Consider the following 288358-nt stretch of genomic DNA (forward strand, 5'->3'; position numbering starts at 1 on the left):
CGTGTGTTTTATTTCAATGTTATTTTGCAAAATTTACATGCAAGGGCATTTTAGTCATTTCCTATGTCAAAATTTCTTTCAAATTTTTTAAAAATTCGTTTGAGTCCTTTCATTTGGTTAGAATAAGTCTCTCGTTTCATTCTATGTCAAAATCCATTTCAAAAATTGCATTTGAAGTCATTTTAAGATTAGTGTTGCCCCCTGGGCATTTTGGTCTTTTCACATGTTAAAACCCTGTTTAAATCTTAAAAATTGTCTCTGAGTCTGTTAACTTTGTTTGTATAAGGTCTTGCTCTAATTCCTTGTTGAAAATCCATTTAAAGTTTGCATCCGAGTCATTTTTAGTCGTTTCAGCCCTGTGGGCATTTTGGTCATTTCACACGAAATTTCGGCAGAGAGGTTACTTTAAAGTACCTCATTTAGGCCATTGGTTCGTTTTAGTCCGTTTTGTCAAATTTTAGTCGTTTCGCTTTACGTTTATTTCAAATTACGTTTTTTAAGTCAATTTTATTATTTTTCCATTTTTTAAGTCCAAAATTTCCAAAATTTGCATTCAAGTCCTCCAAGTTTTTTTTTTAAGTCTTTTTTTCTTTATTATTTTCGAAACTTTAAGTTTTTTAGTCCTCTTAAGTTTTTTTTAAGGTCCTTTTGTCCAAAGTATTGCAGATTAGTCCTTCTTTAAATTTACAGATCAATCCTCCAAAGTTTCAAAATTGCAAAAGAGCCCAAAGTCCAAAATAAGCCAAGGCCGAGCCATTTCAAGGCCAAAATCCGTATGTCCAGCTTCCAATTGGTCCAAGAATACACTTGGCAGCCTATAAAAGGCCCCCAATCATTGCCACACCACAGAATCATCGCCAACTCATCAAAAACGAATCACCAACTCATTTTCACGCGCGCTACGCGCCACCATAACAACCCTAACAAACTCTTTCAGCCATTGAAACCACCGTAACAAACACAATTCAACACCAATTTCGTTCCAAATTCACCAAGTAAACACAATTCAACACCAATTCAAGCAAAGAAATTTATCATCCAAAGACGTAGATTCCACAAAAAAGCAACAAAACAAGCTTTCAATTTTCCAACGAATTGTGGCCTATTTCGATTCTCGCAGTATCTTCGACGAAGATTTTCATCATTGAATCGTCGTCTTCTCCCCGCAATTCAAACCCTAGGGTGATCACAGTAAAGAAGACCGAAGAAGAGTAGAAGAGGGATCGAATTCGAAGTGAATCGAAGAGGAAGAAGATAAACAACGTCGAAGCACTTACCGTAAATCTCAGTGGAGAATTCGAAGAAGGTTTCATCATCTTCTTGCTCAGATCTTCGTTCGAAACCGTGTAAACACACAGATCCTACTCATTTTTGCATCATCGAAGAATCCATGGTTAAAACGAACGGTGAAACGAGTTAGATCGAAGAGTTTCGAACTCTGTTCTTTCAAAAAAACTTAAAAAAAACTTCGAAACCGAAAACAATCGTGCATAGATCCATCACGTTTCACCGTTTGTTTCGAATTTAGTGGTTCATATTCATGGATTATGTGAGGATTTAGTGGTTAACTTAGAGTATCATGTTGCTCGAACCATCGAAGAAGATGAACGGCGCCGTTAGGGTTAGGATGAGAGGAAGAGAGAACGAGAAGAAAATGAGGAGAAGAAAGAGAAAGAACTCGGTGAAATGAAGAGAAAACCGGCCTATTGTTTTTTATAAGGGAGCGAACCGGACCCGCTCACCCGAACTACCTGGTTCACTCCCCGAACCATCTCTTCTTTCATCCTCACCGTTCGATCCGCTTCATGATGACGTGTACGGTCTAGATTGAGTGTTATGGTGTGCCCGCTTTGCCTTATCATGCGCTCGCTTGTCCCGGACCCTCGTATCTAGGGTTTTGATGGATCTGGATCAATCCAACGCTCCCGATGCGTTCGGATAGTCCATATCCATCAAGACTTTGGGCTCCGGGCTTCGTGTTTCGCAGATTTCGTTTTTTCTCATGCATCTTTGCTATTTCCTAACACTCGTTTTGCTTTTTACACCTCTCGTTTATGATCAAAATTACTTGAAAAATTCTATAAATTTTTGTACATGTTCTTGTTAATTTTTGTGATGTTTTTATGCATTTTGTTTACCGAAAATCTTGATGAAAAATATTATTGCATTTTCTTGCTTTATTTCCTTGATTTTTTTTGTGGAAATTCATGAAAATTTTGTCTAATTCTATTTCAAATTCTTGATAATTGCTTGTGATACATGTTATATGATTTTGTGGGTTTATTGCTACTGTTTGTGTTTCGATATTAACACATGAGAATGAATCTTGATAGGTTACTTAGTTTACAAGTTACTTGCGTAGATAAATAATGCAAATATGCTTCGAAGTTTATTTTAAAATGCCAAGTAGATCATGTTGCCTTAATTCCCATTCCAAGACTTGATTCTAAACTTTTAAAAATGTATTGGAATGTGAGAATTATAGGTCATATGGTTCTTGCATTCTATGAACAAATTTTAGCCATGTTTGCACTCATTTTCTATCCTTTATGTTCTAGTGTTTCTCTTGCTTTATTTCCTTTGACATTGTCATGTGCCACTAACTCCTTCCATTTCATGTTTCATCATTTCATAAGCATCTCCACTTCATCCCATATTCATCTCTATTTCTTTCTTGCAATTTAGTTTGTACCAAAGTTAGAATGTAAACATTTAGGAGTTTTTTGTAATATCTTCCTTTATGCACTTTTAATTTCTTGGCAAAGAGGCCATAGAATGTATCTAGGGTGTGATGTAAAGGACAATGGACTCTAATGATGTACACCGACACAAGCACCGACACATGCACACACATCACTATATAGTTAGAATATGCATGTTTAGATGTATGTTTAGATGTATGTTTAGGCTTTAGACTTAGAAAAAACCAATTTTCCAAAAATATGAACAAACTTCACTCAAATCTTTTTCACAATAAACTTTGGGGTCAAAACCCCATTGATTTTCCTTTTATTTTCTTAATCAAACTTCAATGAAAAATAATCAAACTTTGACTTCTTTTACAAAGTGACTAATCAAACCTCACTCTTTTCATAAATTCTCATGCCTTTAAGGCCTCTCTCTTATTCTTCAAATTCCATTTTCAAACTTAAAATCAACTAACAAAAACAAAAACATTTTTGGGAGAGAACTACGGTGGATTTGATCCCTTAAACGGTACGTAGGCAAGGAACAAAATTCCTTCAATTCAACTAAAATAAAAATTGAAACACATTCTTCTCCCTCCAATTCTTCACTTAGAAACTCTTAGGTTTAATAAATACTTTTCAAAATAGCATTTAAAAATAAAGCGCGCGCGTAGAAATTAAAGACGGTTCCTATAGGATACTATAGTCGGTATGGGTGCCTAACACCTTCCCGTAGCGAAAACAACTCCGGACCTCGATTCTCAAGGGTTTTGCTTACTTTTTTTCCCTTCCCAAGAAAAAATAAGATATCACCGGTTTAAAAGGTTCAAACGTAATCAATGTTTGACACCCAAAAACCAAGATAAAATAGCCGGCGACTTCACCGGGGAGATTCGAGAGTTACGCCTAGTCTTTATTTCCACGCTTACGCGCTTCGTTTTTACTTGTTTCTTTTACTTGCTTTCCTATGTGAATAAATGTTTAAATTCTTGCAAACGTGTGGGGTGAGAATATCAAAAGTCCCGCACCCGGCCGAGTGAACTTAGGATTTAGGAGGGATATAATCGACAATTCATTCCGGGGTTGCCTCGTGTTTTGGATTATGCGATCAATCCCACATAGCCGAGGCATTTTGGGGGTGATGTTGTCGGCGCGTGTTGTCGCGTTTAGGCACTTTACTTCTAATTGTTCTATGACGCTATGAACCGTAGATAACCAAACCCATCCATGGCCATTTTCTAGGACGTAGTGCGGAGGCTAAACCGAGTGTTGTCTCGAGTTTTAGTCGTCACGCGATGCTACACTCAAGTTAGACCTTCCACGGATAATCATGGAGCGAGTGTTGTCTCGTGACACCATGAGATACGTCTGGAGAGGTTGCAACTTGGAAACCTTCTTAGAACCCGGTTACTATTATCCTAAAGCCCTAGCTTCACCGGACACCGTGTCCACCCGTGACTCCTCGACTTTGAACTTCAACCCACCATGTTTTCTCCGAACTTGAACATAATCATGCATTCATGCATACATGCATACATGCATAAACTTTTTCCATGCATTGTTATCGAAGGAGCTTTAGACAAGTTGAATTTGTAAACATTGTAGGAATGAAGAGGACTAATTCCTCCAAGTTCAAGGAAGTGGATTTGGCTAGTTTGAGAGATTTGGCACTCAAGATTGAGGATCCGACCGGTTTCCAACATCGTTACGGGGCTTTACTTCCTATTCTTCATACTAATGTGGATGAGAAGCTTGTGCACACTCTAGTGCAATTCTATGATCGGGACTACCTGCTTCACCTTTCCGACTTTCACCTGGTGCCTACTCTAGAGGCTTATTCTTCCTTGATGGATCCGTCTATTGCTAAGGGGATACCTTTCTCAGACTTGAGCCTCCTCTTACTCCATTGGTTATTGCTAAGGATCTCTATCTCAGACCACCGATGTCTCCAAGAATCTTGTCACTAAAGCACGCATCCGAGGGTTCACTTCAGTAGTATCTTCTTGGGAAAGCCAACCTCAATACCACTTGTCGCAGACACTCTCGAGGCTATTCTTGCACTTCTTATCTATGGGCTTATTCTCTTTCCGAATCTTGATGGCTTCGTGGACATGAATGCTATTATGATCTTCCACTCCAAGAATCCGGTTCCTACTTTGCTAGCCGACACTTACCATGCTATTCATGATCGTTCGGCAAGGGTCGTGGATACATTCTTTGTTGTGTGCCTCTCCTCTATAGGTGGTTTATTTCGCACCTTCCGAAGTCTTTCCACGACAATCCGAGAATTGGTCTATTTCACAGAGGATTATGGCTCTCACTCCTAATGAAGTGGTTTGGCTCACTCCCGCTTCTAGGGTTAAGGAAATTATCTTTGGTGGTGGAAAGTTTCTTAATGTACCTCTTCTTGGTACCCGAGGTGGAATCAACTATAACCCGAGCTTGCTTTGCGACAATTTGGTTTTCCGATGAAAGATAAGCCCATCAACCTTGCTACAGCCCCTTACTTCTTTCACTACTCCAATGCTCCTACAGCATAAGAGAGGATTTCATGGAAGCTTGGTCCAAGCTTCGGAAGAAAGAGGTGAAGCATATGGGTGTAAGGTCCTAGATTGCTCATGAGGCCTATACACAGTGGGTGATAAACCAAGCCGAGGAGATTGGTATGCCTTACCCCTCTATGAGATATGTGTCCGCATCCTGTTCCTTACCATGCCCTTGCCTCTACTCCCACCTACCTGTGAGATGTATCAGAGCATCTAGCTATGGAGAGTCCTGGAGAAGCATCAAGTGGAGGGCTAGATACTATGAGGCCGAGAATTTGATCATGACTTTGGATGGAAAGGATGAGCGAGAAGACTCATGAGGTCTTGACACCGAAGAAAGAGTTAGCTAAGGCTAAGAGAGAGATTGAAGAGAAAGATAGGTTGCTTATGAGAGACTCTAAGAGGGCTAGGGGTGCCCGTGACTTCTATGCACGATACCGCAGCCTATGAGTCCGAGTCCGAGGATGATGCTTCCACTTCCTATGCTTCGAGGATTTCCATTTCCGTTGTTATTTCCATTTGTTCATGTTGGATTTGTCTTGTAAAACTATATGTTAGTTGTTTGATTCCCGTTTATGTTAATTGTTGTTTAGTAATGTTTACAAGTTTATAATTTGTCTAAAACCCTTCTAACACAAAAAGAGTCTTTTTGCATATACATTAACACATTTCATGCATCATATGCATTCATTGGTCACAAAAGCTTCTCTCGTGCTCATTGCCTCCTCGGTTTTGTCCGCCGCAAATCCGAAAAGTGGCTCGTGTTCGCAAAGTCTACCAACCAGACAGAGTTCATCGTACAAGATTGTACAAGAGAAGAAACATGGCTAACCTTGAGGAAGAGAATGCCAGCCTCGGGCCAGCCCATCGAAGAGTCTAATCTGGACGAGATTTTGAGGCTCATCAAGAAGAGCGATTATAAAATTGTTGACCAACTGCTGTAGACTCCATCAAAGATATCCATCTTGTCTCGCTCTTGAGCTCGAAACTCACAGAAAGTGCCGATGAAAGTACCGGAACAGCCTATGTTGATCATGAAGTCTCGTGGATCATTGATGGAATAGTGGGTAACATTACCGCTTGCAACAACTTGGGGTTTGGTGACGATGAACTCCCCGAAGCAGTGGAAACATCACAACTTGGCTCGCATATCTCAAAGGCACCGCAAGTCCGACATGATATCCAATGTGTTGGTGGACACCGGATTATCCTTGAATGTAATGCCCGAGTCTACACTAAGACAAGCCGAGTCATCATGGGATTTCTCCGAGGGGAAGTAGCTATCCGGTTAAGGCTTTCGACGGATCTCGCAAGGATGTTCTTGGGGAAGTAGACTTGCCAATTACCATTGGTCCCGAGACATTTCAGGTTACCTTCCAAGTCATGGACATCAATGCTTCCTACAAAATGTCTTCTCAAGACCGTGGATTCATGACGCCGGAGCAGTCACTTCTACTTTGCATCGAAGCTCAAGTTCATGAGGAATGGGTCCGCCGAAGGGACGTCATTTCAAGGCTTGACCGTTGAAGGTGCAGAACCCCGAAGAGCTAGTACCGCTATGGCTTCATTGAAAGACGCCCGTAAAGCCGTTCAAGAAGTGGCAAGCCGGCCGGGGCAAAGTGATTCAGCATCTTGGAAAACAAGCGCAAAGAGGGCCTTGGATTCTCCTCAACCTCTCGGTGTTTCAAAAGGAACTTTCTACAAGGCCGGGTTCATCAATGCTATTACCGAAGATACCGAAGGTGGTTACGTGCTCGCATTTGTTATACTGTGAGGCGCTCGTGAGAAATCGGGAAGCCATTGATGTTCCTTTAGTCATGCATGCTTCCATGTAATGTGTCTTGTTGCTCATGTTTTCTTCGTTTTCAAAATAACAATCCTTTCGCTCGCCCAAGGCGAAAGTGATATCATTGTAAGGGCATGTTTGTTTCGGCATTGCCGTTATCAATAAAAGTCGTCGTCTTTCTCACGACTCTTTGTTTTTTACTTTTTTAGTGCCTTTTTCTTGGAAATAATGGTAATGCGTAAAAAACCAAAACATCCGTATTTTCTTATTAATTTTAAAAATCCGCATGAAAAAAAAAACATTTTTCTAAAATCATCCCAATCATATTATGCGATTGAACCATAATAAACCCGTTGAACACGTTGACCCTATGGTTCCTCCAAATTTTGAATTCCCCGTATATGAAGCCGAAGATGAGGATGATGATGAAGAGATACCGTATGAGATCACTCGACTTCTTGAGCAGGAAAGAAGAGCCATTCAGCCTCACCAGAAGAGATTGAACTCATCAACTCCGGGTACCGAAGAAAACAAGCGAGAGATCAAGATTGGTGCCGCACTTGGGCCGAAGTGAAAAGGAAGATCACTCGCCTTCTCCATGATTACCCGTGATGTCTTTGCATGGTCCTATGAAGATATGCCGGTCTAGATCCCAAGATTGTGGAACACCGAATACCGACAAAACCTGAATGTCCTCCCGTCAAATGTAATTGAGAAGGTCTCGTCCGTACATGGCTCTTAAAATCAAGGTCAAGTACGAAGCTAAATTGATGCGGGTTTCCTCATGACAATTAATATCCAGAGTGGATTGCCAACATTGTACCAAGCACTAAAGAAAGATGGGAAAGTTCGAATGTGTGTTGATTACAGAGATTTGAACAAAGCCAAGTCCAAAAGATAACTTCCCATTGCCTCATATTGATGTGCTTGTTGACGCATCGCTCAATCCAAAGTGTTCTCTTTCATGGATGGTTTCTTCCGGTTATAATCAGATACGAATGTCTCCCGAAGATAGAGAAAAGACGTCCTTCATCACTCCGCGGGGAACGTTCGTTACAAAGTGATGCCGTTCGGCTTCGATAAACGCCGGTGCTACCTATCAAAGGGGTATGACCACTGCTTCATGATATGATTCACAAAGAGATTGAAGTATACGTTGATGATATGATTGTGAAGTCAAGTGATGAGGAGCAAGATGTTGTGTATTTGAAAAAGATGTTTGAATGACCGAGAAAGTACAAGCCGCGGTTGAATCCTAACAAGTGTACATTTGGTGTAAGATCCGGAAAGTTGCTAGGCTTCATTGTCACCAAAGAGGCATTGAAGTTGATCCCGACAAAGTCCGAGCCATTAGAGAGATGCCGGCCCCTCAAACCGAAAAACAAGTCGAGGTTTCCTCGGACGTCGAATTATATTTCAAGATTCATATCTCACATGACTACTACTTGTGGCCCAATTTTCAAATTGCTCGTAAAGAATCACTGTCGTGTGGAATGATGAATGTCGGAAAGCTTTTGATAGCATTAAAGAATACCCGTCGGAGCCACCTATCCTTGTCCCGCCAAAGGGAAGGAAGGCCTTTGATTATGTATCCGTCGGTTGTTAGATGATTCGGTGGGTTGTGTTCTCGGTCGCAAGATGAGACCGGTAAGAAAGAGCATGCTATCTACTATCCGAGCAAGAAGTTCACCGACCGTGAGACTCGGTATACAATGCTTGAAAAGACTTGTTGTGCTTTAGCTTGGCCGCCAAACGCCCGCGTCATTATACGGTGAATCATACAACTTGGTTAATATCCCGAATGGATCCAATCAAGTACATCTTTGAAAAGCCCGTCGTTATCGGAAAGATTGCACGTTGGCAAATGTTATTGTCTCGAATATGATATTGTGTACAAAGCTCGAAAGCAATCAAAGGAAGTGTCCTTGCCGAGCATCTTGCTTGTCACCTCTTGATGATTACCAACCGATTAAGTTTGATTTCCCCGATGAAGAGATTATGTATCCGAAAGCCAAAGACCGTGAAGAACCACCGATCAATGAAGGGCCGGATCCCAACAAAGAAATGGGGATTGGTGTTTGATGGTGCCGTTAATGCTTACGGTAAAGGAATTGGAGCCATCATTGTAACTCCGCTAGGGCACCACATTCCTTTCACCGCTCGAATAACCTTTGAATGCACGAACAACATAGCCGAATATGAAGCATGCATCTTGGGCATTGAAGAAGCCCTTGATCCGAGAATTAAGCACCTTGACATCTATGGAGATTCCGCACTTGTTATTAATCGTATAAAAGGTGAATGGGAGACTCATCATGAGAAGCCGATCCCATACCGTGACTATGCAAGACGTCCGTTGACATACTTTACCAAGGTTGAGCTGCACCATATCCCTCGGGATGAAAATCAAATGGCCGACGCTCTTGCTACCTTGTCTTCCATGTTTCGTGTCAATCACCGGAATGATGTGCCCGTAATCAAAGTACAACGTCTTGATAGACCCGCTCATGTGTTTACCATTGAGAATATGCCGATCAAGCTAATGAAGATGTGAATGATAAAAAGCCCCGGTATTACAACATCAAACAATTCTTGCAAAATCATGAATATCCACTCGGTGCTTCCAACGGGGATAAAAAGACCTTGAGACGATGAGCTAGCAGATTCCTTCGGACGGAGAAATCCTATACAAGAGGAACTATGATATGGTCTTGTTGAGATGTGTTGATAAGCAAGAAGCCGAGAAATTGATGCATGATGTACATGACGGTACCTTTGGGACCCATGCTTCGGGCCACGCCATGTCAAGGAAATTGTTAAGAGCCGGCTATTACCGGATCACCATGGAGCGTGACTGCCACAAACATGCTAAGAGATGCCACAAATGTCAAATTTATGCCGACAAGATCCATGTGCCTCCGCATGCTCTCAATGTTATCTCTTCCCCGTGGCCTTTCTCTATGTGGGGCATTGACATGATCGGAAGAATTGAACCGAAGGCTTCCAATGGACATCGTTTCATTCTAGTGGCAATTGACTACTTTACCAAGTGGGTTGAAGCTGCCTCCTATGCCAATGTGACCAAGCAAGTGGTTGTCAAGTTTATCAAGAATAACATCATCCGTCGATATGGTGTTCCCAACAAAATCATCACCGACAATGGTTCCAATCCGAACAATAGTATGATGCAAGCTTTATGTGAAGAATTCAAAATTGAACATCACAACTCTTCTCCTTATAGACCTCGATGAATGGTGCAGTTGAGGCCGCTAACAAGAACATCAAGAAGATTGTTCGAAGATGGTCACTACTTACAAAGACCGGCATGAAATGCCGCCTTTGCCTTGCATGGTTATCGTACTACAAAGGCGTAGTTCAACCGGGCAACTCCTTTCTCTTTGGTATATGGCATGGAAGCAATTCTCCCTTCGGAAGTGGAGATTCCATCTCTTCGAGTGATCATGGAAGCAAAATTAACCGAGGCCGAATGGTGTCAAGGCTCGTATGACCAATTGAATTTGATTGAAGAGAAACGTATGGATGCCATGACTCATGGACAGTTGTATCAAGTGCGAATGAAGAATGCCTTTGACAAGAAAGTCCGACCTCGAGAATTCAAGGAAGGCAAACTTGTATTGAAAAGAAGAATAAACCAAGAACCCGACCCAAAGTGGCAAGTGGACACCTAACTATGAAGGTCCTTATGTTGTCAAGAAGGCTTTCTCTCGGTGGTGCTTTGATTCTTACACACATGGATGGTGTTGAACTACCAAATCCCGTTAATGCCGATATAGTCAAGAAATACTTTGTCTAAAAAGAAAAGAACAGCGTGGTAGGTCGAAAACCCGAAAGGGCGGCCTAGGCAAAAATGCGCTTCCGGTGGATCGAAAACCCGAAAGGGCGATCCGTGCAAAAGTTAGGGACAAAAAATGAATATGAAAAAGCTCGCCGAGATTGTACGCAACTCGTGCAAGAATGAGCGCCTCGATGAGCCGAAAACCCGAAAGGGCGGTTCATGCAAAAATGAGGTTGATAAAAGACAAGTAACTATATCTCGGAAAATCACCATCACCCCGGGGGCATCTACAACTCGTCAATGGTCTTCTTCATCGAAGCTTCGTACTTCGTGAATTCAAAATTTCTATGAAATGTAGCGGTCATCGTGTTCAATGTATCACCAACCAATAAAATTACCATTTTCCAAGCTTTGTAAATCCGTGAAGTCATGCCTTTGGGCCGACTTTCACTCTTCTACATCAATTTGAGCCTCGTGCTATTGTTTGAAACTCTATTCTTCTTTCTACTTTCAATGCTATATACAAAACATTTTCTTTCTATTTTGATATTGTCAATATCCGAAACAAACATCTTTGAAAATTGAAAAATCTTTTCTCGTCTATTTTGAAAGCAAACCCGAGCAACAAATGTGGTACATTTCAATGAAACATGCATGAATGAATGAGTGTCAATGTCCCTTTCAATACATGTTACAAGGTGTTACTCCCCAGATGATCCGTGGTCAATGGCAAGAATGAAAAAACAGGATGGAAATGAAAAAATGAAAATGAAAATAAAAAGCTCGCTAAGTTGAAAACCCGAAAGGGCGCTTAGGAAAAATGAGCACCCCGCCGATTGACAACCTATGAAGGCAATTCGGCAAAAATGGGGCAATGAAAAGAATCTTATTCCCGGTGAATCGAAAACCCGAAAGGGCGGTTCAGCAAGAATGGGGTTTGAAAATGAAAAATGAAAAATAAAAAAATTGAAAAGCATTGACCACGTATGCGAACATCCAATGTTTACCCAAAGATCGACACGCCTAGCAACGGCGACTCCGTATCCAAGAACCTTCCAAGGGTCCTCCTTTACAAGTTTTATTGCCCTCACCATGGTTTTGATACGTCTCTCAAACGACGGTCTCTCCAAAGAGGTTTTCCCCGTGAACATGTTGCGGCACGAGCCACTACGTGCCCAATCTTCCAATGTTTTGTCTATCTCTCGTGAAACTTTCTCTCGCCAAATTACAAAGCCAATCATGCATTTCGAGCATTCATACATGCATAATCATGCATTTTATGTGTTCATACATCCAATAATCTTGCTATACCATACGTACATGTTGCATATCCAACTCGTCAACTCGTCAAATTCAATGCCAATTTCAATTTCAATTCCAAATGTCAAACTCAATTTCAATTTCAACTGCAACTAGCAATCTCAATTTCAATTTCAATACAATGTCAATTCGAAGCAATTTCCAATCTCCAATTTCAATTCCAATGTCAATTCCAATATCCAATGTCAATGTCAATTTCAACTTTCAATTCAATTCCAATCCAATCTCAATGTCAATTGCAACTCTCCAATCCAATGTCTATGCCTATGTCTCCGTTCAATCTCAACTTTCAACCTCTCTTTCAATGTCAATCCAATTCAAATCAATGTCAATTCATTCTCAATTTACTCTTGGGCCAACAAAAATGGCCATGTCTACCCTCAAATCAAGTCAATGACAATTTACCCTCAATCGGTATTTTGTTAAACCGTACTTTTAATTTGTATCCGTTACCGGTCAAGTGCCAGGTTCGATCCAAAAAGAACCACTTGTACCTCGCTTATATACCTATGCTTCCGGACAAACGACAAGTTCGATCTAAAAAGAACAGCTTGTACCCACCATGCTTTGTTACCACGTACGGCAAGTTCAATCAAGAACAGCTTTGTACCCAAACTTATGCTTTGTTATCGTCAAACGACAGTTCGATCTAAGAGAACAGCTCGCACCCTCCCACATGACGTGGTGATAATCCAACAAGCAAGTTCGATCTAAAAAGAACAGCTTGTATCAACCATTTTGTCTATGCCTCCAGCCAAACGGCCAGCTCAATCCAAAGAACAGCTTTTGTGTCCGCCTATCCGTTCGTATCTTCAACCAAGTGTCAAGTTCGATCCAAAGAACAACTTGTATCTCGCCTATATGTCTATGTTTCCGTCAAGTGCCAAGTTCAATCCCAAGAACAGCTTGCACCTATCTCTTGTTTTGTATTCCTCGGTCAAGTGGCTAGTTCGACCCAAAGAACAACTTGTACCCTATTTTCTCGCTCCCCGGCTTGTCTACCCCGTCAATGTCCACCCGAATCCCCGTGACCCGACATGTTCCATAGACTCCGCTTGTTTGTCTCGCATTCATAATCAAAATGTTGCATGGCATTCATGTTTTTGAAAATTCGAAAACGTATTTTTATGTCCAAAAGCAAGCAATGTTAATATTTAAGTATCTTCGTCCCGTCAACTCTAAGGCTTCGTCTCGACTCTCCGACAAAGAAACTTAAATAGGGCAGCCGTTATACCCTAATTTTGGACCTAAAAATACTTGTTCAATTCTACTTTTCTTGTATTTCAAGCCATTTGATATATCTCTCGATCAATTGCATCTTTCTCGTGTGTTTTATTTCAATGTTATTTGCAAAATTTACATGCAAGGGCATTTTAGTCATTTCCTATGTCAAAATTTCTTTCAGTCTTTTAAAAATTCGTTTGAGTCCTTTCATTTGGTTAGAATAAGTCTCTCGTTTCATTCTATGTCAAAATCCATTTCAAAAATTGCATTTGAAGTCATTTTAAGATTAGTGTTGCCCCTGTGGGCATTTTGGTCTTTTCACATGTTAAAACCCTGTTTAAATCTTAAAAATTGTCTCTGAGTCTGTTAACTTTGTTTGTATAAGGTCTTGCTCTAATTCCTTGTTGAAAATCCATTTAAAGTTTGCATATCCGAGTCATTTTTAGTCGTTTCACCTCAGGGGCATTTTGGTCATTTCACACGAAATTTCGGCAGAGAGGTTACTTTAAAGTACCTCATTTAGGCCATTGGTTCGTTTTAGTCCGTTTTGTCAAATTTTAGTCGTTTCGCTTTACGTTTATTTCAAATTACGTTTTTTAAGTCAATTTTATTATTTTTCCATTTTTTAAGTCCAAAATTTCCAAAATTTGCATTCAAGTCCTCCAAGTTTTTTTTTAAGTCTTTTTTTCTTTATTATTTTCGAAACTTTAAGTTTTTTAGTCCTCTTAAGTTTTTTTAAGGTCCTTTTGTCCAAAGTATTGCAGATTAGTCCTTCTTTAAATTTACAGATCAATCCTCCAAAGTTTCAAAATTGCAAAAGAGCCCAAAGTCCAAAATAAGCCAAGGCCGAGCCATTTCAAGGCCAAAATCCAGATGTCCAGCCTAATTGGTCCAAGAATACACTTGGCAGCCTATAAAAGGCCCCCAATCATTGCCACACCACGTAATCATCGCCAACTCATCAAAAACAATCACCAACTCATTTTCACGCGCGCTACGCGCCACCATAACCGTAACCCTAACAAACTCTTTCAGCCATTGAAACCACCGTAACAAACACAATTCAACACCAATTTCGTTCCAAATTCACCAGCGAAACACAATTCAACACCAATTCAAGCAAAGAAATTTATCATCCAAAGACGTAGATTCCACAAAAAAGCAACAAAACAAGCTTCAATTTTCCAACGACCGTGGCCTATTTCGATTCTCGCAGTATCTTCGACGAAGATTTTCATCATTGAATCGTCGTCTTCTCCCCGCAATTCAAACCCTAGGGTGATCACAAAAGAAGACCGAAGAAGAGTAGAAGAGGGATCGAATTCGAAGTGAATCGAAGAGGAAGAAGATAAACAACGTTGAAGCACTTACCGTAAATCTCAGGGGAGAATTCGAAGAAGGTTTCATCATCTTCTTGCTCGCATCTTCGTTCGAAACCAGTAAACACACAGTATCCTACTCATTTTTGCATCATCGAAGAATCCATGGTTAAAAACGAACGGTGAAACGAGTTAGATCGAAGAGTTTCGAACTCGTTCTTTCAAAAAACTTAAAAAAAACTTCGAAACCGAAAACAATCGCGCATGATCCATCACGTTTCACCGTTTGTTTCGAATTTAGGGTTCATATTCATGGATTATGTGAGGATTTAGGGTTAACTTAGAGTATCATGTTGCCCGAACCATCGAAGAAGATGAACGGCGCCGTTAGGGTTAGGATGGAGAGGAAGAGAGAACGAGAAGAAAATGAGGAGAAGAAAGAGAAAGAACTCGGTGAAATGAAGAGAAAACCGGCCTATTGTTTTTTATAAGGGAGCGAACCGGACCGGTTCACTCGAATCCAATCTGGTTCACTCCCCGAACCATCTCTTCTTTCATCCTCACCGTTCGATCTCGCTTCATGATGACGTGTACGGTCTAGATTGAGTGTTATGGTGTGCCTCGCTTTGCCTTATCATGCGCCGCTTGTCCCGGACCCTCGTATCTAGGGTTTTGATGGATCCGGATCAATCCAACGCTCCCGATGCGTTCGGATAGTCCATATCCATCAAGACTTTGGGCCTCGGGCTTCGTGTTTCTGCAGATTTCGTTTTTTCTCATGCATCTTTGCTATTTCCTAACACTCGTTTTGCTTTTTACACCTCGTTTATGATCAAAATTACTTGAAAAATTCTATAAATTTTTGTACATGTTCTTGTTAATTTTTGTGATGTTTTTATGCATTTTGTTTACTGAAAATCTTGATGAAAAATATTATTGCATTTTCTTGCTTTATTTCCTTGATTTTTTTTTGTGGAAATTCATGAAAATTTTGTCTAATTCTATTTCAAATTCTTGATAATTGCTTGTGATACATGTTATATGATTTTGTGGGTTTATTGCTACTGTTTGTGTTTGATATTAACACATGAGAATGAATCTTGATAGGTTACTTAGTTTACAAGTTACTTGCGTAGATAAATAATGCAAATATGCTTGAAGTTTATTTTAAAATGCCAAGTAGATCATGTTGCCTTAATTCCCATTCCAAGACTTGATTCTAAACTTTTAAAAATGTATTGTAATGTGAGAATTATAGGTCATATGGTTCTTGCATTCTATGAACAAATTTTAGCCATGTTTGCACTCATTTTCTATCCTTTATGTTCTAGTGTTTCTCTTGCTTTATTTCCTTTGACATTGTCATGTGCCACTAACTCCTTCCATTTCATGTTTCATCATTTCATAAGCATCTCCACTTCATCCCATATTCATCTCTATTTCTTTCTTGCAATTTAGTTTGTACCAAAGTTAGAATGTAAACATTTAGGAGTTTTTTGTAATATCTTCCTTTATGCACTTTTAATTTCTTGGCAAAGAGGCCATAGAATGTATCTAGTGGTGTGATGTAAAGGACAATGGACTCTAATGATGTACACCGACACAAGCACCGACACATGCACACACATCACTATATAGTTAGAATATGCATGTTTAGATGTATGTTTAGGATTGTATGTTTAGATGTATGTTTAGGCTTTAGACTTAGAAAAAAACCAATTTTCCAAAAAAATATGAACAAACTTCACTCAAATCTTTTTCACAATAAACTTTGGGGTCAAAACCCCATTGATTTTCCTTTTATTTTCTTAATCAAACTTCAATGAAAAATAATCAAACTTTGACTTCTTTTACAAAGTGACTAATCAAACCTCACTCTTTTCATAAATTCTCATGCCTTTAAGGCCTCTCTCTTATTCTTCAAATTCCATTTTCAAACTTAAAATCAACTAACAAAAACAAAAACATTTTTGGGAGAGAACTACGGTGGATTTGATCCCTTAAACGGGTACGTAGGCAAGGAACAAAATTCCTTCAATTCAACTAAAATAAAAATTGAAACACATTCTTCTCCCTCCAATTCTTCACTTAGAAACTCTTAGGTTTAATAAATACTTTTCAAAATAGCATTTAAAAATAAAGCGCGCGCGTAGAAATTAAAGACGGTTCCTATAGGATACTATAGTCGTTATGGGTGCCTAACACCTTCCCGTAGCGAAAACAACTCCCGACCTCGATTCTCAAGGGTTTTGCTTACTTTTTCCCTTCCCAAGAAAAATAAGATATCACCGGTTTAAAAGGTTCAAACGTAATCAATATTTGACACCCAAAAACCAAGATAAAACACCGGCTTAGAAAATGTTACACTCTTGGTCAACCAATTAATGTTAACACCAAAAGTCAACATCCAATCCATACCAAAAATAACGTCCATATGCTTCAACGGAAGACACACAAGATCCAACTCAAAATCAACATTGCCAAAACTAACAGACACTTAGCACACACTAAAGAAGTAGTCACCGAACCACTAGCCGGGGTATCGATAACCATCCCACGAGACAACGGAGTCACAACCAAACCCAAACGCTCAACACAACTAACCGCGATAAAAGAACGAGTAGCACCATCAATAATTGCAATCAAAGGAGTACTATTGATAAAACACATACCTAGAATGAGATTATCCGGATGCTCCACCTCTTCCGCATTCAATGCAAACACCTTGCCCACAACCTTCTTCGGTTTGGTACACCTAGTACCGATATGCCCCTTCTCACCACAATTGTAGCAAGTGATCTCCTTCTTGCACTCAACAAATTTCGTGACTCGCTTCTCCACACTTGTAGCATTTCTCACTACCCTTGCAATCATTAGCAAAATGACCCAATGTGCCACACTTGTAGCACCTCACCTCAGCAACATTCACCTTAGAGCCTCCACCGCATTCCTTCTTCTTGCCTTTGTCTTTGTTGTACGGCTTCCCGAATCCATGACTCTTTCCTTTCTTCTCATTCCGAGCCTTGTAGTGATTAACCTTAGCTCTTCCAAAGATCATCAAACATGCGACACTTATGCACCAAAGTATCAAAGTCTCGGATCTCCCGAACACACATATACCGGTAGATGTCGGGCCTCAAACCGCTCTCGAACTTCACACACTTGGAAACCATAGCATCCTCCGCATTGATGTACGGACAAAACCTCGAAAGCTCCTCAAACTTCGCCGCATATTCAGCTACCGAACGGTTCTCTTACTTCAAGTTCAAGAATTCCACTTCCTTCTTGGTCCTCAAATCCTCGGAAAGTACTTCCTCAAAAACTCGCCTTGAACCTAGCCCAAGTCACAGCTCCACCAGCCTCAAGTCTTCCCTTAGCATTGGTCCACCAATACTCACCTCCTCAAGAAGCATGTGAGTAGCCAACCCGACCTTCCGGTCCTCACTAGTCACCATAGCACGAAAGATCCTCTCCATGTCTTGCACCCACTTCGAGCTCCATCCGGTCATACCTACCCTTGAACGTCGGCGGACCGTTTCGCAAGAAACGATCCAACCTCCGCTCCTCCGCCTCACCAGATCACGATGACCACCGCCGCCCGCTCACAACCGTAGCCAACACCCGAGCCACCGAAGTCAAAGCCCGAGCAATCGCTCCATCATCTCTACCACCGGCCATCTCACTTCTACACAAAACCAACCAACAGATAAGAACAACAAGACAACAACACAAGATCGAGTACCGAAGGTAACTTATTACCATTCTCATACTAACAGGTAAATCAACAAACACTAATCTACTAGTCTAGAAAAGACCGACCACGGCTCGATACCAACTTGTAACACCCTATTTCTATTAAGCGGTAAAACGCGCGAATATATCGAAATATTCTAGAAATAGATGTTACGTCTCCGAATAAACCACAAATCATACATGCATAAAGATCATGTTACACAACATAGCAAAGTGGAACAAACAAATAAATTCATAAAAATCTCTCGGATCTCCAAACATAATACAAATGTATTCTCCAAATCTCAAATAACGAATATCTCCACAACTCCAAAATACAAAGTCAAATAAACAACATGCAGAGACTATCCTAGATCAGTAGCCCTAATCTAGACACTTGCATGAAAAAGAGGAACTCCACTCCTCGGCATCAACAAGCAACAACTAAGCATCCCGCACTCCATCTACCCGTCCATACGTAAAGGTAGGTGGTAAACCACTAAGGGTTAGCATTACATCATCATAATCCACGAAAAACATTTATTATGAACATTGGAAATGAAAGGATATATTCAAGAATAGCAATTCATACATATTATTCACAAGTAATCTCAACTCATGCATATTATCATTCTAAGTTCATCTCCACAAGTGTATCATACACATATACCATTTCACCTTGTCAATCAACAATTAACAATCAATAATCCAATTCACAAGTACAGCTTATCAAAACTATCATCAAACACCTTGCAAATGCAATTCAATCCACCAACAGTTGATGCAATGATTCTAGACTCATCTAGATGCATGTGGTACCAAATCACCTCAAGGTCGTCACCTTCGATGCAACAAAAACATCGTACTCACCTCAATTGGATATAAAATCCGCCACCATCAGCCTTGGATATAAAATCCACCACCATCAGTCATGAATGCATGAACATATGACTCAACTACAAATGCATATGTTCAAACAAACAATAATCACCTCACCATCACCAATACATGTATATATGCAATCATCAATAATTCACCACCAATATATCATATATACAATCACCAACAACATTCAAAAATCACACAACATAAAGTTGTCACATAATTACACCACCAATCATCTTCACATACCATATAACAATTCTCCATAAAGGATTCACAATCAATTGGTTCTTAAAAGTCATCTTTAGTCAAGTTCGTCTCTCCAAGTCATAACTTAAAATTAATTGAACAATTAATTCAAAACCAAGTAAACAAGCTCAATAGCCTATGCCTTGTATGCTCACAGTCGACATGTGTGTGCAGTAGAGGATACGTAAGCATTTCATCGGCCAAATCCGATGAATTCATAAAAATCACAAAGTTCGTCTCACTTTTTCACTTTTCACAAAATTTTCCATTTTCAAAGCAAAACAAGTTCAAACTTGATAGAACCAATCACATCCATTTTTAAAAATCATATAAACAGTATACAACTCTAATCCCACTTCAATTTCCAAGAGAAAACGAGTTTTTGGAAAAATTGACGTTTGGACCGTTTTTACAAAAGTTAGACGATTTTCACAAATTCAAGTCCAAACCAACTCAAATCATGTTCCAAGAGGATTAAAGGTGTAAACAGATGTTAATTATGTCCTAAGAAACATTTTAGAAGTATTGGATTGGTCCCCCAAAGCTCAAAACAATCAAAACAGAAAAAGCGTTTCGGGCAATTTCGCTATTAGCGAAACCTCGCGCTATTAGCGAAATTGCCGTACAATTTCGCTCTTAGCGAAATTTTCGCTATTAGCGAAACTTGTCCAGACAGTTTCGCTATTAGCGCCGTTCTTGCGAAATTCTCGCAAGTTTCGGGTTTTCACACCATTTTTGCCCAAAATCCCAATTTTCAAACCCCCAACTCCCAAATCAACTTCCGTAAAGTGTTTATGGGTCAAAATAGGTCCAATACACTTAAATAAACATGAATCATGCATTAGAAACAACAATTGGGCTTATTTGATCAAAATCATGAATTTTCTCAAAAACACCAACATAACCACAAATCTCCTCATGAATCCATAAATAACGATTCCAAATACACCAATTTGATTCTAACAGCTCAACAACCATCAACCACAACTAATGAACACTAATTCATGCACAATTCAACATCACAACTTCATTTTTCATCAATTTTGCTCAAGAACACAAAGCACCAACAACTATGCATTTAAACATGTTAATTCACATACTAACATGCAATTATCATATAAAACATGCTCTTAAACATAACAAACAACAAGTATGCACGAATTTAACAACAATTAGGTTCAATTCATCAATTTCACAAAAATGGGTAAAGAGAAAAAGATGTGAATTATGGTTGAAATCTAACCCTCTTACCTCTAACACCAAGATTCTCTAACTCAAGCCTCAATTTTGCTCCTAGATATTGAATCCCCTCTTTGCCTTCTAACCCTTGTTGTTGTTGTTGCCTCTAGTCTCTATCTCTTCTCTTCCCAAATGAAATGAAATGAATAATGTTTGTAAAACCTAGTGTTACCAACAACTAGAGTTTATATACTAGCTCTACTCAATTGGGTTTATCTCTTAAACCTTAATGGGCCTAACCCATTTCTATTCTAACACCCAAAATGTCACTACTCACTTAATGGTAAATTATAACACTAACGGTCACTTAATGGTAATTAAAATAATTACTACACCCTCTCTAGTAACTTGGTAAAATAATACTCCTACTAAACATTAAAAATAATCCTCATCCAAAATTACAAAATTACCCCTACTCTCAAAATGACCAAAATGCCCCTAAGTCCAAAATGACTAAAATACCCTTCTACACCGAATTTTACAATTCCCAACCAAAAATACACACAGAGGCAAACAATCACATAAGAGCACATATATCACACATAAATAAATAATAAAATAAAAACTAGCGAAAATCGGTCGTTACAATTACGAGTTTGATTCATCACACTTGTGTATGAAGAAAATTTAATTAAAATAAGAAAACCACTTTGTGTGTCAAATAAGTTTTTGATGGATATTAGTCATTGTTAAAAGACAATGACCATTTCGTACCTATAACATGATTATAAAAAATAGGTAAAATGTCGAGAAAAACCTTCACAATTATAAATATACATGTCAACATAAAATAAAAGTCCGGCCGGATCATGTATTGGTCTCTCAACTCAAGTATAAGTTTATTTGACTGAAGTTGAATCATTTGTACGGAATCGATTAACAGATGAGACAACTAACAAGAACTATCAAGTATAGATAGATGAGCTTGAATAGATAGATGAGCTTGAAGATTCATCTAAGCCTTATTTGACTTGTGGTAATGTTGGATGAGAGCTTAAAAAACTATAACATCCAGCTCACTAAATGAAAATATTATAAAACCACTTTCTAAATTTCTAAATATTGTTTTCATGTTTTGGATGAAATTGAACTTGGTTGTGGAGACCGGAGAGAATATTAAGATAGAAACTGAGAAAGTAAAAAACATAGATGAATGTCACTCATCACATCACTCACTCTCTTACAAATGGGAATATGGAGATCATGATTAGTCGATAAAAGGTTAACAACTCAACCGTTTGGACAATATATGAGCCGGTAGAGTTGAGAACTTGCACAAAGACCAATTTTCTACAAAATAATGTTACATGATATGAGGATTTAAAACAAGTTTTGGGCGATAACTCATCGAATCGGGTAGTATCCTATATTGGTAAAGTCTAGTTTGGACCACCAAATACATTGCTCCAACTTACACCACTTCAATATAAGTAATTGATATATTTTAAATTTATTCTAACGGACCTGATCTCATGATGACTACCTTTGATATAAGCTTACAAAGGGTTATCTTAGTGTTGTAAGTTGGGGCAATCTATTTAGTGGTGCAAACTAAATGCACCCTCCTATATTTACGTTCTTAGTTATTATATATGATGATAGATATAAGGTTGCCTAGATGGCTGAGGTATAGGGAGTTAAATAGTAAAATGATAAGAGGCCGCGAGTCCAATTTTAATAAAAAGTCAAGAGGTTGATAGTTTGATCTCCACTCGAAACATAAAACTAAATTATTAACAATACTAACATCGTTAGTTTCAAAGAAAAATCATTACATATGATGTAATATACGTGTTAGTGTGTCAACAACGTGACAAACAAGATTAGTGTAGGTTATTAGTTAGTTTAAATATTTTTTTGGGTAAATGTAATATCAACTGTGTCCAACTACGGAGACTAACCTCTCAAACCTTGTGAGATCCAATGTATAAGTACAATAAACTCTCTTTAAAAGTTATAACATTGCCGCATGTTCAAATTCAAGATCGTACTCGAGACTTTGGTTAAGCGTATAAATACTTGTAAAGATTATTGTCAACAAGCCCAAACAAACAAGTCTTTAGCTATTTTGATTGATTTCCATTATCTTTTTATTTGGGAAATGCTAACCGGTGCCCCGGGCACCGGTTAAGGATATGAAAAAGGAAATTATATAGTAGTTAATGCATTGAAATTGTGTAATTAATTTATAATAAATTCAAAAACAATTTTCTTTTATGGTAATAATTCTCTTTTATGGTATGCTTAATCGCGTTGCCCCGAGGCACCGGTTAGCGTGACCCTTTTTATTTTTCATGCAATCATAGACGGTAATTCAATCTCATACACTAGCTACTCTTCATACTAGTCTATGAATCCACAAATGAGAAACTTAATTTCTTTCTCAATACAACCATCTGATAAAAATAAAATCATTATTAGAAATGCAAATTAGCCAACATATAATCTTATGAGCTAAGCTTCGATTAATAAAAAAAGTTCGAGTTTAGGAAATGACAAACAAACAGCTAATCACATAAAGGAGTACTAATTATTTGTGGTAAGTAAGTTGCAAATAAATGGTTTTGGCCTTGGCCAAAAGAGTTGGAGTATAGTTTTTTTTTTTAAAACGGCAAATATTATTGATACGAAACTCTCGAAGGGCGCAAAGAGGCGGAGAAAAATACAAAATACCGCATATAGACGTAACATCACAAAAACTCCACGAAAACCACCTTAGCCAAGACGCAAGCAAACAAATGTACCGTACCTAACATAGCCGAGATAAACTCGCAAACAATTAGTCTTGAAGGGAGCATGTATAAACAATTAAACATAATCTAGTACAAACAACACAGTCAAGAAGGTAGATTAAAAAACAACAAATATTGAATAATAATGATCTAATTATTTTTAAAAAGTTATATTACATGTAATGAAATGGTTAATTACAGCTAAAACTTAAGAGAAAAGTCAATTAAAGTAAATAGGAAGGCTATGCTTGGGAGTTCAAAGGGTAAAGAAGAATAGGGGTTTGAAGGTTGAGACATGAGAATAGTGAAAAAATTAGAGAAATGTTTTTAAAAATTTGAGAGTGTTTTTGTGGGTAATGATAAATAAATATTTATGATTAATATACTTTTTATATTAAAAGTCTTAAACAACATAGATTTGATTTAAAGGCACACATAAAAAAACTCGTTTTTTTTTTCTAGTGAGAGAAACTCCAACTTCTCTCTAAACTTTTATTTCTCCTTCGTTCATCGAGGAGGTGGTTTTAGGTCATATTTTGACCTAGAATCACCCCTCTACTTCTTTTTTCCCTTTTCTTTCAATCTAAATAAGTGGTTTTCACATATATAAAGTTTTTTCTTGTGTTTTTTTTTTTTGTGATTTCGTCGTCTAAGTGCGGCGTTGTGTTGTTCGTCGTCTTGTGCGGCGTTTGGTTTTGCGTCTTGTCGCGTTGTTCTTTTAGTTCCTATTGAAAGATCGGCATCGTCAATTACAAATTCAACCAATGATTTGGGCGTCAACATTGCGGATCCGAAAACATGTGAATTTCGGTGATTTATGTTTTATCATATTATTTGTAGGCATTTTGCCGTTTTATGCTATTAACTTGGGTGTTGTGAGTTTGTTTCGCATTCACCCTTTACATTTTTAGCAATGTTTGTATCCGATGTACTCTATCGATTTGAATGAATGAATATTGTTTTATTTTTGTCAAAAAAAAACATAGATTTGATTTGGAAATTTTATTCAAACTCCCAAAACTCTCTAAAATTCTCCTTCAATCAATTTTGAGTTTTCCCAAGTTAAGAGGATTTGTATCATGAGAAAAAAACTTTCTATTTCATTCTTCATTTTCTTCAAAACTTTCACCTCCCCTCCTAATCTCCCAAACATACCATAAATGATACCAAGTAGAGTTTTGTGTCCTACAATATAGGGAATTAATATTCAGATTGGTGTTGAAAGATATAGTTATATTTAGTGTTTGAAAGTGATACTAACAAGATTAATTCTTGTGGAGAACATGTACAAAGAAAGTAAATAGTACAATGACAGTTATTAGTTAAGCATTTTTTTTTTTACAATAATCATAATTTTTTTCTTATATAATTATAACTTGTGCAACATCTCCTCAACCTTTTGAGTTTGATAGCTTCACTCACCTATATTCTTTGTCTCACTCACCTATTAATAAATGTATAGTGAACACAATAGTACCATTGAAGTTTTGTTCAATATATAATTATCATTCAATTATTTAATAACATATCATATTTTTATATTACTATTAATTTATTTAAAAATCAAATCAAATTTTGAATAAATCTATCCACAAAATATTGGTATAAAAAGAAATTGCCAAATTTAAAAGTATATAAGAATTTATCTAAAAGTATCACCATATTTTTTTTAGATCTATAAAACAAATAAAACAAAGATATCTTTATAATAGTTGAAAAACAATACATATATTCAAGGAGCAAATTTAACTAGATCTGCTTCAGATGTGTAAGTAGATAGTAGATAGCAATTTCGTCTTATTAGATCTAACTAGTCATTTCTTCAAAAAAAATAAAAAATACCCTTCGTCGTGAAAGTGGAGGAAATAAAAATCAACAGCTTTTTCAAATGGATAATTTGAATATCTTATTTGTCCAAAAAGACGACAAAAAAAGCTCCAATTTCAAATTTTTTCAATTTCAAATTCTTTGTTTCTTCACCTTTATAAAACGTGTAAGAAAAAAAGATAACAAAAAAAGAGACACGTGGCAGTAGCAGAGCATGACTGCGACCTTACACAAATCAAGTTTAGATTTTATAACGGGGAAATATGCAATTGCCCCCCGAAATTATAAGTTTCGTTAATTACCTCTCGAAATTAACAAAACTTCAATTACCCTTTGAAATTGTACAACGTTAATCAATTTACTCATTCCGTTACATTTTTCTCGTTAGTCAACATGATGTTTTGCAAATACTCCTTCCGAAGTTTTGCACTTATGTGCAAAATGCCCCATGAACTTGAAAATTTATATATTTTTTTCTTATCCGTAAAAGTGACCGCATTGTCACTTAATTGTGGAGCATATTGGCTAAATTTTGACGGTATACAACCATATATGTTCCCCGAAATGATCAAACATTAACCATGTATTAGAGTCTAATGATATGAAAGTCAAGATAGCAAAGTACCCACACACTCGTCGTATGGAAAACTAATGCATGACATACATAATGAAGCATATAAATGACATATGATTGGCATAACCAAGATGTCGAAACATATAGCTTTGTTAACCACACCAAAAATTTCCACTTCCTTTATATTGCGAGCACCGCACACTCTACACCAACACACTTCTCTCACTTTCAAGAAAAAATATATAAACTTGTTACTTCTCTCACTTTATAAAAGATCTTGAAGGAATCATGGTCTTTTCCCCCGTTAGGATTCAAAGGAATGATAATAATATTATATTATGTATATTTCATTATGTTTTTTTAAGAGAATAAAAACATGATAGCCACCATCCTTTTGATCTCTAATGGGGTGAAGGACAACCTGAATAAGAAAGAACAACATCTCGATGTTGGAACAAAGAAATGCTTTTATGTTTGTTTTGTAAATATTCTTGAGTTTTGAACATTATTGTAGGGTTTACCAAAAACCGGCAATTTGTTCTACCATACCGCCAATATATGGTTGTATACCGTCAAAATTTAGATAACATACTCCACAATTAAGTGATAATGCAATCACTTTTAAGGATAAAGAAAAATAAATATAAATTTTCAAGTTCGGTGACATTTTGCACACAAGTGCAAAATCGTATTTCGCAAAACGTCATGTCGACTAACATAAGAATTTGACGGAGGGGTAAGATTAATGTTGTGCAATTTCAAAGCGTTAATCGAAGTTTTGTCTATTTCCTCGTTTTAAAACCTTTCATTTTGTGAGAAAGAAGAAAGAAACATATTTTTGTGAGATTCCACACTCGTTTTAAAACCTTTCATTTTGTGAGAAAGAAGAAAGAAACATATTTTTGTGAGATTCCACACGTGTCGCTTCAATTTCAATTTCAAAATAAAAAAAAAACATTAATTAAATTAATAAAGCATTAAATATTTTTCTTCTCTATTCTTCTTTCTCCACCTTACACTTAAAAACACACACAATAACAGTTTCACTTTCACTTCAACAAACGCAAAAATCAAAAACCAAACAAACAACAAAAAAAACCTAAGTATTTTCTCTCTTTATCCTTTTTCTTTAATTATTTATCAATTTTTGTTCAATTATACAAAATTCTAAAGTTTATTATTATTAATTACTTTTTCATTTTCTTTCTTCAACAGTATTGTGATATTTTTTTTGGGAATTTTTTTGCAGGTGAAAATGGCGAGTTCAGTTGAGAAGGAAGGTTCTGGTGCTGTCGGTGCAGCTGCAGGTGCACCAGAAGAGCCTGTTTCGTTGGAGCTACCTGCTCCATCTGGTTGGACCAAAAAGGTTGTTCTAATTTTTGTTTGAATTTTCAATTTTAGGTCAATTTGAATTTCGTGTTGTTGTAATTTCTTGTTAATTCTTTGATTTTCGTGTTGGTTTTGTTTAATTTTGTGATTTGTGTTTATAACATGCTTTGATTTTGGTTTTCATAATTAGGGATTTGGTTTTGAATTTTCAAGCATTTTGTTGTTTTCTTGAATTTTGAACTGTTGAATGTGTGTGTTTCAAGATTCATGTCTAAGATTTAGGTATTTTGTTCTCTGAATTTGAGGAATTGTATAGTTTCTGGGTTTTGAGTTACCTGCTAGGGTTTTCAAGATTCTTACTGTGTCCCTATTTTCGTGACGGTATTTCTTAAATTGTGAGGTTTATGCTTGCAATACTAGCACTGTGTAGAAGATTTTGCATAATTCAAATTGTTGTATAAAATTGTGTATGAAATTTTTGCTTAAAGTGTACATTGTGGCTTACTCTTTGGGAATTTCCTACTTTGGTTTTGTAATTTTAAATATTTGGTGAAATGGGTACATTGCAATTGAGCTTGTTTGTTCCTGAGCTAGTTGTTTGTATCATTGATCTTCTTTTCACTTGGACTGTTAAACATGGAAACTTGTTTTAAGTACGACTTTTGTGCATTTTATAGGTCTGGGATTTACTATGGGATGGTAATGATTTCTTAGTGTTGTTGTTTTGTTGTGTTTATTTGTTTGTTCTAGGGATAATTTTAATTCTAATATGCGAAGAAATTGTCAAATAACCTTTTTTTTACAATGATAGATGGGCCTCATGGGGTATAGTGTTTGTTTTCTAAACGATAGGAAAACATGAATAACAAAGACCTGTTATCCAAGTCTAACTATTACATTTTTGTTTAGCACAAGATATTAGATTGTGAAATCATTCGACAGACCATCCCTACTGGCTCAAGTATATTTTCTTTCAAACACCAGGCTTAGTGTTGGTTAGCAAATCCAATGCTGACTAGAGCATGAGCCACATGGTATGTTGAACACAGTCAATCAGTCGTGTAATTTATACCCACATATAAGTCAGTAGGGAGGAAATATACCACGTTTCTTACCATGTAAATGTGTAATAACTATCATAAGATTTTCTGTCATATTTGTAACCATTATTATAATATTTTCTGACATTGTGCACTGGATAAACCCACTATGTAACAGCCTTTTTTAATACTTGAAGTAAATTGCATTGATTTGCCCTGAGTTTTACAAACCCATGCAATCGCAATGATTTTTTTTTTCTTTTTTCATTTTCCATGAAAAACATAACCCCTAACTAACCTGATGTGATCTTCAGTTCCCAATTTCCATACAAACTCACTATTTTTTCTAGGTACATACGCCCTCTGGGTTATTGTATAATACATAACTAGAGGGGCATCTATATTGGCTTTGCATGAGAAGTATTGTTTACTTATTTTCTTGAGACAAACAGTTGGTTGTCATGCTGAATGATGTTGTCTATGTATTCTCTATTACTGCAGTTTTAGATTGGAAATGGTTTTCTATACAGTTCATATGTGTCCATTTTTGTGTTTCTTGGTCATTATGAGCCATGGATACTTGTCTTCAGTGCTCACACCTCTCCCAGGTATAGCCTGAATGGAAGGATTAAAGAGGGATAGAAAAGCCTTCAGACTGAACAAGGTTAATTTGGTGCCCTGCTAGTACTCTCTTACTGAAGTTTAACAGTAAAAGTGCTAGCTCATAACTGCCTATGGTGTTTTTTGTTTTTGGTACATAGAAGAAATGGCAAAGTGGAGGTGCTGGGGTTCGGACCCCGGTCAAGACGTCCGGCCTAACAATTTCGGCATTTTTGCCCGTTGAGCTAGGACTTATTGGACGCCTATGGTGTTTAACTAGGCACTAAAATGCTTAAAAATGTAACAACAAAATAATTTTTTGATTAAGAGAAGAGGAAGAAACATTTTTAATTGAGTATTCTCAAGGGTTTAATACACTGTTCTAATCATAAGACATAATTCTTATTTTATCTTTTAACATCATGAGCACCAAAGTCTTGTAAAAGTTAATAACTTGGAACAAGATCTTGTATGTGTAACAGTTGTTGATTTGTTGCATGCTATTGCGTGAGTATTAATAAATTATATTTCCTTTGCAGTTCTTTCCAAAAAAGTCAGGAACACCCAAGAAAAATGAGATTGTGTTCACTTCACCAACAGGAGAGGAGATCCGTACCAAAAGGCATTTGGAAAAGTATTTGAAAACTAACGGTGGCCCAAACATATCGGAATTTGATTGGGGCACTGGGGAGACTCCAAGAAGATCATCGAGAATTGTTGAGAAGGTCAAGGCAGCTCCTCCAGCAGAGCCAAAAAGTGAGCCTCCTAAGAAACGTAGCAGAAAGTCATCAGCTTCAAAGAAAGAAGCTTCTGAGGACGAAGCAGAGGAGACAAAAGACGTGGAAATGCAAGAAGCTGGCGAAACTAAGGATGATAAGGATGTAGAGCCGGAAAAGGAAGTTGTTAACAAAAATGAAGATAAGAAGGGAGCAGAAGATGCTGATGTTAAAGAGTCCATTCAACCTGGAGAAACTACTTATATTGCAAAGGATGAGGGGAAATCCAACACTGCTGATGGAGATTTGCAAGCATCAAAAGAGAATATCGACGACAAAGGAGCTGAGGGGTCTGGAGTTGTTCAGAATAAGGATGAAGAAAAGATTGGACTGCCAGCAGAGGAGACAAAGCAAGAAGAAAAGATTGGACAGCCAGCAGAGGAGACTAAGCAAAACGAAAAGATTGGACAGCCAGCGGAGGAGACAAAGCAGGAGGAAAAGATTGAACAGCCAGTGGAGGAGACGAAACAAGTAGAAAAGATCGGACAGCCAGTGGAAGAGACGAAACAAGATGGTGGATCTGGGGAAGCAGAGAAATCTGAAGCTGCCCCTACTGCTGAGAAAACGGCTGAAGTGGAAGGCGAAAATAAAGAGGAAGATAACAGGATCACCCGTGAGGCTGGAGGAGAAACCAAGGAGAAAGACGCGACAAGAGTGCACGATGAAGCAAACTACAAGGTTCATGATATGAACAAGGCTGAATCAGAGGTGACTGTGAATGGAAGCTGAATTGTTGAGGTCAAAGCTCCTGAATGAATACAATTAACTCTTGGCTTCTGTCACTCTGACGCCTGTAGATCTATCTGAGGATAACTGTAGTTTTTGTTGTTAATGTCATTTATCTGATTGTTCATTGAATGACTATATACAATCATAGAGTAGCTGTAAAATGTACCATCCATCTATGTTGTGAAGAGACATATAGCTTCTAGTTCCCATGTAACATTGTGTTGTAAGATCCCTGTAATGTGATGTCCTTTGCAGCGTTTTTTTTTCTCTTTTTCTTTCTGAAGCCATGTCCTTTGCAGTGTTATCCAACTTCATGCCCCATGTCTCATTTATTTGGAACCTATTTGCATATGTTTTATTTCATTTCATATTTAATTAACCAATGATAATAATAATTCTAACCATTAGCCATGATCTTGAATATGGCTATGGCCTCTGCCGTGACACCTTTTAATGGCTAAAGTTTGGGTGGTGACATGTTTGCAGTTAATAATCCTTCAGTAGCTTGAGTGAACAACAATATTGCATGTAGTCAAATTTTCAATGGCATTACAATTAAAATTACAATTTACATCCAAGCTCAAACTTCATGATCCGTGAAAAATGAGCTTGTTGGTCTTTCCTAGATAAAGCTCTGCTGGGACTGCCCCATGACACCAAAATTTGGTGAGCCAGAAAAGAAAATTAATGGAATTCTGTATATCTAAGATGAAATAAAATTTCTTGTAGCTTTTTCACTCTGTTCAAATCCCTTTAAGTTTACCAACCAGCCCTGTCAAGGAGGTCCACTTCTCAATTGCAGAGGCTGAAGACACAAAGGCAATTTTGGACGACTCCACATCATTCTGAGCAACTGCCAAAAGCATCAATATTAAGAGTTAGTGTGCGTGCTTGAAGAAATCTCAGAGCTATATTTTGAGGAAGACATTACATATCGATATCCCTAGCCTATAATTTTGTTGGCAAATGCTACTATGCACAAATGTGCGCTTAAGAAAGTTTCTGAGGATAATCTATTAGCAAGGTTACATATAGACTATTTTTTAGTGTGTTTGGCTTTTATTTTAAAATGGTTTAAAAATACATTTGAGTCAATTCAACATCTTCTGTTGAGCATTTTGACAAATGTGATTTTAAATACACTTGGTAGTTGATATGTATAATTGATTTGGTTGAAATTGTGTTTCAAATGAAGTTATTATTTTTGCATATTTTCTATAAATAAACAAGAGAAGGCCTAAAATTGAAATCCAAACACCCTTAATTTTCCAGGTCATAACCATCTAAATCAAGAGAAGGCCTAACATCGAATAAGATGTCTGAAGATGAGCATATTTTCTGCGTTGTATAAAGTTTAAATCCTAATTGAATGAAACACACCTGATGAAACCAATGAAGCAAGTGAAGAATTGAATGTGTCCACCTCAGACTTCTCTTCAGGACTGGAGCTCAGCTGTTAAGAAGCAGACCAAATAGAGATTAAAGAGTGTGTTTCAAGTTTCAACGACGATAGTATCTCGGGCATGAGTTTTGGATTTGAATTTTCCACTTGAAAATGATACTAAAGGCACCAGTTTCCTCAATTTTGAAATTCAGACTCTAATGCTATAAGAGAATTTATGTATCAAGGTCAAAATTTAGTGCCAATTATTGCTATTGACTAAGATATGACATACTGATGTTATTATCCATATTACTGCAAAGAAATTAATAACAGGCAACTTTCTTGTTTGTCTAATTTTTGATATGAAATTGTTATTGAAGATTTCCTAACAAAGGGGTTCACAGTGAATGCATTTAAGGGCATGTTTGAATCGACATGAGTTTCATAGAACCACAGTGTCACCGTGATTTCTTCAAACTCACTGTGATTCCAAACATACACAATGAAACGGGATATACCTTATTCAAAGCTATATTAGCTTTTTGCACCCAATCAGCATCCTTGCCTTTCCCTAATACAGAACCAGCTGAAGTTAGATCATTTTTTTCAATTGCTTGACCAACTTCACTCAATTTGTACACCAAGTCTTGAAGATACCCTGCAATTATTTTTCATTCGTTAGTACAAAAAAGGGAAAGAAAAAAAACTGTCCCTGCTGAACTTGAAAACTCAGCAAACAAACTGGTGTTTTGAGTTTTTTCATGAAAGGAGCTTGATCAAACAATAACATGAACTAGGAAATAGAACTTCATCAAATGATACTAAAATTTATTGCAGTAATAGTATTGCATTAAAATTAAACTTATACAATATCTAGGAAAAATTCAATAGAACAAACCAATATTTGCACTTTATGAGAGCTTTTTATTTTCATTAGAAACCCTCATGAATTGTGCTAAATTAGATCCTCAAATTTATATGTATTATTATGGTGAACAAAATCATTCAATTTAAGGAATTACCATGAAAAATAAATTTCATATCAAATAATGCACATTACCTGTTTCTTTGGTGGAGGAACTAATGACACCTTGTTTCTCAAGTCTCTTCTTTCTATCTTTCTTTACTTTTTCCAAAAGCTCAACATCATCATCAGCTTCAAGTATTGCAGCATTAGCATCAAACAAACCCTTACCACTCAATGAAAGGACCAAACTGGTAATAAAACCTATAGATATGTCTCTTTTGGTCACACTTAGTGATGGTTGATTAACTACTTTGCAAGGAGTTAATTGTCTTTTCACATTGCATTTGACAGGGTTGTAAGCATATGTTGGTGTTACTAATGAAGATTGTGATGAAGATGCTAGATGAAAAGGGTTTGCTGTTGAGAGAAAATTTGATGCCATGTTTTTTTTTTTCTTTCTTTTGTTTTGTTTATTTTTTGGCGCATGAAAATTTAGAAGACATGGCAATGGCAATTTGGAACATTTGGAGGATAAGGTTGTTGTTGGATTCGGTTATCTCATCCAGTCAATTTTTAGATCCGAAAGGGTATTATAGTCATTGAAAATTGACCAATATGGTGGGACAGTTTCTTCCAGATTCCAATTGAGTTAAAGGTTGCAAATTGGCCAATGTTGCACCTTTTTTATGGTAGAAGGCATGTTGCATTTTTATCCCTGGGACATCTAGTAAAGACTTTTGTTCATTAGTATTAACTATTAATCTAATATTCACTCACTCCCTTCAAAAAAATGAATAATTTAGTTGATAGTTTCACATATGCATTGGCACAACTTTAATCTTTAATATTTTTAATTTTGGGAGCACTCTTTAAAGATTTTAAATTAAAAAATTAGTCATTAAAAAAGTCAAATACTTTAATTTTTAATACATTAAAAACATAATTTTTCATAAAAACTTATCATTTAAGGGGTGCGGATCCTTAAAGAGTGTCTTGAGAACACTCGTTAGCATTATCTATTTCAAAAAAAATTATAAAAGTTAATATTTTAAAAATACTCACTAAGACAAAAATATTCCTTCAAAAATATTGAGACAAAAATCTAACTCGAAGAAATTATAAAAAAATTAATATTTTGATTATGATGATTTCCTTTGGAATGTAGAGACATAGTCAAATGTGACCATTATATTCATTTGTTGATAATTTAAATTGAGATTTTTTACAAAAAAATAAAAAAAATAAATATAGTACAACCAAATAATTGCAAAATAACTTATATATATATATATATATATATATATATATATATATATATATATATATATATATATAGACACACACCCCTTCCGGTCACTATTATAAGTAAGAGCAATGTTATATCTCTAAAAAATAACATCAAGAATTCTTCAAGAATAAAGAGCATCCAATCACAATGTACTATTTGCCACAATTCAAGGAGGTGTGGTTGAAAAATAGGAAGTGAACAAATCAATCATGCAACTAAAACTTGCCAACCGTGTCTTGAAAAATTCTTGATGCTATTTTTCTAGAGAAATAACATTTTCCTATAAGAGCCGTAAAAATCATTTTTTAGGTTTATTCAATAAATGATGTATATGATCTATATAATAGATCATATACATCATTTATTGAATGAATTTAAAATGTGGATTTTTGTTTATAAACTAGATTTGATTTAATTTCTTGAAAAACACTCAATTTCTCAAAATCTCTCGGCCTTAAAAAAGCTCCAATTAAATGCCTTGATCTACTAGTCAATTTCTCGAAAGGGTCTTGTTAATCTTGGGGCACTTTGGTTAAGAAACTAAAAGTAGAAAGAAAAGACAAGATTTGCATTGAAAAAAGTACCTTTTCAATTTTTAAAAAGTATAATACACAATTTTCAATGTAATATTTCCTCTTATAATTTCTTAACAAGTGTCCCGGGCACTTGTTAACATTAAATTATAAACTAGATTTGAAAAAAAGATTGAAAATAAATAAATATAATAGCTTAATGGGTTGGTTGGTTACCCGGCCCAATTTCAGTTTAGAATTGGAATTCAAGAAAACAAGCTCAATAATAACACTGATCAAGTAAGCAATAAGCTTATTGCGTGGAAAGTTAATCAACTTTCCTTTGCAGGGAGAGTTGGTAATGGAGGCAATACCTATTTATCATATGATGACAAACAAAATTCCAAAGGCATGTTCAGATGATATTCAAAGATTGCAGAGGAATTTTATTTGGGAGGAGACTGATAATGAGCGAAAGTACAGAGAAAATGCACGAGGTTTGTGGGAAGACATTAAGGAAAGGTTCTCAGTTGCGAATGGCCTCAGAATACACCAACTGAAAGCAAATCTTTATTTGTGCAAACAAGCAGGAATGGCTATAGCAACATATTATGGGAAACATATCTTGTTCAAGTATGTTATGATATCACATACAATATGTTGCGCGGTATTCTTTTGATGAGACATTCATTCACATATACATTTCCCCTTGTAATTTCCCCACATATACCCATTGATTTCTCACAATATAACACTGTTAGAACATGTGTCGAAATTGAGTTAAAAAGACTAAACACAAATTCTCATGTTGGGTAGAACTAATGTTGTGTGAATTGAAAAAAGTGGAAGTCCCACATCGGATAGAACACACACATTAGTAGTGTTTATATAGTGGGGGTGTACCTCTAATTTATGGGTAACATAAGCACTAGAGAAAAATATATATTGATATATATTTTATTATTTTGGAAATGATAAATTAAATAATTAATTTAATCATTATTAGAAAGTGCTTTCTTAGTCCCCAAGTTTTGCTAAAATATTTTGGAACGCAATCTAGAATATTTTGGAACACAATCCGAAATATTTGGGTACGCAATCTAATATATTTTAGTGCTTGATCTGAATATATTTTGGTACATAATATAATATATTTTTTTACTAAATATAATATATTTTGGTACTCAATTAAGATATTTTTGTACTAGATCTAATATGTGAATTACTTAATGACAAAGTAATGTATTACTTGTTCCCAAAGTTTCTCACTTATTAGTTGTGAATTTTTTCTATAAATAGAGAGCTCACACAAGGCATTCCACACACCAAAGAGTTTCATTGAGTTGTCGGGAACTCTTTCTCTCTTCTCCCTTTCTTGACTTGTGTTGACGAGTCTTTCTTCTCTTCTCCTCCTTCGACTTGTTTAACAAGTCCTTCTCCTTTTTCTACTCCTTTCGTCCCTTCGGAATTAAGAGTGTTATTAAGACCAAAGTCCCTTTTTCGGTTTAATGTCCCTTCGGAATTAAGAATGGTCTTAAAAACATAGTCCCTTCGGTAATATACGTCCTTTCGGAATAAAGAGTACTTTTAAGATCATAGTCCCTATTTGGAATAATAATGTCCCCTCGGAATCAAGAATGATCTTAACCGTATATAAATATTATAACAATATTTTTCTATTTGAGGAGAAATGGTGGTAACACCATATTTGAGTGGTCATAGTACCATATTGATAGTTTGGAGAACTTAAAGGTTAGAATGGTGGAAACACCATATTTGAGTGGTCTTAGCACCATAATAGAATGGTAATAATACCATATTAAAGTGGTTTCGGTATTAAAGGGTGGTCTTAGTACCATATTTGAAGGTGTAATTTTCGAACGATTAACTACAAGGTGCGTAGTTAATCGAACAATTGTAGCCGGACTTGTTTTATCCTGGAGGCGGCGTGGTTGATAGTCTACCTTGCACAATTTTGGGTAGTGCCACGAAACATCTTAAAGAGAACGACTCGGTCGTGACTCAACCTAGTAACAACTTCGGTAGATAATAAAATTTGGAAATTCAAATACAACAGTTTGAAAATCCAAAAACAACAAACACTTAATGTAATCAACATATGAAACAACTCCGACTCATTGGTAGCTCTACGCCTAACACTATGTAAGGAACATGATTTATGCTCTTGTGAAGACGGGTAATCTCATACCCGCATAGATTGAATCGACTTACACTAATGTCCATTTAGGTGACATGAAAAAATACAAAAGACTTGCATTGGTAGCTCCTGACGGTCAAGCTGCACCCTCGACGTCGCTTAGAAATTTCCCCTTTGACATGCTCCCGTAATCTTGCATATACCGTAGAAACTCTTTGAATCAATACTCGGTAAATTAATAAACTCTCTAAAATAATAAATTTGTCCGGTCCCGACTTGGGTCAATGTAAAAATTTGAAAAGCTCGGTAAAATAATAAGATAATAATTTCTCAGAGATCCCTTTATAATTTTCGGTCCCAAAAAAATCATAAATTAATAATTCATAGAGACCGAAAAAAATATATTTAGAATACATTGAACACATTTGTTCCTATTGTTTACATTTACCGTACTTCAAAAGTCATTATTGATTTCCAATGCATATGAACATAATAGTTACCGATTTACGTTGAGTCCCAAGGTTCGCCGCAACGTAATTCTAAGAGGCATAGACTAATTTGCCTTTTTGTTTGGTATGTATAGTATAATTACTTAAAAACTCTTTAAATTAATAATTATTAATTTATCGATAAATCAATAACTCTTTAAATTAATAAATTTCTTCGGTCCCGACATTATTAATTTATAGAGTTTTAACTGTAGATTTCTAACCGATCAACCTCTTTGTTTCGCATTTATGTTTAGGCTCTTCACACGCTACCTATATTAATGACCACGCATATGATGGAAACTTCCCTCCAAATTAACTTGTGTCACTCTTTTATGCACACCCGAGTATTAATGGAAGTTCAGTTCTAAGAAATATTACTGATCCTGAAACCACCTTCCTCCACCCACTTCTCGGTTAGAGGGATCTTGCCAATAGGGAATCGATGACTTAGTAACACAATCTTTCAAGGAGTTGGTAGAATGTCATTAACATACACAAAATCAGAAACACATGACTCAATGATGCATAACTACAAGATACAACTATAACCAATGGGTGCAGATAATATAATATATGTGCCCACCTTGTTGGATAAATATGATATATGTGTCCTCTCCATATTCGTACGGATATCATTTCAGAGGATAATACACATATTTTGAAGTATCCACGAGTACATTCAGTATATTCATCGATAACATTTTAAGAAAGTGTTTTTTCTTAAAAAAAATAAGAAATGCCTAAAATTTTACAACAAAAGTTCAACATATTCATTTTCTTCATTTTACCAAAATATAATAAAATACAGACATTACAATAACAATATTCATACATAATAATCATACATTTCACTTCTAACAAAAAATTGAAAGGTAATCATATTTAACAAAAATAAAGTTCGTTGATTAAAAAACATATATAAAAGGTTTATTCTCAATTGGGTTCCTAAAACTCAATTGTTGATTCTAAAATAAAAAAAGTATGGTTTCACTCATCTACTCGAATATTTTGTAGAGACGTCTTTTAACTTCATTCAAAATTGAAATTATGTTCATTTCGAAACAATTTTTCTTTTATAAAGTGATACTTGTTTTGAAATGGAGAAAATGTTATTTTCTTCTCCATCTCCTTGTATCTATAAGGATGGATTATTTTAATTTCAATCTTCATTACCAATAAACCGTTTAAGTTCCTAAAACTATATTGTTTGGATATATTCTCGAGAAGAATATGCCCTTTTCTTTTCTAGAACTCAGTTGTTTGGATATATTCAAAAGAAAAATATGGTTTCACTAGTCCACTCAAATATGTTGTAGAGACATCTTTTAATTGCATTGGAAATTGAAAATCACGTTCATTTTAAACCAATTTTTTTTGTTAAAGTCCACTTATTTGAAACAGAGAGAATATTATTTTCTTCTCTATCTCTCGTATTTATATAAGGATGAGTTATTTTAATTTCAATCTTCATTTTCAATACAATTTTTGGGTTCCTATAACTCAATTTCTTGAGTATATTATCAAGAATATGTTTTCACTAATCTACTCAAATGTGTTGTGGAGACGTATTTTAAGTGCATTGAAAATCAAAAATGACATTCATCTTAGAATATTTTTTTTTAAAGTGACACTTATTTTAAAACGGAAGAAACGTTATTTTCTTCTCTCGTCACTTTATATTTATAAGGATGAGTTATTGTAATTTCAATACTCTTTTTCTATATGTTGCGAATTCGATGAAAAACTCACACCAATAACAACTTGATGTGTGGAGCAAGGGATAATAAAGCAACCAATAATCAAAGTGAATAGAACAGTTTATAATCACAAGCCAAAAGTAGAAAACAACACGGCAAGAGAAAAGAAGAAGAGAGAACACAAAGAATCCGTTTACCCAGCTTCGGTCCAAATTGACCTAGTCCGGGGGAGAGAGCAGCCCTCCGTTCCACTATATGATGAGTAACGTTACAAAAGAGATGGATTACAAGAATAAGTCTCCCGCCTAATTCTACCCAAATCCCAGCCTCTTCCCGTAACCAAGAGACTCAATCCTAATAGTGTTTCCCAAGGTGAATCAACCCTCAAAACCTAGTGTTTGTTCCAAAGAGACAAACTCTATACAAACCCTAGTTTTGTTGTTGCCTTTCTAAACCCTTGTTTCAGCCCCCTCTATCTCCAGGTTTACACCGATACAATGCCTATATTTATAGTAAAAGAAACTCCCATAAAATTGTACCAAATCCGGCCCAAAAAATACGTTTCGAAAAATAACAAGACGCAAAATCGGGCCCCGATTTTTACCATTCGGGCGCCGATTTTTCCAGTACCAAATCGCTCCCAAAGACAGCCAAAATCGGGCCCCGGTTTTTGCCATTCGGGCCCCGATTTGTACTTTCAAGAAACATCAATTTTTGGCCTCCAAACTCCAATTTTGAGTCACTTTCACAACACTATACATATTTAGGGTTCCTAAAACTTAATCGTTTGGATATATTCCCAATAAAAATATGGTTTCACCCATCCACTTAAATATTTTGTAGGCATGTCTTTTAATTTCATTGATAATTGAAATGACGTTCATCTCAAAATAGTGTTATGTTAAAGTGACACTCATTTTAAAATAGAGAAATTATTATTTTATCATCTACCTCTATATTTTTAAGGATGGATTATTTCAATTTCAATCTTCGTTCCTAATACACATTTTGGGTTCATAAAACTCAATTGTTTGGATATATTCTCAAAAAGAATATGTCTTTTGTGTTCGTGAAACTCGGCTGTTTGGATATATTCCCAAGAAAAATATGGTTTCACTAATCAACTTAAATATGTTGTAGGGAGTGTTTTAATTGCATTGTAAATTACATATGATGTTATGTTTAAACCTTTTTCCCTGTTAAAGCGACACATATTTTACAATGGAGAGAATGTTATTATCTTTTCTACCTCTCTATATTTATTTATAAGGATGAGTTGTTTTAATTTCAATCTTCATTCCCAATATACCTTTTTGGTTCCTAAAACTTAATTGTTTGGATATATTCTCGAAAAAGAATGTGCCTTTTTTGTGTTCCTAAAACTTGATTGTGTAGATATATTCTCAAGCAAAATATGGTTTCATTGATCAACTTAAATGTATTGTAGAAAGTCTTTTAAGTGCATTGTAAATTAAAAATTATGCGTATTTTGAAACATTTTTTGGTTAAAGTGAAACTTATTTTAAAACGGTTAGAATATTATTATCTTCTATCCCTCTATATATTTATAAGGATGAGATCTCTTAATTTCAATCTTCATTCCAATACAGATTTTGAAAATTGAAAATGACATTCATTTTAAAATAATTTTTTTGTTAGTGACATTCATTTTAAAAAGAAAGAAGTATCATTTTCTTCTCTCGTCACTTTATATTAATAAAGATGGGTTATTTTAAATTCAATTTTTTTACAATATTTTTTTTGGGTTCTTGAAACTCAATTGTTTGATTATATTCACAAGAATATGGTTTCACTCGTCCACTCAAATGTTTTATAGAGACGTCATTTAATTTCATTGAAAATTGAAATGGTGTTCATTTTGATTTTTTTTTTTTGCAACACCATAAACCCCAATGAAAATATAATATAAAATTCATTAATTTGTAAAGAGATTCACGATGATTTCAAAATAAAGTGTACAAATTTCTTTTCAAAAATAGGCTTAGTACTTGACATCCGCACTTACACAAAATAGTTACCAGACTATTTAAATATAAAATTAAAAACCAAATTAAAAGACATGATTATAATTGGTCTAAAGACCGAGTACCGGAAAAAAACATAGTAATTACCTAGATAATGAAATAAATAAACATTACAATTTTTTTTTTGTTACAAAGGCTAACAAAAACAAGAAAACAACAAGAAAAAGGGAAGCAAACACGGGGAGCTAAGATCTCAAATAAACATTACAAATTGAGCATGCATAATATATATTAATTATCAGCAGGCTCATGTTTAACTTTTACCCCACTTAGAGGAGGAGCAGTGGACACTCATATTTTGAGTATCATAACTCGACGAAGGAGCATGTGACTGATCAAGAGAAGCAATGACAGAACAAGAGTAGTTGTTCCATCATTGAGCTTTAGAATCCGGAGATCCGGTCTCTTTCGGATCCTAGACATGTATCTCTTTTTTCTTTCTTCTTCACTTTCCGACTTGTAGTGACTTGATACATGAGCAGCGAATTTTTGTGATGTTGCTATTACCTTGTTGCACTTTGGACATATGTATGGTCCATGTTTATTGTGGGGTAGACTATGGATTCTACCATCATCAACAATTTCTTCTTTTTTCCTCTTCATGTTGGTACTATTTGAAGCTCCGAACTTCATCACCATTAGTCGCAACAATATTGTTTGCCTCGTATGGCGGGTGTGATGACGAGCCTCCAAGGAGATCGGGATGAGCGTAAGCGAAGAAGTGTTCAACACCATCTTGTTGTTGTTGATAACATCATTCCTATTATTATTATTATCGTATGATGGTGATGATGCTTGTAGATTTCCAAACCGTGTTTTAAGCATTTGTATTGATTTGATGATGCCTGGAGCATGACTACCGAAATTGTTACTATCGGCTGATGATGTGGTTGTGTTGTAGCCACACAACCATTTCATCAACCTATCGTAACTCATGGTGGTTGATTCAGGGGGAGGAGGAGGAGGAGGAGGAGGTAGAGGGAGGAGGATGAAGTGTTTTTGGGGGAGTTAGAGGTAGAGGAGACAAAGGAGCCGAGGGGTCTCGAGTTGTTCGAATAAGGGTGAAGAAAAGATTGGACTTCCAAAGAGGAGACAAAGCAAGAAGAAAAGATTGGAGGACGAGGAGGAAGAGGTAGAGGTAGAGGTAGTGGCATCAAAAACAAATATTCAAAGATATGGTCTAACTTTACATTAAGGAAGGGTTCCAAAAAAAAATCAAGTCAAACGTTTTTGCTCCCGTATTTGGACCAAATACATTGGATGATGCGTTTGTTTTAGCAAGATTAAAAACAAATATTCAAAGATGTAGTCTAACTTTACATTAAGGAAGGGTTCTCAAAAAAAGTCAAGTCAAATCAAAATATATTCAAAAAATATAAGCAATATTTATATCAATAAAGTCAAGTCAAATGTTTTTGGTCCCGTATTTGAACCAAATACATTTGACTTCATGAATGTATTTTTCTTTAAGACCCCGTTTGGCAAGACACCTCTATTAGCTTATAGCTTATAGCTTATAAGCTCGTTTGACAAAAAGCTCGTTTGGTAACACTTTTTCACCATGTGCTAATAACTTATTTCACGAGCTTATAAGCTATTTTTCGAAGCTATTCCAAGTAGCGTTTGAGCTTATAGCTTATAGCTTCTCACTTTTAATTCCAGCTTTTACCCTTATTATTCTAACTAAATTCCATTTTTTACCCTTAATCATTTATTATATTATAAAGTAAAATACATATGTTTTAAATATGAATGCTATTTTTTTTATGAATGAAAGATCCTTTTTTCTCAGTAGAAAAAGATATTTTTTATACCGTTAGGTTTAAGTTTTTTTTCGTTACAATTGTTACGTTTTTTTGTGTGACTATTTCAATATTTAATGTCACCTTTTTTTTCTTCGAAATGACACGTTATTTTTGTGTGATATATGAGAGTTGTAGAGAATAAGAATAAGGACAATGATTTTCTCCAACAAAAAAAATGAGAACGTCACGTTTACCTTCACTATATATATATTTTTGTACAAACTATATTTTATTTATTGTTACGTTTAAACTTTTTTACACTTTATATCTAATTTTTTTAGGCAAATGAAAATAAATATAAATTAACATTTAGGAATTAAATTAACAATGTTTAATTTTTAATTTTTAAATACTTTAAACATTAATTGATATAAACTTTATTATGAATTAAAAATGTCCTTATATGTAATTTTACATCTACCGGCTAATTGAACCGCTAATTTTACCAAACACTTTAAGTAGTTTATCGCCCATCATATCACTATAAGTTATCACTATCACCATCATATAAGCTATCACCAACTTATCGACTCATCTGCTATTTTTACCAAACAGAGCCTAAATTTTGTTACTAAAGGAGTAATAGTTGAATTTGTATAATAACTCGGTTGGGTTGATCTGATGGTATTGGATAGGTACCTTGGAGTATGTTTGTTCTTAAAGTCTAAGGTTCGATATTTTCGATTCTTCCCGATGTCTTTTTGGATGGAATAGTTTAGTTTCTTCAAAAAAAATGTTTAATTTATATAAAAGATTTTAATTTGTATAAAATATCACTAAAATATTATCATTTATTTTGTTTAACAAGTATTAAAACAAATATTCAAAGATATGATCTAACTTTACATTAAAAGGGTTCTCAATTGTGAATGGATACAAAATACACCAACTGAAAGCAAATCCTGCTTTCTGCAAACAAGCAGGAATGACTATAGCAACCTATTATGGGAAGCAGATCTTGTTGTGCCATTTTTGTGTCTATAGAAATCATATTCATAGTCATGCCATGTGCTCCCTTTGATTGATGGCTATGTTTTTTTTTAGTTTGATTTTGTTTAAAGGGAATTAAAGTAAAGTGTTTGTCTGACCTTGCATAGAGGTATGATTGTTAATCATTGGTTTTTAGTATGGCAGGAGTTGGCTACAACAGTTGCAACATCATATATTTTTTTAATCTAAGGCAACTAAGAAAGGGGAGGATGGAAAAAAAATAGAGGAAATCAAGATTTATGTAACAAGTACCTCTATCCAATGTCATGAGATCCAATGTCATGAGGCAAAAGGTTTTCAAAGTTGCCTTTTATTTTATTTTTATTTTATTTTATTTGTTACCTCTTCAATTAATTAATTATTTGCATGAAGAGGAAAGAACATCAATTAATTAACATCTCTCTTTCCTCTTCATGTGAATAATTATAATTATGTTCTTTGTTTGGTTCTATTCATTGATGTTAATTTATAGCTTAATATAAAATGTTAGCTTTATATAAAATGTTCATGAAGCATAGTACAAACAAAGAAATATAGAAAAATATATGCTCACGTTATCGTGGAAGAAAAATATACTAGCTTTTTCTATTGGATCAAAAATTTCGAATCATACATACCTTAATATTCTATATTCATTCAAGATCTCATTTTCTTTCTATTTATTTTTCTCTCATGGTGTATACACAACATTTCCCTAGTGGAAAATACGATGGAAAAAACATAAAAATAGTAATGGTGTTGTTTACAAAGGAGGGACAGAACTTGAAGTCACAGTGACAGCGGATCTAGACAATAGATATTGGTGTGGCAAAATTTGCAAAGAAACTATATATATTAACAGAGAAAAGCTTTGACAACTTAAAAACTACAGCAAAGTGGTTTGGGTGAGAGCATTATACCATGGAGTTACAGTTCGATTCCCTCGCAACACCATTTTTAATTTTTAATATTAATAATTTATTTATATTAATAATTTAAAAAAAAATCAAAACTGGAACTCGTTATATTAATAATTTAAAAAAAAAATCAAAACCGGAACTCGTTATATTAATAATTTAAAAAAAATCAAAACCGGAACTCGCCGAGAGTTGAAAAATCAAACCGGAACTCGTTATATTAATAATTTAAAAAAAATCAAAACCGGAACTCGCAAATCAAAACCGGAACTCGCCGAGAGTTGAACAGAGGACCCGCAAGCAACCACCACCAAACGTAATCGCTAGGCTAACGAAGAAACTTTGATACATTGATGACTTATACTATATATATACTTAAATGGGAAATAATCTGGTATGGCATCTCGCCACACCATGTTTCACACCGTATCCGCCCCCGAGTGACACTATTTCATCCGGTAAATACTCTATCATTTCATTTTATTCCGACTTCTATTTCATCCACGACTGACTTCCAAAAATACACCTCCTTATCCCCCTCATAAAACCACATGAGTATACATCTCCTTATCATACTCTATTTCATCCACGACTGACTTCCAAAAATACACCTCCTTATCCCCCTCATAAAACCACATGAGTATACATCTCCTTATCATACAATTAATAACAATATTTGACGATGTCACGTCCAAAACCAACAAAAACAATATAAGGTTAGAAGCCCTAAGCGCACGTTCATGCACTATTCTTTTCCTTTCCAAAGCCCTAATCGACTGACACTGCACCGCTAGAATGTCAATCATCAACATCACTGCCGCAATTCACTACCGTTACATTGCCCGCGCAGTATCACAGCCACTATCATCTCATATTACAGATCGTTTTCTCATCGTTCCGTTCCCAAACCCTTATCACCATCATCTCATAATCCCATCTACCAACCCTTTTCCTCCTCCAGTACTGATAATCCCACGGGTGACGTCTAATTAGTCCCCACACGGCCACACAGGTCTCAATAAATTACTTGTCAAGCTCAAGATGCTAATAGTGCTCCCCTATAAGCGTATTCCACCCGGTAGAATCTTGCTAATGGATTTGTTTGACCACATATCGTAGGAGCATGGATTATTTATGATATTGCTTTGACACTCTCCATACTGATTAAGGGTTAAGGGTTTAGGAATGGTAGAAAAAATGAGGGCATATAACCTGTATCATAATGTTAAAGCTCTTTCTTTTTTAGAGCTTAGCTTTTAGATTGAACTATTATTGGGTGCATTATTTTAGATTTTTAAAGTGCTTCCAACTTCTTAAAGAGTCTCGAATTTTTGTCTTAATATGTTATGTTGGTTGTTTGTTAATCTTATTTATAAAAGGTCTTAAGTCTCTTAGACAACTTTTTGTAGCCAAAAAAGTTGTTGCACATTTCCTTCCTAACTTTTTGTTGTTTCTTTATATTTTTAGAAAATGATCGAGTATCTTATCTTATTTATAAAAAGGTCTTAAGTCTCTTAGACAACTTTTTGGAGCCGAAAAATTTGATCCGCATTTCTTTTCTAATTTTTTGCCGTTTCTTTATAATTCACATATCTTATCTTATCTTATTTATAAAAGTTCTCAAGTCTTTTAGACATCTTTTTGGACCCAAAAATATTCTTGAAGTCTAAATTACTTCGGGGGTTTTAGGATTTGTCTATTGAAACTATTATCTATGATTTTTTATTTATAAAAATGTCTTAAGTCTCTTAGACAACTTTTTGGAGCCGAAAAAGTTGATCCGCATTTCTTTTCTAATTTTTTGCCGTTTCTTTATAATTTACATATCTTATCTTATTTATAAAAGTTCTAAAGTCTTTTAGACATCTTTTTGGAACCAAAAATATTCTTGAAGTCTAAATTACTTCGGGGGTTTTAGGATTTGTCTATTGAAACTATTATCTATGATTTTTTTTTTCATAACAAGGATTGGACCAAGTGGTCGACCCTAATCCCTATCAATGTATTTATCATTACAAGGATTGGACCAAGGGTTAACCTTAATCCCTTATCTTTTTACATTAGTTTTGGATGTACATATAAAACACATCCAATAGCTAGCACTAAGATGTATGGGTTTTGTAGATGATGTAGTCTTAATTGGAGAGTCGAGGCAGGAATTCAATGGGATGTAGGAGACCCGGAGTCAAGTCTTAGAAGCGTAAGACTTTTGTTTGAGTAGAAGCAAGACATGGTATATGTAATGTAACTTCAACAAAAGACGAAGTAGTTCAAACTTAGAGGTGAAAGTTGGAGATCATATCATAGAAGTTACACAGCTTTAGATATCTTGGGTTCATTCTTTCAACAAAAAAAATCTTGGGTTCATAGTACAAAATAATGGAGAAATAAAATCATATGTAATTCATTGTATTCAAGTTGGATGGTTGAAATGTAGAAGAGCCTCATGTGTTTTTTGTTATACAAACGTGCCGTTTAAGTTGAAATGAAAAAAATACCGAGCATTGTCGAACAAAGATGTTTTATGGAACAAAATATTGGCGGTTAAGAACCAACACGAGAATAAAGTAAGTGTGTGGAGATGAGGATGTTGCGTTGGATATGTGTGGTGATATTAGATGGGATAAGATTAGAAATGGCAACATTGTAGGGATAGTTGGGGTAGCACCTATAGTATAAATATTGTGGAAAATAGGTTTAGGTGGTTTGGACATGTATAGAGAAAACTCCGTAGATTCTATAGTAGGAAGAGTATATCAAATAGAGGATAGTCATATTACAAGAGGTATAGGAAGACCTAGAAGAACTATAAGAGAAACTATCGTGAAAGGTTTATAGATTAAGGAGTTGAATTTAAATATGGTTTATGATAGAACAATATGACTTACTTCAATCCGTGTAGTCAAGCCCACTTAATGGGATAATGTTTGCTTGTTGTTGTTGTCATCATCTTTTCGAAGCATTAACTCATGCTCAACAACAACTATTATACATTTCATGATCAACTCCCACATTTATTTGTCAATGAGATAATCAACTTCCTCGTGCATCGCACGGGTCCAAAATCTAGTATAGTATAAATCGCTTTAGCTCTATGGTCTCGATTGATCGTTGTAGCCTACATTGATATAATCAAATTGAGCACTCTAAGGCTTTAGAGTTTCATTGTGTGTGTATCAACTTTCAATATGTTGATTTTTAAATATAATTATTTTGAAGTGAATTTAAATTTTAAATTAATTTGTCTATGCGATATTGTATTGGATTGAGATTTTAAAAGACTATTTTGGCAAAAAAGTCTTGAAGATTTTAAAAGATTGTAACGGAATGTATTAACTTTCATGATTTTGAGGGATTTTAACTCGTAGACTTTTAAGATTTGAAAGTAATTTATGAGAATTCCTAAGATTTTATGAGATTGACTATAATAATAATAATAATAATAATAATAATAATAATAATAATAATAATAATAATAATAATAATAATAATAATAATAATAATAATAATAATAATAATAATTACTTAATTAAATCAAACTTATTCCTTACATAAAAAAAACTTATTGATGAAAAAAGAATAAACATGAAGTAACATGATCTAAGTACAAATAAAAAAAAGAATGTGATCAACGACAACAACCAAAAAACGACGAGAATAAAAAAAATAAATTAAAATCTGGAATAGGTAAAAGAAAACAAACATAAACAATGATGCTCAAAGAGAAACAAAAACGTGAAAGGAGGGGAGGTATCAACGGTAACACACGTTGATGAGTGAAGTGGAAGAAACGACGAAAGAACATATATCGGGAGCAAAAACAATCTCACGAAATCTCGGGTCTTTGTATGAGATTGTTAGTTTTTAAATTTTCAACTAAAATGTCTCACAAAATCCATTAAACCAAGTAATTCATTGAAATCTATAGACTTTTGAATACTAAGAGACAATTTTTAAGTTGTGAAAAATCTTGATTGAATACCACCGGATTTTGTTAGACTCTTTAAAAAATCCTAAAAATTTTAATTGAATACCACCAATTATTTCTAATCTTTTAAAATCTTGATTGAATACTTCAAGATTTTTCTATAACTAAAAAGTCTTTTAAAATCCTTCCAAATCTCAATTCAATACACCCCCTAATATTCAACAAAACTTTAGAGTACTAAAGAATTCTCAATGTTGTAATTATATAGTTTTAGTGAATTGAATAAAGAGAAGGAAGATGATTTATAGACGCTCAAACATAAATCCTACACCTTTGAGAGATAAAGAGAGTGATCGATAGAAAGTTAGACTTTTTGACATTGTGCTTAATAGTTATCACATTGATTATATACAAAATGTGATAATTATTAAGCACATTGGGTCACATATCTTTCGAGTTATTCACTCTTGATTAACAATGATTATGTGAGACATGTAAATATGCATTTGAATCTAAAATAAATGAAGTTAAATAAACTTTATTTTCAAATGTGAAACTGAGACATGCCACATTTTAAACTTGGGTGTTGCTAACCGGTGCCCCCGGGGCACCGGTTAAGGAGCAATAACCGAACATATCTTACTTGTGTTACTTCAATTAAAGTGATAAATAATTCAGCTAATTAAAATAAAATAAAAGTTGTATTTAATACTCCGTCAAATTTCCTTTTCCATTACATATTTACATTATCCTTTTCATTTCTTAACAATTTTTTTTCTTCGTGTGGATTTTACACAAATCAATTTTTCTTTCTGTAAATTTTTTGTGAATTGTTTTTTTCTTTCAAACCAATTCACGGAAAACCTATGCATAATTAGCAACATATTCAATTAAAATAAAATCTGAAATAAATTAACAATTCCAAAGATAAAACATAACTAATTAAAATATCAAATGCAACCTCTCAAAAAAATATCAAATACAAAAAAATCAAATGTGTAAAAATTACAAAATCTTCTTCAAAACAAAATAGGATTCCAAGCTTGTATCACAAAATAGGAAACTTGATAGACTATTGAATGCACATTTTTCTTATTTTAATTAGTTGACTTATTTATCACTTTAATTAAGATAAAACATGGGGGATCTCGTTCATTTATTGTTTCCTTAACCAAAGGCCCTGAGGCACCGGATAACATTACCCTTTAAACTTTTACACCGACTTTGAAAATAGGTTTACATTACAATACAATGCCTAAGAGACTATTAAATTAGTGGTGTTACCAAAGGACTTGCGGTCCTCGACAATTTAAGATAGTAAGATTCTCAGTACGTATTGGATGTACCATCGAATTCCTAATTAAATTATAAGGAATCCCGGCTCTAAAGTCTCGCAAGATAGTATAGAGATTCTCACTCAACCAACCCAAATCAAAGATGGATGTACCACCAACAATTTTTTTTTTTTTATGTTAACATGTATATTTAAAATTGAAACAATTTTTCACAGAAAGAACTCTAACAATTTTTCACAGAATGAATCACATAATTGAATACAGCAAAGAATATACTTTTAATGCAGTGATAGTATAATAAAAAAGTTTTAAACTTAGGATCCAGAGTTGTTGTCATGCAAGTGTAGTAATGAGACACCAATACAAAATGAGATGATACTAAAATTTATTGCAGTAATAGATAGTATTGCATTAAAAAACTAAACAAATATACAATATCTAGAATGTTGGTTTTTAAAATAGCAGGGGATCAAAACTTCATTTTTTTCAAAACTAGGGGGACTAAAAGTGCATTTAAGTCTATAAAATATATATGTGGTTCGCTTGATCGCTTCATACTGAGGAAACATTTCTTTTACAACTTAAGTTTACCTTGAACCAACCAAGCACTGGACAATTGCAGGGAAAATCCTGATTGTGGATAGTCTTACTCCTTTAAGTCACACCCTCTTGTTTTTTTAGAACCCAAACCAATGCTTGACGTGGTCATCCTCTAGCCTAGTTATCATGGTCAGGTATATAGTTCCCTAGCGAGCATCAAGCCGAAAAGGTTAAGATACTCTATTTGGCAATGTAAATTGATATTAGGTATTGAACACAACACCGAGCATCAAGTCTAAAGGTGAAGGTTTGCTAACAGGTCGAGTAAATTGACATGATGTACCAAACATAAGTTTGGGTGGCCACCAAGATTCTAGTCTAAACACCATTATAAGTCATTGTTGCCATCAAAGGTCAATGGTTGCCCTAATTTGAGGGATAGCCTAATACTTTGGGAATTGTCTAAAGTTTACTGTCTCTTTCTATCCAATATCCTTTTATAGTGTCCCATTTCTAGGACTTTTGCAATATCCATTTTGTTAAACCTCATGCCTATAATTTGGGCGTATGATCCTCATGGATTATTCTCTCATGATGGGAAATGATTAGGTGAGTTACAGAAGATAGAATTGTGGCTTGCTTTGGAGATTCTGCAAGTCAACCGAGCATTGGACAATTGTTGTGACAACCTAAATTTCATTTTGAAATACCACAGTTTTAGAGTTTAATAAATACGCAACGGAAACACGTAAACTTTATTTTCAAAAGTGAAGCTCAGACATGTCACATTTTACATTTTTACGCAAACTTTGAAAATGAATTTACATTACAATACAATGCTCAGCTCTAGTGAATGAGAGATGTTACCAAAGGACCTACAGTCCTAAGCAATTTAAGATTGTAAGGTTCTCCCTACAGTCCTAAGCAATTTAAGATTGTAAGGTTCTCGGATGTACAAGATGCACCGTCGGATTAGAATTAAATTCACAAGAAACAATTTTGAAATGATCATCAGTGTCACTGTTAATAATTTTTTGGAACCTTATGGGACAAAGTTCGAATCCCTTCAAAGACAAGCTTTAAAATGATCAACAAATATCCTCCTCGAAAACATATTTAATATATTGTTCATGTATTCATTCTTTCTTTCTTTTTGTCAAATAGTCTAATGGTTAGAAATTCACCTCTGAAGTGAGTAAGTTTCAAATCTGGAATTTGAACTATGACCCTTACATATAGCAATTTGCATATTGCAATGCTTTATCGACCGAGTTATACTCATGATACATATATTCTCTCGTTAAGTATGATATTAAATCACAAAAATTAAGGGAGGGACAGAACTTGAAGTCCCAATCAACAGGAAACACTCCCCATAGTCAATAATCAATACTCTATCCTTTCATTTTAATTTGACTTATATTCCATCCATGACTTCCAAAAATACATCTCTTTATCCTCACGAAACCAACATGAATATTGACATGATATACTTTAATGTATGACCTCAACATACATTCTACCAATAACTACAATAGTCATGTTGTCAGAATCAAGAGAGCAATGCAGATTCTCATATCTCAGTTTGGCAATTCACATACTAAAAATACCAATATTTGATGATGTCACCTTCACAACCAACAAAAACAATATAAGGTGAGAAACCCTAAGCTAACGCTCATACACAATATTCTTTTCCTTTCCAAGCCCTAATCGACTGATACTGCACGCTAGAATGTCCATCATCAACCGCACCGCCGCAATTCACTGCAGTTACATTTCCCGCATAGTATCACTGCCACTATCATCTCCTATTACCGATTGCTTTCTCTCTCTCGCCGTCTCATTCCCAAACCCTTATCACCACCACCATCATCATCTCATCATCCCATCCACAAAGCCTTCCAGTTCCACCGTTCTTCTTCCTACTCCTCGAGTCCTGATTATCCAACGGGTGACTTCGATTTTGTCCCTCATACCGGTTTCAAAAAATTTCTTGTCAAGCTAAAGACGCTAACAGCACTCCCCTTTGAGCGTATTGTAAACAATTTATTCATTAAGATCGAGATATTATACGAAGTTAGAACACACTTACTTGGAAAGTATAATTACCGGACTCGCCGAGATTTGAGACAAGAGTCTTCCTTTCCTTTCACATGCTCCAAACTTGGGGTTTTCAATGGGGCAAACCGCTAATGAGCAGAATTGTCGAGTGATGGCAAAGGGACCTAGCCTCTCTATTTATAACCGTGCAACCCTAGGCACCACCCATCATGGGCCTAGTGTTTGGGCCTACACTATGTTTCTACACAAACCAGATTAAGTGACCAAAAGCCCATTATTTATTGATCACTTTTATTAGGGCCTAAGCATCATCAAATGGATCACAACATCACGATCCGTTTTTATTAAAACCAAAACCAACAATTGATTGTAGCCCACAAAATATTAGAAGAAATTCTAACATTCTCCCACTTGGGCAAAATCAATTGTGTATTTTAAAAATAAAATAAAAATGAAAATTTAAAAATAATTTTTGAAAACGACTCTCGACCGATAACAAACTTCCTAACGTGGCCACTACATGATCCCATGATGCAACACTTAATAAAGACTCCGTCCAACTAAGAACCGAATGATATCGAATCATGGCAGTAGTTATATCCTTAATTGATACAACACCTTCCATGGTTACAAATATCACCAATTCCGTTGACTAGTCATCCGTGTAGAGTGTAGCAAGAAATGATATGTCATCGTGATCATCGATCATACTATCATTTTCATTGTCGGTCCTCAATTTCTCTCAATGCCTTAATCTCAAATGCTTAAAGCCAAATAAATTATGTGATTTCTCTCAAATGCCTTAAAGCCGGAGAAATTATGTGGTCCACGGAAAACCACATTGCCTCGGCTCCAAAATAGTGTCAATCACCGGCACAAAGGATCCCAACGACACCGAGCTCTAATTTTCACACATAATACATCAGCTCTAAAATAATGTTAACAGCAGTGCATAAAGATCCCGTCAACATTGAGCTCAAATTTTTTTACATGAAATGCCTCAGCTCCAAAATAGTGTCGATCACCGGCATAGTGATCCCTTCAACACCGAGCTAATTTTTTTTTACATTTGATATTTGATATATACAAGAATTCATCTCATCATCAATAATTAAATTGAATGGAAATTCACATCAATATATCAAAGAAAATAAGTGAAAGAAAAATTCATCATAAAAAAAAATTAAATTAATAATATAAAATTCAAACTTCCACTAACCAAATGCATCAAAAGAATTCACAGAATTCATGTTATTCAAAATGATTCTTGAAAACAATGAACCTAAGTCATTTGGTTAAAAGAACAATTAATGTCAAGGTTAGGAAGCCAATGAATGTAATAAATAATTCATTACCATAAATTATAGGACATAAATTATAGGAGTTGGGAGCTACTAATGTCAATGCCGACAATGTCTAAGGGTTCGGAACTACTAGTTGTACCCATTATATCGATTTTAATAAAATTTGCTTCTAATGCAATCGACAAAATACCCGGATCATCAAACTTTAAGAAAGGTAGGATATTTATTTTGATAACTAATTTCTCTTCCTTTTCCCAATAAATATGATCCAAGTGCTTATGCCATAAAGTAAAGGATATCTTCATCAACATTAGATCTTATAGCAACAAAAATTTGACAACGAAAGATGAGTCAAGGTTATGCAAAGTCAAAGACAACTTATACAAATCATCAACAAAAGATCCAGGGAGTCATGAAGCATCTACTAGAGACAATTTATATAGATGAATAAAGGATGAAGCAAGGTTATGTGAGTTTAATCTCAAACTTAGTTTTCTTCCTCCAAGAGTAAAACTAAAACAAAGTTGCTTCAAAAGGTAATGCAAACAAGATTCATCGTAAATGAAGGTTACGTGAAAGATATTTTTCTCAAAACAAGTTCAAAACTAGAATGTTAAATTATGGTGACATCTCCCACTGACTTCACAATTACTCCTAGATCATATTAATATGAAATTAAGTTGACATCTCCCACCGACTTCACGCTACTCTTATATTACAACATTGACATATTTTCATGTACAATAACTTTTTCATTAGACACATGGAGACCATTATGGTCAGATACTTTAACTTTTGAGCTATCTCCCACTCACTAAAAGGTTATTACAAGTTCATGCATGTTCTCCTAGAGACAACTCCAAACCTTACTTCCATTTGTTAAAATTTGACTTGTTTAACATCTCGATGGAAGCAAGTAACAATTATTTACAGAGAAACGCATTGTTTATACAAAACATGAATTCATTAATATATGTCATAAGACAAGATTCAGCTCAAAATAAATAAGCTATCATAACGAGGCCAATATAATTGTACAATCGGCTTTGGGCGTAATGCACAAACTAAGGTCGAAACCCAAGCCAAAACCTCAAATGAGTTAATCAATGAGGATACATTGAACTTGGGAAATTGTCACCTTTGGGCGTACAAATTCTTTGGTTCAACATATACTCCAATAACTCCATCTTATATAAGTTAATCAATGAACATGCATAATAAAAGCATAACAATTATCCATTGAGGAAATATACGAGACAACACATGAATGCATCAAAATATATCAATTGACAAGATATAGCTCAAAATAAACAAGCTATCACAATGAGGCTAATATAATTGTACAATCACCTTTGGGCAGAATGCACAAACTAAGGTTAAAACCCTAGTCAAAACCTCGGAGTAAGTTAATCAATGAGCATGTATTGAATTCGTAAATTTGTCACCTTTGGGCGTGCAAATTCCTTAGTTCAAAACATTCTCAAATATCCCAAATAAATTTTTAATTGTAAAATGCAATAACCACCTTTGGGCAGGAAACTACATGTTACAATTAAAAACATTCCTCAAACTACAAAAGGAAGTTTCATCAATCAATCAATAGAGGTCGTCCCACTTTGGTGGTAACGACCTATATCAACGCAAGAAATTCTTTTTGCATAGGAATCAACAACTCTTGTCAAAATACGACACGTAAAAATATGCATTATTTAAATGCATCTAAACCGGTCAATATCGTTTCAATTTGCATTCATCATAATTTTGTTTGATACAATGCCGTAGAATAGTACATTAAAAGCACATAAAAGAAAATCAACATATAATTATGTGCTATCTCTTAGAAGAGTATTGTTACCGCTAAACTCAAAATCTCATTAACAAGTAATGATGCAAATCAATTACCTACGCAAAGAAATATATGAGATTTGAATTTCAATACCATTGAGGATAAAAGACAAAATAGTCATAAAAATATTTAAGAAAAGATTATAATATCCACAATGTAAGTCTCTATGATAAACAAAAGAGAATGATAGTTGGATTATCAATCCAAGACTTTAAAAAAAAATATTTAAACAAATATTTAATTAATATTCTCTATCACACAATGGTCATGTCAATTAATATTACACCAATAGGATATGTCAATCTCTTATATAATAAGAGAACAACTGTAATCAAATTCAGTAAAAAGAATTTAAATTAAATAAAACATGGCTAACCTCAAAAGGTGTAATCAATTTTCCTTGTACGTAGAGTCATTAAGCTTCGATGACTTAGAGAAAATTCCGTACAATTTGGCATATTGTCATCTCAATTGGGTCACAATTCAACAACAACCAATAAAGCAAAAGATAGTTCTTGATAATAGATCAATACAATACAAGGATAATAGTTTTTCAATTGCCTTCGTAATTGCTCAAAATTATCTTTTATGATATTCCACAAGTGAGCATACAAATAAGAACAAGACAATATAGAATTTATACAATAACTATAAATTCATATACAAAAATATTTGGTGCTATGATTGACAAAATTGAGTCTAAAGTAATTTCACAATTGCAACACTTTAATAGAATAATTCACTTCTATAAAAGAGAATTTCACAAATAATATTTTAGACTCGTCCTTGGGAATATATATCTCACATATATATAAAAAAAAATATTTCACAAAATAAAATTTATTCCCATAAACAAAAATGTGAAAACAATGTTTGAAAATTATTTCCATGAATTACTTAATTTTCAAAACAAATCAATCCACCAAGATCAAATCAAATCCTTTTGAATATGCAAAATTTGATCCATAAAATATTAATCATGGATTTGAGATAAAATAAAATTATGCTTGAAGGAATATTCATATATGAATCATGCCAATGTTTATATACATTAGATGCACATACACAAAGAATCACAACATGTGAAATCTGTTTCAAGAACGGAAAATCTTTTGGCAACAGTAAACAAATGTAAAAATCAATTTGCAAAGTGACAAACACAATATCAAAAGGAGTAGCACAAAAATACATGATTTTAATTTGTACATGACTACTCAAAATTGTCTCTCAATCCACACATGCAATTGTAATTCAATCATGATAAACATATTCTTAAAGCAAATTTAATATATGAATAAACCAAATCTCAAATCCACTCAAATAATAGAGTAGAAACGATGGTCATATAGAAAAGAAATTGTCCATAAATTTAACAAAAAAATTAGCCACATAAAAAATTGGATCAATAGACCAATTTCTTACATATTAATAATACATGTATGATACACATAAAAATAAGATTTGATTAAGCTCAGACCATGCTTCATATAGATTAAGGAAATTTACCAAAAATTTCGCAAAGAAAACAATCAAAAATCGTGTTCAAGTAACTTTATTTTGATTGAAAATTGATTGTCGTATATGCAAAGATCAAACACATGCAACAATAGAAAATATTTAATTTCTCTATCAACCATGTGATTTTGAAAATTGAAACAATTTCAATAATTCAAATTGAATATTAACAAACAAATCTTATAACTCAAAACAACAAATTGTATGCTCAAAATAAGAACACTTCTTTGAATCAAAATTGAAACTTTTAAACAAATATGCAAATTCACCATGAAGTACGGACTATATATTTAAATATATCAGCCCAAAAAATACCAAGGTGAAAAGAGTATCAAATTTCAAGATATGACAACGATGTTAAAAGAAATATGAGTCAAAACGAAAAGGTTTAAATTCTAAATCTTTCAACCCAAGAAACAAATGACTCATAATCAATCGATATCCATATATCCATTTCAATCAACTCATGCTAAAAATAAACATAAAATCTCTCCAAATTATAACAGAAAAATATCAAAGCATGAAAATGCCTAAAATTTAAATAAAATAAATAAGCCATGATTTGCTTAATTCTAGTAACCATATAAGGATGCCGAAAAGCAATAGATGGAAAACAAAATCATACCACTTTAAATTATGCATAATCTTTATTTTAATAGAATCGAAAAAGCCAAAGGCATAACAGATGCTAAATTTTGGCACCCAACACTAGTAATTTTCTCAAAATAAATTAAATTAAATTGAGCCTTAAATAATTCTTAATTTAAACAACTATACAATTCAACACCAAGGAAGAACAAAACACGGAAACAAAGTTTCGCAGTCTGCTGCACAGTCAAATAGCAAACCAAAATCAAATATGAAACTTACGTTTGGATTTCCAAACTATTCCGATGTCGAATTTCGTAAAGTGATAAATTATATTTATTTATTAATTTAAGTGAAAAATTGTTGGCTGAAATTCCCAAACATTAGTTTGGCATGACACCGATAAAGTGAATTTAAAATTAAAAAAAAAAACTCATCCAACAACCGTGTAAATATACACGGTTAAAGATAATTGCCAAAACCTAATCGGTTTTATTAGACACATCCTTTCTTAATTTTGTTTCCAAAAATTGATAACCACAAAATCCTACTAAACGGCCATACAGAGAAACATAATAACCATGCCGATAAAGAAAACAAAATACGGCACAAATAGATTTTCTCAATGATCAAATAAGATTGGCTTTGTGGATTCACTACTGAAATAGGATTCTAAATCATATAATAGTAGGCTCGATACCACATGTAAACAATTTATTCATTAAGATCGAGATATTATTATATGAAGTTAGAACACACTTACATGGAAAGTATAATTACCGGACTCGCCGAGATTTGAGACAAGAGTCTTCCTTTGCTTTCACATGCTCCAAACTTGGGATTTTCAATGGGGCAAACCGCTAATGAGCGAATTTTCGTAGTGATGGCAAAGGGACCTAGCCTCTCTATTTATAACCGTGCAACCCTAGGCACCACCCATCATGGGCCTAGTGTTTGGGCCTACACTATGTTTCTACACAAACCGGTATTAAGTGCTCAAAAGCCCATTATTTATTGATCACTTTTATTAGGGTCTAAGCATCATCAAATGGATCACAACATCGGATCCGTTTTTATTAAAACCAAAACCAACAATTGATTGTAGCGCACAAAATATTAGAAGAAATTCTAACACGTATTCCATCCCAAGGCGTCTTGCAAATTGATTTGAGCGGCCGGATATCCGAGCAAAGATGATGAGGTATTATCTCTCGCCTCGATTTTGCGATAATTTGTTGAAAGCCGCATATGATCCTCGTATTTCGCCGTGTATCTTCATATTTATCGTTTAAATTGCGGTTTTGGGCTAAACTCGATGAAATTCGAAGGGAAATCATGAATTTCGTAAAAATCAGAAAACTTATTGTTGCTTATGTCCCCGAAATAGGAGGAAAACAATATTACATTGCTTGTGCATGTGACGAAGTTTATACGTCTCCTAAAGCTGATCCTGTTTCCTTGTTTAAAGGTGGTCTCAATCATAGTCACATAATTCGCCGGATTGACGGCGAACCGCGAATTGGTTCGCGCGAACCGATTCGCGGTACTTTCGCGTACCGGTTCGCGAAAATTCGTGAACAAATTCGCCAAAACCGGCGAACCATGGGTACCGGAAAAAACGAGCGTTGTGAGAGTGAGAAGGAAGAACGTCGTATTACCGGAAAAAAACAGTCCGGTAGGCGGCGGCCGTGGTCGTTTCACGTGGATGAAGAAGAAGATGAAATTAGGGTAATTAGTTATGAAGTTGGGCTTCTCTCTTGCCGGATCTTCTCGTTTTTTCTAATGGGCTTTTCGGTTTGACCCAATGAAATGGGAAAGAGCAATGATATTCTAACAACCAAAAATCAACAACTTTTGTGACAACCATCAATTTTCAAAGGAAAAGTAGATAGTGACACGGAAACCAAAGCAATAGAGAGAGAAAGTAAAAAGATAATGTGAGTATGAGAGATAAAGTTGTCACATAGGTTGTCACAAAATGGTTGTTAGAATATCATTTCTCAATGGGAAAACATAATATTTAATAAGTATGGCTTTGTCTTTGTGGATTTTTATAATTTTTTTTAAAACGTAAACTCTATTTTTTAACTAAGATAGTTTTTTTTTGTATCAAAACATTAAATACTTCCAAAATAGTTTTAACTACAAATGCTAGCATGGGTTCACTGTTTTTGTTTTTTTGAATATTTTTTAACTACAAATACTTCTAAAGTTATTTGAGAATTTAATTATTACTCACTTTATGTTATAGTGACTATATAATAATAAGATAGTCTTATTACTCACTATAAAATTAATTAATTTAATTTATTAAATATTAAAATGTTTTAAGTACTAGAACTCAAATTGAGATGATAAACTTCTAGAAATAGTTAGTGATTACTAATAAATTTTAAGTTTGGTTAAATAATTAAGTAAGAAAAATATTTTTCTTAAAAATTTATTGATGACTTGCTATATTTAATTAGGTAATACTAGTACTACGAACCGGAACGTACCAAAGCTCTATACCCTATACGTACCGAATTCTTCTCATGTGGCGTACCGCAAACCCGAACCCGAACCCGTACCGCGTACCACACGAATTGCGAATTATGTGACTATGGTCTCAATTCTGTAATTCCAGAAGTTGTAGCACTTGGTGAATATAAAAGGGTAGTAGGAGGTGAACAAATCAAAGATCATAGTGAGATGATGACTGCTTTGCAGGACAATATTTATTCAAATTGGCTGGATAATGTATCTTCTTCTACAGGAAAGAAAAGAGAAGATATTGAAAATTTCATAAATGGAGATGATGCCCATCAAGTACACAAACTGAAAGAAGAGGGTTTCATATCAAATTTACTTAACGATGACAGGGTTATTACTAGTTTGATTGAGAGACTTGAGGTGAAACCATTGTGTATGGTTGATTTCAGAAAATACTCTCGAGTTAGAAAATGGACTGTTGGAATATCAAGAGGTAAAGAACAAGAAGTAATTGCCATCATCCGAGTCTCAGGGACCATCGATAGGAAAATCATTGCACAAGAGTTCATTAACAAAATCCGTGAAGCCAGTGAGTCAAAAAAATTAAAGGCTGTTATTATCCGAATTGACAGTTCGGGGGGCAATATTGAGTATTCTCATTCAATGTGGACAGAAATCAGGTCTCTTGCTGACAAAATACCAATTATTGCTTCGATGTCTGATCGAGCAATGGGCGCAGGATACTACGTGGCAATGGGTGCAGGAGTTATTGTTGCAGAAAATCTTACCTTAACTGGTTCAATTGGAGTGGACTTGGGAATCTTTAGCCTTGAGAATATGTATAAATTGATTGAGTGGGAAGAATTTACAAGTACCACACCGCTGATACAGAGGCATTTGCCGAGAAAGCACGTCATATGTATATACGATTTCGAGATAATGCGTCTCTTTCCAGATCAATGACCATAGACAAGATGGAAGAGGTTGCACAGGGAAGGATTTGGACCGGTAAGGATGCAGTATCTCATGGTTTGGTTGATGCTATTGGTGGACTATCGCGCGCTATTGCTATAGCAAAATTGAAGGCCAATATACCTCAAAACAGACAGGTCACTCTTGTGCAGCACTCAATCCCTAGTCCTACTCTTCCTGAGGTTTCAAGGGGTATTGACCATCCTCTCTATGATAGGGTCTTGGCAGTTGGCCCAATATTCTAATGGAGTTCCAATGCTGATGGATGGAACCATGTGAGATATTTTCTCTGTTTTTATTTTTTGTCAAGTAGCTTAGTAGGTAGAAATTCACCTTTGAACAATTTTTTTATTTGTTTTATTTTTTTGCTATTATGATAGCTCATTATAAACAATTTTCCTTAGTTTTCTCCCTGAACTATTCATTGTCTTAAGCACACAGGTTATTACTTTTGCTTCTGTTTTCTCCCTTTTCTGAATTTTATAAAATTTTTATATTTATGGAGTTATGCTGCAGATATTTCTTTGTTTTATTATTTTTAATTTCAAGAAAAATAAATTAATAGAAGCTTTTTTTGGTTGGTTTTTTATTTGTATTTAGACAAAGATTTTGATGCATCTGTCATTTGGGGTTTGATTGGACTGAGGCGGCTATTTAGACCCGGTGGATTGTATTGAAACCTTGTATAGCTGGAGCTGTGTTACCGGTTCCTGTTTAGGTGTTCAACAAAATTTATTTTGACAAGAAATGGATTCCTCAGGTAAACATACCAGTTATATCTTACGGTTTTGCTGGAATGCCACATGCAACTCCTACGTACTAACATTGCAAGGTGTCTATTGATCGGAATGATCTTCAACTACTTTGTGTTCCGCTTCCACAAACGTTGGTGGCAGAAATATAACTATGTTCAATATGTGGCGCTTGATGCAGGCCCCGCTTTTATGGGTGTTTTCATTTTCTTTCCTCTGCAAAATGCAGGCCATACATTTTAGGAATTAGGACTTGAAAATGGATGTTGAAAGTGCGTGATATTTATAAACTAAAGTGACAATGTAATTGCATATTCATAGTTTTTGGTTGAACACGCTCATGCTTTGTAGTGACACAAAATCTAATCACAAACAAATAAAGGATGTTCAAGGTAGCAGAGCAATAATCGGTTCAATCATATAGGAATCGGATGAACGTGTTGAGGTCCTACTGATGCATTAATCGGTTGTCTTTGATTAACAACTGCCTGATATTGGCTTTCTTGCACACCTTGTGGAATATTGGTCACAGAATTGTCATCAAAATTGGTTTGCACAGCCTTCAAATCCTTGGCATGCTTGACTTGCTGAAACTCATTTCAGACCATGTGTTTCACATGATATCATACATCTCATGTCAAACTGCTGTCTAATGAAAGATGTTCTTCATTTGAAATTGATAATAAAGGCACCCGGTTCTTCCAATTGTGAAACTCAGAATATAATGCTGCTATATGAGCATTTACACATCAAGGTAAAAATTTAGTGCAAATTATTGCTATTGATTAAGAGATTGCGCGACTGATGTTATTATCAATATTATTAATATTGCAAATAAATTAGTAAAAGATTTCATAACAAAAGGGTTTATAATGTATGCATTTAAGTGCATGTTTGAATTTACAGTGAGTTTCATAGCATCACAGTGTCCCTATGATTCCGTCAAACTCGCTCAAATTTTGAACATACACAATGAAACAAGATATACCTTATTCAAAGCTAATGATAATGCATCAGTTAGCATCATGATTGGAATTATTGTTCATTTGAATTATCATTCAACAGATACCTCTATATATGCTTAAGATATGATCTAACTGAAACATGCAGTTCAATTAATATATGTAAACGAATCACATAATTGAATGCAGCAAAGAATATACTTTTAATGGAGTGGTAGTATGATAAAAAAGTTTTAAACTTAGGATCCAGAGTTGTTGTCATGCAAGTGTGGTAATGAGACACCAATTCAAAATGAGATGATACTAAAATTTATTGCAGTAATAGTATTGCACTAAAACTAAACTTATACAATATCTAGGAAAAATTCAATTGAACAAAAAACCAATATTTGCACTTTGAGACCTTTTTTTCTTCATTAGAATAGAAACCCTCAAGAGTTGTGCTAAATTAGACCCTCCACCTCAGATTTATTTGTATTGAAGGTGAACAAAGTCATTGGATTTATGGAATTAATGAATATGAAAATTTGATGTCATGATTTTTTTCTCTCTCTTGATTTTCTTTATTTTTTTTGGCGCATGAAAATTCATAAGACATGGCAGTTTGGAATATTTGGAGGACGAGGTTGTTGTTGGATTCTGGAATTGATCCAGTCATTTTTTAGATCCTCAAGGGTATTCTAATCATAAAAAATTTACCATAATGGTGGCAAAGTGTCTTCTAAATTACAATTGAGAAAAAGGATGCAAATTCTATGGCATTTAAATTTTTATTCCTAGCCCAATCCGGTAAAGGGGAATATATTTTCTCAATTGGAATCCTCTTAATTTTTCTCAATCGTGCGATCTTAACCATCAAACATGAGAAAGAAAATGAGAAATAAAATTATGAAAAAATGTGATATTAGATTCAATTAAGAGAGGCTTCCAATTAAGAGAATTCATCCCCGTGTGGTAAATACTTTTGTCCATCAATTATTAATTTAATATTTTCATAGTCAAATGTGACCATTATATTTGTTTTGGACGGCTCAAAAGCCTATGCTCACGGTCCAAGGTCCAACGAACTCCACAACGATTCAAACCAACGAATCATAACTACCTCCATCATTGACAAACCGTAACACTCGACGGTTATGGATTCCGCCATCCGTAGCTATCGACCAACGGCTGCGAATGACGAAAACAACGACAACCTGCACCTCTCTGTAAAAGGGGATTTTACAGAGTCCCTAAGGTACGATTTATTCTTACCCTTGACCCTGTATTATGCTCAAAGACTAACTTGAACGTCAGCTACAAGTATCAACCCCCCGCAATTCCAAGCTTACGAGAACAACTAACTCACTGCACCATACACCGTTCTACTAATTAGGTCAAATCAATAATCATTTGTACCATTTAACTTGATTTTTTTTACTAAAATCTAGTATAACCAAAATTATTTATCTCAAAAAAGTATAACGAATTAACCGTAAAAGTACCTTGACCGACCTCTAAAAAAAGTGCTTGGACCGAGACTTCTCTAAGTTGAATACTGACGTGGTTGCCACAATCAAGCAATTTAAACTGTTAGATCAAAATAGAATGACTCCTCTAAGTTGATTCTTACACATTAATAAAAAGATAAAGTCTGATTTTCTTTTTTAAGGAAGATAAAAGGTGACACTAATCATCTTATAAGCCAATTGTTGCAAAACTAGACCACACCCTATTAAGAATAGATGTTTGTTTGGTTCTCTGGTGGTAACAATTGACTTTGAGTAGGCTGATTATATAAAATTTATTATAACTAAAAATGAATTTAATGTAAAATAATTTATGTTTGGATACATTCATATATAAATGAGTTGAACTATACATTTATGTGTAAGAATCAATTCTAGAATAAAAGCTAAAAATCCTAACTTCATGTAGAATTAAGCCTGGAGTGATGGTTCGAACATGAGTTCCACTTTTACTCGCTTTGAAAAGATGAAATTTTTTTTTTGAGAGATGAAAAGATGAAATTTTGGTCACCACAAAAAAATATAATCAAAAAGAGTAGTGACGCGTGTGAATGCAAGATTATTCTTTCTATTTTTTATTTTATTTTTGCAATTTCTTAATTCCCTTTAACTTCTATGGAATCATGCTTGTAGTTCCTGTGTGAATGCGAGATTATTTGTCATAGTTCCTTTGTTTTTCTTGTACAATTTCCTTATTCCCTTTATCTTCTACTATGTTTAGAGCATCTCCAATGCTAGAACCAAAATTTTGTTCTTCAATCACTTTTTGTGGGTCCATAGATGACACATAGGATTTAAGAATTATCACTCATTTTTACTCCAATGCAAGAACCATATTTATGCTTCCTTATATTACTTTTTAGGGTCCCACAATAGACCCCACATATTTCTATTTATTTTCTTATATCACACATTTTTTCTTTTATTTTCTCTCTCCCTCTACTTTTCCTGACGCAAACCTGCTAGAACATGTTCTTCCCATGGAACTGTTCTCCAACTTGGCTTGTCATGTCACTCTCCTCCAATGGAGTAAAAACTAAGAACATATTTTTGCACTCTAAGAACATTGTAGAACATAGCACTAAAGTTGCTCTAAGAGCAAACTTTAGTGCTATGTTTAGAGCTCTATCTTCTATATTTGTCCTACTCAGCACCTTTTAGGCTATAGTTATAAGTAACTTCTGGGTGTTATATGATGATTCATGATCATAGGGTTTTAATTATTTTTATCTACACACGGACATTGAAGCCCTTTATCGTAAACATTGGTCCATATATATATAGTTATATGGGTCATGTTAACTTGTGCCCTTAGGGCACATGTTAAGCAACCTAAATAGAGCAATTTTGTATTAGAAAACACAATATAACAACTTTTAAAAAGTTGAATGCACGCCTTTTGATATGTGTATTTCTATAATGAGTATCTTAACATGTGCCTTGAGGGCACAAGTTAACATTAGCCTAGTTATATACACATAAAAAGTAAGCTTGGCTGATTTTAATTTGTACCACTTTTTGAAATCAATACGTAAAAAGCAGATTCCCTTACGTGGGAAGTTAACAGTGGTTGAATCTAAAGCTACTTTCTTTACAAGTTTGTGTTATTAAATCAAAACACTAGCCAGATCTAAAGGAACTCATAATTTCTTGATGAGATTATTTTATGATCACACTGCTTTGGCACTCTCCTTACTGATTAAGGGTTTAGGAATCAAAGAAAAGATGAGGGCATATAACCGTGTATCATCATAATGGTAAAGCTCTTTCATTATATATTTCTTTTAGAACTTAGCTTTTAGATTGAACTATTATTGGGTGCATTATTTTAGACTTTTAAAGTGCTTCCACCTTCTTAAATAGTCTCAAATTTTTGTCTCAATATGTTATGTTGATTGTTTGTTAATATAGTATACATTGGCTTTAGCTTTGTGGTCCGGATTGATCTTTGTAGCTTACATTGATATTAGAGTAGTGATATTTTGACATCCATTTGATGACAACTTTGTTGACAACCTTGTTTTTCTCACTTCTTATTGGTCAAAAACAATAGAGAGAAAAAGGAAGAGAGAGGATAACAATATCATGTGAGTATGAGAGAGAAAGTTGTCCAAAAGTTGTCAAAAAGTGGTTGTCAAAATATCATTTCTCTTGATATTATTAAAGTGAACACTCTAAAGCTCTAGAATTTTATTGAATATGTATCAACTTTCAATATGTTGATTTTAAAATTTAATTATTTTGAAGTGAATTTGAATTTTAAATTAATTTTTTCATGTGATATTAATATTCAACAAAACTTTAGATATTCCTTTAATTATTTTGAAGTGATTTTAAAATTTAATTATTTTGAAGTGAATTTGAATTTTAAATTAATTTTTTCATGTGATATCACAGTCTATTTTTTTAGACTGTGATATTTCCTTTAATTGTAAGATATTCCTATCCTATTTTCTATTATTCCAATCAAAAAGAGGGAAAGATTCTAATAAAAAGTAAGTGGACCTAACCTATTGAATCATAACTATATCCACTATTCTGATATTCAAATTGGATAGAAATGAAATTCGAACAATGGATCTTTTTGTTTTTAATATCTCTTTAGTTCGGACTCCGCAAGAATCTGTCAATATTTCGGATTAAATCTTATTGTTCCTAGGAATAAATTGATACTCCTCTTCTCCACACGAAGGGTTTATTCTATTCTAAGTTCCAACATATAAGTCATTTTACTTTAAAAATATCTTTTTTCCGAATACAAGAAAAGATCAAATTACATTTCTATTATTTCTTTAAGATATGAGATATCTATAAAAAAAAAATAGAAAAATCCATCAAATCATGACTTCGAGTATCAAATATTTAATTTTCATATCTATGCATACTAGATTTTTAAAGCAATTAATGGACGAAACTTTCACTTAGAATCTATTATTTTTAATAAAACTCCATACAATATTAAAAAATCGATAGATAGAAAAAATAGATAAAAAATATTCGAATTTCTTACCTCGATCTCAAAAAAGGTATACTTTGTAATTTTTTTAATCTGAACGAAAGAAAAATACAACTAAAGAGGACAATAAAAGAAATTAAAGTAAAATAGAAAGTAAAAATAGGATTCTATAGTAGTTTCCTAGACATACAAATTAGAAGAATATATGAAACTTTTTTTTTTATTTCACGAACAAGATTCAAGAATAATATTATTTAATATTATTTGATAAAAGGAGAGTAGTATGTCCGGGGATCTGCCGGTAACAAAAGTGATAAAAGCGATCATTTCATTTGTTTCTGGAATAGTTCTTTAAAAAATTTATTTATCGGATTTACGAGTCATAAGACAATTCCCGCGTCATGACTTCATGACTTAGGGAATTTTTTAGAATAGAAAGGAATAACCCAATTAAGTTAATGGATTTTACCTAGATTAAATATCAATCGACAAAAAAGTATTTTTCTATTCGAAACCCAAGAAAAGAAGGGAGAGTCTTCGAGAAATCATATCATATATAAAATGAAAAAAATCCTCGAAGGTTCCATCCCCGAAAATGCTAGGGGGTGTTCGGAAATGGTTGAAGTAGTTGAATAGGAGGATCGCTATGACTATAGCTCTTGGTAAATTTACCAAAGATGAAAATGATTTATTTGATATTATGGATGACCGGTTACGGAGGGACCGTTTTGTTTTTGTAGGTTGGTCCAAGATATTGCTCTTTCCTTGCGCCTATTTTGCCGTGGGGGTTGGTTCACAGTACCACCTTTATAACTTCATGGTATACTCATGGATTGGCAAGTTCCTATTTGGAAGGTTGTAACTTCTTAATCTGCGGCAGTCTCTACTCCTGCTAATAATTTAGCACACTCTTTGTTGTTACTATGGGGTCCCGAAGCACAGGAGATTTTACCCGTTGGTGTTAATTGGGTGGTCTGTGGACTTTTGTTGCTCTCCACGGTGCTTTCGGATTAATAGGTTTTATGTTACGTCAATTTGAACTTGCTCGATCCGTTCAATTGCGCCCTTATAATGCAATCGCATTCTCCGGTCCAATTGCCGTTTTTGTTTCGTATTCCCGATTTATCCACTAGGTCGGTCTGGTTGGTTCTTTGCGCCTAGTTTTGGTGTAGCATATATTTCGATTCATTCTATTTTACCAAGGGTTTCATAATTGGACATTAAACCCATTTCATATGATGGGAGTTGCTGGTGTATTGGGCGCTGCCCTACTATGCGCTATTCATGGTGCTACCGTAGAAAATACGTTATTTGAAGATGGTGATGGCGCAAATACATTCCGTGTTTTTAACCCAACTCAAGTGGAAGAAACTTATTCAATGGTCACCGCTAACCGCTTTTGGTCCCAAATCTTTGGGGTTGCTTTTTCCAATAAACGTTGGGGTTCCTTCAAAAAAAACTTTAGAGTACTAAAGAATTCACAATGTTGTGATCGTATAGTTTCAGTGAATTGAATAAAGAAAAGGAAAATGATCCATAGACACTCAAACATAAATCCTACATTTTAAGAGATAAAGAGAGTGATCGATATAAGTTGAGTTTTTTTAACATTGTGCTTAATAATTATCACATTGAATGTATAAAAAAATGTGATAATTATTAGAGCAATGCTATTTATCAAGAAAGATTTTATCAAGAAATTGTCCCGAAATTAATGTTAGCCAATAAAATCTCGGCTGGCCGGAAATCATGGGGTGGTGGGTGTTATGTATTTTTTTTTTTTTTTGAAACTTTAATAAATAAGATTAAAATCTAAGAGCATCCACAATGGTAGTTCCCTAACAAGGACTCCTTAAATGGACCCCACGTGACACATCACTTATTTATAATTTTTTAATAAAAGTACCTATTAAGGACTCAATGACTCCAATAGCAATACACTAATAAGGACTCAAATGAAAAGTACTTAAATATGTCCCACTATTTTTACATATTAAACAAAAATAATTTATCTATTACTCATTTTTACAAGTGGGACCAAGTAGTACACATTTTATTACTTCTTTATGCAAGTGGGACCAAGTAGTACATATTTTATTACTTCTTTATGCAAGTGGGACCAAGTAGTACACATTTTATTACTTTTTTAAACGTGGAACCCGTTAGTTACCCAGAGAGAGAGGGTCCTTATATAGTTGCTCGTTCCTTAACGGGGACTCAATTTTTCTTCCTCCAATGGAGGGTCCTTAACGGGGAATGGTCCTTGTTAAGTAAGGACCCCCCATTGGAGATGCTCTAAGGGTGATTATTTTGCCATATCATTCTTGAATTCATCAAGAAAATCCATTCTTAATATCTAGCATTTTCTTAATTATTAAGCACATTGGGCCGCATATCTTTCGAGATATTCTTTCTTGATTAGCAATGATTATGCGAGGCATATAAATACGCAACTCAATCTAAAATAAATGAAGATAAATAAACTTTATTTTCAAATGTGAAGCATAGACACGCCACATTTTAAACTTTTACACGGACTTTGAAAATAGATTTACATTTTCATGTTGATAAAAAAAAACATTATCATACAATGTTTAGCTCTTGTAAAACAAATTTCTAGGAGACTATTAAATTAGTAATGTTACGAAAGGACCTACGATCTCGACAATTTAAGATAGTAAGATTAACAGACGCATTAGATGCAACATCAAATTTCTAATCGAATTATAAGGAAGCCCGACTCTAACGCATCTCGCAAGATAATATAGAGATTCTCACTCAACCAACCCTAATCAGAAATGGGATCACCCAGCAACAATATGCAAGATTGCATTTTCTGCAAATGCGCGCACACAAACAATGAAAAAGTGTGTCGTAACTCACGGAAAATATAACATATACGTAAGAAGAAGAACTACTATGTGCATTTATCATACAATCATGAATGAACATATTAGAATGAATTGACATGTGGAATTTTGGGCATGACATCGTTTAGAGTACGATGATGCACAATGTCATATTCGCACTAACATATAATTGACAATTGTACGGTTAGCATGGTAAGCAAGTAGAAGCATAATAAACATTTATGAAGTATGTTATGAGATCTAGAAAGCATGTAATGACATCTATAAAATGGTTATTCTTCTAGAGTGAACAAAAGCATATATGGCATAACATTTATAGTACAAATACAATTATAACCAACCAACGACACAAAATCTTACTATCATTTATAATCTTCTTCATAAAGCTCACTTAGTTGTATATTGCACATTAGGGTAACATAAAGCGCACAAAATCTTACTATCATTTATAATCTTCATTTTAACCTCACTTAGTTGCATAATTAAGTAACTACATTTAGTAAGAAAGTCGAATCCTTATTTAAGGTAAGAGTGAATATAGAGAAATAGGTTATTGGTGAAAGGATAAGATCCTTCGAATTCACACTTGTTTTTTTTCCTAATCTTAAACTTTTTTGTCTCTCTTAGTGCATCTGTAATACCAACTTCATCACTATATATTTTAAGGATGGGTTATTTTAATTTCAATGTTAATTCCAAATACATCTTTTGGGTTTCTAAAACTCAGTTGTTTGAGTATGTTCTCAATAATACTTTTGTAAAGACGTCTTTTAGTGACATCGGAAATTGAAAATGACATTCATGTTATAAAAAAAAAAAATTGTTAAAGTGACACTCATTGTAAAATGCATGGAATGAGTATTATTTTCTTCTCTGTTATTACTAGTTTATTAGACATTTTTCATGTAATTTTGAGGATATTCATTGTGATTCATGGAGCTGCAAGCTACAAAAGAACAAGAAATTGAAGTTTGGAAGATTTGGAAATTGGCCACCGAATGCTTGAATTCGGCCACCGATTTTGCTGCCGGTTTAAGCCTTGTAGTTACTTGGAAATATCGGCCACCGAGTGAAGAAAATCGGCCACCGATTTTGGCATCTTGGGCAACACGTTTTTTTGAGTTCGACCATCGATTTTGGAGCACGGTGGCCGATTTTTATCGGCTTATAAATATAAAGGTGCTTTTTCGCATTAACGGTTCACGATTTTTAGAGAGAAAAGGCATATTTGGAGCGAAGGCTTTGCGGATCTAGTGGGAGACCATCAAAACTCATAGTCTGTCATCCAATACTCGTATGAATCCTTGTTTCTATGGTAGTTATCTTGTACTTTAGCTATGAGTAACTAATCTCTTTGTGGTTGAGACTTAGATGAATCCGATGTAATCTTATGGGAACCCTAATTTGTTGAACTCCTTTGAATATCAATGAAAGTCTAGTTTTAATTCATATTACTTTATGTTTAATGCTTTTTGTATGTTTATCATCGACTACTAACCCTAGCTTTATGAATATGCAAATTGATCTTAGAGATTAAATGACCACTAACCCCGGCTTTTGACTCGACCTAGGTAATAGGTTTAACCTAAGTAATCAAGCTAGAGATAGATCATTATTAGGTTATGACATAGGGATTAACGTTCTTTTAATACCTCCAACGGTTTCGAATTCACTTAAGAGATTAAGGGGTTATCACTTGCGGGGAGAATTCTAGGTCAAGAGATTGGGTAGAATTACTTTGTTAATCTGTCGTTGAACTAGATAATCATTGCTTGAATTAAGAGTGCAAATTACCAAGAGAACTTCGGAGGATTCGAAAATCTTGACCATATTTCTCTTTAATTTCCGTAACCAAGCTTTTATTTGGTTTTAATCGGTTTATGTTACAAAAACTCAACTGCCTAGGGCAACCTTTGAATTTAATACATCCTTTCGATAATGAAATTGCCGAGTAAAAATTAACAACGGTCCTCGTGGATTCGATCTTATTTATTACTTCGATAGTTTTGGTTCACTTGTCAAATCTCTATCACACTATAATTATAAGGATAAATTATTTTAATTTCAATTTTCATTTCCAATTACGGATGTAAATGCATATCTATGGATGCATATAGTATGATATATGTGACCGCCTTGTTGGATAAATATGATATACGTGCCGTCTCCATATTCGTGTGAATATCCGTTAAGCGAGGTAATACACGTATCTTGAAGTATCCACAAGTATATCCAAATATCCATCGATAACATTTTAAAAAAATTATTTTTCTTAAAAAAAATATATAATCACCAAAAAGTTTACAACAAAAGCTCAACATATTCATTTTCTTCATACCAAAATATAATAAGATTCATACATTACAATAAAAATATTCAAACCCAATAAAACTCATACATTTCATTACTAACAAAAAAATAAAAGGTAATCACATTTAACAAAAACAAAGTTTGTTGATTAAAAAAACAACATAAATAAAGGGTAATATTAGTTTGTTGATTAAAAAAACAACATAAACAAAGTTTGTTTTATAGGAGAATTGAAGTATCACCTAATAGTAGTGTATAGTATTAGTTTTTTTTTTTATTGAAGTTGAAAGGATGGTAAAGTTACTTATGTAATTTACTTAGTTTAATAGCAGATACAAATATATGTGGGTGTGGATACCATCAAATCTGCATCCGCATCTATTAAATAACGGATAGTAAAAATATCCATTTATTTTATTCATGGATAATCGTTAAGGTATCCATCCCATGTCAGCGGTGGATTTTATTCACGGGTGCAGATTTTTTTGTCATCGACATTTCCAATACATTATTTGGGTTCCTAAAACTCAATTGTTTGAATAAATTCCTAAAAAGAATATGGTTTCACTCATCTACTCAAATATTAAGTAGAGACGTCTTTTAACTTCATTGAAAATTGAAATGACCGTTCATTTTAAAACTTTTTTTTAAAGCGACATTCGTTTCAAAATGGAGAAAGTATTAGTTTCTTCTCCATCTTCCTATATCTATAAGGATGGATTATTTTAATTTCAATCTTCATTACCAATAAACCTTTTGAGTTCCTAAAACTCAATTGTTTAGATATATTCTCAAGAAGAATATGCCTAAACTCGGTTAATGTCCGGATATATTCGAAGAAAAATATGTTGTAAAGATGTCTTTTTATTGCATTTGAAATTGAAAATCGCATTCATTTTGAAACAATTTTTATGTTAAAGTGACACTTATTTTAAACATATAGAATATTATTTTCTTCTCTATCTCTCTATATTTATATAAAGATGAGTTGTTTTAATTTCAATCTTCATTCCCGATACAACTTTTTGGTTGCTATAACTCACTTTCTTGAGTATACTCCCAAGAATATGTTTTCACCTGATTCGCTCAAATGTGTTTTAGAGTCGTGTTTTAATTGCATTGAAAATTTAAAAATGACATTCATTTTAAAAATAACTTTTTGTTAAAGTAACACTTATTTTGAAACGGAATAAGTTTTATTTTCTTCTCGGTAACTTTATACTTATAAGGATGAGTTTTTTTTTTTTTTTTGAAGAACCTAAAATGGAATATATTACGAAATCAATGAGTCTTTCCTAGCACAAGGTGTACCGAGAAAGAAACAGCCAGGTCCCAACAATATTTACAACCAATTTGTACAAAAAAGCAAGAGTAAAACAGAAATAACAATTAGCCTATGCCCAACATTGTGAACGGACTAAGCAGATGAGTTATTTTAATATCAATATTTTTTTCAATACATGTTTTGGGTTCCTAAAACTCAATTGTTTGAATATATTCCCAATAAGAGTATGGTTTCACACATCCACTTAAATATTTTGTAGACAAGTCTTTTAATTTCATTGAAAATTGAAATGGCGTTCATTTCAAATAGTTTTTTTGTTAAAGTGAAACTCATTTTAAAATAGATAATTATTATTTTATCATCCACCTTTATATTTTTAAGGATGTATTATTTTAATTTCAATCTTCATTCCCAATACACCTTCTGGGTTTTTTTTTATATAAGGCAAGAGCAAAATGACATCAAAAAGAGAGGTTCGCAACTAAATTGGTACCCTACTCTAATATTTTTTTCACCTTTTGGGTTCATAAAACTCAATTGTTTGGATATATTCTCAAGAAGAATATGCTTTTTGTGATCATGAAACTCGGTTGTTTGGATATATTTCCAAGAAAAATATGGTTTCACTAATCAACTTAAATGTGTTGTAGGGAGTCTTTTAATTGCATTGTAAATTGAAAATGATGTTAAGTTTGAAACAATTTTTTTGTTAAATCGACACATATTTTACAACGAAGAGTATATTACTATCTTTTCTATCTCTCTATATTTATAAGGATGAGTTGTTTTAATTTCAATCTTCATTCCCAATACACCTTTTTGGTTCCTAAAACTCAATAATTTAGATATATTCTCGAAAAAGATATGCCTTTTGTGTTCCTGAAACTCGATTGTTTGGATATATTCCCAAGAAAAATATGGTTTCATTGATCAACTTAAATGTGTTGCATTGAGTCTTTTAAGTGCATTGTAAATTAAAAATGATGTTTGTTTTGAAACATTTGTTTGTTAATGTGAAACTTATTTTAAAATGGATAGAATATAATTATCTTCGGTCTCTCTATATTTATTAGAATGAGTTCTCTTAATTTCAATCTTCATTTATTTCCAATATACATTTTGGGTTCTTAAAACTCAATTGTAGAGACGTCTTTTAATTGCATTGAAAATTGAAAATTGCATTCATTTTAAAATAATTTTTTTTGTTAAAGTGACATTCATTTTAAAAATAAAAAAGTATTATTTTCTTCACCGTAACTTTATATTTATAAAGATGAGTTATTTTAAATTCAATTTTCTTTTCCACTACATTTTTGGGTTCCTGAAACTCAATTGTTTGGTTATATTCCCAAGAAAAAAATGGTTTCACTCGTCCACTCAAATGTTTTATAGAAACATCATTTAATTTCATTGAAAATTGAAATGGTGGTCATTTTGAAATATATGTTTTTCGCAACACCTTAAACCCCAATGAAAATATAATATAAAATTTATTAATTTTCAAAGAGATTCATGGTGATTTCAAAATAGAGTGTACAAATTTCTTTTCAAAAATTGGCTTAGTACTTGACATTCGCACTTACATAAAATAGTTACTAAACAACACTATTTAAATATAAAATTAAACACCAAATTAAAGGACATAATTATAATGGTCTAAAGACTGGGTACCGAAAAAAAAATACAAAGTAATAACCTAGATAATGAAAGAAATAAACTACAATATTTTTTTGCTTACAAAGGCTAACAATAACAAGAAAACATCAAGAAAAAATGGAAGCAAACAGGAGCTAAGCTCTCAAATAAACATTACTAATTGAGCATACATAATATAAATTAATTATCGGCGGGGTCCGGTTTAACTTTTACCCCACTTAGAGGAGGAGTAGGGGCACTCATATTATGATTATTATAACTTACGTAAACAGCATGTGACTGATCAACGAAGCAATAGGACCAAAAGTAGTTGTTCCATCATTGAGCTTTTGAAATCGAAGATCCGGTCTCTTTCGAATCCTAGACTTGTATCTCTTTTTCTCTCTTCTTCACTTTCGGACTTGTAGTGTTTTGATGCATGACTAGCAAATTTTTGTGATGTTGCTAGTACTTTGTTACACTTTGGACACGTATACGGTCCATTTTTATTGTGTGGTAGATTGTGGATTCTACCATCATCAACAATTTCTTCTTTTTTCCGCTTCATGTTGGTATTATTAGAAGCCCGGATTTCATCACCATTAGTAGCAACGGTATTGTTTACCTCGGATGGCGGTTGTTGTGAAAGTGAAGACGAGCCTCCAAGGAGATCGGGATGAGCATAAGCGGAAGAAGTATTCAACACCATCTTGTTGTTGATGATGACATCATTCCTATTATTATTATCGGATGATGGTGATGATGCATGTAGATTCCCAAACCGAGCTTCAAGCATTTGCATCGCTTTTATGATGCCTGGAGCATGACTACCGAAAATCATTTGTATCGAGTGATGATGTGGTTATGTTGTAGCCATACATCCATTTCATCAACCTATCGGAATTCATGGTGGTTGATTTAGTATGAGGAGGAGGAGGAGGAGGAGGATGAGGAGGAGGAGGAGGATGATGATGATGATGATGATGATGATGAGAGGACAAAGTGTTTTTGGGGGAAGAATTTCCTATAGATTGGTGGCTTTGTGTACGTCATTCCCTAATTTATAGAATTTAATTATTCATTTTCATGTTTTTTCCATAGTGTGTGCTATTACTTAATTATAAAAATATACGAATATATTTAATAAAATAATTAATATAAATGATTTACTTTGAATTTCAAAATTTAATACTATATTTAAAAAAAAGTCAAGTCAATACTATATTTAATTTAATACTATATTTAAAAAAATTCAAGTCAATACAATATTTAATTTAATACTATATTTAAAAAAAGTCAAGTTAAAAAAAAAAGTTTAAGCAAATATTATATCAATGAAATCAAGGCAAATATTTTTGGTCTTGTATTTGAACCAAATACATATGTTTTTGGTCTTGTTATTAAAGGAGTAATAGTTTAATTTGTATAAAATATCACCGAGAATATTATTATATTATTTAAAAAGTATCTATATGGATGATGTGTTGGTTTTTGCGGCATCAAAAACAAGTATTCAAAGTATCGTATTCATGGGGACTTGTGCAATAACAGAGTTGTTCAACAATTAAAACAAGAGAAACACTTGCATAGGCACAAGCCTAACACTGTCTTTGGGCACAGCCAACGAAATTTTGACAACTCATGTTTGCGAGTTTTTAAAGTCGGTTAAAAAGTCAACTGATGTTGCTTGTATGGCCTAATAGTAGGGTGACACGTAGCTGTCTTTTTAAATCGGTTAGTTGGAAAAGCGATTTTAAAAAGCTTTTGTTTTTGGAAAAAAGATATTTTTATTTTCTTTTTTATTTTTATTTTCACCATTTATCCCTTAGGATTGTATTACCGGCTCGATACCGGGTTTGTGGCGTAATCGCCGGCGGAATTTTCTCGAACTTGATTTAACATTTGTTCGATTTTGATTAACCACTTGAAATGGTTTTAAGAGTGTTTTAGCTCTTTCTTTTTGTATATTTGTAAGATTTTCTAAATCTTCTATTTCTCTTAGAAAGTCTTCAATATATTCTATATGATATTGTACGAATTCTTTAGAATGAAAAAGAATTTGTCTTAGAACAATTCTTTGATTGTAATATTCTATATCACATACTATATTTTCTAGCCTTTCTTTAAAAAGTTTTAATTACGTTATAAGTCCCAATCCAGACATTATTGGTTCGGTACAGAATTACTAGTGAAATTTTCTTCAGCCTTTTTCAAAAGGTTTTCTAAATAACTTAATTTTTCAGCAGGCCATAATAAGATCTCGGCCTTTTCTTTTTGTTGGGTAGAAATATTTTCTATTTCTTCCAATTCTTCTAATATTTCTTCTATACATGAAATATGTTGAATTATTAAGTCACGGATTCCCCAAAGGGTATTTTTCATTTCTATTCTTAGAAAATTTCCTTCTATTTTATCAACTAAAGTTTTTAATCTTATTTTGAATAAACTTAGTTCGTTTTTTATTGTTATTCCAGGCATTATAGCTTTTTATTAATGCTTGAAACCTACGATTTTAATTATGAAATAACTTTTTTAAGCTCTTCTTTTTCTTCATTTCCAAACGAAGATCTAGGGGCTAAAAATTTTGTCAAAGAATTTTGTCTTGGCCTTAGACTATTATTCCGTAATAAAGGAGTTCTATCAATAGTCATAATTGACTTTGATTTTTCTAATGATTTTTGAATTGGTGATTCCAATTTTAAAAATGATGCAAATAGTTCGTCTATCTGTATCTTTTCCTTTCCACTAAACTCTATGCTATGATGAGAGTTGTTTAGTGCATAATTCATCTTATAACATACGGTAAAAGGATGATTTCTGATCTCATAAGATCTTGATCTTTAAGTCTATAATGGATTACTATGGATCTATTCGGATCTATATCTTTTAGACTTAAACCTATTCGTAGATTTATGTCAAATTTTAATTTTCCATATTTTAAATTTCCTTCACCTTTTGTTATTAGTGATTTATTCTTATTCATTCTAGCATCTTCTATTAGAAGTTCTAGTTACGAATCTATTCCCGTCATAAAAGTACTTTTTATGATTATTTGGATAGTTGATATATGAATATATCCTATCTTTTTCCTTTTTTCCATTGATAGATGTTTTAGTCTTTCATCTATTTGTTCCTTATCTATCATGGTTATAACGATGCATCCATCCGTTGATTCCATCAAGATATAGGTATTTCTCCTACCATCATTCCATATTTTAGAATGTTTTCTCTGGATATTTTTTTCTTTTATTAAAGAAATAATATTCTTTTGTTTTTCTCTGAAATTTTCTTCAGGTTTTAAGGTAAAATCTACCTTTTCTATATGATCTATTAATACATCGGCTCTAAAACTCGATGCATCTTCTTTAATTACACTAAATTCCATTTTAGTTTGATAATTTTATGGTAAAATTATTTGTGTTAACAATAATATGATACTGAATAGTATTTTTATAAGAAATCGTTATTAAATTCATACCTGATTGTTTTGCTTGAACTTGTAAGTTGTTGGTCTTCTTTGAAAACGGTTGATTCTACTTGATTAACCGGAAGGTTTGTTGTTTTTGGTTTTAGCTCAAAGCTTCGATGTATTTGATCTTTTGATTTGTTTTGGATATAACCTAAGGTTATATTTTTGAATAATTTGGGGTGTATTTCTAAGAAATACGTGATTCCTCCGTGAGCAAGCGGTAGCTCAAGAATCAACTAGTTAGAAACTAGGAAGAGTTTAAGAGAACAATTTCATACAAGAAAACTTAGTTCATTTACTCTTCGTTACAATGAGCCGAAAGCTCTTATTTATAGGCGGAAAGGACTCACAAGTGGTTCACATGTCCTTTTCCAAGCCGCCTAAAAAAAGAAAGACAATCAAAACACGCAAAGAAAAAGCAAACGCATTATCACATAAGGTGATATGATTCTTATCTCTAAGTGGTCCCCATCTGACTCAGATGATAAGGTACCACCGTACACTTTTATCATTTACATGACACGTTTCAAGCTTTTTCCTTAGCTTTGTCTTCAAGTGCCGACACTTTTTGATGAGGCACACCATTTACACATATGCCCTTTGTATTTTTGGAAATACAAACGGCATTCTTTCGTACTTCTTCAGAATTCTCGTATAAGCCTTGGTCAAATCCCGAGAAGAGATCTTCAAAGTGCGAGAACTTGCTTCAAGTGTTCATTTGTCACTTTTTTCTTGGAGTCACAAAACCATAAGACATAAGTCCTGATGAATATAAGACTTTGAAATTGATAATGGACGAACCATACCTAATAAGATTATCATAAAAGCGTTTCATTTGATAAATGAATGAATGGGCAGACCATCCAATGCTTTCTAGATTTGCCGGTAAATAGGTCTTGTTTGAAATTCCTATTTTATAACTGTTCTTGGTCCAGTTGCCATGATATTATTTGCTGGATCATACCATGGGTATGTTTGTTCAAATTGGAGGAATATTTCTTTCCCTTTTGCAAAGAGATCATTGAATCTTTTAGCTATATCTCCAATTTCTTTTGGAAGGAGACTAAGTTCTTGGAACCTTCGTCCTACTTCTTCTTCTAGGTAAACTGTTTTTAGTAAACCCATATCATAGAAATATTTTAAGAGTTCTTTTGAAATACCTGGTACGGTATTTGCTTTTGCACTTAACTTGATGTTTATTGGATAGAAGCACTTTCTAGAGCGAGTTCTTCTTTGTAACTAGTTAACCATCTCCATTTTCCGATGAAATCGTCAAATGTTTTTTCTTTGTTTTTTAACCTTTCAAGGTTGAGAATTGTGTCTACAAAGACTTTGTTTTTGACCTCCATTGTTGATGGTTGAACCATGTCAATTGAATCTGTAATCTCCTTGTATGCCGAGTTGTAAGCGGCTTTTTGCCTTTTCCATAGTTGGATATGCCTTATGACGGATATTTTTTCCATCAATGTGGAGTTTTGCAATTGCCCGGATTACTATAGATCCCTTTCATAGGGCCATCAAAAATAACATAGACATTTTTTCCTAGTTGCTCATCAATAGGATCGACGACAACGTTTGATTCTGCAAAGTCGTTTTTTGACTCTTCTGCTTCTTCGGCTATATCACCCCAAGATTTTTTGCTATTCGAGGTTGTTAATTCCGGTTTAGTTGTTGAATTCCAACCACCGGGTGTTTTATCTTGGTTTTCGGGTGTCAAACATTGATTACGTTTGAACCTTTTTAACCGTTGATATCTCATTTTTCCTTGGGAAGGGAAAAATAAGAAAAACCCTTGAGAATCGAGGTCCGGGAGTTGTTTTCGCTACGGGAAGGTGTTAGGCACCCATAACGACTATAGTATCCTATAGGAACCGTCTTTAATTTCTACGCGCGCGCTTTATTTTTAAATGCTATTTTGAAAGTGTTTATTTAAACCTAAGAGTATTCTAAGTGAAGAATTGGAGGGAGAAGAAAGTGTTTGAATTTTTATTTTAGTTGAATTGAAGGAATTTTGATTCCTTGCCTACGTACCCGATTAAGGGATCAAATCCACCGTAGTTCTCTTCCAAAAATGTTTTTGTTTTTGTTGGTTGATTTTAAGTTTAAAAATTGGAATTTGAAGAATGGAGATTGAGAGGCCTTAAAGGCATGGGATTATGAAAAGAGTGAGGTGGAATTAGTCAATTGCAAAAAGGTCTAAGTATGATTAAAATTCTTTAAGATTTTGATTAAGAAAATGAAAAGGAAAATTACAATGGGATTTTGATCCCAAGGTTTATTAGAAAATGGTTTGAGTGATATTGTTCATATTTTTTGGAAAATGATTTTTCTAAGTGTAAATCCTAGTCATTCATCTAAACATACAATCCTAAACATACATCTAAACATGCATATTCTAGCTATATATCTAAAGTGAGGTGTGTGCATGTGTCGGTGTTTGTGTCGGTGTACATTATTAGAGTCCATTGTCCTTATTACATCATTGGCCTAGATACATTCTATGGTCTTGCAAGAAATTTAAATTGTATGAAAGTAAAGTATTACAAAATTCCTAAGTATTACATTCTAATTTTTGCATGAATCTTAAAGTGCAAGAAATAAGATGAATATGGGATGAAATGGGAATGCTTATGAAATGTATGAGACATGAAATGAAATGGTTAGTAACACATGGTAATATCAAAAGAAATAAAGCAAGAAAAATACTATAACACAAAGCATAGAAAACAACCCAAAATAAAGGCAAAATGAGTGCAAAACATGACTAAAACTTGCTCATAAAATGCAAGAGTCATGTGACCTATAATTCTCACATTCCAACACACTTTTAAAGGTTTAGAATCAGATTTTGGAATGGGAATTAAGGCAACATGGTTAACTTGACATTTTTGGAAGCAAACTTAGGCCTATTTGCATCATTTATTTACACAAGTAACTTGTAAACTAAGTAACTAATCAAGATTCACACTCATGCAGCAATATCAAACACAAACAGTGGCTAAAACTCTATAAAATCAAGTGGTATAGGTCACAAGTATTCATCAAGAAATTGGAATTGGAATCAAGCAAATTTTCATCAATTTTTAACACAAAAACATCACAATATAGGAAGAAAATTATCCACATTATTTTTTACCAATTTTTAATATGTAAAAGTTATCACAAAACAACACAAAATTATCAAGAAATGTGTATGAAAATTTTTAGAACTTTTTTAAAGAATTTTTTAGACACAAGAACATATAAAACTTCACAATTTTTTAACAAAAATAGTAAACAATTGACAAGAAAATACCACACATTTTTAATCAAGATTTAACACATGACAACATTACAAAAATATCAAGAAAATGATCAAGAACACATAGGAACTTTTTTTTTTTGGAATTTTTAAAGGATTTTTTGGACATACGGGGGTGCAATTAGCAAGAAACCAGTAGAACATGCAAGGAACAGGGGTGTGCATACGGCAAGATTCATGCAGGTAGTTAATTGGGCCTAAGAATGCGGGGAATGGGTCGGTTTGGGGCATGGAGCGGGTTGAACCGGTTTGTTAACGGTATATAAGGGTTTGAACCGGTCCAACCCTCACTTCCTCCCAATCTTTCTCTCTCTAACATGTGAAAGGAAGAGAGAGAAGCTCGCAAGCGGCTTCATCTTCTCCGACGAGGTGGCTTACTCCGGCGTGGTTGCCGGTGGTGGCGCCACCGCGTCGGAGTTCCAAACTCCTCCGTTTCGAAAAAATCCTACGTTTTCTAACATCCTTCTCCTTCCTCGTCTCAAATCCAAAGCTATTTTTCACAAAAAAGTTACGGAAAAGTCTAGATCTAACTTTGAATTTCGAAAATATTTTTTTGAAAGGAACAAAGACCGGTTCGGATTTGAGACCAATAGGAAGGATTTCATTGCATTCTTTACACATATTTTCAAAAACGATCATTCATGAGGAAAGGAGAGGAACACGGCAGAGGCAAATTTTGAGAAGTGAAATTCGTACCTTCTCCGGATCAATTACGATGCGGAGATGCTACGAACGGTTGTTGTTGTTGTTCGTCCCTTTCCGTTCTTGGTTCCCGCCGCGATTTTGAGGTATTACGCGCGCGTAGATTCACTCTCCTTCTTCTCTGGTTCAATCCGGTCTTCGATTCCTCTTCTTCTCTCGACTCACACACGCGCCTCGGTGATCAACGCTTGAGCTTGTTACTCCTTGTAACGAGTTCGCGTTCGAATTGCGAGAGATTGCGTGATTTTGCTCGATGATGATAAATCTCTCGAGAGCTTCTGTAAATTCTTGGAACCTTTTGGAGTTTGTTATGATCTATGAATGATTCGAATTTGTGTTTATTGTTTCGGAATTGGTAATGGATTTGCGGTGGATTTGTGTTGAATTTGAATGAATTCGACTAGTTGTTGAGGAATCGGTGATCGATTCGTACAAATTTGGCTTTGATTGTGGTTATTCGAGAAGTTTTGGTGGATTAGGGTTCAAGGTTGAAGATGAATCTTCAACTTTGTTCTTGAGGATTTACGGTTTTGATTTGTTTTTGGGTGGAGAGAGAAAGGAAATTCGTTTTGTGGTGAGTTGGCATGAAATGGATGGATCCGTTGACCCTTTGGTGATGACCGGTCGGCTTTATAGGGCCGATGCAAAGGACCGCCGGACTCCGTAAGATAGTGACATGTGGCACCGGACCTTAACTAACTTCGGACTAAACTGCAAATGACTAAAAATAAAGGACTGAAATGCAAAAATGACAAAAAAGGACTTAAAAGTAATTAATAATAAAATTGGTAAAAAACGTAATTTGGAAATAACGTAAAGTGAAACGATTAAAATTGACAAGGCGGACTAAAACGAACTAATGGCTTAAATGAGGTACTTTAAAGTAACCTCTCTCGCCGAAATTTCGTGTGAAATGACCAAAATGCCCCGGGGCTAAAACGACTAAAAATGACTCGGATGCAAATTTTAAAATGGATTTTTAACGGGGAATTGCAGCAAGAACTTATACAAGCAAAATTAAAGACTCAGAGACACTTTTACGAGTTTAAACAGAGTTTTGACACATGAAAAGACTAAAATGCCCCCGAGGCAAAAGCGACTCAAAATGACTTAAAATGCAATTTTTGAAATGGATTTTGACATAGAATGAAACAGAGACTTATTCAAACCAAATGAAAAGACTCAAACAAAATTTTAAAAGACTGAAAGAAATTTTGACATGGGAAATGACTAAAATGCCCTTCTATGTGAATTTTGCAAATAACATTGAAATAAAATGCAAAGAAAGATGCGGTTGATCGAGACAGTTCAAATGACTTGAAATGCAAGAAAAGAAGAATGGAGCCAGTATTTTTAGGTCCAAAATTAGGGTATAACACTGGGTTCTATCGACTCAATGGGAATCTTTGATTCTTCTCGAGCCGTGTATTTTACATAGTAGTTGTATTTTCCGAGAATCTTGGCCTAACAAGTCCCAATTTTCATTGTTTTTAGGAACTTCATTAGGTTGATCTTCAGCAGGTTCAACTTGTTGTTGCTTTCATGATTTTCAAAAATTCGTCAATCATTTTTATCATCTCCCCTCTCGGAAGAAAGAGTTTGAAGCTTCGACGATAGATTTCTATCTCGTTCATCTTTTTGCTTTAAATTGTTTTGAAGCACCTTCAAAGCTTGCTCCATTCTCTTGTGAGTGTATACGCAAAACAATTATTTTCTGATTTTATTAGTTGAATATAAGGATAGAATTGTTGGATGCGCATTTGCCATCGAACAAGTCTCCCTTGTTTATGATCAACTTTTAAATTGTAGCGTCAAAATCCGCTAACATAAGTTGAATCGTTTTTAATAAAAACCTTGATGGAATTAAATCCATTCTCCATTTTTCTAAAACTTTTAAACAAGAAATGGTTTCTTTCTCATTGATATGATATCTTGTTTCGGCATCTTTAAAAGATCCCGAAATATATTTACACAAGACAAGTTCATTATCCTTAATTCGGATGTTATTGCTTGAATAATCAAGTCTTGTATCGGTCGAGGATCGATTTTATATCTGATCTCCCAATAGGGATATCTCGATTTTAACCGTGGGGTTGCGCCCACAATGGTATAGGATTGTTGTGGGGTTTCATCCTCAACATATCCACCGAGATTTAATCCCGCTTTTGTTTACCGTTAGGTAGAGCTCTCATAACTCCAGCCCAAGTAAACTGATGCATCAACATTTACAACCAAAAATCATTTTCTGTTGGGTTGTATAATTGTGGTAAAACTTTTAGTTTTTCTTTGATTGATTTTACAGCCTCGGTATCTTCTTGTGTCCATTTCCATGGCACTTTCTCGATATTTTCTTCTCGTAAAATTCTTCTCGTCATTTGCTAAATCTTTGAAAAATCCTTCATTAGCAATATAATTTAAACATCCCAAAAATCTTTGGATTTGTTTTCTATCCACTAATTGATCAGAAAAAGTTGAATTTTTTCTTGAACATGTGGTGATAAATCGAGTTTTCCTCCTTCTCTTAAAATAAGACCTAGGAATTCAATTTCTTGTTTTAAAAGTGTTGACTTTTTTCTTGATAAAACAATACCTCTATTTTTTATCCTGTTTAAAACAGTTATAACATCTTTGACATGTTGTTCTTTACTTCCTTTAGTAAAAATTAAAATGTCATCGATATATACAAAATGAGATATGGTCAAGACCTTTAAGAGTATTGTCCATAAATCTTTGATATATTGATGGTGCTTGTTTTAAACCAAATGGTAAAACATTCCATTCAAAATGTCCTTCTCAAGGCGGCTAAAAGCCGTTAAAGGTTTTGTTTCCTCCGATAACCTTAATCGCCAATATCCAGACTTTGCATCTAAAGATGAAAACCAATTACATCCTTTTATTTTTTCAAAAATGTAATCTTTTCTTGGTAACTTATAAGAATCACTTATGGTTGAATCATTAAGTTTCTTATAGTTAGTTACCATTTGATGAGTCATAGATAGTCTATTTTATTGCTTTATTTAGTTTAGTTTTATTTAAGATTTGATTTGATTTTATTGCATTTTATTTCCTTTTAGAATATTTTACTTTAAATTGTCTTTTATTATATTTTAGGAACGAATATATGGTGGAAGGTGTCTTGGAGCAAAAGAAAGAGGACCGGAGCAAATACAAGACAAGAATACGAAGATACGAGACAAAAATATGTCTCTACCAAGTCGAAGCTTGGCACGGCCCGTGCCAACATGTGGCACGGCCGTGCCACCCTCCAGGACCACTTTTGCTGCTTTTCTTCAAGCCCAAGTTACTCCGTTGCAGCTTTTACCGTTTTGCCCTTATAGTAGCTTAGTTTCTAAGTCAATTGTAAAGCTATAAATAGAGTAGCACTCCATCATAAACATTCATCTTTTGTTCTTGGAATAAAAGTTCACTTTTATATTATTGTTCTTTTACTTTATTGCTTTCTCTCTTCTTCCCCCATGTCTACAATGAACGTTAGTGAGTAGACTTCTTTGTCTTGGGATTGTTGGTAAGTCTAATGACATAATCCTAAACAAACCAAGCTTAAACCCTAATTTCTATGTAACCCTAATTTCTAATCTAGATTCACCGTCTTAACGTGGATTAACAATTATCAAACTGTGGAAGCGAAAGCGGAGGGTTTGATAATCGTTAATCCATCATCCCAAACATCAATTCATAAAGCGAGAGCGGAGCTTTGATGTTGGAACAAGTGAATCTAGACAATAATTGCAAAACAGTGAAATAGTCTTTGCAATTATTGAGACAAAGAGTAGTTTCAATCCTCTATGCATCTTCTAGTAACCAAGTCGGCGAAATAGGCTTGGTTACTAGAAGTAAACTCTCACCGGACTTTCATCGGAAAGGTGAGGGGCTAAGGGAAACCGGTCTTTAGAAATTAAGGTGTAAACCATGAAATTAGATGTTTAAGTCTTGTCTAGTGAAGGGTTTGTTATTATGATGAACCAATAATCCCAAGGCTCTTTTATTATTATTGTTATTTATCTTCAGCAATTAAACCCCTTTTTATAAGCTTTCTTCTCTTCTAATCATTATCTAAAAGTTAATTGAATTCACAACTCCCTAGCGGAACGATACTCTACTTACTACTATTACTTCAATAGGCCGTGCGCTTGCGGTTTGGCTCTATCACCATTCGAGCCTTACCTCTTTTTATCTCATTGTGTTTCCTGACATAAAAGTCTGGCGCCGAATGTGGATCGATAGAAGCTCTTATTAGACCTTTTTCTAATAATTCGCTATCTCTTGTTTGAATTCTTCCTTATCTTCAGGGGAATAAGGAATTTTATATAAAACTTTAACTTCCTTTTTAGGGTCTTTAAGTTTTATAGTGATTAAATCCTGTATCTTGTTGACCACAGAATCTAATGGATTTTCAGTAACAAACTTGATCTAAGTGGTGTTCTAAATTTTGTTCGACCGTTAGGTAAAACTTTCTCTTATCCCACATACATCTAAGTATATTAAGATTTTCTGAAATTGCCTTCAAAATTTCATTTTTCGTTATAATATTTGTTGTAACAAATTCACTTTCTTCTGGATTATTGACATCAAACCAATTTAATGTTATAGTGTCAAGTTTTTGAATAAAAGGATTATATAACTTTAAAAAGTTATTTCCTATTATTACATCTATTCCAGAGTCATGTTCATAAATTGATCTTACATAAAAATATTTATGTTCAATTTTTATAAAAACATGTTTTAGAACAAACCAAATTTGATGTTTTACCTTATCGCAAAGATAATTTCTTTTGGCTTTTGTAATCTAATCCATCCTTCTTTTGAATCTTCGCCAAAACATAAAGTTGCACCAGTATCGATGTAACCCATAATTTTCTTTTATTCGGTGTTATCTGAATAAATGTTGCATTAGGATTTCCATTTTTTAAATTTTTCTACTCATTCTTCAATTTCTTCTTCGGTAGTATATTCAAAAATACTACTTTCGTCGTAATCTATATCTGATTCTATTGGTTCGAAACCTACTTCCGCATTAGTTTCAAGGTTTCTTTTTTAGAATCTTTCTTTTTAGGACATTCATTTGCATAATGTCCTTCTTCATTACACAACCAACATGTGCATGTTTTCTTTCCTTTAGGACATGAATTCTTTTTAGGATATTTTTTATTTCTCCTAAAATATTTTTGTTTATTGAATTTTTAGGAAATTTCTTTTTTCTTTTATATTCAGAACGATCTATTTTCCTAAAAACTTTTTTCTTTTTCTTTCTTCTAAGTTTATTACAACCGTAGTTTCCTACTTTGTTTTGAATTCTATCACAAAAACGTTTATTTTTGCTTCTCTTTTAGCAGTTTTTTCCATGCATTTTTCGGATATCCATTTCCTTAATGCGGTTATCCTTGTTCCTAGAGTATCGTCTAATCCTACGATTACTTCTAGGTGTTCTTGGATTACTTTTTCCATTATTGTTCCTACGGATGATGGAAGTTTATTGTAGAATAATCCTAAAAGATTATATTGTAATCTCTTTTGTGGAGATATTGCATAATAATATTTGCTAAACTCACATATAAATGGTTCAACATAACACATATCACAGATTCTTAGATTAAAGATTCTATGAATGTTTGTATTTTCTAGGTCCGATTCGCTTTCCGGCGCATCAAAACCTACAAATTCTTTTTTCAAGATTGAATAAACATGATTTATAACTTCTTCGGTTGTTGATGGAAATTCGAGTCCGATTTTTCGGACATGAAACTCCAAGCATTTCCTATGGTTTTTGTTTTTAAATAGTTGAAAATACTTTTTGGACTTAGTTTCCCAAGTGTAGGGTCTAATTGGATTGTTACCATGTGATCATGATACCAACTTCTTAGTTCTTTTAGTATCCTCACTGCAGTCAATGTTTAAAACATTATCTTCTTTGTGACGATTTATAGTATGTATATATTTAGATGGTATTTGTTTAAATTTTCTATCATCCATTTTGTTTTGAATGATTTGTTGATCGATAAATTCTTCTTCACCTTCTCGACGTCCTCTTTTGCGTCCTTGTTCGATGATTACGGTTGTTCATTAGTTTTTACAAGTCCTACTTGTGGTTCTTCTTCCATATTGAAAGAACTTTCGATCCAAAGTCGTAGACGAATTTGTTTTCGTCATCGATTCTTCATTATTTGATTTTTTCTAGTAATGTCTAAAGAAGCCATTAATGTTTGTAATTCATTTAGCCGGTTTGCTATTTCTTCTTCTGTTTCGTCCATTTTTAGGGCAATGGCGCGAAAAAGTTAATTTCTTTTTCTCGATTTTTCAATTTTTTCGAAATTTCTACCATATCTCCCCCTTCTTTTTTGACAAAAGTTTGCAATTCTTCTAGGGTTAGACATTTATCTCTTATAGGTAAGAGTTTTAATAGATCGATCAAATCATCTATTTTTACACAAAGTTTTTCATCTAACAATTTTTGGTTTTCTTCTAAGTTAGATAATTTTCCATTGAGTTTTTCTTCAAACTCTTTTAGTAGAAATTCTACTATTTTATCTAACTGTTCCTGAAGTATCGTTAGGTTTTCAAAAATATCTTGTATTTTTTCACTTACACCTTTACTAGCCATGTATAAACCTTTGTATTCTAAGGCTTAAAAGATTTGCAAAGTTTTCATACTCCCGGTATGTAGAATAATCGTTTTCAATTATTAGAAACCAATATGTTGTTTCTTTTAACCAATTAATTTGGTTTCTCATTCTAATTATATTATTATAATTAGGTTCTAATATGAATGGTTGAGGTATTATTTTTCCAAATGGATTTATAAGACCTTCCATTATCTTGCTAATTTTTTAAATTTTTCTCTTAAAGAATCGGCTAATTCTATATTTTGTTTAAAAAGAAAATAATCAAAATTTTCTTTTAGATAGTATCTTGCTGTTTTTTCATGCCATTTAATTTGTGCTTTTACCGGTGCGATATCCTGATAATTTGGACATAAAACAAATGGTGGTAAAACCAATTTTCCTTTTGGACTTATATTCCAATATTTTATTTTAGACTTTTTAAGCCGGTTTTTGTAAAAACTGGTTTTAAAGGTTTTTGACATTTGTCAAATTTTTACTTGTTGTGTCCAAGAATGACGTTTTGTGTTTGTGTGCAAGGAAGATTTTTCCATAAACCTAACTAAACTAATCTAAATTAAGGAGAATATGGCATTGCATCTAATCAAGGATCACATAAAATGAGATATTATTAGAGGTAATAACCAATAATTCTACAAGTTACCACACCACATCGATGTGAGGTGACATCTCAAGAAATTTCACATCATTTTTTTTTGCAAAATCTTTTCCACATTAGAATATTTTTAAAACTTTCTACTTTGATACTTTAAACCCATCACTAAACATGGCAACGAGGCTGGTCCGGGCGGGTTTGAGCATCCCCGTCCCCGCCCCGCTTCCATGCACCCACCCCCACCCCCTTCCCCAAACCATATCGGGGTAAAAATTGAATACCCAACCCCACCCCGAATGGGACGGGTCTCCCGGCCCCGCACCCACCCCCACCCGTAAAAACTCTATTTTTTATAAAATATATACAAAATGCATATTTTTTCATTTTTTATAGCAATAAAAAACAATAATTATATTAATAATTAAAGATCTAATAAAAAAATTTCAAAAGAGCAAAATAATTATAATATTTATGTTTTTTTTTTATCAATTTATAATATTTATTTTTTTGACACAATTTATAATATTTATGTTTCTAAAGAGTAATAATATATTAAAATAGGTTGGTGCTTATGGAAATAAGATTATAAAATTTAATAAAGTAAATTTCAAAAAGCGGGTGCGGGGCAGGTGTAAGCATCCCCGCCTCCGGCCCCACTCCGTACTAAAAACTCAAATTTCCCCCACACCCGCCCGCACCCAAGTTAAATCGGCTTTTCCCGTTAAATTCGGGGCGGGGACGGCCAGACTCTGACGGGGGTGGGTTTTGTTGTCATGTCTATCACCTAGGTTAAAATAGTTGAGGGTCTAGAGGGCTTTTGTAAAATTTGTTTGGCTTAATAGCAGTTTTAACTCCCTAACTTTTTCAAAGTTGCGATTTTGGCCCCCTAAGAAAAAAAAACTACAAAGCTGCCCCCTAAGTTTTGTACCTGTGGCGATTTTGGCCCCCAAGGCCAATTTTGACTCGCTACGTTGACGTGACACCCTAAGTGAGGTGCCACATGTTATTTTTTTTATTTTAAATTGGCCTTGGGGGGCCAAAACTGCTAAAGTTGCAAAACTTATAGGACAAGTTTTGTAGTTTTTTCCTTAGAGGGCCAAAATGGCAACTTCATGAAAATTAGGGGGCGAAAACTGCTATTAAACCAATTTGTTTTTGACTTAATAAGTAAAAAAAAAAAAAAAAAAAAAACAGAAACGCACGAAGTGGAAGGTAGTATTGAATGAATTGACCAATAGAGAAAAAGCTACTACTCCTAGTTGAGTTGAAGCCCTGTCACTGTTCTTTCTTCCGCGTTGTTTTGTCTGTCAATAAAAACCCCTCAAATCTCATTCTTAATTCCTCTTTTTCTTCTCTTTTTCACACTCCACTTTACTTTTGCATCATCAAAACAAAACGCAGAAACATAGAGTGAGAGTGATAGTGTCTGTGAGAAAATAATTGAATTTGAAACGCTTAATCAGTGTTGAATTCAACGCGCTACAGAACAAAAATCTTCATCTTATGGCATGTTCATGTTCGAGTAAGAACAATTTCCCATTTTCATACCCTTTTTCCTTTGGACCACACAAACCCACTTCAACACTTTCACGATCATCATGATTCTCCGTTTCTTTCTTCTCTTCTTCTTGCTTTTCTTCACTCAATTTGGTTAGTACTACTTTCTTTGTATATATTCCTATCTATCTATTTCACTTTATTCATTTATTTATAATTATTTGTTTACTTGATCATGAATCTGTGTTTAATTGAGTTTAGAGTAAGTTCTTGCTGATTGATATTATTTATTTCATAGTTTGACTCCTGTTCTGTAGACTTGATTTTCTTGCTTACTTAGCTTTTAAGTTGAGATTTTTATTTTTATTATTTTATTTTTAAATATATATTGCGTTCCTTTTATGCTATCATTATGATAACATTGAAATTCAGGAGTGTTCTCTCTTGGTACCTGTACCTGATTTCACCTGGGACTAGGAGGATGGGATGGGACCACTGTTTCATGAATACATGTATTGATTATTATTTATTATTATTTGGTTCTGTAGTGACAAAATTTGATTTTGAATGAATTGATTCTATGAAATTGATCTGGCTAAAATTGAGTTGCAAGTAAATTGATTATGCATACATGTGAAAGTAAGTTGGAAAATAAATTTGACTGTAAAAATCGATTCTAAAATCAGAAGCTATAATTTCTAGTTTCAAGTAGAATCAATTATGGAGGTAAAATCAATTCAACTCTAGTGGAACCAAACATGTCAATATGGATTCTGCAACTCAAGAATCAATTTTGGCTCTGCTAAAAGTGGAATCAAACATACACTTAAATGGTGTTTCCGATTGCGGATGGATTCATTGTTGTCAAATAGCGGCTATAGTGCCTTGGTGTAGTAGAATTTGAACAAACTTTTATTGTTATGTGATATGCAATTTAATGCAAATTGTTGTTAATTAAATTTGAACAAACCGCTATTTTTTGAGATCCACGATTGACAACAGTTGATGAATTTTCCATTTGAGGTTTGTATAGGTTATCTTTTGTCCTTGTACTTTCCATGTACATCTAAGTACCAATTTTTGTTCATCTCACTGTGATTGTGATGGCCAAATACAATGTTTTGCTTTAGAGTTGAGAAGTTGCTAGCATGTATCTTATTGCATCAACTAAGTGATGTTATTTGAGCTCTAATGTTCCTTGTTTGGCCATATATAATGTTAAGCTTGAAAGTTGAGAACTTGCTAGCATGTATTTTCTTTAATGTCAGATAAGTACTGTTAATTGAGCTCTACTGTTCCTTGTTTGGCTTTCAGCATCGCTGCAAGCATTCACCGGAACCTATGGAATAAATTATGGGAGAATTGCGGATAACATCCCATCACTCTGACGAAGTTGTTACTCTTCTCAGAGCTGCAAAAATAAGGAACATTAGAATATATGATGCTGATCACAGTGTTCTCAAAGCTTTTAGTGGGACTGGTCTTGATATTGTGATTGGAGTTACCAATGGACAACTGCAAGACATGAGTTCGAGTGCGGATCATGCTTTGAATTGGGTGAAACAAAATGTGCAGGCATTTCTTCCCGAGACACGCATTCGTGGAATTGCTGTGGGAAACGAAGTTTTGGGTGGGAGTAACAATGCTTTGTGGGGAGTTCTTTTGGATGCTGCGAAAAATATTTATAATGCTACCAAGAAACTTCATTTGGATAAGTTAATTCAGATTTCTACCGCACACTCGTTTGCCGTTTTTCAAGATTCCTACCCTCCCTCCTCTTGTAAATTTAACGATAATATTAAACAGTACATGAAGCCGCTATTAGAGTTCTTCCAACAAATCGGATCTCCTTTCTGTGTGAATGCTTACCCTTTCCTAGTCTATATCAGTGATCCGGAGAATATTGATATAAATTATGCTCTTTTTCAACCAACAAAGGGAATTGATGATCCGGTATATAAACTGCATTACGATAACATGCTCGATGCTCAGATTGATGCAGCTTATACTGCTTTGGAGGATGCTGGATTTCACAAAATGGAAGTCATAGTTACTGAGACAGGGTGGGCCTCTGCAGGAGATCAAAATGAAGTTGGAGCAAATGTAACTAATGCAAGGACGTATAATTATAACTTGCGTAAGAGGCTTGCAAAGAAGAAAGGAACCCCGCATAGGCCTAAAGATGTTTTAAAGGCATATATTTTTGCAATTTTCAATGAGGACTCAAAGCCTGGTCCTACCTCTGAGAGGAATTATGGATTGTTCAAGGCTGATGGGAGCATATCATACAATGTTGGGTTTCATGGACTTAATGCTGGATATTCATCTCATTTGTCTCTCAAGGTATAATATATTTCATTTGATGCTATGTTGTTTAACTTTAAGCTCATATACAGGTTTTCTAGCATACGAAGTTGTATCAAAGTTTACTGTACTTATAAATAAGAGACTACCTTATTGGAAACTATGTATCCTAGTTCCTAAGTAATAGGACCATATGGTTTAAGGGAATTCAATCAAAGTTTGTGTTTCTCAAAACTGCATTTAAAGAAGGCTAAAATGAAAGTTAATGGTAGCAAAAGAAACAACTAAAACATTAAGAAATTTGACACACAAGTTGGCCTTAACAAAAGATAACTTACCTATAATTTTTTTTGAAAAGTAGTAATTATCATATGTTTGTTTTGCTGTATTCTTTCATATCAGGATATTGAGTGTAAACACCTACTTTATGCTATGTTTTACTGTCATGACTTTGTAGCTTGCACTGAACGTATCTAATTGCTATGATAATGTCCTGATCATGCATCACCCCGATTATAAAACCATGTAAGGTTTCCACCCAATATGAATATTACTCTTTGCATAAACCTATGGGGAACTCAGTAGATCTTTTTCTTTGTAAATTCAATTTGGTCCAATGCATGGATAAGTTATTTGCCGACGTTCTAGATTTATTCATTTTTTTCCATTACTCATAAGAAGAAAGGGAAATTGGTAAACTTCTTGCTACAACTTTTCCACCTTTCTAGTTATAGACCATCTGCAGAACCAAAGCCTGTGTATCCATGGTTGTGAGAGTTATGAATGTACAAGCTTTTTTCCCGTGTTCTTCACCTTCAGGAAATTCGTGTTATCTTGTGAAAAGATCATTCTAGAGATATCAAGTTTAGACCTTAAAAAATTATGGATATCATAAATAAGACATGCAGATACCTTTCTAGATTATCTTGGTAGTTTGTGAAGATATTTATTAATTGGTGTATATTGCTTCTAAAGGAAAATGTTTGATTGTTGCTGTTTATATTATGGATGAACCCTTTATCTCATATCTAATTCAACTCAAATTGCTAGGTTGCCACTTGCACTAATACTTGTCAATTTAATTGCTAAAATAAGAATTTGAAACCATGTTATGTATTCCTATCTGTTGTTTACTGGTTACTATTTGATTTCACTTGGCAGGATATCAATACTCAAGGTCTGTCGCGGTCCTACGCCGTCACCATCATACTGTGTCTATCAACTCTGATACTGATGATTTTCTAGAGTTAGTTTCCTTGGCAATGAATTGGTTTTTCCCTTGGTTTTACTTGCTCTCAGTCTAGATCAAAATTATGCCATTGATTGCCATATTTCATAAAGCAAAATCTGGAAATTTTGATGTATTTTTCCCATATTTAGAAAATGCGTAATTATAATTATTTCTTCCCATAAAGCATTTCCCCTTCTTTACTTCGATGAGATATATAAAACTTTTTAGTTTTAAATACATTCTAAATTTTCAACTCTTAACATTTAAGTTCATCAATTATACTCTATCATTTAGTTTATGTTGATCAAAGCACTTACAAATAGAAGCACAAAATTAACCCGGAAAAATGTCAGATTGGACATGGCTTCCTTTTTGAAACTGAGTTTTGTTTTTTTTTAAAATAAAAAAAAAACTGGGAGATAAAATTCGTCATAGGGACTTAAAACGTCCAAATAAGCAAAGATTACAAATTTTCTTGACTTAAATCTGTACATAGATCTAAATTATGAGAGTCAGCATAGCTATTTCTTGAGCTAACCTTTTCTTCCCTAAACAAAAGGAAGGTTGCTCTTTAGGCCTCCCGGTTGCTCAACCCTGAAAAAATGCTGATCGGAAAATAGCTTATGATTAATTTTGAGTAAAAAAAAGTCGATTGGAAGATATGTTCCAATAGGTTTATGCTATCAGAATATATGTTTTGATATATGTAATTTTGGAGTGAGTTAACAATGGGCGTTCACAGGGGAAACTTAAGGCATTTAAGGTTTCTTGGACTTAAAAAAAAATTCACTCAATAGAAGACCTAAGTCAAAGATTGCATTAAACTGGTCTAAACTGATCTCTGGTTTTACTCCCCACTGCTTCCTTTGCCCTTGTATGAGAATTGGCTTATTATTAGAAACAGGAGAAGTATGGTTCTTATTGGCACACTTTTCTTCATTTTTGCTTTAATAGTAGTACTTGAAGATTATAATTACAGCAAAAAAAAAAATTAAAAAGGGTAATCTACGTACTATTACTTTTGGTTTTTTTGTTCAACCAATTTTGTGATAGATTTCCATAATAATTGAATTAAAGAAAGCACTTTATAAAAAGTGTCTATTCTAAAGTGTTTCTCTTCAAAGATAGCACTTTAAAATAATTGAATCAAATTAATAGTGTGTTCTTTCATGATTGAACTCGAGAGTTAACTCTCATTATCCTTTCTAATACCATGTGGTGACATAATTAAATTGATGCAACTATAATCTATGGATAAATATTTTTTCTACGCTTGTAGAAATACATAGAAATTATTCATTAAAGAGGTTCTCCTGCCAACAGCTAGAGTTTAACTCCCATCTTTATGGAGTATGATCTTTACCAACCGAACCAAAGCTACAAATAAATATTCATCACAAGAGTGTATTATTCATGTTATTGTCGTGATGTGAAATATAATCCTAACATGTTTTTTTCACACAATAATCCTAACATTTTGAACAATACTATTTAAGCTATTTTGAGTTTGAGCTTGTTATAACTTACAAACAGAAAATTAGGGGATAGAAAGAAAAAAATGCACAAAAATACTGAAATGTATTAGTATAGCACTTAAATTTTACAAGTATCATCTTCATTTAAAAGAACTTGACATATCTATTGCTATATAATTTTAGTGTATAAATATCTCATTCATGTCATAAATTTTGAAAAATGTTTTTCTGAGAAATGGAGAATGTCTTTCCTCAAATTTTAAGCTACAAATTATTTGCTATAGTATAAGATGTAAGAGGCAATATTAATTAAGTTTGTATAGTAGCTTAAAAAATTAATTTGACAGGTAAAGCGAGCTGTCTTACAAATCACATTTTATATAGTATATAAGAATTATCGAAAAACAATCTTCTAATCCAAGTACATACTACTATAATGTACAAGCAGAGCAGTTAAGGGAATGATAAAAAAAAAAAAAATGTGATGTATATATAGAGAATAGACACAAGGGTATTTTATTTTAGAGACATGTTACTATGTTATTGGGACCATTTCCATACGTTGACATTCTCTGCAGGCAGGAATGAATGGAACAACTTTTTTTAGTATCGGTCAACCATCACCAAGTGATGAGATTAGAACTGTCAAAGGTTGCTTGCTTGCCTTAACAACCTTTTATATATGCAACAATCAACACAAAAGGTAAATGCACTTCCAAATAACCTTTCTCTTCTAATACACATAGGGGCATTTGATACACAAAGACCGATAAAAACATGCCTCAAACAACAAACGTAACAATTATCATTGTAATCATTGTGGTTGCAATGTCACTACAAACCATAGAAGCTGAAGATTACACAGTAGGAGGAGATGTCATAGGTTGGACTAGTTTTCCTCCTGGTGGTGCTTCTTTCTATTCCAAATGGGCAGCAAATTTTACATTCAAATTAAATGACAATTTAGGTAACTAATCACACATTTACATTTCAATAATGTTAGAATTATTTATTTATTTGTATTGAAGTTAATTTTATTTGTGATATTGGTACCATGTTTTTGCAGTATTCAACTATGAATCTGGAAGCCACAGTGTGGTTATACTTAACAAAGCTAACTATGAAGAGTGTAATGTCAATGACAAAAATATCCAAACCTTTAATCAAGGACCAACCAAAATAACATTGGATAGCATTGGGGATTTTTTCTTTAGTTGCACCTTTTCAGGTCATTGCACTAGTGGCCAAAAACTAAGTGTTAAAGTCACTGCCTCTGAAGTTCCAGCTGAGGCTCCTTCTTCCACTGTACCACAGAGCTCAGCCACACCTATGGCTGCTACCTTCGCTCTTGTCTTCATTACTATTGTCTTCAGTTTTTTATCTCAATTTTAAGTCACTTACTAGTAAATGTACTACCTCTATGACTATCCTTTTATTAGAAGCTGCTTTTGCAATTTTCATGTATATTAATAAATAATGTATTGTATTTTGAGTCCAAAAAGATAGTATTTGATGTGTGTATTTTGTGTATGAATTTACTTAAAACATCCTTTTGTATATGAATGTATTCAAAATTCTCATTTCTCAAGACATTTGGTAGAACTAATTAGACTTAATTGTATTTTGCTCTGTCAAGTATGACAATTGTGGGATTTTGCTTCCCACTTTATTTTTTGAGCAATTTTGATCATATATAAGTGAGATGTGCAGGCCACCTTCTCTTAAGGACCAAAATAATAATAAATATATCCAACCAATTGGAGGTTGAGTCCAGTGGAAGGGTTAGACTCTCACAACATGGCGAACCAAGCGTTCAAATCCAGTGTGAGAGAAATGCTCACATTTAGTTTCTCCGAAATGCATTGAATATAATTATCTTTAGTTGAGAAAACCTATGAAAAACCAATAATGATAAATATATTTGAGAATTTGAAATTAAACTTATATTTGTGAGATTTTTTTATAAATTTTTTTTTATATTTTTGGGACGGCAGTATATAGTGTAAGATTGCACATAGTAGGTGTAGAAAAAAAAAAAGGAAATAGAGATGAAATTTTTTGCTATAACAATAGAAAATTGGTTTTTTTAATGACAAATGTTAAATTATTATGTTAGTTTTTTCATTTTGTCATAAATTAAACCATGACTTCCAACTTTTTAACTCGTGGCTGAATACCCAACCCCAATTTTGAAATTTTTGATTTAATATAATTATATATGTCTAGTGAGGGGCTTCGTAGATGGTATTTTAGTATTTTTGTTTGGATTTTGCTTTGTTTGGTATGAGTATGATATGAATAAACAATTATCCTATCGTGGCCTAATTCTAATTCTGTTTTTCAATATACAAATTATCTTTCCTCCAAAGTCTTACCTTTCTCTAGTAATGAAAATTTAAAACGAAGTTGCATTTGATTTGACAATTAATGGGTTTTAGGCGTAAAATGGAACATCTGAACATGCCATGTTCACGTGTTATTTTGACTTTGAGCTGGTTATAATAACTTCCAAACAGCTAATTATTTTATAACAATGCACAAAAATATGGATATGATTTTGTCTATGTATCACTAGAAATAAATATATTGCTATAGTTTTTAGGATGTAAGTGGCAATAATTAATTATATTCGTATCGGCTGGTTAAAAAGGAAGTCAACAACTTGCTGCTTCAAAACTTAATTTGGCACAAGCAAACCTCACTCTCCTACAAATTGGACTTCATCAAGACATGCTGAATGTGAAACACAGCACATCATGATTATAACTTATATATAAGTCATCTTTAAATAATACTACAACTATGTTTTTTTAACACAAAATTGTGTTAGACTTGGAGAAAAATAACACTATGAATTAAAACAGGTTCCGACGTGCTCTGCTCTCCTTAATTTGTAATAATATCAATCATGAAAAATTCTAACGATTTAGATAGGAATTCAACACTACTATTTAAATAGAGAAATATTTCTAGCGATGGTTCATTTAATCAATGGAATTGGAATAAACAAAAAAGACAGATAATTTTTAAAAAATGTGAAAAGTTCATTATCATTCAATAAAATATTACATGCTACGAATCTGTACGATTAAAGAGATTGTTAGGACCAACAACTCATTTTTGAGTTATCTTCTCTTTAAAATGATAAATAGGGTCAAACACTTTTTTCTGAAAGAAAAAAAAAAGCTCTTATGAATAAAGGAGTTCATTTTTAAATAATATGTCCCTAGATATTACCTCTTGTGGTGTAAATTTTGTGCACCTATTTTATATAACGACATAGAAACATCAATGAGTAAATTACTAGATTGAGAAGGTTGAGTAATTTGGGTCTCTAACTTTACAAAATTCGCATTCTATCACGCCACCAAAATGGGATAGCACTTGGGTGACATAGAGTTGGGTGACATTGGTGATATTGGTCAATCACAATGTCACAATGTTTGTGAAAGAGAGAGAAACATAAGCATCGTGACATTGTGATTGGCCAATGTCACCCAACTCTATGTCACCTGGAAAGTCGCTACCCGCCAAAATGCTCCACTCCTCATATGGTTTTGTTAGGGGTGTCAATGTGTAACACATTAAACGATATTGTGGTTTTTTAACGTCGATGACATGTCATATGAAGTATTTTGACAATTTTTGCATCACATCTTTGTAAAATTTAGGGAGCATATTTTTATTAAGTGTGAAACTTTAGGAGCATTTTGCCTATGAGTTTGTTCATTGTAGAGAGCAAATTTTCTCTACGTAATTTATACCATGGAACATTTTGTCTAAATTTATTAAAGTTTTACTGGAAATGAGGTAAGAATTTGGAATAAGGCCACCATTTATTAGAGGAAACATAATAATGTTGACCATTATTATGATTGTCATCAAAATCAACTAGTGTACATCATCATAATACAAGTCATTTGATCATAGCTAAATACATCATCACAAAATAAAATTCCATCGAATGTTTGGATCTCTAAGTATCAATTAGGAGTTGAAATGAAACCCATGAACTCTAGTTGACGTGACACTTATCCCTCTGATTCATGATATTGAAATAATACTCTTATTAGTTTGTGTTTGGTTTCACGTTGGCACATCGATACATTTTTGCTGTGATTTTTGAAGGCTCTAAATAATAGGTTCTACACTAATGTGGTTTATTGCCGTGATTTCCATCAAACTCCGTTTTACAAACGCAACACTAAACAGACACTTAAAGATGGTGTTGGTTAGGTTATGCAAATGAAACTCTTAATAAAGGCGAATGTTGGTCCATGGCAGCTTGTGGAGAGGTGTTTGTCCTCTGATAGGTGGTGGATTAATTTTAAATTCATATTTGATCCCTAAAAAAAATTTAGACAAAACGCTCTATACAATGTGTCATTGACCTGTCGTATTATCATTTAACATGACACATCTACCCTTCTAACAAAGTTATTTGATGGATGAAGTATAATTCAATTTGAGAGAGAAAGTTTTTATTTCGTAAATTCTTGATCCCGAATTGTCACAATTTCGGAACTTCTACATCAATTGTTGAGTCAATTAAAATAAATTAATAGTTCTTGACAACAAAAAAAATAATAGTTTGTTTTTTTTTGTCCTAAAGAGCAAATGTCTTTACATCTTTTTTCGCATAGTTTTTTTTTTGAAAGAATCTTTTTTCACATAGTTATACATACAGGACAACAATAAGATATTTTAAATAAGCCTATATATAGCAAATTAATTGACATAAAGTTTTGCGTGTAAGAATCGAACAATTGTTCTAAAAGTTATAATTCAACAATTCTAGAAAAGAAAATTACGAAAGAACTTCATCATTTTGAGGCAATAATACTACTAATAAAGAAAAACAAATGGTAAAGTATTATAAAGAACGTGTAGAAAGATTCAATAATTGACTCCTTATGTCCATATGGCTCTCGTGTAAAAACAAAGGAGTTGGAGGAACCTAGCAAACGCTACAAGTCAAATTGATTTGGTGAACTTAGCTTACCTCTTTCTGTCTCACGCGGCTTTATTTTTCTATTTTCTTCAAAGTCTCAAATCTCCGCAAGTCTAAACACACTAATTTCGTTGACCTAACTTATTTAGTGAAATTACACACATATCCACCGCCCTAATATATCACACGACACGACATGGTTTCACCGTTCAAAGGTTAATTTAGTCTATCTACCCAAAAAAGATTGGTTCTCCGTGAAGGATTGGAACATTATAATTTACTTCTTTAGGTCTTAGATTCGACTCTTTTGTATGTCAATAACAGATATTAACGTGATTTTTTGCTTTGTTTTCAATTAAACTTACTTAGGATGGTGAAAATGATATCGAGTTATCCTTAGACCGAGTACCGATTTAAATAAATAAAATTTAAGTCTCTCTACTTTTTTTGAAAGGGCAAAGAAAATTTCAGTCTCTCTATGAGCGTGTCTTAGTTCTTGTAACTTTTTTGTCCATAATGTTGGAACGTATCAAATTGAAGGCTCCGTGTAAACGCCAACGACTCTCAAGTCTTGCACCTTTTTCCCTATAAATACCAACGAAACATATTGTCCTTACAAATTAAGTTCTTTCATTTTATTAGAACAAAGAACAATAAACCAAACAAACGCAAAGCATATTCCTATAAAAACAGGGGCGACCCGAGACCACTAAGAACACTACACTACACTACACTACACAAACAACCATGGCAAAGAACCTTAATGTTCTTGTTTTTGTTCTACTTGCAGTTGCTGCAAACCTGTTCCATGGATCATTTGCACAAACAAGACATGTGGTTGGTGATACCACAGGTTGGACTATCCCAACCAACGGTGCTTCATTCTATACCAACTGGGCTTCCAACAAAACCTTCACTGTAGGCGACACTCTCGGTACGAAACAATATATTTCAGCCCTTGTCATTTTGATTCGTTTATATGAGAATTGTTTTAACGTAAACATGATTTTGCAGTGTTCAATTATGCAAGTGGACAACATGATGTTGCTAAGGTAACAAAAACAGCTTACGATAGTTGCAATGGAGCAAACACACTTTTCACCTTAACAAACAGTCCAGCTACCGTGACATTGAACGAAACAGGACAACAAAACTTCATTTGTGCCGTTCCAGGACATTGTTCAGCTGGACAAAAACTTTCAATTAACGTTGTTAAAGCTTCTACTTCACCTGTTTCTGCTCCAACTCCAAGTGCTTCTCCACCTAAGGCTACTCCAGCTCCTACCCCTGTTCCAGCAAAAGCACCGGCACCAACCAAGGCCGCTACACCTGCCCCAGCACCATCTACTACTGCTTCACCAACACCTGCTCCAGCTCCTGCTACTGGACCTGTTACTTACACCGTCGGTGACACCATTGGCTGGACCATTCCATCTAACGGTGCTGCTGCTTATACAACCTGGGCTTCTCGCAAGTCTTTCAAAGTTGGAGACATCCTTGGTAAGTCATGGTTATTGAGAAATTTATTTTATGATTAAATACTAGTATTTAATTTTAAGATGAAAAAAATTAGAGATCTTGTACATGTGATCAATGCAGTGTTAGATTTGATTAACCGGGAAATGGATCATCTCATACGGTGATTTTCACACAAGAGGCTAATGTGCTATAGATTACACATTACCCTCTGGTGTGAAAGTCACAACACATGAGAGGACCCCATTCTTGATTAATAGGTATATCAATTGTCACATCTTATTAATTTATAATTTTACTAACCACTAATTTGAATATGATTAATTATAATTTTAAGTGTTCAACTTCAAATTTACATTATGATTAACAAAATTCAATACATGGTTAATGAGATATCCGATCTCTTGATTAATATATACTCATCAACTATTTGCTTTACAAGTGTGTGTGAAATGCATTAACCAGGTTGTTGAATTTAGGTATCTAAAATTGTTGTGGAAATATAGTCACTTTTTTTAAATAACTTGTTTAAAAAAATATGATTTAGATGTATAATTTTGTGAGGCAAATTATTGATCAACTTGTACTATGATGCAGTTTTCAATTTCCAATTGAATGCACACAACGTGGAAGAAGTGACAAAGGAAAAGTATGATTCATGCAACTCAGCTTCTCCAATTGCAACTTTCAGCAACCCACCAGTGAGAGTAACACTTAACAAAACTGGTACTCATTACTATATCTGTGGTGTTACTGGACACTGCTCTGCAGGCCAAAAGCTTTCCATCAATGTTGGTAGTGGTAGCAGCAGCCCTGCCACATCACCTTCTCCTTCCGCCTCATCGCCTTCTCCTTCCACAGGTGCCACTCCACCTTCCGCCTCCGGTTCTCCCTCACCGGGGTCTCCTGTCACCCCTTCTTCCCAGTCTCCAGGTGGTTCTGTCAGCCCCCTCCTGAGAACTCCGGTGCCGCGTCTCTTGGAGTTGCCGGGTTATTTGTCACCGTCCTCTCAATTGCAGCTGCATTTTTCTGTTAGAGAAGTGAGATGAGATGAGATGAGATGAGATGAGATGCTAATTAGGAGGATTATTTGTTCTTGATTTATTTGTGTGATTCTTGGTTTTTATTTTGTTATTGTGTTTTTTTGAGGACATTTTACAATAATGTTAGATTTCTGTTCATCTACTACAGTTTTGGTATCATATGCTAATAAATAAATAAACACTTTTGTTGGGAAATAAACATACTATTTCTTGATTGTTATTTGGGATAGTTGTAATTGGTAATGCATATTGGTGTATGATTGATATCACAGCGGACTATCAGTAATCACGGCAAACTGTTATATTTTTGCAAAGGTTATAAAAGCGTTGGTCTTATATTTGGTTAGATGCAACTCAAATTTTAAGATGGTATAATAGTATGGTTAAGATTTGTTTGGATCACCTGCTATCAACTTTGTAATGTCATTATAAGATCATCTGAATCGTGTCGCCTTTAAATGTCTAGTTTTAGTGTAAAGAAGTGTGTTGATAGTGTTATATCGGATGACATATGGTACAGACAAATGTTTGCAAGTGGGGTAATCTTTACTTTACAATTGTTAAAGTACCTACCTTGATACAAAAGAAGGACGTAGTGGGTTGAATGAATTTTTAATACACCAAGGTGACAATCACGTTGTGTGTGTGGGTGGTAGTGGAGAAAATTGTGACATATTTTTATTTGAAATTTGAATTAGGAATTTAGGATGAGGGTTGATAACTTAACCACTTTGAATTTTCAAAAGGTTAGTAATTTGATTGGAGAAAGGTCATGTGATAAAGGAAATGATGACATTTGGAAGTCCCTTTAGTCTTTACCTTCCTTTTCATTCAACAGAAAAGTCCATGCCGTTGTGGTCACGGGATTCAACATTTAGCTAAACTAATACTGCTAGTCTTTTGATTGTGGTCCCTAATTGAAACGACTAGAATATATGTCATTGTGCATTAAGGATCTGGAAAGATCATTAGTGTTCCCTTATAGAAAAGTACACTTCATTAAATTATTAAAATTTAAAATTCTCCTATAAGGGAAATGACAAAAGAATAACTTAACATCTAATTAACAGTTCTATTTATCCTTTATCATCATTTAAAATTTTGGGTAAAAAAATCATCGTCTAAAATACAAGTCCTCTCGGAGTCAAATTGTTAACAGCCCTATGATTACTTTATATTTTGTTGTTATTGGCTATCGTTTTTCGATTCAGAAGACAAAAACTTTTAACTTTCAAGCCTCCGCATTTTTATTAGAGCATATTGCTAAATAGTATGAAGGAAATGACACAAGAATTGCAAGAACGTGATGTGTGTTATTTTTAAAAAAGAAGATAAATAATAATAATATTTCTTTTGTATTTACGGAACTCAGAAGATGACATGTAGCATTGGAAAGTAAGAAATTTTCCACAACGAGAAAATTGATTATTGCTTGTTAGATCAAATAAAGAATTTAAGTCTTATTATAAACACTAGATTTTCTTCCCACAACATGTTCCACCACCATTTTCTTTTCCACTCACCGTTCAAACTGTCGTCCAATTTCTTTAGTTTATATGGTTTGGTTTACGCGTTTGGGTTACAAAGTTCTTGTCCTTTGGATTTGGTTTTGGAGGGAGGGGAGAGAGAGATGGTGTAGAAAAAAATTTAATGATGAGAAGTCATGAACCCACTTGGGTTAGTGCGGTGGTATTGGGCTTGGAAGCTTGGGAGTGTCTTTCCTCCTCAGCCTCATGTTCGATTCTCACTTGCGCTAATTTGGGTGAGCTAATTTAGCTTCCTTAAAAAAAAGATAATGAGAAGTCATGGCCGAGTGGTGGTTAAAATCAATGGATCACATAATATGTGTTGTTCGTTCTTTGTGTGTTTCTAATATTCGGCATTATCCTTCTTTCAAAAAAAAAATCGGCATTATCACCCTATGCATATTATCTCTTTTCATCATCACTCTCACATTTTATCACAATTTTTCCCGCAATTACCATATCTTTTGAAATCAAAAATAGAGAATCCAGATCTCTTGGTATGCATGTTGGGTTTATTGTTGAAATAGCTCATATAAAATACGCGAAAATAATCGTTGTGAAAAAATAGATCCTACATTGTAATTTAAAATTCTTTTTATTTTGCTCCTCCAACTACTCGGTCATACAAGAAGAGCCGATGTGTCGGAAATCTTGTCATGTGGCATTATGGTTGTTGCATGTGGATTTTTTTTATGACCTCGCATGATTGTCTTGATATTTTTTATTGACACAAATCATAGATCGGTACGAGATCTTCAATATTAAACCTAAATGATTGTCTTGATATCTTCATGTGTCAATCATACAAAGGATTGCTTGGTCGAATCGATGAACTTAGACTTTCTAGACATTGATCGGTAGAGGATCATCATGTTCGTACAATGGCTCGGTACTTCAACGCAAATGGTGTTATAGTTGACAATGTGTTCACCGTAGGATTTGTCGCTTGCTTTGAACTTGATAACAATGTAGCCATGATCGAGTGTTGGCTCGTAGGATCGTATGATTCTACGTCCCACAAAGACCTCGAACATGCTTCGACTTTACGCTAGTTCGTTTTTGCTTTGTTTCCTCGCATTTTTTGCCCTTTTTCCCCGTTTCCTCTGTTTTTGTCGTTTTTCCTCGCTTTTCTCTATTTTGTTGTTTGGTTCCTCTCGTTTTTCGTCTATTATCTCTCGCTTTGATGCTTTGTTCCTCTGTTTTTCCTCTATTTTCTCTAACTATTTCTCTCAACTCTATCAACAATCTAGTGATCCTACTTATAAAATGTGTTACGTTCCTTGTGTTTATGTTCTTTCGCCGGCCGACCGATCCTACATAGGATCTCGGTCCCGACTACATTGCTTGATAAATTTGTCTTTGTGTTTGAAGACCACTTGTCATTTCCTCAAAGTTGTTGTTCCTCTTCTAGATTACCAACTTTTATATTGAGACTAGAGGACCGACCTTATTATACTTTTTATATATTTTCTTTTTATTAACCTACACACTTGAGCAACACAGTTAGTAGACAAATTCTTCCTTATTATTAATCATGTTATCATCAAAACATAATTTAGAAATATTTTTCTTTGAACCTACATGTAGTTCTAACTGTGTTTGTTGTAAATTTGGCTTGGAAACAAGAATTATGATTTTGATGATATTGTTAAAAGTCAACTTTCGTCTGGTAAGTGTTACGGATTTAATGATGTCCCTCCTAATCATACAACAAGAATCGGATAAGTAAAAAAATTAACACTTAAAAACAAAACATACAAAAGAATTCCACCTGGGTGTAAGTGTAACTAAAAAATTGTCAGACGATCAGAAAAAAATATTCTAAAATCATCATGTGAATTGTTAATACATGGTGAGTTGTGTGAATGAGAGTCCCTAAGTTTTTTTTTTTTTTTTGGTACAAATGAGAGTCCCTAAGTTAATAGGAGTAATTATAAAATTGCAATGAGATAATTGGACATCAAAATTTGTGTTCAAGCAAAACCAACATTAAGCCAAGTAAAAACAACTGTTTTTTCTTTTTGGTAGATAGAAAGGGCCAAAACCCTAAAAACAACTAATTATTTAGTCGCATAGCAGTAAAAAAACAATCTAACCAAATTCAAACATGATATATTGTTTATTTGTACTATCAAAATAGGTCTAGTGTGTTATTTTAAATAAACATAACAAATTACCAAGAACAATCTAATTTTTATTCAAAGATCCAATTACATTTATCAATAATAACATTTTCAATTCAAAGTCAACACATATAAAGAATCATGCAATAATAATAAATTGAAAAACTAAATTATAATTTAAATCAACTGATACAAGCAGAAGAGTGCTACCCAGTAAATCTGAGGTCTGACTTTTGACATTTATTTACCCCTTAATAAAAGTTATAGTATTTTTCAAAACTCTACATGCATTATTTTTTTTCAAAGATCCCCTAGGATTATTTCTATTGGAAAATGTAAATTGTTTTCTTCTCTTCAAATCAATAACTGTAAAGATAATTACCAAATGCCCATATTTGATTTCTATTGTAAAACCTAACATTATTTTTGACAAATTGAATGTTATAGTTGCTTAAATTTTGCAAATGTGTCTAATAAGTGTTAATCTTACTTATCCCAAAACTAAATGTTTAGTGTTTAGGTATGCATTCATAGAAAAAAACACTTTTTTTAATAATAAAAAGTTGTTTCTACTTTTTATTAATGTTTGTTATATTGTATGTGTCTACGCACTATGCATTTAGTCTTGTGACCCCGTGCAATATCAGGTCATCTTTATAATAAAGATCAAAAGAATACATATTATTTGTTGCCACATCGCATTATATAATTTGAACGAGGTAAAAATGAAAATTTAAAGGACGTGGGAGAAGTGTTGTGTCTATAGTAAAATACGATGAATTTGCGTGGTGTAATGATCTAAAACAGAATGTTTTCTACAATATTTGATGTCCTTTATTACTTTACTTTAAAAAAAAGATAAAAATTATCCCTTGTTATAATTTATAAGTCTCAAGATTGACTTTTTGACATTTAACTGCCCCTTATAGTATTTTTCAAAACTCTGCCTGCATTAATTTTTTTCTTTCAAAGATTCCCTTAGATTATTTCTATGAGAAATGCTAACACACATTTTAAATTTTTTTTTTTTTGGTACAAAGAGGGCCAAAGCCCAAAGAGAAAGAAGACTTAAGAAATTAAACGAACGTTCCTAGGCATGCAAGCCCCGGAAATATCATCAAACAAAAGACTCGAAGCTCACTAGGTGGATTTTCCAGACATGAAAGTCTAGAGAATCCATCGAAATGCCGAAATTAGCAAGCCAATCCGCACTTCGTTGCCTTCACGCCAAGTATGGGTAATTTTGACATTCCAACTCAAACTCAAAAGTTGTCGAATACGCTTGACCAAGGTAGGAGTTGTTCCACCAAAATTGCAATTTTCGGTAATCATATCGACCAAAATCTTTGAGTCACTCTCCACTATAAGATGAGTGGTATTCTCCCTCCACGCCAAGTCCAAACCTAGGTACATGCCCCACATTTCAAAGCATGAAAAGCATCACACATTCCAATCTTCTTGAAGTAGCCTTTGATCCATCTCGCCATCGTAGTCTCGAAGAAGCCCTCCACACCCCGCAAGAGTACCAGATCCCTTCCAAGCACCATCACAATTAAGCTTAACCCAACCAATCCGAGGTCGCACCCAACCGATATATATAGTTTCCTTTTGATGCGGACTTTTTTGCACCAAATGCCTTCGTATCGTCGTCTATTTCTCTAGTAAACTTTTGAATTACCGGTGTAGGATTGCTTGGTCTTTGAAATCCTATTTCAAAAATAGATTTGTTTCGCCAATTCCATAAATACCAACATGTTGTCATGAAAGTAGTACGCCAAGTAGTAGGATTATCTCCAATCCCTTTTTTATTAAGGTTGTTAAAGATCCACTCCCCGCAATCAACGAGAGAAGAAATTAGTTATGTAATTAGACGGAATAAGTCCGAGCCATACCCGAGTGGCGTGCACACAATCACGAAGGACATGAATGACTGTTTCATCCTCTCTCGCACGGAAGGACAAGTAGGGGATACCAACCCCCACTTGCTACGACGATAATTTGTAAGGATTCTTCCATGAGCGGCCAACCAAATAAAAGTTTGGATACGATGGGGACCCTTCCGGTTCCATAAGGTCTTCCAATCACCTCTCACGGCCAAATAGGTCTCTTGCCGCAAATTGTAAGCACTTTGAACAAGTAAACGTAAATTATTTCTCACACATTTTAAATTATTTCTATTGAAAAACGTAAATTATTTTTCTTCTCGTCAAATAATAATTGTAAATGCAATTACAGAAATGCTCCTGTTTGATTTCTATTGTGAAACCTAACATAATTTTTGAAAATTGAATTTTACAGCTGCTTAAATTTTGCAAGTGTGAGGCTTTTTCTTGTCGTTTTTTGGATACATTCAAAATTCATCTGATATCTTGTATGCCGAGCTCTATGCCATCTATAAGGGTCTCTTGTTGGCCAAAGAAATGGGTATTACCGATTTTGTTTGCTATTCGATTCTTTACATTGTATCAACATCCTCAAGGGTCCCCCAATGAGGTTTCATGCTTATGTTGTTTTAGTCCAAGACATAAAAGAGTTATTGGAACAGGGAAATGTTGTGGTTAATCACACCCTTAGGGAAGGAAATCAATGTGCGGATTTTTTTGCCAAGCTTGGTGCCTCTTCGATGTTGAGTTTCTTCGGCATGAGTCTCCTCCGTGAACCTTAAGAATCTCCTCCAAAGTGATGGAATTTTCTTTGAGAGAGTAGCTCTCTTTTGTTCTTTTTCTTGTTTTAGCCTTGTACACCAAAAAAATTGCAAGTGTGTCTAATAAGAGTTAATCTTACTCGGTTATAAGGTCAAATATATAGTACTTAGACACGCATATATAAAAAACAGTTTTTCTAGTAATAATAAAAAATTGTTTTTACTTTTTATTAATGTTTGTTATATTATGTGTGTCTAAACACTATACATTTAATCTTGTGATCTCGTGTAATACCAGATCGTCTTTATGATAAAGAAAGATCAAAAGAATACATATTAGCAGTTGCCACAATTCATTATCAAAACAACTCACCTTGACCGGCCTTAAGCCTTACCCCCACCACCCGTTACCCGATGGGATGGGACCTATGATTTGATAAATGCTCTTCTGGCTTTTGAGAGTGACTAATAATGACACCCTCGTTTACCAGCATACTATAGCATATCAATAATGGCCCTGCGTAAGAATTGGAACGCTCTTAAGTCTTAATGCATGACGTTGACAAAAGTAGTATTGGTTAAACTCACGACTATGGCTTCTATCAAGGAAAAAACGTGTGTCTAAAATGTGGCATAGAATCAAATGATATTTATGAAGTTGTTTTGTTTTTGTAGGAGTTATAGCAGTAACATTTTTCCAGCAAGGAAGATATTTTAGTTTTCTTTGTCATAATTGGTTCACGCTATCATAACTTTAATATTACTCCTTCCTTCCATTTCAAAAGTTTGGTGATTTAATTTGTTTTGTACACAAATTAAAAATCAAAATTGTACAAAAAAAGTGTTTAATTTATGTATATTTATATTAAAATAGTATAATTAAGGTTCACTTTTACAACTTAATGCAAAGAGTATAGATCCTACTTTGCAATAAACAATCTCGTAAATACAATCTGGTTTCACTTTTAAGTATAATTTAGAGGTTCTTTTGTCCCTTTAATATACAAAGATGTTCTAACTTCTAAGGCCTCATTAGTAACGGTTTTCATCTTCATTTCGTCCTGATAGTAATTTAGCAGTCATCTTCATTCTTAATTTAATACACCTTATTTTCATAAAAAAAAAAAAAAAAAACTTACCTTTTAAGGTCCTTAAAGAGTGCCACAAGGCACTCGTTAGCATTTTTCTTTTATAAATGATACTAGTTTAATTTTATGTGTGTGTAAGCAGTGTAGAAATGTGTGTATCCTTGTATTGTGTGATGTTCATGTGCGTGTACATACTTCAAAATATAAGCCAAGTTTCTATTTCTACTAAATAAATAAACAGAACAAAAAAAGACATAGTCAAAAGTTTTTGAAAATTCTAAAAATTGTCAAAATATTGGTTTAGCGTTTGTTGAAATGCATTTTGATCTAGCTACCTTTCATCTTCTCACCATCACAATCAAAAAGGAAATTCATAATCGAATGTAATTCCATCCACCCATGTATAATTTGAAAATGAAAAATAGTGAACGTTATTGAAAAGTAAGCTTGCACTAAGCATTCACAATTAGAATAATCATGTTTTATTTTGAAGTGTATACCATACAAGACTGCTACTGACTTAGATGTCTATTCCCCATCTGTTAGGACCAAAAACCCAACCAATCGTAAATCAAAATCTTGCAATTCATGCCTTAGAATAACTCTCAGTTTGGTATCCTTTGAACCAAATCTTGAAACTAACATCTAATGAACTTTGGTCAGACAGTTGAAACTGATTATCTGTCCACATCAAAGTATATCAGTATAAAGATCTAGAAAATTTCTATAGTTAGGCAGCAGTTCAATTATCAGACATGTGTAAAGCATTACATTTCTCACATGCATTGTATGTTTTTTATGTTTGGTGAATGGGTTGTATATGGTAGGCAGCAATGCCAGTATGGCACCTAGGAATTTCTCATTTCATCTCTATGAAAAGTTGGAGAAGCTTATTTGAGATTGATTAGGCCCCAAGAACTTCATTTCCAGTAATATCCCAGCAAACAATCAGAGCAACTACCCTCTACCATTTTGAGGTGACCTTGGATATCATTAAATGACACCATTTCACAATATTCTCATGTCTTCTAACTTGACTTACTTCCTAGGTTCCTAATACTGATTTTAAAATTATGCTTCAGATTTAGTTACACGCAGTTATGGTTTATTATGTTTAGTAATATTAATGTCACTAGCCTGTTTTGTCACAATCACTTGCTAATGAAAAACAAACCTTTCCCAAGCACATATACTTGAGTCAAGAAGCTAATCTTGACTGAGAAATAGATATTTCAGCTTGCAGATTAAAGTCTCTACCACAAAGAATCAGGTTTGGTGCAGATAGCCCGGATAACAATATACACATTGGTCATGTCTTTGCCATGCATCAAATTTAAACTGGACTGCTTTAATCTTCAGCAGGGGGATATGGTTGCTTATAGACACTCCATTTCAAAAGTTCAAATTTCACACTTTTCTCTTTTAATCTAATAAGAGCCAAAGCAAAATGAAAGAAAGCAAGCTAAGATTTTTATATACAGTTCACATTTGCAGCAATGCAACTAGTAACTCAACGCCAGCTTCTAAATTTTTTTCACAAGCAGAGCTACACAGCAGAGAGTCTACATAAGAGGATTCAGCAACATTTTGGATCATCTTGAAATGCTAAACATATATGACACAACAAAAAAGACTATCTACGAACCTGGCCTACCAGTAAAACGATTGGATGGGACTCCTAGATGCCGGCAAAATTGTCCATCCTCTTCATTGTTAGCTAAAGGTGCTTTGCGCTTCCGAAACATTGCCTCTAAATTCTGATCTTCGCCCTCTACATTGCCTCTAGAACTGGAGTCAATGGTACCATAACCAGCTCCTCTAGGGTACAGAAATAGCTCTCTATTCCTCTGCAAAGGCATATGGCTATACTTGTTTCCCTCCTGAGAGAGACCTAAACCAACGCCATCTATTTCAGACGCTGAACTACTTTTGCCACTTGAACAAGGATGCAGACACTGACCCAACCTCAAAGATAAATCACATTCCCCACCTGGTGACTCCTGTGTGCCTAAAGCTGTTTCTTGTACAATTCTGTTAGCAACATGTTGAAATCTACCATACCGGGAGTTTTCCAATAGACCAATTCCAGAAGGCTCGGGGACTGGAGTGATGACCGGTCTGCCAACAAAGATCATGTCTGAAGAAGTATTATCTCTTACGGTAGTCCTTACTTCAGCTTGAGGCTCTCTGGTTTCGCCACCGTAATACAAGGGGTAAACTGAACCCATATTCAACGTGGGCTTAGCTTCCATCGTCAATGGCTGCTGCTGACTCGGCGGAAAACTGTAATGATAGTTACCCGAACCACCCGGCCTACTATTTTGATGAACATGCTGGTTAGAATCCGACACATGATTCGGTGAAAGAGAAGAAGTTGTCACTTTTGCATAGTTTAAGGGATTCCCAACAACAGGTTTAGGAGACACTGCAGGAGGTTGTTGAGGTCTTGGACCAAGATATGTCCTAGGGTTATTATGCCGATCGCTTCTCGAAGTTCTAACAGGTTTGCAACCCAAATTAAGTGCAGCTGATCAAGACACAAAAATGACCCACAAAACCAAAAATGAAAAAACACATTACTACCAGCTCAAAAAACAGTTAAAATCAGCTCAAAAACACTGAAAATCCGAAATGAGACATAAAAATATGATTTTTACACAAACCCATAAAAATGGATCCAAAGAAAAATGAAAAATTTCATTACCTTCAACACATGGGGGCAAAAGGTCACCAGTTTCAGTTGTCTCATCTCTTCTTATAATTGTGTTAACAGCATCATTGAGTCGGTCCCATAGTGTATCAGAGTTCAAATACTCAGCCTAAAAAACCAAATCAAACAAAATCAACAAAAGGGTTTAAACAAAAAATCCACATTACAACAAAAATCAAGAAAAGGGTTTATAGAAACCTCTGAATTAGCTTTGGAATACATGATTTCTTCAGCTTTGAGAACAACAACAGGAAGTTTCTCTTGCCATTCTTTATTTTTTTTAGTAGCTGGAGTGTGAGCTTCAGTGACAACCCTAATCAAACACATGGTGTGCAATCAGAATGTAGAAGAGAAAACATAGATGAAGAAAAATAAGAAAGAAAAAAAAAAAGATCAGAACCTGAAAATTTGTTGAATGATGGAACCTCTTAATGGTTGGTGACGCTCGCTGTGCCATGCTCTTCGTACACACTCGTATGGCCTTGGCCCTGGCCGCGGCATCTTCAACAACTTCACAATTTCAAAACACACACACAACACAAACAGAAACTATATGGGAAGAAGGAATGGACACAAATAATTGAGTAGTGTGTCTTTGTTTGAGGAGTTTACTTACATTTACTCACATATTTTATTTCATATATTTTTTTATTCTTAAAATTGAAAACTCGGTGTTCGACCCAAACTTTGATCCATCAAGTTGTATAGCGTAGGTTCAATTGAAATCAGAGCACGGTTTTGAATGAATCAACCCAACATAAAAATTAGAGAAATGATATTTCGACAACCACTTTGACAACTTTTGAACAACTTTCTTTCTCATACTCACATGATGTTGTTATCCTCTCTTCCTTTTTCTCTCTCCATTGTTTTTGACCAATAAGAAGTGAGAAAAACAAGGTTGTCAACAAAGTCATTATCAAATGGATGTCAAAATATCATTTCTAAAAATTATTGACACCCGATGACTTGAACCGAGATCTAAAAATATCATTATTATTAATATATTCCTTCCGGTCCAATATATAAAAGAAATATATATCAACAAAAAATTAATGTATTCTTTTGTAAAAACAAAAATTAATGTATTTTGTTAAAATTTTCTAACAGATACATTTGTTTGATTCAACTTTCTCTTGTATATATAAGATCAGAAAGATTATTTTAATTTTTTATGTATATAGAAACAAACACAGTGTGGTGGTGGCACAGTACTGCTCTCTCTGTTTCTCTCACTCACTCCTCTACATAGGGTTTTGTTTGTTTGATGGGTCAATTACACTTTGCTTCACTTGTCTTTGTTATTGCAATTCTTATTCCACATTTTCTAATGGGACTGTTTTTGATTGGGGCAGTAGTAGTAGTAGCTTTCTCTCTTTCTTTATTTTGTCTTCCTCAATAATTTAGAGGGTTTACAATTACCCATGGTTTTTTTATTTGTTCCTTTGATGGTGTTGTTTTGTTCAATTCAATCTCTTTTTATTTTTTTTGCTTTGTGTATGTGTGTGTGTCTAGGGTGGGGTCTGGTCACACCTCTTTCTTGAGAAAAGGAGAGTGGGAGGGTTAGGTTACTATCAAAAAGTACCTGCATAATAAAGTCTATTAAAATTCTCCCCTCTCCCTATACTATATTTAATATTGGGTTGTTACATGCATTATTATGTATCTATCTATTCTATTCTTTCCTATCCCTTCTATACTTTTTTACTACTACATAAAATAAAATTGAACAAGCATGTCCATACATACACATTACATTGCCACCATATTCGTAGTACATACATATAGGAAAATGACAAAACATAAACTAATATCAACTTCGATATAAAGTAACCAAAAAGAATCCAGGTACATCATTCTTCCTTAATAAAGCTACTCAGATTCTTCTTCAAATTTTAACCCTTCCTAGTTCCTAGCTCAAATTATTTTTACCCTATAGGGTGGTTATTAAATTACGTTTGTTATTCATGTTTTTTATTACAGACAACACTGTTGTTTCGGATATGCTAGAATATTGTGCTACCTAAAAAGTACACCACATGATATGGGTTTATGTTACATTATTGTGTTGAAAAGGTCAAATATGAAGAAATTTGAAGTGCTATTTGACAATATAGTAATAAGACGTGACAATGAAACATTTAACCGCATCTACAATGGAGACTCCCATCTTTGAGGTCTTAAATAGGTGCTTCACATCGACACATCACTTTTTAATAATTTTTAATAATGGTATCTAATAGGTACTCAACCACTCCAATGGAGTTCATCTAACAAAAGGTCTAATTGGGTCCCACCAATATTATTTATTTAAGGGAAATGTTAACTGGTGCACCGGTTAAAAAATCAACATATGGTAGTATTTGTATTGAAAGTAGTGTTGTCATTGCATTAAAAGCTTAAAAAGTGTTACTTTTTGAGTTAAAATTTCCTCTTTTGGCTTCCTTAATCGCTGACCCGGGCACTTGCTAACAAAACCCTTTATTTAATACACTATCTATTTTAATACATTTTTTAATTATTATTTTAATAAAAAGGTGATGTGGGTCGATTTAAGAAATAGGTCTTAATTTAGACCTTGCATTTTTTAAGCACCCTCAATTTTTTTTTCCCACAATGGGAATACCTTTGTATTAGGTACGAGGTCTTAAATGTTTAAGACTCTCCCATTGTGATGCTCTAATGGACCATGACCTGTGTGTCTAGTAGAGTAAAAATAAGAATTCTTCTCTATACCCAAACGGTTCTCGCTCATTCCCAAAGTAAAAGTCCAAAATGCCCCACGCAACTTAACATGTGTTGCGTGAGTTAACATGCGCTAGTTAGAAAATAAACGCAACTTAAGTCACGCCGCGCAACTTAAGTCACGTTGCGTGCTGTTATTAGCCCATGCGTAACCTCATTCTCGCCTCATTTTCTAACACAACACACTCAAATCTCAATTCTCTCTCAAATTACCCAACTCCAAAATTCCTTCAACTTCAAATCGAAACAACACTACAACAACAAGAACAAGTAAGCTTTCACTTAAATTATGTTGGTCTGATAGATTTTTTTTGTTAATCTAGAATTTGTTAGGTTTATTGTTTTGTTAAAATTTTAATTTTTTTGCAAGAAATGATAGAATGCTACACGCAAATGACTTATAGTGCTTAATTGTTATGATGTTTAGATGTTTGCATGATTATGTTAGATTTTTTACACTTAGATTAGATTTTTTTAGATTTAGGGTTTGTTTAATTTTATTTTTTTTTTGCAATATATGATACAATGTTACATGCAAATGAGTAATATTGCCTAATTATTTAGATATTTGCATGTTTATGTTGTAGTTATCATTTGTAGGGTTTATGTATAATTTGCACTCCAAGTGTTTGATGAAATGTCCGAATGAGTTTTCATTGATTGTGTTTAATTTCTAATTGTGTAGATTTGAAGCAATGGCCGGGTGGATCGACGTTCATGCAGAATTCAACGGCGGAGAACCTCGTACGTTGAAGGTTCGATGCCTTGATGTAACGTTAAGAGGTCTCAAGGATCAACTTAATGAATTCAATCAAGCACTCAACCCCGAGACACAAGGAGGGTGCAAAATGTTCGGTATAAACGTCCAAAACTCGACGAGGGGAGAGTATCATTCACTTGGGTGGAGTTAAAGAACGACGAAAATGTGACGAGCATGTTTTGGGAGCACACCAAGTTCCGGTGGATCGATATGCGGGTGACGTTGTTGAGATCAACCGAAGATATCATCAACAAATTGATTCCGCGAGAAGATCGTCATTAGTTAGGGTAAGGTGAATTCCAACTACAACATTTGTCTTACCTCGTAAATGGGGTAATTCAAATTTGCCAAACGGCGAGGACTCAAGCATTTCACTCGGCATTCATGTTTTTCCTTTGAAAAGATTAAATTTTTGTTAGGCCGGGTTTAGATGAAGGTATTAGGTGTCAAGGAATGGACCTCATTTCGATGGCACTTAAAATATAGCTTTTAGCTTCTCATTTTTTCTTTCATATTTACCCTTATTATTCAAATCAAAAGCTATCGCCTAATTTTACCAAACACTTCAACTAAATTATCAGCTATCGCCTATCGCCTAACTTATCACTATCACTAATTTTACCAATCGTAGCCATAATATACGGTTTTTTGCCAAGATATTTTAGTATATGGTGTGAATGAACAAGAATACTAGCTATATGTGCATTGAATGTGCAGTGAACACATTGATGGGTAGACGGGTACATTCTGCAGCTTCAGCACTGTAAATAAATCCTTTTATGTGATGAAAACAGCCTTTGAAGCAATACTGACGCTGTATGGGCCTTCCCCCACTCCTTCATGTCATGTCCACTCTTGACATTGCCTGCACAAAGCCAAATTTCTTTTTCAGTTTTTATGTAACGTTCACAATCCCACTTTCAAGTTCTATCCCCTTTTTTTCTTTAGGTACAGTACTTGTTTTAAAGAAGAAAATAAAGCTACAGTTTTAAACAGTAGTGCTATCCCCTCACCTCACAGTTCTCTATTTTGTTTTTACTTGTACTTTTTTATATTCTCAAAAGTACAGATTCCAGCGTTTTATATTACTCCATGAAGATAAAAAATAATTAATTAATTAGTAAAAGGATTATAAGATAATAATATGCACATAATCATAAACCAATTTCCCTCGTTGGTTTTGTGATGTGATGTGAGTTCCCCCCAATCAACAAGCAAACCATGCTCGCTGTCTTGTGTAGGAATATTAATATTAATAGAGTAGTTTAATTTTCAGTTAGGAGTGAATCTTTTCTTTTATTGCTAAAATGCATGTGACACATTTTTCGGACATTATTATCTACCTAAACTTTGCTTTAAGCTTTTAAGTTATATTAAATGCTAATTTTTCATTTCATAAGTGATTGGGAGTTGGGACCACAATCTTCAAACTATAGCACTTTGAAGCATAAACACAAAGGATATGCATCATTTTACTTCATCACCCAACCACTCCCGTATTAGCAATAAAGTTTAACTGTGAAAATCAATTGAAAGGAATGCAATTTTTAATCATATCCTTTCATTTCAATTAAACCAAACACGTTGTACAAAATAAATCAACAATTATGTTAGTTTTGGTCAAAGGTTGTTTTGACTCTCGTTTGAAGCTAAACCAAACACATGATTATTACTCCCTCCGTCCCGTTTTATCTCGGTTTGGTTTTTCACACATATTAAGAAAAATGTATAAATAAAGGGGAAAGTGAAATATATTGTATTGGGAATGATGAAAGTAGTATTAATTAGAGTTATATTGTATTGGAAATGATGAAAGTTGTATTGAAAATTGAAATAGGCTCAGTTATTTTGGGACACTTTTTTAGAAAATGGGTCAGATATTCGGGACGGAGGGAATACATTATTGTTTGATTAATTAATTAGTATCCACACAAGTTTGGTTGTGAATCCAAGTCTGCATACAAGTGATATATATGTGAGATTTTTGTTTGTCTTTTGTTAATTTTGTTTGATGATTTACTTGGTCAGGATGAGAGCAGAGGCATCGTGCATGTCATATCAGAGTCATGTTGTGGTTAGTAAAGGGTTGTACTAACTTTTGTTGCCTTTCAATTCATTTCATTTTGATGGCATTTATGGCGGGGGTGTAAGCATAATAGTACCAAGGCTAAAGACAAATGTGGTGTGGAAAGCAACTTCCCATCACTCGATTATTACATGAGGACAGTAAGTGAAGATTCTCAATCCAACTTCAGCTAATCACATTTTTTATTTTCTCAATTGGTGCTGGAATTTTATTTCTAATTTCGTCAAAAATAATACATGTTGTCAATTAATTAAGCATTAAATATGTTTTTAGTTGTTCTCAAAAAAAAAATATGTTTTTAGTCTCTATAAATTTGTCAACTTTTCATTTTAGTCCCTCTAAAATTTTCCTTCGACTTTTAGTCCTTATAAAATTTTCAATCACTACTTTTGGTCCCTATTTTTAATTTAATTTTTGTATTTTTTAATGAAATTGTGCATAAATGTGTAAAGTATTCTAAAAATTCCTTAAAAAAATTAGAATTTTTTAACAAAACACAAATTAAATATGAATTTTTAACCGTAAAAAATATAAAAATTCATATTAAATTCATGTTTTGTTAAAAAATTCTGAATTTTTTTGGAGTGATTCTTATAATATTTTGAATTTTTCTGAAATTTTTTATTAAATAATATGAATTCTACATATGAGTTTACTTTAAAAGAGGGACCAAAAGTGAAGGAAAATTTTAGAATGACTAAAACGAAAAGTTGACATATTTATAGGGACCAAAAACATATTTAACTCATTAATTAATTAAAGGGATGTTTGATTCTATCATAAATAAAGTGATTAAACATATGCCAATTGTAAATTGAAATAGACCATTCTATCACAAAGTTGCTACAAAACACGGTATTATTTCTTCCGGATTAAATGTCATATTTGAGTATACTTGAGTTATATACGATTGTTAAGAAAATAATTTACTCGATGGATTTCAATAGCATAAAATTAGTTTCATTTTCATTGACTAAAACACTTTTATCAATTGAAGATAATGAAGTAGTAATCACCAAAATTCACCAAACACATAATCAAATATGACGCATTCAACCAATTATCAAATGTATGCAATGCGACTAAACACGATTCTACATGCATGTGGTACCCATCGTCATCAAAGTCGTCACCTCGATATACAAATGTATCATAGTCGTCGTCATTTGAATACAAAGTATTATGGTCGTCTTCGTTGGATATAAATAGCATAGTCGTCTTCATTGGATATAAATATTCTACTTATAAATGCATGAACATATGACTCAACAAAGGCATACAATTAACAACAAGTCGTCGCATTTTCGTCTTCATTTTCCATACGTGTATTCATCATCAATATCGTCGTCATTTTGTATGTAATGATTCATCAACATAAATCATCATCATCATCATCATAATCATCATCGATGATGGGATAAAAACCGCAAGTGCACGGTTTACCGAAGTAGTAATAAAAGATATCATTCCGACAGGGAGTTATGAATTCAATTAACCTTCAATAAGGATTAGAGAAGAGTTTTAAGTTATAAAGTTTGGATTTTTAATTAAAAGAAAATAATAAAAATATAAAAACGGTGAAATCCTTATTTATTAATTTTGTTACGTCTGCAAGAACTTAACCTAATTTTTTCCCGCTCATTTGCTTTATTAGGTTTGCAATTATTTACCTAACAAATTCCATCTAAAAAAATACATTGCACACCAATTTCATTCCTATCCTCTTGCCTTTTTTTGAAGAAAATATTTTCTACCATATCAATGATCACACATGATCCTTCTATTTTATACTTTTTTTTTTTGGTCAAGAATTTTACACTTTTTTTTTATTTTTTTTTTATTTCATGCCTTTTTTTTGACATCCTTATTTATTAATTTTGTTACGTCCGTAGCAACTTAACCTAATTTTTTCCCGCTCATTTGCTTTATTAGGTTTGCAATTATTTAACCTAACAAATTCCTTCTAAAAATGCATTGTACACGAATTTCATTCCTAGCCTCTTGCCTTTTTTTTGAAGAAAATATTTTCTACCGCATCAATGATCTTACGGATTAAAGATTATTTATTGGTCTCTATTATAGTCGAGAAAACTCGTGCGACGCACGGGGCAAAAGTCTAGTTAGATTAGAAAGTAGATTTATATAAAACTAGGGTTTATGGTTTGGTTTGATTAGGATTATGTCATTAGACTTATCCAACAATCCCAAGACAAGAAGAGTCTACTCACTAACGTTCATTGTAAACATAGGAGAGAAGAAGAATAAGAAGAAGAAGAAGAAGAAGAAGAAGGAGAACATGAATGTAAATAACAATAAAATAAAGGTGAACTTTTATTCCAAGAACAAATGATGAATTGTTATGATAGCTAGCTACTCTATTCATAGTCTATAACGACTTAAATCCTAAGCAACACATCACTAGAATGTTCCACAAGAAACTAATAGGTAACTTGTCTTTAAAGCAAAAGCGAGTAAATTGGTGGCGTGTCAAGCTTCTATTGGTTGGCTTCATATTTTTGTATCAAATCTTCATATTTTGGTGAAAGATCTTCAAATTCTTTGCATAAGATATTTTTGTATGAGATCTTCATATCTTTGGCATGAATTCTTGCACAAGGTATTTTTATATGAGATCTTCATATTTTTGGCATGAATCACCTCCAATTCTCCTTTCTTTTGCTCCAAGACTTCATCTTTCAAATATTTGTTCCTAAAATAAAATAACTTGCAATTGAAGTAAAATAATTCTAGAAGGAAGTAAAAACATATTAAATCTAAATAAAATAAACTTAAATATTAATTAAAGACACTAATTAATGACTCGTTATTGACTCGTCAATCGACAACAATCAACTCAAGAATCAACAAAGTTCCAAAATCACATTTTGCATAAAAGACGTACAACTATCCACATCATGACATTCATCATATTTAACACGCAATCATCGTTGATTCATTTTTATCCTATCATGTTATCATGAACATAAAACCTATTGCAAGTTATCCGGTCATGAAATCGCAGTTTAACGAAGTTCGTCTATTTTCATCACTTTCTACATTTTCTAAGTAATTCAACAAAACAAGGTAAACATGTTTAAACACCTCAAAGAAAGCATATACACTACTCACGTATGATCACGTAGCATATACATTTAAGCATCATAGGCCTATTCCAATTGATTCCAAAATTCACCTAAGTTCGTCTCACTTTATCACTTTTCAAAAGAATTTCATTTTCCAAAGCAAAACCAAGTTAAAGCTCAAGCAAACCATCAAAAACCATTTCATAAATCATAGTTACAGAAACAACCCTAACCGCTGGCGGAGGGAGGGGGGTGCTTTGGAGGCCATGGTCCCCCCTTTATTTTTAACAATTTTTTTTATATGCTACAATTAAACTAGTATGTTAGAATGTTTCATAAAATATATACTCCCCAATTAATCTAGTTAAAATATTCATCATGTTATTAGATTAATTGACAACTAATATCATTACTTATATGAAACTACATTTACCTATTATTGTGTCTCGTATTGAATATAGATTTAAATTTCTTTCAATGTCTCTCATACTGAATATAGTTTTAAATTTCTTTCAAAAACAATAAAATATTAGTTTAGTCCTTTAGGGTTATATATATATATACATATACATACATATATATATATATATATATATATATATATATATTTATCTTTTACATTTAAAAACTAATTTTTTTCAATTAAATTATGTTCCTTGTTTGCTGAAAATAAATGTTCCTTATACTCGGCCCCCCTAACTTTAAATTCCCGGCTCCGCCCCTAACCCTAACCCTACCATTTTCCTTTGAGAAAAACGAGTTTCGAAAAATTATGTGTTCTTGAACATTTTACAAAAGTTTGTTTCGATTCTCAAAACCAAGTTCGATCCAATATATTTAATGTTTCCAAAGATTTAGAAAGCATGACAACAGTTAAATACATCAAAAGAATAAGTTTCGGAAGTCCATATCGACCCCGAAGTACCGGAACAACCTAAAACTAGGGTGCTGAATCGGACAACTCGCCACGGGCTTGCTCGACGAGTTACACCGTAACGAGGGAACCCCTGTTCTTGGGTTTCCTCTCGGGAACCCACCAATTTTAATTAAACAATAGAGGGGGGACTCCGTTAGTTTTGAGTTTTTTTTATCAGTCAATTAAAAGAGGGATTAATAACAATTTTTTACAAAGTGCAAAAATCTAAACCAAACAAAAAAGTGTAAGAACCAATATAAAAACGATCAAAGTGTAGCAGAACTAATCACACATCTAAGCCTTTAATTTAATGATTGTTTTACATAGTTCATGGTAGGGGACTTACTTTTTTTTTTGTTGGGAAAGGGGACTTAGGACTGTTTGGATTGGCTTATTTAAGCTTAATCGAACTTATCTACTAACATAAGCTTTTGTAAAAGTGTTTGGATACATTGATTAAAAGAGCTTATACTAATTTCATAAGTTGATTAAGCAATATTTTAATAAGCTCAAATTACAAGCTTATCAATTGGCTTCACAGGGAGCTTATGCAAAAGTAAGCCATTCGATTCCCTGGTGGGTGCTATTTTTCCAATTTGACACAATTATACTCCCTTTTTAAACACACTTATCTTCTTCTACTTCTTTTTTATTTAATTTCGATAATAATTTTTTTTATAACAAATATACTCCTATATTTTAGTTTTATACTCTTATCTTTATCTTTTCGGTTGCATTTAAGGTGGGTGAGGAAAAGAATTTCCCATCATGGGAAAGTAGTTTTTTACCATTAGATCAAATAGAAACACCGATCTTATTATAGTCTCTCCATACTAGATTTTTTTCCAACTTTATCTTCAACCTCTCAAACCATGAAACAACCCAGAATTTTTTTGCTTTTTTAAGTAAAAATCTCAAGGAGAAATAGCTCAACAACGACAATCATCCAATATGACATTTTATGTCCATTAATGGGTTAATTCCCTTCACCTTCTCCATCTAAACCCTTTTTCTTCTTCTTTCTTTTACCGAGATCTCAATCCTTTTCTTCTCCACCATAAATCCATTTCCTCATCTTCTCTTTACAACTAACACTACCCCTAAACCGGACATTCAAATTGAGAATGACTTTATAGCTCATCTCTAAATTATATAACGACCCACTTATACCCTTCCACACCCCACCATCCAACATGACAATCTTTAATTCTTTATTTCTCCATTAGATTGAACTAACACTATTGGTATTTTGATTCTTAGGTCTTCGTTTTGGGGTATGGGTTTTTTAACATCTTTAATTTTAGGAAATTGGTGTTAAAATCAAGATGGTGATGAAGATTTTTTTAGGTTTGAAGTCTACCGTATGTTCGGCGGTTGAAAAGTTTTTGTGGTGACGAGAAGAGTTGACACACCCTAAAGTTCGAAGTTTGTTTCACAATTATTAATAATAAGAGGACTAATTAAACATAACTGATGCCAATGAATAGAGGAGGGTTGGGACGGTGAGTTTGTTGCCGATGGAGCGATCGTGGTGGTGGGTGAGTCACCGAGTTGGGATGGAGGAGAGAAGGGGGTGGGAGATATTGTGAAGAAAAAAAACTAATGGTGAGAGTCTTTAATAAAACTATGCTCTTCATTTGATCTAAGGGTTATAAATCAACTTTCCCATGATGAGGAATTCTCTCCCTCACCCACCCTAAGGGTGTGTTTGGTTCCAAAGATAGAGAAAGGAAAGATAGGTGAAGGAAGGGAAGCACAAGTTCCAATAATCTTTCCATCCTTTGGATGCAATGAAAGAGTGAATGGAAAGATTGGTTCGTACGTGGGACCTACACAGAAAACTTTCCTCCCACTGGTGGAGAGAAAGTTCACTATACCATCAATTTTTTTGTATTTCTTTTTTTGTCCTTGCTTCCATTCATGTTTTATTTCCTTTTTTATAATGTTTTTGTTTCTTCTAAAATATAAACTAACGTGGTTTTTTTTACGGTTAAACAATATGAGATGCTTCTAATATAACTAATATTTTTCTAAGTACAAATATTTATAAATTATAAATGTATGTCTTATCTTGTCAAAAAATATGTTTTTAAATTAAAACATTTATATTTATGTTACATAAGGGCAATTATGTCATTCACTAAATATATACCTTTCTTTCCTCTCACAATCCATTCACTTTCACTCCTACCAAACAACCCATAAAATCATCTAACTTTCCACTAACTTTCTATTCACTTTCATTCATTTAACAATCTTTCCTTATCCTTTCTTTTGTCATCCAAACGAACCCTAAATGCCACCTATCTTTTTTGCTAAGTTTTTTTAGTGGATCTTTTATATGTTATGTAATTCTATATTTATTGTTTTGCTAAGTTATGTTAACCATCTTTATCATTTATGCTAAGTTATATATTTTTTTACATCCTTTTAATGGTGGTGCGTTGACCGTCTAAAACAACATTGCGCACACAATCAATAAAAACATCTAGAGTTGCCACAAGAATTAAAACATTAATTAATTTGACAATTCTAAATGTTCTCATTGATTGTGTATGCAAAGTTGTTTTAGATCGCCAACCCCAACATTAAACTCTTTAATAATGATTTTGATTCTTCATTATTCTTTTAAAATAAAAATATATTAACATTTTATATTTGTTTATATAATGACACATCCAAACACTTTAATATATGTAAGTATTTATTAACGTAAACATCCAAACGTAAAAAGCTTATTGAGTATAAACACTTATGATATAAGCTGCGATGCTATAAGCTCTAATGCTATAAGTATTCGTATAAGCCGTTTGTTTATCAAACAAGGCCTTACTTAATACTTCATGTAGAAGTCAAATTTTTTAATTTTTTCTAGGAACTAAATTAATTCTTGCGATTTTTTTCTCCTTTGATTTCCCTTTGCAGTAAAACAACGAAAATGAGTAAATAGTCAATTACCCCCCGAAATTGTATCTTTCGTCAAAAACCCCTCTCGAATTTTGCAAAACGTCAAGAACCCCCGAAATTGTCCGGCGTCTATCAATTACCCCCTCGCTAATTTTCTCCATCCAACATGATGATGTGGCGTTAACTGCCACGTGGCACCGCCACATGGTCGAAAAAGTCATGTCACGTCATAGGGCGGTAATTGACTATATTTTTATTTTATTTTTTGAAAAAAATCTGATTTTTTTCTTTTCAAAATTAACATCCGTGCCACCCACTCACCTTGCAAATGCCCCTTGAAATTTAACATTTATGTGCAAATACCCCCTCAAATTTAAAATTTATGTAACAAATATCCCCTCAAATTTATAACTTATGTGCAAATATCCTCTCCAAATGTAAAACTTATATGCAAATTACACCTTGAATCATAAAACTTTGATGGTAAAGTAAAACTTATTCTTCTAATCACAATAAAAAAGAAAAAAAAATCACATCTTTAAAATAAAACAAATATAAAATCACAATTTCAATCTATAATCTATGATTCAAACCGTAAGGCCGGTTACAAGTCCTCGCCCCATAAATTACAACAAACCGTAAAGTTGAATAAGAAGCATATAAAAAACCATATACACAAGTTTCAATTATTAAGGGAAATGATAGAAATAAAATCATTCTCATGAATTTATAGTGCACCTAGTAAAACTTAGGGAGGATAGTTGGTCCCTAATTGCTTCATTGGCCTGTTGTCCGCCGAAAATAGAATGCCTCCAAACCAATCACCGATGCCTCCATCAGCCAAAGTAAAATACAGGAGCATCCTGTTTCGATTAAAAAACACAATTTGTGTTCCCGAGAACTACACCATGACCAAACTACCTCGGAAAATAAACAAATCAAAAAGAAATATTGAAAATTTGACAAAAATGCCAATCGGTAACTAGAGTTGTCAAAACGGGCGGCCCGGCCCGTTTAGGCCCGGCCCGACCGGGTAACGGGCTTTTAGGGCCGGGCTAAAAAGCCCGGTTTGAATATGGGCTGGAAATTTAGAGCTCGAGCCCGGCCCTTTACGGGCTCCGGGCTAACGGGCCAGCCTGTGCCCGTTTTTCCTTTTTTTTTCTTTTCCATTCTTTAAAGATTGAACATATTAATTAACATAAATATACACAAGAAAATACCAATTATACATAGTAACAAAGTCACCGAATAACATAACAATAACTAATTATCCAGATAACATAACAATAACTAATTATCCAATAACATAACAATAGTTTTAATGATTCAAAAAGTCACTCCCAACAAAGTCACTTAATCTTCAATAAGGTTCACAACATCCACACTGTTTGATGCATGTACACTTCCATGAGTTTCTTCTTCTTGAACATCATTGTTGTCATCATATAATTCTACAAATTAAGAAAGACATAAGAATAACAAAATTGGTTGAATGCTTCTTATAATAATTGTCAAACTAAAATTCTATATATCAAGAATTAACCAAGAATTAACCAAATTTGCATATAAACTCGAAATACGAAGGCCATAAAATATAACACAAAAATATAACACAGAGAGTAACTATAATGCTAACCAAAATTAAGCTTATTAATGTCTCTAATAACACAGAGCGAAGTGATAAAAGAGGAACACAAAATTAAGCTTATTAATGTCTCTAATAAGCTCTCGCTTCGATATTGTTTATCTTATTAATGTCTCTAAATTAAGCTTATTTATAAGTGTGAAAAAACAGAGCAGTATGATAAAAGAGGAACACAAAATCGGATAAACAAAGAAGAACAAGAGATAGAGGAACATGAAATCGCAAACGATGTCAAGAAATGAAGAAGAACAAGTAGAACACAAGAGAACAACGATGTCAGTAAACGATGTCAAATAGAATAACACACGGTGATTGTAAATGGATCACACTTCTTTGTTGGTTTAACGAGTTATACTAACTCGTTTTCTATTTGGATTGTAAATGTGCGGCTATGTGATTTATACGAAAACAATTCAATTTTTGATAAGTTTGAATGTTGTCTCAAGTGGTGATGGATAAGAGTAACACAAATCGAAAAATCGAGAAAAATATAATGAAGAAAAATTGTCTCGGGGTGTGTAAGTTCGCATCTTACTATTTTGTTTCGGTGGTGATAACCGATAAGAGTAAAACAAATCGAGAAAAATTCAAACGTAATAAGAGTAACACACAATAGAATGAAGAAGAAACAAAATCAAGAAACAAAGAAGAAATGAACCTGGAAAACGATGAAGAAGAAGAACAAATCGAGTTGAAGAAGAAGAATATGTGCGATAGCGATACAGAGAAAAGAGATAATGAGGCCGCCGTCCACTTCACAATACAATGAGTGAGTGTTTTTTAGGGTTTCTATCTAGTTTTTGGGCCGATCCTTAGTATAAATTGGGCTGTCCAGCGGTAATCCAGTCCAGTGAAATAACAAAATGCTATTTTTTTCCGGCCGACGGCCGCCCCGAGGCCCGACCGGGCTAGCCCTACCGGGCTTCGGGTTTTTCGGGCCGGGCCAAAAAGCCCCGAATCTATTCGGGCTCCAAATTTTCGGCCCAGCCCCGCATTTAATTCGGGCTTTCGGGCCGGCCCGTAAGGCCCGGCCCGTTTTGACAGCTCTATCGTAACACAAAAAATAAAATAAAAAATGCAGTAGCATATTTCATTCAAATTAACCACTAGGTTAAGAAAACATTGAGCTTTACCTGTGAATCCACCAATGAATGTCATAATACTATTTCCATTGATCTTCGACTTGGACTGAAGACAATTTTCATGTTCAGTAGTAACTTTTTTGGTGGCAATAATATGCTTGCCTATAACCAAAAAAAAAAAAAAAAGATAAGAAGTTATTTATAATTTACCTGAGCTTATCTTATAAAAAAAATCACATCTTTAAAATAAAACAAATATAAAAATCACAATCTTAATCTATAATCTATGATTCAAGGTGTAATTTACATATAAATTTTATATTTGGAGAGGATATTTGCATATAAGTTATAAATTTGAGGGGATATTTGCTACATAAATTTTAAATTTGAGGGGGGTATTTGCACATAAATGTTACTCCATCCGTTTCAAAATGAGTGTCGCTTTAGCAAAAAAAAATTGTTTCAAAATGAATGTCACTTTCGCTTCAATGCAATAATAACTTTTTCTTTTCAATTGTATCCTCCATTTAATACTCGCACACTACTTCCAAAGTATTATTTTTAAAACTAACTACTCCCTCCGTTCCTTTATAATTGTCACTTTTGCATAAATTTTTTGTTTCTAATTAACTCGTCGTTTTCAAAGTTCAAAGTATCATTAAATGTGGCTTTACCTATATTACCCCTATATATTTATTGCGTAGAGAGAAATGTATGAAATGAAGTATTAAATGATTAAGGTTATTATAGGAAAAAGATAAATTGTTGTATCAAAAGTGGTAAAAGTATTTGTTGTCTTGGTTTGTGTAAAAAGTCAAAATGTGACAATTAAAAAGGAACAGAGGGAGTAATAGTTAATAAGGATAATTTGGTAAAATAACCATTCTCTTTCTTTTAATCATTGCATTTCTTAATATGTGTGTAAACACCTAAAACGACATTCATTTTAAAACGGAGGGAGTAAATTTCGGGAGTATTTGCAAGGTCGGTGGGTGGCACAAATGTTAATTTTGAAAAGAAAAAAAATCAGATTTTTTTTCAAAAAAATATAGTCAATTACCACCCTATGACGTGGCATGACTTTTTTGACCATGTGGCGGCCACGTGGCAGTTAACAGCCACATCAAGGCATGTTGGATGGAGGAAATTAACGGAGGGGATAATTGACAGACGCTTGACAATTTGAAGGAGGTTTTTAAGGTTTTGCAAAATTCAGGGGAGTTTTTGATGAAAGTTATAGTTTCGGGGATAATTGACTATTTACTCCAGCGAAAATCAAAAGCGATGAAAGAAAAGGAACGTTCCGCGCTCTATTCGTCCTTGTGTCTGCATAACACATAGTAGAAACCACTAAACACTAACCCTGAATCAAATCAAATCAAATCAATTTGAATTCAAAAATCCAAAAAATGTTCTTAGGAACTTCATCTCCACGAGCATCACCAAGATCATCATCACAACCACAATCACCATTTTCATCATCTTCATCACCACAAGAATCATGGGAATCAATGCTCCCAGGTCCCTCAACTCGCAACAACTTCGGATCCTCAGATCTAAACCCCAACGGCCTCCTCGCATTCCCTTCCGGCAGTTCAATCTCCATCGTCGACACACGGTCAATGCAACTTCTCTCCACTTTCCCCATCCCTCCACCACCGTCCTCCGCCGGGCCGTTCGTAACTTCCGTTCGCTGGATCCCTCTCCCTCTCAATCGCCACCTCCTTTCATCCGAGCCTTCCTCCTCTCACCTCCTCCTCGCCGCCGGTGATCGTCAAGGTCGCATTGCTCTTCTAGATTTTCGTCTCAAATCCGCGATTCTGTGGTTTGAAACTGATTCGAAATTAGGGATTCAGGATCTCTGTTGGATTCAAGCGCGGCCTGATTTGTTAATCCTAGCTGCGATTACTGGACCTTCTACGCTTTCTCTGTTTAACGGTTCTACTGGACGATGTGTTTGGAAGTACGATGCTTCGCCGGAGTATTTCTCGTGTATTCGTCGTGATCCGTTTGATTCGCGACGAATTTGCGCGATAGGTCTTAAAGGTTTTCTGTTATCGTTGCTTCATGTTGGTGATTCTGAGGAAAGTGTTGTTATCAAGGAGCTTCAGATTCGTACCGATTCGACTGAATTGGCCAAGCTTGAAAGAGATTTTACCGGTGCTGCAACACCGGCTTCTGCAGCTTTTCCTCTTCATGTAGCTAGGTTTGCATTCTCTCAGCTTTGGAGGCACATTTTGTTTGTTACATTTCCGAGGGAGTTGGTTGTGTTTGATTTGCAGTACGAGTGTGTGATCTTTGCGTCGTCGTTGCCTCGTGGTTGTGGCAAGTTTTTAGATGTGTTGCCTGATCCTACTAACGAGTGGATCTACTGTGCTCATGTTGATGGCAAGCTTAGCACCTGGAAGAGGAAACCGTAAGTGTTTCCTATCGTAGAATTTTCTTACATTCATATTTGGATGCTTTTTCTATCAATATTACTATATTAGTATGCACACACATTGTCAAATACAGTCCAGTGATTGATAGTTTCATATATACTTGTGATAGAGTGATATAATGCTGCTTAAATTACTCGTAATATGCTGGTAGAATATGTTGATTGGAACTAGAAGCTTTCTATTTTATATATTAAGTCTATAATTGCTATTTTTGTTTGTCAAATTTTTGGTTATTGCAAGTATTTGCGTGTTTGATAAACGTGTATGATGATGCTGAAATTCGATGTGAGTTTGTCCTTATATGAATTATCTTCCCTTGCTCCCAAGAACTGAATTTTTAAGTGAGGTGGACAAATGATGAATGTTCAGAGGAGGAGATTGTATACGTGATGGTGGCTTCCTTGATTGTTATAGAGGATAAATGAGAAAAATGATTATCTCTTCCTATTGTTTTTATACTTGTCATTTGCTCTATAAGTTTTCCAAGGGTATTACCCATGGACGCATGCAACTCTAGGCCTGATACAGATCAGCATCATTTGATTGTTTATAACTAACTATGATTTAACTGTGTATTTCCCTTTTCTGAGCTGTTTCAGTAACCATATTTGGTTTGCATTGCTCTATTTTATATTTTGTTAATTATTTTTAGTTTTTAATGTCATTTGACCTTTCAAAGCTGTTGGGCCATGGGTGTACATAAGTATATGATGCCCAAAATATCTACGCATCCAGTATATTCTACATATATTTCTGGTCTCTCACACTCCTCTCCCTCTCCAGTCTCTTCATTTCCTGAAATCAGAGTATAGCTGATTTACTTGCAACTGTGTTTCTCTAACTAGAGTTATACTTATCTGTATGTGATCACAGTGGGGAACAAGTACACACTATGTATTCGATGGAAGAGTTGATGCCATCTGTTGGCACCTCTGTCCCTTCTCCTTCGATACTTTCCGCCGTTTTATGCCAATCAGATACCACTCTCCAGAACATTGGCAAGAATTATTCTGATATACCCAGTTCTCCTTACCTTCATGAGGATTTTGACAATCCTTTTGACTTTTGCGACGAGTCCCAGATTATTTCTATGATACATTTGATCTCCATATCTGATGATGGGAAAATATGGGACTGGCTCTTGACTGCTGAAGGGAATGCAGACACTCAAAAGGATGATAAGAAGCTGGGCTTAGTCAATGATGATTGCACAGTAGCATTAGATGGAGCCAATTCTAACACTATGGTATCTATTGCTGGTGGACGGGAACTAAATGTAGGCAGGCCACAGGAGCATCCCAATGATAATAGAAGCCGCCTACCAAGCTCAACGTCCAACCATGAAGAAATTTCGATGAAGGTAAGTCTGCACTCACAAACTTGCTTTGGTTTATACCCCCACCATTTGGTTCTATGTGACAGTTCAGAAGAAATTATTTAACAACATTAATTTATTTCTTAATTTGTCTATCATCACCTTAAACAGTGGTTACCTTTTTATTTCTTTGGGTGTGTGGGGGTGGGGTGTTTATACCCCTACATACAAGTTTAATGATTTAAAAAATTGAGTACTTCAATGTTTACCTGCATGTTGCGTTATTTCATGCCCTTGCAAGCACGGTGTGCTATGGTAGAATTTATTTATTTATTCATTATATAAACTAGCGGAAACACAGGCTTTTACGTGCCCGTCTATCCACTTTCTCTATTATATTTTGTTGTGTGTGTATGCGTATTTATATTATTGTATAATATCTTTACTTGTTTCAGTTTTATAATAATACATGTTATCTAAACCTAATTTGAATTTGAAAAAGAATTGACTTGTTAAGGTTATGTTTTTCCAGAGTAAATGTCCTAATAAAACTGATAGTTAGTTTTGGAGTAGCCTTTAATTATGGTGTAGATTTAAATTGAAAAAGAACTGATGTGTCAAAGGTAATTTTGTCCAGAAAAGGTCTTAACAAAATTAGTATTAGTAGTTAGTGGTCATTAACTTTGGAGGTCTCTTTATATAATTGGTATAAAAAAATTAGTATTAGTAGTTAGTGGTCATTAACTTTGGAGGTCTCTTTATATAATTGGTATAAAAAAATAAATTAAAATACCATGTAAAATATTATTTTGGAATGTTGTGTGTCATATGACTACACAAGGAGTGTATTTATAATCACAAAGATATAGTATCTCTTAATAGTTAGCGAATATCAATCAAATGCCTAACTATATCCCTTATTAATTGCATCTACTGTCTACACAATAAAAAAATGGTGGTTTTAACAATATTTAGTATTTACTTTCCTTCAAAAAAAAAAAAATTTAGTATTTACTTGATTTTATTCATTACTTGTTGTCTGTGATCTTAGTATGTCAGTAATATTTTATTGCTACTGCTTCATATATTCCACCAATTTGTAAAGGAGGAACAAATAGTTGCAACCAAATATTGGAGTTCTCCATTTCCTATCAAATGTAGTTTAAAAATGTTTCATTTGTCTATTTTTTATTACTTCTGCTTCATATATTCAATCAATTGGGAAAGGCTGAACAGATAGTCGAGACTAACTTTTGAGGTTTCCCCATATCCTTTTATTTTTATTTTGAGGTTGGTATAAATGCTAGGAAGCTTCAAAACAATAATAGGTTAGGTGTAGTTTTGATTCAAGACCAAAGGGGACTCGTCAGCCAAAATATTAGGTTGATTCTTGATATTTTAATGAAATTTTTATATGGTTAATTTGCAGGGAGTTTATAAGGCTAACTTAGAACATGATTTTTAATGACAGTACAGCTATAGTACTGCGTATTTAGATCCTATATGGCAAGTTATAGCAGGCATATCATTGAATTTGTTAAGTTTAAGTTAAGTAAAAATACGCCTATAAAATGGACTTCTTAGTGAAAAATGAGAAGTAATTGTAATAAAATTTGTTATAATCAGATAGACATTGGAGAATAAGGAAAAGAAAAACCTAGACAGACACTCTAACCACTGAATATCCATCATATTTTATTTTCAGATTGGATTTGTGTGTGCCTGCCCATAGCTAATTCATTTCTAACTCAATTATGACAGGCAAATAGTATTAAAATAAGGGAAATGCTAACTTGTGCCCTTAAGGCATTTCATGTTTTAGAAATTTTAAATCTTGTATTTTCAAGACCAAATTTATGTTTTAATTCTATTTTTAACTTCTTAACTTGTGCCCTAGGCACAAGTTAGCATGAGCCTTAAAATAAAGCATTTTGTAACTCAAATATTCACAGTGCATTATATATATGGTCTCTGGATGGAATATCTCCAGATCAACCGAAAAATGCTCAAGATTAAGATTTCTTTCGAAGCATAGGAGAGAGAGCTAATGCAGGGTGTTAGAATTGAGTAAATATGTAGATATTCGTTATACTGTACAACTTCCTTCCTAGGTTAATTGTTAATATGCCTAAAATATACAACTTCCTATGTTAGTGCTTATTGATTAAGCATTCAATGTATTTATTGTAAGACTATTATAAATACAAGTTGTACGATCTGAGTATAGACAGACACAATTTGCAGAAATTCAAACAGGGCAAATCTAGTTTAACGAGAAACATAATTTTGTTGTTGAAAATCTTGAGGCTCATTTAAGGTTATTTTAAGGTGACTTATATTATGTCTATAGTATTTTAGGATACTTCATGGGTTAATCAAGTCTATTCTGCCTATTAAAGATCTTTCTATGTGGAAAAGTTAGTTTATACCCCCTCCGGTCCTTTTATAAGAAACAAATGGGTCAACAAAAGCTAATGTATTTAGTCTACATTATGAACCAAATACATCAACTTTAGTTGACCAATTTGTCTCTTATAAAAAGGACCGGAGGTAGTATTTCAGTTATGTATCCCATTGCAACGGTTTTTTTCCCCAAATGTAGATAATAGGATCATATATTCTGAACTTGGAGCTAGAGTTATTATTTGACTCGTAATTGTTGCTCTTAACTGGCTCCTGGCTTATCTATGCAGGAAAACTAAGTCTAAATGCTATGTAGCACTTATTTAAGATTTCCTGGGTTGGTTTCAAAATTTTGATGATTACATCCCTTCCTTTTCCTTCTGATGCAGATTAACTTAGTTGGACAGCTTCAGCTTCTCTCTTCAACAGTGACTATGCTGGCAGTACCAACCCCTTCTCTAACTGCTACCCTGGCCCGTTAGTTCATTTTTCTATCAACTCACATATTTGTTCAAATCTAGTACTACACTTTTATAGATGTAAATTGTAATTATGCGTACCACGTTATCTGTGTTTATTAATGGGCAAACGTCATTTGAAGGTGGAGGGAATTATCCTGCAGCAGCTGTTCCCCTGGTTGCTTTGGGAACACAGAGTGGAACAATAGAGGTTGTTGATGTTTCTGCCAATGCTGTTACATCAAGTTTATGTGTACATAATGGTATTGTTAGGGGACTAAGATGGCTAGGAAATTCCAGACTGGTTTCATTTTCTTATACTCAGGTATATGATTTGATACTTTTGTTTATGGATTTATATTTTATTTTATTTCCGCAGTCCCCACATAGTCTGTTTCTTTCTGTTGGGCTCATTACTGTATAATTAATGATTTGTGCGTATCGTGTATCGCTTACTTCATTATATTTCATACTTCTGTAAAGCATTTATGCTTCTCGTTCCATCATTATGTTAACAAGCTTGTTCCATCATTATACTTTTTGACTCAGGCCAATGAAAAATCTGGAGGATATATTAACAAGCTTGTTGTGACCTGCCTTCAAGTGGCCTTAACAAGATGTTTCGAGTTTTGCAAAAGCCAGAACGTGCTCCAATAAGAGCGTTGAGAACATCTTCATCTGGAAGGTGAATCTCAAAGCTCTATCTATGTTATGATCATTTAATTCATTACTACTTTAGTTCCTGAATCTTCTTTTTTCCCCCACTTTTATTTGTTTTCTATTCTGATGTGTTGATACAAAGCATAAAAGCCCTTATGAGCATGGCTCAGAAATATAAACAATTTGTACAATCAGAATGGAAGTTAGTGGTTCAATGAAAGCTAGAGTTTATATGGAAGTGAACCATACTTAGTTCAAATATTTGTGTTTTGTATCTGGGATCCTAAAGGATGTAAATATGTTTCTGGGCGTGCTGTAGAACTTGGTGATCTGAGGTGCAGATGATGGGTGTTTTGGAACTCAATATCCATCTTTTCTCTTTTTCAGATCCACCACGCTGATTGTTAAGTAATTTTTGTTTCAAGATTTGCTCTCCTAATGTTCTAAAACTTATTAGCAAGGGAAACAAGTTTTTTTCTTTTTTGAAGAGGGATTGTTAGAGCTGTTTGCTTTTCTTTCACTCATCTTAACTGATGATTGTGATCACATCATGGTTTTCAGTAGTTTGATATCCCTAATATTTCAGGTATCTTCTAATTTTGTTTCGTGATGCACCTGTGGAAGTTTGGGCAATGACTAAGAATCCTATCATGGTATGCACATGGGACTCCCAACCATTTAAGTTCTTCATTTTTAGATCATTTTTTCTGGTATGTAATGTAATGCAATAACTGTCTTAAGTATATATGGTCCTGAGTGCAATCACATGTGAAAGTTCCGGGTGATACTTTATTGTTGCTGACTCATAATTTTGAAAGCAAAGGGCTTTCGCGTACTTTTATATTTGGTTATATCTTGTGCAGTTGTTGAAGTTATAGGGTTTTAATTTAGATAAAAGAGGGAAAAGAAAGAAAACTCTGAATTGTGACTTAGATTTGATATGATTGGTGAAACAAAAGAATAATCACTAACCTCTATTTATACTATTCTAGAACTAGAACTGAGTCCTATCCTACTATCAACCAAGTAGGCAAACGAATCACGATGATAACTAAAAAATATATAAACAAATTGCAAGATTTCTTTAAGATATTCAAAGATAAGAAACCAATCTAAAGATGACATCTTAAAAATGGACAAGGATGAATATTGATCTCTAACATACTCTAAGATAATGTTGAGATATTAGAAGATATTTTCATTTTTCATATGATTTAACGTTATTCTTAAAAATGGACAAGGATAAAATATTGCTCTCTTAAGTCAGCATTGCAGTTTAGTATTTTAACCTCCCTGATAAAAAAATCCATTTCTTGGACCCATATCTAGTTTTTCTCTAATGCTTTCTTCTTGATTGCTGGTTGTACTTGGTTCATACAAGCTACTCTCTATTCGTGATTGGTGCCTGAGCTTTGCTTTTCTTTTTAAATTTGAAGCCCTTCATTTTATTATGTTTTTCGTTTTTTTTAATTAGGAAGGTTGATTCATATGTCTGCAGAATAGGTGTTATATGTTTTGGTTGATACTATATGATCTTTTACCTGAATGTTTATAATGCTTGCTATCTCTATGTAGCTTAGATCATTAGCTCTTCCATTTACGGTTTTGGAATGGACCCTTCCAACAGTTCCACGGCCCGCTAAGGAACAAACATCAGCGGCTTCAGATGAGGCATCCAATTCATCAAAGGCTTCCTCATCAGATTCAAGTAGGTTATTTGTTTTAAGAGCTTAAATATTATCCAAATAGTTGCTACTTGCCAGTCTAGAATTATTGGTTCTTTATTATTTTGTTAAGATTAAAAATAAGCTGATCACTAATTTTATATTTTATTAGAAGAGGGTTCAAGTGCAGAGGGATCACAAGATGATACTTCTGAAAGTTTTGCATTTGCTCTGGTGAATGGAGCACTTGGAGTTTTTGAAGTGCATGGTCGGAGAATTCGAGATTTCAGGTGTTTAACACTTTTCCATTGAGAAAAAATGTGCATTACTGCAACGGGGTTGTTTATCATGATATATTGACTCCATATTATTGGCCAGTAAATTTGTTCAATCATTATTTAATCCTCATCATCGTTGCTTCTGTAGTTATCAAGGTTTAATCCTATGTTGTTAATATTGGATAGCGGTGCTCCTTGCTGGACCCCAAAATCGTTGTAGCGGTATAGTAGATAGCGGGACCGCCTGTGCAAAGACATAGAAACAGTATACAAACTAAACCTAAATCTCAATAGGATACATAAATAATCAAAATGCACAAAATTAAAGGGTAATTGTACTTAATGATTATAACTAATTTTGGTCACTTGTCACTAACACTGAAAATAAAAACCCAATATGACTCGACACAAATTAGTTTTAGTACTTAAGTAATCAAAATGAAAACCCATTAAAATCAAGTTCTAAAAGTAATCAAAAGAATGAGATGCCATTGTTCAGAGGGCTTCTGTTCGTTTGCAGTAACTTCGCAGAAGAATGAGAAGAGTAGGGTGCTTATGTTTTGGTTAGCAGTAACTTTGCAGAAGAACACAGGGTTTCTGGGTATGCGCACAGAAGGAGGAGAACAGAGTTCTTTCTGGGTTCGCAGAAGAAGGAGACGGCAAGATGGCCTGGGTTCTGTGTACGCAGAAGAGAACTGTTCGCGTTCTCGTTGTTTGCAGGAGAACTGTTTGTGTTCTCTGTTTGCAGAAGAAGGAGAAAAACAGGCAAAATGTGAGAATTGTACGCACTCGAGAAGAGAAATAAGTTACTTAAAGTTCAAACAAAATGACTAATATACCCTAAAAAACAAAATAGAATGGTAATAATAGAGGGGTAATTAAGAAATTTCTTCTGCAAACCCTAATTCACAAACACAAATGCGCAAACTGTGCAAATTATGCCTCGACGGCCGCACCTCTTGAAAGCACATCACCGGCCAAACGTGTCGCGTCGGACACTGCCGCCACAGCGCTAGTCCGCTATAGCATCACAATTGAAAACATAGGGTTAATTTCTGATTTACTCCCTCCATCTTATTATGATACATTGCTTTTTGAATTTTTTGTCTCAAATTATTTGTTGCTGTATAATATTATTAAGAAAACATGATTTATGTTTCTAACAATCCCATTATTCATTGCTATCTCAAGCACCAATACATTAATTAAACAATTGTTTCATTTAACCACTACAATAAAGGTATTTTCGGCCAAAAGAGTTGTTTTATTTTAGGGTAAAATATATATTTGGTTCTTATAAAATTTGTAAAATTTGATTTTGATCCCTATTAATTTTTTCCCTCTTTCAGAGGGACTAAAAGCATACTATTTTTGTTAAATATAGGGACTAAAATAAATTAATTTTATAAGGGTGAAAATAAAATTTTACCAATTTTATATGGAACAAAGACATTACCCTTTATTTTATCATGGTATGGTAATTAGTTTACTCAACGAACTTTTAAAGATGTACATATTATCTAAGAGGAGGGATATTTTGACTCCATGAGTAAGTTTGTTATGTTACTCCACATTGTAGCCTTTAATTTTAATATGAATTAATGGCTAGGATTGATTAATAATAATTGTTATAATGAGGTTTAATTCTTACACTGAAAACACTTATCACGGCGAAACATCAAGCAGGAGGATACATCAAACTCCATTGATTGATTATTCCCTTTTGCCACCCACAATTTTTTTTAAGACAACTACTATTCATTTGACATGATTCTTTGTCATTTTCTATGCTTGTATAGTCTTGGTAATTCTCCAATAGCCAATCTGAATTACTTGTATTCTGCCGATTATCAAACCAATTGCCAATCTGAGTTTTACGTCTTATGTCGTTTGGTCGTGAAAAGGGTTTGGGTGTTTTTGCCGCGTTAGCGTTTTTTGATGTTTTCGTATTTTCCAGTACGGAGAAGCATTAAACCTCACTATAACAATTATTATTAATCAATCTTAGCCATTAATTGATATTAGAATTAAAGGCCAAGATGTGGAGTAACTTAACAAACTTATTCTTGGAGTCAAAATATCCCTCCTCATTACCTAACATACAACTTATTCCTGCAATTCTTCTTTTGTTTTCTTTTATCTGATAAAGTTAGCGTTGTCCACAGACCAAAATGGCCTTCTTCTTCATTTGTATCATCAGATGGATTGATAACTGCAATGGCCTACCGCTTGCCCCATGTGGTATACATTATTACTTTAGAACTGGTTCAATGCCTCAACAATAAAAAACCAAAATTGTTCTAAATTGGATGATGGTTTTGACTAATTAAGTTTTTCAGGTCATGGGAGACAGAATGGGGAACATAAGATGGTGGGATGTGACAACTGGACATTCTTCCTCATTCAACACTCATAGAGAGGGAATTCGTCGAATCAAATTCTCACCTTTTGTACCAGGGGACCATAGCCGGGGGCGTGTTGCTGTTCTGTTTTATGATAATACCTTTTCTGTTTTTGATTTGGTAAGATAGGGTTTTACTTTTTCTGGGTTATAGGTGCAGTTTGGTTCTTGTTTTATTTATCTTAAATATTTGATTTTCTTTTGATAAGCTTAGCGTGTTCAGAACTTTGATTAATTTGGTTTTTACTGGGGATTGAGCACTATGAAACTGAGTAGTCTTATGCAAGCAACTAATCTTTCAAGTTTTCATTTTTTGTATTATTTGATCATAGTTCTAAACATATTTTTTTGCAGGACTCGCCTGACCCCTTGGCCAATTCACTTTTGCAACCTCAATTTCCTGGAACCCTTGTGTTGGAACTTGATTGGTTGCCCTTGCGAACTGATAAGAATGATCCACTGGTACTCTGCATTGCTGGAGCAGATGGTAGTTTTCGCCTTGTTGATATTAACGTGTAAGTGCCGCAAGTTACTCTAAAAAGTCAAGAGTGACCAGCTCCTTCCTTCTTTAGCGTTATTATCAAAATATGATTGGTCTAGATGTTGTTGTTGTGGCTTAGAGCATTAGACTACGTTGGATGCAGGAAAATGATTTTTTTACTCAAACGTGAACAAGATTTTAGCAATTATGAAAACATTCATCTTGATATTAAAATGTTCATAGAAAAAATAGCCTTAGACTACGTTGGATGCAGGAAAATGATTTTTTTTTTTGACTCAAACATGAGCAAGATTTTAGCAATTATGAAATCATTCATCTTGATATTAAAATGTTCATAAAAAAAATAGCCTTAGCATAAGTAATGTCATTTCATTCAGTTGTTCCTTCATTTAGATCCTTTTGACAACAACAGCTGCTAAGCCTTTTTCTACTGGGTGGGATTAGGTGTGAAAATATTACCTCTAAATCTCTTAATGTATAGGTTGTTGCGAGAGAATATTCAGCTTGTAACCTGTAAAACAAATCATTTTCTTCCATATTAAAACTACCTTCATAGGGATTTGGTCGTATTTTTCCTTTACAGGTTCCAATTTCTCCCATTTTCTAAGTTTGTTGAAAGGTACTCAGATGATCGCTTCTCTAGAATATCTGGTTTTGTACCTTAGACAACTTTTAAATGATATTTTTCATCAAGCCATGATTTATTGAGTCGATGTGGGGTGATCTCTCTTCTACTCACATAATGCTATATGTATTTGATTGGCCATGATTTCTGTTTGGACACCTTTTAGATGAGAAATCTTTGCCGGGTATGATTTTAAGATTTTATTTTCATATTGTTCGTGTAGTAGTTCCCTTCATCATCATACCTCGAATACCATTTATTTTTTCATTTTCATCAATATATAGATGGTGGAAACTAGACTTCGATGGTTTAGGCATGCAGAGCGAAGACCCGTGGATTTCGTAGGAAGAAGAGTAGATTAGACGGAGGGTAGTCAAATCACTAGAGTGCAGAGGTAGACTTCAGAAAAATATAAGAGAAACTACTAATAAAGATCCAGAAATTAATGAGTTGGATAGAAATATGGTATATTATAGAACATTATGGAGTCGTTTGATCCATGTAGCCCATCCCACTTAGTGGGATATAGAACATTATGACGTCGTCTGATCCATGTAGTCGACCCTACTTAGTGGGATAAGGCTTGATTGTTGTTGTATATGTACATGAATATTTTAGAAATACTTCACGCAAATGATTGTTACAATATACACAATGATTTTGTATGTAATTAAATCTGTAATCATTGAATTAAGAAAACACTCTTTGAATTAATATATTATTAGTTCATCAATTAATTACTACCCCTCTAAATTAATAAAATTTCTCAGTTCCAACATTATTAATTTATAGTGATTTTTTTTTTAATGTACGTGTATCAATACATAACTTACATACCAAAGAGGAAGGGAGAGGTATGTAGGAAGGATTTTGTATTGGAAATGGACCTGCTTGGAATATAAAAGAAATTAGAAAATTTGAATAATTAATTATACACACATTTTTTAAATATTCCTTTTCACGTGGAGTTATTTTTCATCTCAGCAAAGTGCAACATCGATTGATATTTAGTTCATCATGTTACATTTTAGAGTTATGAATCTTCTGATAGAGATTCATGGTGAATCAATCACCAAGTCTTGTTATATAGGTGCCACATGGCTAATAAAAGTTGTTCCAATTTAGGAAATTTCTATAATTGACTGACTTTATGAATGACACAGACTTTTCTTTTCATGCAGAAATGACAAACGATCTGGTTCTGCACCCCGGATCAGAAAAACAAAGGAGAGATTCCGAGCAATGCCTATATGTTGTCCCATACTACTCCCTTCACCACATGCATTGGTAATATGCCAATATTAAATTTATTGATTTAACTAAACAAGCGAAATATTATATTTTCTCATTGTCTACTACCAACTATCAATGGTGGATGGCAGTTCAAGGTGGACAGCCAAAATTCTGCCATAATAATATGGTTGATGGCGTTGTAACCCATGGTGTAAGCGTGGCGGCCATAATAAATAAACACACACACACACACACACATACCAAAAAATCTGTGGAGTATAATTAAAAAAACAAAAAATCAACAGAAGTGGAGAAACGGCAGGGTAGGAAGTGTGATATACTCAAATCAAAAGCGTACTAGTTGAACAAAAACAGAACCATGAGAGCAAAATGAAGATAACAAAATGCTCAAATAAAAAGTGGACTGGTGGAGGGAAAAAAACAAAATAACAAACCATAAAGACATATTTAAGATAACAGAAAGAAGAGAAGAGAGTGACAATGATAAGGAAATAACAGAGAAGTGTTTTTTTTTTAAGATCGTGTAGAAAATGAGAGGTTAGTTTAAAGTAGATGGAAGATTGAGGCTTAAGAGTTCTATTGGAGAGTGGAGGCTGAAGGCTTTCATGAGGCTACTGCTGGTTGACAGTGTAAGCACCTTAGGGTTTGTATGGGTCACATTGATTTTAGGTTGGCTTTCATGAGATCTAGGAAAAAAAAAATTTGCGTCAAGACTAAAATACCCTTGTGAAAAAATAAAACATCACATTAATTGGACTAGTTGAAAGTAGTAGTTGTAGAGTAGTCTGGTGGATATACTATTTAAATAAATGAGGGTATCATTGAAAGAAAAATATTGTCTTCACATGACCCTTATAATGAGACGGAGGGAGTAATTACTACTCTTGTATAAATATAATTATATCAGCTCTTTATTTATTTTCAGTGTTTCATTAAATATCTGCAGGCACTGCAAATGATTTTGCAATTGGGTGTTAAACCATCTTGGTTTAATACTTGTAGTACAACCATAGGAAAAAGGCCTCACTTAATTCCAGGAGCTCCTTCACCGATGGGGGATCTTCGCACATACATGATCAACATACCACCTCTTGGAGACTCTGTGGTGCCAGAGATGCTTCTAAAAGTATTGGAACCATATCGAAAAGAAGGTTTTTATTTTCTTATGCAGAATTTCAATTATGAGAATTCTTCCACTCGAGATTTTATACTTTCAGTGTTAAAAACACTACTAATATTTCCACTTTTAAGGTTGCATGCTTGACGATGAGAGAGCCAAGTTGTATGCTAGTATTGTGGATAAAGGCTGTGCTGCAAGATTTGCTTTTGCGGCCACAGTATTTGGTGAATCCTCAGAAGCTCTGTTTTGGCTACAGCTTCCTCAAGCGCTTAAACATTTGATTGATAAGTCATCAAGAAAGCCACCGTCAAAAGGGCCTACAACAGAGTCTGTCTCTGAGGTTGATGAAACATCTTTACTGTCTAGGATATCATCAAAGGGAAAACCAACAGAAGAAATGGTAAGAGATGCATTGTAGGTCTTATTAATAGCATCTTGAGGTTCTTTCACATGGCAGACCTTTTATCGTTGCACATTTCAATTGTTGTTTAAAGAATTGCTGTTAATGTTGAGTTTCAAATTCTTAGTGAGTTTTGCTTTTGGATTAACAGAGTCAAGGTCAACAAAGGTTGATGGCTTTTGACCAAGAAGAGTTGTGGAAAAGTGCCAGTGAGCGTATTTCTTGGCATGAAAAATTAGAAGGTGAAGAGGCTATACAGAAACGTGTACATGAGTAAGTAAATCTATCATTTCTTCTATCATTTTATTGATATTATATGGCTTAGCTTGACTTCTTTAAGTGGTTGTAGTACAAATCCATCAATTTTTGTAAGTGCTGTACTATTTGAAATTATAACGTACAAGACATTGTATTAGGTCTCACTTCTGTGACAGAAACCATTTTGAAGTTTGGTTTCTTTTAGGGTCATGCTAACTTGTGCCCTTAGGGCACAAGTTAAGGATCTTTTAAAAGGAAATAAGTAATGAATTTTGTATTGAAAGTATAAATATTTAAACTTTTATAATATTGAATACACAATTTAAAAAAAAAAATTCTACTTATAGCTTCTTAACTTGTGCCTTAAGGGCACAAGTTAGCATTTCCCTTTCTTTTAATACTTCGGGTGGAATTATTACTTTCCTAGTTATATTCTCATTTTCATTTCCTTTTGAATTTGGTGCTATCAGACTTGTATCAGTTGGAAATCTAGAAGCTGCAGTTAGTTTATTGCTTTCTACACCTCCGGAAAGTTCTTACTTCTATGTCAACGCGCTTCGTGCAGTAGCTCTCTCTTCTACTGTTTCAAGATCTCTTCACGAGCTTGCAGTAAAGGTGAGTTTAACTGGGAAATGCATGTGTGTGTTTAGACATCAAAATACAAATTATCGTTAGTGTTCAAAAAAATATTTCATGTATTGATATGAGATATATTTTATTAGGTTGTTGCGGCCAACATGGTGAGAGCTGACAGGTCACTCTCTGGCACTCATCTTCTATGTGCAGTTGGAAGATATCAAGAAGCATGTTCTCAGGTTAGGCTGCATTTACAAACACATCCAACCAAACACAAACAATTTTAAAGCTCCCTTGAATGGTCACACCATCATAGTATGTTAATCTTATAAAGTTATAAACAAGAGCCCGGAAGTTTAATGGTCTCTTGATGATTTTGAAGTTCAAATTGTGTCAATGAAATTTTGTTTTCTCCGTTTAGGTGAGAACTGGGTCCACAATATAGCATATTTACCGAACATTAAAACAGAAGGAAATAGAGTTTTTAATGTTTTGAAAGTGAAATAATTTGTTAAAGCGGTTCCTTTTCTAACTATTGCATCACTCTGAAAAAGAGTTTCTAGAGGATTTTTGTTAAATTGTTAATATTTGAACTTAGGGGTCTTGCTTGCACTGTTATCTACTACTTTTACACCGATTGTCGCTTGAGAATCAAGTCCAATAGCCGTGTCTAAAATAAAACATCTTCAACCGTGGCATTCCAAAATAAACAACCTTGACAACTGAAATCTGCATATTCCAAGCTTAATTTGATCTTAGTGGCAGAAGCTTGTAGGCATTGTTAGTTACACACGTATAATTAAAAGATGCACTTGGGAGTTTTATTATATTACATTTCATCAGAAATTTGGCTAAACAAGAGGCAGCGCATCTCCTTTAAGTTATTTTTAAGTTTCACTTTGGTTCCTTAAGTCTGTTTTGTTTCATTTTGGTCCCTTAAATTACGAGCGTTATACAATTTGGTCCCTTATGTTTGTTTCGTTACATTTTGGTCCCTTAAGTTATGAACATTGGACACTGAAGTTACAAATATGAAGATATTTTGGTCCCTAATATGAAGGACTAAAGTCTTTAAAGTTTGTAACTTGAAGGATCAAAATATTTTATATTAGTAAGTTACGTGACGAAAATGAAACAATTTTTTTTTTAAGGGACCAAATTGTCTACCGTTTGTAATTTAAGAGACCAAAATGTAACGAAAAAACTTAAGGGACCAAAGTGAAACTTCAAAAAAGGAAAACTTAAGGGACCAAGAATATAATTGAGACAACATTTAACTATTGAAATATCCAATTTAGAGTACCTAGAGCCCAACGATTGAGGTTCTCCAAGGGACAATTAAAGTAAGTCCCTTTAACAAAGTACAAGTGATTCTTTGTACTTCAGATTGATGCATGTCAATGTGCTGGGTGTAAAATGGCCTTCCTTAGTACTTTGCTTCGAAATGCTTTTTTTTCTTTTCTAGGGCATGTTCTATTCAGGCACTTTCTGGAAAATATATCAAAAGTGAAAACATTCTGAATGTTTTCAGTATTTTTTTCAACGCTTCCAAAGCTTTTTCAAATTTTAAAAATTGATAGAAATGTCATCAATATGATATGATTGATTTACTTAGAGAAGTGTATTGTCATACCTACGCAGCTACAAGATGCTGGATGCTGGTCAGATGCTGCAACCTTAGCTGCCACTCACTTAAAGGGATCAGACTATGCAAGGTTTATACTCTTTCTCAATAACATATGTTTTGTCCATATTAACTATAATTTTTTTAATCTATGCATGGGGGTGAAAGTAACATTCATGTCATAACCCCATCTGCAATTTGAAGAATAACCACCGGTCTCTTGCTGAATGAACAAAAATAAATCCTTGCCAGTATTTCAGATATCATCTATCTGTAACATAATATCCTGTTGTCTTATTTTATGAAGAATCCGAATTTTCCTTTTTGGTTAATGGCATAATGCAAGTGGCCAATTTTCTTGAACCATTTTCCGTTCTACATAATAATTTTGAAATGACTTTCCAAGATAATTAATATCTGCATTTATATGAATGAAAAGGTTATTTGAATTGTACACTATCTTGACCAGGAGATCTTCCTACATTTTGTATTCTTGCAGAGTGTTGCAAAGATGGGCTGGATATGTCCTGCACAGTGAACATAATATCTGGAGGTACCACTGTTTAATTTATCCTTTTTATCTTAACTCTACCACTATTCACTCCATTTTAACTCAAATGACCCAATGCAGGGCTCTGATTTTGTATGTTGCCGCTGGTGCACTACAAGAAGCATTGGCAGCTCTTCGTGAGGCTCAGCTACCCGATACAGCTGCAATGTTTATCCTTGCATGCCGTGAAATCCATGCAGAAATTGTTTCTGACTTAGGTATTACTGACGATGAATCAAGTTCATCGGTTAATGATAGGATACTAAATTTGCATGCTTTAGATCCTGAAAATGAAGACGTAGTTGCTGTTGATGAATACTTTGTGCAATACCAAAGAAAATTGGTGCATCTATGCATGGATTCACATCCATCCTCTGACTAAAGTATAGGGCATGTGAAATATATTCAAGTTATTCATTTATATTCAGTTAATTGATTACTCTGGCCGAAAAGAAAGTTGTAGGCTGATATCTGTTGCAGTACTGCCTGCATTCTTTAGCGTCAAAGGTTCAGATGCTTTCGTTTCCTAAGTTGTTGTCACAAGAGTATTAAGACGAAATGGCGTAGGGTGACATGCAATCTTTTGAGGTAGCAAGATGCCAGAATCTTCTATGAAAACAATCCTCTTTGATGGCAGTGAATACATGAACTTTCTGAAGTTTACATTGCAATCACATAGGTAGGTGTCCCATTGTAGATCGTATATAAAATTTTGTAGCCAACAAATCAATTAATTTGTATTTATATGTTGTGATAGGACTCCACACTGATTATGGTTGCATCGATCTATGTTTACACATGTTACATCGGTGTTGGATAAGTTCAAGAACTTGTATAGTATAGTTGATTGTATCTTGTGAACATAGTAATGTCCATACCTTGGAATATTTGACCAGTTGATTGATGTTTGGTTCTTTTACTGCTAAATAGTGATTAATCTTAAAATTGGTGAGAACAGGTCAAACCAATCCTAGACCGGTGAAAATCGATGGTAGTAAGACCAGTTTGGATTGATTTTCCTTCTCAGTATTATTATTTTGTTTAATTCAAAGTAGTCAAATAAATATCTAATGATAAGATATAAAACTTTATATCAGTTTTTATGATTAATATCCTTTTACCTCAATTTTTTTTTCTTCTTTTATCTTTAAAAACATGTATATGGTGACTATTATGTCATTTTTAAAATATAAAGTTGTTTCCCAAAAAAAAAATATAACGTTTAGCGTTTAACATGAGTGGTCATCTGAACGCTAGTTCATGTATTTGTAAAAGTACAGCTCTAATATTTGGCTAACATAGCAGTCAAATTAGTGAAAAACTATTTGCAAACTCTTACAAGCTTCAATGGAGAATGAACAATATATAAACGTGTGCTTTACCTTATAAACGGGAAAAGACTCCAGATTAATTTTTTTTCCACGGACTTAAAGCCTTCAGGTTTCTAGATCATGCTATTTGAGTAAGAAAAATGAACTAATGTCAGGAGTTAAGATCATAACTTTGAGGTATGACCACTTGAATTCTACCAGTCAAACCTTGTTGTCCTATAAGATACTTATGTGGAAACATAAAATTGTGTAGCTTTTATCTTCGTAATTATAAGCAATTACTCCTCCGTCCCATATTACTTGACCTAGTTGACTCTGTCACGTATGTCAATGCACAATTTTAAACTTAAATTTCTTTAATAATCTAGTAGAAAAAATTACGAAAATTTGATATTTTGAAAATATTAATCGAGACGAATCTAACAACATCTTATATGCTATATTTTGTTTTTATATATTAGTAGAAAAATAGAGTCGAAAACATGTAAGTAATGAATAGTGCAAATATTCTAAATAGGTCAAGTAATATGGGACGGAGGGAGTAACATAATTATGATTATGATATGATAAACGTTCTATGAAATTGGCATAAACTTAAGTTTAAAGAAGAAAAAAAGGGATAACATAATTAGTCCCACATCGACTAAAAATTGTAGTACGATATTTATAATATTCAGCGTGTCTTTTATACATTGATAGAGTGCTATGAAATTGTTGTAGTACGATATTTATAATATTCAGTGTGTTTTTATACATTGATAGAGTGCTATGAAATTGTTCAAGTTGTGATCAATTGTACAATTTTGTATAGTACTCCATTTTAATTTTTTAAGCAGAGAAGGTAAGTTACCTATCCAAAAAATTTTTAAGCAGAGAAGGTAAGTTACCTCCACTTGAATTCCCTCGCAGTTCGGTTTGGATCGGTTTTGAGGTAAAAAATCAACCGATCCAAAATAAAAAATCATGTGCGGTTCGGTTCGGTTTGGATGATTATGTAAAAAAAATCCGAACCGATCCGATCCAAATATATGCGGTTTAATTTGGATCGGTTTTTGGATATCCAAAGTGCAACATGTAATTTTTTTTATTAATATTAATATTACTCATACACCGTAAAATAATAGGTTTGATAAAAAATATGACACAAATTTATTAAAAAAGTTAACATTACACAATGATAATGATTGATTATATTTGAAATAGATGAAGTATTAATAATATAGATTAAATTAATGCAATATATAAGATTAAATACCAATAAGAAATATATTAATGCAATATATAATACTAATAAAATAATAAATAAGTATAAAAATTTACTTTTGCGGTTCGGTTTGGTTCGGTTCGGTTTTGAAAAGGCAATCCGAAATCCGATCCGATCATAGCGGTTTTTCCAAAACAACATCCAAAAATATTCGGTTTTTGCGGTTTTCGGTTTTTTGGATCGGTTTGCGGTTTTATTTTGGATCGGTTTGGATTTGAACACCCCTAAAGGTAATTAAATATGTATTATACATAAATGTAATACATAGTTTTGAGATGATTTTTTTCACTTCCAATTATACCTTTAAATAAAATTGTTTAAAAAATTGTTATATTGTTGATATCATTCAAAAATATAAAAATTTATAGTGTCATTGAAAAAATAAGTATATTTCCTTACACTACGAAAGTTCAAAATATCTATATATAAATTTTAACCAAAATCAAAATTTCATAAAAATCATTGTTCGTAATTTACACGCATTAACGCAACAAAAATAGCAAACAAATAGGCACGGAGTGCCTGTCTGAATAATACTAGTACACTATAAAAAAAAAAATTAATCTTATTTTCTAAAAATATTTAACTATATATCTTTTTTCATACCAATAAGCGACGCATTAGAGAAGCGGAAAGACAAACTTGTTCCTGCTGCAAGGAGAGGATGGCTGAACTTCTGACTGCAAGACTGCGTCATTTCTCTGACTGGAGACAATCTCAATCCATACCAAAAGAAACTGAGTCATCTCTTTTTCAAAAAGTGTATCACTTTAAATTGCCTCAACAGTTATATGAATTCGACGAAAAGTATAACGCAATCATGTTCATATGTATATAAATATAGATATAGATAATTTTGGCGTATGAAACTCTCAAAACTTTTGTTTTGTTTTTATTTTCGCCTAGACTCTTGATATGCAGAAGTTACATTAAAAGAGGCAAAGCTCAACTCAATATTTGTTTTTTCAAATTCACGATATATAAACCAAAGGCTTATTTAAGAGGAGCCAAATTTCTTGAACCAAAAATTCTCCTAGCTTGGACAGTTTGTCTCAAAACATATCATTCACTATGTATGTATCCCATCTGCAAGGACAAAAAAATAACTTCTATATTCAGAACAGGTTCAAATTTTGACACAAAACAAGTTCCACACTTCAAAAAGGTGCATTGTAGTAGCCTCCAGGTTGTCCAATCCCACCAAATTGTGGCATTCCATAACTCATCATAGGTTGTGATCCAGCTCCAACCCTTGTTAAACCCACTTGACCTTGCATCCCATCTCTCCCATATTGCTGCCATAATTGTTGTTCCTGAACAAGCAAGTGCTGCTTCCTCTCCATTTCTGCTATTTGCACATATGAAGGTGGCGGCACAGACAGTGATGCTGCAAATGGGTCCTGCGTTCCTACAGCTTGCATTGTTCCATCTGGAGCCGGCAAAGCAAGAATCGGCGTCGCACTCTTACCAATTCCAGGTAATGCCACACTACTAGCACTCCCACCACTCACCTCAGTTGTGCTCACATGTTGTCTCACTGCTCCTTGATCATACATTCCATTCAATACAAGTGAATCAAAGCCACCTCCCAAATCAGCCTTCTGTTTCGACAGATTACTACTAGTTTCCACCAATGCTAATTCCCAATCTGCTTTCCCTATTTCAGCCGCCGGTGTCTGCCATGCTGAAGTCACTTCGGATGAACCAAATTCTTCCCACAAACCTTCGTCTTGACGGTCGAAGCTCCGAAAACAATGCCAATGCAAATTTATTGCCTTGTTCATCAGCTGAAACACCATCGTCTCTAAGGTTCACTAATTCACCTGTCTCTTGTTGAACACGAGGAGTTTCTTTAGGCTGCGGAGCCACATGAGGTTGTTGCGGTCGAGGCGCTGGAAGAGCCTTCACCTCATTGATATCTGCTTCTGGCTCTTGTTCTTTCAAAGTTATTACCTTAACCTCCAACCTCTTCTCAGGACTCTTTGTTCTATCACTCATTTCCTTCAAGAAACCCTCAAGTGTCCCTAAAAGACTGTCAGTGATTTTCTGCACTTCAGGGTACTCAGAGGACCTAGCAATACCCATATCCTTACACCAACCATAGAAGCCTGCCAATTCATCCATCATTTTGGAAGCACTAACATAAAACTCAAAGGCTTGCACACAATGTGCATACTCCATTTCCATAAACCTATCCATCAACACCCCCAACACATCACAAATTTCAACATAGAGCTTAAAACTATCCCTCACAATCTGGTAAATCGCAACCAACACTAACCTATTATTCTTAGCAGCACCATGTGGTTTACAACCTAATACGCGGTCGAGAATTTGAAGCAAATGCTTCAACCTATCCAAAACCCTCTCAGCTTTCATTTCCCTCACAGGGGTAGCATCATTTTTCTCCTCATTCTTCTTCACAGAACCAAATTCAGCATCCCCAGATTCAACAACATTCCCAACACTTTTCAATTTCTTCTTATAAACCAAAAATTCAACCTTTTGATCAAGATACATTGCATAAACCCTAACAAAACCAGCATGATCCCAAGAACTAGAATGAGCCTCATCTCTAAAATCACTCATATTAAAAACCCTCATTCCACTACGAGTGGCATGAACAATTTCATCCTCAAATGAAGGGTGGCCATCAACCAAAAGTCTATGAACAAGCATAAGAGATTTAACAGCAACAATCCAATCACGAGTTTTTGTTAATCTCTTAGAAATTGAGATTAAACAAGCATTGATATAGCCTTTAGAATAAGATGTAAGATTAAGAATTTCTCTTACGTATTTGTCATCAGCAGGAACTTCTTCATGGCTTGTTGCTTTGACAACCAAAACTTCAAGGTCAGGTGCTAGATTTCCAGCAACTTTTGCTATGCTGATGCTTGTTTGATCCTTCATTGCTCCAATTGCTTTGCGGATTGTTGATGGTGCCATTTTGGAAGAGAAAGGATCGAATCAAAGAAAGTGCTGCTGAATGTGTGTGTGTGCGTGTTATAAGGTGTAAAAATGAATGAGAAAAACAAAAGAGAGAAAAGTGAGGAGAAAGAGAAGAGATTATGAAAAAACGCGTAATGAACGGAAAATGCAATTAAGATTGCAAGATTTTTTTGTGCAGTGAAAAGAAAAAGAAGGATCAATGCTTGCTTGCACTTGTACACATCATCATGGGACGCGCCACGCGGTTCTGTTCTGCTTAACATGACATGCTGAGTTGCTGACGTTGTTGTCCACATGTACTAGTGTTTTTTATTGATTACGGTCCACATGTGCTATTTTATAAATTTTTCATAAAATGTTATAATAATGAAATTGTCAAAAATAAATTGATTTTATACTGTAATAATAATGAATACATTTTGAATGCTTTTTCCCTTAAAATGATTATGAATGTTTTTTGAATGCCAAAACATATTAATGTTTAAATTAAAAATTAATTGATAGTAGTATTTCACTTTAACGTATAGTTAACAGTTTTTTTTCTGGACAAAAGAGACAGTTAAAAAAATTTCATTCGAAAAAAATCATACTTTTTTTGACAAAAGAAATATCATTCTTTTTTGACAAAAAATAAGATCAAGATTGCTTAGTGTATATTATTTTAGTGTCCCATTCTTTACTCTATGCATCCAGATTCATGTAATAAAAATTGTGTCCTTAACCACTTGTACACCTTGAAAAAGGTGAATTCTAGCCACTGTAACTACTTGACGGAAAAAAAAAAAGCATGTCCTTAACCAATGATCTTGAGTTTGATCTTTCATAGATGTGTATGAAAAAATATTTGTTGAAATGGATTCGTCTTCACAGTTATTTCGAAGAGATTAGTCTTCACAATTGAGCGAGAATACTTATGCTTTAACAAAAAAAAATGATTGCATCTAACTTTTTCGAATTGATAAAGTATATCAATAAAATACATATTCACTACAAACAAAAATGATTGATTTACGAACAAATTCATAAGATGATGTTTTTAATTTTAAAATAATATCAAAGCGTGAAGCTTTTTAATTTAAAAGCATTAAAATGTTTTGTCAAAAAAAATTATGTGTTTGTAATATTTTTTTTAAAATTATAAATTTATTTTTATGATGCATACACTTTATTTATTTTTGAGGGGACGCATACACTTTATTTCATCACCTACCTATTCTTAGGGTATAAGAAACAAAAACAACGTGGAGAATAATTCAGCAAAAAAGGAAAAGAAATGTGGACAATCATCAATAGTTGTTCTCTTTCCATTAAGGGACAGACCCAGTCAGGAGTCACTAATACTCAATCTTTGCTCTAAAGGTGATTTACCAATTTTTATTTTGCTAAAATATGATTTGTCAGCATTAAGCACTCATTTTTTAGTCTTCTTGACCATTGCACAATGTCTTTCTAACGTTTTGAATGGTTTCTCACTCTGTCTACACTTGGCTGAATGTTTCGTTTAAAACATTAAAATAGAATACTAAATAAGACATTGGTGCTTACTGTTGCCTCACTATTTTTTGCTTTTACAAGTTGTAGATAATGTGCTGGGTAAACTTAGATTTGCATGGATAAAAAGATTATGAGTTCAGCTCTTCCTACTAATGCAATAAAAATAACTAAATAACTATCATTTTTATTTTAAAAGCAAAAAACAATAGTTATTGTTTCGGACCAACTCGAGGTTTAATCCTTTCAATTTCACGATCCACTTCCGAAACGCACTCGTATCAAGAAATGATTCATCTAGCATAAGATTCTCGTAATTTATAACGCTTTGGCGGACTCAATGTCCTCATATGGCTATTGAATTTGACCATTAAAGGACGTCGTCCGTAATGGTCCTCCTTTTACTCCCTAAGGACTTCTCCTTGAAGATGTATAAATATCTCTCCACCACAACAATATAATATAAACAATTTTTATACTTTAAATTTTCTCACTTTTTGCTCTCATACTAACTTGACCGTCACAATGCTACCACCTCCACTTCAACATCAACAAAATATCTTCTCGATCTAGCCAGATTAATATCTCTCGATCTAGCTAGATTAATTATTATCATTTTTTTGTCGACCGAGATTTGAACTTTGACCTTATATATATTATGCGTTTGTCTCTATCAACCGAGTTAAGCCTACGATGACTTCTAAGAGATCATTTAAATTAATTAAACTTATTTTTTTGAAGAGAAATTAATTAAACTTAATTAGAATGTGTGTTGCTAGCATTTGTCTAATATAAAATGATATATTTGTGTTTGTAAATTGAAGATGGGGAGAGCTTCCTTCCTTCCTTGTGCAGTGGTAGTTGGAACTTAGAAAGAAACCCGCCAAACCCAAACGAACTCTATATATAAAGATTTAGATTTTTACACATCTGACCCTTCCATTTTCCACATTCACAATTCAGACCCAAACGCGTTATTCTTTCTCCGATCAAAGAAACCATGTTCTTCCTCCGAGTCCACTCAGTCGACGACGAGAATCCACTCGATCCCGAACTCATCTTCTCCGCTCCAACCCAATCCCAAGAAAACCCTAAATTCACAGAACGCAGAGGCGTTCTTCATCTCTTCCGAAGCGCTTCACACTCCTCTCTCCCTAATTCCAATTCTCTCTCACCTCTTCTCTTCATCCTCGCTGTTCCTAATTATTTCTCCTTCGATGATTTCATTCGGTTTTGTGGTCCCCACTATCTTGATCGTCTTCATCATCTTCTCTTCATCAGGTAAGTACTGTTTCAATTCCATTTTGAAAAAGTTCTGTAATATTCTGTTGCAAGAAAACCCTAATTGTTGATTTTAATTTTGATTTGGTAGGAACGATGGGATGGAAGATAGGTATAGTGTTTTGATTAGGTTTGATGATCAGCTTGCTGCTGATGCATTTCATACCTATTTCAATGGCAAGAAGTTTTCTCCTGCTGAGGTAAGTAATAACGGGTTTGGGTTTCCATAAATTTGTACTTGTCATGTTTACTTGTATTAAAGTCTTCTTTTGATAAACAACTTAGTTTGCAGCTTATAGGATAAGCGTTTATCGAATTAAAGCTATTTCCCTTGAAAAAGAAAAAAGTCAAACTGTTTTTTGTATAAGCTATCTTGGACATCTTATGGATAAGTCGTAAGTTGTTGTCATAAGTTCTCCCAAACAGTCTCATAAGTGTTTATGCCAGTAAATAAGCTCAAATAAGTTATTTCAAATAGGACTTAAGTAAAAATAGGTAGTGTGTTTAATGTGTTATTTTGTGTATGCATGTTTCTAAAATAACCTTTTGCATATAGATGTGTTCAATTCTGGCTTCTTATCTTTCAAGTAAATAGTATTAATAAGGGTATATTTGAAAAAATATATATAATGATTTGAAATGAAGCTTATATTTAGGGTCATTTTTTTTTCAAAAGACTTGTATTTAGGACTAATATTTATGTGCATTTCCTCAATAATCAATTAATACCTTTGTCGTTTTTTAAATTTATTGGTCTTCCTTATTACGTATATCTCTCTTTCACTTTTCAAATGATGATCAAAATGTAGGCAGAGATATGCCATATTTTATTTTTGCTTTCCGTGGAATACTCGGAATGTGAAGAAGTTGCTGGGACTCCTCCAGCTGGTTGTACAGAAATACCAACATGTCCAGTTTGCTTGGGTGAGTTTCATTTTTTCTTCATCGTGACCCTCTGTTTGCTTGGATCTTGGTGACTTTTTTCGCTGTCTTCAATTTCTCTGAGGTGATTATGATTGTGTGGGTTGATGTTTATGGTGATATTTTCTTCTATTTTTATGTTTGAATCCCAGAGAGACTGGACCCTGATACAAGTGGAATACGCACAACACTTTGTGACCATTCATTTCAATGCCCTTGCGTCTCAAAGTGGACATATTTGTCTTGCCAGGTATGTAGCTTCCCCATTCCATGAAAACCTGTTTTGACATATTATTACACTTTAATCTTTGGTTGGACATATTATTAGACTCTTAGAGCATCATGGGTATTAGGTGAGTGATGATGATTCTTCATGAGAAGCTTGGTCACTCAACTTGCACAAATTGTTTAAGAGTTATATTGCCTAACTAGGATATTATCGTGAGGTTAATTTGCATTGAACATATATTGATTGATTCAAACGAGTTTGAAAGTTTCTCAGGTTGTCACAAGCTCTTCATTAACCAAAGTTTAAGAACGTATTTGGATTGCATTCTATAACTTCATAATTATGAAATATTATCTTGGGAAATTGAGAGAATATCATAATTTTGTTTGGACATATTATTATCATGTTAATACACTTTTTAAGTCCCAAAGTGGATGGTATAAAGGTATCTGAAGTTCTTTTATAAAAATAATTTGATCTTGCATAAGCCAAACTCTTGTATAAAGATAAAAGATGCAACATGGGCGATGGGAAAAAATGGATCCTATCAATTTTTTCCAACCTAGGATATTAAGCTCATGAGCTTAGTCTTACTTCATTGTCAAGAAACGAAAAAAGAATATCTTCTCCAAAATTTATTTAGACATACTTCACTTATTGTTCGGAGGTAAGTATTGTTAAAACCAAGCGAGCCAGAATGCATTGAATTTCCGGGAAGGTGTTCCAATTCGAATACCTTGTCACGACTTCACTTGAAACACTAACCTTGCCTTTGCACCCCCTCCTCATGGTCAAGGTAACAACTTCAACACATGGCCAACTTATCATTGCACATTCCAGATATTAAAATCCATTTAGTGTATTTTCTCCCTAATTATTAATTTAAGTTGGGATGCAAATGCAAGCATCATTGATCATTTTTATTTTCTAAAAAACAAGGAAGGGCGGAAATTAAGGTGTCATATCTGCAGTATGATTACATAGAGTGATTTTGTTTGAATTGTAATCTGAACATTTTTTCAGTATTTAATTAGTAGATATATTTTGTAATGTTGCATTGACTAAAATTTCATGTGCTTCGCTAACAAAAGCACTGGTTTTATTGGTAATGCACGTGGAAATATTATTGTATTGATGGAGAATTCTATTGAAAAGAACTTATGATGTTTATATTGTAGGTCTGCCGATTATGTCAACAACAGGATGAGAAGCCAACTTGTTTTATTTGTGGAACATTAGATGATGTCTGGGTTTGTATGATTTGTGGATTTGTCGGATGTGGAAGGTAATATATTAGTATCAGTTCTTTAATTTTCGTTGGTAATAACTTGTGTACAAAAGTCCCTACTTAATATGTTAAACAAAACAAACCCATTTTATTGTCATTTATATAGGTTATTTGCTTTTGTTTTGTCAGGGAAGACTTTAATGCTATGGTTCTTTTTTAATCTAGATATAAAGAAGGACATGCTATTCAGCATTGGAAAGATACTCAGCATTGCTATTCTCTTGATTTTAGAACACAACAAATTTGGGATTATGTGGGTGACAATTATGTCCATCGACTGAATCAGGATCAATCTAGAATTGACGGCAAGTCGAAGGAGATGCATGTTCACTGTATGTCTCTAGAAGGGGATTGTGACACATGTGAATGTAGTGAAGATTTAGAAGTTAATGGGGCCTTCTTTAACAGCAAAGTTGAAGCGGTATGTTTCTCGTGGAAAAAGCTTCTCTGAAATCGTGGAGTTAGGGTGTAGCTAACCTTAACAAGTTTTTAACAAGGCTAACCTTAACAAGTTAACATTATAATGCACTTTAATTTTAAATCAACTCTAGATACATATTTACTTGCTCATTTTAGCGACAAGCTCACTTTAAGTGGAGCTTATCTGTTTCGCATGTATTGATCTCTTAATTTAATTTTATGCTGATACTAATTTGGGCAGATTAGTCTGAAACAAAAGCCTGTGCACCTGTGGTATGATTTTGTTTGCTGTGTAATTAACACGGGGCTTTATGCATAAGGCACTTAATACCTGTACTGTCATGTAGACATAGAGATAGGCCCATATAGTTATTCTATAAATGGGATGTGAAATGTCAAATAAGCCGTCACACGTGATGTGTAAACATTGTTTCATGGCCTAATGTCACACATTTGGTTGTTTATTGTATGATACTCGATGTATCTTGTGCTCCGATGATTTTTCTTTCACATGCTCTGTCACTGATTAATTAATGGACATGAACAGATTGTGGATGAATACAACCGTCTTCTTACATCTCAATTGGAGACTCAAAGACAAGTGAGTTAACTCTACCATCCTTGAAATTTTTTTCACTGTGGGGTTAAAATAATTCTGTAAACATTAAACTCTATTCAGGTTATAGAACTATAGATTGTTCATGTCATACTCTTCTCTAATATACCAGTTTCTTGAATGTCAACTGGAAGTGATGTAATTTATAGTGTGGTTGTCAGTATAAAGTTTCTTTCACTTATGATGAAGGCTTTGGGACAATTGCTATGATACTCGCAATGGGTTGATCTTTTGATGCAGTAATATGATGACGTGTTTGTGAAATCTAATTATCTTCATACCATTTTTGTTTTAGTATTATGAATCCTTACTAATTGAGGCAAGAAGTAAAGAAGAAAGCTCCGTATCTGAAGCAGTGGAGAAGGCTGCAACTTCTGGCATGCTGGATATCCAAAATGAACTAGAAAAGTGTACAGAAGAAAGAAATGTTGTTGCTGAGGTAACTTTTCTCCTATATTTCCTTATTGCTTGCTTTAACTCTGCTATTTAGACACTTCATTCTGCCCTTAGGTTAATCGGAAGCTCATTAAAAATTCAGAAATGTGGCGAAAGAAGATTAAAGAAGCAGAAGAGAGGTAATGGTATTACCACTTAAGCTACCAATTTGTTTGGAATGAAGTTATGTGTAACTTATTAAGAATGTTAGTAAAGTTGTTTTTTTTTTGGTTATTGCTGCACCATATTCTCATTACATGTTTAAATATGTGATCATTTAGGGAAGCTACATCATTGAAGTCGATGAATGAGAGGGTCCTTGATTTGGAGGAACAGGTATGACAACTTCCTTCATTAATCCTTTGTATAGAAGTTTTCCAATTTTATTGTTCTCTGATGGGTTAAGTGACTATACAAACAGATAAGAGATATCACGATTTTTCTACAAGCACAAAAAACAATTGATAAGATGTCAGACTCAAATGGAATAAAGGAGGGAACAGTCTTACCAGTGGCTCATGAGCAACCTTCTCCTGGAAACAGCAAGAAAAACAGAAAGTCTGGTCGAAGGCGGCGTTAGTTGTAACGTCAACTAGAACACGTATTCGAATTTATGGACTGGTTTAAGTTTTTGGAGGGAAAACACTAATAAACTTTGCCAAGAGTGTTCTAATGCATATCTGAAATTTTGATGGTACCTGACTTAACTGCCACAGGAAAAATTAGCCCACCTTACATTTCAGCTCCCATTGCAACTTGTTTGCTTTGTGTGGGGATGTAATCCCCGGATAGGGCTTACTCATTGATACCGATGCTCGAAGTAATGAGAAAACGCTTTGTACAATTGAGAATGATATTGGAAAGAAAAGTAAATGAACCTTTGCTATGAATTTTACTTCTGAAGTATTCAGTTAAAGATCTATTTGTTGTGTGTATATATTTTAATATACAGTTAAAATAAAATCATTAACTGTTAGTTTTTCGTGGAAAGAAGTTTGTTTTTTTAATATTTTCCTATGTTTGACAACGCCTTTTTAATTACTTTGAGTTTGGTTGACAGTATTTGCTAAATGAGACTATTTTATTACTTTATCCCTTTTTTTGCCACCTTTCTAAAAAAAACTATGTAGAAGTCGTTTTTAAAGCTCTATGCAATATTATTCGTAACTAAAAGGATCTCAAATTTTTATTTGATGTTTTATGGTTGATGTAATAAAATGTAACTAAAAGTTCTCAATTTTTTAACTGTTTTTTTATTCTTAGAATTTTTTTACTCCTCATGTTTGAGTTTTCTAACTAAACTCATAATCTAGTCATATATATAGGTTAAGAGGAAATTATAGACCATAGATGTTTTCAAAATTTAATTTTGTTCATATAATGTTTCTGGTATTTAGAAAATATATTTGGCCACGTGAAGGTTGATTTTTACTCCAATATCAACATTAATATTTTAGCACTGTCGTGTAAGGATTCTAATAAACCCCTGTTTTCAACTAAAAACTAATAAAACCCCATTAGTCTTTAAATTATCACGCCATTTTAATTTCTAAAATATATTTTATTGAGAGGAATTTCTAAATATATCTTGTTGAGAGGAGTTTCTAAATATAAAATATAATAAATAGTCTTTAACGATATAAAATCCATCAATTTAGTCTAAAATATATGAAAATGTGTCCATTTAATCTCGAACAACTTAATCGCATATAGACTAAATTGATTGATTTTATATATTTTAAGAATTGTTTATTACATTTGTATAACTAGTTTAGAGACCCGGCGTTGCCCGGGTTAGATATTAAATAAGTTTTATAAGTTTGTGTGCACGAATACACATGTCAAGATATTAGATTGAATTTATTTAAATTTAAAATTATAATAATATCATAAAAATAAATATAAATGATGAGATGAATGTCCAATGCAAAAATAAAAAGTGTAAGAAAATGAATAATGAATTAGTCCAAGAGGTAAGAGTTTTGGGTCCCTTTAAACATGTGGTCATGGGTTTGTTTCGTGGCTCATGCGTATGAGAGAGAAAAATCGATTGAAATGAAAGAAAGTGGTTGAAATATATATATATATATATATAGGGAGGGAAATCAAGTTGCTGATTCCCTTGCAAACTTTGGTCTAACTTTGGATTCCTTTGTTATTTGGGATCATGTTCCTTTGTTCGCAAGTGAATCCTTTGGTAGGAACAAATCTGGCTTACCTAATTTTAGATTTTCTACTCCTTGAGGAAGTTTTGGTTTGGTCCTCTTCCTCCTTTTGTATTCTATCTTTTTTAATATATTTTGAGGGTTGTTTGCACTTTGCAACACCCTAGTTTAAAATATACATTATGTGTAGTTTGTTGAGATATTTCGCTACATAAAATATTACAATTTCAATAAAAAGTTAAAGAAAATATTGAGTGGATAAAATCAAAATGTTGTTGAGAAATTTATGTTAAATAAAATATTGATTTTTAAAAATAGAAAAAATAATAAAAATATTGAGAATGAATGTGGAAGTGACACGTGACATAAAAAACCTTACTTTATTGATATACTATTGATTGATTGATTGATTGATTGATGTGTAGTTTGTTGAGATAAAAAATACCGAGTGCATAAGATCAAAAGTTTGTTGAGATATTTATGTTAAATAAAATATTGGTTTTTAAAAATAGAAAAAATAATAAAAATATTGAGAATGAATGTGGAAGTGACACGTGACATAAAAAACCTTATTTTATATATATACTATTGATTGATTGATTGATGTGTAGTTTGTTGAGATAAAAAATACCGAGTGCATAAAATCAAAAGTTTGTTGAGATATTTATGTTAAATAAAATATTGGTTTTTAAAAATAGAAAAAATAATAAAAATATTGAGAATGAATGTGGAAGTGACACGTGGCATAAAAACCTTATTTTATATATATACTATTGATTGATTGATTGATTGATCTGTAGTGTGTTGAGATAAAAAATACCGAGTGCATAAGATCAAAAGTTTGTTGAGATATTTATGTTAAATAAAATATTGGTTTTTAAAAATAGAAAAAATAATAAAAATATTGAGAATGAATGTGAAAGTGACACGTGGCATAAAAAACCTTACTTTATATATATATTATTGATGACTAAATGGAAGAGATTGTGAGTTTAAATGGACTGAAGTGTTTTGTTGATATGAGTGTACAATCTTTAGAGGTATTCTTTTGAAGAGTAACATCAAAAAGAAATTATCTGGGTTTTTAGTTCTCATTGAAGAAGGAATGTTTTTAGATTTCTGCTCTTCCCCTACACTTTTCGCTCACGCCCTGTAGCCATTCCAAAATGCCCTTGCGCTAGTTAACTAACGCAAGTGTTAAACTCTCGTTACTTAACTAACGCTGCGTGAGTTAACCGAGCAGAATTCATATTTTGATCAATCATTTCTTCTCCATAGCATTGATGAATTAAACAAGCAGAGAACAACAAGTTTTGCAGTCCTTATATAATTGAGAAAGAGGAAGAGGGAGCCAAGTGGTGGACGAAATATATATTAATTCAATTGTTGATGAATTGCTCAGAATCGATGAGGATGAGAAATCATGATGTGAACATACGATGGTTGGAAATTGAAAGAAAAGCTGCGGCCCATATGTGCATATAAGCATATGAAAGGAGTTGAGATTACATTAGGTTTGGTGTTTTAATTCATGGATGACATGCAGAAGAAACGATTGATGAAAATATTAGAATTTTTCAACGTGACCTAAGTCACGCAAAGTGTATAACACTTGCGTGGGTTAACGCACGCGGGGGTATTTTCGTCGGTTCAGTTTGGGCGGGAGCGAAATGTGTTGGGGGAAGAGCAGTAATCATGTTTTTATTTTTATTTTTTGAAAGAAAAAAGGAATGATTTTTAGGTGGCATGTATGTGATTTTATGTAGGTATGTTATCATCATTGATATGTACTGTGGGTGGACAAGCCAACTTTCTCCTTCAAAAATAAAAGAATTTTGCTCTTCACCGGCGCATTTCGCTCGCGCCATGCAAACATGCCCAAAATGCCCCCGCGCTAGTTAACTTGCGTAAGTTTAAATTAATGCGCATGTTAAGTTACGCGGCGCAAGTTAAGTGGCACAAGGCTACTTTTTTTTAATTTATTTACTATTTTCAAATTATGTTATTAACTTTAATCTAAATTATTTTGTTTATATTAATCTAAATTATTTTCTTAACTTTATTAACTTTATTCTAAATTATATTATTAGAAATTATTTTGTTTACATTAATCTAAATTATTTTCTTAACTTTATTCTAAATTATTGATTCAATATTATTCTTTAAATAAATACAAATATAAATAAAGGTAAATACAACATTAGAAACTAAAAGCAAATATAAAATAAATGAACAAAATTGAGGCATATAATAATATCTCATTTTATTAATAATTCATACATTACAATAATTCATACAATAATTTTGAACTTATTCATTAAATCTACTTATTTTCTCCTTGGGGTAAAAAGTAATCAATCTTCGTGGGATAAAATAGTGAGCGGCCTTCTTGGGGAAAATACATCATCAACCCTTGGGCTAAATTTAAATCTGGTTTTTTTTTACCACAAGAAGTTCTTTTTACCCACGGTAAAAAGTTTCTGCGGTTAAAAAAGCAGGTTTAAAATTATCTCAAGGGTTGATCACTTCCCCAAGTCGGCTACTCACTACTTTACCCCAACGAAAATTGATCACTTTTTACCCCAAAGAGAATATTGAAAAGAAAAAAAGAAAGAAGAGAAATAGAGGGAGAGAGTGAGGAGGGGGAGAAAGTAATATAGTGTGAGGAATTAGGGAAGTATGGAGAGGTATTTATAGGTAGAAATGGGAGCCTAGGTTGTAACTACCATAAATGTGGTAAAAAAAAGTGTAAAGGTTGTAAAAAAACGTGTAGATTGAAGGTTGAAAATGTGACCACCGTCCACAAAAACGTGTTCTTGAGGACGGACCACCGGCCAACGTGCGTGAGTTAACTCGCGCATAGGCCGGTGCCGCGTGACTTAAGTCACGCATTGATTATAACGTGCGTTAGTTAAGTCACGCGGCGTGACTTAACTAACGCAAGGGTATATTTGGAAGGCTTGCGGGGCGCGAGCAAAATGTGCAGGGTGAAGAGCAAATTTCAAAATAAAAAGATAGTGTTGAACTAAAAAAACTGTACTGTACTGTACTTTGTTTATTTGACTCAACTCAAAATTGGAGTAGCAGCAACTAGCAAGTCCCTCGTGATAATTAGCAATGGTCTGGTTGGTTGGAGAGAGAATGGATGGGAGGAGATTACCCAAATTTAGCTCTCCTCCATGGCGGTGGGGGAGATAGTTTCTAGTTTGCTCTCCCTAATCTTTTTGGTATTAAGAGTTAATTCCGATTATTATTTCATTTTGCGAAATCAAAATAAACTAAAAAACAGTAACAAATCTATCAATTTGTAAAGATAAAGATATCTAAAAGATTCCTTGCATCGAATGTAGAAGTAATAAAACAATTAAATATCTGAGTAACACTGGTAAAAAAAAGAAAACTATAACGACTAGTTCCCTATATTTTTTAAAATCTACACAAACAAAATAAGACCCACCTAAAATGGAAAAACCTAGAAAAAAATAACAATGACCCTCCACTCTGCAACGCCCCAGCCGAATTTACGCTATGCATTTCAGTAATAATCCTAAATGAGTAAACATACTCGACTAACCCCATGCAGAAGAAAATGATTAGGAAGCACTAACAAGGTGATTGGTTCAACTGATTTATCCTATCTTCTTATAAACACAAGTTCCGCAGCTTCCCCTTGCAAACTGAATGGAGGCACCAGGGGCGGGACCACAAGCAATAAATACACCTCAAAGGTCCTTAGAGACAGCACTGCATAATGCACTGTCACCTTTGGGGTTGCTCTGAAACAGAGGCACCTGAAGGAGTGCTAGGACCAACACCATTCTCGGTTGGAGGTGGAGAACCCCACCTTCCTTCTGACTCTAGTGGTTCAAGAACATGTACTCCACCATCTGTAAGTCCTAATGCAAATTGATTGGATTCGGAGGGATGTGCAGCGATCACAAGAGGATATACTCTCAGGCTGTCAAAAAGAAGTTATTTGGATGTGAGAAAAAAGAATTACAACAAAAGATCTTTCATACACCACTGATAACAAAACGCACCTTGGGTTGGGATTGAGATAAGCAGTTTGATTTATTCTACATCTTAATCTGAGTGTTGAGGCAGTAAGAACACCAATACTTCCATCTTCAAAGCTTACATATATTGATTGACTATCACATGAATATGTAGCATGTGTGATTGGACCACTCGCTTCCCGAGGCACCCACTGATTAGACAAAAATTGAAATTCAGAATAAGCGTGTTTCATGGCTTAAACTATAGATCACATTGAAATGCAAAGATCAGATGGAGCTACCAATTAAATAAACAATGCGCTCTACCAGACCAAAATAAAAAACTGCATAAATTCAGATTTGAGTACAAACCAACACACCTGCTTTAGGCATTCCAATTTCGGGGCCTCATATATGGCTATTTGAGTTTCATGAACAGCAAGTAAATGTGTCTGGTCTAAATGAAATTGAACACGAGTATCTGCAAGAGGTGCTGGAGCTCGCCCATTTGGCATCTGTAGGAATTTATTTGTTTGCTTTTCCCATCCGTCCGTGCTCCATACACACAACTATTTGACATGAAATCAATGAATGCATTCTTAATATCCACTAAATACATCGTTATTAACTTAATGATCATACTTTCGCAAGGAACATAATGCACAGAGCATAACGGACATGACTGACACACGTATACATAGACAAACGATGAAAAATCTAAGGTAAACACAACCTTGGAATATGTAGGCAAACAAAAGCAATATTATTCCTTAAAGATTACTTTTAGCTTTTGGCAACACTCTATTTATAGAGCAAAAGGCTGCTAGTTAAAATTCTTTACCTGAGAGTCAGCTCCAGATGATACAAGAATATTTAGAACATGAGAAAATGCAAGACCAGTGATTCTCTTCTGATGACCTTTTAGCTTGGTTTTGACCTTCATGGAAACATTTTTTTAAAAGATCAATGTCAAAGTCTTCACAAAAAAAGCATCAATATGCAAAACTAAACCAATAGCTTTAGGCATGGAGAATAAATAAAAAAAATAAGAGACAAATGCAATCATCTGAAAACAATTCGTCAAATTATGAAATTTAGAACTACCTCATCCACTCGAACATTATAAATTTGTATAGAAGAGTCATCCATGCCAATAGCAATAATATTGTTATCTTGAGGATGGAAAGCAAGAAATGTAGCAGCTGGTGGTGGCGGCATAAAAGTTGTCATTGTCTGCAGGTAGGGTTCAAAGAGATCAATGTAATTTCAATATATAATAGCCAAAGCCAACAACCGAAAATTCTGAATGCACTACAATAAACTATGAAGTTGTGTACATTATTTAGCCAAATAATAAGTAGATTTTATACTATCATCTAAATTACATGAACTTGCAATGGGTTTTAAGTCTGTCCATTTTGGCTACACTGCTCAAAGGTCAAAAATAGGAATTCGCGAAAACGTAGAACCACATGGTGTGAAACAGAGAGAAACAAAGTGATAGAAAACATGTTAGCCTCCAAACTAATTTCACCCAACTGATGCAACCAAGTTGTGGATTTCTCGTTGTCTTGGTTACAACTCCATACTAAATTCAATCTCTTTTATTTCACTCCAATCTACGGCATTCATAAACCTCACACATGTGGCATGCAAGCAATTTTAACGAGGTATATATGTATAATGATATATTGTGTACCCATTTAACCAAAAAAAATGATATACTGGGTACCTAACTGAACCTAGTGCTGATATCCTTCGACAACACTGGATTAATATCTATTTAAGCTCGCTATCAAATGATCAGAAATAAAAAACAGTAAATTAAATTTTTCAACAAAAAAGAAGTAGCCTTTGACAACACTGGATTAATATCTATTCAAGCTCACTATCAAACAATCAGAAATAGAAACCAGTAAATTCAATTTTTCAACAAAAAAGAAAGTTACAAGCCTGTGAAGCCTACAGTTGATTAATTCCTCAAGTCAGCCCATACATTAATTAACAAATAGATGAAAGAAGTTGCACACCTTGAATGTCATCATATTGAACAGGGAAATTTTTCCTCCAGAAGCAGACATAACATACGAGTCATTCTTGGAAAGCGCAAAACATGACACAGCATCCTCTGGGTTAGTATCACCTATCTCGTTAGTCATCAATATTCCACTGGATGGTTGCCATAGTTGTGGTTGAAGACTTGCAGTGGCCTGCATGGTAAGTTATTGTTGATAACAATCTTATGGTGTTAACCTGCAATTCTAAATACATCCGTGTATTAGAGATGCTTCCTTACCTTGCCTGAAGTGTTGCGGTCATTTTTCTGCCATTTCCAAAGTTTGTGAACAGCATTTGCTGCCAAAGCTAAAATTGCAACCCCTTGGTTTGTATAAATTAACCTAGAAACCTGAAACAATATTTAATAGTTCAAAGATGCTAAAGTTACTAAAAACCTCAAGCTATCGAACACCAAAAACTCACATTTGTTTATAATGACGAAAAAATAAACAATTATCTCATAATTTGGTTTCTCATAAAAGTTTACATTAGTTTATAATGGCGACAAAATAAAGAAACTGTCCAGTACCAGCCATTAACATCTTGGAAAAAATAATAGGACAATGTTCCATTTTCTGAGTCAATTTCAGAATTCAAATGTAAAATATATACATCAACGGAAGGGGAATATCCAAGTAGAATAAAACTTGAACACTGACATGCAAAAAGTGATATTCCATAGGAACGATAGTGTATGTTATACACTACACATGTACAGCACGTACAACATAACAGGTTATTTATTTATTGAACAATGTAAGTATTTTGCTTAAGTTGTAAGTCAATAGGGAGGCTGAGCATGCATTGATGAGAATAAAACATTTATACAACAGCTTCACATGCCAAAAGAAAATGAAATGAAGAGCATATATATACAAATTTAGTATGAGACAATACCCTCATTGATGATAAACCATCAGGAAGTTTCAAGGAGCGGCATTGTGACTGTTCGTTAATTTCAGTTAGTTTCCATATCCTAGACTTCTCCACAGCTTCATCAACAATTCTGGGTTTCACATCAGCTAAACTTCGAGAATCATTATTCTACAAATAAAAGAGTAGAGCGTGATTAAATACAACCCCAGAAAAATGCAATTCACATTCATTGACAGATTAATTATAGATATGCAGAGAAACTCACAAGCCCAACCATGGCTGCTACTGGAGGAGTTCTATCAGCAAGGCTTGTTCCAACGGCAACATTGGTAGAAGGAAAAGCGCCAATAGTAGGTGGCTGAATTATCATGGAGGATTAAAAATATGTACTTGCAGTAGATTAACTGTAAACTAAATTTGAATATCTTTACCTTCACATTAGCTGCAGAAGCGGCTCTAGAAGCATCAAATGCACGATTCTCCACAGTCCGGAGCAGTCTAATACCTTCTGCATTTGCTAAAATTTTAACTCCATTGTCACTTGTGGAGACGGCCAATAGTATTCCTTCCTTGTTAAATCTAATACATGGAGAAGCCTGCAGGTTTCAAAGACATGTATTACTATATAACGAAGTCGTCATCATCATCATCATCATCAGAAAACAAAACAAGATGCCAAACCAATAAATACCAGTAATCCACCATCTGCATCAAAACTTGTCAACAAATTTGTACTATCCATGTCCCAGAATTTGACCATAAACTCGTCTCCAGCGGCTAAAAACCTATTCTTGGTGGTATCAAATTGAACAACACCTGTAGATCTCTTCCCAAGACCATGATATGTGCGCTTCACGGCTCCTTCACTTTCATTCCATTCCACTAGAAATGACTCCCCTTCTTTATTTGTGCCGCAAGAAAATAATCTATGAACAATATATGGATAGTAAGAAAATGTTAAAACAATAAGTTCATGCACTAAACCAAAAAAAGAGTTAAAAGGAACAAAAAGTTTGTGTGAACCTTGTTCCATCAGCACTATATGACATTGTGGTAGATGAATGGCCAGGTGCGTCATAGTCAACCCTAGAACCCATGTTATCATACAGCCATGCCTTTATTTTTCCATCAGTTGCAGTCGAGAAGATGAACTGCAGAGCCAAATCAGAACATAGTTAGAAATTATACAACACAAGCATAATAATGAACCAAAATAAATTAGAAACTCAAAGGTATCCATGATCCATCCATCAACTTGAAAATATTATGAGGACAAGCTTCCAGATAAAAATATACTCTCTCCATATCGTAGAACAATTATTGACCAAGCATGACCACTAAAAATGGATCATTGGAGTTGACATTTGATGTGCCACCTATCCACAATTTATAACATGAATAGAACTTGTAAATCACACTTAACACTTATTAAGTTGGGGAACTACTTTGAACTGCTGACATTTTATCCGAATAGAGAAAAAAAAGTTAAGTGTGATTTACAAGTTAAAATAAAAAACACACACAAGCACTTACACAAACCAAGTTTAACGAGAAAAATATATTTTGGAGAAAAATTTGCATGTAGTCGAGTACATGTAAAATGAAAAGCATTTACTATCCACATTTTCAAAGCTTATTCACACTATGATGGCATGGATTAGAAAAAAGCTCGTGACTATACACATGCCATCCACAGCAAATGGAATGAACATATATAGATAAAATTTATGTGATAAGTGTACAAAGGTTGACTAATTGATGCTTTACAAGACTTTGTCTATCCCTTGCACATGCAGGAATTTAAGCAAGATTTGATATTTCAACAGTAACTGGATAATTTCTCTTGATGTGCTTGTATTACTTTCCTGCACGGAATTTTTTTTATCTATTTTTTTCCAGTCCCTCTCAGTTCAGACATCTGATGAATACTCATACATGGATATAAATTATTACCTGAATATTTTCTTTGTGATGAGGGCATACAGAATATACAGGTGCTTCATGACCCTCAAAAGTATATTGCTTTGCACCAGTGACTGCATCCCATACCTGTAAACGTTAAACTTTTAAAAATGGTATTTTTTGCATAGGTCTATTAAATATGTATGGTAAACCAACCTTGATGACCCTGTCCTCTCCACATGTTACAACACAAAGCTGTTTATTTGGATAAGAAAAAGCAAGATCATTGACACTCCCAGCATGAGCCTCTATCTGAGCCACAAAAACTATATCAGTATCCATATATCAAGAAGTTATGGATCTTTTGCTTTCAATCATCCAATGTAAGGATAGGAAAAAAACAAATAAAGATCTAGAAAATCTATGAACTTTAGACAGACGAACCTCTAAGTGGTTTCTCAAATCATCCCCACCATGATAGGAATATATGTGGACAATATGTTTAGAATAAGCAATACCTGAAGTATCAAAAAGGATAAAGCAAACTTTAGAACTCCTTACATATTTGTATATAATGCAAAAGGCAAAAGTATCACAAGAAATATTCAGTGAATATGAGAGTAAAACACAGGAGTATAAACTTGGTAGAACATACTGCAAAGTGTTCCATCAGGACTCCACACCACACGATTAACTGAGGCTGTGTACTCATTGGAAAGGGACGCCTACATAAGAATGAAGGAATTAATAATCAGAAAGTGACAAGGTGTCTTAAAAAACAAGCGGTAAATAAGCACTTTGAGATCCATACCTGTAAAGCCACTGAGCATACTTGAAGATCCCAAACCTTAAAACTTCTATGAGCAATCCTTTCACGACTACCTATATCCCACACCATGACATCGCCCATGTTTGTTCCAACTATCCATCAACGGACAAATAAATAGATAAGTAAATATAAAGTCAATCGGGTAAAACATATAGAATGTAAGAAAATATTAAGTTTCAAAAATTCACATAGAAATAGGCTTACCAAGAAGTAGAATTTGCTGAAGTGGATGGAAGTCCATACTTTTGACGGTTGAACCTTGGTTGAGAGTCATCAGAGCAGTCTTGGGCAGGTCATCAGAGGAATAGGAACTCTGACCATGGCTTTGGCTTGAGTATGCAACAGGAAGCAAATTTACTTGTAGATTATTGACCTGTGTAATATAAATATATAAACAGAGTTCAGCTATATACAACGGACCAAAAATCGAGTCAGCCAGTACACGCTATATCTGAAGATGTGAAGGGGAAACACTGAGAATTTAAAACTGAAAAACAAACTGCCTTAGATAGGAAGACACAAATATTGAATAAAGAAAAAATTTAAATAAAACTTGAGTATAAAGACACATCCATTCAAACTGCCTTAGAATAACAACATGCACTAATCCACCCAAACAAAAGTATATGAATAATCATTTCCCAACTTCAGTATACAGAAAAAATTTATATTCCCTCTACATAAGTGCAACTCAGTTGACTTCCCATCATAGGACCGTGAAAATAAGTGCAACTTACTAATATGTGGAATGAAGTAATATACAAAATGGTTCTCTAAAACACAATTTGAAAGGGTTTTTAGTTTTAAAAATGAAGGAAAAACTAATGCAACAAGTTGCATTGAAGCAGAGTATGAAAACACAAAACTATGGATAACTAGGCAATTCTGAAATGCGTATTTAACTTTCTTTTCGTAATTTCATAATTGAAGACTCGATATCCAATCATTAACTGAATAGCATAAACATATATAATAATCGAAATCAAAGGGGAAAATAGAAAGCAAGATAGTAACAAAAAATAAGATTGAAACTTTCATTTCTTAAATTGTGCTAATTCAAACATCCACTAAAGGTTATAATAACACAGCTAACTCTTATTTGGCACATTAGCACGCTACAATTCAGTCTAATAACAAGATTCAAAGAAGAAAATAGAATTCAAGTACTGTACTTCATCTGATATGCCAAAAGGTCTTGTTCTCTTCATTACATGATCTGAATCTGCAGTTTGATAATCCATAGCTGGGTTATTGGGAGGAGTTCTGGGGCGCTTTAAAAGAGCTGCTACCAGCAGCAGAAGTAAAAGCCAAAAGGGTACAAGAAAATCAGTTAAGTTAAACATGAAAGCATGCAATTCTACGTCATTAAATGATATCATAAGCTTCTTGCTACCACTCTATCAAATTCACGGTTCTCAGCTTTATAAATATACCCTTAGAGCTGCTATTTCAAATTACAAGTATTTTCTCCATCCCAAGTGTTCATAGTCATAATTCTTAATAACAATGCATATCAAGCAAGTAACCAATGTTAATTACCTGGATTATTAGCTTGTGCCAAACCTATGGGTCCTACTCCTGCAGAAGCTGAAGAATGTTGAACTTGAGGGCTAGCGGCCATCCATCCAGCAAGAGATGTTGGAAGAGCATTTGGGGTGGGCTGAAATGGCTATAAAAAAGGTATAGAGTCATAACATGTATGTATAATATTATGCAAGAGCATTACAAATGAAACACATGCATATCCTGTTGTTTAACTTACCCCGTGGGCACTAAGTGGCGGGAAACCACCAACCTTTGGGACACCAGCCATTAAGGGATTGGTAACAGGGGATGGCGCTCGTGCACCATTCGGTTGCCCACAACTATGGTCAACAAAAAGGGTCTTAATGTCAGGGTTAGGCCTCGGGTTCTTACAAAGCTGATGCTGCCAATTTAAACTGCAAACCAACAAACAAAAATAAAATGTAAATCCCATCAGACTTGACAGTTAACACCCGATAGATTATATAAACATAGAAAAGATCATATTTTTTAACAACCTCTGATTTATTAGAGTCCGCAATCTGGAGTTCTTCAACGAAGGAAATTGCAACTTATCACGAAACAAAGGGTTAGCTTCAATTAGTTTCTTCAGTTCAGCAAGCATTATTCCTCTCGCAGATTTTGTATCCCCGTACTTAGATAGCTGTTCATTTTGTCTGCAAATTCATTAAAAAAATGTCACAGCAACGAAACAAACAAATAAACCAGTCATCAAAATATAAAAATCAAAGTTTTACTGTCCAAACCTAAAATTATCCAAAGTCAACAACTGTGTAATTTCCTTAAATAGCTCTTCATTAAACGCAGCAAATACTTTCAAATCCTTCACTAATATATCCACAGCTTTCGATCGATCTCCCCTGCAACATTTTTTCCTCGTTTAACATCAGAGCAATCAAATTAAATACAGTAACACAACCAAACATCAGAACAAGTAAACCTACTTATCCAACGCTTCGAGATACTTCTGCTTCCTAATCTCGAAGAAAATCTTCATCGAGTATCGATTATCATCAACCTTGGTAAAACCAGTCAAGTACTTCTCCACCTCATCCCACTCCCCATTGGTCACCATTTCCTCAAAATACCTCATGTTAAAGAAAAATCCCGATTCTTGCTCCAACCTTCACATCATTCACGATATAAATTATCAAATTAACACCAAATAAATTAAATATGAACAAAAATGAAGAAATTAAGCATATATATACCTATGAACAGACTCCTTGAATTTCTCTTCATCGAGAAACTGGAGTATGAGAAAAACGAGTTCTCTGCTTAACGAAGACATCGTAAAGATCTACAATCGAATAGATCAACAATACCTAAATACAAAATAAACGAATTGAGCGAAAAATGAAAATGAAAAAAATTGAAATAGGAATTGAACGAAATGACGGAAAATGCGACGGTGAAGAAGTTTTCACCTGCGTCGGCACAGATCGAGCGAGCGAGAAATGCGAGTGAAAATTGTTTCTCGCTCTAGATTTTAGTTTCTCTCTCTAGCTTTTGTTCATGTATGTGATGTTAGGGATTTGGAGAAGAAGAGAGAATTGTGTGAAGCGACGAAAAATGAATGGATTCAGACACTTTAAATAGCGTGAGAAATCGATAACGAGATGAGAAAGTGATAAGGCTTTCGTCTTATGATAAGCAAGGTTTCGATAAGTAATGGGTACTTATAGTTTCCTCTGATAAGTAGAATGGGTTATCGTTCGTGTGATACGCGGTTCGAAATATCGGGAGTCATTAATTTGTCTAGATTTGAATATTTTATCGGCTTGAGTTGCGGGGTTTTCAACATTAGTTCGGTTTGAGCCAGCATTTAATTAACATGTGGATTTCATTCATTTAGGATAAGTACTGTATAAACAAAAAGTCAAATTGTACTTACTTTAAATCTGGTCCTGATGCAATTTCTCTATCGTTTATATACGAGATCGAAGGAAATATTTTTGTTAGAGAAAAACTTCATTAATTTTTTTTCCTAAGAAATTTTCTCTGTGTGCTTTAATTAGATAGGGTGTCAACTGCTATTTTCTTAATTAAAGAAAATATTACAACTTATTATTTTACTTTTAATTGATTGGTTGTTAAAGAAAATATTACAACTTATTATTTTACTTTTAATTGATTGGTTGAAAAGGAAACGAATTTGTGATAAAAAAAAAAAAGGAAACGAATTTAATCGATTGTCGAATAAAAAAATAAAAGACAATGTCAATTTTAGGTCAGGTTACTTGGTTGCAAAATAAGATATTTCTTTAACTTTGTGGTGTTTGGTTCAAAACTAGCACCCGGATAAAATAAAAGGAAATGTATTTATTGTTTTAGTAATTACAATATTGACTTTTATCAACCAATCAAATTAAGATTAAGATTTTTTTTTGTGGTCGGGATTCGAACTTGAACCCGCATATATTATGCATTGTCCATATCAACTCGAGCTAATCTTATAAGGACGGATTAAGATTGAGATCTTGTCACACAATTAAGTTTTCAGTATTTTTCTTGACTTCTCTAAAGTGAAAAATTCAATTTCAAAAGGTAAAGTGTATTACCAATTATCAATCATTTATTAATAAATCAAATGTACATTGCAAATACTCCTTTCGATTCTTTAAAAAAAAAACTTTCGATTTAAATATAAGCAAAAGATTGTATTGTATTTCACTTTTTACTTACATTAAATACAAGCAAGAGATTGTATTGTATTTTACTTTTTACTTACATTTAACATCATATGGATTAATGTATGAAAAATGATAGGGTCACACCCACTAACACTCTCTTTTAACACACTAAATAAGAATTGGACATGTGTCTCGCTACCTCTTCTCTCTCTTCTTTTTATTCTTTTAAATTAAATTATTAAAAAAAATCAAAATGTTTAGAAACGAGGTTGAACGGATTACCGGTTACTTAAAATAAAAAAGTGTGGCACATGTCCAATTCTTATTTGGGGTGTTAAAAGAGAGTGTTAGTGGGTAGCATTTCTCTTAATATTTTTTTTTTTTGAAGAAACTAAAATGATATATATTCACACCAAACACAACGCCTCTTTAGCACAAGGTGTGCCAAAGAAGCGCAAAACGGAAACAATATTTGTTACAAGGCAACATGTCAAAAAACAAAAGCGAGACATTAGTCGATACCCAAACATAACAACGGGTCCGACCGCCACCGTTGACAACCATACACAAAAGCGGCGTTATTAGCACGCACCACCAATAAGAATGAAATTTAACCTTTTCCACTAGCTCCTCAATAGGACTAATAACATTGTTAAAGATTCTATTATTACGCTATTTCCAAATGATCCAAACACATAAAATCCAAATGAAATTGCGGAAAGAACGTCTAGTCTTGGTGCCACCTAAATAATTTGTAAAGTGAATAAAATGAGCATCAATATTTCGGTGGTCGACTCTGAGAAGCCAAGCCGAGGACCGCACCTGCTGCCAAATAACTCCAAAAAAATCACAACGAATAAATAAATGATTTGCGGTTTAATATGACCACACCCTCCAACGCAAGAGATGTACGCGACGGGAAGGATGCCCCGATCATAGAGGTTAAATTTGGTTGGCAATGTTTGTCTTCGCAGTAATCGCCGAGGCTAGAATCGACGGCACTTGAGGATGCCAAACCAAACTTTGAGCATCATCCCGCAACCGATATTCATGAGATGTAATAACCGCATACCCCGATCTCTTGATATATTACTCCATCATTCCATATTAAGTAGCTTAAAAAAATTGACTTAGGGTATGTTTGTTCCAAGTTTACGGAATTTATTGTTAGGAATGACATTTCTTGGAATATAAAGATGAGAATTTTATTCTAAGGTATTTAAAAAGAATATGTTTGGTTAGTTTTATAATATTCATAGGAACCATAAAACTATAGACTATAATAGTTAACTACATATGAATTTATTCTCATTTGAACGGGAACTTTATTCTCACCATTTTCTCTCGGGAATTTTTTTCTATTCCCAAAAACATTTATTCCCGAGAATAAAATTTAGTAAATTTTTAACAAACGTAGGCACACACACACACACACACACACACACACACACATATATATATATATATATATAGACACACACACACCACACCGGTCACTATTATAAGCAAAAAAACAATATTGTAGGTTCATTCATTTAATGATGTATGTGATCTTTATTATAGACCACATACATCATTAAATGAATGAATCCAAAATGTTGATTTTCTGCTTATAATAGTGACCGGAGGATGTATATATTTCTATCATTTTCCCAGAAATCAACACATAACTTGAAACAAACACACCTTTAAAATGAGTGACTCTTTTGATTTTTCAAAGAAAATATTAAACGATTGGTTTTCCAATCCCACCCATCTAATTAACGCTATTTTTTAATCACTCTTTTATGATATTAACCCTTGTGTTACGAGTGTGTTAAATGATTCATCCTTTTCAAGTTTAGAAGTCTTAAATTTGTGTTGTTTTTTTATGTATTCAACTAATTTGAATATCCCTTTTAAAAAAAAACTAATTTGAATATGTTGATTGTTCAAATATCCTATGTAATATATATGCAAAATTCGAAAAAATGTCTATATAATGAAAAATCACAAATTCAACCTTTGTAGTTCAATACTCTTCTTGTTTTTACCCTCCATAAACCAGTCACACATGAGACTCTAATGTCACGTAGAATCTTGCCACTTGCTCGTTGCCACATGGCCATTTTATTTTATTTTTTCCCTTAAAAAATAACACAAACTTTTTTGTTAACATTAATTGAAGGACTGAAATAAATAAAAAATGAATAATTTTTCCTTTAGAAATAAAATCCAAAAAAGTCACTAAGAGGTTATATTTTTTTCATGATTTATTGCACGTATATTTAAGATGTTAAAATAAGGTCTTTTACAAAAAATTAGAATTTTCCGATAAGCGATGAATTAATCATGAATTTTTAAATCGGCAAAAATTCAAAAACCAAACCAACAAAAATTCCGACGTATAAATCAAATTTTCAGTTGATTTTTTTGCAAACACCTCTATAAAAATACACATAAAAGATCTGTAAAATTTCATAAAATTATGAAGACGCTTCAATTTATTGATTTTTCGACCAAAACGTGCAAACTCACAATTTTATTCCAAGTAAGTATATACTCATAAGTCATATTTCATTCCTCAAATTTGAAGACATGATTATAACTTCATAGGAACCTCAACCACAAAATTTTGTAGTTTTTAAGCAAGAGACGTATTAATTATGAGTTTTTGTTAAAATTGTCAATTTTTTAAAAAATTCACGGTTGATTCATCTATCGTTTAAAAAATTCAAAATATTGGGATGAAGGTTCTTATGATGTCATGAGAATTTCTATAAGGACTGAGAACGAAAGTTGACTTTGTGAATATATGCTTAGTCGGACAAAATATTTAATTGCATGTTTTGGTTGAAAAATCAAAATAAATCGAGGTGTCTTCGGAATGTCGTGAAAATTTATAGATCTTTTTTATATATTTTGATAGAGGTCTTTGAAACAAATTCAAAATTAGATTTTAGATTAAGGTTTCTATTGTTTTGTTTTTGAGTTTACGGTGCCTTAAAAATTCACAATTAATATGTTCATTGTCACGAAATTATAATCTTACATGGTAGGCTTTATTTTAACGTTCTAAACGTACTTGCAAAAAATCATGAAAGAATTTAGTCTCTAGGTCACTTTTTTAGACTTTATGTCTACAAAGGAAAAAATTTATCATTTTTTATGTAAACATAAAATCCATAACTCCTTGTAAATGTCTTTTATTCTCTCTTACTTTATCTCTTTCAATAATAACAAAAGATACTAATATTTCTTCGTATAAAAACGTCATGAATTATATGGAGTATTGTTTTTTATCATATGTTAAATTGGGCAAGGAGAAAATTTGAATAGACTGAGTTAAGTCTTTGATGTTTTCAATAAAACATAATAACGTTTTAAAATGAGAAATGATATTTGTACAACTATTTTAAAACAACTTTTTCTTTCTTATTCTTTTGCGACAAAAGTCAAAAACAATAAAGGAAAAAAAGGCTTAATAACATTTTCCGCCCCTTAACTTTCACGAAGTTGCGATTTTGACCCCTAAGAAAAAAACAACAAAATCGCCCCCTAAGTTTTGTATGTAGCAGCTTTGGCCCCCAAGGCAAAAAAAAAAAAACACGTGGCACCTCACTTAGGGTACCACGTCAACGTAGGCACCGAGTCAAAATTGGCCTTGGGGTCAAAAGCTGCCACAGTGCAAAACTTAGAGAGCGGTTTTGTAGTTTTTTTTTTTCTTAGGGGGCCAAAATCGCAAGTTTGGAAAAATTAGGGGGTTAAAGCTGCTATTAAGCCTAAAAAAGGAGTAATAACACAATGAAAATTAAGATAAGATGCAGACTCACCCATTCTCTTCATTTAGACTATAATACATGTCAAGATTTAAAATTCATTTAACAAACGAGCTAGATCGATTTAACCCTATCTTACATATTGTCGCTCCGAATTGAAACAGAATCCATCAAACCAATCTATATTTGATAGCTCTACTCTAACTCCTTTTCATTAAAATATCTCTCTCTCTCCTCCTTTAGGTTAAATGAAACACACCATAAAGAATAGCATGAATTCCAAGAAGAGATGTATGGCTTAAAACGCTTGAGAGGAATCAAAAGATGGAGTATAGCAGCATGTCAATGTCAATAATGGACCCAATCCAAGCAAAGAGACGTAGAAAATAGAAAAATTCAATATGATATTTTTTTCCCCAACAACAATAATAATCCCCACACACACCACTGTTATGTTAACGTCAATGAGTTTGCATATTTACAATTGAAATTAATTATTCAGGCGTGTGACAGACGTTTATTTAATCTGGATAAAGAAGGAGATGTGCCAAACAAACGAAATATAAATGAAAAAGTCACGTATATATTCAATTTATCGCCACACGTTTATCTCGCGATACATAGTTGAAACCGTCGTTTTCTCGTGATGAAACAACCGCATTTCGATTCCATAATTCATTGTGACGCAAGACATTTTAAACGGTTCAAATCAAGTCGCTTTTGTATTTATCATCTGGAACTAGAACTGGAAAGAAGAAGCACCATTCACATGTAAAGCTCCTCATCATAAATAAATCCGCTCCCTGTAATTCTATCTCTATCATAACTAGTGTATTTTTTTTGTTAAATATTTTTTTCCCTATAAAATCAGGAACTTAGGAACTTTTAAGTTTAGTCATTAGTTTAATTGTGGTGAGTTGACAACAATCCAAAACGAGTTTTGTACATATAACCAATCAAAACATTCTGATCATTATGTTTACCACATAAATTAAAATCATCAATTAATGTGGCAATTCGGAATGTTTCGATCGGTTGTGTGTACAAAAGCTTTTGGACCGTCAACCCACCACTATTAAACCCTAATTTTAATAGTATTTTTAGTCTCTACAAAAAAATATACTTATAATTATAGTCCTTCTGTAACAAATTTTGTTTAATTATCCTTAAACTCTTAGATCTTTTAACGATTTTAAGTGTAGAACGCTACGAAAGATTCATTTACTAAAATTTAGAATTTTTAACATGAATCAAATTAAATATTATTTTTTAAATGGAAAAATTCAAGATAAAATTAACAAAAATCTGGACGTAGAAATCAATTTTTGAGATAATTTTTTTACAAATAAACTTTTAGTAATGTTCTTAACGCGTCTACAAAAATTGTTCAAAAGCTTAATGGTTTAATTATAATTAAATAAATTTGAATTTAGTAGAGACTAAAATTGAGCGCGTAATTTTTTTATAGGGATTAAAAAACTTTTAAAATTAAGTGAGGACTAAACTTTGAACGTCCTAGCTTTATAAGGACCAAAAACGTATTTAACCATTTTTTTATCTTTTAGTTTATATATAATTTACACAAATTAGGAGAACAGATGAAAACGTAATTGTGAATCAACAATTTTGCACGGTAGGTCTATTTTTATGCGTTTTGGATTGGTCGGGACTCATGAACAGGTCCAAATACTACTTTGGCTCAAAATATCTATTGAGCAAAAGCCCGATTGTGAGAATATCCAAACACCGCATGCATCATATCTTCGACAAAGGATAATCGTCGTCATGCCTTTCAACGGTAAGATGCTCGGTATACCTCGTAATCTATAACACTTTCGACCATCAATGTCATTCAATGCTCGATAATTATCAAAACCGACGTTCGTAACAACCTACCTACCAACGATCATCTTGATCCTCGACAATCATCTCACTTCCTTTATAAAAAGGTCATTGGACCACAACCCAAGGCACACACAAGCCGTAACACCCCGTTTTCCCAACATAAAAATTTCTTTTAAAATCGAGTATTTAATTCATAACGGAATGTCACACACTACTTTAACATCTCAAAACGAGATAATAATAATTATCCTTCAAATTCAACATCATGAAAATCTTAAAAAAAATGCGGCGGAAAATAGTTCAACATTTAAAAGTCTTGGCACGCAGCCTTATTGGAAATTCTCATAAATTAGTTCATAAAAGAGACACGTAAGGAATATAAGTAAAAGCAAGCCCCCATCCCGTTACGTATCGAGCACCTAGACACTGCAAGTGAGGAGTCTACTCACGAACGCCTCTAATCTTTATTACCCGGTTATGATGAAATCGCACTCTCCCTCTAGTTATCCTCTTTTCGACTTTTCTCCCTTTTCTCCAAAAGTGTTTCACGTAAAAACGTTTCTAACTTCGTTTGCCCTATTTATCTTTTCGTATTACTCTTCTCACCTCTAAACTTACTCTTTACACATCACACCCCAACTTCTAATATTTTTATTTTATTTATCATATCTTATTTTATTTAATAATAAAATAAGTCATAACAACATAACAACTTCACCACAACAAAATACCCCACATAATTCATTTATAAATCATATAAACCACTCAACCTCATGAATCATAAAATTCACACATATCAATCATGAAAATCACTTAAATCATATATATAAATATATTTTTAAATAATCAAATAATTAAGACGGGCGTTACAACTCTCCCCAACTTATAGAATTTTCGTCCTCGAAAATTTACCTCAAGCAAACAACTCTGGATAAGACTCCATCATCTTACTCTCCAAACTCCCACGTCAAGCTTTCTCCGGTAGCGCCGCTCCAAACAACTCTCACTAGAGGTATTTCTTTGCCTCTCAACGTCTTCATTTTGCGATCATCAATCCTCAAAGGTAAAGTCTCCACCGTAAGGTTGTCTCTAACTTGCACGTCATCACTCTGAATCACATGGGACGGGTCCGGAACATACTTCCTCACTGCGACACATGAAACACATCGTGCAAATTCGATAAATGCGGTGGCAAGCCAACTCTATAAGCCACCGTGCCAATTCTCTCGGATATCCGATAAGGACCAATAAACTTTGGAGTCAACTTCTTTGACTTCAATGCACGACCAACACCGTCGTTGGGGTAACTCTCAAGAACACATGGTCTCCCTCTTGAAACTCAAGGTCTTTCTTACGCTTATCATGGTAACTCTTCGTCGACTCGCGACGCTTTCATCTTCTCTTGAATCATTTTCACCTTCTCGCAGTCCGTTGAACAATTTCGGTCCTAGAACCACACTTTCACCGGTCTCAAACCAACACAACGGAGTCCTACACCTCCGACCATACAAAGCCTCGAAAGGTGCCATCCCAATACTTGAATGATAGCCGTTATTATAAGTGAACTCTATCAACGGAAGATGACTATCCCAAGTTCCACCTTTCTCAAGTACACAAACTCTCAACAAGTCTTCGAGTGACCGAATTGTTCTTTCCGACCGACCATCCGTCCGAGGATGATAAGCCGAACTCAATCTCAACTTAGAGCCTAAAGCCTCTTGCAAACTCTTCCAAAATCTAGAAGTAAATCATGGGTCTCTATCCGACACAATGCTCGAAGGAACACCATGCAACTTCACAATGTCTCGAATATAAATATCTCGCTAACCGAGCCACAGAAAACTAATATTAATCGGAAGGAAATGTGCCGACTTCGTCAATCCGTCAACAATCACCCAAATTGCGTCATTCCCTTTAGGAGTATTTGGCAAACTCGTCACAAAATCCATGGATATACTATCCCATTTCCATTCTGGTACATCTAACGGTGTCATCAACCCAAAGCAGGTTTCGATGCTCTACCTTCGACTTCGACAAATCAAACAAGAGTACACAAATCGTGCCACATCACGTTTCAATCCCGACCACCAAAACTTCTTTAAATCATGATACATCTTTGTAGCTCCCGATGAATGCTCAAGCTACTCCTATGACTCTCTTCCAAAATCATCCTTTTTATCTCATCATTGTCCGGAATACAAATCCTACCTCGGAACCTCAACACACCTTGATCATCGACTTTAAAGTCACCATCTTCGGTTTGATTACTAGCAACCAACAAGTCCACAAACTTAACATCAACCTTCGTGCATCTCTAATACTTTTCAAGAAATCGTTATCAATTTTCAGCGTTCCTAACTTAACGCTCCGAGACGACATTTCACAAACTAAGCTCATATCTCTAAATTGTTCAAGTAATTCAAATTCCTTCACCATCATAGCAGACATATGTAAACTCTTCCTACTTAAGGCATCCGCAACAACATTAGCTTTACCCGGATGGTAATTCAAACTAAAGTCATAATCCTTCAACAATTCGAGCCACCGTCGCTGTCGCATATTCAATTCTTTTTGATCAAACAAATACTTCAAGCTCTTGTGATCACTAAACACCTCGAATCTCGAACCATACAAGTAGTGTCTCCAAATCTTAAGGACAAATACGACCGCAGCTAATTCAAGGTCATGAGTAGGATAGTTTCGTTCATGAGTTCTCAACTTGTCTTGATGCATAAGCAACAACTTTACCATCTTGCATAAGCACACCGCCTAAACCCAATTTGGACGCATCACAATACACCGCAAAAGGTTCATCGTGGTTTTGGCAAAATCAAAACTGGAGCCGTCGTCAAACGCTTCTTCAATTCATTAAAACTCGTTCTCACAATGAACATCCCACACAAAGGTTTTACTTTTACACGTCAACCGAGTTAACGGAAGTGCCAACTTAGAAAATCCTTCTATAAATCTTCGATAGTATCCCGCCAAACCCAAAAGCTTCTAATCTCTCAGAATCGACTTAGGAGTCTCCCATTGTGATACCGCTTCAACTTTAGATGGATCGACCGCAATACCACTACCGTAAATAACATGGCCCGTAAAACTTACCTCGTTCAACCGAATTCACACTTAGACAATTTAGCATACAACTTCTTCTCTTTCAAAGCACTTGCAAAACGATTTTCAAATGTTCCCGCATGTTCTTCTTCCGTCTTAGAGTAAATCAAAATATCATCGATGAACACAACCACAAAGCGATCCAAAAATGCATGGAAAATGCGATTCATATACTCCATAAACACGCCGGGCGCATTACTCACACCAAAAGGCATCACCTTATATTCATAATGACCATATCGCGTCCTAAAGGCCGTCTTCGCATGTCTTCATCTTTTACTTAATCTAGTGATAACCCGACCTCAAGTCAATCTTCTTGAACACACGTGCACCCACTAACCGATCCATCAAGTCATCAATCCTAGGAAGTGGATACCTATTCTTTATAGTTACTTTGTTCAACTCGTCGATAGTCAATACATAACCTCACACTACCATCCTTCTTTTTAACCAACAAGTATCGGCGCTCCCCAAGGTGAAACACTTGGTCTTATAAACTTCTTATCGTGCAAATCTTCCAACTGTTTCTTCAACTCGCCTAACTCGTAAGCCGACATACGATAAGGTGTCATAGACACGAGCTTTGTTCCCGGACAAGATCAATAGAAAATTCGACCTCTCTCTCCGGCGGCACATTAGGAATTTCATCGGGAAAGACTTCGGGAAAATCGCACACCACTTGTAACTTATCAATCATTGCTTGACTCTCCAAAGATAAGGACGCCATCAAAGAAAACATTAAAATTCCATCGCGTTCTAATCGCTTCACCGCTTAGTAGACAAAACCTTTGCTCCACTTTCCTCTTCGCCGAAGAGAAATACAACGACTTACTAAAACAATTAATGTGAACATGGTTGTACTCCAACCAGCTCATACTAGGGATTACACGATAAACAGAACAGACAACTCAAATACAAGATACAACCGTAATACGACACAACGCGACTCTACTACTTGGCCGACGGACCGACTTGCTCGATACCAATTGTAACACCCCGTTTTCCCAACATAAAAATTTCATTTAAAATCGAGTATTTAATTCATAACGGAATGTCACACACTACATTAACATCTCAAAACGAGATAATAATAATTATCCTTCAAATTCAACATCATGAAAATCTTAAACTGTTGCAATGAAAATAGTTCAACATTTAAAAGTCTTGGCACGCAGCCTTATTGGAAATTCTCATAAATTAGTTCATAAAAGAGACACGTAAGGAATAGAAGTAAAAGCAAGCCCCCATCCCGTTACGTATCGAGCACCTAGACACCAAGTGAGGAGTCTACTCACGAACGCCTCTAATCTTTATTACCCGGTTATGATGAAATCGCAGCCTCTCCCTCTAGTTATCCTCTTTTCTCGACTTTTCTCCCTTTTCTCCAAAAGTGTTTCACGTAAAAACGTTTCTAACTTCGTTTGCCCTATTTATCTTTTCGTATTACTCTTCTCACCTCTAAACTTACTCTTTACACATCACAAATCAACTTCTAATATTTTTATTTTATTTATCATATCTTATTTTATTTAATAATAAAATAAGTCATAACAACATAACAACTTCACCACAACAAAATACCCCACATAATTCATTTATAAATCATATAAACCACTCAACCTCATGAATCATAAAATTCACACATATCAATCATGAAAATCACTTAAATCATATATATAAATATATTTTTAAATAATCAAATAATTAAGACGGGCGTTACACAAGCTATCCTTCAAATCTTTCACTCGTTTACTCTATTACTCACGCCACTCTCTCCATATACAACCCCTTATGACGATCCACAACGCTTCATGAATGTTTCTCCATGTGTAGCTAGGGAAATAAACCAAATATGATTTAAGCGTACCCGTGTTTTTTTTTTGTTACAAAGCTAAGAGAAACAAAAGGAAAAGAGAGAACAAAAACACCAAAACGAAAAAACTAAAGTCTACAAAACTACGTTCCCGCAAAGTCCGAAACATACTTCAAGGTAGAAGAAGCACATGTCTTAGCTAAAAAATATGCACAAGCGTTTCATTCTCGAATCGCGTTGATACATGTGTTAGATTTAAATAATATTAAAAGATATAATTAAAAAGGAATATGAAATTTTAACTTATGAAATTTACCCGCATTGCATCCATGGTTTTTTAGGGTGCATCTATCATTTTTTTTCTTCTTCTAGTAGACTAGTGACTATAACTTATAAAATTTACCCGTATTGCATCCATCGTTTTTTAGGGTGCATCTATCATTTTTTTTTGTCTAGTAGACTAGTTACTAGAGTTCACACAATTAAATGTGAAGAGATGAGGTGTTCGTAGTTCGAACCCCCGACCCCCGCATAAATTATGCAATGTCCATACTCATACAATAACATTTTTTTTTTTGGAGAAAATGTTTGTTTATACCAATTTATTTTAATAAGATACTACAAAAAATTTGTATTAAAAATACAATAAACAAAAAAGGGGTTGGGCTCCTCACAGAAAAAAGTTGTCTTTATTATTTGATTTCCCTCTCTTTCTCTTCTGCTTCCAAAACCCTAGAAAGACACTCCATCATCTCCGACAACCACCGTCCCGGAATTTTTGGCGCCTTTCCGGAACCTCGCTGATTCTATATCTCCTTCTGTTATAATCACACATTCTTTCTCTGCAATTTTTGAGAGCAAACATGAGGTAATAAATAACAACTGTCAGTCACGTTTAATTTCAATTTTGTGTTTATCATCATTTATTTTACTGTACTTCTTCTTGGATAGAGATTTCATAAGCTTCCCGTGTATTCCTAGCAAAGGATAAACAAAATATGAAAGTTAGCAACATTACCATTATTTGAAGAAAGAAAGAAATATTGTTTGGAAATGAGTTTGCAAACTAAAATTAAGTGATTATGGAGTTGATGATTTGAGTTTTGTTTCAGAGGGGAGGACGATTATATGCCTGGAAACATTTTAGAAATCGAGCTTCATAATTTCATGACATTTGATTACTTAAAATGTAAACCCGGGCCTCGTTTGAATCTTGTAATTGGTCCAAATGGTTCTGGAAAGAGTTCTCTTGTATGTGCTATTGCTCTTGGCCTCTGTGGAGAGCCCCAGTTGCTTGGGCGAGCCACAAGTATTCAGGCATATGTTAAGCGGGGAGAAGATTCTGGCCACATTAAGATTACCTTGAGGGGAGACCATAAAGAGGACCACATTACAATTATGCGTAAAATAAACACCAGCAACAAGTCCGAATGGGTTTTAAATGGTGCGATTTTCCCCTTATATGCTCAATATTTCTATGTATGTATAATACTGTATATGCACAAGAGAAAAAAGTTGCATGTGCTAACTGCCAATGTGTTAATTTCAGGAAATATTGTGTCCAAAAAGGATGTGGCTGAAACCATTCAGAGGTTTAACATCCAAGTGAATAATTTGACTCAAGTAAGTTTATGACCTGCAATCATTATACTTCATGGTACTAGACTACAGTGTTACTCACAGTTTTCGTTTGCTTAGTTTAACTCTCGACTATTCTTTTATTTATTTATTTATTTATTTATCGTGTTGTATTCTAGAACTTTTTGCTTCTGTAAGTCAATGAACCACCTCCAGTTAGTTACAGTTATTCAGTTAATTAGTTTGCAAATTAATAGAACTCTATAAATGGCTCTGGCTTGGTTAAGTTAAACGAGGCTGAACATTCATTTTCATCAATGAAATTTCATTCAGTTCCTCTTCTGTCAGAGTTCTTGAATTCATTACACCAACCTGTCAGAGTTAAACAGCGTTGAACATTTGTTTTCATAAACGGCCTGTGGAATTTTTCTCCTTCGCTTTCTCCACTGCCAACTTCCGCCATCATTACACCAGCTTCCCCCTCAAATTCTTCACATTCTGGGGGCCATTCCAATTGTTTGGATTAGAAGGACACCCTGTTTTGAAACGATGTGCCCCAAGTACGCCAGTTGTTTCTTACCACAAGAATACATGTTTTTGTTGGCGAATAGGCAATGGTTCCTCAACACATGCTGCACCCTTAACCTTCTTAAGATGTTTGGCATGGCCTTCCACACACCTGTTGTGAATGAGGATATCATAAAAAAACACTAATGCAAACTTCCTCAAATAGGACCTCAAGTCCCTTAAACACCTCGAGTCTCTAGGTTTAAGCATCTACAAACACTTCTAATATCAATTCCTTCCCTAGCTGCTTGGAAATGATACTAATGGAATGTAGTGAACCAATCCTTGGATCCTAATCAGGTTATCTCCTTCCCATATTGGCCCCACTTCCTTTTGCTCTCCATGCATAAACTTCAGTGCCGGGCCTTGGATCCTAATCAGGTGTCAAATATTTATGTCCCTTTACAAATACTTTTCTTTTATAAATTATAATTTTATGCCGACGTATCTAGACCGAATGGTATCTATAATTTTTAAGAATTTGCCGCATCCTCATATCCACGTCACATTATGTTTTGGTCTTCACAACTTCCTTTGATTTAGTTGTTTTATTTGTAAGTTTTGAGGAATATTGCTTTAGGTATTATTTTATTGTGATGTTCAAATCTATGATGGGCAAATACTTTGTTTTTCTCTCTATCCTGCTGAACTAATTTTGGATCCTTGTCTTTTTGGTAGTTTTTACCGCAAGACAGGGTCTGTGAGTTTGCAAAGTTAACTCCTGTGCAACTTCTGGAGGAGACAGAAAAGGCTGTTGGTGATCCACGACTTCCAGAGCAACATCGTGCACTTATTGATAAAAGTCGTGCATTGAAGCATGTCGAGCTGGTACGTTCACCCTTTACTAAGGAATGATAGAAATCTCCTAAATCTTAGCTGCTTGTCAACTTCACGATCAATTTACTAATTCTGTTTCAGTCTCTGGAGAAAAATGAAGGAACGTTAAATCAGTTGAAGGAACGTAATGCTGAATTAGAGAAGGATGTTGAACGTGTTCGTCAAAGAGATGAACTTCTTACCAAGGTTAACTATTGGGTTTCGTTGATGATAATCACATGCTTTGTTTGAATGTTTTGTATACGCCGAGCAATGTAGACTCCTTTGTGGTCATGTCTATTCTTTTTCTGATATGCTTAGTTCATCCTTTATTTTTCTCATATAGGAGGCTTTCTGATCCTCCTGCGTTGAAAGTTCACTGTCTTGATGCATTTTTTAAAAGGAAAAGATAAAAAAATATACCTATATCTGTTTTGTAGGCCGAATCAATGAAAAAGAAATTGCCATGGCTGAAGTATGATATGAAGCAGGCTGAATATCGTGAAGCTAAGGAGCGTGAGAAGGCTGCAGCAAAGGAGTTTGAGAAGGCTGCAAAATTATTAAACGAACTTAAAGAACCTATTAAGTATGTTATTCTTTCTTACTTTGTTACATGTTTGTAATTGTTTACATTTTGATCCTCTTAGAATTTGAATTGCTAGATGAGAAGGTTGCTTATATTTTAGCAGGGGCAGAAGTTGGGGGTGGGGAACTTGACTTATGATGAAATTCATAATAGCTTGTTCGATTAATAAATACTTGTAGAGTTTTCAGCTGTTTTATATTTCAGCAAAGTCAAGGAACAAAAATATATCTTACTCTATATCCAAGAAGAGGCTTAATATAAGCCTTAAAATGCAGGATTTGAATGAAATGAATTCATAATCTGACACGAATTTATAACCTGCAACACCACTGCCATTGTATGGTAGCTTGTCAAATTTCTGCCACTGCCATCCACAATGACCGCCATTTAACAACACATCGTTCATACCTTGAATGGAAAATCCTCCCTTCCCACTCTCATTAGTAACCACAAATAAATTGCAGAGATGCACCAACAATTATATTTCTTGAGCAGTTTATGCATGAACATATGTCACAGGTTTAAAGGTGAATTTTGCAATACTACATGGGTCATTCATCTAACACTCCACATGTTTTTTCCATTCTTCGTTTACTTTTTTCAGATCTTTTACTTCCTTTCTCTTGTTTCTTTTGATGTTTTATCTCGATAAAAACTGAGCGAAATGAAAGAAAATAAAAAAGAATTCATAAAAAAGAACAGTATTAATCAAACATTAAGGGTGTCTTTGGATGGAGGGTTTAGGAGGGGAAGGGAGGGAAGGGTTTGATTTTCGTTTTTAAATTATGGACATTATGGAATGTTTTTTAAAAAATTAAAATAATAACATGATAAACGATCATATAATACTTCAATCACACTTAGTTTATTTAAAAAAAAATGTTATATAGTCTGTAATTTAAACAAGAAAAGTAAACCCTCCCCTCCCTTCCCCTCCTAAACCCTCAATCCAAACACACCCTAATGTATTTCATAGAAGTATCTAATTGGCTTAGTTCTCAGTTTGTTTAATCGGTAACAGAATCACATACTGACTTCTATTCTTTCTATTTATTTTCAATAGAAAATACTGCTATTTCTATTATTCTATCATTTCCCCTTCAAACCTATGGTGGTTGATTCAGTGAGCCCCTGTCTACCACCTTGACTGGAATATGCTGGACAATTATGCTTTTGTTATAACTCTCCGAGGAAGAAAATTTCAAGCTCCACGTGGTTGGTTGTAGCATGCGAAACTAGATTATGAGAGGGAGACTGCACTAAGATTATTGCAATATTGTAATGGAGTTTGAAATGGAATTAGTAGTTCTGTCAACAAAGGCTGAATCCACAAAACTTCAGATACAGATTTGACCAATCTCCTGTATTGACCTGCAGTGCTAGATCTACCAACTAGAATTTGTTAAACAGATCACCTTGAAACCAAGTTGGGGCCAAGATAAACCGAAGAACCTGAAGCATACTTTCTATCATCTGTATCAGCAGTCTAATATGCATCAAAAAGGTTGAGGGATAGAAGACGGGAAGGGGAGGTAGGGTGTAGAAGGTGGTCTGTTGAGAGTCCGACATTAGATAGTGATATGATCTGAATAGTGTTTATAAGTGGATGTCCCTCCCTTTGCAAGTTAGGTTCAACCCAAATTCTAAGATTAATCTTTAAAGTTATTTCTTTTTATATTGTGTATAAAAATGATTATTGAAGGAACGGCGGTAGAAGTAGATTGATGGTAGAATTGATTTGTTTAAAATTGAAAACACAAGTTGACTTGATTGACTCAACAAACACTTGAGCACCAAGTTCGCACATAGTCCAAATTGGAAGAGCCAAACGTGCAATCAAGTCAATTATGTATTGGCGCCTCCTTATCTTTGCATTCAATGGTGGACCGCGAAGCCTAGACTAGAGGTTGACCCCCAAAAGGCCGTAGCGGTGTAGCAGGCAGCGGTATGACTGCTACGCCGAAGTTTAGGGAAACAATACACACATTTTATACCATACACATAAGAGCTCAAAAATAAAAGAATACACAAAATTAAACACATTCATAACTAACAATCAAAGTTCAACCGTTACTAATTTTCAAACCAAATGTAAAGTAAAATAGCAAATATGTTTTAGCATTGAAGGCTATAATTAATTCCGTTAAGCAAGGACACACGAGTAGTCGAAGCCGAAGTAGTAGACGCGGAGTAATGCTTCATTAAGCCCCACCAACGATGGGCTTACATGGTACTCTCAACACACCACCTCACGCTCATAACCGAACATTTGAAGTGTGGATTTATGCGATTAGAAAAATAAAGATCGCAACAAATCCTCTCAAGCCAAGGGCCGGTCATCTCGGATGGTCAAATGTGGGTGGAAATAGCATAGAGCTTGGTCGAATTACAAATTTAGGTTATTATCTACGATTCCATCCTATACTCTTGGTTTAGGGCCTAATTCAGTCCCCGTCAAAGCTAGCTTGATGGGTGGAAGTTCACTCCACTTAAGTTTTGTGCCCGACTCATGGTTACAAAACCGGCTTGCAAGTTGAGGATTGCGTAAGGTTTACCACTATCCGGGCCTTCTCTCTAGCCAATGTATGACTGTTATTTTTTGTGAGACACCATAATGCCTAACACTATTGGGGTTTGTGCGTGGTAATATGGATGGTTCTTTAATTGATCAATACAGCATTAGGCTGTGACAACAACTTAAGATATTCGATTTAACTCAACCCCACTAATCCAACTTGTAGGATGAAGACTCGCTCAAGCCTTACAAGCAGTATCTTGGTCATATCTCTAATTAATGTGAGGTTTTCAACACATCACCTCATGCCTAGGACCGAACATCTGAAATTTGCACTATGTAGATGGAATAACAGGGATGTCAACAATACTGCACTAGTGCTTTTTTTATTGCTGCAAAATAGATTGGTTGATTACTGTGATCTTTCCAACACTATACTAAAATAGTGTTTATTTGATGTTTTAATACTATACTAAGCTACCAACGAAAAATCAGTTTTAGTGTTCTAGTGAGATTTTACTAATACAGTAGAATAGTAATATTTTTTATTTTATTTTTTATCATTTTAAATGGATTTAATTAATGCTGGGCTATTGAATTATCATCAAATTAACTTATGGTTATGGTATTATTGTTATCATATTTAGCCAACGATGGTGATGTCCTAACAGATACATATCTATATTACTACAAGAACATCAGCCTAAGCTTATTCCCTTGATGGAGTTGGCATCCGTGTTGTCCTTTACTGTATTATTGCTGCTATCTGATGAACATGTCTGTGTGGCAAACCCCTCCCTTTTGGTATATATGATATGATAAAATTATATTTTGTCATGTTCTAACAGGAAACAAAAAGAGGAGAAAGCTGCATTAGATGCAAAATGCAAAAAGGCTAACAACCGAATAAGTGACAATGCCAAGAAGAGAATGGAACTTATGGAGAAAGAGAACCAATTAGTAATTTTTTGTCACCCATTACTTTACATACTTTATTTTTATAATTTTTTTAGTGAGACCGGAAACCAGCGTCTTCATTATCAATCATGCATTTTCTTGACAAAAGTTGTATTTTGGCACCGAGACCATCAAAGTAAATTAATAATTATTCATGTTATTGTACTTGTGGGTTCTTCTTGTAACTTTCTTATGTGATTTTAGTTCTTTGTTTTCAATTTATAGGAGGTGGAATTACAAGGGAAGTACAAAGAGATGGACGAGTTGAGGAAGCAGGAAGAAACTCGGCAACAGAAATTGAAAAAAGCCAGGGAGGATCTTGCAGCTGCTGAACTTGAACTTGAGAGTCTAAGCCCTTATGAACCTCCCAGGGACGAGATTGTAAGTGTACCTTTAGTCATTGGTTATATTATACACACACAACACACGCGCACACAAAATTAAGGGCACACTTTTTTTGTAAGTGCAATTAAGGGCATGCTTGATACACACACACAAAATTAAGGGCACGCTTTTTTGTAAGTGCAATTAAGGGCATGCTTGATTTGAGTTCTTTTTTTTAAATAAAAACATTAACTTGATTGAGTAATTTTTTTATGAATGTTTATTCTCCAAATTTGTTCGTATTTTCTATTTTTAGAACAAGAAAAAAAGAATAACTTACAATTACCGTTTTCATTTTTATTGTTGCTTTTCATCATCATATTCCGTCTACCACCAATTTCCGTTTTCATTTTTATTGTTGCTTTTCATCATCATATTCCGTCTACCACCATTGTTGCCGTCTCTACCGCTCCCCGAAATGCCCTCACTGTCTTCCACCTCCGCCATCACTACAACCTGACAGCCTATATTGTCACCATCGCTGAATCATTATAGTGTTAGCGATAGTCTACGGACTGGGCCTTGAGCCCAGCCTCTGTTAGCTTAGTGGTTACTTCTGTCTTATGACAGATGGCTTCTGTTGTTAGTAGCTTCTGTTAGAAGCTTCTAGTTAGTTAAGAGTTATTAGCTTATGCACAAGCTTCTAGTAAGAATCTGTTACACTCTGTATCTTTTATAAATACAGCTGTAGTATCATTGTAATCATTCAACCAATTATAATGAATTTCTGAATATTCATTTTTGTTTCAGTTTCGTTTACTTTCTTGCGCTCTGCATTTCTAACATGGTATCTAGAGTTTCTATTTCGATCCTGTGCCTGTTTCAATGGCTACTTTGAATCTATTTCTCAATTCTGAGAGCAATTTTCCCTCTTCGCATTGCATGTTAAGTTTGATGATAATAACTTCAAGCCGTGGAAGCAGCAAATCTATGGCCCCATGAGCATAGCTCCAATGCCAACTGCAGATGTGTCAGTTCCATCATGACCCTTTCTAATTCTTGGAAAGCTCTCGTAGCTTCGTTTCCCTAATGAAAGCTATTTTTCTTAAATAACCGAGTGAGAGGCCCAGCAGTGATTTCGTAATCTTTGACAAACTTTCGGTAATAACCTGTCAATCCCAAGAACCCTCTTAGCCCCTTGATGTCTTTTGGAATTGGCCACTCTTCCATTCTTGTGGCCTTTAGTGGATCTCTTGAAATACCTTCTCCTAAACCCTGTTCAGTAAGTTCCAGGTGCATTAACTGACTAGGAAAAATTGATCAGGTATAATAGAGACTAGATTCAATTATTGTAAACCCATGTATGCTTGATTCCCATTATTCTCACTCCAAATATCTGTGATATGTTTGTTACTAATTTAGACAATATTATACTCTGCAAAAATAGTTTATATGATTTTTTTCCCTTACCAGCATAGACTGAGAGAGGGAATTGTGGAGTTGGATTATTCTGCTAATCAAGCGAGACAGAATAAGTTACAAGCAGAAAGCGAAATAAAGCAAAAAAAGTTCTCCTTAACGAAGTGTAAAGAGAGGTAGAAGTTGGGCACAAGATGATATTTTCTTCAGATTGGTTGCTTGTGCGAATATATTGTTTAATTCTCTATTGTAAAATTTGCAGGTTGAAGGAAATGAATAGTAAAAGTACCAAATGTTTGAATGCATTGCGAACATCTGGGGTTGAAAGAATTTTCGATGCTTATAAATGGGTCCAAGAGCATCGCAATGAATTCCACAAGGAGGTTTATGGCCCAGTTTTAGTTGAGGTATATATGTTAAAATCATGTTTTATAGCCATTTGGTCTTCTTATTTGGTCTGTTAAACTGCTGAGCGAATTTACAGGTGAATGTCTCAGATCAATCTCATGCTGGATATCTAGAGGGTCAAGTTGCTTGGTACACTTGGAAGGTAGTCCTAGATATTTTCTTATGGTCTCTTTTGTTTTCGTAAAAGCAATTTTTTCTGAAATTTTCTCCACCCTAATACCATGAAAATTTTGTCTACATTTTTGTAGATTTAGACATTTTTAGAGTTTTTTTTTTAGCCCATGCTTCATTCTTAAACTTGCTTTCTATTATTTTTTGTGGAGATCTTTGGTTCTGCTTAGCTCAAACAAGGGGAGAGGGGTTTTAATGGTGGGAAGGGGAAGGGAGGTGAGAGATTTAATCAGACTTTATTTTGCTTGGTTGAGAGTTGTGGAAGGGGAGAGATTTTATTTGAGGGGAAGGTCTAATTTACTGTTTATACCTTTTTTTAATTTTATTTTATGCAAGAATATTTTATTCAATGTGTTTAAACTTTATCAAGCCCTCCTAATCCCCCCAGTTGAGGGGAGCCAAAATTTAGTCATGTCATGGGGGAATTCACTCCCATCCCCACCATAAAATTCAACAAAACAAGCTAAGTTTAAAATAATCCTTCAACTCCCTGTCTATTTCCTCCAACCCATCACTATTGTATTGTTTTATTTTTTCTCTCTTCCTTTGACTGTATCCTTTTTCCTATGCAAAGACTCTGTATCTCCAGTCACACTGACAAAAATTGGTTGGTATAATGCTGTATTTTTATTTTGGTCTGAGGGTCGAATATAGTAATTGTACAGGTCTTATTGAAGAGGAGTCACTTCTCGCGCATCACCATTTCCTGCATGGATATCAGTATCACCTTATCCATACCGACTTATTCATCCGTTCAAATGCAGTCTTTCATAACACAGATCCTCGCGATCGGGACTTCTTGGTGAACAACCTACGGAACTACGATGTACCAGTTTTAAATTATACTGGTCATGATAACCAAAGAGAGCCGCCTCCCGAAATATCTGCCAATGTAAGTTTGGGGAAACATTTTTAATTTTTATTTCAAATCAATATCAAACATTTCATCATTGTTGTATAATTCTTACCAGATGCGTGCTCTTGGTATCCACTCTCGTTTGGACCAAATTTTTGATGCTCCTGTTGCTGTCAAGGAGGTGTTGATTAGCCAATCTAATCTTGATCATTCAGTATGCCTCTCATGCTTTAGCCGATCTAATTGTGATGTTATTTAGTTATGCAATGTTATTCATTTCTTTTCTACATGTTTGCAATTCAGTTTATTGGATCGAAAGAAACTGATCAGAAAGCTGATGGGGTCCCAAAGTTGGGAATTACTAGTTTATGGACACCAGAAAATCACTATCACTGGTCTAAGTCTAGATACGGAAATCATGTCTCAGCAGTTGTTGAACAAGTGCAACGCCCTCGACTTCTAACAAATAGTATGCCACTCTAAAAGCATGTTTAACCAACATTTGGGTCACATGACTTAGTTTTAAACGCTGGTTCCTTATTGTCTCTCTCTCTGTTTACCTTTTGCTGTACTATTTAGATTTAAATGTGAGGGACATTGAGGATCTGAGCTCTCGGGAAAGGGAGTTTCAAGAACAAATTGCTTCCTTGGAGGAAAGTCTCAAAAAGTTTCAAGACGAGGAAAGAAGCTTTGTGAATCAGGCTGCTAATCTTCGTAAACAGATGGTAGGTACAGAAAATTTTGTATTTTTAATTTCACTACAATGATATATCTGTCCTAGAGTTTTTTTTTTTTTCTTTTTCCCTAAGGGTTCATGTATTGTTGATAAAAAACTTTAATTTTAACCTAATCTGTGTTTGAAGAAATATGCTCCTACTAAAGTTTGAAATTTTGTTATTATTTTGATTTCTTTTAGGAGGACATTCGTTCGAAGCACAAAATAAGCAAAAAGAGCGACACACAATTGTTAGGCGTATTGGTAAGTATGTATAAGTGATATACTTAATTGAAGATATAAAAAGTTAGATTACCATTTTGTTTTCATACTAAAAAGCAAATACCTTGTTTTGACCTCTAGAACAAAAGAAAGGGAAACTGAAATCAATGGAGGAGCAAGATGATTTAGATACGGAGTTAGCGAAGCTTGTTGATCAGGCAACAGATTGTAACATTCAGCGATTCCATAATGCAATTAAAATTAAGGTGATTTATGTCCGTTCTTTTTACTGCTTCTTAATATCATGTTATTTGAATCTCCAAGGGGCTGGCTTAGTTGACCGTAACAGAGCTTATATCTATCCAGTGTTGGGTTCGGGTCCCCTTGGAAGGAGGTAAATGTAATTTCCTTCAGAAGTGTTCACTGAGCTCAGATGTTTTCCTTACCTTGGATCAAGGTGTCATCTCTTCATCCTAAATTTTCGTTGAAAAAACGGGCAGCCCGGTGGACTAAAGCTCCCGTTTACTCGGGGTCCGGGAAGGGGTCCCACCATTTGGTGTATTGTACACAGCCTTACCCTGATTTTTACCCAAGAGGCTGTTTCTTGAACTTGAACCCGTGACCTTTCAGTCACGTGACAACAACTTTACCTTTGCGCCAAGGCCCTTTCATCCTAAATTTTCATTAATAAAAAAAAAAAATCATGTTAATTGCAGGTTTCAACTTAACAATTATGGTTCAATATTCAAATGCATTCGCATTAAAACGTTTATTTTTCACGTTTTTTTCTTCTTTATTTGTTTTCGCTCCAAGAGGAATATTGTTTTTTTATATTTGATTTTTGGGCAATTGACAGGATCTTCTTGTTGAAGCTGCCGGTCACGTACGAAGTTTTGTTGAACAACGTATGACTTTCATTGAATTTGATGCGAAGGTAATCAAATCATAGTTATGTTGCTCATGCTTACATTGTAAAATCTGTATGTTATTTGTGTAAATTCGAGTGTCTATAATGAGATCACACACTTTGTATTTATAATGGTTTTACAATAAATGCATTGAATGCTTAATTAGTAAGCACTAGCCTAGCAAGTTGTTTACTATAGGAGTAATATCTATCAATCTAGGAAGTTATAGAATGAAAGGAATGTCTAAAGATTCTTAATTTTAACACCCCTCCTCAAGCTGGAGCATACATGACATATGCACCAAGCTTGTTACAACAAAACAAAAGTCAGCATCAAAGCTTACATATCATCTACAAAGCTCAAAATAATTCAAGATTCAAGTAATAAATCAAATGACAAAAGAAATGCGTCTGGCTATACAAAATTGGCTGACTACACTAAGTTTTAATAGTGGTTCAATATATTTAATCGGGATTCGTCACAGGGAACCGTTTCAAGACGATTCATGTTCAAAATAGATACATACTAGAGTTTTCTCACTCAATGAGGCCCAATACAGGGTGTGTTAGAGTCCACATCGGATAAAAGATGGCTCGAACACAAAGGGCCGACCCAACACTAGATGAGGCCTAAAGCGAACTCCAAAGTGAGACTTTTTAGTTAAAAAAATATTAATAATATTTTATTTTTATTTATATTTTATTTTTTAAAAATTGAGATACAAAATCATTTATTAAATTATCATAATCAATTTCATTTACATTTATTTTTCTATCGACAATAAAGACAATTCATTTCATCTTTGTTGAAACATTGTAAATGTGAAATTCGGAAAACCAAAAGCCAAAAAAATTGAAGCAAACAAAGGGATGAATAATGAAGGAGTTGTTGATGTGTTACCCAGGTTTCAAAGAGAAAGTCAATGTCTAAAAAAAGAATATACAAAAAGTTCTTTTTACTCGAAAGAAAACAAATTAGTATCACAATTCTTTTGACATAATGGGATGGAAGTCACATTTATTTTCTTTTCTCGGAGGCCATTGTGTCTTTGCCCGAGGCCCTTTTCCAGGGATTATCTCACTATGTACTATTGGATCTATCACTAATTGGAGGCCATTGTGTCATTTATATGTTTTGAATTTTCTTTAGATTGGAGAAGCGGAGGCCAATCTGAAGCAGCATGAAAATTTTGCTATGCAGGCATCATTGCATTATAATAACTGTGAGAAGCTATTTAAATTTTAATTTGTAGATTTTGTAAGATGCAACGATATTCCTAACTCTTGTTTTACAGCTAAGAAAGAGGCTGAAGAATGTAGACAGAAGCTTACAGATTTATTGAACTATGCTAAGTCAATTGCCCGGCTTACACCTGACCTAGAGAAGGAGTTTCTTGAGGTTTGTATTAGATATTTGCATACATTCCTTTTCTAGTTTTAAGTATTTATGTCGCAATCACCAATCCTGTCCAGATGGCAGTGCTTCCAGTTGAGAATATATTTTGTCGTTTGCATGCTTGATGACTTTGAACATGATACGGTGAAAGACAATATGAACACAAACGCAACTTCCATTACCAAAACACCTTAGAGGACCGTGACAAAAGTAAAATAAAAACATTAGGGTGGTGGTAATTATGCATGTATATTACTTGCAAAATTAATTAGCTGTTAAGAATTCTATTGCTGAACAATTTGAGCTATCAAACATGTTTCAGTATAACAAAACTGTTCTCAAATGGAAATTATTTGGAAAAGAGTCCCTGAATGGTTGAGAGGGTTATTGACAACCAAAGGCTGTCTGATTCAATTGAATTCTGTTGTCTTTAAAATACAGTACTTTTCCTATGTACCCAATACACACTAGTACTGATATGTCATGAATACATGACCTGAATTATTATTATTATTATTATTATTTTAATAGTGTTGTGTCCTTTCATCACTGAAATTCAAAATTTCTATGATATAATGTGCTTTGACAGTTTCTATGAAGGTAGTCAAAATTTAGATCCTAACTAAGGATGGGAGTAAAAATTGTAAATCGAGGCATCATTATGCAAATTGTGAGATTCTACGATAGTTGTGTGTTTGCACATACTATTTCATATATATGCATGTAAAATAGTTTAAATAAGGCGAAAACCATTAAATCACTATAAGCACTTAATTAAACTTAATCTCACCATCCATAAGAACGCCAAAAGAGAACTGAGGAAGAGAAGAGCAGCAAGCAGTAACCCAAAATCAACAAACCCTCCCAAACCAAAACTCTCCAAACCCAATGAAGGAAGAGCACCTCTGTTGCACCACCACACAAGAGGAACAATGGAGAAGATGGTAACCAGTGAAGCGCTGTCACACATAGAAACAATGGGCAAGCTTTTTTTGGCTGGGAAGAAAGAAATGCTAAAAGTAGGATTGGAAGTGTTAAAAACCTTAGGCAAGGACGGAACCAGGAATTAAGCTTGGGGGGAGTAATTTGATTTACGGGTCTCAACTAATTTTTTGCATAATTCACAAATAATGGACAGCATCTGAATTTTGACCTCTTTAAGCACATTCGTGGTTGCGAATCGGCAACGTTGCTTCAAAAAGAACATAAGAAAAATTAGATTTCTAATAAATTAATCCTCATGCTTGTTTTATATTTTACTTGGTTGAAAGTTTTAATAGTAGAAACTTACAGGTTTAAGACTCAATATATTGAGTAAAAGAAAAGGCAATTATACAATATCATATGAAGTTGACAAAAAAAGAAGATATAGACAAAAAATATAATAGCGCACTAGTATAAATTTTTTTAAAAAAAGTTTCGGGGAGACCATGGCCTCTGCGGGTGTCCCCATTCTAGCTCCGCCCCTATAGGATGGAGAAAAATGTTGGTCAATAAGATTGGAAGTGTTAAAAACCTCATAGGATGGAAAAAATGTTGGTTATTTGATTTTAACAATAGGATTGTTGGTTAACCTGCTTTTGGTTTGGTGTAGTGTGATCACACAATATCACCAGATCACATTCCATATGGTTGGGATCGCCTAGGGCTCCTAAAATCATAGAATAGTGCGATCTTTAAGATTGTGATTTTATCTACCATGGTTTCTACATATATAATATATATGTAATTTGTAAGTCAATGGGAGCTCTAACAACATTTGGGTTTTTCATTTAGATGCCTACTACAATTGAGGAGTTGGAAGCAGCTATCCAAGATACCACTTCTCAAGCCAATTCAATCCTTTTTGTCAATAGTAACATATTGGAACAATATGAGGCTCGTCAAAGACAGGTACTCTTCAATGTTGTAGTTTTCGTTGGGTTATTTCCACGTGCCATCTATATTTACTGTGACTTTACAGATAGAAGATCTTGCAAAAAAACTTGATGCAGACAAGAAGGAATCTACAAGGTGTCTAGCTGAATTGGATAACATTAAGGTCAGATAAGTGTTTCTTTACATGATTAGAATACCACGATGTAGAGAATGCATCTGTAATTGCAAGTTTTGAATCAATCTCGACCAAACTATAATTTAATATTGAGGATAGCAGCTGCAGTTTAGCATGTGGTACCTGAAAAATTAAGAATGCTGCACAGTTTCCCATTTCTTTACAGTGCTAGCTCTTATTTGCAGCATTCTCCCATATTTTCCTACACCCACTTTCACTAATCTTTCGGAGTAGTTTAGAAAATTTCCCTCGTTCTCTAGTTTTAGCAGTTTTTTTGTGAATGCTTTTGTTATTTGATGATATAGATTTCATCGGAACAAATTCTTCCCCAGCAACACTTCTGCAATTATGTATGTGGCTACAAAATTATAAATTTGAAAAGTTCCTAATAATCTATTCGTTAAGTTTCATTCATGCAGATTTAAATAAATACACGTCTTTTTTATAAAGTGTTTTGAATGGTAAAATACTAAAGACAAGGAAGAGCAAATCTGTATTTATTTTAGGTGTTATCCAAAACATGTGTATGCTTGCATATACGTTTATAATGTTTGTAGTACGAGGCCCAAAATGGATTGGTGAACCTATGTGGTTGATGGACTGACTACATGAAATAATTTGATCCATCCTATTAGCTAAGCTTGCCAGTTCTTTGTGATATAATCTTTAGAACTTAATGAAGATGGGGGAGCCGGTATTCAAGTCCTGAGTTGTTAGCATGTAATTAAAGTAGTAGTGCTATTTCTAAAACCACCCCGTTTCCATGCATAGATAATGTGATTTATAGTGCCTGATCTGCATGACCTTTTTTGTGTTTCCGGTTGTGGAAATAAGCTCAAATCTTTAAGTTTTTTCTGCAGGGAAGATGGCTCCCTACATTGAGAAACCTTGTGGCCCAGATAAATGAAACTTTTAGTCAAAATTTTCAACAGATGGCTGTTGCCGGAGAAGTTTCACTAGGTTTGTCAGACTGTAATTGAAATTAATTTTATCTGGTCTTCTTATGCCTCCATCCTCATCAATGTGTCTTCACTTCTCAGATGAGCATGATATGGACTTTGATCAATATGGAATACATATAAAAGTCAAATTCAGGTGACAGTTGTTCTGAACCAGTTATTTTGTTTATTATGTTTTTAAGAATGTGCTTTCACAAGGCCACCTTTCATTCATATTATTAGTTGATGTAACTTCTGGTTACCAGTCAGCTTCAATGTTTAGAGGGAAACCCAACCTACAATGATGATTACACGTTTGTTGATTTCTGTCTGACTGTTGTGATTAATATAATCTGAACTATATATTGCTAGGAATTTGTTATCTTCATCCTTATTCCCATCATAATTTAGGCTTCTCTTTTCGAACAAAAACCAAATGGTATGTATAAAGCACAAAAGCCAAATGGTATGTGTACGGTACAAAACCCAAATGGTTAGCAAGGGTGGGACTTTCGCGCACAACACCACCATGATCTCACAATATTTGTTGCAAGAGACATAGTGCTCCTTTTCCAGGGCCATTAGGCGGCCAAAGTCCCTTCCCCTTCTATATCTGTCTCTGTTCTATCTGTATCTGTTGCTGCGAAACCAATCTTAGAAAAGAATTAAAAAACCAGCAGAAAAATCTTCAATGAGAAAACCACAATTTAACCAGCTTCTAAAAAGGGAAATTCCAAAAAAAAAAAAAAACAGCAAGCTCAGGAAACAGGACAAGACTGAACAGTAAATAGTTCGTTGCATAACTGGCAACAAAACAAGGGTCGTAAAAAATGTACTGCAAGACAAATTAAATACACCTGCTAGAAACAAAGGACAAAACTTTGAATACATAGATTTGTGTGTACTGTACACAACTTGCTATAAAATATTTGTTTACATAGATTGGTTTACCGAACACAACCTATTAGAGTTGAATGCGGTATAAAGTGCCTCATAATTATTGTATTTATGTTTCAATGATATTGTGATGTTAACTATTTTATTTAAGGGTACCACTACCCTAAAAAAGCAAAGGATACAGAAGGAATTCACTAAAAATATGTACTCTCCCATACCTTACACTCCAGTTTCACTCTTCATGTTTCTTACAGTATATTTTTTTATTCTATCAGAGAAAATGGACAGCTTGAAGTTCTCAGTGCCCATCATCAATCTGGAGGGGTACTACAGAGGATTCTTTTCTCAGTGCATTGATTCTTTCCCCTGTCCCGCATGCTAATTAACCTTTAAATTTGGTTTTCCAGGAGCGATCAGTTTCAACTATTGTTTATCTTGTTTCTCTTCAAGATCTTACAAACTGCCCATTTAGAGTTGTTGATGAGATCAACCAAGGTTGGTTAGTCTTTAGAGTAAAATTCTTTTTGGTTCAACCGTAGACAGCACTTAAGAGACCTTCATTGACTTCTTTTTTTTATCAGGAATGGATCCAATAAATGAAAGGAAGATGTTTCAGCAACTAGTGCGAGCAGCAAGCAAGCCAAATACACCACAGTGAGTACTAATTAATATTACTTTTCAATTCCTTCGTTTAAAAATTAATAATAAAATTTGATGAATACATGTTACATACCTAATTCAGCGAGTCAAAGATTGTCTTTCATTTTTTAAGACTTTTGATTAGCTGGAAGAGAAACACTCGGTTATTAGCATGCATAGTATTTATACGAAATACTAATAAGAGCAATATATGTGAGGCAAATAAGCCCATAGCTTTGCTTGTCATTAGGAAATTAAGGCTGATCTTTGCCGGTTTGCCAGTCACTAATGTGCTTTGTTCCCCCACATTTGATTGTTTCTAACGCGTAAGTGACAATTAATCTTCTGCAGGTGTTTCTTACTTACCCCAAAGTTGTTACCAGATCTGCAATATAGCGAGGCATGCAGTATATTGAATGTAATGAATGGGCCTTGGATTGAGCAACCCTCAAAGGGTAATTTCTCATACCAAAAACTACATTTATCATCTTTTTTTATTGTTGATAATGCTTACAATACATTTTCTTTCTGATAATCAGTCTGGACTGCTGGTGATCGATGGAGTATTATCACTGGACATGTTGAAGAGACCATGTGTTAAAGTGAAACAAACACTATGGAGTTGATTAGCATTTTGTATAGTTAGTTTTGTGGAGAAAGAAAACGAAGTTTGCAATTGAGCGAACTTGCTTTTGTTTCATTGATGGGATTGGATTGATCTGTTGAGTATCTAACAAGTATCTAAGCCGTTGAATTGATCCGGTGGTTGTAATTAATGCGGGTGTGGTAGACAAGCTTGGCTGTCTGGGATCCGTATTTCTTTATACTATTGCTTATACAACGGTGAGGTTTTATTACTGCTTATTTAATTTCTTATTTACCCAATCATAGTAAAAGATGAAACAATTTACCCAATCATAGTAAAAGATGAAACAAACCAACACACAAGCATATTAATGGAATGAAAAGAAAATAAAAAATGCAATATGTAATTTTGTGGTTACGCTAAAAAATGGGAAAGAAATTTTGGTGTTACTGCACTTTGCATTTTTAAAATCTGAAGTATTAGTTATATTTATTAGCTATTTTTTTGTTCAACTTTATACATGTATTTTAGATTTGAAGCCTTTTTCGAGTTTTCATGCAATATACTCCCAAACCATGTAAAATAAACGAATATTGCTCATCGTGGAGGAGTCGCGAAAAGTGCAAGTTTAATATGTGGAATGAACACTTGAGGAGTTTCTCATTGGTTAATAAATGTCTTAGTTTCATGCATTCGTATCTCATTTTATAGATTTGTTCTTTCAGAAGTAGCAGTGCTAATAAATTATGCTTTATAGTCTGTATTAGTAGTATGTTATTATGGAATTATGAATAGTCTGTTACAACCATGAATAATGTTAGTTTGATACTCGTCAACATTTATTGGTTAAAATTTGTGCGGGTTTCGACAAATTTATATATGGGAATTTCTTTTCCCACCCTGCACACTCCAAAATTTCAAAAATATCATCATTCAAATTATATAATCTGAATCTCCTAAAATTTTAGAAAGCACAAAACGTTGCAGCTTAACCAAATTTTGTTAATATACAGTTTAGAAAATAAATTATGAAAACTCTAATACTAATTTGATATATACTACCTCCGATCCTATTTATAAGAGAAAGTTGGGTCAACAAAAGTTGATGTATCCGGACCGAATTTTGAACCAGGTACATTAACTTTTGTTGACCAAGTATTCTCCTATAAAAAGGACCGGAGGGAGTACTATAAAGTACGAATTTTAACACAATATTGAATTAGTTCGGGTTATATAATCCAAACTCTATGGGATGAGTTTTGATTATATATTCCGAATCAATTCTCTAATACTAGTTCGACATATACTATAAAGTTCGAATTTCGACACAATATTAAACCGATTCGATTATACAATCCGAACATTTGCGGGATGAGTTCTCGATTCAAATCAATAAAGAGTGTGGATGGTTACTTTCTCAACAAGACTAACTCATTGCACACATTTTTCTTTGATCAAAACCAGCTTCATTAGCCGGTCGGACCATTAGTTAGTCGACCTCGTTTTACCATGTTTTTTTGACCGTAATTAATGGTCCTCTCGCACTATTATTCACAAATTTCTCCTATAAATACTTATCAATCATTCACAAATTTTCATTCCATCTCACATTTTTCCTGTTTTCTTCTATGTGTTTTCACCTTTGACCTTTCATACAAAAAAGACTACACTAGTATTTTAAGGATTGTATAAATGATATGGTGTCACTCTACAAATTTGCACTAATTGTCTAGGTGTAAGGTTGATCTGTCTGGGTGTAAGGTTGACCATCAAAGTCTCCTTCACCATAGAAAGGAAATAAACCTTACCCAGCCCTCATTCCCCCTTCATCTTCTTGCACCACAAGTTTAACATTAGCCGTTAAATAATTTTGTGTAATAAGTTTCAATGTTAATGTAAATGTATTATGAAAGATATGATCTATTAATAAAATGAAAGTTTTATTCTTTTTTGTCTCTTTTCATTTTTGTTAATTTTCAATTATGCGTTCTTAATATTATATGTCAATACTGTTATGCAATTCTAGGGAATAAAGAGAAGTAATAGTTGTTTTAATAATTTTCTTATGTTTTATCGAAAAATTATTTTTAATGTTGTTGTTTACAATTTTGAAATGGAATTATTAAAATTGATGATGTAAATCTATATTGTGTGTTTATAAGTCAAGACTCGTGCCAAATTACAACGTTGCAAAATTCCTATTGCAAGCTTGGCCGGCGATGAAGGTACTAACCGCCAAAAAAAATCTCGAATTTGGAGGTATTAGATTCAACAAGAATGTGCCAAAAAGAAACTTAATGGACACGTCTTACTATCTTACTATACTATGTTGTTCTACAACATATGCATCACATGACATTTGTTTGTTAACGTTATTAACGTATGAGCTTTCTAATGCGTTTTTATCAAGTCTTAGATATGACATTTATCCAAAAATAGAAAGTATTATACTCCGAAATCCCAATATATCCAATTATCCATGCATGATGATGATGATGCATTTATCCAAAATGCATCATTTAGATGTATTTTGTATATACTTGAGGAGAGTTACATTTCATGCATTCCCCTTTTCATCCATGAAAGTATATAAGAGAGTGAGTATAGGGGATGAGTTTTACAGCTATCAAAACTGTTACTTTCATGCAATTTATGCCTGCTGCTTCATGTACAAAATGATAAAATTAACATTACGTAAACATTCTACCAAAATCTCAAGCTAAGTTCTATATGCTGAAGCTAGAATGGAGAAAAACTAAGCTGCGTGTTACCATGCTAAAAGCTAAAAAAATATAATACAAAAATACTCATTCTGGTCTTCTTAAACATCCTCCAGGAAGAAGGAACTTAAATTTATCTGCATTTTCTATCAAGTAAGCTGGGAGATGAACCGCAGAAGCTGAACGAGGTATTGACCCCATCTTTTTAATCAACTCCTGAAAGGAGTATTCTTCGGGCAGCATATCAAAAAGATCATCTCCCTTGCAAATAAGGTCTTGAATTCTTGAATGACTAAGGAAAGACCTCCGTTTCACACGGTCGGCGTGGCTATAAGCAGTCATTTTGAAAACAAACTCTGAAATATACCGAAAGCAAAAACTACAATGCCATCCCGCATCTGAGAAGATAGCATCGGTCTGGCGCGAATGCCGGTAATTAGACCGGGGACCGTAGACATGGGCTGTCGCTCGCCAGCTGTTGTAGTCCACAGGGAACTCAAATGAATACATGTAGTTTCTCAACTCAAGATGCATTATGGGAGGAATTCCATCGCACCACTGAAGAAGTTTCAAAGTATGAGGACTTGGAATCTCATCAGTATCCGACATTAGAAGAATATCACCGTTGGAAATCCCCGCATGGTGTAACAATGTATTCATGGCCCTGCGTTGTCTTGACTCTAGCACAAATGGGTCCTCATTTGATCCACGGACTGCAACTCGACCAGGATACAAGTCGTGGACAACTTTTTGTTTTGCAAATGCAAATCTTTCCTGGTTTATGGCAAAGAAAAGAGGTTTTGGAATGCCTGTGAACGTGGTATTGGACTCGAGGATCACAAATTTTGACACGTATGGATAAAGTTCATGCCATCTAATTTCTAGCAAGTCTAACTCATTGCTGAAGATAATTGCATCGTAAATGCGGCGGGGTTGGGTGCGAAGGGACCAGCCATGAAGGTGGCAAAGGTGGTCCATAGAGACATTTTCGGCATAATAGTGAGGTATGCTTGTAAAGGGGGCAGGGGGGTTGTCCCAAAGTGGTCGGAAGAAATAGGTTACCTTTTGGCCATGGATAAAAATTCCTATTACACAAATTGCCACAAGTAACAAAAGTAAGATACAAAGGAACTTTTTGGGAAATTTTCGTCTAGAAGTGAGGCGTGGTCGGAGAGTCATGCCTTGAAGGGAAAATGTTTAATAATTCTAATCAATTCCCCCAATTCAACTATTGGAAAGATCATGGTCACCTGCAACAATTTCAGCATCACGGATCAGAAACTACCAATATGAAAAGTAGAATCACATTCTATGCATTATTTTCCCAAGAGACAAATAGCTTTGAATACAAAAGTTGAGCTATCATGTATCAGTCATGTCCCCATTAAAAGATGAAACACCTGATAAACTTGTCAATGAAAGCCAATTTCTCTAGCATGCACCAAGTATAAGCAAAAATATCGCAAAGGTATATTTGATATCAACAAAACTTAGGTTCATTTCCTAAGGTGCTTTTCATATGGTTCTTAACTTAACTACTCATGTTTTCCTCAAATCCACAATTTTCCCGAAGTTTGTTATAACTCCAAAAAGTGCATACAGAAAACTGTCAGATTCAAATGTGAGTGGTTTAGTCCCACGTCAACTATGAATTGGCAAAATGTTGGATATATAAGAGAGGTGATCCATATACCTAAGGACTTAAGGTTTTGAGTGGAGATGTGGTGTCTCCCTCTCTTGTGGTCATGTAGCGTTGGCCAGTTGTTGTTCCCGGCACTCCCCAACAAAAGCTTCTAAGAAAATGCACCTAAATTTTGTCTATTTGGCATACCATGTAAATGAAAGTAATTTCGAAAGTATCTGCAATTGTTTGAAGGAGATACCAAAATTTCCAAGCAGGCAAGTATTCTTATGGTTAGTTTAGCAAATAAATAACCTAACTTGTAGTAAATATTATGCAGACTATAAAGTTTACTAAGAAATCCAATTACCTTAAGAACACAATAAATTATTAACTAAAAAAAAAATAAACGCGAGCAGCCAACAAGATAAAAATTTCATCTTCATGCTAACTTTAAAAGGTGAATTTTGTTTTATATAAAATCCTTTCACCATATCGTTCCTCACAGTTTTTGTTCTTGAAAAGATTTCAACATTTTCTACTAATTATTTTGATTTGCATACCTATATGTACAAAATACCAATAGTTTTTCCTGCCAAATTGTTACAACATAATACCATTTCAATCTAACCATCCTCAGGAGGGGAGGGAGTGTAAGATCAGTACGCAGCACATAAGTTACCGATCTGCGATTGTCTTGTGATAAGAATCTAGTTAAACTCCTTATAAGGAGATGAAACAAATGTGGTGAAGCCTCCATGATAATATTAATTATAATAAGAAGTAATAGGTAGAATTAACTATGATGGTTAATACTAATGGAATCATTTGTAAATGATTAGCAAAAGGCTTGCATACCAATAGATATTGAAACACAAGTATTCCAACCATCAAATCTCAAGAATATTCTAACAAATCCTTAAATTGCAAGACAACTTTTTCAATTTTGTAAGATAGGGAATAAAAAGACAAGTAGCTAATCATCCTCAAAAAGACAAGAATCTTGACATAGAAGGTGGACCAAATTTGAAGGGGGCAATTAAGCATAATCTAAAACTTTTCAAGATTTGGTAAGAGTTATATATGCACATCACAATATGCATGCTAAAAGCAATTAAATGCCTCTTGTTGGATTCTGAAAATTAACTTATAAATACTAAATCATAAAGGAACAAAAATTGAACACACAGGATCTTTGAATAGCAATCATTATTAGATTATAAAGGAACAGATTCAAACCTCATAAAGTATCATAATAATTAATGAAACAATACAAATAATAATAATAAATTCAAGTATTTCTAATTATGTCACACACAACAATGATATGCAGGTTTAAAGAAACAAACAAGAACAATAAAGAAACAAAAATGAACATGCAAAGAAGAGAGAGAAAAAGAAAGTACCTTACCTAGGAAGAGAGGTTTGGGAAGTCAAGAATGGGTGAAGAAAATCCATTGAATTAGGAGCGACAGAATAGAAATAGAAAGTAGTTAGAGTGAGTGGTAAAGAGAGAAACTAGGTAGCTGAAAATCTATCTATTTAGGATACTGTTTTTCTTCTCTTTCTCTAAAGAGGAAAGAAAGTACCAAGCAAGGTTACAACATTATCAAATCATCGTATAACAATAAGTCAAACACAACATCAACATTAATTATCATATCATATCATATGAATGATAATCTATCTACTTTGTTGCACGACACTATATTCAACAGGCATCACGTGGCCTCACGTTTTATTTTTAGCTTTATCTTATTTTTTAATTAAATTAATGATCAATTTATAAATATACAAAATTTTATTTTTAATCTAATCTCGATAAAAAATCGTACTTTTTAATGCTTTACATTTTTTGTCGACATTTTTAATCAATGTAAATTTTTTAATCAACATTTTTAATCTTTGTAAAAATCTTCATCAATATCTTTGATCCATAGAAATGATAGCGTAAAATGTTACAAAAGCTGAAAAAGTACGATTTTTTTTACAAGATTATAAACGAAATTCTGGATATTTACAAGGATCGTTTAATTGATCAATCTCATCAATGTAATGATCTTAAATTTCATTTCATATATTATGATCTTATCTAAATTGAGAATTTATGATTAGTGTATACATTTACATGTAGAGTATATTCTTCAACAAAAAAAATGTAGAGTATTCATACGGAAAGAAATGTATTTTCATTTATTAAATAAATAAATAAGAATTAGTTGGTGTGGCGGTGGACACGGAAGGATTCAAGAAATGAAGTTTCCTCCCTATGCGGCCTGCATATATCTCAATCTATTTATAATGTTAACATATCGAATGAGCCAAAAGAGTATCAAGCCACGAATTTAGAGATGTTTGTAGTTGGATTTAACAAGATAACAACCATAGTTATAGATACAAATTATGTATGTAGACAGTAGTATAACGACAAGGAATTTTGCAACCGAATAATATGATCACAATAATGATAAACTCTTGGGTTTAATAGAGCAAATCATTTCGATCATGTTGGAGTTTTTGTAATCTTGTATGTTCATCTTAAAACGAATTTCTAGTCATTAAACTATTTAACGAAAAAAACAATTCAGTCGAATAATATTTTCAATTTATTTAATTTGTTTAAATTTAAAATTTTCCGTTGCCATGAAAAAATTTCATTCCTAAAAAAACAAACGATAATTCTTGTAGTAAAAACCCTCTAAAAATAAAATTTCTTGTGCTAAAAAACAAATAAAAATTCTGATTGGTTCGATCGCATCGCATTTTAAACAATAGTCGCAATTTTGGCGGTATCTGTTTTCTTTATAGGGAGTTTTTGGTAGTATATGTTGTGGATCGACAAACGTCTCCCTATTAGTCCACATAGATATTTCTTTAGATGAGATGAGGTACATTAAAACTAATAAAATTCACGTTTTTATCAATAACAAAAAAACCAAATAAACAAATCAATAGCATGTTTTGACAGAGGATTTTGAAATACTTTAACTATTTCTATTTCTATTTCTATTTAGGATACTGTTTTTCTTCTCTTTCAACTTGCTTTCTTTCTCTAAGCAAGGTTACAACATTATCAAATCATCATAACAATAAGTCAAACACAGCTTTTACATTAATTATCATATGAATGATAATCTATCTACTTTGTTGCACGACACTATATTCAACAGGCATCACGTGGCCTCACGTTTTATTTTTACTTTTATCTTTTATTTTAAATAAATTAAAGATTTATGTAAATATATAAAATTTTATTTTTTAATCTTTTATTTATGTAAATAAATAAAATTTTATCTTTTATTTTTAATGCTTTAAATTCATGTCGAGATTTTTAGTCGATGTAAAATTTTCTACCCAACATTTTTAATCTTTGTAAAAATCTTCATCAATATTTTTGATCGATAAAAATGATAACAAAAAATGTTAAAAAATACTAAGAAAGTATGATTTTTTTTGTACAAGACTATAAACAAAATTCAGGATATTTATAAGGATCATTTAATTGATCAATCTCATCAATGTAACCGTGTTAAATTTAAATCATCTTATCCAAATTGAAAACTTTATGATTAGTCTATATATTTTCCTCAAAAAAATGTAGAGTATATGTAATTCATACGAAAAATAGTATATTTTCTTGTAGAAAAAATAATTAGTTGGTGTGGCGGAGGATACGGAAGGATTCAACAAACGAAGTTTCCTCCCCGCATATCTCTCAATCTATTTATAATGTCAATATATCGAATGAGCCAAAAGAGTATCAAGCCACGAATTTAGAGATATTAATTGTTGGATTTAACAAGATAACAACCATACTTATAGATTCCTTCAAACAAAAAAAAAACCATACTTATAGATACAAATTTGCTCAAAAAAATTTGTTAAATGATAACGTCGAAAAAATAGTTAAATGATAGCGTAATTAGATTAGCAGCCACCATGTAGATCTAAGTGTTTGGTGGTGTGACGGGATACTTCAACAGCTTCTCCACATCACCGGAGTCCCGTGCGTATCCGTTGTCGGTGGCTACGGCGGCGTCCGCTTGGTTGCCGCTCGTATCCGCGGTGGCTTTTTTCATATCTTCAATGTTCAATCTCTTTTCCTTTTCTCCCTTTTCATCCTAGCTCTTGTGTTCGTTCAACCATCCTTTTGTTTTTCGGCGTCACGTTGGTCTTGTGTGGTGGTGAGAAGACAGCGGCGACCTTTTGCGGCCGCACCACCTTCATCCACCTCCTATGAGGGTCTCGCCGCCGTGTCGAGACCTCTCTCGTTGCCGTTCACGCTTTTTGGTGGTTGTGGTGTTGGTGTTACCGTTCACGGTTTATGAAGTGGTGGTAGTTCGTATGGAATTTTGGTATGGTGGTGGTGGTGCGGTTCAACGGTTGTGGTTTTGTGGTTGTGAAGAGGTGGTGATGTTCGCAGTTTTTGGGTTGTTGGGTGCCGCTAGCCGAGTTTAGAGGTGGTGAGGGTGTTATGGCAAGATGTGGTGAAGGCTTGGTGGGAGGCTTTTGTAGGAAGATGCCGCAGCTGGTGTGTCACGTGGACCGGTTGGAGGTGGATGTGTGGTTTGATGGTTGTTTACTCCGATGGACGCTTTCCCATTTGTTACCGGCAGCCGACTATATACGATCTCGGATAGATGTTATTGTTTGCCGCAGTTTCTTGGTGAGGCGGTTTGGCGGGGTAGTTTTATGCCGGTGGTGGTGGTTCAGTTGAGATTATGGTGGTGGTGGTGGTGGTTTCGGTTGAGATGGTGGTGGCTTGGTGGGAGGCTTTTGTAGGGAGATGCAGCGGTGGTGTGTCGCGTGGACCGGTTGGAGGTGGATGCGTGGTTTGATGGTTGTTTACCCCGATGGACGCCTTCCCATTTGTTACCGGCGGCCGACTATATACGATCCGGATAGATGTTTTTGTTGCCGCAGTGTGTCTTGGCAAGGCGGTTTGGCGGGGTAGTTTTATGCCGGTGGTGGTGGTTCGGTTGAGATTATGGTGGTGGTGGTGGTGGTTTCGGTTGAGATGGTGGTGGTGGTGGTTCGGTTTGCGTGGGTGTAGGTAGGGGTTGTCTTGGTGTGGTTTGGATGGGTGGTCATGGATCCGGTGTCGAAACGCAATGCGGATGGGAGCTTTATCGTGGTGTGGTTGGGGTCGCTTGGTTAGGAGGTGGTGGTTGTTTAGGTGGTGGCATCTTTTTTAGATGTCGTTATGTTGTAACGTATGTTAGGTGATTCATCTTTTTAGCACAACTTGTGCGGGGTGAATCACTCGTTTTTGAGTAATATATTCCATTTTGATTTGTTCAAAAAAAAAAAGAATTAGATTACTTAACAAAAAATCAATTCGAACCAATAATATTTTCGTTTATTTAATTTACTTTGATTTTAAATTTTCCGTTTCCTTAAAAATTTCATTCCTAAAAGAAAACAAACAAACGAAACAAATAAAAATTTCGATTGGTTCGATCGCATCGCATTTTAAACAATAGTCACAATTTTAATCCGTTTTCTTTGTAGGGAGTTTTTGGAAGTATATGTCGTGGATCGACAGATCGTCTCCTATTAGTCCACATAGATAGATAAATATTTCTTTAGATGATACGAGGTATACATTAACATGTTTGTTCAAAACCAAGTCAATCTAAAAGAAAACAACTTAAATTGAAATCGTGAAAAACTCGTATTTTGTTTGGATGTATATAAATTGATTTTTTACTTAATCGCATCATTTGTTTCGGTTTGTGGTTTTTAGTTTATCAAACCACAATATAAGAAAAACATTAATTAACATATGTCACATAAACTAATACTCATAAAAACTTCATGAAATCTTGTATAAAATGACATATTTTTTGTTTAAGTTTCTTCTTTGTTTTTTATTTCAAAAATGTATTTCGTGCTATTTGAGTTTTTTTATAAAAAATAGATAAAATATTAGTCTTTTGCATTTTTTACAAAATAAGATTACATTTTGTCCACGTTTTTAATTTGATCTCGCGTTGTTGAATGAAAATGAAATTGTAACGTTTGATGAAATTTAGGACATTATTGGGAACGTTGCCTGAAAATATGTCGTGTCTTACCTTTTTAACTTGATTTAAATGTAGAAAACAAAATATTGTATTGTCTTAAAAAAAATTCGCACCAACCAATCCAACCCAAATCACATCGGTTTAGTTTGGTTTGATTTAGATTTTATTTTAAAAGTCAACGTAATCAAACCAAACCTTATATTTTTTTTTTCATCTTACGATCTCGTATGATTTTTAGTTTCAAAATCAAATCAAACCACATTACGACCACCCTTAATTAACACTAATAAAATTCAGAATTCAAGATCATGTTTTATCAACAAAAAAAAAATCAATAGCACCTCTAAAAAAATAAACAAATCAATAGCATGTTTTGATGGAGGATTTTCAAGTGCTTTAGAGAGGATGATTTTGCATAAATTGAAAGAATCATAAGGACCATTTTAAGATTCACATTATTATATATTAATAAGGAAATAATTTTAAATTTTTAATGTTTAGATGATATTTGGAATTCTTTAAATTTAATTTTAACAAAACCTTTTCATTTTTTTTTCTTTCAAATTTATCATCCAAACAATATGTTTCGAACTCGCGTCGAAGCCCAACCATAAGACTCAAAGTGTTCCCTCAAAAAAAAAAAAGACTCAAAGCCTACTACCTAATCTAATGACCAATTAGACTTCATAATTCATATACAAATCATATGTACCAACAAAGATCCACAAAGCATTAAATAACTCACTTAAAGCCAATTTGAACCATCTACACAATCAAGTGTTGGTCCAACTTCTGCGCCATAAGAGCGCAACTATAAAACACGCATACTCATCTGCCAATTGAGAATCTATAAATAAATCAACCCACCGAAAAATCAGGTATACTTTCACTTTTTGAGATAATCCTCAAAGCACCTTGAGATCTCACTTGATTTGGTCTTGGAGAGTCTTTTCAGATAGCACTTGCTCCAACCGTCTCTTCTCTCTTCTAATTGTGTTCAACTTAGTAACGTCGCATCTGAGAATGTTGTTCTCGTAACATTGTCCCTCCAATAATCGTAGTTCGCCGAACTCCATCACCACACCGACAACCGATGAAGATGATGATTAGAGCGAAATATAGATGTGGATATGATGTCATTCCGTGTATCAATAAGGATGGAAAGGGGTCTAATTTTTGGTAAGGGTTGTGTTGCAATTGGGATCAAGTCAAAAGTAACATGGAGATTCGCATAGTTAATGCATACAAGCTAAGATTAATTTTTAGCATAATGGTTGGGTACCTCATAAATATTGGTCCTATTAAGAGGTATATTTTGGCTCCATTTAATCCTAAATCAGAGACGATGCAAGTTCAATATTTTATAAATCAGCAAGGAGTTTAGAATTTGCAAATTTTTCGTGATGTTTTGCCACTAATATCATCAACTCCATCCTTAACTTGAATGCTCCTTTAGAATTTGCAAATTCTTTGTGATGTTTTGCCTCTAATATCATCAACTCCATGCTAAAGTTGAATGCTCCTTATAAAAAGATTTCTAAAGATATGGTGTTTTGGAAGCTGAATAGTGATGGTATTTCAAACTCAAGTATTTAAGACAAGCAAGGAAACTAACCTAGTCATTAAATAGATTATAGCAATTACTATAATCAATATGTATTTCTGTATCATATATCACAAGAGAAGAAAAAAGAAGAGCAGAAGCTACCAAGCTTAGATATATAACATCATTGTAAATGGTGAGATCATGAGTTTTAGTTTTTTTTTCTGTTTGAATTTTAGAATTCAAAGCCTCTCTTTCCCCCATCCACCCACCCCATTACATCTAAAAAAAATATGAAATTGTATTTTGGAGGGGTTCAAAGCATGTAAATGAGATGTTTGGATTCTAGAATCCAACATGTGAAAATCCCGAAGAAAAAAAAGTTAGCCACAGTTATAAAGGAGAATGATCCAAAAATACAAGGATACTATCGGTTTTATAGAGGTGCGTGAGAGGCTCGGGGTGTAGAAAAGAATTTCTCTTTGTAATTCCCTTTTATTCAACATGGGCTTGGCCAATAATTTTAATTTATTTCTTAATTATTTGAATGTTTCTCTTTAGGCCTCCGGTATATCTAAGACCCCCAAATACACATCTGATAGTTATCTACTTGATAGACTCACATTAAATGATAAAATAAATGTTGAGCAACATATAAAGTATAACAATACATAGATATATAGTACGGAGTTTTCATACGCATGAGTCGAAGTCGAACTCCCGACTACACGTTTAAAGAGTTCAAATCTCTTACACTTAAACCAATTCATTATTTCGGTCGAAAAAAAAAATTCATTATTAGTGACATATACTGTTTAATCTACTTATGTAATTGTTTAATGTATAATATGATGATCTTCAACTTTCCTATTATTAGAATATAAAATATTCATTGTACAATATATTAATAAATTATACAAGATATTAGTTAGAGATAATTGAAGCACATGTTAGAAATACTTGATGCCCAAGTTAGAGATACTTGAAGCCCAAGACAACATCATTGTATAAATACACATTAGAGCATAATGAAACACTCACGAGAATGAATTCTATTACCTATCATGTAACATTTTTTTATAGAGCTGTGAATGAAGGAAAAAAAAAACTCCTACAGCACTATTGGCATATATGAAAACATGTAAAGAACTTGTAAATATTAGGATGTCTTTAACTTTTTTAATAAATAATAATGGTATAGTATTTATAATTTTGAATATTTTTGTGTACAAAATTTTCAATATACTATTTAATGATATGTCACTATTTTATCGTCTATGCCTCAAAATTATTTATAATATATATTATTTCCTCCATTAGTCGATATTTCTTAATATGTCACGGACTTTACGGTAATAATCGACTCATTAAAATCTCTTTCCAGCAAATGGTTATTATATTAAAATTCTTCTATGTTTCCTATGAATAACCGTACATAATTTCCTCAACAACCAAAATAACCGCGTGAATAAATTTATAAGTGGATTAAAAATTATTTTTTGTGGATCACTTGTAAATTTACTTATGTGGTAAATTTTTATTGATTGTTGACAAGCGTTGGTATACGTCAAATGCTTATTTTTCTAGACCACCACCGAGAAATATGGACAACCAAAAAATATTGAACTACTACTATATAGCTAAAATACTATGTTTCATACAAAATTAACGTAGTCAGAAGTTGGTATACTCTTCCAACTTTTTAGATACAAATTAACCCAAAAAATACCCATTGATTAATATTTGGGTTTCCAAAAAATATTGAACTACTACTATATAGCTAAAATACTATGTTTCATACAAAATTAACGTAGTCAGAAGTTGGTATACTCTTCCAACTTTTTAGATACAAATTAACCCAAAAAATACCCATTGATTAATATTTGGGTTTCCAATTAAAGGTGAGCAAAGCAAACAACGTTGGCAACTTGAACTTGAAGTCTTAAACGATGGTTTGTGTTGACTTAATTATCTATCCCCTGCTCTTAAGCAATTTGAGGCGTTGCGCACATTCAATGAAACTTCTGCAACCAAACACACAAGTTTTATTTAGAACAGAAAATACTAGAACATGCATTCCTTAATTGTTAGAGAAAGTTTGCTTAAAATTCCCTAATTATAAACCCTAAACCCTGATTTCATATTTCACATATATTAAAAAAATTGGTAGTGTAAGTGATGTACTCTCTCCGATTTCAAATATAAGAAAAAAAAATCCATTGTTTAGGTTTATTGAATAAATGATGTATTCGATTTACTCCTTCCGTTTCAAAATGAGTGTCGCTTACGCTTTGGCACACGGTATTAAGAAATGGAATGAAATAATCATTGGATATAACGCTTTTACTAAACTCATTTGCCCTTACTTTATAAGAAAAAGACAAAATTAAAGTTGCATTAATTGAAAATTGTGTGAGAGAAAAGTTGGAGTATTTATTGAGGGTAAAGTTGGAAGAAAAAATTAAAGTTGTATTGGAAATGTAAAGTGACATTCATTTTGAAATAATTTTTTTTTGCTAAAGTGACACTCATTTTGTAACGGAAGGAGTATAAGAATATAAATTATATGGGTCATGTTAACTTGTGCCCTAAGGGCACATGTTAAGCAACCTAAAAAGGGCAACTTTGCATTGAAAAACATAATATATCAACTTTTAAGAAGTTGAATGCACAACTTTTTATACGTATATTTCTTTAATAAGTTCCTTAACACGTGCCCTCGAGGGCACAAGTTAACATTTGCCAAATTATATACATCATTTATTAAAAAAACCTTAAAAGAATATTTTTTCTTATATTTGAGAAGGGAGTGAGTATTTATTTTGTGTATAACTAATATCATAATCTTGTGTATAGATGTATTTAATATTGACTTTTTGTTAGTAGTTAAATACATGTTGAGTGTTCAACCAAAAAAACTTACCATGCCTAGTTCACATAGACTTTCACTCTATTAGCATTGACACCATGACAACAACCTCTTCTTTTCTGGGCTTCATTCACATAACAATTAACAATATGCACTTTAATTTAGTCTATATGTAACATTTTCTTTGACTTAACTAAGACCTAATGTTGGTTTTTTCTTTTTTGTTTGGATTCGAACTCCACACCTTTGCTCCTTATATTTTTTTTAATCTCTAAATTAAGTGAGCTACCCATCCTTCCAACTCCTAACACATTTTAATGCAAACTAATAGTATTAATTAAGATCATGTTTAAGATAATATAGACATCTTATAATTTGAAAGATGACTTATAATTAGGCAATTAAGAGACAATCTTTTTCAATGAATGTTTATAATTAGGCATACAAGGAGTAGCCAGCTTGCACTAATTAATGATAATTACCTCCATGAAATATCTTGAGCAAGAAGCCAATCACCTTCTTTGTCTTGATAAACCAGTTCATACTGTTGTTGATCATGATCACCTGTTAATTTCCAACTACATGAATTAATGCCGTGCATATACACTATATATACCTCAACTAATTAGTAGTACTAATTAGTATTTTGGAAATTTAATTAGAAATTTGAATAAAGAAGACGTACATTTTTCAAACATGTCCATCAAAGTTTGGTTGAGAGTATGAAATGAATGGTGCATGCTAAGATTAACCTTTCGAGCTATTCCTACACCTTCCATCTTCACCTTCACGTAATTCCTATGATTATCATGAGAACCATCAATGGGGACCACGTGATCTTCAACATCATTTTCATTAGAACGAATTTTCTTCCTCCTACAATTAACCGGAGGCCATCCAACAAGAGCTTCTTCATCATCTTCATTGCTCCTAAATTAATCAAATAAATTAATAATATTCAATATACCATATAAATAATATTAATGTACTATACTAAGTACTAACATTGAAATATTGGAGAGTAACTAATAATATTAATTACTTGGTGATGGTGGTAGTGGAGCTGTGAGAGCAGTGTTGATCATCATGATCATGATCATCTGAGTGGCCAGGAGTTAATGGGAGGAGAGAAAGAGTGGGAAGGTTGGTGGTTTCTGCTGCATGCTCCAAGAGTTGAGAAAAACTACGTTTCCTATTATCATGATTCAAAGAGAAGTGGCTATTAGTAGCAGCAATATCGTACGGACGAGAATTATTATAAGTGGAGAGAGCAAGACCCAAATGAAGCTCCATATTGTGATTGTGTAGAGAGATAAGCTATGATGCAACAATAAGAAGAGAAAGAGAACAAACATACTCCCTCCGTCCTAAAATATAAGCAAAAAAATCTCATTTTCTTTCAGTATCAAAATATAAACAAAAAACACCAACTTTTATGTTATTATTGTGTTTTTTCAAACAAATCATCTTTTCCAATATAAAATTAAATGCATGTTGCATTCAATTTGTTTCTCTTTTTATTTTCTCCATAATTTTTAACCAATGAGAATTATTTTTACATCTTTCCATGAAACTTATTCCAAGCATAACACAAAAAATTATACCTCAAATCACTAAGTATTGGTTTTCTTAAGAAGTGTGAATTAGTGTTTTTTGCTTATAAAAAAAGACGGAGGGAGTAGCTATTTATTAATGAAAGGGTGTGACTCGTGTGACATAATTTATTAGATTAGATTTGTACTAGTATTGTGATAATTAAATTCATTAATTTAATACTATATATGTGAATATAGATAAAAATAAATTTGAGGAGACAGAATAATAGCTGAGGATAGAGGTTTGGATTGGAAGGAAAATGAGATCGAGGGACAGAGGGTAGTAGACTAGAGTGAGGGGAAGGGCTTGTGGGTATGAGACAAGATGTTGGAAATTGAGTTAAGGTGTCCGTATCGATGCTTGCCTTTTTACCGACCCATTTCCATCTTCTTCCTTCTCTACTTCAAGTATCATTACACACCCCTCCTACATCACGCGCATTCTAATCTTTCTTTCTCTCTTTCTTATGTTGAAAAGAGCTTAGTAGATGAGTTGCTTTAACTCACTAGGCTAAGATAGTAAAAATCAATTTTAAAACTACCTCAAATTTTTAGCTTTACAATTATAGAGACTATAAATTCTATTTTAGAATTAAGCATATGATTGATATTATTAAGCATATGATTGATATTTCTCAAAAACGTGATGATTTTTCAAGTTAACGTAGAAGCTTGTATTTGTTGCTTCAGCAAATTATGGTGAAAAGGTCAGTTGGACACGAGTTTGCAACAAGAAATGCATAAACAAATACATACTAACATCATTTTAGATTAATGGTTAACTTTGTCAATTTAAATGTTAATGTTAATGGTGGCTCCTACATTAGAAGGAGCAATTTGTGAACATGGTTATAGCAACAACAATGATATTTGAATAATCATTGAAAAATGCTAACATGTGCTCTTAATACACAAGTTAAAATATTAAAAATATAAATTATATATAAAAAAAAAAGTTTTTCTAACCTATGCAACATTGCATAGGATAAGGTGCAATAAATGTACCTCTTTTTTTAACATAAATTATTATATTAATTATTTTGTTCTTGAAAAATGATTCTTTTCTCTATCATATTAATCATTCTATTTTTTTTTAACTTCATACTACAACAAATGCAAGGAAAATAAAAATCCTACTTTTTTAATATTCCCTACTTCTTCCAACGACGCAGCAAGATGAACCAGCTTCATCTTTCTCCACCAGTCATATAGTGAGCCAAATGCCCCAAAAATTAGTGAGCCAAATGCCCCAAAAAAGGTAACCAGACGACAATGTATTTTAGAAGCTGCATGCTTATTTTATTCTTCAGCATTAGATAATTTTCCTTGCATTTGTTACTAGAAATAATCTTGATTGTGTTTTAGCATTGATTTTCTGGGTTGTTGCTTATAAGGTCTGTCATCAAAGAAGGCTAAAACGCTTTATTCCATGTCTTATTTGTTAGGTTGCGTTTTTTTTTTTATCAATGTTGTTGTATTTGGCTCAGATAATTGCCTAGAAAATCAATGTTGTTGCATTTGATGACACCCTTATAAGCAATGTTGTTGTATTTTCCTTATTCCCAAAAATCAATGCATAGCCATAACGTTTATTTTTTTTATCATTAGGAAAAGGGAAATGCTAACCGGTGCCCCTGTGGCACCGGTTAAGGATATGAAAAAGGAAATTATATAGTAGTTAATGCATTGAAATTGTGTAATTAATTTATAATAAAGTCAAAAACAGTTCCCTTTTATGGTAATACTCCCTCCTTTTCAAAATGAGTGTCGTTTTAGATGTTTACACACATATTAAAAAATGCAATAATTAAGAGAAAGAGAATGGTTATTTTACTAAATTATCCTTATTAACTATTGGTTAGTTTTAAAAGTAATACTTTGGAAGTAGTGTGCGAGTATTAATTGGAGGGTACAATTGAAAAGAAAAAATTATCATTGCATTGGAAACTGAAAGCGACACTCATTTTGAAACAATTTTTTTTGGCTAAAGCGACACTCATTTTAAAACGGAGGGAGTAATTTCCTTTTATGGTATGCTTAACCAAGTGTCCCGAGGCACCCGCTTAGCAGACCCCCGAAATTTGGTGTCACCCTTGCTAAAATAATGATGTATTTGATCAATGGATAATTTTTCTTGCATGTAATCTTTATTGTTTTTTTTATAAAAATAGAATGATTAATATGATAGAGAAAAGAATCATTTTTCAAGAACAAAATAATTAATATGATAGTTTATGATGAAAAAATAGGTACATTTATTACTCTTATCCTATGCAATGTTGCATAGGTTAAAAAAATCCATAAAAAATTGTGCTAATTTATTTCTCAAACATAATATTCATTATTTTCATATACTTATTTAATACCTTATTTTCTCTATATCACTATTTCTTTTTTGAAAGGTCTATATCTCTTCTTTTTTTGAAGCCCGGTCTCTATATCTCTTACCACTATACTCTCTATGTTGCTAATTATAAACAAATTTACCTTTTTAGATGCATTCAATTAATAATATATATGGTCTATAATATAAACAACATACATCATTAATTCAATGAAAAAGTCAAATTTAATTATAATTAGTAATGAAGTATATTACTAACGGTAAAGATCCTCTTCATTTGTAATTTATTCCATTTGTTGCAATTTGGAGAGAGATAGACACAAAAATCAATGATGGTGGGATCCACTTAGTGATAGGACCCACCACTTATTTTTTTTTGTCTATCTCTCTCCAAATCGCAACAAATGGAACAAATTACAAATGGAGAGAACTTAACTCATTACTAACATACCATATTTTTTCATTCTTAAATTGTTAATGAGGCGATGGGTGTACATGAAACATTTACTACTCCCTCCGTCCCGAATAACCGACCCATTTTCTAAAAAAAAGTGTCCCAAAATAATCGACTCATTTCAATTTTCAATACAACTTTCATCATTTCCAATACAATATAACACTAAATAATACTCCCTCCGTTTCTTTTTATAAGCAAATTTTACTTTTTAGGTTCATTCAATTAATGATGTATGTGGTTCATAATATGGACTACATACATCATTAATCGAATGAATCTAAAATGTAAAATTTGCTTATAAAAAGAAACGGAGGAGTACTACTTTTATCATTCCCAATGCAATATATTCCACTTTCCCCTTTATTTATACACTTTTCTTAATCTGTGAAAAACCAAAGTAGGCCAATTATACGGGACGGAGGTAGTATAATTAAGTTACTAGTATTTGGATGTTAAATGGGGGAGTGCATACACGCCCCTGAAAAGGGAGTGAAACAAATATGAATATGAATTGTAAGATGCGTTGATGTGGGGCCACAATGTCACAGAGATTGAAAGCATATCTGCAGGTACAATTCTGATCAGTTAGCTGAAACAACTTGTAGTCAAATCAAAGGGAGTTCACTGCTGCTGGCCCCATCATATTCTTACCATTCCACGTTTCCCTTCCCACGTCATATATATTTTACCTTTTCTTTTTATACTTTAATTTCCTTTTCACTATTTTCTTCATTGTACTTCTCAGTCTCACTCGCTCACACTCAATTAAGGGACTGAGTAATTATATTAACTATTTTATGTAAAATTTTGTCTTATAAAAAAAAAATGTGTTTTGTGTAACAGAATCTCAAGTTTGAAGTGGTTTATGATAAGTACGGATAAAAGGACTAGATAGATATACTTCTTTTTTAATCGGAAGACTAAAAAGAGCACCATGTATGTTGGTTTTATCAAAATAAATAAACAAATAAATCCATGCATGTTTTTATAAGGAAAAAAAATCCATGCATGACATAACTTTCACTTGAAAGATCCGATTGTTTGTACAAGTTCCACTAGAGTTTGATTTAAGCGAGACGATATCTTAATTAACAATTAAACGACATAATTATCTTTTCATATTCCACATCAATAAAAATTAAAGATGTTCTCATGAGCTTAAATTTCATTTGGTATAGGATAACGCACAATATGTGCGTAATGGGTTCGAACCCCCGACACCCACTTATTTATCTTTAAGGTGAATTTCTCTACCACTAAGATACTCGACAAAAAACAATAAAATTAAAGAACAAACCCGACAAAAAGAACAAATCAACAAGACAACAAGCATTGGAATTACTTTCCAAAAAATGCCGTATCTATCTCGCAAATATAAAAGGGAATAAAAAGAATATATCCCCTTATTAATCTCATATTGTATCACATTTAAGATTATTCGTTACCAAAAAAACTATTGGCATCATAGTGTAAACTAGTTTTACACTCATATTCTGGAATTTTTTTTACGAGGACAAAATCCAAATCAAAAATTTCTTAGAGGGTAAATAAAAAATGACTTATATTACGTAGGTAAAACATTATTAACCGTAACCTTAAAATTGTAACAAAAAGAAATTCTATAGAAATGAGTATATAGAAGTTATTTTTGAAATTAGATTAATGTGACGATAAGATTTGTTTTCTTTTGATGTTAGTGTAAAAATAATTTACACCGACTACACATCACCATAAACTCGGTGTTAAATTAAAAAAAAAATTAGTGGTGGTCGGGATTCGAACCCCGGACCTTGCATATTTTATGCATTGTCCCTACAAATTGAGCTAAGCTCGCGAGGACGATATTAAATTAAATTGTCACACGGGATAAGTTATTTTAGTCAACAAAATTTATTTTATTTTCTATATTGTTTTACAATATTAATGAAATGCTTTTAATTTTTTGTTTTTTTTCCTTCTATTAGATTTAGTTTATATTTATTAAATTGTCACACGGTATAAGTTATTTTAGTCAACAAAATTTATTTTATTTTCTATATTGTTTTACAATATTAATGAAATGCTTTTATTTTTTTGTTTTTTTTCCTTCTATTAGATTTAGTTTATATTTATATACACTACAAATCAATTGTATTTTTTACACCGACAAACAATTATAATCGTTAGACCATTAAAAATAGGGTAATGCTTCTTATCGCGAGAGGTTATATAACGACAATTTCGCGACCATGTATTTGTATAAAGCGTGACTGTGGATGACTATTGTTTTTTAATCCAACTACCCATGTTGTTAGCAAAATATAAATCTAATGGTGGCAGGACTTCGTGAAATGCTCGGGATGATTTGCTTTGTGAGAAATAACACCGCCCTTAAAAATGTTTGAATTTAATCATAACTACTTCTAAGATTACATTTATGATTAGTTATAATTTGTTGATAGTAAATAATTTTTTTTTTTTAAGAAAGTATATAAAATATTATACACCAATAATATTGCATATCTCAATCATTATATGTTTATCTATTTATTGTTCTTTCTTTTTCGAATACTTGCAATTGTTCTTGATATGTGTGAAAAATGTCAAAACAACTTATAACAAAATACCCGCGGGGGGGGGGGGGGGGGGTGCTAAAATGACTTTTTTTAGAAGTACTTAAATGTTTTAGTTATATTCTTTTTTGAAGAAGTCAAACTAACCCTTCAAAATTGGTACCAGGGAGAATCCAACCTAAGACTTTGAGAGAAGCAAACTCTAAGATCTCAAGTCAATCAACACCATCAAGCCAACTCAAAGTTGGTTGACTTATATAGTTATATAATTTTGTTAACGAGTATCCTAAAAGTATTATTTAAGAAACTCGTAAAAAAAATTGTCTTGAAAATACTAGTCAAATATATATAAAAGTAATAACTATACGATTTTTTATATAAAAATTACCGTTGGAACAAAATGTGTTTAACATTACCCTTTGAGAGTTTTGATGATAACAAGGTATTAAAAATTGTCAATTGGATAAACTAATATTTGTTCAAGTGTACAGACCATAGACAAAATTTGACATCTTAAATAGGTTCGAAAGAACAAAAGAGAGCTAATGAATCAAAAAAAGGAAGCTTGAAGCGTCGAAGAGGAGTGCTCTGAAGTAAAAATGCTCCCGAAGTGATGACGTCATCGAAGCAAGTTCATCGAAGCCGAAGTTCATCGTGAGATGCAAGACTTAAAGCTTCAAAGGTTGTTCAATGGATTTAATCTCGTCTAAGCATTGCAGAAGACCGGAAAAGTGAAGCAACGACTATTTTCAAAGGATTTGAAGGCATTGGATGCCCGTTCGTTAAAAGAGCGTTGACAAAGTACAATTGCACGAAGTGTACAACCACTACCTCCACTACTCTGTTTTTGTCTCTCGCTACAAGACAAGAAAAACAAACTTTTGCTCGCAAGGATGTTCCTTCACAATTGGAATGGATTTGAAATTGATCCTTCATAGGACAATAACCATATCGTACAAAAGATCATTGGTGATTGATCAAAGCTTCAAACGACTCTATTTTAATGTGCCGGCAATTCACAACGTCTCTTTCACACCTCTATATAAAGGAGTGAAGACTTAGAGATTGGCAAGGACTCAACAACAATTTACAAGTGCCAAAACTCGCCGAAATTGTTACTGCATTCAAAGTTCACTTAGAATTTCTTTTTCAAAGTTCATATCTTAGAAATTCTAGAGTCTTAAGAGTACGTATCCTGATTTGTATTGTGAACATCACCGATTGTATATCAAGTGTTCAACCTCAAACATTTTCTTTGTAATTTTGTTTGATTAGAAGTTTCTTGCGGTTGTGCTTGAGCATTAGAAGTCTCTTGATTGTGTTCGGGAGCATAAGAAGTCTCTTGCGGTTGTGCTTGAGCAGTTTGACGTCTCTTGCTAGTTTTAGTAGTGAGCGATTGTAATCGTATATTATATTTTAGTGAACTCTCCTTGGAAGTGCAAGGGGGGACATGACTACTTCCGGTTTGTGGAAGGAACTCGTATAATTGCTTTGTGTCTTTCTTCTTTCTCTCTCTCTCGTTTTTATCCACCGCAAGTTAGTCCCGAGCATCACTTTAGAAGCGAACTCTATCTCGCTCATGATCGTTGTTTCGGCTTAGGAGAAAACGAAGAAAAAGCTAACACAATTCAACCCCCTTCTTGTGTTTTTCTCACCTTCAATTACTACTTTTGAATCCTTAAATAATGTCTTAAGAGCACTTGTTAGTATTTTTTTATAGTTATATTGTGGGACATATGAATAATTAATGGGATATATATCGTAAAAAAAGTGTATAATGTACTATTATATATTTTTTACCGGCTTAATTGCAGTTTTAACCCCCAACTTTCCCAAAGTTGCGATTTTGGCCTCCTAAGAGAAAAAAACTACAAAACCGCCCTTAAGTTTTGCTACCGTAGTGAGCTTGGCCCCCAAGGCAAAAAAATAAAAAAATAGACACGTGGCACCTCACTTAGGGTGCCACGTCGCATAGACCGAGTCAAAATTGGCCTTGGGGCCAAAACTGCCATGCTCCAAAACTTAGGGGGCGGTTTTGTAGTTTTTTTCTTAGGGGGCCAAAATCGCAACTTTGAAAAAGTTAAGGGGCTAAAACCGCAATTAAGCCATTTTTTACCTCTCTTCTTTTTTGAGTACATTCTTCAAGTACCGGTGCATTCTTCTTTATTATAAATCAAAGAGAGAAAGAGAGAAAAATGGTTTTGAGTGCATTCTTCAAAATGCTTGGTGCATTCCTCTTTATTATAAATTTACATTTATAATAAAGAGGAATGCACCAAGAATTGAAAAATGCACTCAAAACCATTTTTCTCTCTCTCTCTTTCATTTATACATTTTTCTTAGTCTCGCGTGAAATGATCAACTAGCTCAATTAAACCGGGACAAAAGGAGTATATATTCTTTTATGTCCTTCTTATCATGTTGTTCAATTAACCGAACGTCAACACTTGATTGTACCATATAATATGCGAGTTAAGATCATCTCCATAACATGCACTAAAATGTTTTTAAGTGATCGTTGAACCATCCAACCACATTAGAGGAACAATATAATGTTTTCTTTTTTGTTAGTATAATTTTTTTGGATGAACCATGCCCAATGTGAGGTAAAAATATAAAGAGTATTACTTTTCCCACCCTATGGCCTTCTCGCGCGCCCCCCGCAAAAATTCCAAAAATACCCCCGGTCCGGATTACATTTTCCGGACAAGATTGTTAGTTTTTCCGGAACATAAATTCCGGACAAATACGGTATTCATATTTTGTGTCTTTCTTTGATGTCAAGGGTCTCTGTTGACCGTTATATGAACCCCACACAAGCCGCAATGCAATTGTGGTTCATAGGAACGGTCAACAATGACCATGACACCACAAACACTCCTAAAAGCTACCTAAAAAACTTAAATTTTTTGAAGAAATGTAAGAAAGGATGTGAAGAAGAATGAAGGAAAATGTTGAAGATCCAAGCCTTTTTATAGCCTAAAACAAGTACTAGGTGATTTGTAAGTAAAAGAAAACGTGTTTTTCATTCAAAACCGTCCAAAAAACGCTTTAAAACTCAACTAATCGGCCAAACCTTTTGGTGAAACGTCATCGGCCAAGTTGTTACTTTGGAGTGCTTCCGGATTATATAATCCGAAATGTATGCAAGATTTCCGGATTATATAGTCCGAATGGCACCGAATAACATATATAATGAATCTTTTGGGAAGGTGGTTCGAAGAGGAGCTTTTGAACTCGATCTTGCCGGCCCGCCAACCGACATGTTACGATCGGTAGGCCGACATGATCGAGTTCATAAGAACCTCCTCTTATGAACAATGCAATCAAATCATAATTTTCATAACAATAAATACCAAACTTTTTTTTGTAAATCTAGAAGGACTATCTATATATTTTTGACAAGATGCTCGGGATCTTCATAATCCCGTCAAATAGAGAGCTAACTCATCCATTCGCGACAAAGATTAGAAAGATCCCGAGCTTCGATGACAAAAATTTGCATGGTTTGCTTTGGTGTGTTTGTGTGTTTCTTTGGTATTGAAGATCAAAACCGAGAGGGTGTATTTATAGAGGTCCTTGATGTTTTGGACCACATAAAATCTTAGTGCAATGTGGTCCATACAAAAGAATCCTATCCGAAGAGTTCCGGATTACGTTATCCGAAATGCACCGACGCCCTATGTATTTCCGGATTGTGTAATCCGAAAAGAATATATTGGGTTATTTTATCGATTAAATGAAATTAAAACAATAAAAACATAACTAACACGCAATAAAAGACACAATTAAAACATAAAGCAACGACTTAATTCAACAACACATAACTAACACGCAATTAAAACAACATAAAACATGTGGTTAATTAAAACATAACACATTATCACGGATCATCTAAACTAACTTCTTCCTCCTCTCGTCCCTCCAAACAGAGCCCCGATCTCTTTGTAATTCCCGGGCCGGTGCAAACTTTTCAGATTTGTTCATAGATCTAACCAAAGAAGCGTCCAACTCAATCGGTCCTCTAGCGCCGTGCCGACCAAAGACAGAGAACATGGTTCTCACGTCGTCATCGTTTGTGAGCTTCATCCGGCCGAAGCGTAGAGATCCGCCGAGCTCGGACAATGGACATCGATATTCAACACCGACCACCCTCCTCGTGTCTCTACGGTTGAGTTGACGAGCTGATTTGATCCAAATTTCATCCTTCAGCCCGGATAGGGTGACATCGTCGCGAATCCTAAACGAGATGGGGTGGTGTTCCACCGTTGTAATAGATCGCCGCTAGCTTGGTGTTCGGATCAAAGCCGGGGAATTCCATTTTTTTTTTCTCGGTGTAGTTTACTTGTAATGAAAACAGGACCCCTATTTATAGAGGTATTTGGCCGTTGTGGACCACAAAAATTGTAGGTACAATGCAGCCACACAAGAATCCAATGTCAAGCAATCCAGATTATACAATCCGAACCAACCCTCACCATACACAACGTCCCAAGTTTCACTTTGGGACACCCCATTATCGTCTTTTCCGAATACGTTATCCGAATGCATGTGTTATCCGGATTATATCTTCCGGACTGCACCGTAAGCTTTAGGCCGGTGGTTCGCACCACAAAGAAAACGTTTTTTAAACGTTTTGGGCGGTGGTCAAGTGTAAAAACACGTTTTTGACCGCATTGATGGCCTCCCACACGTTTTTAACCCCCTCCCCTATAAATATGGTTCATTTTCTCAAAAAATTTCACACCTTCTTCTTTCTTCTCTTCTCCTCTTCTACAACGATGTGTTTCCATCGTTGGCCTTTCATAGAAAGAGGTCTTTTGGAAAAGCATCGGGGGTCATATGATCGGTCGATCAGGGTGGGGGTCGGTTTGAATCCGAGGTTGGTTTGCTCGGGTGTCATGTTGACCATCATGGTCTCTTGTTCCCTAGAGGCCCCCTGTGCCCCCTCCGTCTCCCCACCAACAGATTTTCTTCTTCACCGCCACCCTCTTTCCTCCCACCCTCTTTCCTCTTCATCGTTGGCCGGAGTTAGAGCCGGAGCCACCGGTATAGCTTATGTAATAGGATAAGATTAGAAATAGATTTAGGATATTATGTAATAAGCTTAAAAAGCTTGAAAATTATTGTAATGTATTGTTCATATATTAATAAAATGATTTTTTTTTTATGTTTTTGTCTTTTTATTTATGTTTTTTAGTTTATTTGCATTTTCTTTTACGAATTGTAGACCTTACAATTGCAAAAGTTCTAATAAAACACCGTTCCGGAATATACAATCCGGATATATTCGCAAATAAATCCGGAAAACATAATCCGGATAAGGGATAAAATTGGAAAAAAATAGGACGCGCAAGGAAAGCGCATGGTGCGAAAAGTAATACTCAAATATAAATTGGGACATTGTTGTTTCAAGGTATAACCACGGAGGACGGACATAGGTAAAGTCCAAACATATGAAAGTTAGAAACATTGTCTCCTATGTCACTCTCAAAATGACAGTTGGTAGTTAATTGGTGTCAGAAGAAGAATGAATAAGTAGAAAGAAGAATTCAATAGCTCCCGGACTTCACGTGATGCCCAACATCCACACGAGGAGGCATATCTGCTGTCCCGGCTGCAACCCCCCACCACCCACACGCTTTCATTTCACTTTCATTCTCCACCAATACTTTACAATTTTTCAATCTGTCCAACTAAACTACACCCTCTGCACCGTAAAAATATACCGGTGTTATTTGGAACGGATTGCAAAATCGTCCAATATTTATACCAACATTGTATACCACTATGCTAAATTACACTATTGTGTCCTTTAAACTTGAGATTTGTAATAAATTAGTTTTTAAGATATTTTCGTCACATGTAAATTCTTTTAGTTGAGGTTTGTAATAGATTGGTGTTTTAAGTTATTTTGGTCGTATTTTAAGTTTCTAAACGTTTTCAATTTAGTCATTTTGTTAACTAAACATTACAAAAACGATGATGTGACGTAATGACTCGAAAATGTTTACAAACTTAAAATATTTATGTGTGACCAAAATAACTTAAAGGACCAATCTCTTACAAACCTCAAACTTAAAAAACTTACGTGTGACCAAAATAACTTAAATGACCAATTTATTATATGAGTTTTTCTATCATGTGCAAATTTGTTCACGTTAAGAAGTTTAAAACAATAACTTTGTCTTAGAACTTGTGCATTTTATATTAAATATGTAGCTTTTTACTCCATTCGGTTCTATTTATAAGAAAAATTGACTTTTTAGATTCATTAAGTAATTGATGTATCTTGTCTAGAATATAGACCAAATACATTATTTATACAATGAATCAAAAAAGTCAAATGTTTCTTATAAATAGGACCGGAGAAAGTAATAAATAATTGTTGTTTTTCAATAAAAAGTTATTAATTTTAGTTGCTTTAACATGTGCAATATTGCACATGGTAGACAAACTCTTATTATAAACCTCAAATTTAAAGGACTTCTAGTGTAATATAGTCATACAATCACATCTTGATTTGTTTGAGAGTTAAAAAAGCGAGACTTAAAGAAGATAGAGTTGATCGGGGTTTGAATTCCGGCACCTCCACTTATGTGTGTTTATAATGACTTTGTCGTTTCGTTTATTTATAAAAATAAAAATAAAAAGTTGGATTCAGATTTTATGATTCCACTTTTCTCCATTTCTCTCTGTCCAACCTTGCATTTTGCTTTTATCAGAATAAATCAAGGGATGTGAAATAAAGAAAACACATCCAATGGTTATTACGTGGCAGGGACGGCCTTGCCTTATGGAGTGTGTGGGCAAAAACCCTAACTATGTGCTGGATTTTTTTAGGGTTAAATACGATTTTAATCTTTGTAAATATATCAATTTTTTGTTTTAGTCTTTAAAAAATTTCTTCAACTTTTAGTCTATTAAATTTTCAATCGCTACGTTTGATCCCTATTTTTAATGAGATTGTGCAGAAATGTGTAGAATATTGTAAAATATCTCCAATTTTTTTTAGAATTTTTAAACAAAACATAAATTAAATATGTATTTTTAAACGTAAAAAATATAAAAATTCATATTTAATTAATGTTTTGTTAAAAAATTGTATTTTTATTTAAAGAGATTCTTATAATATTATATATTTTTCTGCAAAATTTTATTTAAAATATGAATTCTATATATGAGTTTACTTTAAATGAGGGACCGAAATTGAAGATGGAAAATTTTTGAAGTACTAAAAGTTGAAGAAATTTTTTAGAGAGACTAAAACAAAAAGTTGCAATATTTATAGGGACAAAAAATATATTTAACCTTTTTTATTAATACTATATACATTTTGACATAGTAATATAGATGGTTTGACTAATTGATTAATGTCGGACATACACTCAAAAACATCTAATCAAGAGGGTATGTCCCTACAAAATCACAAATTTTTAAGTTTAATCCCTATAAAATTTTAATGGTAATTTTAGTTCTCTAAAATATTGTAATTTGTAAGAATAACCCGTATTTTAATTCTTTTGTACAAAAAATAGACACTTTTAGTCCTCCAAAATAGTCTCTATATAATGCAAATAGGGACTAAAAATGAACAAATTTTTTGTAGGGACTAAACTTGAAAACTTGTAATTTTGTAGGAACTTAAAACATATTTAACTTTATATAAAAATCATTCTATGTTTCTAAAGATGAGTAAAGCTACCTTGATTGGTTTGCAAGAAATAGAGAGTAGTAGCAGAGTAAAAAAATGTAAAGTGATACATAGACCACCTTAGATGGCATGTACCACTTGTACACCCACTTACAATTGTGACATGTGTCCACGTGGTCCTCACACACACAAAAAACTCACTTTTTGTGTCTTTCAACTCTCACATGGAGGTGGTACAATGTGTGTATGGAGAAAATGGAGGATTTGACCAATCAAGTTCTAGCTGCCACGACATGGGGTAATGAATGACCGATTATTATTCGAAAGAGTTACATGTTGCCACATGTTATTCGTATACCATGTATCAATAATTATTTTTCTTTTAAATAAATAATTATTATCAAACATTTTTTTTAGAAAAATTATTACTCCCTCCGTCCCTCAATATACGACCTAGCTGACAATATACATTATTGACTTGACATACTTTGACCATATTTTTCTACTAATTCACAAAGATAAATAATACTATCATGTAAGATGTTGTTGAATTCGTCTCGATGAATATTTTTAAAATATTAAATTTTCATAATTTTTTTTAGTAGAGAATTAAAGATATCAAAGATAAAACATATGTATTGGTACGTGTGTCGGAAATAACTAAAGTTATCTATCATTGACGGACGGAGAAAGTATCAAACTTGAACAAGGCCCTTATAGTCAAAAACATCTTCTTTTAGTCACAATTAACTTTGTCAAACAAATAGCATGCGCAAAGAGTTGAAGATGCCCATGTGTTCAAATGGTCCAATCCACAAACAATTCAACCAAAAGGACCACTTCAACCACTTCTCATTCAAAACGTCAATTAACTACTTCAAATGATCAAGAAAATCCAAACCAAAAATTAGTACACTACAACAAACAATATTCTTGCTAGCTCTTAATAATAAGGTATGAATATGCTTGTTTGTCCCGTTGGACCAGCAAGTTGAATGGTCTAAAATTGTAACATTTGAAGGTTCTAATAGTATTGACAAAATTGCATGGCCTATAACTAGGTTGTGGCAACCTCTAGGATGTTATAGGGTATGGGTTCAAATTCAAAGTATGTCTCCTTTCTCTCTCTATTGATTAATATGATTTCTGACGTTAGGTAAACAGACACACAGCCTTTGGGGTTTGTTTGTCATTGTCAATCGATCATGGATGAAGATGTTCGACATGCATTCATGGTATTGTTTTCTTTGTGGGAGCGTGATGTCCTTGCATTTCCATTTCAGTGTGGTTGGTTACTGATCATGCCTGCAAACACAAGTTATCCCTATGTGAAAACAACCACATCAGGAAATTAAAACTAGACTATATAGATATTAGAAGGGTCAGCATGACCTAGCTCAGTTCAAACACACTTATATTTCACTATTTTGAGACTAGTTTAAAGACCGATTTAGAGACCAATGTAGCGATCGTTCAGGTTGTAATTCCGAATAGATAGATAGATAGATCATGTGATCTATCTATATATCAATAGTTCATATTTTTTACGATTATGCATTTAATTCTTTAGAAATAAAATTATTTAATTTTTTTGGGGAGGCAAACACTTAATATTGAGAGGATTAAAAATAAAATATTTCAATTTGTATAAAGCAAACAAAAGATGTTTTGGGGGCAGCTTCCACTCAATATGGTATATGCATCCGTCCTTGAGGACATGTATTATCAAAAACAGATTTGTGTATATATTCTGCTGGAGACATTAAACATCACTGAATAAATTGACTGGCTTTTAGCTTTGGGCGGCACTTATAAGGGACGGAGAATACACACTGCAACTTATGTGGGTCTGTAGGGGTTGATAGGTCATTGTTTCGTTAAGGACTCTCTCCGGTCTTAATTATAATAGACATTTATCCGATTCGAATTTTGAACCGGATACATTAATTTTTTTGACTCAAATGTGTCTTACAAAAGTGACCAGAAAAATTAGTCTTTTTTCTTCTTATAGAATTGCTCAAAAGGCATCTAAAATTGCTCAACCGACCGGGTCATAACTCTATAGATTTATTATCTTTTTTATGTATAAAGTTTGATCAACTGTTTTGTGTTAGAAAGATAGTACATTATTTGAATGAAGGGTTAATTAAGTTTTTGGTCCCTATAAATATCTCAGTTTTGTTTTTGGTCCCTATAAAAATAAATCACAGCTTTTAGTCCCCGTAAAATTTTCTGTTATAGCTTTTAGTCCCCGCCGTTAAATGACCACTAACGGTGCTGACGTGGCACCGACACTTCATTACGTGGCACCGACACATCATTACGTGGCACCGCCACGTCATTAAATATATATTTTTTAAAAAAATTATAAAAAAATCTTTTTAAAAAAAACTTTTTTTAAATAATTTTTTTCTTCGTAATTTCGTTTAATGGTTCTTTCCAAAATATTAATTGAACATTATTACCAAAATACCCTTATTGTTAAAAGACAACTATTTCTCTCTTCTCTTCACTTGCGAGGCATTCTTTTTTCTTCTTTTTCCATCCCCAAATTTCATTTATTATTTTCTTCTTTAGAATTAGTAAACAGAATCTATCATTGTGTCAATTTGACCATAAAATACACTCGAAAGCGTAACCGTATCAACAAAGAAACACGGCCTCGCTAGCAGAAGCCGTAACCGCACCAAGAATAAAACAGACGCAGAATGCCGCACAGCACCAAGACAACACACCTCCCAAACCAAAGACAAATGTACCACCCGAACCAGAACCACCTCCCAACACAATGTAATTAAATATCAAAATATCATATCATTCATTAAACTTTTACCACAGAGGTTCATAACACCATGATGATATGATGTTAGTACTTACATCCAAAAGATTAGAACAAAGTTGTCTAAAATTGGTTCATGATAATATTCACCATACGATGTAACAAATTACATCCAAAAAAGTAGAACAAAAGCTTGTCTAAACGAGGTTCATGATGATAACCATAATATGTAACCAATTACATCCAAAAAAACAACAAAAATAAATTTAATCCATCATTGTGTCAATTTGACCATAATGTCTTCCCACCGCTTCAATCCTCTAGTAGCTTGCACACATGGACCAATTTTTGGATCTCTTGCTGGAGCTTCGGCCTCATGATGATCATCATCATCAATCACAAATGGTGTGTTTTCATCTTTGCCTCGGTCCATCAACATTGTTTGTCTTCAATGTCCTAAATCTATCACTTGTTCCGAAATTGGCTTTTTTGACATTTATGTTCAATTCAGATTTTGCCTTTCTCTTCTTTTTCTTTTCCCGTTATAAAAAATAGTTACGGTTGGAGGCTCTAAGTTATTGAAATTTGGTTCTAAGATAATATAAAGTTGCAATCATTACAACGAAACATCATCGTATAAAAGAATACACTTACGGTTGTAGGTTCGTAAACGAAGATGTATCAACAACAGGACACGAAGGTACCATAACAATCGGCTCGTACACAACAAAGTGCCGAACACACCATTCTTTCTGACAACATCTCGTGCACTTCATCGCAAACAACAGATCGCCTAATAAATCCGGGTCAATTAGAGTACCCCGACTCGTTCAGATGGTGCAACAATGGAATTTGGTTCGGTAGAGGGTACAACATTTGAATTCGCCCAACCGTTCGATGCAACATTTGAATTAGGTTCAACAGATGGTTTATCAACTTTTGAAACTTGTCCTCCTTTGGAAACTTTTGGAACTTTAGGAACTTTTGGTACTCTACGAACTTTCGGTACTCGGGAACTTTCGGTCCTCCTTTGGAGTTTTTACTCCTCCGGGAACTTTTGTTTCTCTTTCGTATCTCAATTCGTTCTCTTCTCTCTGTTTTGGGAGCAAAATCCCCAAATCTGGATATTTAGGGTTTATGTTTTTACGTTTTATTCTTCTTCTTATGTTATTTTAATTCTCAATTCTCTTATTTTAATTCCAAATCTCTTACAAAAAAAAATCCAAAATCTCTTATTTTAATTATTTTAATTTAAATGTTTATTAATCCAATCTGAAGTTTTTTTAAAAAAATAAAAAATAATGACGTGGAAGGGTATTTTAGGTATTTCATACATTTTGAAGTTTTTTTAAAAAAATAATAATGCCACGTCGGCACCGTTAGTGGTCATTTAACAGCAATAGGACTAAAAGCTATAACGAGAAAATTTTACGTGACTAAAAACTGTGATTTATTTTTATATGACCAAAAACAAAACTGCAGATATTTATAGCGACCAAAAACTTAATTAACCCTCGAATGAATTAAATCACTTAAAACGTACTGAGCAACATTGCAACTAACTATTCAGTTAGACAACTGTTTCATGAGTGGGACTCAAACTACGAAACAAAATGGCAACAACCATATTTGGTCGAGGATTTTTATTTTACTATATATAGTTATCATCCATGTTTTAATTTCCTAAACACAAATAATACACGACATTTTAATTACATTTTCATTCAATTAACCATGTAACATTTATTTAAATGACTAATGAGTAGTTGGTTTGTCACAATCACATGGATAAGGATTGGAGTTGTGGTTCCCGGTACACACGTGAGGACGGGACATAGATCATAGACAAGGCACATCTCATTCTTATTGCACGGTATGGGTTGAGGAGTGAAGTGAACATCGGTTTGTAAAATATCCTGTCTGGTTAATTTGTGGTAAATGAGGTAGGGAACAATTTTAACATCTCGGTTGGCTCACATTACATTATGTTGCTGCTATCACTTAAATCCAATATGATCCTATTGCAGAGTGGGAGAGAGATGAGGCATAAGAGTTTGAAATAATAAACAACTTATCAATTTAGTTCGTTAAACTGCTACTCTTTGCAATTTAGTTTTTAAACTATAAAAAGTTCTTTTTAACATGATTCTCTCATATGCACTCCTATTAAATTAAAGGAGTTAGGAAGTGATCTGAGTAGTTTTGTTAGTGGCCTTGTAGCCAATGAACGTCTATTTGGCGTCGAATGAGTTCAAGTAGTTGAGTAGCTAAAGGCGGTGCCTTAAAAGTTAAGAATGAAATACAAATGAAAAAACATCTTGATGAGATATGATATCAATCTCAAAGAAAAAAATGAAAGATATGGCAAAATTGGTAGACACTACGAACTTGATTGGATTGAGCATTGGTATGAAAACTTACCAAGTAAAAACTTTCAAATTCAGATAAATCCTATAATTAAAAATGGACAATCATGAGACACATCCTTCTTACCGAAAACAAACAAATACAAGTTTAGAAAGTGAAAATAAAAAAACTTTAATGTATATAAAATTTGTCAATTTAGTTTCAATTTATTTCATTTCATCTTAATCTTATGGTCTAAATGAATTTATATACTTTAGAGACTACTTATCATATTTACATAGTTTAGAAATTAAATTTGATAGACGGTGATAGTTTAGAAAATAAATTGATAATTTATTCGAGTTCGGATAACTTACAAGACAAAAAAGAGTAAAAGAATAAGGAAGCGAGTAATCCACACATCGCATGAGATTGTAGTATCATGTCCTTAAAGTGATACCACAAAGGGGCAAAATCTATGAAAAGTATTTTAAAAAAGTATGAGTGATGTATAATTCTTCGCGAGGGAAATTTTAGAGAAGAATTATACATCACTCATACTCTCTTCTATGCTTTTGAATTTTCAGAATTTATGTTATTCGTTACATCAATTGTGTAATGAATAAGGTAAACATGCTTAGTTGTATTTCTATATTATAATATGTTATAATTTGTATTTATGATTTTGATCATCTATGTTCAAATTCCAACACAAGAAAGGTAAACATCTCTCACCGTCGGGATTCGAATCTTAACCTAAACAAGGAAAGATAACACAGAGAAATTACTTTTTAAAAAAAATACATAATTTTTCAAAAAACACAAATAAATAGCATGGGAGGCCAGTATAATTTATTATAGAGCATGCTGCATGGGTTTCCAAGTTGGAATCGGGCAAATGGCATGTACTATATTGTTTATAACGAGTGACAACCTTATCAACAATGAAGGATGTTCTATATGTCATCTAGATTGTTCTGTCCCTAAAAAAAAAATCAATTGAAACAAATCTCTCAATATATTTATGCTTTAAGAAGTTACGATCCCATATATTAAGGGGTTTTTGAGCAAACTTTAAAGGCTCACAACAAAGCAATTTCCGTTAACAATTAGCTAACACCCACATTGTTCTTGGACCGCTTCATGAAGACAACATTTGTAAGCTGCAATGTGTTTGCGTTCTACCTTGCATTTGACATGGACAAGACTAAAAATATCTAGCCAAAGACTTTGCATACTTTCTTTTGAAAGAACAAGCCACCCGGATCCCGATTTTTACTCCCATATCATAAAGTAACCACCTCTTTAACCTCCTCCTTCAAAAACAACCTCAGAAATAAGAGCATTTCACACATAAGATTAGAAAAATCCAATTCATTAATTTTAAGGTCTTCTCTAAGACACATCTACAAAACGACTAGTGAAGTAACTAACAATCTCATTACACGCGTCTCCTGGATTCTCCAATCATCTGTCACCTTTTTCCATTGCAACTATTGCATTAGCCTGACTTCTACTCTTAAGCATGGAAGAAGCTCATGTTTGCATCCCCTCTTTAATCCACTTAAATCTCTTTGAAAAGCTAAATTGTCTCAACTTTTGGAAAGATGTCAAACTTGAAGAAATTTAGGGACATACTCAATTCAAGAGACCAGATGATGTTTTTACTAAAAGGATTTGGAACTACTAAATTGTAAAGTGAAAAAAGTAAGAGTTGATACTTCAACGAGCTCATGATTCATTACGATGCACGTGTAATATTTACATTTAAAGGAATGGTTTTCTTTATATATAGTATAGATATAGATACATTTAATTGAGCAACTTTTTAATTTGTGCGCAAAAACTTTACACTAGCAATGATATGGAAAGGGGAGTACTGAAGAAAACTGAAGAAGAATAATACCAACATTCAATTTAACACACTTTTTCTAACGAATTCGCTCTTTACCCAAATAGATTTGCTCATTCCCAAAGTAAATGACCAAAATACCCCCGAGTGAGTTAACTCCCACTAGTGCAAATCTCGCCGTAAGTTAACTCACGCTAGTGTAAATCCCGTGTAAATCTCTGCGTTACTTAACTCACGTAGTGTGAGTTAACTCACGCAGGGACATTTTGGTCATTTACTTTGGAAATGAGCAAATCAATTTGGGTAAAGAGCAGAATTCTTTTCTAACACCCACTTTATTGGGTGAAATACAAGTAGATCACACTACTTTGTGGGACCTGTTCTTAAAAATAGTGTCTCAACTGAAGAATAATACTCCCTCCGTCCCGTATAATTGACCTACTTTGGTTTTTCACACGAGATTAAGAAAAGTGTATAAATGAAGGGGAAAGTAGAATATATTGTATTGGGAATGATAAAAGTAGTATTATTTAGTGTTATATTGTATTGGGAATGATGAAAGTTGTATTGAAAATTGAAATGAGTCGCTATTTTGGGACACTTTTTTTTAGAAAATGGGTCATTATTCGTGACGGAGGAGTAGTAGTTACATAGGTTACGGCAGAAATACTGGCGGCGGACTAAAAAATAGAGAAAATTTAAAAAAAAAAAAAAAAAAGCATTTCATACACTAGATCAAATCAAGAAATGCACAATGGAGTTAATATTCGTGCATCACTAAAGAAATTTATGACTTTGTACCCAGAAAAAAAATACATCAACTGATAATATATCTACAACACTTCATCATCTTGTTGGATGTAAAACGAACCATCATCAACAGGCAACGATGGTGGAGTACCGGGTGGGATACGGGCTGCACCTTCCTCACCAGCACATATGGATAGAGCCTCTGCATCCCTTAATGTTGCATCAAGGTCGATGTGACCACTTAGCTCATTTATAAACTTCAAAAGGTTGTCAAAGTCCATTTCCTCCCCAATTATTTTACTACGGCATCGTTTCAAGACTGCAACACATACATAGAGGTGCAGATGTTCTGAGGGATAATGTGTCCATAATACTTCCCACAAGCGCATTGTTTTCTCGTATTCGAATTCCCTGAAATGTAAATAAATATTATATTATTAGTTGCCTAAATGAGAATTGTAGATAAATGTTTCAGATAATTCAATGCAAGGCTAAACCTATTTGACTTGCAATTTGCAAATCAGAAACAATATTAACTTCACTAACATCAGCCTCATATCTTTGGCATTTTGGGGGGAGGGAGGAGTATTTAAAAAAATTCAAAATTGATAATGGGATGACATTTTTTATCAGACAGAGAGCGCTTGTTCTATGCAAATGTAAAGCCCGAAATGATATTCTAGCACAGAATCCTTCAGAGATATATTGGGAGAAGTTAAGTATTAATACGCGGAGAATAATAGGCAGCAAAACCATCTCTAGCAAGCAGAGGAGAAATATATTAAAGTGAGGACTGTTTTCCTCAAAGGTTCAGAGATACATTGAGTCCCAGTTTTCTCAAAGCAGATCAAATGGAGATTGGTCAACATTATTTTATTAAAAAATCCATTTAGTAATAGCCTTCTACATTGCTGGCATAGTGAATCTATGTTCAAAAGGTACCAAACCTAAAATAACTTAATTAGACAACAAAGAAACTCCATACTTTTCACATTATATACACCCACAATTATTGAATTATGACCAAAATTGAAGATTCAAGGAATCTAACCTTTTAAATTGAATCAAAATCCAGCGGAAACAAAAGAAATAATTGAGGCAGTCACGCTGCTTAAAATAGTTATGCAATGGACTATCCAATAGCTCCACCAACTGCAACAAATAAATATAAGTTAGGAATGGAAAAGGATATTAAAAGCAGTATATCTCGATGTGGAGACCAGATACAAAGAAATATAGCATATATGGGGGAATGGTGACAAATAGACAAGCCATGACACATACAATCGAAGTATCAATGCCAGCTTGTAACATCCCGGACTGCTTACGTGATTGCCGACTAACCCCACAAACCAACACGAGTCTTTTCAGCATGCTTTGTCCTCACTCACATGCTTACCGGGAAACTTCCCGGTAGGTCACCCATCCTAGTACTACTCCAAGCCAAGCACGCTTAACCGTGGAGTTCCTATGGATTGAGCTCCCGAAAAGAAGATGCATCTTGTTGATATGGGTAGTACCTAACAATTCTTATAAGCCTTCCTTCAACCATGTAGTCCCATACCTACACGGCCTCCGGATCCCTCTCATTCCGATGTGTTTCGGTTTCTACTATTGTCGTGGGGGTCCCTTGCGGCTTAAACCGTTCCCCTTAGGTCGGGAACCTTTCGTATCCACCTAGCGGGATATCGAAAGCCACGACGTGGGTGTTACACAGCTTCTGCTACAGATTGCTCAATTTAAAATTTGAGTTCCAATAATAATTTACATTGTTTTTTTAAAAGAGTTCCAATAACAATTTACTAACAGCCTATTTGCCTTACATTTTCATGAAAAGAAACAAAAAATGTCGTGTGTGGTGACTGATACATTGAAAGGTTACAAATTAAAATAATTCATGCATCTCAAAGGTGCAGAACATAACTTATTCTTGTTGCTACATACAGAAAATTTTCATTTGTAATTCTGCACAGCAATCGATGGAAAAAAAATGAAAAGAAAGCACAGTTGGATGGAAGTAAATTTGTGCCAAACAATAATTAATTTAAAATATATTATATCTGGTAGATTCTACAAGAATCAATTTCTTTATGGATTTGAATCCTCTCATATTTGAATCCAACATGAGAGGGTTATGTTCATCATCTCACCCTTGAAACTCATTGAGCCCCACTAACTATTTTTCAAGTTGTAGAACTCAACGAGTCTTAATGGTGAGATGATGAATATATTCCCCTCACGTTGGATTCAAACATGATTAAAGTGATTTAGCAGTTACATCAGCATAGCCAAAGTGGGAAAAAGCAGCACCTCTTTGTAAGGACCAAAATTATTGAAAAACACAACATTAACTTCAATATACAATCACTCGACATATATACCCAAATTATTTGAAGACACTATAGATGATGTATGCAAAATGACGTTGAATATATGCATATTAAAATAATATAATGTTAAGAAAAGGCCACTGAAGAAAAGTGTAAAGCTGGACAAATATAGAACAACGTAGTCATTAAAAATCAACAATTGGACGTGTGTATGCAGCTTGTCAGGGAGAAATAGAACAAGAGATAAACCTTGGATAATGCAAAAAGTTGAGAGTGCATGCCATTTTGGTCACGATTAAAATTGGGTCCAAGACGTTCCATCGTAGAGACAAAACACCAAAATGCCTCTGATTCATCCTCCATCACAAACAATATTGGAGACAGAAGATCACTCATTCCCTGCAAAAGAGCAAACATATAAGGTTTCCTAACCATCTGTTTAAACGGTCCTCAACTATAACTGTTTTGTTGCATTGGCAGAAGGGGAAAAATGGCGCATGTAAAAACTAAGTGCATTATTTTTCACGAGCTCATGATATCTTTGGTTCATGAAGATAATAGCCACCGAGACACTCATCACTGACTACAGTAAATACACAATTTATTTGTTTAATCATGCAGGGAAATAGCTGCACCACACATGCATATAAAATAGGGCTAATAACTTCAACAAAGCCTTTAAACAAAATTTTGGTGTTGAAGACATATGATACTGTTAGATACCGATTCAGAAAGACAGTGGAAACACCTTTATTCCAGACTCTTCTGATACAGTTACAATATCAATGTGATACAGAAAAGAGACCGCATAAGATACAAATGTAAAATCACTCTCTAACAACTAAACACCTTATTTGAGAACTGCACTTTCCTTCCAATTTCCCCTCTAAACCAAAAGACTTCCTCATTATTCTTTGCTTCTTAATATTCATACCGTAAAAGGGAAGCTTCACAACAATGGTTGAAGTGGTTGCAATGTGTTTGGGAGGTCACAAGTTGAGTCATGGAATTACTCTATTGCAAGTAAAAATAAGACTTCCTACAATAGACCCGTGATATGTCCAACCTTCTCCTAGACTTCGTACATGGCAGAGCTTTAAGCCACTGAGTTTCCCTTTTTTAAATTTAATATCACATCATCTCTCCCTCTTTAACTAACTATATAATTAAAAGAATTACAACTTGCTACTTGGATATGGGTTACTAATAGATATTAAGATTAAGCAAAAACCTAGTAGGAAAGCTTTAATTGTAGTAGTAAGATTAAGCCCAGAACCATTAGTACCTGACAATAACCAAGATCGAAGTTGTAGAATGAATATGTCAACAGGATATCCCGCAGAACGTTGACATTTGGATTGTCATCCCCCTCATAGAAAGTGAGTGATCTATCAGTTCTCACCTTAAAAAATACAAGGAAAAACAGTTCAAACTGCATAAGCATCATTTTTCTGTTCATTTTTAGTCATTCTAATTTAGTGTCCAGCTTACCACATCTTTCTCAATAAGCCCTTTTCTTTCCCTGAATTTTGTGAATCGTTTAGCCTGAGCCGAGGAGATACTCTACATGAAGTACATGAACAAATTTATACTTTGACAAAGGCTTAGTTGAGAGCTTATAGAATTACAGCAGAAAAACAAAGTCGAAAGAGATGGCAATGTCCGTCATCATAATTCAGAATTCATAATTACATAAAAGAGAAGTATGTAGTAGGAAGGCAGAAAATCATTTTCAAGTTTATAGTAGGAAGGCAAAAAGAGAAGTCTATCTTATTCAGGAGTAAATAAAAACCTGCCACTGGTTCTTTATGGTCTCGTACTCTGACTTCTTTACCGACTTCAGGAATTCTCTCTCAGCATATGTTGAGTCATACGGATAGTATCCCAAAAGCAAACCCCAGACCTACCATTTATATTTATATATTCCATAAAAGATATATCAGAGGATAATCATTTTTCTATTCATAATCAAGATACTCAGCCTATAACTTGTGACAGATGCAATATACAAACCTCATTCCGTAATTCGTGGTCAAGTCCGCCGTAAAATATTCTCTTTCGCAAAGCTTCTGAATCTATGACTCTCCCTTCAGAATCAACGAATGTAATCCACTGCATATGATTAAGCCCAATAAAGAATTAGCATACAAAATCTGAAAATTTTCAGGATATAAAATGACATCCCTCAACCATTCTCACAATTCTCTCAAAATCTGAAAATTAACACAAGTTGTCTTATCACCATGATCGCTTATAGCGCAGTATATATAGATAATATAATCATATATTTGATAACACACAATATCAAAATGGATACGATACACAATAACGCTTCTTACAAAAATATCATTTACTCATAATTTACTATATTTACATAAAATCTGTTATTTCCCTGCAAAAATACTCTACAACTATGCATAGCCAACATAAAAAATCTATTTCAGAAAAATTCAAATAAAAATCTATATCAAATAGCCAATGAGAGATTTAAAAATTAATTTTATTTTCACTTTTTATATTTTTTTTTACAATTTTGAGATAAAAATGCATGTTTATTTACAATTTAATTGAAATTCCAAGAGAACTATTAAACCATACAAAACCATAATACTGACCATTCAACTTTTGGTTCAGTCACCCCCAGGAAAAACACTTGTTATTTCATTTACAAAAGCAACGAGGAAAATTTATATTCTAATATCAATGATCATTATGACAAGTGAGCATTCCCAAGAGAAACTGTAGCACGTAATCTAATGCTAGCAGTCTATAAGAAACAAATATATGAAACATACAGCTCATACCTCTTTAGAACCTAAAGGAGATTGCCGCGGTTTTCCCCACACTAGCGACAAATTGTCAAACTGCCAGAAGAGAAACAAAAAAAAAAAAAAACATTATTAATTATATACAAAGGTGAACAGGGGTAAACCCACTACAAAATTTGCAGATATGAGCAATATCCAAACAATCAGATTATTCAAGTCTGCTATATTAATGCGTATCGACAGATGCGACCAGGGAACATGTGGACCACACAATTGAAATTAGACAAATTTCAATACAATTTATGTCATCTTGAACAAAATCTAGCACCATAATTACCAAAATGAAAATCATGCACATGCTGCTAACTGGCTAAATGAGATGCTATAGATGGTAATACTCCGGATTTTTCAAAGCTCCATGACAGTCATTGTAATTGAGCTTTGTTAACTGATTTTATTATTTTACTTTTACTGTGAATGATGAGTTTGAGTAAATAATTAATATGGTGAACTGGTCTAAAGTAGTAAAAGGGCAGCCCGGTGCACCAAAGCTCCCACATACGCAGTGGTCCGGGAAGGGGTTCCACCATTTTTGGTCTAAAGTAGTAAAAACAATAATATTTTTTCTTCTTTTTTCTAATCTTAACCACAATACCTTGGACCAAAAAATGACCTTACTATATTGCACCATATTTCAACCACGTTTAGGCTATCTAAGTAATTACTTGCTAATCGCTGCCAAAATTTTGGTCTAATAAATGGATAATGGTAAAGAGATTAGTGTATGAAACACAGCAAGCAAATTAAGATATCCCACCATATTATTCATAGGATTAAAAAATGCGTTATTGAACATAATCACAAAGTTTGCACTGAAAAGTAAAAATTAAAGGACAATAAACAATAATTATTTTAATGAAGTGTACTACTATTTTACAAAACCGCATAATGAGGGACCCTTCAGCATAACATATTGATTATACAATGCCACTCAACTGTTCATTGGAAGTTAATAATACGCAGGGTAGAAGTTGCAAACAATGTAAGCACCAAATGTCTAGTCAAAATAATTTTGCAATTAACATCACAGTTTTCTAGTTGAAGCCTGAAAGCTTGCTAACGTTCACAACATTAACAGGAGAAAAAGGAGATACCTCCTGAGAATCTGAGAAAGCAGATTTTTCATCAGAAACTTTTCCTGCAACAGTGGAAGACTTCGGAGGATCAAGGTTAGTCTGGGAAGACTTTGGAGGATCAAGGTTAGTCTCTATACGGGTTCTCCTCTCATTGGCCCTGAATCCATTAGTCTGATTTTCTCTGAAGAGTTGTGAAGTTGTTTCACGGGCAAACTTAGTAACAAGAGAAAACTTCTCCAAAACCTGAATAGAGAGGTCCCGAGTAGGATCGTTAACTTTATGTCTTGGTCTCCTATGGAACTGAGGAACACTTACACTTCCATTATGGACACCACTGTCATTCCTCTCTTGGTTCTCATTCAAAGTGGACTCATCAGCTGACATATCTGAAGGTCCACGTGCAAGAGGAACAGCCCTGGGCAGTTCCAAGGAAGACAAAGTTTTCTGGAAGTCAACCAAGCATTAGAAAGGTTAGCAGGGCAAAATAATAGCAATATTAAATTATAAATTCCGCATGTAAGCGTTTTCATTCTTCTAATCATCTTTCTTGCTAGGGACAAGCTATTTAACATTTGGAATTATCATCCGCTAGAAGGACAAGTTGTTTAACATTTAGACCATCACAATAGAATAGAGAAACTTATGATTTTGTATGGAGGTAAAATTTTTTCCTATTTTTTGGAAATATTTTCAATGATATACTTTTGCTAAAGCCTAAAAGTAAAAAGATTAACTGGATCAGCGATCTGATAAGTATCCAAGCACTTGGGGAACCCTCCCTTAAAAGCTTAGTTATCAAGGGAGAAGAACCAAGCCACTTCAATACTCACCGTCACTGAGCATCACACACTACTCGTTCTGGGACTTGGCACCCCATAATACCCAAGTCCCTATCATGATCCAGTTGCAAACACTAAACAAACTTCACTTGAATATTGAACAGCACACACCTGCAGTGTACTCTGAAAATCATTTACTAGGAATACGTTTGCATCTTCAGCAGATCTGAAATACAGCAGAAGAAGAAAAAAAAAATGTGATATTAAACATTTGGCACACAAGTAGTAAAAGCTACTCAAGAGTCATGATGGCTTATAAAGAATAAGACAGAATAGAAAGACAAAATGCACAAAAAATACAGTTGGGAGAAATTTAACAACACACAGGCCTTCTCGTAGAACATAAAACATATATCATGCCAATCATAGTAATGGAGATTAAATGAAAATGCCTGTCCTTGTAAAGGAACTTGTCGTACATATATTATTTTTTTCTTGATAAAAATTTATATTTTGTTATATCTTGAAACCATGAAAAATACCATAGAAGCCATATATGAATGAATTTTCAAAACATATTCAGCATATCTTCCAAAGTATTCATAATCAAAGACAAACATCTCTGCAAACAATCAGCTTATAAAAATATTATTCAGGCTAGACGTTATGATGTGATGGCAACATAAAATATTATCATATCCTTATTCTAGTGTTATCTTTCTCTCTCCTGAATCCTGATATAATACAACTATACGAGTGAGAAATGAAGATAAAATAGCCCTTTCTGAACTGTAACTGCCCCACATGCTTTCTCAATTCCCAGGTAAATATCACAACTTTATAATATGTCATCGAAGTATCGGTGATTGCATTGAAAGAAATTAAACATGTAGGCATTGAAATCGGAATCTAACCTCACAAGAAGAACATGTTGCTTTATTGTAGCAAGGAATTCTTTGACTCCTCCACTATAGAAATATAGCGGAGGATAGGCAAGTCCTGCAAAAAGATTTTATTCACATGATATTGAATTGTAGAAAACTGAATATAAGGTATAGAGTATAGACCGAGTCAAATATCTAAATTGCCATCAAAATAAATAGTGTCACCAAACATACACACACATCTTATTTACCAAATCAATATTACCTAGATTACATAAAAACACTAAATCACGAATGAGCTATAAGAAACTCTGAAGAGAAAGCACATATCCAATTCAACAATTAAATGCAGCAGCAGCAGCAAGAAAGAAATCCACATTTTTTTTATCGATATAACTGGATCACACCGATCAAGAGTAGAAACAAGTGCTAGGTATTTCAGAAATCCGGCAACTGGAAGTTATTGGTTGATATACAAGAAGCACTCGATGCAAAAGAAAAGGCAAAAACATTGCAGAGTGGTTTTGGTAGGCAATGAAGTATGACGACTACTCAAAAACATTTTAAAATGTATTGACCTAATTGAACTTAACATAAATCACTAAGGGCAACCCGGTGCACTAAAGCTCCCGCATACGCAGTGGTCCGGGAAGGGGTCCCACCATTTGGTGTATTGTACGCAGCCTTACCCTGTTTTTTACACAAGAGGCTGTTTCCGGGACTTAACATAAAACACTAAAAAAAATATAATTATTTTTATATTTGAAATATATTATTTAAAAGGAACTTAAAGTGTAATTTTCCAATATTCATTATAACATTAACTCTTAAGCACGTTAATATATATTTTTACCGTATATAACAAGTATTTGCAGTACCCTCGTCCTATACTTTTTTAAACATTACTCTAACCTTGCATCCATGCATCACATAAATTACACACACATATTAGCGTCGTGCATAAATCTATCTATTACCTACTTAAAGAAACCTTTTTCACAGTGTTGTCCATCGTGGATCGCAAGAAATAGCAGTTTGTTCAAATTCCACTACACAACAGTGCTATAGCACCGCTATTTCAAAATATTTTGTACTAAATAGCGTGTCGCGGAACAATAGAGGTCTGTTCAAATTCCACAAGGCAATAGCGCTATAGCCGTTATATAACAACACTTTTCCATTTATAAAATTTCCCCGTGCTATATATATATATATATATATATATATATAGAGGATGTATAATATGAGAATGAGTATCTTATATGAGAATGGTGAGAATAATTATCAACCATTTGATTAAAAGCTAATGGTTGAGATTTAAATGCTCAATTAAAACATTACCATATTCTATCAATTCTCATAAACTCATTACACCCTCCATCTTCTCCAACAACGCCATTGCTCATGTCTACCCACCACCATTTTTGTTCATGTCACTATTCATCACCATCAACAAAACAAGATCCGAATATTTTAATTGATAATAAACCAGAAATTATGCTTCTTCTTTTTCTTTTTCATTTTTTGTAAAATAATTGTTTCAGGTCTTTTTGCAAAATAATTGGTACCGGTAACGTTCAATTTACAATAAATCAGAAGCATTGATCTAAAAGCTAAAGCAATATTTTTTTACAAATTCAAATACATATCAATTGAGTAAATTGGATTTGGAAATTAAATGCCATACTTCTCAATAGTTTCAATTTCATAGCACAGGAATAGACATGCTTGAACCAATTGAAATTGAGATCCAAAGTTCCATTACAAAAGTAGATGAAGGTAACACTAATTTCAACGATGTGGTGAATGTGAATTGCAAGTGTGGAACACACAGAGAAGGAACAAATTGATGATGGTGGGTTGGAGAAGATGGAGGGTGTAATGAGGTTATGAGAATTGATAGAATATGGTAATGTTTTAATTGAGCATTTAAATCTCAACCATCAACTTTTAATCAAATGGTTGATAATTATTCTCACCATTCTCATATAAGATACTCATTCTCATATTATACATCCTCTATATATATGTATATATATATATATATATATATATATATATGAGGAGGGATCCATTGACTCCAAGAGTAAGTATAAAGAGTTACTCCAAATCTTAGCCATTAATTATGATTTCATTTCATGGTTGTGATTAATAACTACAAATCCCTACCATAAGATTTCCTACTCCTTCTTCATAAACAACCAAACACCTATGAATCTGCCTCAAATAAATGGCTTATTTTTCCGGGAATGTGTCGTTGGTATGACTCTGCCTTAAACAATAATAGATCCACACCTATGAATCTTAGAAAATCATCCCATTTGGTAATAACTTATGATTTATTCAATAATTTTCTTGGATATTAAAATTCTATATTATCTAGATCAATAAGTAAATGATCCGAAACAATCAACATATTATTGATCTTCTATCGAATAAAAAAATGATTCAATCAAATTCAATAAAAAGTTGTGGTATTCTTCTTGCAAAGTTCACAATTGAATCAGATTTTTTTATTTTTTTAAAATTTAATCAGTCTGCACTAAAGGTTCACAATAGACTCATATTTTCTAATCAAATGGCTTTGGTTTGCGTTTTAATTTAATTGCAAAAGTTCATAATTGGATACCCATTTATTTGGATTGTTTTCACCTGTGTATCATCGTTGCTTTTGCTTTGTTTAAGAAGAAGGAGTAGGAAATCTTATGGTAGGGATTTGTAGTTATTAATCACAACCATGAATTAATATCACAATTAATGGCCAAGATTTGGAGTAACTTTTTATACTTACTCTCGGAGTCAATGGATCCCTCCTCTATATATATATATATATATATATATATATATATATATATATATATATATATATATATATATATATATATATAGAGAGAGAGAGAGAGAGAGCCAATACATACTTGGTTTGCAAAACCTAGTTTCCAGCATTCTATATACTATGCTTGAACAATCTATCTACTTATTCAGTGGTGCTAAGAGAATTTGATGCAGTGTTTTTGCCAACTTGCTTATTAAGGGAGCTTTTGAAAGAGCTTATTAACAGTACAATGGACTTTTCTCATGACATGAGAAGTTATATTAGTACTCATAAACTGTTTTCAATTTACTTCAATAAACTCGCTAAAAATAAAACTTATATATAAGCACTTCATTAAATTTCATAAAATTGCTTATTGAATAACCGGTTGATTAAATTCTTTACTCAAATGCACCCTAAATCCATGGGAATTAGATTCTAACGCATATATTACTTTTTTGTTTATGGTGTTAACCTTTGGTTTCCAGGGGAAAGGGGCCCTATAGGTTACTTTTAACAATGAAGAGAATAACAAGGGGGAACTTCAATCACCTACCATACAGAGAGAACATGATAATCCACCCAAGGTAGTATTTCACTTCTATACTTATCTAACCACATATAAATCCCTACCCCTGATTTAGTATAACATCATATGCATAAAACACATTAATAACAGAACTTACATGGTTGATACATATCAGGGAAGATAACAAAACCATGATAAACTGAAAAATAAAGCAGAATAAATATAAAATGCAATTGATTCAATTCAACAACAGAAAATTCACCTGACGATAGAACAACAATGATATATTGCCATCCAAGAGCAGGAGTATGCCTCCTGATTGACCTGACATCCGTAAACGGCACCGCCCTAATGGTGTAAAGGTTTCTGTCTAAACAACAAATTAACAAAAAAACTTCAACACTTGGCCTGAATTTCACAGAGCAGTAAAATCATCAAATCCACTATAAATGCAAACTACCTTTATCAGACAAACCATTATCCGCGTTATGCCCTTTGTAAGGTATCCAAGTCTGCAAGCGAAAATAATACATTTACATAAACAACAAAAAAATGAAAACAAACCGAAAATTAACAAAAGAATTAATCGATTATCACCATAAACAAGGAAGTCCCTTGCTTAATTAACTTCAATCTTCCACTAATAGCAAACTGAGTTGGATGAATTGCAACATTATCCTTGGAATATACAATTTCAGCACCTTCCAGTTCATTAGAAGATGAGCTTTGTTGGAAGCTGTCGCTACGCTGCATCACGCTAGTCGAACCCTAATCACAAACAATTCAAATTCAAAACCAATAATACAAACAAAGTAGTGCATGATTCGAGATTTGAATTGAATTGAACCGGATTGAATCACAATCACAATCGCAAAACCCTAATTGAAATGAAATTGGATTTTGAAGTGAAAAGGTTTACGTGTCTTACTTGTTGCTGTGACGCAGCAGCGTAATCGCTGTCGTCGGAGAGGTCGTGAAGTTCAGATTCTAGCATCAGCGATTGTGTATGTAAGCGATTATTTACAAAATCGATTATTGTTTGTTTATGATAGAGAGATGTGTCTTCGAGGCGAAGGAAAAGAAAATCTGTGATGTGAGAAGGAGAGAAAGAACGCGCGTTTGGTTTGCGTCTGATTTGTTAATTTGTTTTCTATAATAACGCGGGTACTGTGTTTGTTTTGTCGAATATACACCGTTCGATGGCTGCGTCGGCCAGAATAAACGGCTGAGATCGACGCTTTATTTTACTAATTTAGTTCTTTTTCGTCTTCATCCATCATTCATCCAATCCAATCCAACACCGCCCAGTAAGAAATTTAATTTTTTAATTGTTTTTTGGACGAATGATTAATTATAATCTTTTTTTTATTATTTCACATTCACAAATTTAGACTTCTTTAAATAAAATAAAAATTGTAAATTTGGATATTTTATTTTTCAATTTTAATAGTGTAGTTGATAAAGTTGTTGTATGATGTGAGAATGGTTGGATGGATGGATAGAGTTGCTGTCGTCAAAAACTCAAAATTAATTGTGGATGGACGCTGCGTACGTATGAGAATTTATGTGCTAAAGGTTGTAAATTGTAATGTTTACTTCTTAGTGTAGTTTGTGTGGCTTGTGATTTGTGAATTTGCCAAAAATCTTTGGAATTGGCATGTTTTTCTACTTTTTTAAATAAAATTTTAGAGTATTGAAAAATGATATAGGTGATAGTCTTGAATTAACAACATAATTGAGATGTCTTGATCATCATGTGATACTATTGCACTATAATCTTTTTTCATAAGAAAAGAAAAGAGTAGGAACACTATTTACATGTTGTCATAGTATTTTTTGTTGGCTTAAATGTACTTTTGGCCCCCTATGTTTGTCATGGTAGCAATTTTGGCCCCCTATTTAAAAAAAACCACTTTCCAAATTTCTAACTTCGGCCCCTTTTGCAACTCATAGGCCCCTTCTAATTTTGACCGGGTCAAAGTCCACATGACCAATCAATGAACGCCAAGTGGATAATTTTTGAATTAAAATTTTTAAAAAGCCACTAATTATTTACATAATTAAATTAATTAAAAAATAAATAAATAAATGCAAAAACTCATAAACCCAAGAAAAGCCATCGTATTCATCATCTTCCCCTTCAACATCATACTATTCATCCTTTAAAATCCAGAAACACAACACAACTACCTCCTCCTCTCTTTACTCCCAACAACCACAAACTCAGTCACCAAATAAACAAGGTTGTAAATTGTAATGTTTGCTTCTTAGTGTAGTTTGTGTGGCAAGGCAATGGAGACTAGTCAACCTCTTTTATGGGCTTGTGATTTATGAATTTGTCAAAAATCATAATTGAGATGTCTTGATCATCATTTGATGCTATTGCACTATAATCTTTTTTTCATAAGAAAAGAGTAGGAACGCTATTTACATGTTGTCATAGTATTTTTTTTGTTTACAACATGTTGTCGTGGTATGGTGATGCGGGACTTAAACTATTGACTTTCGTGCTCAAAACTTATTAGTATGGTTCTATTAGGCAAAGCCAAAAAGGTAGTTTATAGTGGATAGTTTATAAGTTCGTCCGATAAAAAAAGTTTTGTTTGGTTACGGTCTTTTTACAACGAGCTTATAATTTATTTTAGGAGCTTATAGCTTATTTTATGGATGTTATTTCAAGTAGTGTTTGAACTTATAACTTATAATTTATTATCTTTTCTTCCACTTCTACCCTTATTGTTTTATTTAAAATCAATTTTTACCCCTTAAAATTTATTACAAATTAAAATAAAAAATGTATCTATTAAATACAAGTATACAAAAGATCAACTATAAAACAACTAAAAGATATAACAATTGAGCTCTATACTACCTTCAAAATTCTCTAGTATCGTCATTTGTTTCTCCTTTACAAATTGATTGTCTCAATTTGAATAATAAAAGTATATATTGAATATTTCAAAGTATTCAAGTGTGTGTGTATATATATATATATATATATATATATATATATATATATATATATATATATATATATATATATATATAGGTGTTTCAAATGAGAGGAGTATTTATTGTGAGAGATGAGAGGTTTCAATCTCAACCCTTAGATGAATATTAATGGTTCAGATTAATTGTGGTTAAAATACTCTCGTTTTCACGTTATGCGAGCGCCTCCTTCCTCTCATGTGTTTTCCGCTCAGTCTTTACTCTTTTTCACAACTAACGGGTTGGATTTTAATAAAACTAAAATGAGTTCTGGTGATTGATTATATAAAAGAAAATTAATCAAAGGATAATTTGACATACACCCATTTAAGTAAAACTTGGAATATATTTGATTATACACAGATTAATCCACAATCAAATTAAAGAAAATCCAACTTTCCGATTGCAACATGTTATACCCTAATTTTGGACCTAAAAATACTAACTCAATTTTTCTTTTCTTGCATTACAAGCTATTTGAACTATCTCTCGATCAGTTGCATCTTTCTCTCGCATTTTATTTCAATTGTTATTTGCAAAATTCACATGTAAGGGTATTTTGGTCATTTCCTATGTCAAGTGTCTCTCGCCTTTCAAAATTTTGTTTGAAGTCCTTTCAAGTAGTGTGAATAAGTCTTTGTTTCATTCTATGTCAAAATCCATTTCAAAATTTGCATCTGAAGTCATCTTTGAGTCAATTTTGCCCCTAAAGGGCATTTTAGTCTTTTCAAACGTCAAGTCACCGTTTAAATCCTAGAAATTGTCTCGAGTCTTTTAATTCGCTTGTATAAACTCTTGCTTTAATCCCTTGTTAAAAAATCATTTTTAAATTGCATTTGAGTCGTTTCGAGTCATTTTAGTCCCTAGGGGCGTTTTGGTCATTTCACATAATATTTCGATTCGTTTTAATCTGCTTTGTTGCTTTTAATCGTCTCGCTTTACGTTAATTTTCAATTTACTTTTTTAGTTCAATTTTAGTTTAATTTTCATTTTGGTCCTCGTACTTTTGCTATTTGCATTTTAATCCTTTTTAAGTCAAAGTCAAGGTTTGTTACAAGTCAAGTGCCACATGTCCCACTCCCATTGGTCCAAGCATTTCCACATCACCTATAAATAGGTCAAAGTTGGTCAAGGTTCAATTACAACTAACCATTTTTTTACACTAATTATTTTTCAATCATTTTCACAAAACTTTTTCTCTCAATTTTCCCTCCATCTTCAACAAACTTTTTCCACCTCCATCACCACCCTAACAAACTCCATAACAACCTTCCTCCACCACTCAAACCACCATAACCAACTATTTTTCCACCACTTTCTTCATCCCTAACAACCTCCAACCACCACAACAATTTTCCACCACCACTTCCTCCACCACTCAACCATCCTAACCACCGCTATCTCCGTCACAACACCGCCGTAACGAACCTTCCAACTCCACAACCTTCAGCCGTATTCGAATTCACCAACATCAAAGAAGAAACCGAATTCAAAACCATCACCGGAAAACCACAACAGCATCGGATCCATTCAACAACGGCAAATTCAAACCTGAAATGAAGTGAGCAGATCCGAACCAGAAAGCGGAAAACGAATCAAGCCTTGTTCCAAACGAACCAAACTCAAGCAGCAACACCACTGGTTCGTGAAAGAGGTCGTGAAAGAGAAGGAACAGAAGCAGGATTCGAGGATTTCGAACACGTTCCGGCAACACCACTGGTTCGAAATTGCAAGAAGGAAAGGCAGTAAAGGTAACGTACTCACTTCGTTTCTTCTTCCTTGTTCCGTTAAAGCAATTTTCGTTTTCAAATCGTAGATCTAGACTCGGTGGTTTAGTTATTGAAAATTTCGTTCGCGGATTTGAATAGAGGAAGGAGAAAGGATTTGAAATATGTAAAAACTTTCACGTTTAGAGGAGTTTTGAAACTCCGGTGCGGTGGTGCCACCACCGGCCACCGCACCGGAAAACAAATTTCCGCCGGAGAAGAAGGCTGGGGCGGTGGTGTTTCCTGTTAGTTGAGAGAGAGAAGAGTAATGTTGTGCTAAAAAAGAAAATCACGTTTCTTTTCTTTTAACAACAACAACTTATATTGAATTCTAACCCATGTCTAACCCATGGCTAACCCATGACCCATACCCACCAACCCACATCCATGAAACCCAAGCCCAACGTTTGCCTCCTTTTTTTCTATATGCTGTTCACGCCCCCCTTCCTGCACGTTTTATTGAAATTGCTTGCTAGTTACACCCCCTGCCATGCCAAAAAGCTCTTTAAAAATTCCACAAAAATTTCAGTAATCTTTTTATGTTTTTTTTGATAATTTTTAATGTATCCTGCATGTCAAAAATTGATCACAATATGTGAAAAATATTTTAGTCTTGTTTTAATTCCATGTGTTAATTTTTGTTCAAATCTTGATACGAACTTCTAAAGTTTCGCGAAGTTGTTGCGATCAATTTTTGGCATTTGATACTTGTCTTTGGAATGCAATTACATGTTGAAACTTGCTTCAAAATATATGTGTTCATGTTTGTGCACTCTTCGTTAAGTTTCTTGTGAATATTGTGAGGTGATGTTATTCTTGAATTTTGGTGCATAATTGTGGCCATGGATATGTGTTTTTTAAAGTGAATTTCCCTTTGATTTTGATATATGCTTACTGCTTTGGTATAGTTTTTTTTTGGTGTGAATTTTATGTTAGTAAATAAAATGAAAATCTCTTGCAAAATAAAAGTGCATAAAAGAGCTTGAGAATCTTATAACTTTTTGCATGTTAATTTTCCTTGGTTCTCATATTTCTTCCCTTGAAATGAATCACTTGAAATGTCTTAATATTGTGAGGATCTAGATCTTGAGCTTGCTTTAGGATTATAGTGGATTTCAAGTCCTTCGTCACTTTTTTTTGCTAAGATTGTTAGTTTACTTTTCTTGCAAGTTACAAATAGTTTTACTATGCTTTTTAATACAAGTTTCTATTTCATTTGTGCTACTAACTCTTTTTGTTTCATGTCTCATATTCCATAGCATCTTGCATGTTCACCTTGCATATTTCCTTTTTTCTTTTTCTTTCTATATTTCATTTGTAAGCAAATAGAATGTAAAGTTAGGACTTTGTAATTCTTTTTGTTATTTTCATGTCATTTTAATTTCTTGGCAAAGAGGCCATAGAATGTATCTAGGGTATGATGTAAAGGACAATGGACTCTAAAAATGTACACCGACACAAGCACCGACACATGCACACACATCACTAAGTAGCTAGAATATGCATGTTTAGATGTATGGTTAGGATTGTATGTTTAGATGAATGCCTAGGACTCTTACTTAGAAAAAAAAATCAATTTTCCAAACAAATGTGAACAACTTCATTCAAACCTTTTCCAAATAAACCTTGGGATCCAATATCCCATTGTATTTTCTTTTCCATTTTCTTAATCAAATTTCAATGAAAATAATCATACTTTGACTTGTTTTTGCAAATGACTAATCCAACCTCACAATTTTCCAATCTCATGCCCTTGAGGCCTCTTTCTATTCTTCAAAATCCATTTTCAAACTTAAAATCAACCAACAAAAACAAAAACATTTTTTGAGAGAGAACTACGGTGGATTTGATCCCTTAAACGGGTACGTAGGCAAGGAACAAAATTCCTTCAATTCAACTAAAATAAAACTCCAAAAACATTCTTCTCCCTCCAATTCTTCACTTAGAACATCCTTAGGTTTAATAAGCATTTCAAAATAGCATTTAAAAATAAAAGCGCGCGCGTAGAAATTAAAGACGGTTCCTATAGGTTACTATAGTCGTTATGGGTGCCTAACACCTTCCCGTAGCGAAAACAACTCCCGACCTCGATTCTCAAGGGTTTTGCTTACTTTTTCCCTTCCCAAGAAAAAAATAAGATATCACCGGTTTAAAAGGTTCAAACGTAATCAATGTTTGACACCCGAAAACCAAGATAAAACAAATGGCGACTTCACCGGGGACATTCGAGAGTTACGCCTAGTCTTTATTTCCACGCTTGCGCTTGTATTTTTTACTTGCTTCTTTTACTTGCTTTCCTATGTGAATAAATGTTTAAATTCTTGCAAACGTGTGGGGTGAGAATATCAAAAGTCCCGCACCCGGCCGAGTGAACTTAGGATTTAGGAGGGATATAATCGACAATTCATTCCGGGGTTGCCTCGTGTTTTGGATTATGCGATCAATCCCACATAACCGAGGCATTTTGGGGGTGATGTCAGTTTCGCGCGAGTTGTCGCGTTTAGGCACTTTACCTCTAATTGTTCTATGACGCTATGAACCGTAGATAACCAAACCCATCCATGGCCATTTTCTAGGACGTAGTGCGGAGGCTAAACCGAGTGTCGTCTCGAGTTTTAGTCGTCACGCGATACTACACTCAAGTTAGACCTTCCACGCATAATCATGGAGCGAGAGTTGTCTCGTGGCACCATGAGATACGTCGGAGAGGTTGCAACTGGGAACCTTTTAGAACCCGGCTACTATCTCCTAAAGCCCTAGATTCACGGACGTCGTGTCCACCCATGACTCCTCGACTTTGAACTTCAAACCCACTATGTTTTCTCCGAACTTGAACATAATCATGCATTCATGCATACATGCATACATGCATAAATTTTTTTTCCATGCATTTATCGGAGAACTTAGACAAGTCATCTTTTGAACATCACGGATGTGAACACCAAGTGATACTATCTCAACTAAACTTTTTCAAATAAAACCGTGTTTCTCCGTGATGTTCACAACCACTTTGACAAAGTCCTCTCGACAAAAAGAGTCTTTTTGCATTTGCATATCATGCATCATATGCATCATTCATCGGTCACAAATGGCTTCTCGTGCTCATTGCCTCCCGGTTTTGTCCGCCGTACCGAAAGGTGGCTCGTGCTCGTAAGATTTACCAACCAGATAGAGTTCATCGTACAAGATCGTACAAGAGAAGAAACATGGCTAACCTTGAGGAAGAGAATGCCAGCCCCTCGGGCCGGCCCATTAAAGAGTCCGATCCGGACGAGATTTTGAGGCTTATTAAAAAGAGCGATTATAAGATTGTTGACCATTTCCGCAAACTCCGTTAAAGATATCCATCCCTGTCTCTCGCTCATGAGCTCGAGGCTCATAGGAAAGTGTTAATGAAGATACTCGAGCAAGCTTATGTTGACCACGAGGTCTCTGTGGATCGCCTTGATGGAATAGTGAGTAATATTACCGCCCGCAACAACTTGGGGTTCGGTGACGATGAGCTCCCCGAAGCAGGAAACGCCACAACTTGGCTCTACATATCTCGCATATCATTGTGGATCCGACCCGATATCCAACGTATTGGTAGACACCGGATCATCTCTCGAATGTAATGCCCGAATCCACGCTAAGACAATTGAGCCATCATGGAATTTCCACTGAGGGGTAGCAGCCTATCTGGGTTAAAGCTTTTGATGGATCCCGCAAGGATGTTCTCGGGGAAGTGGACCCGCCAATCACCGTTGGTCCCGAAACATTTCAAATAACTTTCCAAGTCATGGATATCAATGCCTCTTACAGTGTCTCCTCGGAAGACCGTGGATCCACGACGCCGGAGCGGTAACTTCCACTTTGCATCGAAGCTCAAGTTCATGAGGAATGGTAAGATTGTCACCGTGCATGGTGAGGAAGCATATCTAGCTAGCCGTGCATCATCGTTCTCTTGTGTTGAAGCCGGGGTCCGCCGAAGGGACGTCGTTTCAAGGATTGACCGTTGAGGGTGCAACCCCGAAGGGCTAGTGCTAGCATGGCTTCACCGAAAGACGCCCGCAAGGGCCGTTCAAGCGGGGCAAGCCGGGCCGGGGCAAAGTGATTCGTATTTTGGAAAACAAGCGTAAAGAGGGCCTTGGATTCTCCCCAACCTCGGTGTTTCAAAGGGAACTTCCTACAAGGTCTTGGGTTCATCAATGCTATTACCGAAGGTGCCTTGGGAGTAGTTACGTGCCCACTTTTGTTATACCAGGAGGCACCGTGAGAAATCGGGAAGCCATTGATGTTCCTTTAGTCATGCATGCTTCCATGTAATGTGTTTTGTTGCTCATGTCTTTTGTTTTCAAAATAACAATCCTTTCGCTCCGCCCAAGGCGAAAGTGATATCATTGTAAGGGCGTGTTTGTTTCGGCATTGCCGTTATCAATAAAAAGTTGTCGTCTTTCCCACGACTCTTTGTTTTTTTACTTTTTAGTGCCTTTTTCTTGGAAATAATGGTAATGCCGTAAAAAACCAAAACATCTGTATTTTTCTTATTAATTTTAAAAATCCGCATAAAAAACATTTTCCTAAAAATCATCCCAATCATATTATGCAGATTGAACCATAATAAACCCGTTGAACACAAGTGACCCTATGGTTCATCCAAATTTTGAATTCCCGTATATGAAGTCAAGATGAGGATGATGATGAAGAGATACCATATGAGATCACTCGACCGGCTTGAGCAAGAAAGAAGAGCCATTCAGCCTCACCGGAAGAGATTGAGCTTATCAACTCGGGTACCGAAGAAAACAAGCGAGAGATCAAGATTGGTGCCGCACTTGAGCCGAAGTGAAAAGGAAGATTACTCGGCTCCTCCATGATTATCCGGATGTCTTTGCATGGTCCTATGAAGATATGCCGGGTCTAGATCCCAAGATTGTGGAACATCGGATACCGACCGGACCTGAATGTCCTCCCGTCAAACGAATTGAGAAGGTCTCGTCCCGTACATGGCTCTTAAGATCAAGGCCGAGGTGCAAAAGCAAATTGATGCGGGTTTCCTCATGACACTCGAATACCCCGAGTGGATTGCCAACATCGTACCGGTACCAAAGAAAGATGGGAAAGTTCGAATGTGTGTTGATTACAGAGATCCGAACAAAGCCAGTCCGAAAGATAACTTTCCATTGCCTCATATTGATGTGCTTGTCGACGCATCGCTCAATCCAAAGTGTTCTCTTTCATGGATGGTTTCTGCTGGCTATAATCGGATACGAATGTCTCCCCGAAGATAGAGAAAAGACGTCCTTCATCACTCCGTGGGGAACGTTCTGTTATAAAGTAATGCCGTTTGGCTTGATAAATGCCGGTGCTACCTATCAAAGGGGTATGACAACTCTGTTTCATGATATGATTCACAAAGAGATTGAGGTATATGTCGATGATATGATTGTGAAGTCAAGTGATGAAGAGCAAGCATGTTGTGTATTTGAAAAAGATGTTTGAAAGATTGAGAAAGTACAAGCCGCGGTTGAATCCTAACAAGTGTACATTTGGTGTAAGATCTCGGAAAGTTGCTAGGCTTCATTGTCGATCAAAGAGGCATTGAAGTTGATCCCGACAAAGTCCGAGCCATCGAGAGATGCCGGCCCCTCAACCGAGAAGCAAGTCGAGGTTTCTGACGTCCGAATTACATTTCAAGATTCATATCTCACATGACTACTACTTGCGGTCCAATTTTTAAATTACTCGAAAGAATCAGCCGGTTGTATGGAATGATGAATGTCGGGAAGCTTTTGATAGCATTAAAGAATACCTGTTAGAGCCACCTATCCTTGTCCCGCTAGTGGAAGGAAGGCCTTTGATCATGTATCCGTCGTTGTTAGATGATTCAGCTTGGTTGTATTCTCGGTCAACAAGATGAGACCGGCAAGAAAGAGCATGCTATCTACTATCCGAGCAAGAAATTCACCGACCGTGAGACTCGGTATACGATGCTTGAAAAGACATGTTGTGCTTTAGCTCCTGGCTGCCAAACGCCCGCGTCATTATATGGTGAATCATACAACTTGGTTGATATCTCGAATGGATCCAATCAAGTACATCTTTGAAAAGCCCGCTCGTTACCGGAAAGATCGCACGTTGGCAAATGTTGTTGTCTCGAATATGATATTGTGTACAAAGCTCGTAAAGCAATCAAAGGAAGTATCCTTGCCGAGCATCTTGCTTGTCGGCCTCTTGATGATTATCACCGATTAAGTTTGATTTCCCTAATGAAGAGGTCATGTATCCGAAAGCAAAAGACTGTGAAGAACCACCGATCAATGAAGGGCCGATCCCAATAGTAAATGGGGCTTAGTGTTTGATGGTGCCGTTAATGTTTATGGTAAAGGGATTGGGGCCATCATTGTAACCCCACAGGCACCACATTCCTTTCACCGCTCGAATAACTTTTGAATGCACGAACAACATAGCCGAGTATGAAGCATGCATCTTGGGCATTGAAGCGGCCCTTGATCCGAGAATTAAGCATCTTGACATCTATGGAGATTCCGCACTTGTTATTAACCAGATAAAAGGTGAATGGGAGACTCATCATGAGAAGCCGATCCCGTACCGTGATTATGCAAGACGTTCGTCGTTGACATACTTTACCAAGGTCGAGCCGCACCACATCCCTCGGGATGAAAACCGAATGGCCGATGCTCTCGCTACTTTGTCTTCCATGTTTCGTGTGAATCACCGGAATGATGTGCCCGTGATCAAGGTGCGGCGTCTTGATAGACCCGCTCATGTGTTTACTATTGAAAATATGCCGTGTCAAGCCGATAGAGACGTGAATGACAAAAAGCCTTGGTATTACAACATCAAACAATTCTTGCGTAATCGTGAATATCCACTCGGTGCTTCCAACAGAGATAAAAAGACCTTGAGACGATGGGCTAGCAGTTCCTTCCGGACGGAGAAATCCTATACAAAAGGAACTATGACATGGTCTTGTTGAGATGTGTTGACAAACAAGAAGCCGAGAAGTTAATGCATGATGTACATGATGGTACTTTTGGGACCCATGCTTCGGGTCACACCATGTCAAGAAAGTCAAGTAAGAGCCGGCTATTACCGGATAACTATGGAGCGTGACTGCCACAAACATGCTAAGAGATGCCACGAAGTGTCAAATTTATGCCGACAAGATTCATGTGCCTCCACGCGCTCTCAATGTTATATCTTCCCCATGACCTTTCTCTATGTGGGGCATTGACATGATCGGAAGAATTGAACCAAAGGCTTCCAATGGACACCGTTTCATTCTAGTGGCAATTGACTATTTCACCAAGTGGGTTGAAGCTGCTTCCTATGCAAATGTGACCAAACAAGTGGTTGTCAAGTTTATCAAGAATAACATCATCTCGTCGATATGGTGTTCCCAACAAGATCATCAACCGACAATGGTTCCAATCCGAACAATAGCATGATGCAAGCTTTATGTGAAGAATTCAAGATTGAACATCACAATTCTTCTCCTTACGGACCTCGGATGAATGGTGCGGTTGAGGCCGCTAACAAAAACATCAAGAAGATTGTTCGTAAGATGGTCACTACTTACAAAGACGGCATGAAATGCTGCCTTTTGCCTTGCATGGTTACCGTACTACAAGATGCGAGTTCAACCGGCAACTCCTTTCTCTACGGTATATGGCATGGAAGCAGTTCTCCCCCGGAAGTGGAGATTCCATCTCTTCGAGTGATCATGGAAGCAAAGTTAACTCGAGGCCGAATGGTGTCAAAGCTCTGCATGATCAATTGAATCCGATTGAAGAGAAACGTATGGATGCTATGACTCGTGGACAGCTTGTATCAAGTGCGAATGAAGAATGCTTTTGACAAGAAAGTCCGACCTCGAGAATTCAAGGAAGGCGAACTTGTATTGAAAAGAAGAATAAGTCGGCAACCCGACCCAAGGGGCAAGTGGACACCTAACTATGAAGGTCCTTATGTTGTCAAGAAGGCTTTCTCTCGGTGGTGCTTTCGATTCTTACACACATGGATGGTGTTGAACTCCCAAATCCCGTTAATGCCGATATAGTCAAGAAATACTTTGTCTAGAAAGAAAAGAACAGCGTGGTAGGTCGAAAACCCGAAAGGGCGGCCTAGGCAAAAATGCGCTTCCCGGTGGATCGAAAACCCGAAAGGGCGATCCAGCAAAAGTTAGGGACAAAAAAAAATGAATATGAAAAAGCTCGCCGAGATTGTACGCAACTCGCAAGAATGAGCGCCTCGATGAGCCGAAAACCCGAAAGGGCGGTTCATGCAAAAATGAGGTTGACAATAAAAGACAAGTAACTATATCTCGGCAAATCATCATCACCCCTTGGGGCATCCGCAATCGTCAATAATCTTCTTCATCGAGGCTTCGTACTTGTGAATTCAAAATTTCTATGAAATGTAGCGGTCATCGTGTTCAATGTATCACCAACCAATAAAATTACCATTTTCCAAGCTTTGTAAATCCGTGGAGTCATGCCCTTGGCCGACTTTCACTCTTCTACATCAATTTGAGCCTTTCTATTGTTTGAAACTCTACTTTTCTTTCTACTTTCAATGCTTTATACAAAATATTTTCTTTCTATTTGATAATGTCAAGTTGTCCGAAACAAACATTTTTGAAAACTAAACAATCTTTTTCTCGTCTATTTTGAAAGCAAACCCGAGCAACAGTGGTACATTTCAATGAAACATGCATGAATGAATGAATATCAATGTCTATTTCAATACATATTACAAGCGTGTTACTCCCCAGATGATCTAATGTGGTCAATGGCAAGAATGAAAAAACGAGAATGAAAAAAAATGGAAAAAATACAAATGAAAGCTCGCTAAGTTGAAAACCCGAAAGGGCGGCTTAGGCAAAAATGAGCACCCCGCCGATTGACAACCTATGAAGGCAATTCAGGCAAAAATGGGGCAATGAAAAGAATTTATTCCCCGGTGAATCGAAAACCCGAAAGGGCGGTTCGAGCAAAATGGGGTCCGAAATTGAAAAAAATGAAAAAAATGAAATATTGAAAAAGCATTGACCACGTATGCGAACATCCAATGTTTACCCAAAGACCGACACGCCTAGCAACGGCGACTCCGTATCCAAGAACCTTCCAAGGGTCCCCCTCTACAAGTTTATTGCCCTCAGCCATGGATTCAATACGTCTCTCAACGACGGTCTCTCCAAAGAGGTTTTTCCCCGTGAATATGTTGCGGACGAGCCACTACGTGCCCAATCTTCCAATGTTTCATCTCGCCTTTGTGAAACTTCTCTCGTCAAACCTGCCAATCAATCATGCATTTCAAGCATCCATACATGCATAATCATGCATTTTATGTGCTCATGCATCCAATGATCTTGCTATACCATACATACATGTTGCACATCCAACTTTCAACTCGCCAAATTCAATGCAAGTTTCAACTCTCCGACTTCAATTCCAATCATGTCAACTGTCAAATTCGAAGCAATTTCCAATCTCCAATGTCAATTCCAATCTCAATTTCAATGTCAAACTGTCAAATTCAACTCAATTTCAATTGTCAAATTCAATGCAATCTCAACTTTCCAATCCCAATTTCAATTTCAAATGTCAAAGTCCGAAGCAATCTCAACGTCCATGACAATTCTAATGTTGACATCCAATGACAATGTCAATGTCAATCTTTCAATTCCAATGTTGACATCCAATGACAATGTCAATGTCAATCTCATATTCCAAGATTGACATCCAATGACAATGTCAATGTCAATCTCCAATTCCAATATTGACATCCAATGACAATGTCAATGTCAATCTCCAATTCCAATGTTGACATCCAATGACAATGTCAATGTCAATCTCCAATTCCAATTCCTATGCCAATTTCCAACTCCAATGTCAATTTCAATGTCAAATTCCAATTTCAATCCAATTCCAATGTCAATTTCCAATTTCAATTCCAATGACTATGTCAATGTCAATCTCATATTCCAGTATTGACATCCAATGACAATGTCAATGTCAATCTTTCAATTCCAAGATCGACATCCAATGACAATGTCAATGTCAATCTTTCAATTCCAATGTTGACATCCAATGACAACGTCAATGTCAATTTTCAATCCAATTTCAATGTCAAATTCCAATTTCAATCCAATCTCAATGTCAATTGCAACTTTCCAATATCCAATGTCAAATTCAATTCCAATTTCCATGTCAATGTCAATTTCAATTCCAATTTCAATGTCTATGTCTATGTCTCCGCCAATGTCAATTTTTCAACTCAAATCAATGTCAATTTACTCTCGCTTTACTCTTGGGCCAACAAAAATGGTCATGTCTATTTTTCAAATCAAGTCAATAACAATTTACCCTCAATTGGTATCTTGTTAAGCCAGTACTTTCAATTGGTATCTCATTCTTTGGTCAAGTGCCTAGGGTTCAATCCAAAAAAGAACCACTTGTACTCGCTTGTATGCTGTGCTTCCGACAAACGGCAAGTTCGATAGAACAGTTTGTACCCGCTTATGCTTTGTTATTGGTCAAACGGCAAGTTCGATAGAACAGCTTTGTATCCAAATTTCATGCTCTATTATCGATCGACGGCAAGTTCAATCAAGAACAAGTTTGTACCCGGCTTATGCTTTGTTATCGGTCAAACGACAAGTTCGTTCTAAGAGAACGCCCGTACTCTCCCACATGATGTGGTGATAACCCAACAAGCAAGTTCGATCCAAAGAAACAACTTGTATCAACCCTTTTGTCTATGTCTCCACCAAACGGCCAGCTCAATCCAAAGAACAAGGTTCTGTGTCTATCTCGTTTCGTGTCTTTAATCAAGTGTCAAGTTCGATCCAAAGAACAAATTTCGTATCTGCCTATGTGTCTATGTTTCCGTCAAGTGCCAAGTTCAATCCCAAGAACAGCTTGCACCTATCCCTTGTTTTTGTATTCCTTGGTCAAGTGACTAGTTCGACCCAAAGAACAACTTGTACCCTATTTTCTACTTCCCGGCTTGTCTACCACCCCGTCGCTGTCTATCCGAATCCCCATGACATGATAGGTTCCATAGACTCCATTGTTTGTCTTGCATTCATAATCAAAATGTTGCATGGCATTCATGTTTTTGAAAATACGAAAGCGTATTTTTATGTCCAAAAGCGAAAGGCAAATGTTAATATTTAAGTATCTTCGTCCCGTCAATTCTAAGACTTCGTCTCTTGACTCTCCGACAAAGAAACTTAAATAGGGGCAGCTGTTATACCCTAATTTTGGACCTAAAAATACTAACTCAATTTTTCTTTTCTTGCATTACAAGCTATTTGAACTATCTCTCGATCGCTGTATCTTTCTCTCGCATTTTATTTCAATTGTTATTTGCAAAATTCACATGTAAGGGTATTTTGGTCATTTCCTATGTCAAGTGTCTCTCAGTCTTTCAAAATTTTGTTTGAAGTCCTTTCAAGTAGTGTGAATAAGTCTTTGTTTCATTCTATGTCAAAATCCATTTCAAAATTTGCATACGAAGTCATCTTTGAGTCAATTTTGCCCCTAAAGGGCATTTTAGTCTTTTCAAACGTCAAGTCACCGTTTAAATCCTAGAAATTGTCTCTGAGTCTTTTAATTCGCTTGTATAAACTCTTGCTTTAATCCCTTGTTAAAAAATCATTTTTAAATTGCATTTGAGTCGTTTCGAGTCATTTTAGTCCCTAGGGGCGTTTTGGTCATTTCACATAATATTTCGATTCGTTTTAATCTGCTTTGTTGCTTTTAATCGTCTCGCTTTACGTTAATTTTCAATTTACTTTTTTAGTTCAATTTTAGTTTAATTTTCATTTTGGTCCTCGTACTTTTGCTATTTGCATTTTAATCCTTTTTAAGTCAAAGTCAAGGTTTGTTACAAGTCAAGTGCCACATGTCCCACTCCCATTGGTCCAAGCATTTCCACATCACCTATAAATAGGTCAAAGTTGGTCAAGGTTCAATTACAACTAACCATTTTTTTACACTAATTATTTTTCAATCATTTTCACAAAACTTTTTCTCTCAATTTTCCCTCCATCTTCAACAAACTTTTTCCACCTCCATCACCACCCTAACAAACTCCATAACAACCTTCCTCCACCACTCAAACCACCATAACCAACTATTTTTCCACCACTTTCTTCATCCCTAACAACCTCCAACCACCACAACAATTTTCCACCACCACTTCCTCCACCACTCAACCATCCTAACCACCGCTATCTCCGTCACAACACCGCCGTAACGAACCTTCCAACTCCACAACCTTCAGCCGTATTCGAATTCACCAACATCAAAGAAGAAACCGAATTCAAAACCATCACCGGAAAACCACAACAAGATCGGATCCATTCAACAACGGCAAATTCAAACCCGAAATGAAGTGAGCGTATCCGAACCGAAGCGGAAAACGAATCAAGCCTTGTTCCAAACGAACCAAACTCAAGCAACAACACCACCGGTTCGTGAAAGAGGTCGTGAAAGAGAAGGAACAAGGATTCGAGGATTTCGAACACGTTCCGGCAACACCACCGGTTCGAAATTGCAAGAAGGAAAGGCGAAAGGTAACGTACTCACTTCGTTTCTTCTTCCTTGTTCCGTTAAAGCAATTTTCGTTTTCAAATCGTAGATCTAGACTCGGTGGTTTAGTTATTGAAAATTTCGTTCGCGGATTTGAATAGAGGAAGGAGAAAGGATTTGAAATATGTAAAAACTTTCACGTTTAGAGGAGTTTTGAAACTCCGGTGCGGTGGTGCCACCACCGGCCACCGCACCGGAAAACAAATTTCCGCCGGAGAAGAAGGCTGGGGCGGTGGTGTTTCCTGTTAGTTGAGAGAGAGAAGAGTAATGTTGTGCTAAAAAAGAAAATCACGTTTCTTTTCTTTTAACAACAACAACTTATATTGAATTCTAACCCATGTCTAACCCATGGCTAACCCATGACCCATACCCACCAACCCACATCCATGAAACCCAAGCCCAACGTTTGCCTCCTTTTTTTCTATATGCTGTTCACGCCCCCTTCCTGCACGTTTTATTGAAATTGCTTGCTAGTTACACCCCCTGCCATGCCAAAAAGCTCTTTAAAAATTCCACAAAAATTTCAGTAATCTTTTTTATGTTTTTTTGATAATTTTTAATGTATCCCGCATGTCAAAAATTGATCACAATATGTGAAAAATATTTTAGTCTTGTTTTAATTCCATGTGTTAATTTTTGTTCAAATCTTGATACGAACTTCTAAAGTTTCGCGAAGTTGTTGCGATCAATTTTTGGCATTTGATACTTGTCTTTGGAATGCAATTACATGTTGAAACTTGCTTCAAAATATATGTGTTCATGTTTGTGCACTCTTCGTTAAGTTTCTTGTGAATATTGTGAGGTGATGTTATTCTTGAATTTTGGTGCATAATTGTGGCCATGGATATGTGTTTTTTAAAGTGAATTTCCCTTTGATTTTGATATATGCTTACTGCTTTGGTATAGTTTTTTTGGTGTGAATTTTATGTTAGTAAATAAAATGAAAATCTCTTGCAAAATAAAAGTGCATAAAAGAGCTTGAGAATCTTATAACTTTTTGCATGTTAATTTTCCTTGGTTCTCATATTTCTTCCCTTGAAATGAATCACTTGAAATGTCTTAATATTGTGAGGATCTAGATCTTGAGCTTGCTTTAGGATTATAGTGGATTTCAAGTCCTTCGTCACTTTTTTTGCTAAGATTGTTAGTTTACTTTTCTTGCAAGTTACAAATAGTTTTACTATGCTTTTTAATACAAGTTTCTATTTCATTTGTGCTACTAACTCTTTTTGTTTCATGTCTCATATTCCATAGCATCTTGCATGTTCACCTTGCATATTTCCTTTTTTCTTTTTCTTTCTATATTTCATTTGTAAGCAAATAGAATGTAAAGTTAGGACTTTGTAATTCTTTTGTTATTTTCATGTCATTTTAATTTCTTGGCAAAGAGGCCATAGAATGTATCTAGGGTATGATGTAAAGGACAATGGACTCTAAAAATGTACACCGACACAAGCACCGACACATGCACACACATCACTAAGTAGCTAGAATATGCATGTTTAGATGTATGGTTAGGATTGTATGTTTAGATGAATGCCTAGGACTCTTACTTAGAAAAAAAAATCAATTTTCCAAACAAATGTGAACAACTTCATTCAAACCTTTTCCAAAAAATGGAAAAAATACAAATGAAAGCTCGCTAAGTTGAAAACCCGAAAGGGCGGCTTAGGCAAAAATGAGCACCCCGCCGATTGACAACCTATGAAGGCAATTCAGCAAAAATGGGGCAATGAAAAGAATTTATTCCCCGGTGAATCGAAAACCCGAAAGGGCGGTTCGTGCAAAAATGGGGTCCGAAATTGAAAAAAATGAAAAAAATGAAATATTGAAAAAGCATTGACCACGTATGCGAACATCCAATGTTTACCCAAGACCGACACGCCTAGCAACGGCGACCGTATCCAAGAACCTTCCAAGGGTCCCCCCTCTACAAGTTTATTGCCCTCAGCCATGGATTCAATACGTCTCTCAACGACGGTCTCTCCAAAGAGGTTTTTCCCCCGTGAATATGTTGCAGCACGAGCCACTACGTGCCCAATCTTCCAATGTTTCATCTCGCCTTTGTGAAACTTCTCTCGTCAAACTGCCAATCAATCATGCATTTCAAGCATCCATACATGCATAATCATGCATTTTATGTGCTCATGCATCCAATGATCTTGCTATACCATACATACATGTTGCACATCCAACTTTCAACTCGCCAAATTCAATGCAAGTTTCAACTCTCCGACTTCAATTCCAATCATGTCAACTCGTCAAATTCGAAGCAATTTCCAATCTCCAATGTCAATTCCAATCTCAATTTCAATGTCAAACTGTCAAATTCAACTCAATTTCAATTGTCAAATTCAATGCAATCTCAACTTTCCAATCCCAATTTCAATTTCAAATGTCAAAGTCCGAAGCAATCTCAACGTCCATGACAATTCTAATGTTGACATCCAATGACAATGTCAATGTCAATCTTTCAATTCCAATGTTGACATCCAATGACAATGTCAATGTCAATCTCATATTCCAAACATTGACATCCAATGACAATGTCAATGTCAATCTCCAATTCCAATATTGACATCCAATGACAATGTCAATGTCAATCTCCAATTCCAATGTTGACATCCAATGACAATGTCAATGTCAATCTCCAATTCCAATTCCTATGCCAATTTCCAACTCCAATGTCAATTTCAATGTCAAATTCCAATTTCAATCCAATTCCAATGTCAATTTCCAATTTCAATTCCAATGACTATGTCAATGTCAATCTCATATTCCAAAGATTGACATCCAATGACAATGTCAATGTCAATCTTTCAATTCCAAGATCGACATCCAATGACAATGTCAATGTCAATCTTTCAATTCCAATGTTGACATCCAATGACAACGTCAATGTCAATTTTCAATCCAATTTCAATGTCAAATTCCAATTTCAATCCAATCTCAATGTCAATTGCAACTTTCCAATATCCAATGTCAAATTCAATTCCAATTTCCATGTCAATGTCAATTTCAATTCCAATTTCAATGTCTATGTCTATGTCTCTGCCAATGTCAATTTTTCAACTCAAATCAATGTCAATTTACTCTCGCTTACTCTTGGGCCAACAAAAATGGTCATGTCTATTTTTCAAATCAAGTCAATAACAATTTACCCTCAATTGGTATCTTGTTAAGCCAGTACTTTCAATTGGTATCTCATTGCCGGTCAAGTGCCGGTTCAATCCAAAAAAGAACCACTTGTACTCGCTTGTATGCCTGTGCTTCCTGGACAAACGGCAAGTTCGATAGAACAGTTTGTACCCAGCTTATGCTTTGTTATTGGTCAAACGGCAAGTTCGATAGAACAGCTTTGTATCCACTTCATGCTCTATTATCGGTCGGACGGCAAGTTCAATCGAAGAACAGTTTGTACCCACTTATGCTTTGTTATCGGTCAAACGACAAGTTCGTTCTAAGAGAACAGTCCCGTACTCTCCCACATGATGTGGTGATAACCCAACAAGCAAGTTCGATCCAAAGAAACAAACTTGTATCAACCCTTTTGTCTATGTCTCCACCAAACGGCCAGCTCAATCCAAAGAACAGGTTGTGTCCGTCTATCTCGTTTGTGTCTTTAATCAAGTGTCAAGTTCGATCCAAAGAACAACTCGTATCCGCCTATGTGTCTATGTTTCCGGTCAAGTGCCAAGTTCAATCCCAAGAACAGCTTGCACCTATCCCTTGTTTTTGTATTCCTTGGTCAAGTGACTAGTTCGACCCAAAGAACAACTTGTACCCTATTTTCTACTTCCCGGCTTGTCTACCCCGTCGCTGTCTATCCGAATCCCCAAAGTGACATGATAGGTTCCATAGACTCCGGTTGTTTGTCTTGCATTCATAATCAAAATGTTGCATGGCATTCATGTTTTTGAAAATGCGAAAGCGTATTTTTATGTCCAAAAGCAAGGCAAATGTTAATATTTAAGTATCTTCGTCCCGTCAATTCTAAGACTTCGTCTCGACTCTCCGACAAAGAAACTTAAATAGGGGCAGCTGTTATACCCTAATTTTGGACCTAAAAATACTAACTCAATTTTTCTTTTCTTGCATTACAAGCTATTTGAACTATCTCGATCGCTTGCATCTTTCTCTGCATTTTATTTCAATTGTTATTTGCAAAATTCACATGTAAGGGTATTTTGGTCATTTCCTATGTCAAGTGTCTCTCAGTCTTTCAAAATTTTGTTTGAAGTCCTTTCAAGTAGTGTGAATAAGTCTTTGTTTCATTCTATGTCAAAATCCATTTCAAAATTTGCATCCGAAGTCATCTTTGAGTCAATTTTGCCCCTAAAGGGCATTTTAGTCTTTTCAAACGTCAAGTCACCGTTTAAATCCTAGAAATTGTCTCTGAGTCTTTTAATTCGCTTGTATAAACTCTTGCTTTAATCCCTTGTTAAAAAATCATTTTTAAATTGCATTTGAGTCGTTTCGAGTCATTTTAGTCCCTAGGGGCGTTTTGGTCATTTCACATAATATTTCGATTCGTTTTAATCTGCTTTGTTGCTTTTAATCGTCTCGCTTTACGTTAATTTTCAATTTACTTTTTAGTTCAATTTTAGTTTAATTTTCATTTTGGTCCTCGTACTTTTGCTATTTGCATTTTAATCCTTTTTAAGTCAAAGTCAAGGTTTGTTACAAGTCAAGTGCCACATGTCCCACTCCCATTGGTCCAAGCATTTCCACATCACCTATAAATAGGTCAAAGTTGGTCAAGGTTCAATTACAACTAACCATTTTTTTACACTAATTATTTTTCAATCATTTTCACAAAACTTTTTCTCTCAATTTTCCCTCCATCTTCAACAAACTTTTTCCACCTCCATCACCACCCTAACAAACTCCATAACAACCTTCCTCCACCACTCAAACCACCATAACCAACTATTTTTCCACCACTTTCTTCATCCCTAACAACCTCCAACCACCACAACAATTTTCCACCACCACTTCCTCCACCACTCAACCATCCTAACCACCGCTATCTCCGTCACAACACCGCCGTAACGAACCTTCCAACTCCACAACCTTCAGCCGTATTCGAATTCACCAACATCAAAGAAGAAACCGAATTCAAAACCATCACCGGAAAACCACAACAAAGCATCGGATCCATTCAACAACGGCAAATTCAAACCCGAAATGAAGTGAGCGTATCCGAACCGTAAAGCGGAAAACGAATCAAGCCTTGTTCCAAACGAACCAAACTCAAGCAAAGAACACCACCGGTTCGTGAAAGAGGTCGTGAAAGAGAAGGAACAAGCAGATTCGAGGATTTCGAACACGTTCCGCAACACCACCGGTTCGAAATTGCAAGAAGGAAAGGCGAAAGGTAACGTACTCACTTCGTTTCTTCTTCCTTGTTCCGTTAAAGCAATTTTCGTTTTCAAATCGTAGATCTAGACTCGGTGGTTTAGTTATTGAAAATTTCGTTCGCGGATTTGAATAGAGGAAGGAGAAAGGATTTGAAATATGTAAAAACTTTCACGTTTAGCAGGAGTTTTGAAACTCCGGTGCGGTGGTGCCACCACCGGCCACCGCACCGGAAAACAAATTTCCGCCGGAGAAGAAGGCTGGGGCGGTGGTGTTTCCCGTTAGTTGAGAGAGAGAAGAGTAATGTTGTGCTAAAAAAGAAAATCACGTTTCTTTTCTTTTAACAACAACAACTTATATTGAATTCTAACCCATGTCTAACCCATGGCTAACCCATGACCCATACCCACCAACCCACATCCATGAAACCCAAGCCCAACGTTTGCCTCCTTTTTTTTCTATATGCTGTTCACGCCCCCTTCCTGCACGTTTTATTGAAATTGCTTGCTAGTTACACCCCCTGCCATGCCAAAAAGCTCTTTAAAAATTCCACAAAAATTTCAGTAATCTTTTTATGTTTTTTTGATAATTTTTAATGTATCCTGCATGTCAAAAATTGATCACAATATGTGAAAAATATTTTAGTCTTGTTTTAATTCCATGTGTTAATTTTTGTTCAAATCTTGATACGAACTTCTAAAGTTTCGCGAAGTTGTTGCGATCAATTTTTGGCATTTGATACTTGTCTTTGGAATGCAATTACATGTTGAAACTTGCTTCAAAATATATGTGTTCATGTTTGTGCACTCTTCGTTAAGTTTCTTGTGAATATTGTGAGGTGATGTTATTCTTGAATTTTGGTGCATAATTGTGGCCATGGATATGTGTTTTTTAAAGTGAATTTCCCTTTGATTTTGATATATGCTTACTGCTTTGGTATAGTTTTTTTTGGTGTGAATTTTATGTTAGTAAATAAAATGAAAATCTCTTGCAAAATAAAAGTGCATAAAAGAGCTTGAGAATCTTATAACTTTTTGCATGTTAATTTTCCTTGGTTCTCATATTTCTTCCCTTGAAATGAATCACTTGAAATGTCTTAATATTGTGAGGATCTAGATCTTGAGCTTGCTTTAGGATTATAGTGGATTTCAAGTCCTTCGTCACTTTTTTTGCTAAGATTGTTAGTTTACTTTTCTTGCAAGTTACAAATAGTTTTACTATGCTTTTTAATACAAGTTTCTATTTCATTTGTGCTACTAACTCTTTTTGTTTCATGTCTCATATTCCATAGCATCTTGCATGTTCACCTTGCATATTTCCTTTTTTCTTTTTCTTTCTATATTTCATTTGTAAGCAAATAGAATGTAAAGTTAGGACTTTGTAATTCTTTTTTGTTATTTTCATGTCATTTTAATTTCTTGGCAAAGAGGCCATAGAATGTATCTAGGGTATGATGTAAAGGACAATGGACTCTAAAAATGTACACCGACACAAGCACCGACACATGCACACACATCACTAAGTAGCTAGAATATGCATGTTTAGATGTATGGTTAGGATTGTATGTTTAGATGAATGCCTAGGACTCTTACTTAGAAAAAAAAATCAATTTTCCAAACAAATGTGAACAACTTCATTCAAACCTTTTCCAAATAAACCTTGGGATCCAATATCCCATTGTATTTTCTTTTCCATTTTCTTAATCAAATTTCAATGAAAATAATCATACTTTGACTTGTTTTTGCAAATGACTAATCCAACCTCACAATTTTCCAATCTCATGCCCTTGAGGCCTCTTTCTATTCTTCAAAATCCATTTTCAAACTTAAAATCAACCAACAAAAACAAAAACATTTTTTGAGAGAGAACTACGGTGGATTTGATCCCTTAAACGGGTACGTAGGCAAGGAACAAAATTCCTTCAATTCAACTAAAATAAAACTCCAAAAACATTCTTCTCCCTCCAATTCTTCACTTAGAACATCCTTAGGTTTAATAAGCATTTCAAAATAGCATTTAAAAATAAAAGCGCGCGCGTAGAAATTAAAGACGGTTCCTATAGGTTACTATAGTCGTTATGGGTGCCTAACACCTTCCCGTAGCGAAAACAACTCCCGGACCTCGATTCTCAAGGGTTTTGCTTACTTTTTCCCTTCCCAAGAAAAAAATAAGATATCACCGGTTTAAAAGGTTCAAACGTAATCAATGTTTGACACCCGAAAACCAAGATAAAACACAACAGAAAGACATCCAATTTATATTCTTGTAGAATTTTTCACATGTCCCATTAATCTGAATTTTTTTCACTTTGGAATCCACAACCAAAACTCGTTGAGTACCACAGTTAAAAGGGCAGCGTAATACACAAATCTATGATCTCAAATTCTCTTTATTAATTTGATTCAAGAATCATGATTTTCTTTTTGATAAAACAAAAAATAGAGCTGATAAAAAAAACGACTTTGTTAATAACCGAATAAGTGAAATTTGAAGAAAAGCCGCAACAATGGGTATGCGAGATAGAAATAAGGGGGTGAAGATGCAAAAGCAAAACAAGAACCTGATTTGAGGTTTCGTGAGTAGAAGGGATTTTCTTCGAGGAATTGGAAAGGTTGTGAGAGAAGCCGTACAACGATGAAGGTGGTGATATTTGTTGGAACAAAATGTGTTTAACAATGAACCTTAAAGAGTTTTGATGATAACAAGGTATTAAAAATTGTAAATTGGACTAGCTAATATTTGTTCAAGTGTACAAGACCATAATTATAAAGTTACATCATCATTGGTTCCGAATGAGCAAATAAAGAGCAAAGGAAACAACAAAAATTTGAAGCTTGGACGCTCCCGAAGGCAACTTGTTACCGAAGGGAAAAAGCACTCCCGAAGTTAAGTCGCTTCGAAGTAAGGATAGTGCTCCCGAAGTTAAGACGCTTCGAAGTAAGAATAGTGCTCCCGAAGACAAGAAGTCCGTAAGTCATATCATCGAAGCTGCGAAGTCATATCATCGAAGCCGCCTCATCGAAGCTATTTCACCGAAGCCGAATCTCAACCGGATTTGCAAAAGATTCAAGAATTGAAGAATTATCAATGCAAAAGGTGTCTATTGGATTCGAAAACACAAACAAAGGATTAGTGGAATTTTGCAACGGTCATTTCAAAGGTGTTTGAAGGCTTGTGCTTGCAATTTGGACGAAAGCGTTGACATTGTACTTTGTACGAATTGTACAACCACGTTCTCCACCACTCGTTTTGTGTCCACGCTACAAGACAAGAAAACAGCTCCGTAATACGGTCTCGCCTCGCATATATGTTCCTTTGGATAAGGAATGGATTTCAAATTGGTTCTTCATAGGACAACAACCAAATCGTGCAAAAAATCATTGGTGAAAGATCAAGCTTCAACAACGACTCTTTGGTGTGCCGGCAATTTCACAACGTCTCTTTCACACCTCTATATAAAGGAGTGAAGAATTAGAGTTTTGGAAATGCAAGAACACCGAACGAAAGACTCATAACATTTTTACAAGTGCCAAATCTCTCGCTGAAATTGTTCTGCATTCACTTAGAATTTCGTGTCTAAAAGTCATATCTTAGAAATTCTTAAGTCCTTTCGAGTCTTTATCTGATTTGTATTGTGAGCACCTCCGATTGTATATCAAGTGTTCAACCTTAAACAATTTTCCGTGTAATTTTGTTTAGTTAGGAAGTCTCTTGCAAGTTGTGCTTGAGCGGGAAGTCTCTTGATTGTGTTCTTGAGCAAAGGAAGTCTCTTGCTTGTGTGCTTGAGCATTGGAAGTCTCTTGCTTGTGTGCTTGAGCATTTGTAATCAGATATTACTCATAGTGAAATCTCCTTGGAGGTGCAAGGGGACCGGACTACTTCCGGATTGTGGAAGGAACCAAGATAATTGCTTTGTGTCGTTCTTCCTCTCTCTCGTTTTATTCCGCCGCATTTAGATTCTCGATTATCACTTCGAAGCCGTCTCACTTAGCTTCGATCGTTGTGTTCAGCTTTTAGGAGAAACGAAGAATTTTTCAAAACACAATTCAACCCCCCTTCTTGTGTTTTTTCTCACCTTCAATTGGTATCTAGAGCACTCGGGTCTGTTGTGTAACACTTAACCGTGCAACAAGCCAAAGATCCGAGAAAAACATGTCTACTCCTCCTCCTACCGGTCCTAGTGATACTAGCTAAAAGAATGTCTCACATGATTATAGTGATAGTAAGAAAACCAACGTTGGAAAAGTTCCAAAGTTCAATGGAGATGTCAAGAGTTCTCTTGGTGGAAGACCAACTTTTACATTTACATCATGAGCCTAGATGAAGAATTATGGGATATTCTGGAAGATGTTGTTGGTGATTTAGTCCTTGATGAAGAAGGAGCTGTTGTGGATAGAAAGAAACATACTCCGTAACCGAGGAAACTCTACAAGAAGCATCATATTATCGTAGGAGCTCTTGTCACCGCCATACCCAAAGCGAGTACATGAAAATGAGTGACAAATCCATCGCTAAAGCTATGTTTGCTTCTCTCTCGTTCAAATTATGAAGGGAGCAAGAAGGTCAAAGAAGCAAAGGCTCTTCTCGCTTGTACATCGCATGAGTTATTCAAGATGAAGGATGATGAAACTATTGAGGAGATGTACTCAAGGTTTCAAACCTTAGTTTCGGGCTACAGATTCTAAAGAAGAGCTATGTTGCTTCGATCATGTAGGCAAGATACTCGAAGCTTACCTCAAGATGGAGACCAAAAGTGACTGCCATTGAGGAAGCTAAAGATTTAAACACTTTAAGTGTCGAAGATCTTGTTAGTTCTCTCAAAGTTCATGAGTTAAGTCTTTATGAACATGAGACTACTAAGAAGAGTAAATCAATAGCTCTTCCATCCAAAGGCAAGTCATCAAAAGCTCTCAAAGTAGTTGAATCGAAAGGAAGAACGATCAAGTTCGTATTCGAACCGTATGCCGCCGAAATGGCCATGCTCTCAAACAGACTTCAATATCCGGCCAAGAAGAACGTAAAGTTTCTCTCCGGAAGGGGTAACTCCGTAAGCTCAAAGAAAGAAGATCGAAGGGATGCTTCAATCGTAAGAAGCCCGGACACTTCATTGCCGAATGCCCCGATCTTCAAAGAGAAAAGTCAAAGGATAAGTCAAAGAGGTCTACATTCAAACCAAGCAAACTCAAGAAGCAGATTAAACAGAGTTTAATGGCAACTCCGGGATGATTTGGGTAGTGAATCCGGATCCGATAAAGAGGAAGCCGATGAAGATGCAAAGGTAGCCGTTGGGTTGGTAGCAACGGCAACTTCGAAGCCGGATCGATTCGACTCGAAGATGAAAACGAGGTATATTCCAAAATTCCCGTAGATGAACTTGTTGAGTCTCTTAAAGAACTTCTTACACATTTTGAAGTAAGAACCAATGAGTTGAAGGATTTAAAAGAAAAATATGCCGATTTGGTACAACAAAGAAAATCAACTCTATTGGATCCGAAAGCTTCGAACAAGGACTTAGGGGCTTTAACTTCATGTGTAAAACATATGAAGACCAAATTTCAGTTCTTATGTCGAAGCTACAAGAAAAGTGTAATGAAAAACCTTTAAGTAACCATGAAATTGCTCTTGAAGATTTCATTATATCCGGCATTGACAGAAGTGCAGTGGTTTCTATGATTTATAGCATTTACAAGAACAATGGCAGAGGAATTGGTTTTCCAGAGGTGAAACTTGAGAAAACCAATCTAAAATATTGTTGTGAATGCATCAAGGAAGGTCCGAAAACATTCTTTGTACCGGAAAGGGGCTGAGTTGGAAATCGTTATTCAATCGTAACCTCGAAGCTTCTAGTCCTAAGGCTAAGATTACTTCAAAGCCAAAGAACTCTAAGTCAAAGGCTATGATCAAATCCGATTCCAAGACTTCAAAGGTCGGGATCCCGAAAAGATCGTAACCTATTCCTCGTAGTCCGGTGAAACCAAAATGCGGGGGCTCGAAGTCTAAGTTTCAGAAGAAGACAGCTATCGCTTCGAAGTACCAAAACCTAAGGTGATGGTTAATCGAAGCAACCCAACTCACAAGACAAGGTACAAGAAGTGAAGAGTAAAGCCTTAAGTACTAACCTTCCAGGACCCATAGAACAATGGGTACCTAAATCTAAAAATGTCAATGATGCAGTATGTCTAAGAGCAAAGGCCAAAGCAAAGATCATGGTACCTAGACAAAGTGGTTGCTCAAGGCACATGACAGAGACAAGTCCATGTTCCTCACCTAACAATGAAAGAGGGAGGAAATGTGAAATTTGGAGGCAACCGGTGGGCAAGATCATAGGTACAGAACTATTGGTAATTCCTCTACCTCAATTAATAATGTATGGTTGGTAGATGGTCTTGAACATAACCTTTTGAGCATTAGTCAATTTTGTGATAATGGTTATGATGTGCTTTTTGAAAAACCCAACCGTACAAGAATCAACAAGGAAGACAAATCCATTGTGTTCAAAGGAAAGAGAGTTGACAATGTCTATAAAATCAATTTTCTCGAACTCGTCGATCGAAGGTGATGTGCCTACTATCGCTGAATGATAAGAAATGGATGTGGCACAGTAAGGTTGGGACATGCTAACTGGAGGTTAATCTCTAAGCTTAGTAAGTTACAACTTGTGAAAGTGGCTACCGTACATTGACTATCATTCGGCATGCACTCGTGGTGCATGTCGAGAGGGAAAATTGTGAAATCATCTTTTAAAACCAAAGACATTGTTTCAACCTCAAGACCTTTAGAATTACTCCATATTGATTTATTTGGACCGGTAAGTACTGCATCCTTATATGGAAGTAGATATGGATTAGTCATTGTTGATGATTACGCAGATGGACTTGGGTGAAATTCATAAAGAGTAAAGATGTTGCGTGTGATGTATTCGGTAGCTTCGCACTCAAATTCAATGCAAAAAGAATCAAAAATTTTGAAAATCGAAGTGATCATGGTGGAGAATTTGAAAATGAGCCATTTGAAGCTTTTGTGAAAAACATGGAATTTTCCATGAATTCTCTTCTCCTAGAACACCACAACAAAATGGGGTTGTAGAGAGAAAGAATAGAACTTTACAAGAAATGGCCGTAACCATGATTCATGAAAACAATTTACCAAAACATTTTTGGGCGTGCAAAGTGAATACAAATTTTTGCTATGTTCAAAACAGATCTATATTAGACCTATTTTGGAGAAAACAGCATATGAACTCTTTAAAGGAAGAAAACCCAATATCTCTTACTTTCATCAATTTGGATGTACATGTTACATTCTGAACAACAAGCTCTACCTAAAGAAATTTGATGCCAAGGCCCAAAGAGGAATCTTTTTAGGTTACTCAAAGGTCAAAGGCATACAGAGTGTATAATTCGAAACACTTTGTGTTGAAGAATCTATGCACGTTAAATTTGATGACAAGGAGCTTGAAGATAAAACTTCAAAGCAAGGTGAAAGTTTTGCGAGATACGGAGTTCCCGAGGCTACACCGCAACCCGATCGATAGCCGAGTCCGAAGATAGTCCAGAAGCCGAACCCACATCGAAGCGCAAGATGAAACCGCTTCGATGAAGCACAAGATGGCTCACATCAAGAAGATCCTCCCGTAAACACATTCAAACACAAGTCTTCACATCCCGAGGAGCTAATCATTGGAAACAAAGATAGTCCAAGAAGAACAAGATCACATTTCGTACAAGAAGAGTCAATGATTGGACTAATCTCAATGATTGAACCTACAACGATTGATGAAGCACTTTCGTATGATGGATGGATCCTAGCTATGCAAGAAGAGTTGAATCAATTTCAAAGAAATGATGTGTGGGATCTAGTACCCAAACCTCAAGACAAGAACATTATTGGAACAAAATGGGTATTCGAAACAAGCTGAATGAGCAAGGTGAAGTAACAAGAAACAAAGCCAGTTTGTTGCACAAGGGTATAGTCAACAAGAAGGCATTGATTACACCGAAACGTTTGCTCCAGCTTGCAAGATTGGAAGCAATCGAGTTACTTCTTTCCTATGCGCTAATCATGGCATAATATTATATCAAATGGATGTCAAGAGTGCATTTCTAAATGGTGTCATAAAAGAAGAAGTGTATGTCAAGCAACCTCCTGGATTTGAGGATATTAAATATCCCGACCATGTTTTTAAACCGAAGAAATCACTATATGGCTTGAAACAAGCTCCCAGAGCTTGGTATGATAGACTAAGTAATTTCTTAATCAAGAATGATTTTAAAAGAGGACAGGTTGATACTACACTCTTCAGAAGGACCCTTGGGAAAGATATTCTTGTTGTGCAAATATATGTTGATGATATAATATTTGGTTCTACTAATGCATCTCTTTGCAAGGAATTTTCTCGAGTTAATGCAGATGAATTTGAAATGAGCATGATGGGAGAGCTGAAGTTCTTCCTTGGCATTCAAATCAATCAATGCAAAGATGGAGTCTATGTTCATCAATCAAAGTACACAAAGGAGCTTCGAAGAAGTTCAAACTTGAAGATTGTAAAGTGATGAACACTCCAATGCACCCTACGTGTAACTTAAGCAAAGAAGATGAAGGAGCTAAAGTAGATCGTATGCCGTATGTAGGTATGATTGGTTCTTTGTTATACCTCACCGCATCTAGGCCGTATATTTTATTCAAGGTATGCTTGTGTGCAAGATTCCAATCGGATCCTAGAGAATCTCATATGACCGCCGTCAAGAGAATCTTCAGTATTTGAAAGGAACAACTAATCTTGGACTCCTTTATAGGAAATCCTTAGATTATAAGCTAATTGGATTCCCGCGATGCCGATTATGCCGGTGATAGGATTGAAAGAAAGTCAACCAAGGCAATTGTCAATTTCTCGGGTGATAATCTTATATCCCGGGCTAGCAAAAGACAAACAACTATTGCTATGTCTACAAGAAGCAGAATACATTTCAAATTTCGCAAGTTGTTGTACACAACTACTCCGGATGAAACATCGCTGGAAGATTATCGTATAATCGCTAACAATATTCCCATTTATTGTGATAATACCGTCGCTATTTGCTTGTCTAAAAATCCAATTTTGCATTCAAGAGCTAAGCACATTGAAATCAAACACCATTTTATCGTAGATTATGTTCAAAAAGGAATTTTAGATATACAATTCATTGATACCGAAAATCAATGGGCCGATATATTTACTAAGCCTTTAACTCGTTGAAAGATTTGATTTTATAAAGAAAAATTTGAACATGCACTTTGTATCTCGATTAAATGCTTGCTTGCTCCCGAATAGGATTTTATGTTCGAAGTTAGTTCGAAGCGGTAGTCCATCGAAGCTCTTTATTGAGGTTCGAGGAAAACTCGCTTCGATGATGACGTCGACATCCGAAGTCCGGAAAGCCGGATTTGTTGCTTCGAATAGTTGAATTAGTGGAAACGTTGGAAGTTACCTTTTAAAAAAGTAACTTCGGCCCACTAACTTGGTAGTTACTCTATGAACTTCTTACGTGGCCTGTATGTGTTGGTGTATAACTAAAAGGGCAATGATGATTCAAAAGCTTTGAAAGTACTTTTCACGCGCCCCCAATTTTGTCATTAATGTTATGTTTGTTTGTCTCTTTTGAATTGCAATCGTTTTACTTTTAACACTTTGACAATTCACACACTCTCACTCACAACAAAACCATTTGCTCTCAAACCTCTTGCGAAGTAAGCGCATTCTCTCAACCTTAGAACCCTAAAATCTTCATCTTCTTCAAATCTTCGTCAATCATCAAATGGCATCATCAAGCTCGCAACGAGAAGTTTCGGTATCTACTTCACGGATGGTCCCCGAATTTGACTACAAAGGAAGAAGCATGAAATTGGAAGAATGGGAACTACAAAGGTTCAAATAGAAAATCCGGTGGATTTTGAATCACTCGCCTTCCATGAGTGTTGGATCAGAAGCTACTATGAAAAACAGGAACTTACGCATTACTTCAAGATGTTGAATGGACCAACATACGAAGCATTGGTAAGACACTTCCAGGTGAGGGCTAAGGTTTATGACAAAGCTGCGTCTATAACCGAAGAAAGTCGATGGTGTTGATTTATCCCGAACCGGAAGGGAAGACCGTAGAAGAAATGGGACTTGAGCCATTTACGGGAATTGAAATCGTGTCAAGTATTTGTGGTATTCCGTAAGAATTGTGGAATGGCGGATAGAAGCCGTACTCCGTAGAGAGGCCTCGGAAAATACTCTGGAATTGATCTCTCAAGTACAAACTTGAAGAACGCTTCGGAAAGAGAAAGTAAACTTGGCCCCGTACAACTCAACGCAAGCAGGAAAGTATGCTGATCTAAGCATGGATAAGAAGTCGCTTCGAAAATTCGTAATGAGGACTTACTTCCATGTGGTGGTAGTGAGAAACCCAATTTGGCACAAAAGGTCTTTCTTCAACACTTCATTAAGAAGGAGAAAGTGAACGTGCCAAAATATATGTTCAAATACTTGATAGAGTGTCCGAAACAGTAGTCACCGCAGAATAGAACTCGGGTACCTTATGGAAGACTCTTGTCGAAATATTCTATCAAGGAGGAGTCTTGGACAAGCTAAGCAAAGGCCGAAGCCTTCACAGATGAGCCGCTTGATACTAAACCGGAAAGTTCATTAATGCACAAACCCTCAAGAATATGAAGTTGATCCCCGCCGTCACCAAGCTTCATACAGATTTGAGTGAATCACTTGTTAAGTCCGATCTTATGAAGGACTTTCCACCCATCCTGCAAGAAGGATCCCATTGAAGTGCGGATGTACTATATCAAGGAACATTTTGAGGCAACCAATGAGAGAATCGTATTGGAAGATATTCCAGAGGAAATGTATGGTGGTGCTCGCCACGAGCCGAGGCGTAAAGTCAAAAAGGAAGATGATCGTTTGCGAGCAATATCTAGAGGTTGAACAATCCGCTAAAAAGGCAAAAGTTGCTACCGACAAGCTCAAGATTGGTAGTTCATCGGCACCTTCAATTGAAGAAGCCATTAAAGACATGGATTCCAGGATGATCATGGATGTTGGCATTACTCTTGATCAACCTCGCTATACCAAAGAAGAAAAGAAAGCAAGCAAGAAGGAGAACCAAGAACTTTCCTCATGTTTCTAAGAAAACCGAAGTCGCTACTAATGTGTCGAAGCTATTGGAAAAGCTATGGAGATTGCTTCGAGCTTCAAGAGAGGGTAATAACGTAAGCATCACAACTTCTTAAAATCCCCGACACTACTAAAGATGATTGCTCGAACCCTCTACTACAGTAATATTTTCACACACTCGAACTCCGTAGTACATGAGATATCCAAGGACTCTCCTTCACCTTCTTCAAAATCCTCATCATCATCTTCAGATTCGATGATGATATACCCTTAGCCCAACTTTTTCAAAAACCAAGAAAAGCCAAATCAACATCAACCAAAACCAACACAAAGCCCTCTCACGCCTACTTATGAACCGATTAGTCACATAATTAATGAGAAGTTGGCTGAAATGGCCGAGCAAGAGAGAAAGAGTCATTGATACTATCTTTCGCATTAACCCTCAACCCCTTAACATTCAACCTCTCAACATGATTCCTCCGAGAAAATGTTGAATTTAACTCGAAAAGGCCCTCAAACAACCTCCGAAGCCGCTTCGAAAATGTTGTTTCGTAAAAACCCCCATCAACAAACACACGAACCACATAAACCCACAACACCCCCACAATCACCAATAGCTACCATTGACCCCCAACTCAACACTCATATATCAACTTCACCACAACAACCATCAACCGAAATTGAACACTCCCCACAACCAACTCCCATGGATATTGACAACTCTCAAGTCAATGTCCAAGCCTCAACCTCTACCGCACACATTGATTCCCGACTCAGCCCTCATCTTCAAACACACAAACACACTTTACCATTCCAGTTCCTAACCCTATTCAAGACCCGGAAATCGCTGATTCGATCTTGAAACCCTTGAACAACCACCCACA

At 34.4% G+C, this 288358-nt stretch overlaps 12 protein-coding genes, 1 long non-coding RNA gene and 4 pseudogenes across 20 annotated transcripts; 8 read left to right on the forward strand and 9 right to left on the reverse strand.

Moving 5' to 3' along the window:
• Positions 1 to 26923: 26923 nt before the first annotated feature.
• Positions 26924 to 30653, forward strand: LOC146902263 (uncharacterized). Its single transcript, XM_085736321.1, has 3 exons — positions 26924 to 27016; positions 27163 to 27279; positions 29422 to 30653. The coding sequence occupies exons 2-3, from the start codon at positions 27169 to 27171 to the stop codon at positions 30385 to 30387; spliced, it is 1077 nt and encodes a 358-aa protein (XP_085592447.1). The 5' UTR covers positions 26924 to 27016; positions 27163 to 27168; the 3' UTR covers positions 30388 to 30653.
• Positions 30654 to 30916: 263 nt separating this feature from the next.
• Positions 30917 to 33224, reverse strand: LOC146902264 (chloroplast thylakoid lumen protein). The gene is made up of 4 exons (XM_085736322.1): positions 32832 to 33224; positions 32290 to 32429; positions 31768 to 31840; positions 30917 to 31240 (listed from the first exon to the last, which is right to left on the reverse strand). The coding sequence occupies exons 1-4, from the start codon at positions 33178 to 33180 to the stop codon at positions 31131 to 31133; spliced, it is 672 nt and encodes a 223-aa protein (XP_085592448.1). The 5' UTR covers positions 33181 to 33224; the 3' UTR covers positions 30917 to 31130.
• A 7790-nt stretch (positions 33225 to 41014) lies between these two features.
• LOC146902265 (uncharacterized) lies at positions 41015 to 42215 on the reverse strand (annotated as a pseudogene).
• Positions 42216 to 52118: 9903 nt separating this feature from the next.
• On the forward strand, positions 52119 to 61739 carry LOC146902266 (serine protease SPPA, chloroplastic-like; annotated as a pseudogene).
• A 29728-nt stretch (positions 61740 to 91467) lies between these two features.
• On the forward strand, positions 91468 to 95342 carry LOC146902267 (glucan endo-1,3-beta-glucosidase 14-like). The gene is made up of 3 exons (XM_085732395.1): positions 91468 to 91777; positions 92939 to 93967; positions 95090 to 95342. The coding sequence occupies exons 2-3, from the start codon at positions 92978 to 92980 to the stop codon at positions 95171 to 95173; spliced, it is 1074 nt and encodes a 357-aa protein (XP_085588521.1). The 5' UTR covers positions 91468 to 91777; positions 92939 to 92977; the 3' UTR covers positions 95174 to 95342.
• A 1928-nt stretch (positions 95343 to 97270) lies between these two features.
• LOC146902268 (mavicyanin-like) lies at positions 97271 to 98221 on the forward strand. Its single transcript, XM_085732397.1, has 2 exons — positions 97271 to 97601; positions 97701 to 98221. Exons 1-2 carry the CDS (start codon positions 97412 to 97414, stop codon positions 98024 to 98026), a joined length of 516 nt encoding a protein of 171 aa, XP_085588523.1. The 5' UTR covers positions 97271 to 97411; the 3' UTR covers positions 98027 to 98221.
• A 3981-nt stretch (positions 98222 to 102202) lies between these two features.
• On the forward strand, positions 102203 to 104303 carry LOC146902269 (blue copper protein-like; annotated as a pseudogene). Its single transcript, XR_015022619.1, has 3 exons — positions 102203 to 102519; positions 102600 to 103085; positions 103659 to 104303. The product of XR_015022619.1 is annotated as a blue copper protein-like (transcript).
• An 8514-nt stretch (positions 104304 to 112817) lies between these two features.
• Positions 112818 to 114939, reverse strand: LOC146902270 (uncharacterized). The gene is made up of 4 exons (XM_085735295.1): positions 114596 to 114939; positions 114394 to 114508; positions 114190 to 114304; positions 112818 to 114012 (listed from the first exon to the last, which is right to left on the reverse strand). Exons 1-4 carry the CDS (start codon positions 114694 to 114696, stop codon positions 113123 to 113125), a joined length of 1221 nt encoding a protein of 406 aa, XP_085591421.1. The 5' UTR covers positions 114697 to 114939; the 3' UTR covers positions 112818 to 113122.
• Positions 114940 to 127897: 12958 nt separating this feature from the next.
• LOC146902271 (uncharacterized) lies at positions 127898 to 129133 on the reverse strand. The gene is made up of 2 exons (XR_015022261.1): positions 128996 to 129133; positions 127898 to 128143 (listed from the first exon to the last, which is right to left on the reverse strand). It is a non-coding gene; the product is annotated as an uncharacterized LOC146902271 (long non-coding RNA).
• A 1608-nt stretch (positions 129134 to 130741) lies between these two features.
• On the forward strand, positions 130742 to 148843 carry LOC146902272 (uncharacterized). The gene is given in 21 exon segments (XM_085735296.1): positions 130742 to 131835; positions 132734 to 133220; positions 135968 to 136055; positions 136180 to 136361; positions 136586 to 136634; positions 136637 to 136721; positions 137283 to 137349; positions 138272 to 138404; positions 138533 to 138650; positions 140804 to 140879; positions 140978 to 141160; positions 141394 to 141554; positions 143348 to 143453; positions 144367 to 144571; positions 144672 to 144940; positions 145092 to 145213; positions 145669 to 145813; positions 145921 to 146013; positions 147416 to 147489; positions 147898 to 147951; positions 148030 to 148843. Coding segments are annotated over 21 exon segments (4005 nt in total). The 5' UTR covers positions 130742 to 130828; the 3' UTR covers positions 148331 to 148843.
• Positions 148844 to 151397: 2554 nt separating this feature from the next.
• LOC146902273 (putative clathrin assembly protein At2g25430 pseudogene) lies at positions 151398 to 153673 on the reverse strand (annotated as a pseudogene).
• A 2245-nt stretch (positions 153674 to 155918) lies between these two features.
• On the forward strand, positions 155919 to 161166 carry BRIZ1 (zinc finger (ubiquitin-hydrolase) domain-containing protein). The gene is made up of 11 exons (XM_085732963.1): positions 155919 to 156267; positions 156359 to 156467; positions 157077 to 157191; positions 157341 to 157438; positions 158596 to 158702; positions 158871 to 159126; positions 159673 to 159726; positions 160037 to 160180; positions 160252 to 160316; positions 160458 to 160512; positions 160598 to 161166. Exons 1-11 carry the CDS (start codon positions 155987 to 155989, stop codon positions 160754 to 160756), a joined length of 1443 nt encoding a protein of 480 aa, XP_085589089.1. The 5' UTR covers positions 155919 to 155986; the 3' UTR covers positions 160757 to 161166.
• A 4479-nt stretch (positions 161167 to 165645) lies between these two features.
• Positions 165646 to 175110, reverse strand: LOC146902275 (topless-related protein 4-like). Of its 2 annotated transcripts, none has more exons than XM_085732966.1 (26): positions 174974 to 175110; positions 174758 to 174871; positions 174491 to 174670; positions 174293 to 174406; positions 174044 to 174202; positions 173764 to 173941; positions 173541 to 173670; positions 173174 to 173283; positions 172206 to 172374; positions 171984 to 172093; positions 171828 to 171897; positions 171617 to 171690; positions 171389 to 171484; positions 171224 to 171319; positions 170294 to 170421; positions 169962 to 170196; positions 169702 to 169866; positions 169536 to 169628; positions 169292 to 169438; positions 168633 to 168743; positions 168367 to 168546; positions 167441 to 167569; positions 167178 to 167273; positions 166717 to 166905; positions 166382 to 166548; positions 165646 to 166299 (listed from the first exon to the last, which is right to left on the reverse strand). In XM_085732966.1, exons 2-26 carry the CDS (start codon positions 174835 to 174837, stop codon positions 166101 to 166103), a joined length of 3405 nt encoding a protein of 1134 aa, XP_085589092.1. In that variant the 5' UTR covers positions 174838 to 174871; positions 174974 to 175110; the 3' UTR covers positions 165646 to 166100. The 2 variants fall into 2 exon arrangements, with proteins under 2 accessions (XP_085589092.1, XP_085589090.1); XM_085732964.1 differs by having other exon boundaries at positions 173174 to 173286.
• A 12287-nt stretch (positions 175111 to 187397) lies between these two features.
• On the forward strand, positions 187398 to 205540 carry LOC146902276 (structural maintenance of chromosomes protein 5-like). Of its 2 annotated transcripts, XM_085737678.1 has the most exons (29): positions 187398 to 187580; positions 187825 to 188156; positions 188262 to 188335; positions 189536 to 189685; positions 189776 to 189880; positions 190114 to 190259; positions 193623 to 193734; positions 193957 to 194112; positions 195529 to 195650; positions 195737 to 195881; positions 195959 to 196024; positions 196818 to 196945; positions 197025 to 197123; positions 197213 to 197378; positions 197489 to 197638; positions 197829 to 197888; positions 197988 to 198112; positions 198703 to 198780; positions 199904 to 199976; positions 200049 to 200152; positions 201926 to 202042; positions 202113 to 202190; positions 203063 to 203162; positions 203243 to 203297; positions 204313 to 204361; positions 204445 to 204532; positions 204619 to 204691; positions 205028 to 205131; positions 205216 to 205540. In XM_085737678.1, the coding sequence occupies exons 13-29, from the start codon at positions 197025 to 197027 to the stop codon at positions 205275 to 205277; spliced, it is 1581 nt and encodes a 526-aa protein (XP_085593804.1). In that variant the 5' UTR covers positions 187398 to 187580; positions 187825 to 188156; positions 188262 to 188335; positions 189536 to 189685; positions 189776 to 189880; positions 190114 to 190259; positions 193623 to 193734; positions 193957 to 194112; positions 195529 to 195650; positions 195737 to 195881; positions 195959 to 196024; positions 196818 to 196945; the 3' UTR covers positions 205278 to 205540. The 2 variants fall into 2 exon arrangements, 1 of the variants encoding a protein (XP_085593804.1); XR_015023472.1 differs by lacking the exons at positions 197988 to 198112; positions 198703 to 198780; positions 199904 to 199976; ... (8 more) ...; positions 205028 to 205131; positions 205216 to 205540 and having other exon boundaries at positions 197489 to 197634; positions 197826 to 197888.
• Positions 205541 to 207877: 2337 nt separating this feature from the next.
• LOC146902277 (beta-1,4-N-acetylglucosaminyltransferase family protein) lies at positions 207878 to 211274 on the reverse strand. 5 transcript variants are annotated; one of them, XR_015023474.1, is made up of 3 exons: positions 211015 to 211274; positions 209676 to 209842; positions 207878 to 209232 (listed from the first exon to the last, which is right to left on the reverse strand). XR_015023474.1 is itself a non-coding variant. In XM_085737681.1 (2 exons), exon 2 carries the CDS (start codon positions 209159 to 209161, stop codon positions 208070 to 208072), a length of 1092 nt encoding a protein of 363 aa, XP_085593807.1. In that variant the 5' UTR covers positions 209162 to 209232; positions 211015 to 211243; the 3' UTR covers positions 207878 to 208069. The 5 variants fall into 5 exon arrangements, 3 of the variants coding, with proteins under 3 accessions (XP_085593807.1, XP_085593805.1, XP_085593806.1); XR_015023473.1 differs by having other exon boundaries at positions 211010 to 211274; XM_085737681.1 differs by lacking the exon at positions 209676 to 209842 and having other exon boundaries at positions 211015 to 211243.
• Positions 211275 to 218931: 7657 nt separating this feature from the next.
• Positions 218932 to 221391, reverse strand: LOC146902278 (auxin-responsive protein IAA28-like). Its single transcript, XM_085737682.1, has 4 exons — positions 221084 to 221391; positions 220727 to 220971; positions 220524 to 220605; positions 218932 to 219196 (listed from the first exon to the last, which is right to left on the reverse strand). Exons 1-4 carry the CDS (start codon positions 221332 to 221334, stop codon positions 219145 to 219147), a joined length of 630 nt encoding a protein of 209 aa, XP_085593808.1. The 5' UTR covers positions 221335 to 221391; the 3' UTR covers positions 218932 to 219144.
• A 20926-nt stretch (positions 221392 to 242317) lies between these two features.
• LOC146902279 (RabGAP/TBC domain-containing protein) lies at positions 242318 to 254737 on the reverse strand. Its single transcript, XM_085737967.1, has 15 exons — positions 254540 to 254737; positions 254209 to 254379; positions 254072 to 254123; positions 253874 to 253981; positions 250298 to 250382; positions 249555 to 249609; positions 248623 to 249048; positions 247505 to 247564; positions 246714 to 246812; positions 246493 to 246603; positions 246192 to 246263; positions 245986 to 246102; positions 244950 to 245099; positions 243422 to 243522; positions 242318 to 242781 (listed from the first exon to the last, which is right to left on the reverse strand). Exons 1-15 carry the CDS (start codon positions 254603 to 254605, stop codon positions 242454 to 242456), a joined length of 2001 nt encoding a protein of 666 aa, XP_085594093.1. The 5' UTR covers positions 254606 to 254737; the 3' UTR covers positions 242318 to 242453.
• Positions 254738 to 288358: the final 33621 nt, after the last annotated feature.

This window comes from Medicago sativa, chromosome 8, assembly GCF_051527215.1.
Source record: "Medicago sativa cultivar Bolivia chromosome 8, Bolivia_mono, whole genome shotgun sequence".
Classification (NCBI taxonomy): Eukaryota; Viridiplantae; Streptophyta; class Magnoliopsida; order Fabales; family Fabaceae; genus Medicago; species Medicago sativa.

Bases quoted from the DNA above. Each gene is read 5' to 3' on its own strand.
- LOC146902263 (XM_085736321.1), top strand. From the start codon at position 27,169: ATGGCGAGTTCAGTTGAGAAGGAAGGTTCTGGTGCTGTCGGTGCAGCT. The intron at 27,280-29,421 runs GTTGTTCTAATT...TTTCCTTTGCAG, and splicing joins CATCTGGTTGGACCAAAAAG to TTCTTTCCAAAAAAGTCAGG.
- LOC146902264 (XM_085736322.1), bottom strand. From the start codon at position 33,180: ATGGCATCAAATTTTCTCTCAACAGCAAACCCTTTTCATCTAGCATCT. The intron at 32,430-32,831 runs GTAATGTGCATT...AAATAATTGCAG, and splicing joins TTCCTCCACCAAAGAAACAG to GGTATCTTCAAGACTTGGTG. The intron at 31,241-31,767 runs GTGTGTTTCATT...TGCTTTTGGCAG, and splicing joins TGCTTCATTGGTTTCATCAG to TTGCTCAGAATGATGTGGAG.
- LOC146902267 (XM_085732395.1), top strand. From the start codon at position 92,978: ATGGGAGAATTGCGGATAACATCCCATCACTCTGACGAAGTTGTTACT. The intron at 93,968-95,089 runs GTATAATATATT...TTCACTTGGCAG, and splicing joins CATCTCATTTGTCTCTCAAG to GATATCAATACTCAAGGTCT.
- LOC146902268 (XM_085732397.1), top strand. From the start codon at position 97,412: ATGCCTCAAACAACAAACGTAACAATTATCATTGTAATCATTGTGGTT. The intron at 97,602-97,700 runs GTAACTAATCAC...ATGTTTTTGCAG, and splicing joins CAAATTAAATGACAATTTAG to TATTCAACTATGAATCTGGA.
- LOC146902270 (XM_085735295.1), bottom strand. From the start codon at position 114,696: ATGCCGCGGCCAGGGCCAAGGCCATACGAGTGTGTACGAAGAGCATGG. The intron at 114,509-114,595 runs GTTCTGATCTTT...GTGTTTGATTAG, and splicing joins ATCATTCAACAAATTTTCAG to GGTTGTCACTGAAGCTCACA. The intron at 114,013-114,189 runs GTAATGAAATTT...TGTCTTGATCAG, and splicing joins TTTGCCCCCATGTGTTGAAG to CTGCACTTAATTTGGGTTGC.
- BRIZ1 (XM_085732963.1), top strand. From the start codon at position 155,987: ATGTTCTTCCTCCGAGTCCACTCAGTCGACGACGAGAATCCACTCGAT. The intron at 156,268-156,358 runs GTAAGTACTGTT...TTGATTTGGTAG, and splicing joins CATCATCTTCTCTTCATCAG to GAACGATGGGATGGAAGATA. The intron at 159,127-159,672 runs GTATGTTTCTCG...GGACATGAACAG, and splicing joins TTAACAGCAAAGTTGAAGCG to ATTGTGGATGAATACAACCG.
- LOC146902275 (XM_085732964.1), bottom strand. From the start codon at position 174,837: ATGTCTTCGTTAAGCAGAGAACTCGTTTTTCTCATACTCCAGTTTCTC. The intron at 174,407-174,490 runs GTAGGTTTACTT...AAAATGTTGCAG, and splicing joins TATCTCGAAGCGTTGGATAA to GGGAGATCGATCGAAAGCTG. The intron at 169,867-169,961 runs GTATTTATTGGT...TGAAACCTGCAG, and splicing joins ATGCAGATGGTGGATTACTG to GCTTCTCCATGTATTAGATT.
- LOC146902276 (XM_085737678.1), top strand. From the start codon at position 197,025: ATGCGTGCTCTTGGTATCCACTCTCGTTTGGACCAAATTTTTGATGCT. The intron at 197,379-197,488 runs GTATGCCACTCT...TGTACTATTTAG, and splicing joins CCCTCGACTTCTAACAAATA to ATTTAAATGTGAGGGACATT. The intron at 203,163-203,242 runs GTTTGTCAGACT...TTCACTTCTCAG, and splicing joins TGCCGGAGAAGTTTCACTAG to ATGAGCATGATATGGACTTT.
- LOC146902277 (XM_085737681.1), bottom strand. From the start codon at position 209,161: ATGACTCTCCGACCACGCCTCACTTCTAGACGAAAATTTCCCAAAAAG.
- LOC146902278 (XM_085737682.1), bottom strand. From the start codon at position 221,334: ATGGAGCTTCATTTGGGTCTTGCTCTCTCCACTTATAATAATTCTCGT. The intron at 220,606-220,726 runs GTACGTCTTCTT...GGAAATTAACAG, and splicing joins GATGGACATGTTTGAAAAAT to GTGATCATGATCAACAACAG. The intron at 219,197-220,523 runs GTAATTATCATT...GTTTGGTTGCAG, and splicing joins GCTCAAGATATTTCATGGAG to AAGTTTCATTGAATGTGCGC.
- LOC146902279 (XM_085737967.1), bottom strand. From the start codon at position 254,605: ATGCTAGAATCTGAACTTCACGACCTCTCCGACGACAGCGATTACGCT. The intron at 249,049-249,554 runs GTGTGTGCTGTT...GTTGACTTCCAG, and splicing joins ATTTTCAGAGTACACTGCAG to AAAACTTTGTCTTCCTTGGA. The intron at 246,604-246,713 runs GTTTGTATATTG...TATAAATGGTAG, and splicing joins ACCACGAATTACGGAATGAG to GTCTGGGGTTTGCTTTTGGG.